Below are 274,283 nucleotides of genomic sequence, written 5' to 3'. Positions count from 1 at the left end.
TCATATTTTGAATTTAATTGATTTTTATTTATTTGGTTGTTAGGAATGTTTTATATTATTAATGAATTTATGAAATGAGATTGACAAAGTAATTGACCTTGTCATATAGTTAAGTCAGTATAGATATCATTTCACCCTGTGAGCCTCTCACAAAGTAATTGGCTCTTAGATTTGGGTTTTATTTTCAATCTTTTAAAATATTAAAATTTTGAATATGTGGCTCTTAGATTTGGGTTTTATTTTCAATCTTTTAAAATATTAAAATATTGAATATGTTAATATTTGTAATAAACTTTTATGTAGATGTGATTAGATTTAAATTGAATGTTGGAAAAGGAAAAGAAAATATGGATGGAGAAAAAAGGACAAAAGGCCAAATTTGAATTGAAACAACATGAGATTTGTAATTTAGGTGGTAAGGGGAACATGAAGATGACGCGTAGGGAAAGAGGAGTGGCAATGGCCAATGGCGACAGTATCGACCTTTCCTTATGTGGACTTACTTAGATGGAGCCAAATGTTAAGCAAGGAAGTCCTTTTTAGTACTTCCCCTAAATAGATTTTTTTTTTTTCGTGAATATAATATTTAATTAATTTGTTGCGTGAGAAAGTGAAATGATGAACAAAAAGCAAACATTCTTCTTATTTCTTCGACGAGAGAAAACAAAAACCTTTGAAGTCGTCGTGAGTCGTGATTTGGTTTCTTAGGGGTATTTTCGAATTTGCAGTTGGTTTTTTAATTCGGAGTATTGTCGAATCTGCAGCCCAATAAAGGAGCACTAGGAATCTTACTTTAAATGGTAAATCTTACGTTGTTACGTCATGGAAGACGAACAAGTTCGGCTATGCAACAGGGGGAAATTTTCAGGCTTTTAGAAAATTTGGAGGAAACTTCTTATGGAACTACTTTCCGCGCTAGTCGTATAATAAGCAGCATCTCCATGTCTCGTTCTCACTTCAGTACCTCCTCGGACGTCCAGCCAAAATTCCCCATTACATTTTCCTGAAGAAAAACAATCTTTTTTTAGTTGGATCCATTCTCTTTTTTAATTGCAAGCAAATCAATTCTCACATGTTCTCTGAGAAATGCCAGTCAGCCAATCAACTTACCAAAGGTTAGTGAACTATTGCAGATTTCTTTCTCACTTCTCATTAACTAGTTATTGATCCTAAGCAGTTTGTAAATGTAAGCACTGTAGCTTACCATTGCCTTCCTTTTAATCTGAGCACATTTTATCATTGAACCACTACCATTTGTTGTGCCCAAGCAAACTCACTGAACAAATTCATAGGGAACATACAACTTATATAGCTTCAGTCCAACGGCCAGGCCCTGCCTTTCTTGGGCTTTTCTCGTTTATGTACGGTACCTTATTTAGTTCTTCCTGTTAAAATCCGTCAGATGGGCAAACTTCCAATTCCACTATCCCTCAAATAGACTTGGGGAACGATAATTGCCCTTCGATTTGGTCGGGGAAAGCTTGAAGGTCAAATACCCTTCTTTCTCTAAATTTTTCATACGCTAGAAAGCCTTCTCATTCTGTCATACTTACACACCAAAACTGGTCCTGACGAAATGCTTCTCTCTGCTCTCAAGTCCTTAATCTCTCAAGCTTTACACTAAGAAAAAACAATTCTTTTGTGTTCGTTCCATTCTTTTTTAATTGCCAACAAATCAATCACGTTCTCTTTTATTTGTACAGCGACCAAGGAACTAGTACTCTCGCAAAAATCTACCGTACCGTATGTTCCATTCTCCTTGTGCTGCTCGCCCTCCTTCAACTGCAGTACGGAGGAAAGGACACATCTCCGTTCGAAACGCACGGTCTAATAATGATGCTTTTCATTGTGACGATGTTAAACAGCGCTTTAGTTGCGATGGGCGCCGTAATAGTACAAGCTTGGCTCCCAAACCGCTCTTCACTTGTGCCAGTTATAAACCAAATATGTATTGGTTTTGGAATTCTGGCATGTGACTTACTGCTAATGGTCCTTGCCCCCCACCCCCCCCCTATAGGCTATTTTCTCTTGGTTATATGGATACTTGCACTTGTGCTGTTGCTTTTTTACATTTTTACTTTAATCTACGCTCAGGAACTACAAAATAAGATAAAAAATTGTTGGAACGACTTCCTCCTTCATGCGGCACCGCGGGCATCGGCCCCATCACTTATGGCTCAGGCTCAGACGACTTCAATGGAGCAACAAGTTTGATTTGGTGAGAGTGAAATTGCTGAAATTTGGTGCATGTGTAACGTACGATTACCTTTTTACACTGACAAAAACAAGGGTTTTCGCTTTCCTGTACAGCAGGGATTTTTTCGGTTGCTTTTTTCTTTAATGTTCCCTCTAAGCTTTAGTATAGTTTAATATTTTTTATTTAGATAAATTATCAAAAATATTTTTAATTATTTAAATTATCTTATGAAAAATAATTTTCACTATTCATTTTCAAAAGAAATTTTATCTTAAAAAACATTATAATTTTTTTTTATAAAAAGGTAATACCTTACCAATTTAATTAAACTCTACAAATATGATAGATCACTCAAATTACATACATGGTAAAAAAAATTATTTTTGAGGGATTAATTATGGTTTACTAATTTTAAGTAAAATCAATTCTACTGCTAAGTTCAGCATGTGCTCCTCCTTTATTAACGTCAATCAAGGAAAGATAAAGTGGTCTACCAGAACTTTTTCTATCTTTTATTTTTTTTCTCAAGCAATAAATTTTAGAACTGAAACATTTGAGATGGAAGTACAAATTTGAGAACAGAAACACATTTTACCAAAAGGAAGAAAGCTTCACCCAAGAGATCCTAAATTTACATAAAATCCCCTGTATACAAACCTGCATTAATCACTTATATAACAAGCCTACAATCTGCATAATATACATTTTCGAAAGCAACAAACCATCGCAGAAAAGACAAAACATAAAAAATAGTTTTGAAAATCAGAAATAAAATTAGTCAATTTTTATTGAAAAGTCAAAGATAAAGAGGAATAAGAATTAAAAAAATTTAAAATTAATATATTAAGCTTAACTAATAAGTAAAAGATTCATAATATATAATAATTTTATTAACATATAAATTAAAAAATTAAAATTTTTTATAATAATTTTTTAAAAAAATTGTGTTCAATGTTTGAAAAATGAAATATATTTTAATGGTGAGTTATAAATAAAATAAAATAAAAATGAAAAACAATATTTGTTAGCTTCAATTTCATAACATGTGTAAATCATCAAGATTCGTATTTACATATTATGTTACTAATTTGAAAATTGATAGAGAAATAAATTGATTTTACTTGATATGTATAGTTAGAGTGAAGTTTATCCAATAAGGACTGACAATCAATGCTTGTTGAGATTTTTGGAAAACCAGATAGCTTTATATGGAGATTGTGCAAGAGCCATGTGTTTCAAAAGGAAATAACTCTAAACTTTAATTGTTCTTGTTGATAGACTGCTAGATTTAGATGTGTTCTGTTTCATTATACGTAGCTTATCTCACAGGAACACGTCCTATACGATGACTTGAATCTTGGAATCCAAAAATTAGAGATCTTCTCCGTTGCTAGAGAGTACTTCTCATCCAAGTATAGATGGTTGGCTTTGAATTTTTGTAGTAAGCTCGCAGATCTTGAAAGGGGAAGGTTATTGAAAATAAAAAGAGTTTTCTTTTGAGAAAGAGAAAGAAAAAAGCAGGAAAAGAAAAAAGGAAAAGAGAGTGCGAGGTTGTCGGCAGGCCACTGGTGGCGCTGCAATTGGAGAGAGGGAGAGAGAGACACACTTTTGATAGCAAAAAAAAAGAAAAGGAAGAAAGGAAAGATTGCTGGTCAAGAAGACCTGAGATGCCGCCCGCAATGGTGAGAGGAGGAGGAAGGAGAAGTAGCAGATCAAGTGAGAGAGAAAATGGGTTGGGAACACAAGGGAGGGGAGAGGGCGAAAGAGTCCGGCCGGAGAGGGACTTGGAAGTTAACGGGCTTATTTTCTGTTGACCCCGAAAAAGTTTACTTTTTTAATGCATTTTCCTTCAATCAATTACTCAAAAATTGTTGAAAATATTTTCATGCTTTCCAAACGGATTTTTTCAATAAAATTTCTTTGCTTTTTTTTTTAAATTAGTGTTTGATTAATTTTGAACAGTATTTATTTTTCATTTGCTTTTTTCACGTTAGAAGTATTAATGTGTATGTGAATCAATTTCGAACTTTATTCCAAATATTTCTCTATTTGACTTTGTCTTTTTTTAATTTAGCATGCAACTTCTTAAGGATATTATAAGTTTATATTTTTAGAACATATTGTATTTAATATTTTTGCTAGACTTAATTCTTGAACCGGATCTTGTAGGTCAGCCAGCTCGGTTTCTTCTCTTTCTTTCTCACGCTAAAACATTGACCCTTTTCCACTCTTAAGTCAATTATTTCCAAGAATTAATTGAGATTGAAAATGGACAAAAGCAACTTAAACAATGTAAGAGAAAATAGTCCTAAATCATTTAATTATTATGTTAAAAGTACAAATATTTCTATAATCTATCTCTAAAACCCGATCAAAATAAGTGAATATATATTATCTTTGAAACAACTTTAAAGGTGTCTTTCATCCAAATTAAAACACTGTGGACTTTCAAACCATTGAAATAAAATTAATTACCAAACCTTGAGTTAATCTTTCTCCCTGGCCTTGGCCATTAGTGGGCTCAAAAATAAATTTTTATTTATATGAAATTTGTAACATTCTACTCCATTCAATTGTAAGAATAGTAAGAGTCTACATCGATCTTTGTATCTCTCATAAAGTTCTTATCTTAATAAAGATTTGGGTTTACTTTTATATTAGTTATCATAAGCTCACGTTTCCAATAATAAAAACATACTTAATGTATGGAGGAAGGCTCATATTTATATATTCGAGATTTATCTTATCTCTTATTAATGTGGAATCCATGACATTTAAAAAAAATTCATCTTTTAACACTTCTTTATATGTATCTGTTTTTGAAATAATGTGGTGAATATATATATTTTAGTGTAAGAAGTTAATACTTTTTAGGTGAGATAATATTACTAATTTATTCTTAGCTTGAGATATTTCACCTTGAAAAGCATGTTTTGTGCATAAAATAGGATGAGCCTTAATATTGCTCAATTAAGTTTAAGTACTCTATATATTTTGTTTGTTCCTTATACTTACATAAAGTATGATTGAATAACCCATTGTGCATGATTAATATACGATCATGATGTCATAATTTTAACATATGATACATGATCAATATACTATAGTTATATAATAATTTTAAAGATACATGATTGTGAATTTCATCACATTTTAAAATTAAAATTAATAATTTTTAGATAATAAAAATTTTAAATTATTATTTTTTGTCGTTTTCAATTAAATATCTTTTCATATTTTATTTATGAATTACGTAAATATATTTTAAGAGATCACGTCAAAAAAAGACAGTAGATCATTAAAATCAAATTCCATTTCCAATTTCATTCCTTCCCTTTTCCAAGTTTGAGTTTACAGCATCCAAATTGATCATTTTTTCCATGAGAATTACTTCAATCTCCATGCTACTGAATTTCCCCAGATTTGAAAGAAGATTGTTGAACCCCTCCTACATAAAGAAATTATGATCATAACCCAAATCAAACTGGCAAATTCACTGGTGGTGCTGCTGGCAATGAAGGCTTGAGACGTTTTGGCACAAATTTCCGAGCCCACACATGCTTCCCATTGATAGTAAATTTTGCTTTGCTCATACCGCTAAGGATGATTTCAATGGCTGATTCTGAGCGAAAAACAATGCGAGCAAAGAGCGATTGCTCGTCAGGCGGAACTTCTTGCATGTGCAAGGACTCTATGCAATCCCCATAAGCCCTGGTGAAGAATTCTCTGACTTCCCATTCATGTACAGGGTAGCCCTTAGAGAATGTAACAAACATAGTCCTGTCGTCGGGTGGAACTTCAGATTCTTGGGTCCAAGGTAGTTCCACATCAGCACCTGGACCAAACCCCACCTGAGGTAATCCGGGCTGAACCGTCGGTTGCTGTAAAGAATGTGACATTACTTTCTGGCTATCAGCTAAGCTTCGGGTAGCATTTCTTTCGATGGCATGTTGCATAATGTCCCTTAACGCTCTGATACATACTTCATTAACAATTCTTGCAATACCTTGAGTTGCAATCAGCCGGTGTTTATTAAAGAATTGGAGAGAGAGATCTCTGTCGATCAGGCTTTGCATCAAAGGGATATCGTTGCCCTCGGACAAGGAAGCTAATTGGTCATTGTTAATAACGTCGAGGCATGTGACTGCCTCATCTGCGAGTTCATTTGTCAATATATAAGGCAAGGACAATATCTTCTGCACAACATTTTTGAAGCCCACCCTCTCCAGCCAGAGCCATAGGGCTATAACCTGCATAGACTCTACGGGATCCCGCCAAAGGTTGATAACGAGCAGACTGTATAGCTTCCGATCAATCGTATGAAACGCATTGAATTCCTCTTGTGAAACAAAAGATGGAGGAGCCATCAATTTCAGCAAATGGTAAATAATCAGCGGTGCCTTAGTTTATAGAGGCGACCAGGAGGTACCAGGACCCTGTATAATAACCATTGTAATCACTAAATTCAGACTGGGACGAGAACAAGAAAAGAGAAGGGTGAATGGTTAAAGAAAATGTAACTGCAGAACAATATATGCTATCATTTGGCCATGAATGCGATGCAGTGGATTGGGCAACCAGAAAAAAACCTGATTCTCAGGTGGGACTGGATTTCCCTCCGTAAGTATGCCTTCTCGACCACCAACCAGCATAGGTAAAATCAAAGGGCCCCCACAGAACAGCCTTTTGACTTCTCTTACTCCAGTCCAGGACAACTTATAAGCACAGCCAGTGCACAGGCAAACTAAGGTTGACCTAGAATCATAATGTTGTTCTTATCGAAGTGATGCTTATACCACCAGAATCTTTGTTGGCTTTTATGCCTTTTCAAGAAAGAAATTCTTTGTGGCAAGGTATAATTAATGAGTCTGCAGGCTTTATATGGCAATCAGAGTTGGGATCATTTATCATCTTTCCGTTTCAGAGTATCAAGTTATTTGGCATTGAAGAAAATTTACAACTGTCTAACCAGATAAAGAAAATAATAATTCATTCACCAATCTGCAAAATGGTTTCAGGAGGTATTCCAGGTTTATCTTTTGGTAAGAACACTATTACATTCCACATGAAGAAGCTGAAATGGAATAAAACCCAAGTCATAGCTGGTGTCTGAAACAGCAAGTTTAGGCAGTAATGTTTATCCATTTAGTCCTTTGAAAAAATGATGTCAGCATCTTCGTATGCTAGATTGCCTCATCGTACAGCATAATTCTGACATCTAATGAATTTAAACAACTTCTGGGTGAACAGCTCTCAGATTAATTGCTATAATGTAGTCTCCTGTTAATCAATTCTCAAATATGACATTCTCTGATTCTAAACGAAATTAAAGAACTATAGTTATATCTTATATCTAAATATCACACAAAATGTTAAAACCTCATTCATTGTTCAGATAAATTTACGCAAACATGCTACTTTACTCAAGTGATTATTGTCCACTAAACAAGCCTTCTGTCATAACTTGATATAAATCTGCAACAACACAAGGAAAGATACAATATTTAGTGCTTAAGATTTTCTGCACATGCTTGGCATTGCTGTCTGTAATTCGATGTCGTTGTGAACTTCTTTTTGATCCATATATGTCCATCATAACATCAGTGTTGTTGTTCCGATCAGCTATCTCTCTTGTTCAAGGAACCACAATATCTCTAAAAACAGAACATGACGTTTTGCAGTACCGTAAGATTATTCCTTATGACAACCCTTTCTCCTTGGTCCGTGTATGCAACCACATATGCATGTGCATACCTGCACAAGACATGTTCAGATGCGGGTGCAACCATCATCTGACTTCCAATAGCTATAGCTTTGGTGTAAACATCATCGTTCATCAAGTCAAATACAGTGGTCTTTAAACTTGCAAGAAGATTATCATTTGACAAAATGGATATTAAACTAACAGCATAGCCAGGAAACAAGATTGAACTTCTCCATAACTTTCCCTCTTAATAGAGAGCTAGAATGCAATTCCGAAAGGAACAAAACGAAAGTTGAAGACATTTCTAAGGTTATTTCTCTTTTCCAGTTGTCTGCAACTTGCTAAACTTTTCCCAAGGTCCACTACATAAACTATCAAGAGCAGAATTAGCTAAAAAAGGATCAATTCCACGCTGCTGATGACCTATTTAGCAAATTCCGCGGACACACAGCACAGACAAGGAATTAGCAAAAATCAAGTACCACAAGGACGAGCTATACTAAGGATGCTAGGAAATCAGTCACCAGGCCACTCTAAAGCACACATCAAAGTCCTATAACCATCTCATCCATACAGCAAAGAGAAATAACACAAGCAATGGTGGAGACCAGAGAGTGTAAGGAGAAGGAAAAGGAAAAACTGTACTGCAGTAACATGTAAACAGCAACTCCCATATCACCGTTACATGAGAAAAGGCCAGCATTTCCTGTTTAGGAAGAGAATATATTTTACATCTCATATTATACAATACAGTATTCTCATCGTTATCTAGGTCACAGCAAACATGATATGAGAATAGTAAAGTGGGAATTACTTCTCAAAATGCCTGGCCATGGTATACCTAGCACTACAAGTACAAGCATTAGATCAAGGCAGGAAGCTGCAAGTGATAGACTGACAGTCTTCAAGACCAAGACCATAAAAATTTTAGCAACTTCTAATTTCACAATTTTGCAAGTGAAACTTCAGTTAAATTCAGCGCAGTTTTTTGTCCTTGTCTCCACTATGAACAGCTAAACCAGTTATGTTAGGAGTTGCAGCAGCGACAAACTGTAGATCAGACAAGGAGAAAGACCGACAAGGAGGGTTTGGTCGAGTAGTTGGTGATGATGATCTGATGGTAGTTGATTTTTTACACTGTGGATGCAAAGGTGGAAGACAGGTAGATGGCAAAGACGAGATTGAGTTGGAGTCAGAGCTGCCCAGGGTGGTTCCAAGAGCCACAGTGCTTCGACTTGAATTAGTTAATCTCTTTGATATCTCACTTCCACTGCTTCTCAAAGGATGATTGTGATTCTTGAACAACAAAGAACTATGAGCTAATAAGTTCTTCCGTTTCTTATTATAAGGATTGTCCGGCTTTGCAAAATCTTTAATGGAGGAAGCAGCAGCTGCGTCAGCAAGACTTGTGAAGGACTTTGATTTGCCATTATAAAACTTGGATATGCCTCTTCTGAAATAAAGCAAAACCACAAAAATCAAGAAATTGAAGCTCCCAAATGTTAACAGTGGAATCAGACAAAAACTGTCTAAAATCCAAAACAGTCCATATAAGAAAATATTTTCCGCTTATTCAAGCAAAGCTTAACAAGAAAAATGGCACAGCTTAGCTATTGCTTTATAGCAGTTGGTTATCTTCCAAGATGGATTTGCATATTCCTGAACTGTTCCAATGGCATTAGATTACCAAAGAGTGCAACTTCAAGTGGTAATTGGTGGTAAGATATTTTAATCTACAAGTGCATCAGCAGATCATCACTAGAAGCAAGTAAATTAGTATTGCCCCCAGTAATTCAAAATTAAGTTCAAAATGCTCCTTGGCTTATGGTTCCTGAGCCTAATTATGTCAAAACACATATTTTCTCTACTTATTATGCTTTAAAATTTAACGCATCCTACCTTTCACTAACATTCTAAGAAGCTAGCATCAGCACTTCCACGATTCAGTGATTCACTAGTATAATGTCTCCTCTCCCTCCTTTCTCTACCTTCTTTTTTTTTTTTTTTTTGAAGGCTCCACTTATAAAAATTAATAAAGGAAGGGAAAAAAAAACGACTAATATATTTTAATGCCAATTCAACTTCCTTGAAGAAATGGAAACTCATTAAATTTCACTTTTGGGTCCAAGTAAGCAGTTATAAAATAGATATTTCTGATGATTCTGTAAAACACTATAACAAAATCAAAGGAAAAGAAACACTTAAAACTGCCCTAGCTATACCTCTAAACTTGCTTACAAACTTTTAACAAAAGCCCATCAACCAAAAAACAAGATGGATCAAAACCCAGAAAGAAAAAACCCCAAATTTTTAAGGTTTTTTTTTTCCTAAAAAAAAATTACCTCACAGGCAAAACCTCCTCTAGAGCATCCATGGTATCCAAAGGTCCTTTAAGCTCGCTTTGCGCTTCAGCCTCCGTTGAATCTTCACCATCCGATGATGATCCATCGGAAACATCACTATTCCTTCCGATTGACGACGAACTACAAGACCTCGAATCCTCCTCTTCTCTCTCATCCGCCGACGACAACCTCCTCCGGCCCTCGTTTTTCTCCTCTGGCGAACCATAGACCGAGATACACTCCATCCCGTGGATAAACCCTGAGCGTCTGATTGAATTAGTATTGTCATTCCTTTCGAAAACAAGAGACATCGTTTTGGGAAATGAAAAGAGCAGAGAAAGTAAGAGAGTGCAAAAGAGTGGGGTATTAATATCTGGTGAAGTGCACATGGGGTAGCGATATTTCCGCCATTGTTGATAACAGAGAGAGAAAAAATAAAAAAAATAAACACACAAAGAGTTTCTTTAATTTTCTAAATAGTTAAATACTGAACCGAATAAATGAAGATGGCGAAGCCTTATCCTGATGGAAAATTCCTCTTCTTTTATTCTTTTTGTTGGAAATTGTAGGGAGAAAAAAAAAAAAGAAAGAAAAAGAAAGGGTACAGGAAAGAAGAGATTATCTGGATAAAGATATTTTGGTTTTGTACGAATTAAGAAAGAAACGGGCGGGACTATGTTGTAGGCCAGGTTACGATGTTTCATTTTTGGTCATAGGTTTTGGTTGACACTTTTGTCTGACGTGGACGGTTATGATTGATGTTTGATCATAAAATTGTGCAGTTGATTAAGGAAGATTTTTATTTAATGAGAATTACACCAGTTTCATATTTGCCTTTAACTTATTGACAGTTTCCATGTTAAAATTTATTAGTATTATAATTTACATTTTAATGACTTAATGTACCGGATTAAGGGAAGACCAATTCAACCAGCAATTTTCTTCATTAATATATATATATATATATATATATGGAGAAGAAAAAATGTTAATTAAGTGTTATCAAAGAATAAGATTTTATTTAAATTTTCATGAATAATACATAAATTTATTTATGTCTAATTTAATTTATTTTTAATTGATTGTCCTTTAAAAATGTTTTTTAAAAAATGTATAAATGAAAGAACACAAAATGTTTGCTTACATTTTAGTTGCATACATGTCAATTAAAAACCAATGTAACAATTTTTTAGCAATCAAATAATATACTAAAAAAGAAGAATAGCAGGCTAATAATGAAAAGGGTGATGATGATAAAAACGGTCGTTTTACTTGTCCTTTCACTGTTCATAAAAGAAAATTTATTTTGAATTTGTCTTGTTGCTTTTGATTATTTTTTGGAAGTACTCGGTCGACAGTTTAATTGCAACACGTGGCAATCATGCGGTTGAGGAAGGCAACACGTTGCCTTCATGGTTTTGGTCTTGATTTGTGTCACTGTCAGTTGTCTACTTGTCTCCGAATTTCGAGTTAGTGAGAGAGTTAAAAGCGATTCTTCAACACAATATCAAGTTGTCTTTTAACAGCCAGAACTTGGTCTTTTTGTAAATTTCCATCAACTTTATACTTACGTATTTGGTTGTGTTATCAATATGTTAAATCAGGCACCCCAGTTACAGTGATAGGACTATCGTTTTTACTTTGTTTTCTAATGAACAGATAAATTTAGAACAAATTATGTAATTATTTTTTAATTATTATATAATATTTTGTAAAAATTAAATTTTTATATTTTTCAAAATTAACAATGTAAGTTAAATCATTAATTGTATTAACTTTTTTTTATTATTTATGTTGTTAGAGTGTTTGATTGTATTAACATGACATTTAATTTAATAATGTGATAATAATGACCTGACATTCAAGAATTATTTAATGAAAATTTTCCATTAACCTAATCGAGACAAATCAAAAATCCAAATTAGTTTTTGAGTCATTTGTTTCATTATTCTTGATTTTCTCTCTTTGATTATTTCCTTTTTATTGATTATCTCCTGAGTAATCTTCAAATTAATATTGTAATCAGATTGAAACATTGATATCCATTTCTAAAATCACCCTAAATTATAATTGGATTAGAAAATTGACAGGGAATTGAAAATTTGAAATGAAAAACATGGTGTAGTGATTGGAGATGATTCATCAAATCCATTTCAATAATTACAAATTAAGTTTAAAAGTTAACATCACTTCAATATAATTATTGCATCATTTTTTAATGTTATGTTATCATTGTCGTATTATCTAATTTAGTGTCAGATCCCTACAATTATATACAAAAAAAATTTAACACGTAAATAATTAAATTAATATTATCAATTTTTAATCATACATAATTTAATTTTTATAATTTGTTGTATAGTGATTAAATTTAGTATTTTTAAAAAATAAAAAAAATTAATTTGATAATTTGACCGATAAATCTATATAGCCCAAACTCAAGGTGCTTGGGCCAAATTTAAGTTGAATGATTTTCAAACGGAGGAACAACCCTGACCCAAAGCAGTAATCTACCAAAGGAAGAAAAATTGGTCATTTGCATTATCTACATGGAAATTCCTGGATGATTTTCTCATGGAAGAAACCTCTGATAAGATCAGTAGCCTACCAAAGAACTAACCGAGAAAACATAATTCTTTGGTGGACTACTGATTGATAAGAGTTCGACCTTAATTATAACTATTCTCTCGTTTCCAATTTTATTATATAAGAAAGGAAAATATTTTATCGCCTCCAACATTATATTCCAATTTGATTAAAAGAATAAAAGAGTAAATTTCACTTACACTTTTTGGCAATTTTATCTTCTTACATGGTATTTGTGGTTTTTTTTTTTTTTAATTTCAATTAACACTTGTAGGTAATTTTTTTTCCAATTAACATTTTTAACTTTGAATTAAAGATATTTTAGTAATTTTATTAGAAAAATTAACATTACATTTCTTGTGGGAACATAATTTATTTATAGGGTGCTAATTGGAAAAAAATATTTATAGTATGTTAATTGAGAAAAAATTATAAAATATCATGTGAAAAAAAAATTTACCGTACCGTTTTCTATTTGGACCTTGGGTTATATAATAAACCCAAGCTGATATATTTGGGCTTAAGATCCATGTAAGACAATCCTAGTAGTACCATTACATATCAAATTATAAAGACCCAAGCCCAACCTTAAAAGAATCGAGTTGGGCTTTGAGCCAGTTGCTCCGTTGGCATTGTTATTTATGACAATGCAAAATTTATCATAATAAAAACAAAAAAAGAATTATTATTTTTGGTATAAAATACTAAAAGATAAATAAGAAACAACTTTAATAGTTGCATTTTTTATTTTAAACATTATTTTAAAGAAAATTATATTTTATGGTAAAACACAATTTTCTATTTTGTAAATTTAAACATGGTTTATTTTGAATTTTATTAATGGGTACTTTTTAAAAATGTTTTTCTAAGATTATTATATTAAATAATATTTTTTATAATACATTAAAAATATCATTTTAATTATTACTTATTGCATTTAAGATGAAAAATATCACTATAAATAATATTTTGATTAACGTTAAAGGGTGCACTATTTAACAGAACTCCTTTTTAATTGTAAGTTGTATGTATAAGCACGAAATGGAAACGGTAAAAGCATACTAATGGAAGGTAGCTAGCACACTTTTTAAAATTAAGATGTATTTGATAAATTATTAAACAAATTAAAATTAAAATTAAGATTTATATTAATGAAGGAAAATATTAAAATTAAGTTGTATTTGATAAATTATTAAAATTAATGATTTGGTCTATCAACCCGTAAAACCTCGAACAACTTACTCTAACTGCTCAAAACCCTCCACCCATCCTAAAACCTCACTCTCCACCATACTTGCTGTCCCCCAACACCAATGTCGGCGACAACCGCTAGTACCTGCGGCAGAATCGAAACTTACGAGGACTTCGTGAAAGTCCACGGTCTGCTCTTAGCAGCCTCGGGACTGCCCCAATCACTTCATCGCAAACTGTTCGAGAAACTAACATCGGAAACATTTGATGGCGGAGCTTACTTCGAGATCGAACCATGCGAGGATGGCCGACAGAGGCGGTTGTTATTAACCTCCGACACCATGCCTAAAGACACCAACGTTTTCCTCGTCGACCATGCCTGGACTTTTCGCCTCCCCGACGCCTGCAAACAGGTTCATTTAAAAAAAAAAATCTGAATTTCTTTGAAGTTCTTTTTCTAATGACAGCATAGTGTTCTGTGATTGGTTGCAGTTGCAGGAGGTGCCGGGGCTGGCGCAGAGGATGGCTGCTCTGATGTGCTTGGACGTTGATAATGATGCAGGTTTAGAAGAGGCCGTTGAAAACGGCGGGAAAATGACGGCTGAGGAAGTTTTAGAGAGCGAAATTCAAAACGCGAAAGCTAATGGAGATGGAGTTGTAAGGTGGTTGGAGCTCGAGGAGCTTGAAATTGACGATAATACCTTCCTTTCTCTCGATTTATCCACTAAATTTTCGGTTCGGTAGCCATATCGTTATCTTATTTTTACATATTTCAGTTTGTGTTCAAAGCTCTTTAAGCTCTTTACATCTATGTGTTATTTTGTCTGGTCCCAGGATTTAATGGCTCTTAGTTTGTGTGGGAACAAGCTCGAGAACACGGAGAAACTTGTCCAGGAAGTTACTAAATTTAAGAACTTAAAGGCGCTTTGGTTGAACAATAACCCGGTTCTTGAAAAAAGGTTTTGTCTTGTTGATATATGAAAAAGAAAAAATGTTGAGTTACTGTGAGGTTTTCTATTAACTGGTGTCTGTTTTGTTTATAGTGATGGTGGTATGGAAGATGCAATTCTTCGAGGATGTCCCAAATTGGAAATCTATAACTCTCGTTTTACCCGTAATTTTGGTGAGTGGGCATTGGGGTTTTGTGCAGATGTATATGGGAAGGACAATCCTGGCAATAGTCATCACGGTGACCTCGCTTTGCAAAGTGTGACGTCGCTTGACGTTTCGAATAGATGTATTCATAATTTGATCAATAAGGTCTAACATCTTATTTTATGTTTTTCCTTTTTTTTAATTCATCATAAATGTGGAACCAAGCTGTGAGGTGAGCTTCTGATTATCTATTGTTCTGCTTATGTTCAGGCTTTCTCACCTTTTGAGATGCCAAATCTTTCACATTTGAACATTCGAGGGAATCCAATTGAAGAAAATTCAGTCAGTAATTTGTTTGGAATCTTGAAGGCTTTTTATTGCTTGCAATCTTTGGAGGTATTTTTGTTGGAAAACTGTTCTCCTGTTATCCAATGTAATCTCACTGATGCTAAAACAGGGGTGAGACAGCAGGAAGTTCTTATATCCTTTTAAAATGAGTGTTCCTGCAGGTGGATATACCTGGTCCACTTGGAGAGAGTGCTGTGGAAATTCTTGAATTCCTTCCCACTCTTTCCTCACTGAATGGTGTTGATGCATCCAAAATCTTAGAAACTGAAAAGCATGTTGTTGATTCAATGCTTCAGCCACGTCTGCCTGAATGGAGTGCTGAGGAACCTCTTGCTGATTGTGTTCTTAATGCAATGTGGTTATATTTAATGACATATAGGCTTGCAGATGAGGAAAAGCTTGATGAAACCCCAGTATGGTAATGCAATTTGACATTGATTTAGCAACTGACATACAGATTTCAGATCATGTTTGGCATTTTGTTGAATTCTTGAAAGCAAGGATAAATATTCATAGACAAAGGACTTTGTAGCCATATGGAGGTAGAATATGTTTGCAGAAAAGTGAATAATAGGATCAGTATTTAAACAAAGCTTTCACATTAAAAGCCATGTGCATCTGCTTACAATTGAAAAATCTGTGAGTCAAATGGCTTTCAGGCTAGCTTATCAAAAAAAAAAAGGCTTGTAGGCCAAATCATTTGTGCTAGACAAAATGAGAACATGCTAGGGGATCATCATTGTTTATATGTTTGCTAAATTTATTGTATTCAGTTAACCTTTCCAATGAACAATGTTTTTAAGTTTTAGCTTTGGGGTTCCTTGGCAGGTATGTTATGGATGAACTAGGTTCAGCTTTGCGGCATAGTGATGAGCCAAATTTCAGAGTGGCTCCTTTTCTCTTCATGCCGGAGGGGAATCTGGCATCAGCAGTGAGGTTTCCTTCTCACTCCTTTTCTTCTGCTGCTTGTTGGAGCAGTTTGACTCTTTTTTTGTTGTTTTTCTTTACTGTGTTCAGCAGTTTTATAGTCAGATAGTGTGTAATAATCCTTAAGGATTGGTGTCTGTGTATCTTGTACTGAAAAAACTTTGCAGACTCAGAGCTGCATGTCCCCACATGGCCACATCTTGATTAATCCATGCTATCAATCCTTGTAATATAATTTTTCTGCTCTTGCAATAAAGGCATGTGGAGGACCATTCATATGGAGTCATGACACATGTTAACCTTCTTTCTCAGCTATTCAATATTATGGCCAACCCAGAATGTTAAGAAAGGCGAAGAGTGTACTCGTGATAACCTATTTGGTATTGGAGAGGAGAAGCAGCGTTCTGCCAGACTCACAGCTTGGTTCTACACGCCACAGAATTATTTTATCCAAGTATTGTATCCTGTTATTGGAATTGCTTCTGTTTCCATTTAAACTGTGGTCTGCTTCATGTTTCTTATTAATCCACATTACTTCACTCAGGAGTATGAGAAGCATCACAATAAATTGCAATCGAGAAGTTTACCTTCTTTGCCCATAGAGTCTTCTTCGACTAGTGGTGTCTGTCGCAGTGATGGGAGTGCTTTATGTGTTTACACTGATATACCTCAAGTGGAAGAATTTTTGACACGGCCGGAATTTGTGATTAGTATGTGCTCTTGTCCATGCATGGGAAACTTGTTCTTTTGTATTTGAACCTTTTTTCTCTGAAATATGTGCATCTGATGTGAATTGTTATTGAAGTAATGAAAACATTTTATTTATAAAAAAGGGACTAAAATGTCAATTTATATACAATTCATTATAAATTTGTTAATTATTGAATCTACCTGAGTCTTTTTTTATATGTTGGGTTCATAATTGTTATTTAGATTTGATTAGCATCTGTGTCTGATGAATGTGGTATTTTTGAAAGAATTTGACAGCTTTATTTGTTTAGTTTTTTAAGGTTTCAGTGTACATTTTCTGCTGTGAGATTTTTAATTCTCCCAAATGCTTGCAGCAAACGAGCCGAAGGATGCAGATATTATATGGACAAGTATGCAGGTGGATGAAGAGATGAAAAAAGTTGTGGGAATAACAGATCAACAATATGTAAACCAATTTCCTTTTGAGGCTTGTCTTGTGATGAAACATCATTTGGCTGATACCATACGAAAGGTTGAGATAGCTAGCTTATTTTACAGATTAATACTCACATCAATACCTTGTTTCAGGAGTCAAAATTTTATCTATAATAATATTGAACTGCATGCTCGTTTTCTCAGTTACCATCATATCTGTAGTGATACTTAAAACTTTTTTTGGATGGATACTGATACTTAAAACTTAATACCAAGGTCAATGTTTCTTCTGAAACAGGTTAACTATTTTTTTTTTTTGAATAGCATCAGGTTAACTAACTTTAAATTGCCTCTTCTTTCCTTGAAACAGGCACAGGGATCTCCTGGATGGTTGCAACCTACTTATAATCTTGAAACACATCTATCTCAACTTATTGGTGACTATTGTCTACGCAAGAGAGATGGGCTCAACAATCTATGGATCTTAAAACCTTGGAACATGGCACGGACTATTGATACAACTGTAACTGATAATTTATCTGCCATTATCCGTCTCATGGAAACTGGTCCAAAAATATGCCAGAAGTATATTGAGCACCCTGCTCTGTTCCAAGGAAAAAAGTTTGATCTTCGTTATATTATACTGGTTCGCAGTATAACCCCTTTGGATATCTTCCTTTCAGATGTCTTCTGGGTATGCACATTCTGTTGTCTGACTGAGATGCCATAGGATGAGTTTTCTTTTAGAGGTCTTTTCTTGTTTAAATATTTTCTGCTATTAAAATACCTTAATTAGTTCTTCCTGTTAACATTTTCAGGTCAGATTGGCAAACAACCCATACACCCTTGAGAAGCATAGTCTTTTTGAGTATGAGACCCACTTCACCGTTATGGTATGTTTAGGCATTTTTTGTTGACAGCTTCAAAGAGTACATATATTTCCTGCTAGTACATGAAATTTAGGTAGTTTCCTGGAATTTAAAAAGAAATGCAAACAAACAAGGCTCTAATATCTATGATGGGAGTGGGAACTCTGTTTTCTCCTTTAACTTAAGAATCATGTTAGATTCATGTTTTTACCTTTAGTAATTTACTGACTTCTATGACTTTCAGAACTACGGTCGGAGGTTGAATCACATTAACACACCAGAGTTTGTTAGGGAGTTCGAGAAGGAGCATCAAGGTTTTTGTGCTTGCTGAACTTGTACCCAGCTTGCCTTTCCCTTAAAGAAAATGAATGTGTACAATTTCGAAGCAACTAAGAGGCATTCCTAAGTTGTTTCTTTATTGACAATTTATGTGTTTTTTACAGTTAAATGGTTGGACATCCATCAAAGAGTAAAAACCATGATCAGATCTGTCTTTGAGTCAGCTGCAGCAGTACATCCAGAGATGCATGATACAAAGTCTAGGGCTATGTATGGTGTGGATGTAATGCTTGATGGTTCCTTCCAGCCAAAGTTATTGGAGGTTTGTAACTGAAAGCAGCATCCTTCCATTAGATGTTTCTGTTTTGCGATCGAGTAATCATATATGACTATCAAAGTAGGCTTAAGTTACTTTTCATGAGTGCTCTTGTCACACCAATCTGTGATTACCATACTGTTTTCTAAGAGGGATATGCCAACTTTTATGCAGGTTACGTACTGCCCTGACTGTATGAGAGCATGCAAGTATAATACAGAAGCAATATTTGGAGGGGGAGAGGTAATTAGAGGTCGTGACTTCTTCAATTTTGTGTTTGGTTGTCTTTTTCTGAATGAAAATGTTCATGCAAGCCAATTGTAATTTAACAATGTGGAATGTTTCATTTGTATCACTGTTATAGTGCCATAATTAAAATGATCAACTGCCCTGGTTTCCCAATACCTACTATTTGGCTCAGATGGGTTAGTAGCCATTATCTTTACACCATTTAATGCCCCGGGCTGCTTGTCATTTTTAGCATTTTGGGTTAAGCCAAAATCTTTTAACATTATGTTATAAGGTTAGCAAGTGGAAGAGCTTAACATGCGAATACAAGGAATAAAATTTAATGTAAATGGCAGTCTGGGCTGATATCATTCAAATTTCAGCATCCAACAATGGAAAGAAAAAAAAAAGAAGAAGAAATATACAGTTATGTACAGGTCCCAGAACATTGCCAGAACCACTCCTTCCCCTAAGCGTAAGAAATCAAGGAGAAAAAGTGAAAAAAAAAGAAAAGGAAGAAACTACAATGAAGCATACATGTTATCAGGCCTAAAGTTTGTTTTAACCACAGAATAAAACGATTGATTTCACTCCCAAGTGTTGGGAGTAGTCAGCAATGAGTCTATACATGTGCATCGATAGGAAGTACTTAGGTTCCCCGCTGCTCGCTTGTTCCAGCTGATGTGTGTGCCGAACTTCTAAGTGTTGAAATCTTCTTTTGTAGTTCAAGGTTTGACATCCGCTCAACCTCCAAAGCTCGTTCAAGCTTCAGCATTGTCATAACATTAAATATAAGTCCATATGATATTACAGCATTCAAATAGAACAGAAGTGGAATTTCACAAATAGCGAAAGGATTGTAAGGTAGTACCTTTGCAGCTCGGGTGCTCCATTCTCCTAGAATAGCTCTCAGCCTTTCATTCTCTTCGACATACTGTTTTAGTTTTCAGCAGAATAAAATGAGGAAAAGGTCAACATAGCAGTCTTATTACAAACATTTTCATCAGAACAAAATTTTGCATAAACCATGTTAATGGCTTGAAACGATGTTGGTTTTATTTTTCTGCTTCCTGGTCTTAAGGAGAAATATTAATCCTGCAAACTTTTTCAGATTAAGAATTTATAGTAAAAAAACAAAAAATATATTTTTTAAGTTGACAGTAGAACAATAGGTCCATCATGAATATTTTGTTGTCACTAATCTAATATCGTAGAGCAGCTGTGATACGTTCAAGAAGAGAAGGATCTTCTCATGTCTCAAAACTATTCATGAAACCGAGGGAGATGTAAACTAGCTTCTGAACAAGAAGTTCAGATTAGGATTATCGATACTCAATTTTTTTTTAAACGGCTGTAGACCAACTCTTTAGGATTTACCTGATTGTTGGTTGTTCGAACACGCTGGACCTCTGCATCCCTCTCAGCCATCAAAGATCGGGCAAGTCTTAGCTCAGACTGCAGTTGGTTCATCTGCAATTCAAATAGTTTGCCTCAGTTTCTGACAGAACCTACTACTATCCCAATTTTTTAAATGAAGAATGTCAGGGACTATGGTCAAATGATTAGTATCATTGCCCAAAGTGGAACAACTTCAGGTGCATGGGGCATGCATGATCAATAATTGGAATTTCATCTTGTTCCAGTTATGGAGTGTGCAAATGTGCATGCAAATGAATACAACGACAGAAAACTCTCTGCTGTACTCGGTTGTCCCAAATGTATATCTACAGCACTGTTAATGTTAACACATAAATTGAAGGGTTTGCATGCCAAATAAATGCACCGATGTGTAAAATGTTAAAAAATTACTCTTAACATAATTCACCTATTGGAACCATGAACAAGGGCCTTAAGTGCAAACCAGATAGAACAGTAAGGAAAATGGGTATGAGTGCATGAGAGAAAAACAGGTAATATGCAAGAATGGAAACTTAATTGCTCAAAAGATCTCTGACACTGGTAAGGCAATAAAACAAACTGCAATTTTTCTCATTTCTGGAATTATCTAAGCAACAAGTACTAGCATATGAGATTATGTGAACCTAAGTACCTCAGCTGAAACTGTTCGTAATTCTTGATCACGAGCCGCTAATAGATGGGCAAGATCAACCTGAAAAAGAGTCCAGAGTAACCATTATTCTGACAATTTCTTACAAAGTTATCCCAACTCCACCCATCATCTTTTTATTTTTAATATGTAACAAAAGAACATTCATCTCTACAGTAGGATCATCACCTGAGGTGTGCTTCCATCATTAGATCCTTCATATTTGCTTAAGCACTCTTGCAATCGAAGAATCTGCAGTTAAAGATATTACTTGCATAACAGTAGTCCATTGCAATACTGCAAAAAGATACAGGAAAATAACTATAATGAATTACTTGTGTAACAGTAGTCCAATACAATACCTCCTCACTCAGAAAATGAAGGTTTTCCCGCTGATACTGCAGTAAAGCCATTTGCTGGTCAGAGAGTCGACCACCATCATGATACCTGTTGCAGCAAATTGAATTGAACATTGGATATGCACACCATTACATATAACAATAGTAATAATTCATAATTTCATATTAATTTTTTCTTGGTTTCATGACCAGCAAATCAGGGAAATGCAACAACTGAAATCAGGATATCTGCAAACCACCTCCAGCAACAGAAAAATTAAACTAGCCAACTAAATCAAAAATTGAAAGACATATTTTCAAGTGATGTATTCTTTCAATGCAGGTGGAATATCTTTCACAGTGAATCTTGAAAATATAGTCACTTCATCAACAAAATCTTTGTAATTACCTCAAATCTTCCAAAGGACTTGATGGTTGAAGGGGAGAATACAATGACTTCAAAACATCAGGCTGAGAATCCAATGAATTGTACTGGTGTACATAACCTGCAAGCACCACAATAATGCAGAATTATACAAGCACCTAATCGGAAATAACTGAAAAAACCTAAATAATAAGCATACATTATTTAGTCTAATTCCTCAAATGCTTCTACACATGTATGTGAGCTTACCGATATACACACTCATAAAGAACCCAGAACATACTGCTTCAACCAACATAATAATCCTGCAAATCAAGTGAATCAAGTGGAATATTGTCAATGATATGTAGCTCAATAGAGTAACAAGGGATGTTCAGTTTTGAATCAAAATAAAGAAAGAACTTAAAATATTACTACCATTCATATTAATCTCTGAATTAACCTAACAGTCCCAGCAATCAATAACATCAGAAGTTCCAATTCAAATTGTAATGTAAAACTAAACAATGCAGAATGAGCATCCCGGACTCATAAATCACAAACATTTCGAGAAGCAAACATTTCTGAAAGCTGATAAAATCACAATGATAGGATAAAAATCAATATTTCTTTCACAAACATGATTAAGGCTAAAAATTATTAAGAATAAATACTTAAAGAAGCATACGAAATATACCTTAAGCACGAAAAAGAAGAACGAGGTTGGAATTATTGATAAGTGGTAGAGTACCTGAGAATGACAGATGTGGAAAGAATACTAATGTAGGTTTTCCACACCATGACGAGCATCATTGCAGCAGTTCCTAATGCAACAATAATGAAGATGTGACAGAAAGAACTGGTCACTAATTATAAAATTAATACCACATCATAAGAGATACAAGTGTGGTTATAACTGTAACATTATTTCCAACTGAAAAGGTTCCATAGATGTAAGACACTATCATTCTTGGGGATAAAGGGGATTACTATATCCTACAAGGTAGGACAAGATGATGACTCTGGAATCAAAATAATTGGTTCAGTGGAAAGTATACACCTGAATAGGTCCATTTATGATTGAGATAAAAACCCCTTATGAGGATCAAGTGCTGCCAGTCAAAGATACACAAATATAAACTCACCGTATGCAGTAATGGCAAATGGTAGACGGACAATATGCTTCAACTTCTGGCTGAAACTATAATAACCCTACAAAACACAAGACCATTTAATGGTTTCTATAAAATGTCAGTTAGGACCAGGTTGGAGTAATCAATGAAGTTACCTGTAGACGTATCTTCTGGACTTGATAAACCAGATATTGTTGAAAAATGCCTGTAAGATCCAAAAAAGAACTTAACAGTTAGCAATGCACTTAAATCCTTGTTAAGCACTGCATGCATTCTATACTAAACTAAGGTATAAGGAATATTGTCTTCAATCATTTATGAGTCTATGAAGCACCCCAAGGATGGTACACATCCAGAAGCAAGTACCCAAAGCAAATCAAGATACCTGTGACTATTAGAAGAACAACATCGCAGCTACAAAGCAATGGTAAGACGAAATTCTCTATAGGCCTAAATATCCAAGGAGCCGCTGCAGCCAAAATTGCATAACCTGCCTAAAAATTTGAAAAACTATCAGAGTTTGCCTAATCACGAATTAAAAGGAAGTCTCATTATTTGATATAAAACTAGCAATGAACTTCAACTTGCCAGTATGAAACAGTAAAAAACACCGCCAACGATACTCCTTGGTTTCCGGTGACCAAATAACGGCGCCTCATGCAGTATATCAAGGAACCTATAAATGGCACAAAATGTGAATTTTTCCATTACTAATTAGAGTAAAAATTACCCTCAGATCACGTTAAAATCAACAAAATTTTGATCCCTACAGTGAAATATCGAAAAATGCTACTCCAAATTCTAAACTAAACGCGCGTAATTACTAATTATTGGCAATTGTATACGGTAAAACCAAGAATCCAACTAAATAAGACATCATTCAGTTTACGGAACAAATTTAAAATTGTTTCAAGTATCAGATTTGTCAAACAAAATGAAAATAAAAAACCGACAAAAATGCAACTAAATAAAATGAAAAATGAAGGATTGAAAGCTTACATAGCGGTTTCTTGTGGAGATGCGGAGTTGGAAGAAGCGTGCCTCTCACTAGACATCTTCCACCTCTTTCTCTCTATTAAAAAGTTCAACCTTTTCAAATTACTCTGTTTTCAGTGAAACAAAGCTGGATTGATACAGATTTCATCTGAGTTTTTTTTTTTTGGTCAAGACCCATTGCTATAACGAACGTCCTTACTTGCTCTTGGTTTTTTTCTTTTTTTTTTTGAAGAAAATATTACAGCCCCAACGTCCACTTTGTCAGCCCAGCGGCCTAAACTTGCTTGTGTCTTGGGTCAACCCGTTACATAATGGACAGAGTGGGCCTCAATAGGTCTAAATTTCAGAAGACAAAAGGCCAAGCCTTTGGACTCTTGCCTTTTTTCTCGAGACGATGACCAGTTTGGTCTATCTTGACAGGGCGGTAAGCCAGCGCCCAAAACAATGCCAACATCTCCAAAAGCCACACCGAAAACCCTAGTACTGCCATTTCTTTGCAGGCATCACAGCTTTTTGATTTCCATCAAACAACTCTAAAATATTTTTCTTCCTTTTATCTTAGTATCAGATTTCTTTCATAATCCATTTTTGGCTCTCAATGTCGATCTTCCCATTGCTCAGTGATCATCCAGTGATCTATTTTAGTTATTGAATAGTTGAGATTTATCTGGGGTTTTAGCTTGTTGCTGGGTTAGTTTTGTATTAGCTATTAGTTTGAGCTGCGGGTCGTTTTGCTATGGTATCGTTCTTGGATTCCTCACCATCCCCATGAAGAGTAGAGAGTTCAATCAAAAACTCAACTTTGAATCTGGGGTGCCCAATAAAAATTTTGGTCATTTTCAAGTAGAGATTTTTGGGTATTTAGTTAAGCCTAGAAATGGCTTGGGGTTACAGATGACCCTATTTTCATTTACAACTCGTGCCTCAAGGGTTCGAGCCGCCTCCAAGGTCTTCATTCCTCATTTTCACATTCAATTTCACGGAGGATCTCACCCGCAAGGCAATAAAGAGGTAAAGGCAATCCAAAAGCACGAGGCTTGGTTCGTTAAGGTTGTGTGCACTCTCTTTGTTTATTCACAGCCTTTAGATGATAGCTGTTTGAGTTATCTGAGCAAGAATTTGACTCCTTTAATTGAATTTGAAGTTGTTAAATGGTTAAACAATCCAGCATTAGGTTTGAAGTTTCTTGAGTTCAGTAGGGTGAATTTTAATATTGCTCATTCTTTTTGGACTTATAATTTGCTTATGAGGTCATTTTGTCATATGGGTCTACATGATTCGGCTAAATTAGTGTTTGATTATATGAGGATTGATGGGCATTTGCCTGATACTACTATTTTAGGATTTATGATTTCGTCTTTTGGGAGGGCAGGTGAGTTTGGTATGGCAAAGAAATTGCTTGCTGATGTTCAGTCTGATGAAGTAGTGATCAGTATTTTTGCGTTAAACAACTTGTTGAATATGATGGTTAAGCAAAATAAACTAGAGGAGGCTGTTAGCTTATATAAAGAGAATTTAGGATCAAATTTTTACCCAGACGCATGGACATTTAATATTCTAATTCGAGGTCTGTGCAGAGTAGGGAAAGTGGATCAGGCTTTTGAGCTTTTTAATGATATGGGGAGTTTTGGTTGTTTTCCTGATATTGTTACATATAACACCATTATAAATGGGTTATGTAAGGTTAATGAGGTAGATAGAGGACACAAGTTGTTGAACCAAGTTCAATCAAGAGATGATTGCTTACCAGATGTTGTGACTTATACATCGGTCATATCTGGTTATTGCAAGTTGGGTAAGATGGACGAGGCATCTGCACTTTTCCATGAGATGATTAGTTCAGGAACTGTGCCTACTGTTGTCACTTTTAATGTTCTGATTGATGGCTTTGGCAAGGTTGGTGATATGGTTTCTGCTAAATCCATGTATGAGCAGATGGCTTCTTTTGGTTGCATTGCTGATGTTGTGACGTTCACTTCCTTGATTGATGGCTACTGTCGAATTGGAGATGTAAACCAGAGTTTGCAGCTGTGGAATACAATGAAAGGGAGAGACTTATCTCCAAATGTTTATACGTTTGCTATTACTATTAATGCTCTATGCAAGGAAAATAGACTACATGAGGCTCGCGGATTTTTGAGGGAGTTGCAGTGTAGGAATATTGTTCCAAAACCATTTATCTTCAACCCTGTGATTGATGGGTTTTGCAAGGCTGGAAATTTGGATGAGGCCAATCTGATAGTAGCGGAGATGGAAGAGAAGCAATGTCATCCTGATAAAGTGACATTTACCATTCTCATTATAGGACACTGTATGAAAGGAAGAATGTTTGAAGCAATTAGCATTTTCAATAAAATGTTATCAGTTGGTTGTACCCCAGATGATGTTACTGTAAATTCTTTAATTTCTTGCCTTTTGAAGGCTGGGATGCCTAGCGAAGCCTCCTGCATTACAAAAATGGCATCACAGGACATGAAGTTGGGTTCATCACTCTTGGAGAACAATTCTCCTTTGAAGATAAACAGAGGTGTGCCTGTGGCTGCTTAAGAGAAAAGCTTGCCATCATTGAACTTGGTGTCATTCCGAAATGTTGAGAAGGCTCTTCATCATGCATCAAATATCCAATTAAGCATATCCAGGTTGAAGCACAAACTGGCTTGCCTTCAGTGAGTTCTTTGTCTTTGTTTTTTATTACTCAGATCATGAACTTCAATTAACATACTTCTAAATTGGCACTGGTTCCGTTCGATCTTCATGAAATTGTATGTTATTGTCTTGCTTCCTGCAAGGTTACTTGTATTAGCTTTTCTGTTCTCTTAAATTGAAATGTACTTCTGTCATCGAGTCACTTGGTTATTTGTTCTGTATGTCATAAGGTTGGAAGTAATATTTATAAATAATGCAAATGATGCTCTATATATGTAGAAGAACACAATCAGATCACTTCTTTTGGGGCTTTACCTCTATGGCAACCTTGGTGTTCCAGAATTTGCATTGTGGATGTATCTTATTGTCGTACATATGTATTAGTAAATGTATTAAATTGGTTGTGTTAGGGTTCTTTATGACAACGTAGGAAAATACTGCTGAATCTTTTAGTCCTGAGGGGTCATGCGATTTATTCTTATGGATAATGACTTTGGATGTACTTGGTGTAGAATTCTATATTAATATTTAATGTTTACAATAGACTCAGTCAGAGGATCTCTGTGAAATTTTATTTTGTAGCATCCCCATATAATTATGATGAAGAACGAATAGAAACATAGTTTGTGCAGAATTATTGCAACAGTACAATTTAATCACTCGGCAGTCTAACAGTTTTCTTAGCAGTATACTAATATACTAATTTTCTTTTTCTTTTTGATCAACAAAGCTCATTGATTTTAGTATTATATTTTTAAATCATACATGGGCTGACTGTTATCAAAGGGGAATATAATGTGATCCTTGTAGCAGGAGAAGGTTTTTTTCTTTTTTGGGTTAAGGTTCAAATTTACCACTCTAGTAATGGATCAAATCTAGCACTCGTCCTTGAATAGGTGTAATTTGACCACTTTACTTTCTAATTTGGTTCAAAAATAGTTTAAAAAGTTGAATATTCTTTTATTTTCTAATAGAATATTCTTTTACCATTAACTTTTGACCACTTTTGAACCAAGCTACAAACTACAGTGGTGAAATTGCACCTGTTCAAAGATGAATGATACATTTGATCTATCACTCAAAGAAGTGGTAAATTTGAAACTTGTCCCCCTTTTTTTTTTTTCAGATATCTGCATCTACATGTTGGGCGTAGTTGTAATGATGATGTCAATAAAGTGCGATGCTGATATAATCTGATTTCTAGTCCCTTTAAGATCAATTGTGCCGCAACTTAATAACCAGTAAATGCTATATAGAAGATAAAGGAGTAGATTGGCAAATTATTTCAACCTTTTTGCATCAATTGATAAAATCTGAATAGTTAGCTCAATGTCCTGGAGATTATTCATCAGGGGATGGAGGTCAGGTTCACAGCCCTTGGGGGATTTGAATTCTGTTGTGTTCAGGATCATACTGAAAGTGTTGTATGTTTAATATTAGAGCATCTGTTGTTAAACCTTATTTGGAGTGCTTGAAGGATTTATATCAAGTTGCATTGTTTTTACAGTTCATCTTTATTCTTAACACATTTTTCCTGTTTCTATGGGCTTGCAGGATAGCAGAAAATGCATTTTTCAAGTTATTGATGGAATCCTTAATGGTACTCTGTTCTTGCCTTTTACACCATTATATGAGGTTACTGTAAGAGATTAAAGGCTGCTGCAGCTTAAATCTGAATTTGGTTGGGGAATATCACCATTGGATGTTTGGCTTCAAAGGCTGGATGATGCTATAGAAAACTGGCATGATGCTGAATGAGTTGGAAAGTACCACGGAGGTTTGCTATTTGTCTTGCAGTTGAATATGGTGTTCCATATCCAATGAGATCTCCAAACATGATAATGGAAAATTAAGCAATACATTGGGAAAAAGAAAGGAAAATAGATAGATGAATTTCGTGTTTTAGATTTTATATTCCCTTCTTTCTTCGGAGCAATCCAATATTGTTTGATTTTTGGTCTCTTGCATTCCAAATCCTCCATACAATGTGTAGTCTGTAGTCTGTAGTCTGTATAGTTTGCTAAAATTCTTCAAAAAATGAATGAAATTTCATCCTTCTGATTTAATGTACAATCATCTACCCCAAATAGAACGGAAACTACAGAGGCCTGCTTTGGTCGGCATTAACGAAGGCGGTAGTTCATTTGGCATAACTTTATACACTACAGACACAAACATATGTTCTTTCTTAGAAGTTGCTGCGAGTAACTGTTAATAGGTTGTCCATGATTGTTAGAACAGAAGCAAAGGTGTATGTTGATTTGACTCCAAAAGGCACTAACTGTTAAAGCATCGGTTTTGCTTGCATTGAGTATCAAATTTATGACTTATATAAGACATGAATGGCTGAAATTTTGGTGAAGAAAAAAAACTCCTGGAGGCACGTCTAGTCTATAAGATATTTATTTGCAATTTTAGCCAAAACAAAAATATCTTTTGCACTGCGCCAAACAGAGGAGAGGGGACTTTTAACTTATAATCTAACCCAGTAATTCTTGATCTTGTACTTGGCATCTAAAGTGCCCTTGTGGAAGGTAAGGTCCCAAAGGCTGTAGAAAGTACTGGATATTTGGCAATCCCTGAGAAGGAGACAGGGAAACTGGGTAAAGCGGGATTTAGCCATCAAACATTAATTGGACAAACAAACATTACCAGCCTTTTCGATCTATCGTGCTACACAGCACGTGTAAATGCATTAAAGTTCTCAAGAATGTCTCCAGCTTCATATTGAAGGAGAAAGACAAGCACACTTTCCTGCCCAACTGTATGCAGGCAAAGTAGGTGGCTACTTTGAGCGAATATAAAAGGATATTAAATATATTGAATTGATTTCCAATGTTTGCAAGTGATTACACAACGATCATTCATAGATAAAATTTACATTACGTCTTTTGTTGTGTACAACCCGTTTGCATTTTATAAGTATGCGTCTAAGACCTTATTGTACATCAAGCCATAACCTCAACCTTTGAGATGGACCAACTACAACGTTTGTAGACCATAACTAGACGGCTTCTCTAACACAAAGCACCGACCTAATCCATAGAGTTCTTCAATCAGATCAAGCGACAATAGGGTATGATGCACATGTCGCGACACCTGCAACCAAATTGGAGGATGTATAAGGGAATTAAGTTCTTGATGTATACTGTTTACAATTCAAATTTTCAGTCGATGAATTCTTAGCTTTATTGTCCTAATTCAGAAAAGATATTCACTGTAAATTGAAGAATTTTCATAGGACCATATCCAATCAACTAATTTCTCTTCATGATCAACTTCAGAATCTGGGTGGTCTTTGAAGACTAGTAAATTCTCAACATTTGAATTATTTGACATAGTTCAATCCAGGCATCTTTTTTTGACTAAACAATCCAACGAGGTTGAGACTTGAGACTTACCACACATGTTTTTCCCCATCTCCATCTTGAAGTAGCCATCATCCCCCCAATCTTCTCCCCATGAGTTCTTGATGAGCCAATATGAAACACCGTTTTCAACTCCATACCCAACTGCAAGAACGGCGTGGTTCACATCCTGCCACGTAAGTCCATAGTTAGTAAGAACGCATCAATCCATCACATAGATGGGCGGTACCGATGTGCACAATATACAAGAATTGTCATCATATTCCAAATGGCGAATAACCATACACATGCACACCTATATGCATACGTAGACATTAGCCAATCCTATTAGCATATCTTGACTATGATTTGATCCACTTTTGACTAGAAGAACACGGTCATGAACGATGAATCCATTACGGTTTTATGCTGTTTTCACAGCTCAATCTTGAAACCATTTCTGCTACAACTACTAAAAAGGCAGGGAAGGCTGGCACTACTTGCATTTCTAAGAAATCATATCAAGCCATGAAATCATCACCACAAACTGAACCTATTTGGCCACATATAGAAATTTTATAACTTCATAACATAATTGATCAACAGATCTTTTTGTCTTGCCAGTTAAATAAGCTTCTCTAACTCCAAAGCACAATAATAATAATAACTTACCATGGAAGTGCTACCACATACGTCACTGGTGTAAACCCCATTCTTGTAAAATCGGAAACTAGTGACAACTTCAAATGCAACACTAACTGGCCGAACCAAGCCAACTGCATGCTTTAATTCATCTTCAGCACCCTGTGTTTGATTGTACAGATTAGGAAATCCCAAAAGATGATATATGTAATTTATATATCTAGATTCACAAGGCATTTCTTTATGACTTCAGATGCAATTGAATTCCAATATTTAGCTAGGGTCACAAATTAGAATAGTCAATTATGTGTAAATGGACCTGTTTCGAATTGGATCACTGAAAAGCAACCAACAATGGAGATAAACACACTCGTTGGGGTTGAACATTGGTCAGGTTTGGATTTAGCCAACACTCAAATTGAACTAGACATATACTGATAATGTAAAACAGGCATGATAAATAGCCAGTGGCAACCCATATAAACCAGTCATATTCAGCCACATGAACAAGTAAAGTCATCTATTTTCTGCTTTATCCCACAAAAACAAGGCATATTTGACATCAAGCACATGATCATATAAACTGCGATACCAGAAAAACAAAAGGGAAATGGTGTTTGAACTTACCAAGGTAATGTTGACAGAGTCAATGACTTGGACCCCAACATTTTCAGATGAGAATTTGCATTCACCATTTTTTGCTGTGTAAGGGTATGCCTCCTCTGTATCAAGGCCACCATTATATTTGATGTATTCAAAGGCTTGGGATGGCAACCCACCATTGCATCCAAAGTTATTAAAGGCTCCGGCGCAGTCAACAAGCTGCTGCTCAGAAAGGGAGATTCCCTTCCCAAATGCCTGATGGTAAGCTGCCTCAAGAGCTCCAGTGGTACTGAAACATGCAAATGTAAAATGTCACAACTTAATAATTAAAAGCTAAACTTAGTAGCTTGGTAAGCAGCATTTTCTAATCATAACAAAAAGCTAACCTGAATGTCCAGCAAGATCCACAGGAGCCCTGATTTTTGACAGGACTGACTATGCCCACTTCCCTCCAGTCTTTCTGTAGAATATCATTTAGCAGAAGTGTTACCGATTAAGTCAGATCTAATTGTTACTTCATATATTTTCTGCCATTGGCTCGTATATTTCTTGTTACATGCTTAATTACAAATACTGCAACACCAAGTATCACTTTAGCCAAATCAAAAACCTTAATATTTTACCAATGAAACTTTATAGAACATCCATGCACCCGAGCATTTGGCTCATTGGTTGGTGCATTATCCCCTACGTAAAGAGCAGGGTTCGAATCTCCCTTCTCCCGATTAAGAAAAAAAAAAAAGCTTTATAGAACATCCACGATGTCTTAGTACTTTAGCAAATTCCACCTTGCTATCTTTTACAACTTGTTGCATGGCGAATTCATTAGTGATTGCTGGCTTCATTATGTAGGAGATTATCCAATGAATTTTAATGCAAGGATAGTTAAAAATTCTTAATCTTGGTACTCATAGGGTTTTATTAGTGAAAGTACCGACTCAGGAAGGATGACATCAGTGAGCTGGTGATTGCCCTTTGTGGTAGCAGAGCAGTTTTGAGCAGCTCCCAACCTGTGTTTCTGAAACTCTTCCCAGGTCCAATCAGCAAACTCTGCATCGTTGAATCAATAAACAAAAATCAACAAAAGGAAAAAAAAAGATAGTTCATCATAAACTAAAAAAAAATTGAATAAAATTAGCTAATTTCGTTGAAAAGATCAAGCGTAAGCGCAATAATCAACATCATCTGTTGACAATTTTCATCTTTCATCAAGTCCAAGTAAGTTTAGTTCTCTAATGCTAAAGTGTCAGGCTAAAATTGGCTGTAACCAAACATACTGGAACTGAACTGAACTGAACCCAGATCATAGTTTAAGAAAGTCAACTCATATAGTTAGTGTCAGAAATCACCGAATCATTTAGGTGCCGGAATCCGACACCTTTGATTCACAGTCAGGCCGCTGATATAAACTGACATAAACTTCAAACTAATAAAAAAAAAGGGAGAGAGAGTACATACGATTAACAGCAAGAGTGTAAGGCAATCCCTTCTTGTTAGTGGATCTGATCAAATCCAAATTGTCTTTAAAAATCTGAAACCGAAGCTTCATCTCCTCCACGCTCTCGTACGTCTTCCCATGCCTAACCCAATAAGAAAAATCCAAAATTTCATCTCAATTTTCACGCTTTCTTTTTCCCTGGGAAACAAATGAAAAAATTAAGATAACTAAATGATCGGTTACCTGTAAGCAAAGCGGGCAAAGGAGAAAGCGTGGCGCGTGTGACCGAGGACACTGAGAACAAAGGACTCAAAGCCACGGAGGTCATCGGGAACCATCCGTATGGGGTTGGAGTCCTCGAAGATTGTTGCGGCGGCGGCGGAGCAAACCAGGAGGACGATCGAGGACAACAACGTCAAGCGAGCCATGACTATGTTTGTTGGTTCTCTCTCTGTTTCTCTGTTTCAGGTTTTGTGGAGAGAAATTTAAAGCAGTAGTGGTTGGTGATTCGGAATAATTAGGATGATAGGATTGGCCAGTGGGGCAAAATAATAAATAAATTTCCCTGTCCAATAGTAGGCCAATCATGTTGCGGGTCATGTCGTGTTGCACACAGTTGAAGATACCAAATTTATTACACAGCCGAGGCCTACTCTTATCACATATGCGTAGTATACTTCACCTGACGTATTTCCTTACGTCCTACTATCAAACTTCTAACCGCTTTGTCATGTTTGTTTGCTGTAAACTTCTGCAAAAAATTTTAGTATCTTATTTTTTAAAAACAAAAGCATAATACTTCAAAAATTTAAATAAATTTTTATTTTTTATTATACTTAATTAAATTTTTATTCTTTTATATCACACAAAATGAACTGTTTTATTAATAATTAATTAATTATTATTAATTAAAATATTAATTATTATTTTTATCTCAAATTGAGAGTAAAAAATATCACATGTTATGTCATCATGTGACATTGAAATATCAATTTCATATGATATAGAATGATAAATAAGATTTTGATAATGATTAATTAGAGAATCATCTTATTTAATTTAAAATAAAATATAAAAAAATTTAAAATAATAAAATTTTAAAATTTTTTAAATAATTTTGATTAGATAATTATTTAACACCTTTATAACAACTACATAGAAATATTTCTGGGTTCCAAAAGAAAACTTTGGGTTCTTTTTCTTTATTCCTTATTAACTCTGATTGGAATATACTTGTATGCAACATTTATAGCATTAGTTTTTGTTGACCAACACGTGCAGCATCCATTTCTTATCTTAACTAATTTATAAAGAAAATGCCAAAATATTATGCCACAAAATGCTAAAATAAAGAGCATTTTATCGTAGTAATGAAAGCACGTGGTGGTTAGGAGGATAATGCTAGCTTTGAGGAGCCTGTACCCAACAAATAGCAAAGCTTTGCGTCTTGATGCACTGGCTCTGAAGTATAAAGGAGAACAAAACAATAATAAGAAAGACGTAACCAGATGCTTTGAGATCGGATCCCCCAGGCCATCACTCCCCGGCAAAGCTTCAAAATGAATTTCTAGTAAATACAAAAACAATCCAATGTTGATGCCTACCTTTTCCTGTCTCCTTTCTCTTTATTGTTTTTGTTGTTTTCCCAAGCCCCCCAACAAGAAAGAAAAAAGGATTTTATTTTATATATGTACATAAATATCTCTCACCTGCGTCACAAGTCATTATAATTGATCATTGAAAATATTGAAATTGATAGACCTTTTCTTGCTTAGACGAAAGAAATATAAGGACAAGGAGATGGGGGCCAGTAGAGGAGATATTTTGCTGTTGGAGAATACCAAGGTGTCCAGGCTAATTATCTCGAATGATCTGGTTGGACAACAAAGTCAGCCACTTGCATGTTGCAGAGTGGACTGGGGGGGAGGGGTACTACTCAGCATTTCTGGATTCCTCATTCTCCAAGATGTGGGGTAATTTTGTCAAGTGGCCCAATAAGCTTCTTTTTTTTTTTTTTTCTCCATTGAAAATGGTCTGGATTGGCCAATTCGAGTTACGTAAGTTTGATTTTAAGGTCATAAAAACAGCGACTGAATCTGATGTTTAGCAGCTGCCAAAGAACATAATGGTTGTACAAGATTGGAAGGGACGGATATCGATTACCAAATGCGATTAGAAGATCAAAGATGATGTTTCTGTTTTATTTAACTTTCTCTGACAAATTTTTATTGTTAGGAGTACTAGTTCAAATAATTATATAAAATTTATCTAATTTGAGTTATTATATAATACTATTATCTAGTTAGATTATAATTTTAATATTATTAATTAGTTAAAATTAAATTGTAAATAAGATTACTCCTATGTATATACTTAAGATACGTAATTTAGATTTACAATATTAGAGTTTCTGCTGCCTGACATAGCTGAAAAATCGTCATGACCTTCACGAGTTTCCAGTCGTTTTGAATTCACATCGACACTGCACGGGCCCCACGCATTGGAAGCTTTTCTCTCTTACGCGTCGCCTCCTATCTTGACATCAACGGGCCATAGATTGTCACCTCATCCATCGTTTGTGTTATGTGTTGAGTTATTTCTCAATTCTACTCCAAATACTTCCAATGAGCTTCTTCATATTCTTGCCCGTATTGCACCTACTGTTTAGTTATTTCCCAATTCTACTAAAAATACTTCCGATGAACTTTCTTATATTCCTGTCACTGACTTATTTGTTGAGTTATTTCCCAATTCTTCTACAAATATTATCGATGAGCTTCCTCATATTCATATTCGTGGTGTTCTTGCCACTAACCCATCTGTCGAATTATTTCCCAATTCTACTACAAATACTTACAATGAGCTTCCTCACATTCATGCTTATATTCATGCCCTTGCTGTTGTTGCTCCTATAGAATCTACTAGTTAGACTGTTATAGTTAGAGTTAGATTATGAATAGGATTAGTCTTTTATTTATATATAACTCATTTACCTATATAACATATCTAATTTAAAATTCTCTTTTCCATAGTTTTTTATTTATTTATCATGGTAGTATATACGTAGATGTAATATCTACCATGTTAATATCTACTTAATACATATGTAACAAAAAGGAATTTTATAGACACTAATATTATATATCATGTATGCATCAACTTAGTATGGATTTTTATATTTTGTTACATGAAGATTAATTTGACAAAGATTATGAACCATGTAGACATTAATATGGTTATAATAATAGATTTTAATGATTTTCATACAAAATAAAAAAAATAATACTTTAATGGTTTAATTAGGTGTAATAAAGAATGTAACATATCTAAAAAAAATTGAGATAGCACAAGAGCTTTTTTTAATATTTTAGCCATAGAAATAAAAGTTGAAACCAGGCTTATTAAAAATTTAATTTAAGCTTATCACCAATACATATGCATTTGATGCAAATGGTTAGAATCAAGTTATCTTAATTTACTCAAAGCAGTTTAGAAGTTGTAATATATAACATTATATTTACTCTTGAAATCTATTTTTCTTCGGTCTTTTTTCTCAACTATAACTCTGACATATCTAAGATTTTACATGAAAAATATTAAAAGGTAATTATACAAAATTATAAATTTATATATCTTAAATTATATATATAATAATAAAAAATTTTAAATTTAAGAGATGACAACCATCCGCCTTTTATGGTGACAGGATGGTTCCTGGATGATGCTAGAATGGATCCAAATTCGAAGAGATGGGACCTAGTTGATTAGTCTAGGTTGATCTGGGCCGATATAAATTGTGTAAGAAAGACTTAAAGCTTAATGGAGCCACCAAGAGCCCAATCTAAACCACCCATAAGGCCCAATCAAAGACTCTTCGTACACGTCGAAACTAAACAAAAAATGAACTGAATTCGGGATAAAAAAGTTTCTTTTATATATAAGAAAAGGCGAAAACAATTCTATACATCAGGAATTTATTTACGTAAAGAAAAATCTGTTCAATTATTTTTCAGATAAATTTGTCCATGATGTTATTAAACAACCATATAATTCTTTTAACAGGAAGCTTGGCACACCTAATAAATTCGTACATATTGTCATATTACAATATAATAAATAAATAAATAAACAAATAAATATTACCTCTGGCATCATTAACCAAAATGGAGATCAAAGGAATTTAAAAAAAAAAAAGGTAGAGAGACCGAAATAGATAGATAAAGAATAAAAAATAAACTATTAATATGATTTGATAAAAGATTTAAAAAGAAAAAAGAAAACTCGAAGGAGGAAGCAACACGAAACTTGGGTCCGCAATCGGTGCAGGTACGCGGCATTTTTGTTACTAGTCGTACTAGGTATTACTTTTTCTCTCGTCTTTGGCAAACTGCTGCACACACGCGCTTTAGGAGAAAGCCAAGCTCACCCGGGTTGAAGGGTTTCAGAAGCAATTATCCAGAGTTTCCACTCACACAGCCAAATCCTTATTTGCATCAGTCAGAAAAACACCCAACGCCCATTCAAAATAAAAACTAAGCGCCATGAAACGGTTGACTTTGACTCCGCAGGAGGTCTCATCTCCCCCTGTTCTCTGCTGGATCTTCGTATTTTTCTCCTTCTCTTAATTGTTTTCTAACACGTCTTTAATTCATGCCCTGTTACGTACGTAGCTACAAAACCCCGGCCATATTTCACACTTGGTTCTATTTTAAGGTCACTCCTTCCCCTCATTTTCAAATATCCGAACCACCCAGATTTTGTTTCTTTGGTTGCTTTTAAAGCTACTTAAAAGAGCCCAGAAGTTAAACCTTAACATCAATGTCTTCGGTAGTTCACCTGAAAAAAAGTTTTATATTGTCACGTGCAGATTATTAGCTTCATTTTTCCTCAGTTAATCACCTTATCTTTTAGGGAATCTTTTCTCCAATATAGAAATAATCGGACAAGTTTTACCTGGCACAGTACGATAAGATGTAAAGATTCCTGGACAAAATGTCAAACCAGCTGACATATATTTCGTACTGAACCTGAGACTTTTCATTCCATTAACCTGATGTAATTATTTTTAAATCTCTAATGTTAGTCTATTAGTTTGTTGTTCGACTCTTGATAATTCAAGGAGTGATGATGACAAATTAATCCTATGTACATGAGAAACTTTGAAGAGTCAATGTTGGGCGTAAAAGTTTTTTTTTTTTTTATTCCAAGCTTGGGTGTTTAATTGTTCGGTGAAGTTCCATATGAAGTGGTTGTAGTTTGATTGATTTGTTCATCCTAATTATTTTTTGACCTTTAAAGAAACTGTTAAAACAGCAATTTTACTGCCAATTACTAACTTCAAAACGCTATGCTGCCGGTCTATCCCAAGCTGTCAATGAAAAACAAGACGACCTTTTGAAGGAAAACAACAGTCGTTTTCCCAAGTAATTAAAAAATTCACCTGCAACAACACCTTTCTAATTAATCCATTTACATTAAATTTGTACTATAATCTAAAATAGCCACAGCTTCTTCCCAGTTTTCTCCCTTTCAGCTAAATGTCAACCAACACGTATTTTAATACACAATCAAAAAGCACTACTTTGATCGAGTTGTTTTGAATTAGTGAATAAGCGGGGCGGAAGAAAAATCAGCAAAAGCAATAACCATGCAATATGCAAATTTAATACTAATATATTTAATTTCTTTAATACCATTTTTTTTGGGGGAAAATTCTTTAATACTATTTATTTGTTTGTATTTTCCTCACATGGATCTAGTCCAAAAAGACTTTGATTCATGCAAAACGCGGTCGTAATTGTCTACTTCAAATGACAGTATTGCCCATTGACTCTCCCTCAAGCTGACGGCACCACGAATTGTTCTCTCAAATCACACACCTACTACCTCTTTGACAAATTTGCCCCCTCATTTTCACGGATATAGGGATGGAGACGTGAATCATGGCCCCTTTTGCCTTTTTCTTAAGCATAGTCCCTCTCAGCTTAATCCTTATCATATTGGCGCAAATTATTTTCATGGATGGCAGTGTAGGTGAGAGGTGACCCTTAACAAGGCCACTGCCAAGGATTTTCTTTTTTTTGGAGTGGGATTGAGGGGTCCAATTTCATTGGCAGTTTTCGTTTTTAATATTTTGGGTAGAAGTAAGAACAGGATTAAACAAAGTTTATGGGAAGATAATAAGCTGACCCATCACCCACCAGCTTTGTGAACCCATCCAAGGTCAACTGCAAGGAAAAATCATGACCATCCAATCTAAAGGATGGGGGGAAAAGTCCACAGTTCACGCGGTTGTGATGATCCGCCTGTGGTTTAATCGTCATGCATACAAAATACATTCATCATGTCAGCCATCTAAACAAAGACAATACTATATTTATAATACAAGTAAATCTTCTAGAAGATAGAAGACAATATTGCAGGCAGACCAACCTGTTTTTTTATTTTCCTTGCAATTTACGAAGTGTAAACAAACCTAGATTTCAAATTTGATGGACATTGTCCTCTGACTGCTGATTTTAGTGTGTAATAGCTGTTGTTCTCTGCTTGATTACTACCAAACGGTTCTTCTTTTTTATATTAAAAAAAAAAAAAAACCCACACATTGAATTCATTTTAGAATATTGTTACCAAGGAGTCAATTTTGGAAATACGACAAGCACTTTCGATACATGGCTGGATGAAAATGAGTCTTGAATAATCGAATGTGCTTTCAGGCGGAACATTCCAAAGGCCAAAAAAACAAAGTTCTAAGAAATAGGGGACAGTCAAGGGGGGGCAGCCGCGTCATTTTGTATTGAACCAACTTTTGTGGACTTACAGACTCGGTTTACCCCCGTTAATCAAATGGCATAATAATGTCTGTAATCTTATATATATATATATATATATATATAGATAGATAGAAATAAAAAGGGTGGAAGCCGTGGAAGAATTCCAATTTTTATGTTGTAATAGAATTATGTGAAGAAAAAATCAAAGGGTGTTGGAAACGAGATAAAAAGGAGTTGCAAGCAAACCTCTTTCTCCCCGTGTCTAGTTTTTCAGAGCAGTTGGTGATTTGATCTTTGAATATTTTCCAATCTTTAGCCTTCCCTCTCCTCTCCCAGCAGGCCTTATTAAAGTCCTTCCAAACCATTGCTCTTTCTTCACCGTCCTCTGATATTTTTCTAACCTAGTCTTCTTTGTTCTTTCAAATCTTTACCTAAAAGCTGTTGGCTATCGCCAACCACGGATAATCCTCTACTTTTAGATCCTATATACGTCGATACAAGTTTGAAGAAGTGAATTTGTAGAAATATACTAGATTCAGAAAAAAAAAATGACTGTGATGAAAATTACTTGGAGATCCATCATCCCGAGCTGTTCCAAGGGTGTTGAGAAACCAGAGCCCAAGCCTAAGAAGGAAGTTGCAAAGCAAAGTTCATTTGCCAGGCTTGCAATGTTAGACTTAAGTTATCCCAGCTCAATGCTTTCGGAGGACCTGTCTACATCGCTTGCCGGTTCAAACCTTCATATTTTTACGCTTGGGGAGCTAAAGGTGATAACCCAGAGCTTTTCATCAGCTAACTTTCTGGGTGAAGGTGGGTTTGGACCGGTTCATAAAGGTTTCATTGATGACAAGGTTAGGCCTGGATTGAAAGCTCAGCCTGTGGCGGTTAAGCTCCTGGATTTAGAAGGCCTGCAAGGGCATAGAGAGTGGTTGGTGAGTCTTTTCAATCGATATATTGCTTACGTTAGGACATCAATTGTTCAGTTTCCTGAATTCCCATCTCTCCTAATGCTTTATTTCGACTGGAAAGTTTGATTTATTGATTAATAAATGTTTCTTTCTGGAACAGACTGAAGTGATCTTTCTTGCACAATTGAGGCACCCACATCTTGTGAAGCTGATCGGATATTGTTGCGAAGAAGAACATAGGCTTCTGGTATATGAATATATGCCGAGGGGCAGCTTGGAGAATCAGCTATTTAGAAGTATGTTCCCTCTGTAAATTACCATTCTGTTTTTGAAAAATTTTGTTCATACAAAACAGTAAAAGAAATTAATGTCAATCTCCTGCCTGCAGGATATTCAGTTTCTCTTCCATGGGCGACAAGGATGAAAATTGCTCTTGGAGCTGCCAAGGGTCTTGCCTATCTCCACCAAGCAGATAAACCAGTCATATACCGAGATTTTAAAGCGTCAAATATCTTGTTAGACTCTGTAAGTGTGTCGGTTTTTTAAGTTCTTATCTACCGCACAAAACTTGTCCCATCAGAATTGTAACATAGATTTTCTTCCTATACTGATGTTACTTTTCCAAACATGTTTTTTTTTCCCAGGATTATACTGCCAAACTTTCAGATTTTGGTCTGGCAAAAGACGGCCCGGAAGGGGATGACACGCATGTTTCCACCAGAGTGATGGGGACGCAAGGCTACGCTGCTCCTGAATATGTCATGACAGGTACAGCATTTTGATTCATACATTTTTGGGCTAATTTGACATATTTTCGTATTTTGAATTGTAGATTTACTAAAAACTGATATAATTGTAACTGTTGTTTTAGGTCACTTGACGGCAATGAGTGATGTATATAGCTTTGGAGTGGTACTTCTGGAGCTTTTAACGGGGAGAAGATCTTTAGACAAGAGCCGTTCCCAAAGGGAACAGAACTTAGCAGAGTGGGCAAGGCCAATGTTGAATGATCCTAGGAAACTTGGCCGGATAATGGATCCCAGACTGGAAGGCCAATACTCAGAAATGGGGGCGCGAAAGGCAGCTGCATTGGCTTACCAATGCCTTAGTCACCGGCCAAAGCAAAGACCAAAAATGAGTGATGTGGTCAGCACTTTGGAGCCCCTGCAGGACTCTGAAGACATTCCAATTGGTCCCTTTGTTTATACGGTTCCAACCGAAAGTGGTTCGCCAAAGGAGGACAAGGACACTAAGGAATGCGAATTTAAGAAAGAGAACGGCCATCATCATCACAAAAACCACAAACTCCACCACGGCCATAGGCATCAAAACAGATCACCAAGGATGTCTCCAGTTCACTGGGAAAGCGACACTCTAAAGCAAACTCCCAGAAATGGGTTGAATTCTCCCTTGCACCATAAAGCTAGGGGAGCATAGAGTATAGACTAGCACTACAACTGTAAATCACACTGTAAATAGGCCTTAACTAGAGCTTGCCTTGGATTGCACACTGCGGCAAATGTTAAGGGTGTAAGTTTTTCTTGAGAGCAAAGACTTGTTTACTTCAATTGATTCTTTCAAATACAAGAATTTTTGTTTTTGAAATTGTATCTGGGATGGGGTGGGTTTAATTGTTTATCAAGCAAAAGACTGGTTCAAAAATGGCTAATCACCAACCTATGTTGATCTAAAAGCAAATATTCAAAATTGTCAAATACAGCTAAGCATTGAAACAACGCGGATTATACTATTAAGGATCAAATCCCACTAAACTACTATTTCATAGCTCAATTATTTTGTCTAAGTAGCAGCCTTATGCATGGCAGTCGCTCTGCAATAATTAAGGGAAAAGATTCATTGTTTCCATATATACCATCGGATCCCCCGTTTTAAGTTGGTTTCCCTTTTTGTTTTCTTTTAATTAAAAATGGGACAAAAAATAATCCAAAACAAAGAAAAATGGGAGAAGTGAGAGAAGAATAGACGAACTCGGAGCTACAAATCTCCCTGACCAACTGGCAATTTGTTTTGTTGGTGATTTTTCTTTATATGCAAGGAGAAGAGTGATCAAATGAACTGGTTTTTCAAGTTTTAGTCAACCAACCAACAAAGCGCCTTAAATAATGAATACTCAAGAGGCGAAGAAAACAGGGCATGCTCCAAAACTAGCCGTGCAGAGTTCAAGCATTGTCAATCAATTAAAACTTTTTACTCAGATCCCGAAAAATATGCTTGTTTCAAGATATGGCATCAAATTCCTTACTAGCCAATGGCAAAATAATGACAGATAGACTCCTAGCTGCATGGGTTGACTTGTAGCAATCATCATTTCTATTTCAACTGTACAAGTATGACGGTGAAAGATACCAACATTTTAAGCATCAATTATCTGCAACTCTGAGGCTTACACAGTAACACCCTTTCCATATGTTTAATATGAAATAAGGACAGGAACAAACCGGTATTTCAACAGTGATTCCTCTATTCCTTTGACTTGTAGCAATCAGAGATGGTGGCCCTTTTTCTCTTTTGCTGAATCATGCTATTATTAGGATTATTTTTCAGGAGAGCTTGTTGGTCAATATGCTTGTGACACACAATAAATATATTGCAAGGTTAGAGGCTTGAATCCAAACATATTTGCAGTCACAAGCAGATTCTGCAGCCAGCAGGAAATCACTGTAGCTAAAAATGTTGATCTTTATAAATATATTATTATCTGTTTCAGGTTTCCAGTTTCTTATGATCGTTTTGATAATAACATCTGAACCATTGAAGTTAGAGTGTAAGAAGTTCTGAATTTTAAAATATTATACTCTATTTTTACAGACAACAAATTTCTCTGGCAGTGCCTCAATTCAAAGGATGCAATATTTCTTAGTCACAAAGTTGTAGGATTATAGCATACAATATAGGCATCAGCCCCTCGAGTGGATGCATCTTATTTCCTAATCAAACAGCTAAAGAGACACATAGACATGATAATAGAACACTCATACTACCACAGAAGACTGCATTAAGTGGGGAAATATGATGAAAACCGGGCGGAAAAGTACTGAGAAGAAGGATTTATGTGGGATTTAGATCTTATAAAGATGAAGCGGGAGACGGGGCTCCAAAACTGCAACAAGTGGAAATTTTCTCGGTGTTGCCAATCCATAAACTTCCTCCATGCTCAAATCTTCTGCTTTAGTATTGTCAGGCAATTTCCAGTTGAACCCATGTAACAAGTTTGCTAAGCTTGATCGAATCATCTTTAGTCCAAGGCTATAGCCAGGGCACATCCTCCTCCCAGAACCAAATGGCAACAGCTCAAAATGTTGCCCCTTCACATCGATTTTCTTCCCTAGGAACCTCTCAGGGCGAAAATCCTCAGGTTCCTCCCACAGCGACGGGTCCCTCCCCATGCTCCAAGTATTAATGAAGACTGTAGTTCCTTTGCGAATATCATATCCAGCAACAAGACAATCTTCCAGGGCCAAGTGTGGTGCTAGCATTACAGCAACCGGGTGTTTCCTCATTGTTTCTTTCATGATTGCATCTATGTAAGGAAGTTGCGGGATGTCTTTCTCTTCGACCCATCTCTCTCTGCCAATTACCCTGTCTAGTTCTTCAGTTGCCTTTTTGATGAGTTGGGGTTGTTTGATGAGTTCAGAGATTGCCCATTCCACAGTTGTTGCCGAGGTATCTGTCCCTCCAGCTACCAGGTCCTGATCGCGATTGACAAAACAAGAAAAATTGTCATCGAGTAGCAGAGGGGCAAAGCAGAAAGCTCTTTTCTTTTCTTTTTTCTGAAATACGAACACCATAACAATTTAATGATTAAATTGGATTTATCATCATCACAAGCTACGTACGTGTGTGCAGGCATAACATAATGAGAATTTGAAAATAATGGTTTCATGCTGCGGTGGACCAAACTTGAAGGACGAAAGCTACTGTCAAAGAAGTCCAAAGCACTTTCACTTTTTTACACAATTTGACAGTACTACTTGCCCTGTTTTTTTAATCAATTAGTGCTATCTTCTTACTTTTATTTTTCTTTTTCAAGGGTATGTTTAATAAATATTTAATATTTTTCAATTATTAAAATTTAAAAGTTGAAAATATATTTGTTATTTTTTATTGGTCTACCACCCTGCCTCATGAAATGACCCAAAGACATATAATACAGGTATAATCAGCTATCACAAATCCAAATCTTCTGCCCCCAATCCGTGACCCTTTATGTGCTCCTTCTCTCACATGTTTATTTTTTTAATTACCAATTAATATATGTTTGATTTTAATTTTTTATCTCTTATTCCCCTTTCATTTCTCCATCTACAGATATTTGATAAATGATCTTCTGCTTATTTTTTTGAGTAAGAAAAACATGAAATTACCTTTTCTTATCCTTATCGACGCAAGATAAGATTTTTTCTTGTGTGAGAAAAACAACGAAAACCTAAACTCTACTCTCAAAATAACAAAAAAATATGGAAAAAAAAATAAGAGATAAAATATCAAAACTAAACATATATTAATTAATAATTAAATAAATAGACACGTCACTTTGTGAGAGTAGGGGCACAGAATGGAGCACTGACGGATTGGGGGCAGAGGATTTGGATTCGGATCACATGCCTAGAAAAACAAAATCCTATGAAAAAGGCAAGAGTAATGCAAAACTCTCGCTTATTGAAGGCTTCGAACAAGTGAGGTGTGACCACCGGGACAGTAACCAGAAACCAAACTCAAAACTAAAGAGCCAAGAAAACAAATAACTGCAAAGAACGACTTTAGTTCCCAAAACCATCCCATGGATGTTGGATGGGGCCCTTACTTTGAGAGACTTAATTTACTTGATGTTATCTTTGATCATGATGATCTCCTGATTCATTAATGACAACTATGTAATTAATTAAGTGACTCCGGAACAAAAGAATGAGCATAATAGATACCTGAGTGAACCCCCTGACACCATCATAAGAGAGCTTAACATCAATATCAGGATCATCAGCCAGTTGCAACAGTAAATCCACCATGTCTTGTGGCACAAAATCCTTCAATTCTTTCTTTTTGCTCTTATGTTCATTAAACACATGCTCATGAAATCGATCCAGTTTTTTCTTCAAAGCCTTCATTCGCTTTAGGTACCCCTGCAAGTCTAAAAAGTCAAGCCAGGGTATCCAGTCCCCTATATTCAACACTCCATTAAGCAAGAACAACTCGTCTAGAATCTCTTGAAACTCTTTCAGAGTCACTATCGAAGTTTCAAGCTGATCATCAGACTCACTGAAGTATTTCTTTCCCAAAACGATTCTGCTTATAACGCTGAGAGTAGCACGCGAGAGGTGCTCTTTAAGCACAACCGGCTTCCCTGAGAATCCATAGAGGCGAGAGACAAAAGCACGCATTTCCTCGACGCGGATGTACTCGAAGGACTCGAGTCTTTTCGAGCTGAATAGCTCATTCAGGTAAATTTTGCGGCCTTGGCGCCAGTATGGTCCATAAGGAGCCCACGTGATATTCTTGTAGTTATAAGTAGTGTGCTTGCCGGCTGCGGTTTGGGGTCTAGAGGCAAAATTTTGGTCATGGTTCTTCAGGAACTGCTTCGCCATGTCTGCAGATGATGCAACCACGACAGGGTATGAACCAAACTTGAGCTGCATTAATGGTCCGTATTTTTGGGATAGTTTGTGAAGAGATTGGTGCGGGAGGGAATCGATGAGGTTCAGGTTGCCAATGATGGGCCAGGGTTTGGGACCTGGTGGAAGCTTTAGCTGGTTGCGCCGGCTAGTGAAAATTCTTGAGAGGAAGGCTAGAGAAGCTAGCCATGTTATGGCTACAACAAACCAAGACGGAGCCATCAATGGGAGATCTTTTAGTGGGATTGAGGAACTTTTGTTACTTCTGATGTGTATTTATAGTTGAGCACTTGAGTTCCCAACATTGAAGTTCCATTACTCTTCACGTTGCTGGAACTGGATCACTGTGTCTGAATTGGAAAAGGACAAAGGAAAATAAAGTGAGGACCGTTCTCATCTTTGAGTGTTCTCTTGGAGATGTGCTTTGTCTACCTAGTCACTTTTATGGATCCTGTCTTGGCTTGCTTTCCATGGTGTCTGCTGCTTCTTTTTCCCTAAATAAAATAAATGATTACAGCAGTACTCCAAGCAATTTTAAATAACATTACCTAGTGCTTAGTGCTAATAAAATTACTTTTTTTAAAAAAAAACCTCTACCCTTGAGCTTTTGCTTTATTTTCCCTATTATTTTAAGCATTTACTGCACTTTCTCAGTCGGTAACAACTCCCAAACACCAAAAAAATTTTCATGTGCATCAAAATGTCCATATTTAAGTGATAGAAAATCAGCTGTGCAAAGACTTTTCTCAGTGCCTGGGTATAGTGTCGGCCATGAATAATCTCAGTCATCGATCCAGTTCATTAGTTATGAAAATCCTTCCAATGCTATCCCTATAGGTGAATTTTTCTAAATTTCTGTCGATTTTCAAATTTTTTTTAGATAAATGACATGTTTATTAATATTTGATTTGATAAGACCAATAATTTCATTTGTTTGTGTGAAACTCATGGTCAATATTCTTAAAATATCTGGCCAGTTCGGTGTTGTCCAATCCCACGTGACATATATGCTCAACCTCAATAATTGGGGAAAACAAGCATGACACACATTGACAATTATAACTCTTTGTCCAATAATTCGGAAAATCTAAATTTCATTCCTTATTAGAGATAAATATCTAAATGTATCATTTTTACTTAGAATAATGGATCAAATTTATCATTCGTTCTTTAAAAGTTATAAACTTACAAAAGTTAAATATCTTATAAATATTTCTTTATTTATTAATGAAATATTCTGTTACCTTTGATTTTTTACTATTTTTGAATTAAATTAAAAAATTAATAGTAATAAATTATGTTACGCTCATTCAAAGATATATACGATAACTTTAAATCATCATCATACCTATAATGATAAATTTAGAATCCTCCGGTATGACAAGTAATTTGACGAGCTATACTTCTTTGAGGCTTCAACCAGTATTAACCTATTAGAATTCTCAAATTTGTTGATATTGGTTTAAAGTCAGGCTGACATAGGTAGACTTTGTAATTTTGGACACACATGATAATATGATACAAACTTAAACATGTTTGGGTTTAGCTTTATTTGCATTTCATGTTTTAATCGTGTCGACACGGTTGATATACGAAAATTTTGTATCTTAATCGTGTCGACATGGTTAATATACAAAAATTTCCTATCTTACCTGTGTCAAACACAGTTAACGTATTTAAAACACGTTTAATTAATTGTATTTAAACATGTATAAATGATATGTTTAATATTAATTATGGGTTTTGTTAGTATGATAATGAATATTACGTATATTATTTATGTTAAATTAATTATATTTAATGTTATTATTATTTTGTTATAACTATATTTATAATCATTGATTTTAAATTTGAATAATAAAATTATATTTAATTGTAAATATTTTAAGTTAATCATATTAAACGTGTTAATCTTGTTAAAAAAAATTATGTTAAATGTTTAATCTTATTATTAATTGTGTCGAGTCGTATAAAGAATCTTAATACATTTAATAGACGTGTTAGTCACGCAATATTACACAGTTATTAAATATATTCATATACATATTTCAGATGCTGACACGAATAATTATTCGTGTAATATTCGTATTAATTTTATTGTGTTTCGTGTCGATATGATTAAAACATGAAAATATGAATTATCATATTTAAAAATAAGACGTCATTTGAGGACAATCATGACCCATTATTTTATTCCCATGTACTAGTTGACAAGTGGGGAACAAAGGTTTGGTCCATATCATGCTCACAATCCTCCAAGGGATATGGGCTACTTTTACCAAATATTATTTTGTTCGATACTAATTTGATGGCAATCAAATAATTACTGTACCATTTGTTTTTTTTATTTTATTTTGAAAAACGTAATAATCTATTTCATTCAAAATCTTTACAAAAGCAACTCAATCGAGAAATAAGTAGCCATCGCACAAGTATGAGACGTGCAAAAACCCAATATAAAGGTGCCCACAAATCATCAAAAGAAGACTTGTAAAATAGGGTTGCCCTGAGATCAAAATGACATAATCCTAGCATCATCTCAATCCAACCACATCCAACTCAAACCCATTTATACATCCCTAAAAACATAAATCACAACCAAAATCCAAGTCCATATGCCAATTCTGAACATTAACAACATGCAAATAGAAGAGGCAGAATCCCATAGACTAAGCACAAATCACTCATATAGTCAAACCAGGAATCACACCTAGCAATCTTCATCGTAATGTCCCTCATAGAAATGCGTTTTTTTAATTCTTCATCCTCGACATCTCAGTTTTCATTATAGATTTCCAATAAATCTTTATATCTGCACATGCCTCCATTTGCCAAGCTATCAGCCTCTTGGTTCCCTTATCTGAAAATGTGGTCAACCTTCCATCATTTCACCCTTTTCTTAAGATCTTCAATTTGTAACACCCATTTCCTAAACCTCCACGGGCATTTTTGGGTCAATTCACCCACTTCATTGCATTCCGAGAGTCACTTTCCACAGTGATTTTAAATTTATTTGACCATACTGCATTCAAAAACAAATTGAAAGCATCTTAATGGCCATAATCTCAGCCATATTGGAGTCTTCTACATTGATATACTTAGAGAACCTTAAAAAACACTCCCCATCTTCCTTCCTCATAATTCCTCTAATCCCCGCCTCACTTGGACAGCCGTTTGTAGTCCCATTAGCATTAAATTTGACTTCTCCCACATTAGGTTTTTTCCACACCATGTTAGTCCTCTCAATTTTATTCTTATTAATTTTCAAACTAACACTTGGTTGTCTAAACACATTAAGCATCGATATAAATTCATTGGGTCATTTACCATTTTCCCACAATGCGACTCTAAGTTTAATAATTTCCTAAATAGCAACTTTGTTCCATTCTTTTTGCTAGAATATGAGTTCATTCCTATTGATTCAGATCATCCATGTGATAGTGAGTGTCGCCAATTTCCATATTTTGTCATCCACATCTCCTGTAACCATAGAGTTCCAAATTATCATCAGATCCATAAACTTTCTCAGCATGGCCCATTGTATCCCCCACTAATGACTCCATGTAATCCAAAAACCCCAAACTTCTACTCACCCCATGAAGAGGTGATCAACCATTTCAAGTTCTATCTTACAAAGAAGACACATAACATCCACAACTCTAATCATCCCCCTCTTAGCCAATTCAGCCTTCACAACAGCTTTGCCATGAACCAACTGCCACACAAGTGCTTCAGTTTTGTTCGGAGCAATCCCTCCTCAAACCCACTTCCATACTTTCTCTTTGCTTCCCCCTCCCGCTCTTATCACTTGGCAGAAGGATTTAGTCGTGTATATCCCACTAGCATTTCCCTTCCACACCAACTCGTCGCCTAACTCTTGGCAAGGAAAATACTCTCCAATAGAAATGAGAAATCTCCTATACTGTTCTTCTTCCCATCCCAAAACTTGTCTTCTAAGCTCCACCCTCCATTCCCAACTCCCATTAACCCATTCCTTAAACTCTCTTACCATTCGTTTTTTATTCTTAGCAAAGGCATACATTCTCAGATATAATTCCTTCAATGATGTCTCCTCGACCCATACATCATCCCAAAATATAATACACTTTCCATTGCCAATGAAAAAACCAAAATTTGGCCTAACTTGCAAAAAAAAAAAAATTGGTTAATGAGGGAAAGGGATTTGGTAATATTTTTTCAGACATTGAAAGCTTTCCTGCTATTTCTTTTTCGTGGCAGCAAGCACAAAGAATTCTCTCCATTTTTTTCACTCACCACCCTCCTCCACAGACTATTTCTTTCTCTCTCGAACCTCCACAACCATATCAACAAAGAGATGCTTCTACCCATGGATAGAAATTTAGTTTGTCAACTTGCCAATCTGCTCTTAAAACGTTGAATAACTGATCTTTATATCTCACCAGATTTCAAATTAGCCTTAAAAAGTAACCCAAGATAAGTGCTTAGGAGAACATCACATTTGCAACTGACCACCCCAACCCATTCCTCTATAAGAGCTTTATCAATATCAAACCCTATAAGACTATTCTTGGCAAAGTTGATTTTCAGACCTGACATGGCTTGGAAAATTCTTAACACCTTTCTCATATTCCTCCCCTCCTCTAATTTCAGGTAACAAAATATCTTCGTATCGTCTGCATATTGCAGATGCAATACAGTAAACCCATTCCTTATAATTTGAATACCTCTACAGACTCCAATTCCCTCAGTTTTTTTCATCACAAAGCTAAACTCTTCAGCCACCAAATTAAAAAGGAACAGTGATAATGGGCATCATTACCTAAGCCTTCTCTGCATACTAAAATTTTGCATAGGTGAACCATTGACCAGCATTGAAATCCCCATAGTGGAAATGCATTTCTTAATCTATCCCCTTCATTTTTCAGGAAATTCCATTTTAATCATAATAAAATCAAGAAATCGTCAATCCACACTGTCGTAGGCCTTTTGAAAATCCACCTTAAGGATAATTCCACCATTTTTTCCTTTCTGAGTAGATCAATAATCTTGTTTGCCACCAAAACAAAATCAGTTAATTGTTTGCCGCTAATGAAAGCAATTGATTATTCCTGATCACTTCACCAATGACAGCCTTCAACCTGTTGGCAAACAATTTAGCTACGATTTTGTATAGACTTCCAACAAGGCTTATATGCCTATAGTCTCTCAATTTTGTTGGATTTTCAATTTTTGAAATAAGTGTAACAAAAGAGTTATTCACCCCGGGCCCAAGTTTGCTTGAGTTGAAAAAATCTACCACAAACTTTATAACTTTCCCTTTAATCACATCCTAATTTTTTTTTTTTGTAAAAATTCATATTAAACCCATCTGATGTAGGGGCTTTACGTCCCTCATATCCACATATTGTCTCCCAAACCTCTCATTCTGTAACGGGCTTCTCAAGCGTTGTAGTTGTTTCTCGAGTAAGTTTCAGTAACCCACATTCTAGCTCATTCCAACACCCCTTTTTGTTTATATTGTTCTTCAAAGTATTTGGCGATAACTCCTTAATCTCTTTTAGTTCTTCCACCACTCCTCAATCCATCTTCACATTATCAATATGGTTAATTTTTTTTCGAGTTAATGCCATTTGGTGAAAATTTTGTATTTTTATCCCTTTTTGTTACCCATCTCACCCTTGATTTCTATCTCTATTCCTTCTTTTATACCTAATGTAAGTTCCAGAGTTCTACCTTTTTTGTCACCAATTTACCTCTGAACTCTCTTTCCCCCTCTTTCTCTAAAAATCCCTTACTAAAATTACCAAACTCATTCTCCAGCCTTGAAATCCTCTTAGAGATTTTCCCAAATGTCTTTTTCTGTCATTCTTTAATTCTTTGTTTCACATTTTTTAAACTACCCAATGTTCCCCTTTTCATCCTCTTCCTTCCCACAGTGTTCCTTAATCAACTTTTTAAACCCCTCATTCTCAAATCAATAGTCACACAATCTAAATGGCTTTAGTTCCCAACTAACTTCTTTTGAACCCACTTTAACCGAACAATAATTTGATTAGGAGCAGGAAAGACAGGTTTGAATCACATTATTAAAATCTAACTTGATAAATGACGCATTTTCTCAGTTATTACACCATGTGAACTTTGCTCCCACAAGTGGCAAATCCGCCACACGATCTCATTTATAAGTTATTGAACTGCGTTACCGGTCATCCAATGTTACCTTGTCCAATTTTCTCTTCCTCATTCTTGACTGTGTTGAAATCTCCTCCCACCACACACTATACTTCAATACACCTTGTTTGATTTATAATTTCATCTCATAGTTCTCTCTTACTCACTTCTTTATTTGACGCGTACACATTGACGAAATCCACATTTAACGTTGATCCTTCGAACCCTTTCTACAAAAGCATGACTTTCTTATTTTCTTTGTATTTTTTCAAGGTAAAGAAGATTTTCTTCCATAGACTTATCAACTTCTTAACCTCCATTTTGCCATGATCACTCTTCGCTCAACATCTTCTTTCCTTCATAATCTCTCATACAACTTTTTTTTTTTACTTTCTGAAGCTTTGTTTCTTGTAAGAATATCATATTAGGTTTTCCCGTACTGATCAATCTCCTAGTTACCTTTTTTTTCTCACTCTGCCCCATACCTATATTATTCCAAATGATTAAAATCATTCCTTTCAGAAGCCACACACCTGCCCTCGAATCCAACAAATTGATACTTCAACCACCATGAGCCATTCTTAGAAAATTATCTCCACCATACCCCTCTTCCATGTTATGGAAACAATTTATGATTGCTTCTTTACAGGTAGCATACTTTAGCCCCAGATCGCTATTTAAATCCCAAGTAATCTCAACTTCTCTCAACAAATATGATACCTACTGGACATTGTCACTTCTCGATCTTGAGAAAGAATTCGTGCCCATTGCCCTAGTTACTCCGTCATTATTGATGAAATCCCTAATTCCTTTTTTGATTTTTTTTTCTTCTGTACACTAGACCTGCTACTTGTACCACCTTTTTTCACTCAACTGTCATCTTTTCTTTGATTATTACCCATTTCCATTCCATTTTTTCTTTTACATATTCCCTCATCCTTATCCCCCTAACCCATCCCGCCTTTATTTGTCCTCGTTACCTTTCCTTGGACTTCTGCTTCCAGTATCCCACTTTTTCTTTTCGCATCACTCCCTATCTTTTGAGCTGAGCCCCTATTTTTGAGAAATCATGTAGAGCCCTTTTTTTTGAATTTTGTTCCATCCCTTTCCCTAGCCTCTTACTTCCATCTTTGTTTTCGTGAACTTTCACCTCTCGTGGTGCTTATCATATCCCTTATTCCAGTATCCTTCTCATTAAGTCCATCATTCTTTCTCTCATCATTATTCTCTTATCTAAAGCTCATGTTCCCCTTGCTTGAGTTTTCCCTTAGGTTCTTAAGACCCCTACCCACAACTTTTCGCACCCTTTCGCTTGGGCTTTTTTCATCTAGTAAGTTTTCTAGACTTCTTCTCTTTCGATAGTTGTGACTTCCATATTAGGCCTTAACATTTATCTCTTTTTTTTTTTAATTATCCATGATTGGCCCATCCACACATTCCTTTCTTTCATGGTTCACCTTATACTTCCCTTAGGCTCTAGCTTCATGGATCAAAACTTTTTCTCCTCCTCCAACAAGCCATCCATCCTGCACAACCCAACCCAGCAGAATCTGTTTATTTAAGCTGCCTTACGATTTTTCCCTCCATTTCCTAACTAACTTGCTTCATTTGAATTATTTTCATTATTAGATTTTGGTATTCTAACATAGTTGTCACCATCATTATCCGTGGGCCCCCTAGTTGTTTGACTTCAAAAATATGCAAGTTTACTCTACTCTACCATGTAGCTCGTCCCTAACTTCTCTTTTCACTCATTACTATCCGATTGGAACTCTTCACCTCTTCCCTTACAGCCTTAACTCCTTTTATCAAAAAGTTCATCGATTTTCTCCTCCGCCCATGCTATAGGAGATCCATACGAAGACTCCTCTTTCTTCCCTTAGCATGTACCAATATTCTTATTCTCTTATCTGAATCCAACAGTCTCAATAACTGTAGTTCTGATCCAAAAGCAGTCTCCCATCACCGTCACTTTATTGACTGATGTAATCTTGAGTTTGTTAAGCACTTCCTTAGTATAACTGCATAATCTAATCTGTTTATTTCCTTAGTATCCTCGTCTTCACTGATGAACCTCCCATAGCAATTCTCAATCGCTTCAAAAGTAGCTCTCTGCCATAATGAAAGTGGTATCTCTTCCAGGCGAACCCACACAAGGTGCTTCATTTCTTTCCTCCATTCCTTATACGATTAGATATCTTCAAACCAAATCTCAAATATCTTTCTATTCATCTCCATGAAGTACTACATTTTCTCAGCTTCTCCAAACATAACCAGCATCAAACCACACCTTATGGATCTCACCTAAACCCATGCCCCTTTTAATTGCAAGGCTTTTTGAATACCATTTTGACTCAGACCTTGTTTTGGTCTCCCCACCACTAAGCACTCTAACCATTCGAGATCATTTACATTTGGCTTCACCTCACATTCCGGCCATTTTGGGATATCATCCTTTATGATCTCTTCAGATTTTACAACACCCACTTTAACCTCAGGCTTAACTTCAACATCTTTGACTTGTCCAACTTTTCCTTCTTTTTTCCCCTCTGCTCCTATTTCTAATCTCACCCTAAGGGCATTCTTGTATGATGTTCGTATTCTCTTTACTTAACATCCCCGATCCTTTCCTTTTTCCTTTTTGCCACTTTTACAACCAACTGTCTCCCCTTAACCTGCATTAAGTGCCCTCCCTAACTCCCTCTCATGTCTATACCTAACAAAAGCATACCCTACATCTCTCTTTCATATTTGTCTTAAGGAAATAAATGTCTACAACCACTCTATATCTGTTGAAACAATCCTTGATGTCCTTCCATTGTGTTCGTGGATAGATATTTCCCACAAAGAGAGAGAAAAATCTACTTTTTCATTTCTCAGTATCCGATACGCCTTCATTACCATATGCTCTACCCTTGTCTTTCCAAGTCTCGCCCTCGTAACCTTTCCCTTGTCCATTGTATCTTCTCCAATTGCCTCCTCGAGGCTGATCTCTCTAGCATTCTCTCTTCTTTATTACCTTAGTTTCAGTTTAACACTGCTATGCCATTTGTTTTCACCACTCCAATTTCTTACATTAGCATAAGAAGCCCACTTAGTAATACTTTTTTTTATATATATAAGGGAAAAGATGAAAAAATATTACATCATCCTAGGCCATGATATGCCTAGATTGTCTGCAAGTAAATAAGAAACAAAACCATGTGGTGGAAAGTCGAAAATATGTAACCCCAATGCTAGGTTCTCTATATGTGTTGCCATCCAATCGGCACACTGATTGGCTTCACGATGTACGTGAGAAATTGTAATATCCCAACTCTGTTGAAGAAGCTTTTTAATCCCTCTCAATAACTGAGCATTCGGATCTAACATAGAAGATTGAGAATAAATTTTTTGTAGAGCTAACATAGAATCAGTTTCCACACAAATTTTCCTGAGACCTCTATTCCAACACAATGTCAAGCCTTAATAAATGTCGCAAAGCTCAGCTGATAAAGAAAAAGTAATACTAATTCTTTAACAAAATTCTGCTATCCAATTACCATACTCATCTCGAATCACACCCCCAAAAGCAGCCAGCCCAAGTTGTCCCTTGGCACTACCATCAACATTCAGTTTTATATAATAATACTTAATTAAGTATTAGAAACTTTAGGATATTTTAGGAAATAATTATTTTATTTTTAATAATTAATTATTATTTTTTATTAATTAAATTTTAAACTAATTAAATGAAATTGACATGATTAAGATATGATTTATTCGTGACATGATTAATATATAGAATAAGATTAATCTAAATCCAAAATCGTTTAAATTCATAGTTTACAGTATGCAAAATTACCTTATCTAATTGTAGAAAGGATTTGTCACGTTACGAAGGAGCAACCAAAATCGAATATCATTGGTTGAATAGTCTGCAGATCCAACTTGCCGACGCATTTGCTTTTCAGCGGGAAGCAATGGCGGCATTTTTTCCACGTTTTTAATTTGACTCAATTTCAACGAAGTCCCGACAGAAAGCTTAAGCATCACCCCTTGCGAAACAATTATCCAAGTTCGTGGAATTCCCCGTTGTCTTGCACTTCAATATTTGTATTTACCCAAAATTAAAAAAAATTAAAATATTGTTTTATAATTAGACTCAACTTTTGAAATTTGACCCCAAGGCCTAAGTAATTAAATTGGTGAACTTTTTAGGGAGTTTATAAAACGTGGAATAATAAGATGCAATGTTTAGATTTCTTGACTTTCAACTTAAATTAGGTGGTAGCAATTGACGATTTGATCAATAAGACCTCATCGGTTGAACTTTTCATCGTCGATTTGAGAAATAAAACCTAATTATTATCATCATTAATTAATTTTTTTTTTTTGCATTTTATTGAAGCTACCCAATCGTTTTATGTTTCTCTATGACAAACCAATAGCAGCCAATCTTAATTAATTCTTAACCAAAAATATCAATGTTTTCTCCAATAGGTGGGTTTAGACCAAAATCAATTATTAGAACCTTTAAAATAACCTTGTAAAGCGCCCTGCTACATTGTGACTTGTACCTAAACTGCTAAACAATTGACTCCTTCAAATTATGTCCTGTTTCCTATTGCTCCTACATTATGTATATATATATATGTATATATATATGGCATGGTTGAAACCTCTGTTTTCCGGCTAAAACTTAACCAAAACCTAAGCCAAAGACTTGATGGTAAGAATTCACACGAGGAAGAAGATGTATTAAATATATGCGTTCAGACTTGAAAACGCCTTGAAAGCGTTGGTCAACTCTCAAATCATAAGCTGAGTAAAGTGTAAACCACTTTAAAGGAACCGGTTCCCCTTTAATTAAATTCCTGGAACCAAGCATGGATTCCATTTTTCTCGTACGTACATTCATCATATATAATTAGACTTAATTGGACGACTTAAGGTTTAAAGGTTGTGAAATTGCTTGGTACTTGCTATGAAACTACCTCCAATCAAAATCCATAACTCGCTAGGAAGGGAAAAAAAAGAGAAAATAAATTAAAATTTGTAAAAAATATAAAAGGAAATATTGATACTGTATAAAAGCTGATACCCATCACAATCCCCAGCCTTCTGTTCAATTTGACCAAGTTTACAAGACTCGGTCCTCAAACTCTTAAATTTTGCAGCTACGGGTATCAGCTCTCTTAAACTTATATGCAGCGTTGCATAATTATTGCTGTGGAGGGAAAAACAAAGAAACCACATGCCAAGAGACAAAGAGATTGACAAACCCATGCGACCGCTTCGACGTCGCAGGAGAGGGGACAAAGGTGGCAACAACAACAACAGCAAGAACCCTAACCAGGAAGTTGCCCTCTGTTTCTTTCTTCTGGCTGTCATTTTGTTCGCCGTAACCTTGTTCTTCTTCATTCGTCTTTTGATGTACTTCCTTTAACTTTTGCAATTTTTTTGTAGGATGTTAATACTAGGTGGATCGAGTTCCATCCACCTCGATGCTTAAACAAAATCAGGGGAGGAGATCTTCAGATATATATATGGATCAGGGAAGGGCGTTTGTAGGAACAGGCGGATGGAACTCGATCCACCCAGTTGTTGTATTAGCATCAAGTTTACGTAGTTTACAATGTTTAAGTTTATCGTATAGAGGAACAAACAAACATCAGCTTCCATTAACAAGTTAAACTCCCTCGACAGCCGATGAGATTTACGTGTTACTGTTACTAAATATTATAACTATGCATTTGGCTTTGGTGGTTTCAAGTATATTTTGTTACTTACCTCTCCCTCATCTCAAGCAATAAAACTTCTGGTATTTTGTTTCAAGGGGATGAATGAATACAGTTCTTTTTCTTTTCTCTTCTTTTTTTGCACGGATTTGTGATAAAAAAAACAAAAGACAGGTGAAGAATTGAAAAAGGTAAAGAGACTGGCATTCATCTGCCAACTGGTGACTTATCGAAGCAGCATGGAAATGCTCGGTGGTCACCCTTCTCAGTCAACCTGGTTTGCGAAATCGATTTCTCGTTGATTGGCAAGGCATATATTTGATTTTATTCTCCAACCATGAATAATTACCAAAACAGCATCTTCTCCCATTATAGATTATTTTGGGTTCATAAATTTTGTCATGTTAATTTATGACTAAATGTTTAAATTGAGATTAAGCGATTTTGGGTTATTTTTTAATTAAAGATCAAACATTTCAATTATAATAATTAAAAATCAAACGTTTTTGATTTTTTATAATTAAATGTTTAAGTAGAAGCGTTTGGTATGTATAGGACAAGCGTATGACTTAGATACTGAATTTTCAACATGACATATAACAGCTAAATTTTTAACATGAAATATAATATATAAATTTTCAACATTGTGTATAACAATTACATTTTTCAATATGACGTGTAATAATTATATTTTCAACATAACGTGTAACAATAATTTCTAGCATGACATTTAACAACTAAATTTTAAAATATGATATGTAACATTACATTTTTTAAAACTGTCATGTCATTAACTCAAAAGATTTTTTGTTGTATATGATACATGCTACATCTACTTATCAATTTAACCCTTAACTGTGAAAAATTAAGAATATTTAACTTTTGATTATTATAAATTAAAAAAGTACTTGAATATTTAACTCAAATTTGACCATTTAGCTCTTGTTTTCCTGCCTCAACTTTTTTATATTAAAAAAAAGAGAGAAACAAAGGCTGTTGGGTTGGCTGAATATAGGGCTTCATTGGGCCTTCATATATATATATACATTCCCATACCAACGGATGCTGTTAATTATATGCGAAGTTGCAGACAATTGCTAATTGATAAAAGGCCCAAAGGCATTGCTGAAAAGCCTATTCCAACGAAAAATAATATATTTTTTCCCCCAGAAAAACATATTCAAACTCTTTTATTTTTGCTTTATTATTTTATATATAATTAATAAAGCAAATTGAAACCTAATTTAAATAAAACACATTTTTTATAAATACATAAGCATTTGATTCATTAATTAATGCATTGATTTAACTTTTTCTCTAAATCCAAAAAAAAAAGTCTTTTATAACATAATTTATATAATTTTTTCCTAAAAAATAACAACTCAGTCAATTTAATATGGAGATTGGAATAAAAGCAAAGAGGTTTTATTGTTTTCTCTTTGTTTGTTTTTTACTCCTTCATTCATAGGACTCTGACCCAAAGCCTATTTGTACAACCTTGTCGAAACCCAAATCCAATACCAACTTTATTTGTTCCCAAATTATATATATATATTTGTGCTTATTTTCTTTATTGCTCCTGCTGCGTCCGACTCTGCCCCAAAACAAAAGCAAAAAGATCTTGTGCCCTTTCGGTTCACGATCGCAGCCATGGCTACTCTAGACTCCGATGTTCCGATGGTTCCAGTTGGCGAGGCTTCCAGCAGCACCGCCCCTTCCTCCTCCACTAAGAAGCCCAAGCGCTTCGAGATCAAAAAGTGGAGTGCCGTTGCGCTCTGGGCCTGGGGTACCTAACCCTAACCGTTCCCTAGTTTACTTCCTCTATGTATGTAACTAATGCTTTGGAATTAATTTGTTTTTGGCTCTGATTTTTTTGATAAATGCAGATATTGTCGTGGATAATTGTGCAATTTGCAGGAATCACATCATGGATCTATGTGAGTCTTTCTGTCTTGATTTTAATCTTTTAACTACTTTTTTTTGTTCGAGTAATGATTTTGTCCTTTGGGTTTATTAATTCTGATTGTTTGCTTTAATTTGGTTGTTTAGGTATCGAATGTCAAGCCAACCAAGCCAGCGCCACCAGTGAGGAATGCACTGTTGCTTGGGGTATGTTTTTCTTCACTCACCGAACCTTAACGCTTAGTTCATATACTGTATGCTAATGTCGTAGGCATGTTTTAATGTTGGGATTATAATTGAGTTTTCTAGATATGCTTAACAGTTGTATCTCGGTGTTTTGAGTCGGGAATTCTTAAAAGGTCTGTTAGGATTAAAGGTTACTGGAAAGTGCTCTTAGAACATGTAGCAGTTGTTTATTTTGCATTGTATATGCATTTATTAACTTGTGGAGTAGTCTAGGTTGTTTGGTTTCAATAAACTTAAATCCAAATCCAAGTGTTGAGATTTTAGAACTCAATTTTGAACTTGTAGTTAATTTTACAAAGCCGTGGACTGAGTGTTTGTCTGGTGTAGAAGAGAGCAAATTAGAAAGTTTAAAGTAATTATGGCGACTCTTTTATGTTTTTATTAAGAAGAACATATCCAATAACTATAGCTTTTAATATGCTAATGGTGATGAAATCAATTAAGTTGACGGGGGCTATCCAATCTTGATTTCTAATGCTTTATTGCTTTGTTTTGTTATTTTACACCTGTGGCACCCAGCTGCATTATTTTGTAGGCTGTAATGTAGGCTGATTTACTTAAGCAAGTTAACCAGTGGTGGTTTGATTTATTGCATTCGATGTTTGTGCAGTTTTAGCACAATGTCAGATTATTTTGTATCCAAAATATCTGATTATTCTTTCACTTTTGGGCTGGCCAAGTGGTATGAACTATGTTGGTTGCTCTTCTTTTGTTGTCTATGTATACTTGGCCAAAATGGTTGATCCCTACATTCTATTAGCATCAAATTTGCATGGATTTGCATGATCAAGCTAAGTGAAGTGCACAAGAAGAAATTAGTGGTTAAATTGCTGTTGAGTTTACTTGTTTGTTCAAGTATTCTAAAGATTCATATATAGTTTGGATTGAAGAATGTGGATGATACATAAAGAACAGGATAGCCTTCTTAAACAGCACTAATATATCTGCTTGTCAATTGATATTGTTTTGGTTGATCTTGGAACTTTTATGGCCTTGCCTGTAACAGTGGTCTCATCTTACATATAAATGTCTGTATGTTGTTGAAAAGAGAATGCCTAAACTCATCTACGATTGCCTTTCTTTTTAAGAAAATGCTGAAAGTATAATGTTCTAGACCTGATCTCTAGCTTCAGATTGCTTGATCCAACGTATAATTGCTTTCTGTGTATGTAGGGGTCTGCAACCATGCATTTCACTTCCACTGCATCAGCCGATGGCTCAAGACTCGGCAAGTGTGTCCACTGGGTATGCTATTTGTGTCACAGTGCCTTATCTTGCTTGGATATTTTGCTCCATCTTATTTTTCTAACTGCTTTAGTGTCTGTTTGTTTCATGTTATTGCTTCTGCAGATAACAGTGAGTGGGAGTTCCAAAAGTATGGTCACTAGATCTTTTGGGTAGTTGAAACTCCTTGGCCTTGTCACGTAGTGGAAGAAGACTGCCCATTTCTTCAGCTTTCTGTTTATTCGACTGGAGTTACTTTTAATTTTTTATAAAAACATTTGGCTTATATAACTTAGGAATCTGAATTTGATATGCACCGAGTGCAATATGTTAAATGCTATGAGCTTTATTATCTTTTGTGTGTTAATCTCTCCTCTTCTCTTTCTGGTTGTGGGTGCTGATGAATGTCTTTTCATGTGAATAATATTCTTGGCAATCACTTTGTTCAGGAAAGGGGACCATGCTGTTTAGTCTGTTTTGTTGCAACATTGTATAAATGGTTTGCCATCATATGCATATACAACAACATAATTTGCTATGGGATGAAGGTGTGTTCTAAACTTTATGCTCGTGAAATTTCTTTTGGTTTCCATCTACTTAAGGCCTGGCCCAAAGGAAGAAAAATACTACTAATGATAGCAATTAATCCCAGATCAAATTCCTTCACGAAGTATTGTAAAGGATATAAATGGGTGGTTAGGCACTAAAAATCCTGGTTGATCTGTTTAAAAACCAGAATCTTCTTTTCTCGGCCAGTTAAACAAGTTTCGTTTTAGACATGAGTCAGTGGCCAGGAGCTTTTATCTAGGTTCGAGATGTTATTGAGCTGGTTCCTCCTTCTGGGCCAACTCGACCATGTACAACGCGCAGAAAGCTCAATTGAAATTGCTAAGAAAAACATGTTGGAAAATTTTGTCGCCAGAGAGATTCAGACTCTCACGGGGAGCCCCCATGTACTTAGCAGGCACACTCCGTAACCACTCGGCCTAAGCGATAAGCGATACTAATGATGCATTTTTATATTTATAATATATCTAACATTGTTTTTCCTTATAATGGTCCCTTTCGTTTCATTCATAGTAATAGCATCCTATATATTTCCTATGCGCCATGGCATGGAGCTCTAATCTGCAACAACAAATTCCCCATCAATGTTAAAAGTCTTCGCCAAACTTCTTGCGGTGCCTGCGCCACTCGACTGATTAGTACCTTTTCCCACTTCGCCGTAAATGATAGTTTGGTGCCGATACTCTATGGTCCATGACTCCATATATCGCCAACTATAGATGTGGCATTGCTTCTGCATTATTCAGCTCAGGCTCAGCTCCCCCCTCTCCATTACTTAATTGTCAGGATCCAGGCGGAGACAACTTCGTGTTTTTGGGTGAAGCACAAATTCTTAACTCTCATTATGATACCTAAGTTAATTCTCTATCATCAACAGTATTTCATGACAAAATAAAGAAGAAGATAAATAAATAATGAAAACAGCAAATGCTGTTTAGATTAGGTGCAAAGTGAATTTTGAGAAGACAGCTTTCAACTACCAATGCTTTTTGCTGGGCGAGAGAAAAGCATCTCTCCATGTGCAAGTCGCAAGAAAACAAGAGGAAACATGAAGGGAACTTTCTGATTCGTACACATCCTCCCAAGGGATATGGTTAATGTGTTTTTTTATAACCCACACACACTCTGAAATGCTCACTTTCCCCCATAAATATATCAACGAAATACTGCTAGTTGTGTTTCCTTTTGTACTCCAATTAAAGATGTGTCTTATTGTAGTCTTCATATATAAAAAATAAATGTAGTATCCATCACGTTCAAAGTATCGTCCTTGATCTCAAGATGGTGTGGAAAAGCTTGTGCGCACTAGACGCTAGTTGATTGATCTTGTAATCTTATCTCCTCCTTCCCTCTCAATTTTCATCCAACACCCAAATCTTGAAATAATCCTTACATCATCTCTCATATGGATGAATTTGCAAAAATTTTCATCATTTTTAAATGTTACGTTTATGTCATGCTTGAGATACAATCTACATCGCCTACACATAGTTCAAATAGAACTGTCACTATAACTGCAACTGCTTTGAACTTTTCTTCTTAATTAAAGCAAGTAAAGTGCCACGGCTATAGTAGTTGAGTAGGAATGGACAGAAGGAAATATAGGAACTATCCCATTAATTTTAGCAGAACAAACAAGCACATGTGAGCAGGCATTAATTTAATAAACTACCTGCATCAGCTTCAGCAGTAATCCCGGATATAGCCCGAGCTCATATTCGAAATGGCTTGATCCCCCATCTGGCATGGTGGTAGCCTTCATTTCTTCGTTAGTGTTTGTATGGTAGGCAGCCACTGAAAAACTAACACTATGTGCAGGCAATGATGCAAGAGTCTTTTGGGGAGCATATTTTGCCTACTGCAAAAAAGTGAATAGGTCCGGGGCCCCCTATCTCTTTTCCTTCCAGAAGCCAGCATCAATCAATTAGAAAGTGCCATGTTACGTTAAGAGTGCTGAATGGTTTCTGCACATGGGTATTAAGATAATAGAGTTGCTGCTGCACTAGGAGCTGTGCCACTGGCCATGGCCCTCTGCCCCTCTCCTCAAATGCTGCTCAACTTCTTTTCTAATCCGCTTAGCTTTTCTTTCCTTCTTTCTTTCTTTATTCGTCTCTCAATAATTATCCAAAGACCCCATAAGATTAATCCCCTCCCTGGCTGGGCCACCTGCATTGGATGCAGAGTAATTGGGACCACCTCTTCCCACCAAACCTAGACCTTCTTCCAAGTGATACTAGCTAGCCGTTGTTCTTGCGATTGCAGACACCATGCTTCTTCTTAATTAGAAACTCTTGTAAATTGTCACGCCATTGACTTCAAAGCAATCTAGTGCCTGTTCAAGGTTAAATTATTGACCATTATCCTTCTTTTACACCTAATTTGACACATGACCATTTTTTTTTAATCTTCTTTGTAAACAGTTTCTAAAGTAAGTGGGTCTCCGTTACTTTGTCACTATATTAGTTTTTTTCTTTTGCTAAACAGGTCAGCCTCTATGACCGTTAGTAATGCAAATAAAAGATAACTCATTCTCTAATTTCTTAATTCGAGTTAGTATCTCAAACATTCTTTAAAATGGGATATTAGTATTCTAAAAACTTTCGTCAAATGGTCCAAAAGGAAAGTATTCTGTAAGCACATTGAACATTTACTGGAACAGTGGTGGGCAGTGAGTACCCCATTCAAACTCCATAAAGTCATGAATGCAACTTTTCTTGACTTGTAATTCACCCACGCTTTTCAAAAAAATCTTACATGTCAATCAAAATCAACTCCCTGTGTTTGTTTTTTACTGTGATTATATATGTTGCCGACGTGTTAAATTTGTTATCGAAACACTCAATTTCATATTCCACCCTGCATAGAAATCACCATAAAGCATTAATTTCTCTTTGACAGCATGATGAGTTTGTATGATTATCTTGCACTCAAGCTTTTACATTTTCTTTTTCCTTCTTTAATCCAAAGTTGTTGGCCTTTTGAAAGGAGCCTTGTCCCATCTATCATCGGGATTTCCAAAGCATGCTTTAAGGTTAAAAAAACAGATCAAATTGCGATAATGGCAGACTTTAACTTAAGTTACTGGCTGAGGAAGGTTTTTGGCTTATTGCCAAACTTTAGTTATCCATGGTTTTATATTAGGTGATATTTCATTGCGTGTAATCTTTCTATGCCTCTTGCTTACCACTCCCATGTCTCTCTGTCTCTCAATTCACATGTGCTGTACCATCACTAACTTGCAAAGGCCCTATAAAAAGAGAGAACATATTTTCTACAAGCTGGTCAGATAAAAGCGTTAAAAGCAGTCACACTTTGACTGCTTGAACACAGATGATTGTTTCTTTTTCAAGGCGAGGAGAGCAAATTTATCTGATACAAGAGCAGGTGAGAGAAACTAAAAAGAAAGAGAAAGATGCTTTATAAAGAGCAGAAAACGCGTGGGACATTGGTGAGAAAAAATGGAAGAAAGCAGTGTGGGCGTGCGTTATTTCGGCAGATTGTTTCAGATTTCATGGGGAGAGTCTTTGTTGCCTCGATTGACGCCATCATCTGCGGCGATGTTAGACTGGGCACCCACAGTTCATGTGGCCCTTTTAATTAGCTTAAGACAATGAGGTACAAGTATCGCTATATTACAAAGAAAATTGATCAGCTCCTGGCATTCCTGCCCCTGCCTTGTTAGTTTACTATAGTCATAGACAGTTTTTAAAGAGAAAAATTGAAGATTATGTGCCATCGGATTAGTTAATTCCTGTTGTTCAGAAAATAGCACTTTGAAAAGAAAAGAAAAGAAAATGGATAACAAGTGAAGCTGACAATAGCTAGACAGGCAAGTACAAGAAATCTGGTAATTCTGCCTAACTTTGCCAGTTTCATTTCGTACTGTAACAAAGGTAAAGCCAGGGAGATACGCACCAAAAAAAAAAAAAAAAAAACAATTAGCCGTTAGCGTTGGATGGACGGCTGGGACATGGACTGCATACTGCAATAATGTCACCCAAGCCTAGCCTTTTGTCTTTTGGTACATGCCAGAATTTGTTGAGTCGTTCATTTGTAGTTGCAATTATCTTTTGTTATAGCAACATTATATGTTCTTAGGGAAAACAAAAAACAAACAAATTTGACAAATTCAAACTCTTAAACGTATGGAAATCTCATTCTTGCCTTGTCTGATACGTGCTTTTGAATCTGGTAAAAATCTTTTGTACCAGAAAAAGAGACACTTAGATAAAGATGGCATTGAATATTTTTGTATTACTTAATTCGATTAAATAAGATTAATGTATTTTACAATCAAGTTTGAATACAAATTAGATGGTAGAATATTATCATAATTTTGGAGATTGATCATAAAGAATTTATTATCCAAATGTAAATATAAATAATAATTTTTAATATTAAATTTTAATTTTATACATTATTTATAAATAAGGAAATATTATCAAAATTATTTATTTTTTAAATATAAATATAATTTTTAATTTTTTATGAGTTAATTTAAATTTATTAATTTATTTTTTATTAATAATATATGTAAAGTTTGATATTAAATATATTTTTTTATCTCAAAAGTCATTATTTTTTTGCGAGTATTAATAGTTGAATTCTAATATTTGGTGTTGGTTTTTTATATAAATTGTTAATAATTAATTTTTAATTAGATTCAGATTGGAGGATCTCATAATTAGTAAGTACTCTACCCACCGACGTCTCTCAATTCAAATTTCCTCCAACTTGTATCTAATAAATTTCATATTTCATATTCAATATTCCCATCTAGTTCTAGTTTGGAGGTACACACTGTTTAAATTAAAATATATACGTCAACTTGGAAGTAATTCCCCAAGAAACTACTAATTGGATAGCAATGAATAATGACATCAATTTCCCCAACCAAATCATGCAATTCATACTATTTTAATTAACTCTGCAACCTCCTTGTAATGCTGGTTTTCAACTCAACCACAGTATGGCTACCCAATGGCCAATACCAGGTCACTAACACCGCACTCATTTTGCGTAGTCCGTACCCCCAATGATTCCACAAACCTTTCACACCTACCGCTCTGCTGCCCCGTGCCGTCTATCATGTCAGTTGAAGCATAGAGCTGCTAGCCAGTGGGGGGTAGCCAGTTGATTTAGCGAATGCTTGAAAGAGTTATTGTGGTGGAAGACAAGCAGTAAAATACCTCGACATTTGATGAAACAACAGAGAAGATTCAACGACGACCAAAGATGGTTGACAGGGAAGCGTGCATTTCCTATGACGTGTCTACTGCGGTAGCTGGTCCCTTTTTGCATTCGGTAAAAGACAAATATCTGTAACAATTTCAGTTACATACCATTGCCATTTAGTATCCGAATACAATAACCATACAAAAAGCAACAATCCTTCATTCTAAATGCATCAAATTACATTTTTGAAAAGCAATAAAAAAAAAAACAAACCACTGTTTTCGTTTTTAAAATTCATTTGGGAGAAATAGAGAAGAGTGCAGAGATTGCCAATTATTGGAAGACTAAGCAATTTGAGAACACCGACGAAGTGGCATTGATGTAATAAACCAAAAGAATAAGCCCAATTAGAAATGCCAGAGGGTTATAAATCCGACACGAGTCTAATGTTTCCTTCTATCCTTTTCTGACAGTCGCATCTGGTTGTAGCGACTGTCCCTTCTTCATCCACTGTTGTTTCACTCCTCCGTTTTAGTACTACAAATAATCAAATTTTAACACCTCTGTTTTCTCTGTAATCCGCAGCCATGGCTTCTTCTACGTTCTTACTCGGCTTCCTCTTCCTCGTTCTTTCTCTCACAATCACCGCCAAGAAAACCTACATTGTTCACATGAAACATCATGACAAGCCCCTTTCTTTCGAAACTCACCATGATTGGTACAGTTCCAGCTTGCAAGCACTCTCCGCCGCCCCTGACTCCCTTCTCTATTCCTACACCACCGCATTCAATGGCTTCGCAGCCTCTCTCGATCCAGAACAAGTTGAATTGCTTAGGAAATCAGATTCCGTTCTGGGTGTTTACGAAGACACACTATACACTCTCCACACTACTCGTACCCCGCAATTCCTCGGCCTTGACACTGAATTCGGGCTCTGGGCTGGCCATAACACCCAGCAACTCGAACAAGCTTCTCGGGATGTGATCATTGGAGTTTTGGACACTGGAGTTTGGCCAGAATCTAAGAGCTTCGATGATTCCGACATGCCTGACCTTCCTTCTAAGTGGCGTGGCGAGTGCGAATCAGCTCCTGATTTTAGCCCCAAGTTTTGCAACAAAAAACTCATTGGAGCACGAAGCTTTTCGAAAGGTTACCATATGGCCACTGGTGGTGGTGGAATTTACCAGAAACCCAGAGAGGTCGAGTCCCCACGTGACAAAGATGGTCATGGAACCCACACTGCCAGCACCGCCGCGGGTGCTCACGTCGCTAACGCTAGCCTCCTCGGATACGCCAGCGGAACTGCTCGTGGGATGGCAACTCACGCGCGCGTCGCCTCGTACAAGGTTTGCTGGGAAACTGGTTGCTTCGGAGCCGACATTCTAGCGGGTATGGATCGGGCCATCCAAGACGGCGTCGACGTCCTCTCATTATCCCTCGGCGGCGGATCTGCACCGTATTACCGCGACACCATCGCTATTGGAGCCTTCGCGGCGATGGAGAAAGGCATTTTTGTTTCTTGCTCTGCTGGCAACAGCGGGCCCACGAAGGCCACTCTTGCCAACGTGGCACCATGGATTATGACGGTCGGCGCCGGGACTTTAGATCGAGATTTCCCCGCTTATGCCGTTTTAGGAAACAAAATCCGTTATAACGGCGTTTCTCTCTATAGCGGTCAAGGAATGGGAAATAAACCGGTTGGTTTGGTTTACAACAAAGGTAACATGTCGAGTAATCTATGTTTGCCTGGTTCACTCGACCCTGCTTTCGTACGTGGAAAAGTAGTAATTTGCGATAGAGGAACGAACGCCCGTGTGGAAAAAGGAGCAGTCGTGCGCGACGCTGGCGGGGTGGGGATGATCTTAGCGAACACGCCGGTTAGCGGTGAGGAATTGGTGGCCGACAGTCACTTGTTACCGGCCGTGGCGGTGGGGAGGAAAGTTGGTGATCTAATTAGGGAATACGCACGGTCCGATCCTAAGCCGACGGCTGTTTTAGTTTTTGGTGGGACGGTGTTAAATGTGCGTCCGTCACCGGTTGTTGCGGCGTTTAGTTCACGGGGCCCCAATATGGTGACGCCGCAGATCTTGAAGCCGGACGTGATTGGGCCTGGTGTTAACATTCTGGCTGCTTGGTCAGAGGCTATTGGGCCCACAGGGTTAGCGAAGGACACGAGGAAGACCAAGTTCAATATTATGTCAGGTACGTTATAACGGCTATATTTTTGCCCGTTTTTAGTCATTTTATGACAGAAGACATTTCAGTAAGCTTACATATCTGTCTGTCTTGCCCCTTTTTGAGTTTTAGTGTAACATAGTTGTTCAGAAAAACTAAAAAAAGGCATTGCTGGAAGTAGGGAAGGAAATTACCTAAGGATCTAGTTTGGACTAGAAAATGGTGTTTACATATAACAGTCAACAAAAAAAAAAAAAGCAATTAAGGTCTTTGGCTGCAAATCAATGTTAAAAATAGGATAAATTGACATTAAAAGTTTCTTCTTTGAATGTGTGATAAGTTCATTGACATCTACAAAGGGATGATTAGTTCACCTCATGGAGTGATGTTTGTAAAACGCTCATATCTCTAAGGTTTGAAAATTCGCTTCAAATGTTTGGCAGAAATGGTCATTAGTGTTAATTGTGTATAATAATTTATGTGTACCAAGTGGAGTTATCATGTTATCAAGAAATATGATATTTTGCCGGTAATGTGGTAAGATGTGAAGGATTGGATTAGGATAAGCTTTTTCTAATACTAAAATACTCGGTAACTCGTTAATGTGGTAAGATGAATCCAATTTTTGATTGGCGAGCTGTTAAGCATGTGAATGATTTATGTAACATTAGAAGAAGCATATGCTCTTTTCCTTTCACCATTTAAACCGTGATCCACATGCCTCCATGTTGTTGCATCTTTACCCATGTTCAGCTGTTCACTTTACCTAAAACTCGGTCCTGTCTTTATCTTTCTGCTTTTAAAAATGTAGGTACATCCATGTCCTGCCCGCACATCAGTGGGCTAGCAGCTCTGCTCAAGGCAGCTCACCCCGAATGGAGCACAAGTGCAATCAAATCGGCTCTCATGACCACTGCTTACACCGAGGATAACACCAATTCTTCTCTCAGGGATGCTGCCGATGGTTCCTTGTCTAACCCATGGGCTCATGGGGCTGGCCATGTCGACCCCCAGAAAGCTCTTTCTCCAGGCCTGGTGTACGATATCTCTACAGAAGAATACATATCATTCTTGTGCTCATTGGGCTACACCATCGACCACGTCAAGACCATAGTGAAGCGTCCGAATGTTACATGTTCCACGAAATTCAAAGACCCTGGCGAACTCAATTACCCATCATTTTCAGTCTTGTTTGGGGACAAAAGGGTTGTTCGATACACTCGGGAATTGACAAATGTAGGCCCCTCAAGGTCCATATACAAAGTCACAGTGAATGGCCCATCAACCGTTGGGATCTCAGTTAGGCCCACGACACTCATCTTTAGGAGCGCAGGAGAGAAGAAGAGATACACGGTTACTTTTGTAGCCAAAAGAGGGACAAGCCCGATGGCTAGATCTGAATTCGGTTCAATAGTCTGGAGTAATGCCCAAAACCAAGTTAAGAGCCCAGTTTCTTTCTCATGGACATTATTGTGATGGTCCTACAGTTTAATTCTGGGTTTTTTCTCATTACGAGCCGAGTACAACCCAAGTTTGCATTTTAAGAGAACCGGCGCAAAAGGCCCTCATCCAGCTAAAACAACCACAGTACATGGACCCTCCAGTCCTGAAGAAAAGGTGGAGTTGGATGGAGTTTGAAGTTTGCAAATTTCGTGTGTTGGTTTAATTTGATTGACATAATACAAATTTCAAGATAGAGCTTTGACTTCTTAATTTGTTCGTGAACTAAGCTTATCCTGATTATTGATGGATATCAGGGATTCGCTTACCCCAGCTTGCCTTTCTTTCTTTACCTAATCTTTGCTATCGTTTTCCATACCTTATTCATTAGCTAAGAATGAAGAGGGCCCAAATGATTTCTTCTTAGCTAACAGACTCCCTCCACTGGAGCCCCCTTTACTGTTGTTTGATGACTCACTGGCAACCATTGACACATATTCATGGTCTATTTACGGGTGAATTCGACAAACAAGCACACAACACAAGGAAAAACAAAAGAAGGGGACAAGGATGGACCCTAGGAGATCTTTTTAAGTGCAGCAAGTCCAACCAATTTCACCAAAGTGAATAGCTTCACTGTTTTATGCCACGGCAAATGTCACAGTCAGTCTCAGAAATCATTTTAAGTTTGATGCTCATATAGAAACTAGGGTCTTTGCCCGAGATTATGGGCCTCTTTTTTCCTGACTCAATTATTCGGAAACGATTTAGGAAAGAAAAGAACGACTGAAGGAGGGTGGCAATAACCTGCAACTTGAATGGCTACAGTTTAGAAAAAACATACTGATCGAAAAGACATCTCACCACATAATTTGGTTAAGATTTTGCAGAAAGGATTGCAGAAACCATAAAACCATTCGGAACTTGGCCTCCCAAATTCAATTATTTGCGTCCATGATTGTCAGGTAGTAGGTCCACTGGTTTGAAATTTGGACCTGGAAAAGGTCCATCATCTACTCTCACTGTCAGCAAAGACTGGTGATGCTAACGAGTGATGTCTTATAAAAACTTCTACTGCTGTGCTGCATACTTCGTACGCAATTCTAGCCTAACTCCTAAGCCTAGCTTTGATAAGCCTTGTATTCGCAAAAGTTGTTCACACGTAACCTAGACGATCATTAACCTCATCACTAGCTGATAACGTTCAGAATTCTAAGATCCAACAAATTATTGATTATTTGCAAATTACTCAAATGACTTGGCTGTTTTCTGTGTAATTTTGTGATCCTTGCATCATTTCTACACTTGTTCAAACCAACCATGTCTACTAATTCCATTGGAAATTTTCTGTAAAAGGGAAAAAAAATTACTTCCCCAGTATGACCGCGGCATTGATGGGATGATAGCAAGACAATTCCTTCAATCAGGAAGGTTCCAAAATTGAATCTTCCCTTCCCCATTGTAAACTTTTCTTTTTTATCCAACGAAAGAAAATTCACTAGTTCCACACTTCATAAAAACTATTGCGAAAATTGAATGACATTTTTAGGATTGAGGATTCCATAAGGAATTGCATTAATATGTTAGAATAATAGGCAGCATGGGTTACAACAGGTTTTTGTACAACTGCAGCAAAGGCGTACCTTCGGACATTTAGGACGGAAGCATCGCCATGTGCAACAACAGCAATCTGTGCATGAAGGAAATCGACAAATGCAACAGTTTCGGCTGCATGAGATCTTTCTGCAGCAATTGGATTTAGGACAAGAGCAACACAGCCACTTTGGCATGGCGCAGCAGCTTAAACATGAATTGCAGTTACATGAATAGCATTTACATGAACTACAGGCACAAGAGCTGCATTTACATGAACTGCATTTACATGAACCGCATTTACATGAACTGCAGCTAGATGGGCAGCAGTTGCATGAACTGCAGTCACATGAGGTGCAATTAGATGGGCAGCAGTTGCATGAGGTGCAGTTGCATGAACTGCAGTCACATGAGGTGCAGTTGCAGGACCTGCTGTTACGTGAGCTGTAAATGCATGAGCTGCAGTCAAAGGAGCTGCAGTTGCATAAATTGCAGTCACACAGATTACAGTCACTGCAACGTGGGCATTTCAGATGGCAAGAGCACCCAGAATAGCAACAACAGCAGATCCAAGACAAGTTAAAGCAGGGCATTCCACTGCAAAAGAATGAAATTTATGTTATTAAGCAGGACATGTAGAAAAGTGAAATACTTCACAAAAAAAAATTTGGTTCAAATGTAAACTGAAGTTTGCATTAGGCAAAAATGTATAAACAAGCAATTCGATTTCTGTATAATAACTATAATTATTGGGAGTATATCTTCTTGTATTTTAAATATATATACTAACTGATATTGAATAAATATAAAACAAAAGCACAAGAAATTGGTACCAAAGCCACTTCCAAAAGCGACATGACTTTCGATTCTTCCGGCTTCTGCTTGAAGGGACAAGAAAGTAAATAAATGAAGTGTAAGGATTACGTCCCCTTCTAAACCTTATATAAAAATTGGCGAGAAATGAAAACATTTTTAATTCTTACGTTGGTATTAGAGGATCTGAGTTTGCCATCACAAAATCTGTAACCCTGAAAGGAGGAAAAAATCCCATTTCTATATAAAATAGAATCTTTGGCTAAGGTATAATTTTAGCAATAGACAAAACCAAAATTTCAAAACGCATGGATAAACTACATTTCTGATAGAAATTTTGATTAAGTAGATGCTGTACAAGGTAATCAAAAAACCATGCATACTCTCTTGCCCAAAAATCAAGAAAAAAATTTGTGCATACTCTTTGCAGCATCTGGAAGCAGGTTGAAGGCCTTCAACAGATTTTAACTCCTCCTGCTCAAAAATGAAATTGTCAGCAACATATTAGACTGCAATAGAAAGACTTCATACAAAAATTTACTTGAATAAAAAAAAATATGATTTGTATAATATGCTTAATTTTAATTTGCAGTTGGACCACACAGCATACAGTGGCAAGGGAACATGATTTGATCGTAACATCATCTCTTGTTAAAATAAAACAGGAAGCTCTCTAGCATCGATAAATCCTGGTCTCTTCATTCAGACCATACCAGATCTGTAACCACATACTGGTTGTACCATTTTTTCAAACATAAAATTATTGTGCACATTTTTAAAAGTATAACGATAATGCATTTGACAAAAATCCATAGATTGGTGCATATTAGTCGACAGGAACAAACCACCTACAACAAAAGAAAAGGGATGTCACTGCTGCATTCTGTACTGTGCTTCCACCTTCCGGCTTCTGGCTTCGAACATTACTAGTTAAGCTGATTGGAAAGATTTACATAATTTAAAGATCAACCAATACAAATGAATGGCAGGTTATTAGAATCAAGGTGGCTGGCGGGGAGATTTGAGTGTTTGATGAGCCAAAACAGGGGAATCAATGTTGTGGTTGCATCAATAAATAATACTTAAAACTCTATACAGTGGTATGCAGATCAAGAGGCAAACTCCACCAACCAAGTGGCAAGGTGATCTGAACCAGGTCAGTGGTAATGCATGCTTCAGCTTTCTAAAGATGACATTCTGAAAACCATTTTAATTGTTTGTCGTGATAAGCTAATTGTCAGGGGACTACAGTCTCCACCAAAATTTACTAACCTGAGAAAATTTTATGCTTTTCTAGCTGAACGAACACAACTACATTAGGTCTGCTCTTTTTCATGTTTGGAATTTAATGTTAACCGACACCTTTCCTTTTGATCCCATAAAATTCTCACCAATCCAGATATATACAATGTCATTTACCCGCAAAAACTTTTTTTTGGGGGGGAATTTGAAATAAAATTGTTCCAATACAGAGAAATTCTTTATGTTGTGTTTGGACCTTTTTGAATTGCAAAGGGAGAGAATTCGATTTTAACACTTAGTTCAAAAGTCTTCGTATCCAAACGCGCCGTTAACCTTCCGTGGAAAACAGGAAACTTGTCATCTTACAATTTGCAGCAGCAAGTTACAACATTTCAAGTTCATCTTTTTCATCCTAATCCATTCAAAAACATAACACGAAGCAATTTACGCATACTAATATCTAGTAGTTAATTTAGAGCAAAACACAAAGCAATCCAAAATAAAACACACCTCAAGAAAACTGATCTCTCTCTCGAGCACCTGAACCTTAGCCGCTTCCCTTCGCTTCCCATACAAATCCGGATAGTCTGGCGGGGATTTCGGACATGGTGGAGGCAGAGACCGCACAGAGGAAGAACCTCCTGCCCTTGCAGCCATCTCCTAGTGCAACAACTATTGACTCTCCGGTCGGAGAGAAAAATGCTGGCTTTGATTTTTCACAATATCACCCTCCCCCTTTCCCCAAGAAAACAAAGCAAGAAGCAGCGGAGTCCTAGAAGCAGTAAGTAAACACAGGAAGGCAGTTACCTCTTTTGTATAGTTAAAGAGCTAGCAAGAGACAAACAAGAAGCGGCAAGTAATGTTAGGTGTGAAAGCTAATACGAAAGAAAAGAAAAAAAAGAAAGGTTTTTTTGGGTGTGGCAGTGGCAGTGGCAGAGGCAGTAATTAACGCTTCTGACAAGGATAATTACGACCCAGAACTAAAAAGACTCGGCAGGAGCTGAACACAGCAACAGCAACGGCTGCAGCTGTGCAAGAAATGAAAGTAAATGGGGGTTGGGGGGGTCCGGTTTTAAAACCAAAAAAATAAAACACAGTTAAAGTCTTTGCTGTTGTTGAAGTCGCAGCAGAAGAAGAGATTAAATGGGGATTTAAAGCAGAGACAAAGGAAGATAAATATAATGAGGCTAAAAAGGGCGTCATTATTATTAGATGAAGTCACAGAGAGTGCGTGGAGAGAGGAAGAAAGATCTGATCTTTCTCGAGACACAACCTTTGTGCATGGTAATAATGATAATAGTAATAATGGTAAAGACGGCTGTGAAAAAGCCTGCAAGTGTTTGTACCAACCCATCTAAGCCAAAGTTTCAGACTTTCCCCAGAGAGATATTTTTCTTTTTTTCTCCCCTGCTCTGTGTTTTTGGGTGGTGAAAATTTTCAGGTTTTGTTTCATAAAACAGTAATAGAATAACTGTTTTAACACCTAAAACACCCTCCCAGCTCTATAAATTTGTATATTTCGTTGTATTATTTGGTCTGAGTCCCTCTGCTGGGTGGGGATGCAGAATTGCAGAAGGCAGAGAAGCGAAAAGCACGATGTAGTACCTCAGATCGCACGTGACATCTGCGTAGGAGAGAGACACAGAGAAAAATAGTTTAAAAAATATAAAAGCTGTGCTTTTTTGGGGTTTTTGCATTGTTCAACGACGAATCAGCCCTCACTTTGAGAGAGTATGTAAAAAAATAAAAATAAAAGAGAGTGGGGAACAATAACTAGTCCAGTCCACTAAGGAGAGATGGTAAAAGTTTCAAGTAATGTAAAATTTTTTTTTTTTGGTTTTTCATGGCCTTTTCTTTTTTTTTTAAATAGTATGGCAAGTTTACCTTTTACAAAAGATGTTGAAATTTGGGAAAAACAAACCTTTGAATCACTTGAACCAGAGGGGAAAAACGAGGGGTAACTCTCTCTCTCTCTCTGACTATCAAAGGAAGAAAATGAAGTTGATAGTGATCTTAGGTAAATTCCAAAACTTTATTCTTTGGTACAATCACTCTGAAATTATTACCTTTACGTCATGTTAATTCTTTCCACTTCCATACTCTTTTCTTTTTTCTAATTCAAAATGAATGCTCTCTCCTTTCCTCTATCTGATTTCCCCTGTACCTGATTTACTTTTTCTTTTTTTTTTTTGGTATTTTCCAACGGGATATTTGGCTATCAAGTCTACATGACATTGATGAGAGCAAATTATGGGAGAGGCATTTCTTTATCAGACTTGTATTGATTGATTATTGTTGAAGAAGAAAAGGGTGTGCCGGTGGAAGTGGGATCTAGTTTGTGGAAAATTTTTCTGTCTTTTTTGATCATTGCCCTCCTTAATAGTATTCAGTTCATCTAACTAAAATACATAAATCTTGCTTATTTGTTTGTGATTAAAACTATGGAAATTGATCGTTGCCATTGAAAGTTCAAAATTATTGGTCCTAAACAAGCTTTTGAAGGGAAAGCGTGGATGGAGCTCTCTGGCTGCAACTCAAAATTATTTCAAAATTCTCATGATGGGATAGGCCCCAACGCTGGTTCTACACGGATATTGGCTGATGGTGCAGGCAGTACATGAACAGTGACCTTTTTCCATAGCGCTCTCATGCCTAAACTATTTTTCTGAGACTGTGTCTCTGCAGTCTCTGCTCTGCCTCCTCCCTGCTAGATCATATCCAATCCCCATGGCAATGCCGATCTCCTAACAGGGTTTTGATTCAATGTGAACAGTTGGAAAATTTTGCAAGATAAAAAAAGTCAACTCGGCAAAGGAAGATAAAAGGAAAAAAAAAACCAGCAGTGAATTTCAGAGGTACTACAGCTTAATTAACCAATTTTTACTTTTTAATCCTAAATTCGATCACTTCCCATTATTTCATCACCAAATAAGAAAGACCAACAACTTGATCAATATTCTGAATTCGAGCATGTGACTCTTTTCTAGTTCCATTACAACTGTACAAGGTCATTATCAATAGGATTGTCCCTGGAATGAGTTTTGAATCTGAGATACAAGCAAAATGATAAGCGTTGTCCCAAAAATCAAGAGTCGGTTTCAATGTTTGAGGGGGAGGGGGCAGTTCCCTTGTCTCCCAATACCTACACACCTACTTTCCTCTCCATTCCACAGTTAGTAGGTATAGCACATCAGGTCTTCCACCACACCCCTGTAAAAACTCGTGGTTGGGGTTCCCATCCCACTCTAACCTCGCTTTCGAATTTATAGCCTTTTTGTTTTAGGCCTAGACTGCCTGGGTTGGTCTCTCTAGGCTTGAATGCATAACCAACCTTTCACTGAATACGCAGGCATTGAAACCTTTCAACCAAAATAGTTTAACCCTTACACAATTCACGTGCATTGGTGTGTATCTAAATCATCCAACAGTCTTTATTTGCATTTATAGCAAATGACGTCGTAACAAAGTAAATTGCATAACTGTGTTTAACAGCATTACAATATGCAATGCAAGGTTGCTTTCCTTCACGTCCCTTGCTTCATGCAATTTATTCAACAAACAAACTCCATAATCTTTCTTCGTAACAAAGCAAAATCTATGGGACTGCAACCCCCCCCCCCCCCCCTTCGATTTTACGTTTTACTTCCGTACAGGTCTCAACTCAGCCCCCAGCCATTTTTGAGAGAAGTTCGGATAGGCCACGCGCACTCGGGTGGCGTGAGAGCACTCAGCTCGAGGCAGAGGGTCCCACCCGCCCCCACTCGTGGGGTCCTGAATCCTGCCTGGATGAGTGGGCCCGACATTTGGGAAGACAAGTCATTTCACTTCGATGCCTACCTGCCGCTCTTTTCCAAAGTACAACACCAACCGCGGTAATGGAAGAAAATTATAAAATTACTATTGGGGTGATCTAAATCTGTCAAGTTGGCGGTGCATGTTAGAAATTGACAGTGGGGTGAAATTAACTTGAGCTGGTGTGGGTGTCGTGGTGCTCCAGAAATGAAAAAAGACTCCAAAGAACAATCATTGTCCGATTACTCTTTTCAGACAGTGATGCTAAGCGTACGATTACGACACGTGCATCAGAGCGAACCTGTTTTTGGTTATTAGCTTAATAGTATTCGACAAGCCCAAGGATGTGGCCTGCTTCTTCCTTGGGCTGTGCCCATAGGCTGCCTCTGATGTGATCATCTACAGCTAGACTCTTTTGGTCTTTTCTTTTCGAACTTTTAGGACTCAATTATAATTCATTCTTTCTTCTTTTTTCCCTGTGAACCAGCTCAAGTCTTGTTAATTTTGATGCCTCTGATCTCATTTGGGGACGCTATTAACTCAAAAGTTTTAGTATTTGAACGTTCAAAGATATGCTTAAACACAAATTTTAACCAGGTTTAGTGCTCTGTCTTTGAGCCTGAACTTTCTTAGTAGTTTGCAAACTCTAAATTTCAAAGTATCAAATATAATTCCAATCTTTATGACAAGCTTTGAATAATCGGGTCGACTTCTTAGAAGCCAAGCTCTTACCACCACTAAAATTCTTCGACCAACACTCAAATTGAAGTCAGCAGCAGCAAAGTTTTCCGCTGAACTGGAGTCAAGGCAGTCAGGTAAAATCGTGTATGCGAAGCCATGGCCAAACCATTGGCTCTGGAGACAACCTTTTGCATGCAGTAAGTAACCCATTTATTGCCAGCCACGTTAGTTGATTAGCATCTAACTAGACAGCCTTTTCATTCAAGTCAAAAGCAGATCAGATCATACGCATGATGCATGCAATTTTGTAGTAATCCAAACGTTAGTCTAAATCAACTTCAAGAAGACACCTTCAAGTACAGGAAGAAATGGTCCATGAAGTCCTCTTTTATCAATAATAGCACTATGGAAGGCTACTTCATATAAGTATTCAAGATTCCTATTCTGGCTACCAACCTGCCAAAATTTTCAAAAGACTCAAAGCCCTTTTTGAAAATCTTCACTCGACTCAAAAAGCAAGGTAAGGTTCTTTTAATTAAAATTAAGTTCCTAAAGTAATCTATTACAAGCGATTGAATAAAAATTCAAATCCATATAATTGAAAAATCTTGTTACATAAATTAAATGTACAAAATTCGAAAAAAATTTTAATACTCTTTTGTACTTTTGCTAAAAATTGTAAATAATTTCTATTAGATTTTGAATATAAATAGTATGTTAATAAAATTTTTATATATTATTGATTTTTATTGAATTTTATTAATTTATAAATTTTTATATATCAATATTATTATATAAATTCTCTCCCATAAACATATGCGCAATATGCAACATGGAAATCCTCCATGGAGAACTACATAAGACACGTGCTTCACCCTTTCCACGCTCTCAGGTGATTGGCTTGTAGAGTGGCGCGTGAGATTGCAATCCTCATCTTCGACAAGCAAACCACACAAGCCACACCGTTTGCCACATATTCTTGCATGTTCCGTGAATGGCAATAGTCAAACAACTTGCCAAATCTTTCAACATAAAAAGTTTTATTGTTCTTCCTCTAACACTACTTTCTTGAAACTCAGCGTTGTATAAATATATATAATTGTCTCAGACTTGAGAAACCAAAATTCACAACTGAGAATTCTTCTTTGAGAGATTAGGAAGAAATGGCAGTAGCAAAAGCAAGCGCAATGCCGCTTATCAGTAAGCTCTACTGTTCTTCTTCTCAGGTAGTGCTTGTGGTTAGGAGGAGGCCACATGTAGTGAATGGAGGTGGTTTCGTGGTCACCGATTGTAGCCAGAAGGTTGTTTTCAGGATTGACGGTTGTGGGGTTCTTGGTACTAAAGGGGAGCTGGTTCTGAGAGATGGAAATGGGGATGCTTTGCTTCTCATACGTCGAAAGGTAATATTCCTTTTTACCCCGTTAGAAGAGAATTAAGCTCATAGTTAATCATTACCATATACCATACACACACACACACCAAGCAAGCATGTATATATAAGAGGCTGTTATAGTCCATGAATTGATTTTTGATGTACAAAAGGGTGAATGACGTGAAGGTGGTGGATCAGGGTTGTTCTGATCAATTTAGAAACAGCTATTGATAAACTGCATCATGATATTATGTCAATTTCTTAATTACATGTATAATACATCACGCATTCATGCCTATATGAATTAATTAATTTCAAAGAATAATTATGCTTGAACTTCCTGGAGTAGTCTATATGAAAACTTGCATATGTGCTAGGAGGAAAGACACAAGAGGAACACGATAGCAGGATAAAATGGGATTGTAAGTGATCGTGGGAATACCTGTTCCCTGAAATAGTTTCCAATTTATGGAGATGGCAATTGGTTCAAGTAACTTTTGTACAGCCGGGAAGCTGGTGGATGAGATGAATCCAACTATATAGCCATTATATTTGAGATCTCTCATTTCTCCACCAAAGGGTTCATGTCCCCGCGTCAATTATTTTTTTAAGAAGGCGAGGAAGGGAGATGATATTTTATGCATAGTGTTTTTAATTATTGAGTAGGTATATATAGGGGCATGCAAGAGCACCCACAAGCACAAATTTGGTTGCTATGGGCTAACCCTATGGTTGTCGATTCTTATATTCCAGGGAGGGATGGTTGAGGCCCTAAGCATACATAAAAGATGGAAAGGTTACACTTTTGACTACGAAGGATCACAAAAGTTGGTATTCACCTTAAAGGAGCCCCGGTCCAGTTGTTTAGCAAAAAACAATGCCATCAGAATCGCCACGGAGCCAAAAGGAAGCAGCTTTGAGATTAAAGGCTATTTCCCAGATAGAAACTGCAGCATCATTGATTCTATAGGCAACATTGTCGCTCAGGTAGTTTATATCTATCCTTATTTCCTTTGTTTCCTATTTTTCTCTTTTCAATTAAAATAGAAATGTGTATAAAGTTGGCCATAGGGATCCTAAGTTTGTTCTAAATCATATTAATTCATATGATGACAGATTGGAGTGAAGAAGGAAGTAGACGAGTTGATGGCGAGTAAAGATCTTTATCATGTCGTGGTAAATCCTGGAATCGATCAAGCTTTTGTTTTTGGAGTCATTTCTGTTCTTGATTACATATATGGTGAATCTACCAGGTGCTGAATGACAGAATGAGCAAAGCCTAACTAAGCAGATTTTCCTTTTTGTAACCAAAATGAAAAAAAGAAAAAAAGAGTCTAAATTTATATGGATAAGCTGATCCTATAATAATGCTTTTAGTTTTGTTCCTTTGGTCAGACTTGTATAACTAGATTGGGAATCAATTAAGCTGCACATTTCAATTGCATTTTCTTTTTCATTTTTCTATGACAATTAGTTGTAAATCTAAGCATCACGACTACTAACAAAGATACTTGGTTGAATTAACTACGCAACAAAATGACTTAAAACCCAAGTCCATTAGCAGACATTCCTGCATTAATTTGCTTGACATTCAAGTTAGTTGGAGAAAGCCCGTAATCAGAAATTGAACCAACATCTCGTATAATTGAAGCAACAATGTTTTAGCCGCCATTAACGCGACACATCTGGGTTGGGTTCCTCGGGCCTTTCTCGATATGGTCTAGAAGTGTATGCCTTGTTCGACCCATTAAAAAGAAACCGAGCAGCGTTTTGAAGAATTTGTACTCTTGTCGTTTTTCTTCTCCGTTTTCTGGCCCTTATTACAATATTGGCTACCGGCTAGAGCCTAGAAATGCAGTAACAATCAACAAAAGGCTACGTTAAAGTAAAAATTAATGATGGGTATTTCCATAAAACAAAGATTAATGAAAGAACCCTAATTTTGTTTGCTTCACAGGTTCGCTGTTCACCAAACAGTCACATAGTTTGAAATTGTTTGCGCAACTGAGCAAACTACCGAATTTTGGGCTTCGTCTCTCTTTCAATCTGTCTCTTCTTGGCCCAACCATTGCGAATATCTCATGTGGCAGTGCCGAAGCAGACTCTGTCTACATTGCATAGCACGCCATTATGGCTAGTTCCCATAGTTCCCAAGTTTCCTTGCTTCCTTCAATCAAACGCAACTTGATGTTTTCAAAAACAAAAGGCAAAGAAGAAGGCTTCCTCGACAATATCTAAAGAGTTAAAAATGATCAGATCTGAGAAATTTAACAGAAGAATAATTCATTCACGAACTACAAAGAAAATCATATAATTCAAGAAAGAAATATTGATAATTCGTACAGAAAATTCTGGTACAGTATACAACAGTAAAGGAAAATATAGAACTAGAATTGTCGAAAAAGATAGCGTCAAGCACAAGCGCAAGCGTTGTCCACAATCACGGTGTCCTCATCGGCGCACCTGAAGAACAGGTACCCAACAGCGAGTCCCGAAACGACGGCCAAGAAAACGCCTGCGTTGAACGACATGATGGCCAACATCAGGAGATATCCGATCGCCGAGTTGATTCCAAAAAGCACGGCCGTCGCGAATTTAGCAGAGCGGCGCGATTTGGAGAGGAGAGGTACGGCGGCGCCGGTGGAGGAGGGCTGGGATGGGTTAGAGGAAGCGAGGGTATTGAAACGGAGGCGTCGATCTTCCATGTACTGGTAAAAGGAAGAGAAGAGGAAGCAAGCGACTAGAGTGAGGAGGTAACTCAGCCATGAATCGGTTTTCCAGGAGTCGATGAGGAGAGTTACGTCTTTTCCCCAATATAAGGTCATGTGCATCATCTTCGATCTCGTTGAAGGATTTCCAAAGACAAAACAGAATAAAGATGAAGCAAGAAGAGGAAAGTTCGTTGTGTCTTGCTTGAGACAGAAATCTTAAAATTTGACAGAGCGCTTTGGTTTGGACAGGGAATTCTTAACCAATCTAGTTCTAGGAATGCCCTTTGGAGTTTCGATTTACAATTATGCCCTTAATAATAATAGGATATGCTACTATGCTTACCCAAGCCTGAAATAAAGGTTGAAAAGGACTAAAAGGGAGTGGGCAACTGCAAAGTTGGTTTTGGGGTTAAATTCTCACCCCAATTTTGATCCAACAAAGGGAAAGAGACAAGGAATAAGAGTGAAATGGTACCTTAATGCATGAAATAAAGTTTGAGAATGAGGGTTCTAGACATAGGTTAAGGGTGAGAAATTGAGAGCTGAAGCAAACTCCAGCTTTCCAAGTCTCGTTTCAGTTTTGGGGCAGAGTTACTGCATCAGAGTTACAGCAAAATGGTTCTGCTGTTGCATTTAATTCTGGTAAAAAGAACAGAATGGTTACTAAATTTGGCTAAGGAACTAACTAGTAACTACTAAGCAGCATTTTTTAGATAAAAACGGTTTGGATGAGTTCAGAATCAAACCCAAAACATGTATTCATATGCTCTATATTCACCAGATGAGCAGACAGAAGAATTCAGTTCTTTAGCAAGGAACTAAATCTAATTCCTTATTCACACAGTTTGAATAGCAGAAAAAGAGAGACTGATGAAAAGACAATGCCGGAGAAATATCATATCAGAGGCTTCTATCGTATTAAAGGTATGCACTCCATGATTGTCAAACCATGTGGGGGAAAGAGAATGCTGGTAAGATAATCACAATTTTTAATGCCAGCTAAAAAAGCCAACTAAAGAGCAGGGGCAGTCAGTAACACAAATAATTAAATCAAGTCAGAGGGCACACATATGCTGCTTTGTAACTATTGTTATAGACTTGCTGTTAATGTAGAAGATTGACAAGTACAATTTACATGACTATTCCAACCCAATGCTATACAAGAATCTAAGTAAAACTTATCCTCCTATCTCTTTGCTCATTCTTTAGAATGGAATGTGCTAACCACCAGGAGACTGAACTCCGTTGTCAGGCTCAACCTAAACCTACTGATAGAACACCCATGGATGTGCTCACCCGAACAACCAGAAATGTCAAGTAGATCGCTATAAGGCCAACCCCCAGTGTCTTGTTTGGGCGCATATCATTCTGGGGCAACACAATGAAGGACCAAAGAAGCCCTATAGCTAGAAATCCCATTGTACAAAACAAGCTACTATCTCTTGGAACTATGTATGGAGCAGGTTTCTTGTACCAAGCACCAAGCACCAATGAGATCCCTAAACCAGCAAGGGTATTGAACATAGGTCCTGCATAGCATCCTGACATGGCAATCTGTACACTATCCCCACCATTCATTGCCAGTGCAACATTCGACATCAAATCACCCATCGAGTTGCCCCATGCCAATACGGTCAGACCAAGGATTGACGGGTTAATCCCAAAGATCACACCAAATGCCATCAACAAAGCAACAAGCTCATTTGCGATAATATAAAACCAAACAATACTCATAAAAAATCCTCCAACAACCCATGGAAGCAAAAACTGGAGAGGTGGCTGATCAGATGTGGTGTACAGGTATGCAGGAACACCGAGTATACCACCAAAGGTAACACCAATAAAGTATATAATTTCCTTACTCAAACGACCTGCATCATCTTTAATATTCCACAAAAAAGCCAGAAGAATCGGTGCCAATGTAGCACTAGCCACAGCATACCCCTTTGACCATCTCTCCTCTTCAACAATCGGAATTGTCAACCGTCGGGGAAGTGCCAATGGCAACTCCAGAAATGAAAGGAATTTAGAACAAGAAAAGGAAGACTGATCTTTCAGTGTTTCCTCATCATTCCAACCCCATATAGATTTTGTACTGTCTATAGACTCACTCGAATAAATTGCCACCTGAGAAGCCCACATCCAGTGAGGTAAACTATTTTCAAGACATGGTACATCACTTTTCGAGTCAGATGCAAGCAGTGAGGCATAGATAGAATCCCCCTCTTCATTTCCATTAGAAAATGTACCCCCTTTAACAGGTAGCAATGGTGTTAGATAACCCAATTTTAACACCCGAACATTTGTCCTAGCAATCTCATTGAGAGCAACCGCAAGTACATAAATCACATAAAGTAAAACAAATAGCAGTGCAGTTCCAACAGTCACCTCTCCAACAGTTAAAAACAGAAAAAGCCATATTAAACTAAACAGAAAGAAGCCTATATCCCTAACAAAGGAATTCCTATCAATCTGAACCCTTTTCTCAGTTATACAAAGAGAAACAATCCCAACAACAACACAAGTAACAAAAACAGCTCCTCCCAACACACTATTAATACCCACCTCACCTGCATCCTTCCCCACAAAAGCAGCAATGCTAGCAAATACATCAGGAGCTCCATTCCCTAATGGCAACAAAGTAACCCCAGCGACAGTAGGTGACATTTTCAATAAACTCGAAAGCTTTTCCAAAGAACAACAGAAGTAATCGGCTGCAGTGTTTCCCAATAAATAAAACAATGCAACCAACCATAGAGCCAACACAGCAAATCCCAAAAAGCTAAATTTCTCACAACCACAATACAAGAACTTAATATAGTTGAAAAACCCACCAGCAGTACACTCCGGGTGGGCAACCAAGTACTCACATCGGGTTGGATAACCGTTGTGTTCAAACAATCCAGAGCAAAATTTGGGATCGCTAGCTGTCAAATTATTTGCAGCCAAGTCATCAACTTTGACATTGGTATCATTAGTTTCTATAATTCTTCTATGGAAAACTCTAACATGATCAACAAACCCAACTCTGGGTTTAATAGAAAATGACTTTCCTAGAACATTTTCATGATTGTAGAACAAGAAAAGTAACACCAAGGCACAAATAGAATGAAATGCTCCACGAAACTTGGAGCTTCTTTTACCCCCCAAAAGAAGGCGTTTGGGTTCCATCACTTTTTGGATGCCAAGGTTTAATTGGGAAATCAGATAAAAGAAGGGAAACTTGAAGGGGGTCTTTTGTTACAGGGTTTCAAAAGATGAGGTATTCAAAAGAAATGGGAATTGGAGAGGTGTTAAAAAAAACAGGGGTTGGAGAGATGGAAATCGAATTACCTGGAGAGGGAAACAAGAGAGGAAGCTTCAAGGAGGTTTCATTGGAGGAACTGCTTTGCCTGATGGTGGTATTACGGGAAAAGCAAAGAACACTAATAATTAGGAGCTGCAAATTTTGCAAATTTTATGGGAAAAGAAATTGAATTTGCGCAAAACGATAAGCCGTAGTGCGTGTGTGGGGGCGGGGAGAAGGCCGCAGGGGTGTGTCGCTTTTCAGTTATCACGCGTTGCGTAATAGGGCCCGGACTGGACCATTGCGATTGGACACCGTCAGAAATCTAGTCCGCAACTGCTTTGGGCTGTCGCCCTTCACGACATGTGATAGGGAAAATAAAAAATAAAAGATTTGACGTATGCATGTGATTATTCTTTCTTTCGTTCTTTGTTTTTATGTAAAAAAACTAGCAGTAATACTTCTTTCTCTGCTCTTTATATTCCTCCTCTAAAGTAACCATAGAGATGCAAGTTCCCAAATGGACTAACCATTTATGAACTATTTACTAGCAGCATTTATGTTATTGTGTATATATATGATGCTTTTAAACCAATTAAACACAATTTTAACCGATAGCACTTAAAAAATGACACTCAAGATGCGTAAACCATCACGTGCTAATACAACATGCTTGGCAAATATGTATAGAACACGTACGTAGACAATCAAAAGTTGTTCATCAAGTAAACTTTGTCTTTCAAGTACTTATTAATCAGAATTGGCTTTTATTTTCTTTTCCTTTTTTTTTTATTTTCTTCTTTTTTGAAGCCATGAAAAGGGACCCCAAAAAGCCACCTGAAAAGAAGTAGAGTTTGAAGCGAATGATCCAAGAATCTGAATCACCTCAGTGTGACACATGATGACATGAAAATCTTGAGATGATGAGTTGGTGACACTGACACTCCCTTCTAATCATTCTCCAACGCCACACTCGCCTTGCCGTCTCTTTTAACTACACCTAGAGTTTCCGACTCAACCCCTTTATCTGCTTTAATTTTTGCCTGAAAGCTTTCTTCTTATCTGTACTTCATTCCTGGTTTGACGATTTACTTTTTACGTAGAATACTTTTTTTATTTTCTGGGTTCATGCTTTCATCGGGTGATCAGCACTTTTTTTTACTCTGCAGGTGATCAACACTTAACAGCTATCGCTTGGCAGAGATAGGATTTGATAGGAAAGAATACGAGTTTCTTGGGGAAATAGGTTTGGGTCCTACTAACATTGGCTGTTTCATAAATGGCATGTGGAAGGCTAGTGGTTCAGAGGTTTCTTCTGTGAATCCTTCAAACAATCAGGTTCAAATTTTTCACCTCTTTAAATATTTTTGCAGATAGCTTATCATGGAATTTGGATTAGTCATAGCATGTGTTATTCTCTGGTTGATAATAAAAAAATTTATTGAAAGTTCTGAACCTATTTATTTTGTTGACTTAAAAAAACTGGGAATTATGATCATGTGTAATGTTGAATATTAACAAGAACCCTGTGGATGTTAAGAAATGTTTAATCAAGAATCCTTTATTAGCTAATAATTAATCAGAAACTCTCTCACAAGGGTACTCAGTGACTTGGATTTTCTTGTTAGTTTTCGATTAATTTTTCATTAATACTTTCCTTCATCTCGTAATTCTCAATGTAGGCCATGGCAAAAGTTGCAGAGGCATCTATTGGTGATTATGAGGAGGGAATGCGTGCTTGCAGTGAAGCTACAAAGACATGGATGAATGTGAGTTCTTTATTTTTCATATATTTACTGTTTATGTTGGATGCCAACAATAAAATTTTTCATGAAAGTGTATCTATTTAAGAGAATCCAACACCAAAAAGAGGTGAGATTGTAGACAGATAGGGAAAGCATCCAGAGCCAAATTGGAGTATTTGGGCAGGCTTGTATCTCTAGAGATGGGAAAGATACTTGCTCAAGGAATAGGAGAGGTTCAAGTATGTGATTCTATTTCTTCATACGCTGGCTTACAAATACATTTGGAATATATTGTCTTATTGTAGGCAATTCTCCTAACATTTTGAATCAGTCCGATAGGCCTTTCAATGTCTATGTTAGCCGCTCCATGTAATATAATGAAAGTCTCTTGCCTCTTTAGTGTATTTCTTGGTTCCTGTTGTATAGCCTGAACCTGGATGCACTCTGGTTTTATTTCTTTCTGAAAGGTGTACTGCAGTTATATTGCTTGCAGAGCATCAAATAAGCTTAGCAGCTTTCCTTTTTTCCATGTTTAATCTTAGATTAACCTTTTAAGGTTAGTTTTTCTCACTCTATCTCTATCCTTTCATAAAACTCTAAAGTCTTACATTTTGCTGGAAATTATTGATATGTGTGATTATGTTGTGGGATTAAGCCGGCAACTGAACGGATCCATTGTACATTCAGAACGTGAGCCCAAACATCTCTGAGGCATTCTAAAGATAGTTTAACAAACTACTAGAACATGTTAGGAATAATCAAGAAAACTGATCTTGCCATCAAGATAGTTAATTGGGACTTAACTTTGCCCTTGTTCTTCACAGCTCAACCAAAAATTGTTTTATGTACTGGTGTATTTCTCTCTCAAGGGAGTTAGAAGTGTCAGATCTGATGCTTTCCTGTTTTCTGTTCTGTTTTGCAGGTCCAGAGCATATGATGTTTGAGGTGTCCTAATAATCAGATAACTGCATGGGATAATTTGGACTGAGCTACTCTTACCTTTGACCATATTTTTAATTGTTATGTGCATGTTTTATGTGTCACAGGTGTGGAATCCCCTGGGGATCGTTGGTGTAATTACTGCTTTCAACTTCCCATGTGCTGTTCTTGGTAGGTTTGATTGTGTAAGACTTTAGTAGCTATCCACTTGATTCTTTTGTGTAAAAGCACCATTAGTAAATGGTAATCTAACACTGTTGCATCTGCAATATGCTATCTGAGCCTGTTGTAATTTTATATCTAGATGACTGGACAGTAATATGTTAATTTTATCTACTATTTCTTATTTCACTGTGTTGTAAACAATTGTATGGAATCTTTTTAAATGTAAATTTTCATACTCTCGAAATTGTTGTTTTGATTAAATTTATGAACATCTACTCTGAGATCTGAGGTTTCTGACTTCTATTAGTCTTATGTTTTGCTCTTTAGGGTGGAATACCTGCATCGCACTCGTATGCGGTAATTCTGTTGTATGGTAAGTCTGTCTCTTGTAAGCATCATCTATTAGATCATCAGATTATTCCACGTCTTCATTCTACTATTTTTCAAGTACATAGATTATGGTTTTTCATACAAGTTTTCCTCTGATGTTGGGTTGTCTTTGGGAGTATGATAATTCTTTTCCTAATTTTGGTCAGTTTTTTTACTGACATTAATTGCTCAGAGAGAAGGAAAGAAAAGAAAAAAAAAAAGTTAGGTTCTGTTTTAGAGAATCAAATAATTTCAAAATCAGTTTGCTGCAGAGTAACACATTCTTATACTTTGAAGATTATGTGTGATATTTCATCAGCTTTTGAGCACTTCGACAATTTCATATTTTTAAATACAATTATAGTTCTCTCTTAGGAGGCAGCTACTTACCATGTTAATCCACTGTAGGAAGGGTGCTCCAACAACTCCATTGGTTACTATTGCAGTGACAAAGCTTGTGTCTGACGTTCTAGAGAAAAACAACTTGCCTGGTGCAATGTTCACCGCCTTCTGTGGAGGTGCTGAAATTGGTCAAGCTATTGCAACAGATACACGCATCGCCCTGGTTTCATTTACTGGAAGCTCAAAGGTAAATTCCAATGTATCACTATATTATCTGCTCGAAGGCATGCAGTCATTATCAATGTAAAGAATGTTTATATGTCTATGATCTGCTTACTTGATAGAAAGATACTCCTCCATGAACGTTCAAAACCAAAATAATTTAGCTCTTTATAATTGGATGAAGCTGAGGGGTCATGATTCATGACTCATGAGACTGTGTTTAAATTTATTGGTGACCCTTTGTTATTTGATGCCCACTTCATAACGACTGTAGTATATTGGTCCCACCTTCAGAGTTCTGATGCCATAGAGTCAGTTATATGAGTTTGTTTCTGAGTTTGATTGGTATCAGTTATACTGGTACCAGAGCATATATGTATCTGGAGATATTTGCAAAATTTGTATGCATGCACATATTTTTGGTTATACTTCTTGTCTGTGTTTCCATTACCATGACTCCAGGCATATCTGCGCTGCATTCCAAATTGTAGGTGGGTTTGATGGTTCAGCAAACTGTTAGTCAAAGGTTTGGTAAATGCTTGCTCGAGTTGAGTGGAAACAAAGCTATGATTGTCATGGATGATGCTGATATTTCGCTAGCTGTGCGTTCTATATTGTTTGCAGCTGTTGGTACAGCTGGTCAGTGGTGCACGACATGGTCGTAGATTAGTATGTACCTCTCTTTACAATTTTAACTTCAGAACTGCAATGGTGAAGTCAAAATCTAAGAATTGTCCTTTTTCCATATTTCTTCATGTAGTATCTTCATGAAAGCATATATGAAAATGTGCTGGATCAACTAATTGAGGTATACAAGCAATTCAGAGTTAAAGACCCTCTGGAAAAAGGGACTTTAGTTGGGCCCTTACATGCCCTTGCTTCACGAGAGAGCTTTGAGAAGGGGATAGGAATCATAAAATCTCAGGCATGTATTCTGTCTGTTTATAGCTCTCTTTCTCTCTCTTCATCTGTGAATTTGTGCGTGATGGGCACGTCTTATACCATTGTGCAATTACTAGCATTATACATTTGTTGTAATGGTCTTTATCAATAGGATAAAATCTCAGGCATGTTTGCACCTTTTTCCTCTTTCTGAAAAAGGACCCTGCTCACATGTGATATTCTATTATTGAACGTTAAGATATATCTTAACTGCTTTTATCTTTTATCTTTTTTGTTTCTGTTATGTAGACTTGTTGAGCTGTATGATCTAAATGCTCAAGCTGATACTTCTAGGGAGCGAAGATTCTTGCTGGTGGAACTGTTATAGAGTCAGACGGTAATTTTGTGCAGCCAACAATTGTTGAGATTTATCCAGATGTCTCTGTTGTGAAAGAAGAATTATTTGGTCCAGTACTATATGTTATGAAATTTCAGATATATATTCAATTTACAATGTCCTTGTTGATTCATATTGCCAGTCTTTTTAAATAGATTACTCTTCCTGTGTTTGAACTTTGGAATGTACCATTTGTGCAGAGTCTAGAAGAAGCAATAGAAATGAACAACTCTGTACCTCTAGGACTAAGTAGTTCTATCTTTACACGCAGACCCGAAGTTATATTCAAGTGGATTGGGTGAGTTCTCGGATGTTTTTAGTTAATGCTAGGTGGTCATGGGCTTGAATTTCCACACAAGAAGATTTGTTAGATCTTGGATGATAGTTACCAACTGTATAGCTTACCATCTGTCTTTTTGGAGTCCACTAGTTGATCCTTTAAAGATTTGTTGTGATCAGCTGACCTTTTTCTTTACAAATTCGGAGAACGTATCTGCTATCCATCGAATAGCTACCCCATGAAATGATATGTTTGATGAGCATGTTGCTCTTCTTTCCGTGACAAATAATTTTCATGTTACGTGCTCATGCATTTGAGTATTTTATGCAGTCCATGCGGAAGTGATTGTGGCATTGTCAATGTAAATATACCAACCAATGGAGCTGAGATCGGTGGTGCTTTTGGTGGAGAAAAAGCAACTGGTGGTGGTCGCGAAGCAGGAAGCGACTCATGGTAATTTTCATTCTTCTTGCATAGTTGTATTCATGTGCTATTCTTCATAATGACTCAAACCGATTATTGTCCTTGGCAGTGAGATCAATTATGGAAAGGAACTGCCATTGGCTCAAGGGATAAATTTTGTCCAATAAATTGGCTTGTTGTGAGGTGTGCATGTTCTGTCATTTTGTGTATCCCTGATCCACGTAATTGGTCAAGATTACCCTGCAAAATCTGCTGTAAAGATTGTGCTTCCGCTGTGCTGAACCAAAAACCATAGGCTCCAATGTTGAAACCATGGGTGGTTTTATTTCCAGTTCCAAATAAATACAAACAGTTAAAGCAAAATTGATACGAATAGACATGTCAATTATGGCCGCTGTTTCTTTCTGTTTTGTTTTCGTTTCTTTCAATTTGTAAAAGCTCAACTGGGGCCATAGGAATGATCCATGATGACTCGAGATAAGGGAAGAAACAAACACTTGCAACCTGCTAGTTTCATTGATTCAAAGTTGTCAAATCCATATCCTGACATGCCCACACTCCTTGGGTGAGGGAGAGTTTGGACTTTATAGGGTGGTGCATCTAAAGCAAATGCTCCGACCTCAGGAAAAAATCTTGCCTACGAGTCACTTTGGTGCCGATAGGGACTCTAGCTCATTAGTCCAACTTTTGACCTTTGAAACTAAAAAAACTATATAAAAGATAATTTATCATATTCCTTTCATATATGTCTTGAATCTATGTTGTTCGTCTCCATTGCTTTCAATGTGGGTTCCCTTAAAATGCAGAATGACCAGGAAGAGAATTCTAGCTAAGCTCTACATCTCAATCAGAGTTCCTACAGGCTTTACTTTCGATAATAATTTCATTGATGGGTAGAAGCCGAATTTATTATAGGGTAGGTAAAACTACTACTAAAAAAGTGCGAGGGATTCCTTGATCCATCAATTTAGGGAACTGCAGAAAGCAATTCCAAGTCCAACAGAGCTGACTAGCCGAATCAGCAGCAGTTACCTGGCCGAATGCTCTTCTGCCACACATTAATACCCTTGGTCTTGGGGCAAAGATATTTCAAAAATGTCAGGCAAAACTCTGGATATCTTTTTGAGGGGAGGGTTCAAATTGTTGCCAAAGAAAAAGAGAAGAAAAGGGTAGGCCTGGATATTTTTTATTTGATTGTACATTTTGCTAATTGAGACTGCAAGCTACTGTACCAGCTGGCTAACTGCGCTGTTCCAGGTTATAATATGACAGGAAACCTTGGCCTAATCTAGTCAAATCGAATGGGCGTCAAGGGAGCCTGTCCCACCTTTGGTTTTTTCATCAGGTTTGATAATGTTTTAAGAGTTCAAACCAATGTTGGCTCGACATGTCTGGAAACTTCTTTGTTCTAGCACATTGCTAGAATCTGTTTAATCAGCAACCAAGTTTTGTACTAGGACTGTTATAGGGCCAGACTCAATACCCCCAAATTAAGAAAATAGAAAAAAAAAAAAAAAAAAAAAGGAAAGAGGAGAAAATCAGCAGATGAGTCTAAGCATGGTCCAATCCTTCCTTTGTTTCTAGGAATTTTCCTTGCACGTTCATGTCTTGTCTTCATATTCTTTTGTAATTACCTTTAATGCCACAATATCTTTATCTGCATACCCCTTCCATCTAGGGCATTTTTCACAGCTGGCCAGGCTGGTATTTGACTCAAAACCAGCACAAACGCCACCATTTTCATAAAAAGCTCACATGCTGTAAGATTCTTTTCTCCTAAACGTGCAAAATTAAGACAAATCAAACCACCGTTCATTACTCAAGAAAAGTGCCACTAGTCTCTTTTAACTGTTATCGGCTTCAGCTGCCAGAGTCATTGTAAACTGAAGGAGGCATTAAGTTATAAATATGCCTGGATTATACTCACAAAAAAAATGCATAAAAAAGTTTGAAAGAACACACGCTAAATATAAAAAAATTTAAAACTTGAAGCAGTTCATCAGATATATATATATATATGCTATATTCACTGGAAGGTCCATAAATTCAGATAGCTAAACATTGAGCAACAAAGACCCTATATATAGTCTATATAACAATCTGACATTGAAACAGAGTTCCCCTGTTTTCTTCTTTTATATTTACCTTTAAACTTGACAAGAAATAATTCAGCCAGAAAGAGCAGGGAAACAACTCTCAGATCGAGGAAGAGTAGAACCCTTAACTTCTCCAAATGCTGGCAAGACACTACTTGAATTAGACCTAAGAGCTCGCGGTGAATCCAGGCTTCGGCGAAGAATCCTGCCCATGACAGAGATGGGGTGCTCCGTTTCATCCGAAGGACTCGACGCCCTAAACTTCTTGCAGAAGCTGATGTGTCGGTCCAGTGCTTCCTCCGTGGAGATAAGCGTATCCGATCTCAGAGCCTCATCTTTGACCGCCTCGATGCAGAGTCCACAAATCCAACGGCCCTGGTAACGTTCCCTGACACGCAGGATATAAGTAGTGGTGCATTCCTCTGTGAAGCCGCACGACTCACATTTGACGCAGTGGATTTCAATCGGAGTAGTCACTTTGCTCGATGGGGTTTGAGTATCTGAGCCTGAAATTGCCATTGCATGGAAACAAACATTGAATATTCGGTCTTTTGCTCTGTTTTCTCTGCTTTTAAACTCTGTTTTTTATGTTTTCTGTTTGTGTTCTGTAGTATGGTGAGGAGCAGGGGAGTGACAGAGATTTATGTCATGTGGGTGTGATAAAAAGAGACAAATAAAAATTGAAGAAAAAGGAATTCAGTGGCTGTGTCATGGATTTTATGTTAAACCAGGGTTAAGATATGGGGTTCCTTAACTTTTGGCTTTGACGTGGATGATGACAGGGTTTAGATTTTTGGGGGTGTGTGAGACTGGGGGTAATTAAATTAAAGTCCTCTCCATTTTGGCATGGTTGCTATGACTCCCAATGATTGATGCCTGGGTTTTGTGTGTTTGTTAGGCATATCTAATATCTGGCATAGAAATAATGAAATCCTGCGGCTGCTAAAATTGCTGTCGCTAATACAGAGGAGAGGAGACCGGCCAGATGCGACTCTAGAAAGGATAAAGAAGAATATTCTTCAAAATAATAATAATAAAAAAATAAAGATAGAATAGAGTCTCATTATTCATAACCAAATCCATAGAACTTGCATTAACTCAGTGATGAGATACTTAAACTTTGTGAAACTGAGTTCAACATTGGATTAAACGCAATGATTAGAGAAGGGAAATATACTCATATAACAACAATAAAAGAAATAAATACATGAGTATTCGATATTCATGATTTTTTATTTAAAAAATAAATTTTAAATTTTTTCTTTGAATTATAAAAAAAAATATTAAAAAAGTAATAGTCCTTTATAAAATTCTCATATAAGCTGACATGTTTTGCTGATTTACAAGTTAAAAAGGGAAAAAAGAATAGAACAATGCAGATTTCGTATAAAGTTTTCTTATCAATGAAGCTCAAATTGCTCATTTAAAAAAAACAAATTGAATATTTTGCTTGAGTTATTTGTTGGAATTCAAAGGTTTTTTTTCTTTTTTGGGTGCATTTATTCCATGATTGTGATGCCGCTTATCTTCTCCCAATGCTGCAGACATTTTTCTATTCTTTGGCCGACATACTGCTGACATTTAATGCAATGTCGTTTGCTATGATTTTGAAGCTTGATCTTTGATTGATTGGAGCCAAGTGCAAGTCCCATACTCTCTTCCGACTTCTTTCCTTAGTAATCCGGTTGAAAATTCAAAGTATAGCATTTACAGTCATTCACAATCACATTATCTCTTATCAGATTGGTTTTTCTCCCAACCAAACAACCTTTCTGAAGCAGCATTTTCCAACTTAATGGCTCTCAGGATTCTCCTGCAAATTTGCTGGGCGTGTTGCTTGGGTTTGCTGATAGCCACGGCACTTCAAATCATCTTCTTCTCACCGATATCTCCAGACTTACTTGAACTGCCACCGGCATCTTCTTCTTCTGTTTCTCCACCGAACAACCAGTTGCAGGTAAAAAATACAGCTCTGTTTTTATACATATTTTTGAATGGGAAAGAGAAATACAAGAGCTCGGGAAACCCACCTCCTAAGGGAAGGCCAAGCCCCAGGTTCTTTACTTGGTTTGTTTCTTTTTGTAGAGGGTGACTAAACTTGGAGAAGGATTGTTGAAAGGCCCGGAGGACGTTGTTGTGGGTGAACATGGTGTGTTGTACACAGCAACAAGAGACGGCTGGATCAGAAGATTGCATAGCAATGGCTCCTGGGAGAACTGGAAGAGACTGCATAGCGAAACTTTGCTTGGAATCACAGCAGCAAAAGGAGGTGGCCTTATTGTCTGTGATTGCGACAAGGTAAAGGAACCCACTTGCCCTGCCATGCCATACAGCCATGCATGATTAATTTACAGCTTGAACTCTCCAAACTACCATTTTTCCTCAGGGCTTGCTTAAGATTACAGAAGACGGTATAACAGTTCTTGCATCACACTTCGCTGGATCCCAAATCAGGTAACAATATTTCAAATCAGCTAATTGTTACTTCTAGGCACAGTTCCTCAAGCTTCCTCATTTTTGTTTCTCTTCCAATCCAACATGATGGAGGGCTATAGACATACCTAGAACTAAAAAACGTGATGAGCACGTATTATAGGCAATACCCTTCAATTAATAAGCAATAATAACTTAATTAAGAAAAAAGAAATGATCAAGAAGAAGCTAATAACCAGTTTTTTAAGTAGTTTAATTGAGATTTCGTGTATTCAATCTTGTTCATGCTAAAAGACAGAATGCGACGTCAGTTAAGGTCAGAAAGAGACGTCTCTGTTAAGGCATCATCACTTAAAATGAGCCATGTGCAAGATTTGTTTACTCTTCTGATGCGACAAAAGAGTGCTCGGCGCGTACCGCCGAGAGGGAGGTGTGGCAGCTTCCTTGTGAAAGGAAGACCACTCCTCAGTCCTTTTAGGCGTTTAAGAAGGAGCTACCGCAAGGGAATCTTTATTTCTCTTGCTGTTGGGACCCGATAACTACAGTTGATGCCTCATGGTTTGGTGGCATGTGATACTAAAGAGATAGATACGTAACTGTTGCTATCTAATTCTTGTTTTCTATTTTTGCTCTTCTTTTTATAAACGTTTTAATCCGAATTTGTTTCTTTCTCTGTTGTTCTTTTCTGTTTGGGTATATCCATAGAACAAAGAGAAAAACTGCAACCTGTTTGTTGTCGTGAGAGGAAAAACAAGACCAACCGGCCACCACCAGGCCACTTGACCATCATTATTAATGGCCCAATAAACATATTATAGGACAAACAACGGTATTTTCAGGAAACGTTAACAACGACTGGAGGCGGTGCATTTAGACACTCTGCCACCAAGGTTCATCCAAAACGATGGATCGCTGTGATTCTCTCTGCCCATTAAACACATGCAAGTAAATCTGGAAGCTGCTACAGGACAAGAATACTAATCCTTTTCAACTAATGACAAAAAGAAGAAGACGTGTAATTACCACCACTGATCTTTTTCATATATGTTGTTGAATTTTTACTAGGTTTGCAGATGATGTGATTGAAGCATCAGATGGCAGTTTGTATTTCAGTGTAGGAAGCACCAAATTTAATCTCAACGACTGGTATCTTGACGTGCTGGAGGCAAAACCTCATGGGCAGCTGCTAAAGTATGACCCATCAACGGGGCAGACGTCGATGGTGCTAGATGGTTTGTGCTTTGCCAACGGTGTCGCACTCTCAAAAGATGAAGATTATCTCGTGGTGTGTGAAACGTGGAGGTAATTTAGTCTAGCCATTGTCATGCTATGAGATTCATATAACAATTCGCTGACAGTGAAATAGGGTCGGATTTGATGTGTTGATGTCTGTCTAACCTCATTTTGCGACCTAATTGCTGGCCCCCCATCCTCTATATGTTCTTCTGGTGGGGCAGATTCAGGTGCCTGAAATACTGGTTGAAGGGTGAGACAAAAGGACAAACAGAGATTTTCATTGACAACCTTCCCGCTGGACCTGATAACATTAACCTGGCCCCGGATGGTTCTTTCTGGATCGCCTTAATCCGGGTATTTTAACTCATGCAAAATAAAAAAAACCAGGAACATGTTTGATCAGGTAAAACCGCATGAGACTACCTGGACCTAAATGATTTCCATAATTTGCTGCAGATGAATTCTGAGGGAATGGAGTTCGTGCACACCTCCAAGGCTTTGAAACATGTTATAGCAAATTTTCCGAGACTGACCAAGCTAGTAAATGGGGCAAGCAAAAGGGCAACAGTCATCAATGTGGATGCTGATGGCAACATAAACAAGAGGTTTGATGATCCCAATGGATTAGTTATATCCTTTGTGACATCGGCTGTGGAGTTTGAAGACCATCTATACTTGGGTAGTCTCAGCGCCGACTTCATCGGAAAATTGCCACTGAAATGATGTACGGTAATAAAGGGGATGCAAAGGGAAAAAAAAGGTCAGCCAGGACATTCAGGTCTAAGTGGAATTTGCTTAAGATTGACGGAGAATCAAAGCGTAATCGAATTAACCAACAACTACGTATATTTTTAAGTCGTTCAATTGATTCAATAATAGAATCAGTTATATTGTTAATTTTATGTCATTTACTATTAAATTTAAGTAATTATATCAATTTTCGCAACTTAAGTTGATGAAAATACAAGTTTCCATGTTTGACTGAACCAAATAAAATTTCAATTACTTGAGTGCGCATTAAAATTTTTTTTGAAAAAAATTGATGACTACAGGCTGGCTACGACAGAAATAGGCAGTATGCTACAGCAGCAAATGCTCGTTCTACCAGCAAGATTATGGCAGAGCTAGAAACATTGGGAATTAACCTTTCAGCCTCCTCCAAAATCAAAGCAACCGTTCCAAATGTCAAATAAAATTTGGGTGCATGCCCTTGTAGAGTTACCTGATGATAATTTAAATAGTAATTCGCAGACATGCAACATTTTTGGACAATTTTAAGTAAATAGTCGCTGCTGACATAGTGTCTTCAAACAACTATCCCGTAACATTTTGATTCATCTTGGAGAAACTCAATCCCAGATATAACAAGAATTCAATTTAAAGTCTTATGCAGTAATAGGAGACAACATAATTTGAAGCTAAAACCCTCTCCCATCTCTCTCAAACTTGATGATCAACTAAAGCACGCTTGTTGTTTCAAATGATAACAGAAAGGTTCCGCAGCAGCTGTTGTTAGTCCATGCTCACTAGTCACGCTCACTAATAGCTGTCAAATGTTCATCTATTTCCGCAGTTGACAACGCTCTGAACACTGGATTATCAGCTTTCACCACTCCCACCTGCCAAACATCAAAAGATTAATGTCAATTACATTTGGAAGCGAGGGAAAACAACAATAATTTCAGCTCTTGCCATGATTGGGAATATATCTCTGTGATTATATTAAGAGAAACAGAACCAATAAGATTAGAGTGAGGATACACCATATGCAGCCTCTGGAAACTAACAAAGGATATCTCAGATTATCTACAGCTTGTCTTTAGGGAAAAGCTATTATATATGGGAGGAGCACCAAAAATATTTAATCCATTCAAACTTTTAGAAGAAGCAAACTCACAACGGCAAGATATCTAAATGCTATAATCACCAACAACTAAGGAGATCAGCTGATGTATTATACCTCTATCTCAGTGGCTTTGAAATCCTCTTGAAGAACAGATTGCAGAGCAGAAATAGCAGTCTGCATAAACATTAGACAAAGGTGATTATTTTAACTCACGTCAAACATGTAGTCTTTAGCAATATTCTTTACCATGCATAATGAAATGCAGATATATATATACCTGCACTGTTTCCTCATAAGTAAAAGCAGGGTCATTCTTCATCTTCTTTTCCAAGAAGTTAATTGCCTCTTGTTCTTTAGATCCAGCACTGGTTGCCTGCAGCATATTATGTCAAAATTCATTCCAGAAACAAAATGCTTAACCTAAAATTGGTCAAAAGAATTTTGAATCCATGTTCATTGCACCAATACTGATCAGAGAACAAACAAGCTACTTTCATTCCTAAAGGGAAGGATAAAGAAAACGAAATAGTTAATATAATTAAAATTTACATATGCTATTCATTTACTAATCCAAAATAAATAAAAAAATATGGCATTGATTTGTGGTAGCAAGGAGTCATAATATATGGTTGGTAGCAGGTACTGGAAATTATTGGATCATTTTTTTCCCATTCTCACAACTTTTTCTTTGGGTGAGCCACCTTCTGAAATTCCTGGTAATTATAGTGGTTTTTCATGATCATAAGCACATTGTAAACAAAAGGAAAAATCACCAGCAATTGTATTTTTAAACCCATAATGTAAATAAAGGTTTTGTAAATAATATGGTCAAAGAGAACTATTAGAAAAAAACCAGAGATGTATCATAACTATAATAATAATATATGGCTTGCAGAACCAGGTATTTAGAAACCAGAATCAAGAATCCTCAGCTCAATGAGCAATAACAATTAATTTGCAAACTACCTTGTGACCGTAAAAATGGCCAGCCGGATCACACTTGTAGAGTTGGGGTCCCTTCTCTTCATCAATACCCAAAACCATAGCAACTACACAAAAAGAAAAAATAAAAAAGATAGGAAAGACATTAATGGGAGAATAGGGTAATATTAGTGACAATTAGTCGAAACATACAGTAGCATATGTATGCATGAATGTCTTAACAAAATCAAAAATCTAAATCTACTATGAGAATACAAATACAAATAACTAAAAAGAAAATTATATTTGTAACATTTTGAAGAATTATAGACTTACCAACTCCAAGAGGTCTCATATATGCATGTTGAGTATAAACCTGTGATTTGTCTGCAATCCTAAATCAATAAAGCATGTCATGCTAAATTAGTTATATAATCATCAAAATGCACAAGAATCCCAAATATCGAAGAAAAATCAATGAAAATAATAGTAACATAAAATGTGGTCAATTGGATTTATTAATTTTGAACCAAGATTATATCCGTGAACTAGCAAATAAAGAATACATTGACTCTGATCTTGATTTTAGGAAGAGCAGTAAAAAATCTGGGTCATCTAACTTTTCCAATTCCTAGTGGCAAACTAACAAGTGCATAAACTTACACCTAGATTACATCCAAATGACTAGTCCCTTGAAGTCTCTAAACTTGTTCAAACATTATCCACATGAGCTCTATAGATACACAATTAACAGCCATCAAATGAATCCAACTAAACATGAAGTTCCACTGAATAAGATATAAAAAACCATACCATTTGGCCAAAACATCCACAGGCAACTCATATCCATATCTGAACCGAAACTCGGCTGCTTCATTCCTTGCTTGCTGGACCAAGGTCCTTGCATCAGCTGAAGAGTGACATACCAATCTTATCAAAGCATCCCTCATAAAGTATTTTCATAACAGTTAATTGGATCAAACTTCCAGCTTTAATCTAATGAAATCAAGTTAACCAAATTCCAGCTCTATGCTAAAGTTAGACAAGTAATTAAAGCGACCAAACATAAAGTTTCTTTTCATCTTTTCACTTCTCTTTTGGAGCTTTCTTGATATTTGTTAATAAGCATAATTTGTGATTTGGTAACGAAGAATGACAGTTACTATGCTGAATGTCAGCATCAATAAGAACAAAATTATAAAGAAAACCGTTCTGTTTTATCCGATATTTCCAGCACTTGCATACCCTAGCATGCAGATTAGGCATTTTTTCAACCCTGATTTTGACTGATTATAAGTGTGAAATGAGGTAAATTATCATAACTCAAAATTGGTAGTATCCTTAAAACCCTAGTTTTTGACTGATTACAAGTGTGAAATGAGGTACATTATCATAACCCAGAAAACTTAATATCCTTAAAACCCTAGTTCACTGGCGAACACGGCAAAATCTTCATAATTCGAATATATAACATCAAAGAAAAATATAAAAAAGGGTTTATTGAACAAAAAGTAACCTGTCATGCCAGTAGCCAACAATCCAAGGAACTTGGTAATAGGAAAAAGGTGAGTGACACTAGTCTGATCCAAAAGCTTGTCCTGCATCGCATTATTCAAATATTAAATACCCAAATCGAGCAAAACCCTTAAATCAATTGTCAATACCCAAAAAAAAAAAGAAATGAAAGAAAGAAAAGACACCCAGATGAATAAAGTAAGTTAAAGAAGAGCACGGACGGGAACTTTCTTCTGTGTAACAACGCAGACGGAGTCTTTTCCTCGAACACCAATCGATGTAATCCCAGCTGCTTTCACTGCCTTAAACGCATACTCTGCTCATATCATTCAAAAATCAAAATTGAGTGAAATAAATAATAATAATTCTTTAGGAACAAAAAATAAAAAAGGGAGAGGTGGGAGAGTGAATATACATACCGACTTGGAAGAGACGACCTTCGGGAGAGAAGATGGTGATGTGGCGATCGTAGCCGCCTCCACTTCCTCTGCTCATTTTTTCTTGTTTTTTGGAATTAGTTTTTTAGGTGTTTCGAATGCAGAGATTTGATGTAGAGAAGAGAGAGCTTTCTCTCCAAGACACCAGATGCAAAGCGCTTTATGACTCCCACGAGCTAACTCGCGGAAGAAGAAAACTGAGTGACTTGTCCAAAATACCCTTTCTTTTTTACTTCTTTTTTGTTGGTTTTTTCTCCCCTCCCACAACGCTTCGTTTCGGGCAGGTTATGCCAAAAAGGTGCGCTTGCTTTATAGGATAGGTTTTGGGCCAAATCGAGAAAAAAAAGATAGGGTTTGGGGTTTTTCTATTATTATTTTCTTGGGAAAAATACGTTTGGAACCTCGTGGTTTAATGCCTGTTTCAAATCAAACCCTGAATTTCAAGTTGTTGCAAAATTCTGTATACGGTGCTTTTGGTAGGAAGGGATCTATAATTTAATGATTAGTAAATTAACTATTGGATGAGACAATTTTTCTTTCTTTATGCTACAATTTTGATACAAAACCGTTCCCAAATCTTTAAGGTCTATTTAGTTAAGTATGGCTTTAAATTCTTGCTGTCTTGTCAAGAATGTTAGCTTGGCTCAGGTTTGGATTCGGGTGCTTAATCTGTGCATTGCCGCTTTTTTGGAGGTAATATGGCGTATGCACAGATGCATTGGTTATGTACTTGTGTATACGTAAGAACATTGTCCACCATGTATATCGAGATAACCTGAAAGCATTGCTGCTCCTGCATCTTAAACCCAAAAAGAGGTATTGCCAAAAGGGCTGAGTTTGCCATCAAAGCCCAACCAACTCCGTGATGTTGCTTTATTTAATTATATTATTGTACTTTTACAACCTCAGAAAGTCAGTAGTACAACAATTTGGCATAAAAAAAACAGAAATGATTCCCACAAGTCTTATGACATAAGGCTCAGTCGGCTCACATTTTCACTTACATATCAATAACCTCCATTTTTTGAGGCTGGAATCTTTTCCACCTGGAGATACCTTGTTCACACAGTAGACTTGCCCGTTGCCTTCTCCATGAAATTCTTAATGTCAAAAGCATCAGTATTCTTTGTAATGACACCCTGCTCAAATAAAAAGTAATCATCAGAATGTAGTACAACTGCGTATTTTATCATTTTTTATTTCTTTTTTCCGGGTACATCAAAATTTTCTCATTAATGACAGATGTAAATCCATTGGAAAATTGAAAATTACATACAGGATGAAATAATTTTTAGTATCTTCTCTAATAATGAATCATTTATTTGACAAAACTACTAATAAGATGGATAGATCCTTCTCTTCAGTTTTCACCTTAGGTTGATGGCTTTCACACCTGCTAAAGCTAGTAGGATACGGCACAAAAACAAATAGATTCATATGCACGGGTGTGATGTGTATTTCTATACACACACACCAAAAGAGAGACAGAGAGACCTTTTCTGTTATGATGCCAGCTATTAGATTGGCAGGGGTAACATCAAAAGCTGGGTTCCAGACAGAGATCCCAGATGCAGCAACTTGCTCTCCCAGTCCTCCCCGTGTGTGCAATAACTCCTTTGCAGATCTTTCCTCGATGATAATTTCTTGTCCAGAAGAGAGAGATAAATCAATGGAAGTAAGTGGTGCAGCAACATAAAACGGAATGTGATGATACATTGCACATATGGCAAGGCTATAGGTTCCAATCTTATTAGCAGTATCACCTGCGATTCAATGAATGACATGACATTAGTTAAATTTACTTCATATAAAGCATTAAAGGGAAATGCATCAGTAACAGCCGTGGAGTACCATTTGCTGCCACACGATCTGCTCCAACAATAACAGCACTCACACGGCCTTCTTTCATTAAAGCAGCTGCAGCAGAATCTGCTATTAGAGTAGCAGGTATCTTTTCATGCACCAGCTCGAAAGCTGTGAGTCTGGATCCCTGTAGTCAGAATCATATATACAACTAAAAACATAGTTTATAAATAAAAGCTAGAAGTAAATAAATCAATGGCTAACGTCAAGAAGCTCGATGACCTATTCAGGTTTAACAAAGCCATCATCCCAACCACAAATAGCATATAGCATAAAAGCTAAACAGGTACATAAGCATGTAGAAGGAATCAACACTCAGCCAATTTTTTTTTTTTTGGAAGATTTAACACTCAGCCATTTTTCATACAACTAGTTCACTGAATTCCAGTACCATAGATGTCCTTATGTTGGTTAGTTGGACCAAGTTTGAGACAACTATTTAAATACTCAAATAACTTCAACAGAAAGATTACCTGATTGAATGGACGTGTTTCTGTGCAATATGCTCTTTCCAACACTCCTTCAGCATGAAGTGCACGGATTACACCAAGCGCAGTACCATATCCAGCTGTTGCAAGACTGCAAGACAGAGTAAATGACTATTATAATAGTATTATATGCAATTAGACCAAGAATGAACTCAAACTCTTTCTTGCTGATGTTACTGTTACTACAACAAAAATAATAGCAGGTAGAAAGACTAACAGACCTGCCAGTGTTGCAGTGGGTCAAAACAGAAAATCTCTTTGAATTTTTCTGTTGGTGCTGGAGAAAACTTGCTCCATAAGACCCAATGGCTTTATTTGAAGCAACATCATCCTCAAGCATAACTTCAGCAGCTTCTATGTAAGCCTATAAAGATTGACACCAAAGCAACATATAGGGAGGACAAACAAGACATGCTTCAATATCCAGAGAGAATGAGCTAAGAATTAAAATAAAATATGAGAAATAAAAGAAGGTTACTGTGAGCTTGAGACATTATGCATGTCAGCAAACTTTAAGGAAGAGCCACATTCATACAAGTCAACTACAAATGGTTTGAAGAATAACCATATGAATACCCACCTGGAAAACATTCCCGGGCACTGTAGCAGTAGTAGCAGCCTTTGAAATAATTTTTCGAAGTTTTGTAGCAGCATCTGAAAGATTCACCGCTGTTGGTCGACTGAAAAGGAAATAAAAGACAATCATGTAATCAGCTACACTTCAAAAAAAGGCAAGAAAATACAGTTAATTTCGGTCTAAAATACCCCTGGCAAAATACAGAGTACTGCAATTTTTAGTACATACAAAAAGAATGCTAAAGTCCCAGATAATAGCAGCTGCCATGACCAGAAATATTAAGGAAAATAAATGAATAGATAAAAACCTTGAGACAAGATATTCCAATTTCATTTCAAGGAAAGAAGCAGCATCTTCACATGTCCCGTTAAAGTCCTTTAAGTTGGCAACTTCTACCGCCAGGGAAAGCGCTGCCGCAATGGCAATAGCAGGCGCTCCTCGAACCACCATATCCCGAATTGCGTTCCTGAAATCATCAAAGAAGTTATTCAAGTTGACTTGCACATTTCAATGCAAATCAAAAAGTGAAAACACACTTCACAAGAAGACAGAACTACTCATTACCATCCATCTGTTGCATCTTGAATATCTAAGTACACAGTTTCCAGAGGAAGTTTTCTCTGTTCAACAACCAATCACATTTAAATAAACAGAACAAAAACCAACAACTAGAAAATTCCTAATAATATGGTATCGAGATAATCAAACTTCAAAGATCTTCGGCTTTATTAAGAATAAAAACTAGACCTGGTCGAGCAGCTGGAGCGAGCCGCATTTGTAGCAGATAGACTGGAGAGTGTTGTCAACTACGAGCCCGTCACTCGACTTATAATCGGGCGCCATCGATTGGGTTTTTGAGAAAGCAAGATATTTCTGAGGTTTATGAAATGAATGGAATGGGGCTCCGCCTTTTGAGCTTTCTGCAGTTACTGTGTTTTCGTTCCTTGCGGCTGCGCCACGCGAGTGACACATAGGGCGTGAGGCATGGATAGTGGAGCGTGGAATGAGCCGCCACAAATTTGATAATTAACTTTTGGTCCCTTGGTTACGTATTATTTGCGCAAAAAGCTCCTGCTCTTGTGAACCTTTTCTATTGCAACATCTCTTTTAAAAAATATTAAAATTAGATAAAAACTGACGCATAAAAATAAATAGGGTTTTACTAATTAGTTGCGATACTCAATATCTCACATTTGATGTGAATATGATTGTTAAGATCTATATAACAATTCAAGTCCACCACTATTAGCAACTTAAATTTAAGCTTTTGAAAATCACGTGATTTAAATCAAAAAAACTACTGGATCAGTCATTACATTAGTGTTTTAGAAATGCATTTTACGATTACTTAAAATAGTATTTATAGTTATATTTTTTAATTACATACCATAGTTGATAATTAATATGATGATTTTTAATATATTATAAGAAAATATTACATAATATAACAATTTTACAAAATATCTTAAGCCACTTGTTGGTAAAATCTTAATAAATAATAATTAACATATTATTCATATATTTTCGACACAATTTTGGTCATTTTCATGGATATTTCTTTTCATTTTTAGGAATGCACGCGGTCAGCAATTAGGTAGGACTGTACGTTGTTGGCAGTGCTGATACGAAGTTGAAGAATGGTTCAATTCAAAGTAATTTATTGTATTGAAATGAAATTTAATATAATAATTATTAGAAGTTTTATTGTGTTTTGAATTAAACGATAAAAACTAGAGATTTTATTGTATTTTTTATTGAAACAATATTGTATTGACAATTACTAGCCTGTTATGATTATAATAGATTTTATTTTAGTTTAAATGAAATAGTTACTATTGGGTTTTTTGTGTTAACAGTTATGAGTTTGTAACCATTAAAAGTTTATTGTGTTTTGAATTAAATAATAACTATAATGTTGATGGTTATGAGGTTTTATTATGGTGATGGTTACAAATTTTTGTTGTGTACAAATACCTTTTTTATTGTATTTATAATTTTTACTTAAATAAGATGTCACGTGGTACACATCACTTTAAAATGTTGCTAGACTCATAATTAATTGACATTTTTTGAACTCGTGACTAGATATAATTTTGCCGATTTTATAAAACTGGTTGAGTAGAATAATTTCTATTATTTAACCTTTTTAAATACTTTTTTGATACCTTTTAATGTAATTTTTAGTAATAAGTAAATGAAACATTGCATACAATATATGAAATTCTTGATCCTTATTTCGTCTTTTTAAATAATTTTCAAATAACTTTTTATGTGATTTTAATAAATTAAAGTTACTCATAAGTATGATATTTAAAAAAATTATTAAATTAAAAAATTAAATAAGTTTTTATATTTTTATTATGTTTAATCAGATTTTTATATTTTTATTTTTGAATAAAATAAGCTCTTATATTTTTATTTTGAGTTAAATAAACCTTCATTACTAATAATTTACTTAATCAAAATACTATTTGTCATTGTATAAAATGTGACGCTAATTTACATGCTAACATATCATAATTGATATTGATATGACATGATATATTAATACGATATGATAATATGATCATGTGATATTTTTATTATTCATATTAATATTATATTAATGTTATGTCTGTGCTATATGAATGTAAAATGACAATTGACATTTTAAATAATGACAATAAAATAATAAAAATTTATTTAAATAGTTTAAGAGCTTATTTGAACATTATATTATTATTGAAATACACATACAAGTCTTAAGTACTTTAACCTTTTAAATATTATTTTAAGTACATTTTCAAAAAATTTCATGTGATTTTGTTAATTTAAAGTCATTAAAATTTTAGATAATATTTCAAAAGTATAATGTTTTGAAAAATATCTAAACTATTTAAAATTTGTAAATAAACTCTTATTAAATACTATTTCAAGTATATTTTCAAAAACTTTCATGTGATTTTAGTAATTTAAAGTCATTCAAATTTTATATATATTATTTCAAAGGTATAATGTTTTGAAAAGCCTCTAAATTATTTAAAAAATTCAAATAAACTCTTACATTATTGCATTCAATTAAACTCTTATACTTTTATTTTGACTAATAGTTAACTAATCGTCATTAATTAAAATGTCAATTGTTATTTTATATCAACGTGATACTATCATATCATTAATATAAAAAGTGAAAATACTAAGTAATAATGCCATCATACCACATCTACATATTAGTTTATCATTCATCTTGATATGTCAAGTGTCATGTACATCAAATGATAAATACCCCGTTTTGATTAACATTGTTACTCTCAACTATTATAGATAAGAGTTTATTAAGTTTAAAATAAAAGAATAAAGACTTTATTGAATGTAATAAAACATATTTTTTAAAAATCAAATAGTTTAATGATTTTTTAAATATTATATCTATTTTAAATATATTAATAATTTTATGTGATTTTCACAATTCAAATTAATGAAGTATTATATACAAATTATTGAAACTTTGAATACTTTTTTAAATTTTAAATATTATTTTAATAACTTAAATGATTAAAAGTCTTAGGTGCTTTTAAATATAATTTTTTTTAAATACTTCTTTAATCTTTTAAAGAATTATTGGTTATTGAGAATTTGAGAAGGCCAATGTCATTGATGTTTTCTACACTTTTATAGATACTTGATTACATCATTCTTTAAAAAGAAAATGATTACATTATAAATTGCGAAATCAACATTGTTTTATTGTAACTAATCCTACAATTAGCTTCATCATTGGAAAAGGATTTAGTACTAATTTTTATTGTCAACTTGCTCATACAATTTCGTTACTTTTCCCCCTGACCTCACAATTTTTTTTACACTAAATATGGAAAAAACAAATTATCCAAAAAAATACTTAATAATTTAAATTTCCACAATATTCGCAAAGCTCCCTTCTCCGTATGGTCTCCATGTCTTACATTGGTCAATGCCATATAGGCTGTGTTTGTTATGATTCCCTGTAATTTAATTAGATGTAATTACTTTACAATGAGACGAAGAGCTTATCACCATAAAGCAGCAAGGATGGAGACAAAAATGAAAATAAAAAGAAGAAGAGCCCACTGGAAGAAATAAGAGAAAAAAATGAAAGAAAAAAAAGAAAGAAAGAAAGCGGTGAATTGTGTGACAACTTAATTAATTAATTAATATGTTTATAAAATAATTTAAAATAATTTAATTATTTTTTAAAATTTAACTAATTTATTAAAAATAAATATTTAATAATGATATATCTTTCAATATTTAAATAATTAATATTCAAATATTATATTATTTTTATTATGCTATTATTTATAAATTTTTAAAAATAAATTAAAAAAATAAAATATTTACATTAAAAAAGAATGTAAATTATTTAATTTTATATTTTCATAAATAAAAATAATTTTATCAATTTATTTTATATTCTTAATAAAATATTTTTAAATCAAACATTACAATATAATTACTTTCTGTACAATTATTATTTTTTTACATTCTACTAAATACTATAAAATTATCTTCTTTGACAATTTCTGGTAATCGTATCCTCAACAATAATCACACTCCAGTTAAATATCAATCACAACCTTAATGCCGACACGTCCCATGTCCCACAAACCACCTTTTTTCCCTCTACTTTTTTATTTTTTTTATTTACTTATTTTACTCCCCCACTCACCTTTTTATTTTATTTTTCAATTTCTTTGTGGTTCTTCTTCTTTCATCACAATAAAAATAATAAAAAGAAAAACTAAAAACATTCGTTTCTTTCAGATATTCATGCGCTTCAGGTACTTCTCTCTCTAATCAAAGCTTTTCAATTCAATTTTCCATAAACATTTTCAAATTTAACTATAGATCAGAACCGTTGGATTTTTTTCTGCGTTTGGATCAGAATCGTTCATACTCAATCGTAGATTGCAATTTTGTTCATGTTTAATTTCGTTTTCTCGTGTTTTTGTTTAGCTGACTGTGACTTCAATGACGTTGCCTGTTTTCGTTTTCAATTATATTGTTGCCTTTAAATGTTCTTTCATTGTCATTCATTTGATCTGATGTGCGCGAAGATTGTTAATTTCGCTTTGAGTTCACGAGGAAAATTGATTTTAAAACTTAGCATTACGATTAGAAAATAAGGAAATCCGTGGTTAATTTTGGTTATGATAATTTAATTGTTGAAATTTGATTCTAGCGTAAAATTTAACATTATGTTTAGAACTGTGCTGCTCCTGTTTAGTAATGTCGGTTGTGAGTTAGAATAGGATCTGTTGGCTTCCAAGCATGCCATGGAATCAAGCTTGTTTGGCTTAGCTATTTGGAATTTCTATGCAGATGGCGTGGGAATCTCTGTTGTGTGTAAGTTTGATCGTATGGTTTTCGAATGTTTGTCATTGAATGGCTTAGATAAGGGAGTCTTCTATCCCCTAACAATGGGTTTAGCATGTTTCGGGTGCTCTGAAGTCAAACATTTATGTTCATAACTTGATTAAGCTTATCCTTTTGTGAATTTCATGCTCACTCCGCGGATTTAGCAGTTGTAATAGATGGCTGCATAAATTTGCAGAAATAGGATCTCTGGCATATAACTTTTGTTAAGTAAATCAGCATAAAGTAAGCAAAGAGTTTCTGAAATAGCTTTTCTAATAATTGCGTCATGGTTAGTTGTTTTGGATGCAGGAACTGCATTTTTTTCTTTCAACCTTCATTCTTGGTAGCTATATTTTTAATTTGCTCAAAGAGAGAGCTGCAAATCGACCTGAAATTTTGTTTCTTTTAATTTCCTTGAGTTTTGAGCCTCTCTGCTCTCTCTCCCTGTGCTAATTGTTTTCTGCCTTTAGTGAAATTTTGACAACCTTACTTTTCATGTTTATGTAGGATGAAAGGAGGCCCCTACAGATTAAGATGGAGGGGTAAAGAACTGTCTCTCATTCTCATTGTTCTTGTCTGTGCAACCATTCTTGTTTGGACATGGGACAGAAGTCCAGTACTTACTTCCTCACTACCATCTAAAAATCAGTTATTGCAGCTCTCTCCAGGTTTGCGTGAAGCTATCTTATTTCTTCACTGTGCTATATATCAGTTTTTCACTCTGTTTATTGTGGTAACTAAAGCATTTTTCTTCTATTCATATTTTGGCTGTGCCTTGGTTCATAGGCTTACACAACTAGGCCTAATATGAAGTTATATTCATATGTCATGTTTTCCTTTCCCATGCTACTTTTATCTTCTGCATTCTGTTAATATTCCTGGTTAATGCTATACATGTACATTTTAATGTCAAAGGAGTCAGTTAGTTGGGGTTATCAAAAGTGCATTGTCTGGCCTAGTAACTTTCTGCATAGGATTACAACATTGTTTGGCATACTGGAAGACAATATAATTATCAGCATCTGTTACTGCTGTTAATGCCAATTGCCAAGTAATAATGATATTTGTTTTTTATTCTGGACATGGCTTTTTAAACCTTCTAGAAAATAGAGATATTTGACAAGCATTTGAATTTAGAAATGTAGATAGCATGTCTGGATAAGAGTACTGCTACTTACATGCTCACGAGAGCTTTCCTTCCTCTCATAATATCTGGTGCAGAACACAAAAGCCATGTGAGAGAAGATATTTCCACATCGATACAGAGGGAAGTCATAAATAACGAAGAGGAACATCATGTGGATAAAATGCCTTCTACTGATACCGCCGAAAGTTCTTCAGAATTTGAAACATTTCCTATTCAGAAGAAAGGCAAGCTACTTTTCTGTCTGTCTCAAGAATAGAGATCAAATTTGTGAATATTGCAGTGGCTAATGTTTTAGAATACTTTAATGGTAAATCCTGTTTTTGTGAGCATTACCTATACTTTCATTGCCTCATGGTTTAATATTTTGGCCTCAAGCTGACGTATCCAGCTTCCAATCTCAATACTCTTTCTCTTTCATAGATCTCTCTGATTTTTATGAGCATTTGGCTGGTTAGATGAAGCATTTTCATTGGCATGGGAGATCCCTTGTTTCCCTGCTTCCTATCTGTCTGATTGTGAAGTCATCAGTGATTATTAGAGCAAGATTTTCTATTCTGTTTTCTTGAGTTCTAATGTTGTTACTATGCTGAATGGTTTTGTCTCTCAAGTACACTTGTTTTACCATGAATATTATTAGGATCTTGCTGCAGCCTATTTCTTCATTTTACTCTTAGAGGTCATGGTATTTTGGGAATTGACCTTTGTAATTTGTTATGGTGGCACAGAAGAAGAAACAGAAAAACACAAATACAGTCCAAAAAGAGAGAAAACTGGTGTTGTTAAAAGTGGATCAAGTTCAACACAGATAGAAGAAACAAACAATGTAATTTTAGGAGAAAAAGCTTCAGAACAAGAAGACAAGAAAGTGGAGAATCAAGGTAGAATCTATGCATGATAAGAATTATTCATCTTTTGCACATTCAAATTTCTGTAGGAGTTCACTTATGGAAATTTCAGAGCAGAAATTCTGCTGATAGTATTTTGTTGTTATATATATTATGCTTGGGGAGAAAATGCATTCGTCAATGTGACTGATATGACCTTGTCTGACCAATCTATGTTGATCAAGGTTTTTAAAGCAAATGTTGGAAATCTCAGCTATTTTGCTTTTGCTACCTCTTCCAAACCTCACACATTTGTTTTGCATGCTATTACATGGATGTAATATCATCTATTCCTTGTAACAATTTCTATTGTGCACTTCATTATTTAGTCATTTTCCTAGTGATGTAGTGGGTGTTGTGCAAGCTAAGTGTGGTTATGATGTTAATGCTCTCTCTTTCTCACACCTGTAGATTTTGGATCTGTAAGTTCCGTTTGTGATAATATTAATGAGTATTGATTTTCATTTCATCTGATGCTTCTCCAGCCTGTAATTATGCAAAAGGAAAATGGGTTATAGATGATAGACGGCCTTTATATTCTGGGTTTGGTTGTAAACAGTGGCTAGCACCAATGTGGGCTTGCCGGTTGATGCAGCGTCAAGATTTTGCCTTTGAGAAGCTAAGATGGCAGCCAAAAGATTGTGAAATGGAAGAATTTGAAGGGTCAAAGTTCTTTAAACGGTATTAATATCTTGTCCTTGAATATTTTTTAAATAATTGGTCAGCCCATATATTGTTTGAAAATGATTATAGCTCTTCACTTGGTCCTTCCAACTTCACCTTAATCAGAAGAACTGACATTTTGACTGTTCTTAAGTTCTAAGGCTTGGGTTTTCATAGATTTGGCATTTGACTTTCTCCTCAATAAATATGCACTCTCTTTTCCTTGCAGAAGTTGTGTTTTTCTTTTTGGTCAGAGTTTATATGAGTGGTCTTCTTATTTTTACTTGTTCAAATATGATCAATATTTGTGGGACCATTTACATATTCTTCTGATGCATTTCCAGGATGCAAGACAAAACTCTAGCTTTTGTTGGAGATTCACTGGGTAGGCAGCAGTTCCAGTCTCTAATGTGCATGATCACAGCTGGTAAGGATAGCCCAAATGTCCAAGATGTGGGCAAAGAGTATGGCCTTGTCATACCACCTGGTGGTAAGCGTCCTAATGGTTGGGCGTATCGATTTCCCAGCACCAATACTACTGTCCTTTACTATTGGTCTGCAAGCCTCTGTGATTTGGAGCCTCTTAATGTCAGAGACCCACACACTGAATATGCAATGCATCTTGATCGACCTCCAGCATTTTTGCGCCAATTTCTCCACAAAATTGATGTCTTGGTTCTAAACACCGGGCACCACTGGAATAGAGGGAAGCTTAAGGCCAACAGATGGGTCATGTATGTTGGGGGTGTTCCCAACAACAACAGGAAGATAGCAGATATGGGAGGTGCCAAGAACTTCACAATCCACAGCACTATTAAATGGATAAACTCACAGCTCCCAAAGCATCCTCATCTGAAAGCCTTCTATCGGAGCATCTCCCCTAGGCACTTTGTAAATGGGGACTGGAACACAGGAGGTAGCTGTGACAATACTTCTCCTATGTCCATAGGTAAAGAAGTATTACAAGAAGAGTCTAGTGATTATAGTGCTGCCAGCGCTGTGAGGGGGACAGGGGTTGAGCTTCTAGACGTAACAGCTTTGTCTCAGGTGAGAGATGAGGGTCACATATCCCGGTTCAGTATCACAGCCTCTCCAGGAGTCCAGGACTGCTTGCATTGGTGTTTGCCTGGTGTTCCTGACACATGGAACGAAATCCTCTTTGCACAAATTTAGTCACACGTTGTTGTTGCTGAATGAAGAATTCTTGCAGCATGCTCTGAGACGCAAAAGTGGCGCCTCTGCCTAGCATTGGTTGAGTATACTTTTGATGGCAGCCTTGATCATGATCTTGGAGAAGAATTCCATGTCGCAACTATGTCAATCATGGGCTCATTCTTGTGTTATGGAGCCACATATATTTTTGTGGTTACTGTATTTGTAGATTTAGTCTCTAGACTTTTTTGTAGCTTAGTTGGCCATAGTTTTTTCATACATTTTGATCTTACACTCTCTGAACATTGCTGGAGGAAGCACCCGGAATAAAAGTTGGCCTGAATCTGGCCATCTCTGCAGCCTCCTATGAAAAAAAAATGCTTACAATGGAGGGAAAACAGCAGGAAAAAGAAAAAAGAAAGAAAAGAAAAGTTTGTAATACAGGGAACAATGTAGCGTTAAGAATTGGAGAAGCGGTGAGTGAACAGGAAGAATATATGAAATTACAGATTTTATTCGCTTTGCAATGTACAACCAAATCCTCATAAAACGGTATACATTCTTTTCCTATATTTTCCGAAGTGCGTTTGTTTGATCGTGTCACCACCAAAATTTGTCGAGATTAATTGTTCTTTTCTTCGTGCACATATGCTTCTTGCTTACTCCTGTACTCTCAATGGCAGCTTCGTGTTTGGACCACTGCCCGTGACGCTAACAATGTCAGCGGCATCCAGACAGCTATGGGCTTTCCAACTCTTCATCATTAATTAATCTAGTTACTCCCACGCAGCTATGGGTTCCGCATGGACCCCATAGGAAAGTGAAAGTCGCTTTTCTGCTAGTATTATGAGATTTGGATGAGACTTCGTAAGAATAAAAGAGAAAGGACAAACCGACAACCTGCCCTCATTAAAGTTAGCTTAATCTTTTTTTTTGTTTGTTTGTTGATGTACATACTCTGGTCACCCCATTTCCAATGTGAACCCAAAAATGAGAATTCCCGTTAGGAAAATAACCCCATATCTTCTTGAGTTTTAACTCCATATTTGGAGTACTTTGACGGACCGAAAACAAACCTTTATCATTACTCAGGCAAAAGTCCAAATAATATCATGGCTTTTGGTTCCATTTCCATTGCAAAAAAGTTGTGGATGAAGTTGGATTCGCCTTCAAGCCAATCGTCACATCATCAGGGGTAATCTATTAACTGACGATTGGGACATATCCGAATTCCAATATGCCAAATCCATGGTAACTGCTTTCTTATTGCTTTTATTACATTTCTTTCTTCCTTGCTTGGATTTATCTTATACTGTAGTTGCCTTTTCCAGGTTTTTAACTGCATTCAAGTCAGCGAAATCTGCTGACTTTTCCAAAAATTAACTGTCAAATGCCACGTGGAAGAGCCGGCAGCGCCTGGGTCCCATCTTCACATAGCCAGTAAACCGATCCAGAGAGCCGTTGGTCAACTGACCGTTGGAGATTTACTATTCTGTGCTTCGCGGGAGCATCGTAAATCTCCTTTCCCACTTGCTGGTAGACGTCCATTAACTGAAGGAACGAACCCACCATTGCCTACGAACCAGGCGATCATTCCTCCACGTCGGCAATCTTTCATGTTATTCAATCACGTGCCACCACGTACCCATCGGGCAATCTCCCATCTTCTTCGACCCTAACGCAACGAAACATATACAGCATGCATTATACTATTAAAAAAAAAACATACGCGTCCCTCTCTCTATCACAAAAATAAAAAAGTAATTTTTAATTAAAAAACCCGAGATTAATTGACCGAAACGAAAAGCAGGTGCTGACGCCAATTGCAAGAATCCGATCACGGAAGTAATCCCATCCCTCCAAAATTGCTCCTTGTCTGATTCTCTAAATAATCTGTTTCTTGTCTTACAAAAAGAAGAAAAAAGAACTAAAAAAGTGACTCTTTTTTTTATCGGTTTTTTACTTTTCAAATGGCGGAGGATTTTGCTCAGGCGGTGGAGGACGGGCTAAAGCTAGCGAAACGGATATACTTAGGGAAAGACAGGGGAGCGGTGGGGCCGCCGAAGCCACCACCGCCTATGGAGAGGTCACCGTATAGGTACTTGCCATCGGCGCCGATGGTTTATGCGGTTATATCCGACCCGAGGATTGTCGACAACCCGGATATTCCGAGTTACCAGCCTCACGTGCATGGCAGGTGCGATCCACCCGCTTTGATTCCTCTCCAGATGAACGGGGTGGACCTCGACGTCGATTGTTACGCCGATACCGCTTTTATTCAAGTTTCCGGATCGTGGAGAGTCCATTGCGTTATGGGTAGCCGTTCCTGTGATTGTCGCATTGCTGTTCCTACGGGCCCGCAGGTTAGTTCTCAAAATTTTACTCATATATAAAAAAAAATTGGAAAAAAGCTTATTTTTGTAAAGAATTTTTTACTATTTTTGAAGTCTTTATCTTAGTTTAAAATTCTCCACTCTTCAGCTCAAGAAGTTTTATTTACTATTTGATTCTAAAATTTTTGTTTTTTTTTCTTTTAATCATTTGAGAACTGAAAAATCATGTGATATAATTTTTGTTTTTATTTGACTTGTACCGAAACAAAGAATATTAGATTAGTTCCGATCAAACTGCATCAATGAAGCTGAAAACTTTAACTAAGAATTATAAGGGGGACAAGAATAACTTAAGAAAACTCTAAAATGGGTTCTTTTTGTTGACATTTTGAAGAAAAAATGATTTTGTTGTCTTTTTAATCATCTCAAGTCTTGATGGCATTAAAAAGGGATGTGCTCTTTTGAAAAGAGAAAAGTAACGAGTGTTTGGTTAGCTTGATTATGTGTTTGATTTGTTGGAATTGTGATTATTAATGGTCTCAAGCAATAATATATTATTTGGCTAACAGGGTTCAATTCTAGGTGTTGAGGTTGACCTTCCTACAAAATCATATTCTACTGAACTGATTGGAGTGGAAGACAGTAAGGGTATTGAAAAAATAGCGCTTCCAGAAGATGGATGGTTTTTGAAGCCTCACATATTTACTTTAACAATACCACAGGTAAACCGATGTCTTAAAGTTATAATGATTTAACTGGATATACTTAAGTCAATTGTATCTAATGAATGTTTTTGTTTTATTTTTCCAGATCGATGGGGGTACTAATATTTCAATTAAGCTTCGTTGGTCTCAGAAATTGTCATATAATGATGGCCAGTTCTCCTTGACTGTGCCCTTTACTTTTCCTGAATATGTTACTCCTGCTATAAAGAAAATCTCAAAAAAAGAAAAGATACAGTTGAATGTGAACTCTGTTATTGCAACTGGAATTTTGAGCAAGGCAACTAGTCATCCTTTGAAGGTGCATATCTTGATTAAGGACCATTATGCTTGTTTTGTTTGACTTAATGAATGAAATTACTTAGTTCCTTGTCTTATCCTACTTACTGTTCTTTTCACCTCAAATTTTGCAGGAAATAAGACGCAGTGCAGGGAAGTTCGGTTTCTTATATGAAGTAGAAGTTCTGACATGGTCCAATACTGACTTCAGTTTCTCATATAGTGTAAGAATCAGACTTATCTTACTGTCACGCTATCTTTTCTTTAGAACTATAAAATTACAGTTTATACAACATGAATATTACTAAAGTTTTAATTGAACTAGAGATTAATTGATATTTTTATGTGGAATACCTCAATTTGTTATGATCAGGATACTTATAATTGCATCTTGTCTACACTTTTTTATAGGTTTCTGCCAGTAACATATTTGGAGGGGTCCTTTTGCAGTCACCATCTTTATATGATTATGATCAAAGGGATATGTTCTGTGTATATCTTTTTCCTGGGAGTCAGCAGAGTAGGAAGGTTAGTCTGGCATTTATTCAACCTGTAAAGTTCTTCTAATTTGGTTCTTTGTTTGGTATGTATACTCATCTTATTGAATTTGATAGGTGTTCAAAAAGGAGATCATATTTGTTGTTGATATAAGTGACAGCATGGAAGGGAGGCCACTTGAGAGTACCAAGAATGCAATATCTGCAGCACTTTCTAAGCTTAATCCTGAAGATTCGTTTAACATTATAGCTTTTAGTAGTGAGACTTTTCTATTTTCAACATCCATGGAGTTGGCTTCCGAGGAAGCAATTGAAAGGGCCAGTGAATGGATTAGCACGAAACATAGTGAGGGAGGCGGTACAAATATTTTTATTCCACTAGAAAAGGTGTGTACTCATTTCCTTTGTTTTGGTTAAACTTCTCATGTTTTCTGTATTGATTTAACAAATATAATAAGGCTAGCAGCAAGCTTTCACTTTGTCATGACAAGATGATTTGAGATAGTATTCTTTTCTCATGATCTATTGCACGTTATTAACTTTTGCTTATTTCTGTCAGGCAACTGAGATGCTGTCAAACACACATGGTTCAATTCCTATGATTTTTCTTGTTACTGATGGGGCTGTTGAAGATGAGAGGAACATTTGTGACTGGATAAAAAAGCGTCTAACAAATGGAGGATCATTATGTCCACGTATACATACTTTTGGCATAGGTACAATTCTAGGTGTTTAAGCCCCATTTATTTTCAGTTATTAGCATATTGTTCGATTGCTTTTAATACCATTGAATTTATTTCTTATCATTGGTGAGGGATGCTAAACCTGGCTAGTCATGAACTCAGGATTATGTAAATAGTGATGGCTAGTTAACTTGTTGTGTGGAAATGTTGCAGGTTCTTTCTGTAATCATTATTTCCTGCGCATGCTTGCTATGATTGGACGGGGGCAATATGATGCTGCTTTTGATTTAGGTCTGTATGTTATGTTTGAACCTCAAGCCAAAGAATTGTGTTATATGAGGAAATTTTTGGTGCATTAAATATGGATTGCTACCCTTTAATAGAATTCTTTTGATTTTGCTTTCTTTACTTTTAAAGAAGGGGGGGGGGGGGTTGTGGGCCTTTCTTTAGAGCCATCTTTTTAAGCATTTTTGCCTACAATAGCAGCATGTCATTGTTTTGGTTCTTTTTCCCACAGCATCAAGGGAAAGTTTATGAAAGGTGTAGGAACTAAGCTAGAATTTGGAATTTGTACTAGATCTATGGTTAATATGGGAACTTGAATGGTTGTGTGTTGGGCTAAGTCAAGTTTTAGTTTTGTGCAAATATGCTGTGAATGGTTTAATGATGTTGCTTTAAAGCATAATTTGGTGGTCAGTGACTTAGTTTATCTTTCTCGTGCTCTTAAGTTGAGTTAATATAGTTTCATGTAGTTCCTTTCCTCAAATCTTTAGGCTCTTTGTAAGGTTATGAGTGTTTTCTTATCCAGGTTTTCTTAGAAACAATAGGAGCCTTCTTCGGGTTCTCCTTGCTTAGACAGCCTCCTTACAAGTCCTTTAACCTATTTCTATTTCCCAAATTCTACCTTGAGTTCTGAAACCTAAGCTCATCAAGTAATCTATGAAAAAAAGTAAAAGCTATTCTTTTTCTGTTAGGATATGTGAAAGTTTGTGGTCCTAATATCCATTATTCTTACTCTTTTTTTTCTTTCTGTTTCTTGTCAGATTCAATTGAGGTTCAGATGCAAAAATTATTTAGCAGAGGTTTATCTACCATTCTTGCAAATATAACCTTTGATGCATTTGATGATCACGAACAAATAGAGGTATGTTTGTCTGAACTCCTGTACCAGGTTCATCTATGATATCTTATTTTCCTTATCTCTCCTACCTTTCTATGTTTTATTTCCGAATTGTTTAGTTATTTCTATTTGTCTATCTATTCTTGTGATTTTAAGGGACCTCGTTATATGATATCATCATATATAGTGACATATAGCATCAGTTGAAGTTGCCTGAATATCACAACAAACATCTTACAGTGCTTATCTTGTCTGTTGTTTTCTTTCATTCATGTTTTTTCCACCTGGATAGTGATCATCCTGTTCCAGTCTTTGAATACTGACTTGACTTGAGTTTCTTCTACAATGTCCCTGATAGGTGTACTCTTCATTTATTCCTGACCTTTCATCTGAAAGCCCGTTGACAATATGCGGGAGGTACCAAGGTAGTTTTCCTGACACTCTTAAAGCTAAAGGTGTCTTAGGAGATCTGAGTAGCAATGTTACAGACTTGAAGATAGAAAGGGCCAAGGATATACTTCTTGACAGAGTAAGGCATCTACTATTCAATAATTTTTTCCCAATTTTTAATTTTACAATCCAGTTAGGCTGTACTCTCTTTATTTTTTTCCTTCCTGGGGAAAGGGGAGGAGGGGGGGGGGGGGGGGGGGGGGGGGTGAGAGGGGCGTTTGGTGTATCTGGTGGTTTCACAATGCTTTTGGGATATTCTAATCAACAAAAAAGTTTACCTGTTGTATTTGAACTTAGATGTCTATGTAACTTTAGAATTCTTTTGTGGGTTAAGATTTTTGTATTTGGAATATTGTGCTAATGCTATATCTTGTTTCACCCAGTTGTTTATAATTACTGGTTGCACTTTTTATTCTAATAGCATTTTTCATAGATGGTGTATCTCCTCCTGGGATTCTTCTCTTTAGCTTTTATTTTGCTTCATTGCTCTTAACATCTAAATGTTTACCTGTATACCCCAATGATTTACACCTGGAGTATTTTATAGTTTCCCTTTTCTCTAATAGGTGTTAGCAAGGCAGCAGATTGATTTACTCACAGCTCAGGCATGGCTTTCAGAAAATAAACAGCTTGAGGAAAAGGTTTGTTTCATTGTATTCTGACGTTCTTTTTTCCAAAAATAAGTGGGACAGCAAGGTTCCATACTACTACATCTTATACTTGAATGTTTGCAATAATTAAGCCGGCACAGGTGTAGCAGAATGGGCTTTGCCCACGCATTCAAGTGGGTATAGATTTCCCTGGTCCACTACTCCTTACTTCCACTTTGTATTTATGAAATGGGAATAATGGTAATTACCATATCCTTGCTGTGGGGATATGGAATAGCTATGATGGACCTATCTTTTCCAAATTGCTCAGTGGCCACGTTAGCTGGACTGCTTGATATGGAATGTGTTGGATCTTTTTCGCTTGTCCTGACCTCACCACATTTCCTAGTGGTAAAAACCATTGTTGATGCTATTGATTTGTTATTGGCAGGTTGCAAAATTGAGCATACAGACTTGCAATATCTCTGAGTATACCCGTATGGTCCTGCTTGAGAAAAATAAAATATACCAAGCCTCAGAATCTTCTGGTTCTCTGAAGGTATGCTATATTGTTTACTTTAATAATGCCACTAGGTCCAACTAAGTCATACTGTTTTTTGTTTAAGAATGCACTTAGGATCTTTTCGCTTGAAACATTGCTGAGGCAGCCTAAAGTTGGCTTCTCTGAATACAGGTTCCGTATAAAGGTGATCCACACGAAATTGGGGACTCCGGAGCGCCCAAAAAGATGTTGCTTCAAAGCCTCACAGTTGGCTTTGGTGACCTGATTGCAACTGCCGAAAACATCCGTCCAGGATCTCAAGAACCAAAATTGCCTGAAGTTGCCGAAATTCTTGTGAAGGCAACTTCAAATTGCTGTGGTCAGATATGTAATCAATGCTGTTGCATGCTCTGCATCCAGTGTTGTTCAAAGATGAATAATCAATGTGCCACTGTATTAACACAGCTATGCACTGCTCTGGCATGCTTTGGCTGCCTTGATTGTTGCTTACAATTATGCTGTCCTGGACAAGATGGTCGATAAACGCATTCCAGAATTTGATCCGGTTGGTGTATATTATTGTTTTTAGTGTATAAAATTGATATATTATTTACATTCGTTCTCAGTTGAATTTGCTTGTTTGCTCAAGCTAGTTTGAACTTTGAACTGCCCAACATACACAGCTACAGCCTTTGCAATTGTTAACCTATCAAACTGCGTTATGGCATCCCAAGATTTTAATCTCATACATAAAGATCCGGAAATTTGTTCTTAACTACTTGGTACATGCCAACATCACGACATGTCAAATAGAAAAAGAAGAACGGCGGTGATATTCCTCTGTTATTGATCTTCCAGAAGAGGTACATTCTTCATTCCATACTATGAAGAGCTGCACTTCGCCCAGAAAACGTACAACTTCCAGCCACTTCCAACAATGCCCAGCACAATGCACCTAGATGATGCAAGTATCATGCACAATCACAAACCAAACAGCAATAAAGTCATTGACTGGAAACATGATAAAGATTTGGATTACTTCAAATGCTATTTTCATCACTACTATTAACTAGCAACCTTTAGACCTGGAGCTCTGGGTGACTATCATTTTCTGAGAGATGCTGCTCAACATGTTTCTCCACTTCCAACTCTGACTCTTCATGATCGTCATCTGAATCTGTTTTCTTGAGGTGGAAGGTCTCCTGGATTTTTGTCACTCCTTTCTCCATTGGTCCTACTGCTTGATTTATAGTTAATACAACATCCTCCACAACCTGTTTATCCAATACCATTTCCATGGATGTTTGAAGTACTAAAATGTTAATGTGAAATGCAGTGTACTAGTGGGACATGACTTACCCGTTGACCACCTTCAAGAACTATGTCTTGAACACTCTCCGTGATTCTTGTTCCAGGAGCCTTAACCTGTGTTTCTGTTTTTTCTAGCACAGCTGGTTTCTCCTCATTGCCTTCCTCTACCGTCAGTGTTTCTTTGGTTGTTTCAGTGGTGACCTTTCCGTATTCAGAAACAGGGAGAAAATGATATGATTCCGCAGAGAAGACAAATATATGAGCAACAGCTGCAATGGCCATCTGCCAAACCACATACAGAAAACCTTTATGCTCATGGCTATGGAACTTACAGCCTATCATCATAATGCTTTTCAGGCTATGATTGGTAAAAAAAATTCATAATATCTTCATCCTTAGAAAACAAACCACTAGTTGAAAAAAAAAAAAAAAGGCTTTGGAAAAGTAGTAGTAGGCTAAAAAGATTTGCATTTTGAGCATTCACTGCACGAAAAATGCCAAAAAGACTTCATCCATTGATCAACAAATTAGATTTCATGCCCAGTCTTGTCTGAAGGTGTCCAAAGTCCAAACAGAGATGTTGATCACAAACAAGCAACTTACTTCAATACAAATCAGAAAGTCCTGCAATGCAGTCTGCAGTTTCCCTTCTTTAGGCAGAACTCCAAATGCACAAAGCAGAGCAATGCCTACCCCTTGCCACCAAGTGGCAAAGACAATGGCCTTGAAGCTGATAAACTTTGCAAGTGGCTTTATATGTTCAAGCCTTTCATGAGTTACATTGTAGAACTGCACAAGGCAAAAAAGTGCCCACATTTGGCTGAAGTTTATAACTACTGTTATGTATGGATACCTGCAAGAGAGCAGGATTAGCAACTATCATTAGAAAAAAGGGGCAGAAGCAGTAAAAACTTTAAATTCTCATTTAACGGGTTAAACAAAATAGAAGTACTTTTTCATAAACACAGCATTCTAAATATGAGAAGATTCAAATATGGACATAACAGCATCTATTAAGAGCTTAGACTTCGTTAGGCTTTATACCAAGGCATATACAAGATTGCACAAAAAACCATCATACATACCCGTAGTACCATTTGAATTCTCCATCACCATAAACACCAAAGACCTCCAACAATAGTGCTAAGAATGCACAGAATGTCTTCAGAATCATCTGAGTTAACTATCAGACATCAGAATGCAAGGAAATGATCACAACCAAAATCAAATGATGGGATCGTATTAGTTTTTTCTTACATATTGCACAAGACCAAATTTTTCTATTGTGAGCAGGTCTTTTCCAATAACACGTGGACGGAAGAAGAAGTTGCTGAATGACTTTTGATGTACTTGTTGGTCTTCTTCTGCTCCGTCTAGGAATGGCTTAGCCAGCTGATTTCTAGATTCATTTTCAAGAAGCTCAACAACCCTTCTTTCTCCACCTGGCACAAATTTTCTTCTGCTGAATGAAGCATGTTTCGCCGTGTATGAAGTATATAAGCTAATGGAGTTCTAACTTGCTTGAAACATCTATCAAGTATCATAGTTGAGTCAACATGAACTGTGCTAATAATTATCTTGAAGCAGTAGTCTTACATTTTCCCAAATTTCTTTCAATTCCATGGAAGCATTTAAAGTTAGTACATTTGATTACTGCAGAACTGCGTGCAACCATGGCATAAAAAATTCAATGTATATCGAATAATAAATGTCCTCAGGAGTCAAGACAAGTCATAAAAATGTTGCTTTACCTAGACAAGCAATCAAATAGCTCCCAAAGGAATATAAGGCGAAGGCTTCATAGCAATTTCTCAAAATGTCACAGACAAGGGAAAGTCTTGGGTTCCCCAATGATATGATCTGTGGAAGTCAAACAAAAGCTACCTCAAATTCCCACCAAAGTAAGCAAGGATCAAAAGAAAGGAGTAGAGATGGGCTACATATGAGATATGAAAGTAGAATAGTATGTATACTTTCTGAGTTTGTAATAAGAAAACAAATTAAACATAGATTAGTTGTTCCAGAGAGATAGAACCGTACTGACTCAGCAGCATAGACAGGAACCATGAACAAAACCGCAACAATCCATTTTTGTTCCTGGGAAAGCAATTAGCATTCGACACTAAGTAACATTTCCCCATATATTTAATTAGCTTCACAAAAGGTCAGCAAAATTTTGCATTCCCTAATTTCTTTTTCCAAATTAGCACACACCCTTTAGCAAGAAAAGCGAGGATTTCCAAATGAGAAACGAAACTAACATGAGGATTCGTATATGATCTGAGATGTTGAAGAATGAGATAAAGAGAGAGAACCACTGCTACAAGTGCAAAGGAGCCTGCTATGATAACTGCTGGATGGTGAAGATCTCTATACGTGTCTCCGTAGGCTAAAACGACATCGCTGGCTGCCATTCCCCCAGCATCTTAAAAACCTTACTGCATATGTTTGCTTATCTTGAAACCAAATAAATAAATCCCCACTTAAGTATCAAACAGATATATCCATATCCTGGGAAACTAACAAAAGAAAGAGAGAAAAACCTTTGCCTGCAATGCTGAACAAGTTTATCTTGGTTCAAAGTTGAACAGAACAGCCTTGCTTCGTAGATTACTAGCAGGACGGGGATGGCCGCGTCAGTTGCGAGTGGGGACTTACATATCCTTGCCCCGAAAGTTGCCACGTAACAGTTTACACCGAGGTAGTCGTTAATCCGAAGACACGTTGCGCGGGAATATCTACCACTTCCAAGTTTTCCAAATTTGATTTTTAACCCCAACTATCTTTCTTTCTTTTCGTTTTGGGTGATTGATCATGGGCTGGCATTACTCGTAATTTTTCATGATTATTATACGATCATCATCTCATGCCGCAATGTAAAACCTGAGGTTTGGATCTGAGCGGGCAAGAAACCAAGGCTTATGTTTGCCCCAGTACGAGTATCATGGAGAAGTGTGTTCCTAGGCCTAGCAGGCAGGCTAGCATACCCACATTCTTGACCTAAATTAAATTTTGAAAAAACCAAACCAAAATAGTAATAAAAAAAAAGGGGGGGGGGGGGGGGGGTAACACAATTTGGCTACTTGTTACGTATCGAATATGGGTACTTGTACTTTCACATATAAGCTTGATGTGATTGGAAGACTTGTTTATATATGTCTCAGCTCTCAATCACATGTCCACATGTTTCGGGTTTAAGTTATCAATTCAGGTAATGTGGGTTACTTTCCATTTTAGGTAAGCCTCACGAAGCTTTCCAAGTATGGCATGGAAGATTAAACAAATAGCCAACATCGTTAACTGAGTTGAAATTTTTGGATTGGGATTTTTCTTTCTTTGCATGGTTCAATTGTGAACCTTTCGAGGTGAGTCCTCGTGCTTGCCTTCCACTTTGCATCACCAAGGTTTTGGTTGGGGATTTATCAGGCATGTGGATCTTCATCGAGGCTTACTATCCTACATATAAATAATTTAACACTATTTTTATGCTTTTAATTTTTGCTGTTCATGGCGTCTGAAATGCAGCTATAAATGGCTACAATCATAATTCACTACCGTATTAAACGGTGGCAATTTTATTCAATTGTTCTTAATAGTATTGTAGAAGAAAAAAAAAAGAGACCAAACCCTTAGAGACACGTGTTGGTCGGTACGGTCGAAACTGCAGTGACCAAGGTCTTGTGTTGACATCTGGCAGGGCCCGCTCACTTTGGTTTGGCATGGGCTGATGCCGGATGGGCGATGGACATTGGGCATGGACTCACGTGATCAACAGGGACAACTTCACGTGCCTGGGATGTTTTCCCACGTATGAATATCTAATCTTGACCAAAGCTAAAATCATCATTTCTTTTTCTTAAATAATTAAAAAAAATTCTTGAATTATGATAATTTACATAAACTAAACTTTTATTTTTAATTATAACTAACGAGTTCTTATTTTTGATTTGTATCTAAATAAATTTAGTGTAATATTTAAAATATATATTTTAAATTTTTTTAAAAAAAATTTATTTTTTAATTATGTTCAATCAAGTCTTTATATTTTTATTTTTAATTAAATAGATTTTTATGATAATGGTTAATTAACTATCATTAATTAAAATAAAAAATTATTTTATGTCATGTAACATTAATATGTTAATATATTATAGTAGATAACGATATAACAAATTGATATGACATAATGATATAATCATATTAATATTTATACTTTTCATATTAACATTACTCGAGTATAAAAATGACAAATGTTATTTTACTTATTGATAATTAATCAATTATTAATTATAAAAATATATTTAACACAAAATAAAATATAAGAGTTTGATTGAATGTAATAAAAAAAATTTATTTAAATTTTCTTAAATAACTCTATAATTTTTTAAAATATTATACTATTAAATAACTCTAATAAAAAATTAACCATTCAAACCTAATATTAATTAATATTTTTTATTCGTAAAACTTAACATGATAATATGTACAGCTTAAGACTTCCAATTTTCTTCTTCCTACTCCACTTTCTACCTTTCTTCTCATTGTCTCTCTTTAGGATCTACCAAAAAAAAAAATTTCTATTTTTTGGTTCCTTATGCCTCTCTCTATATATCTTTAATTGGTTTAGTTTTCCCAAATAACTCTCTTTCTTTCTTTTTATTTTTTCTGAAAAAATAAAACCTAAATTTAGTAGTCGTGGGATTTTACTGCAATCAATCTACTTTATTTTTTTCCTCTCTTTTTTCTCTACATTTTCATTGATTGATTTTCACCAAATTTAAAAAATGAAACCTAAATCTAGAATATTTTAAATCTTCAATTTTTTTTTTTTATATTTGAAGAAAAAAAGGGAGGAGATTTTTGAAAAATTACTATAATTAAAAGAAAAAAGAAAAGAGAAATTTAATTTAATTTTTGTTATGATTCTAAGTTGGTAGAGGTAACGATTAGTGATTGACAACAACAGAAACAATGAATGTGGTTCGTTAAATTTTAAGTTTTAAATTCTATTACGTTAATTGAACACATGGTAACATAATTAAGTCCAGTAGACAAAAAATATTAGATACTATTGAGTCTAATAATTATTAATTTTTTATTAAAATTAAGAATTTATTTAAATACAAATCAAAAATTAAAAGTGCGTTTATTGTGCAAAGTTAAGAGATTTTTCATTATTTAAGCCTTTCCTTTTCTTAATTCTCGCACATGCCTCCCTGCCTCTGCTTGATCTGCTGATTAATTCCAGCTGTAGCATTTTGCTTTTATATTAAAAGGGAGAGACTAAGATTTATAGAAAATACTAGAAAACAATTTGACTACTACATTTGCGTTAAGTACCATGTAACAACAGAATGCAAAACATAGAAATGCATGCAGAAAGATTAGCACCTTAAAGGGTTGGCAAGAGTTTAAGACGATTGGGAGCGAGTTGTCCTAAACTAGTCCTTGTCCCGGTGAACGGTTTCCCAGGATTGTTTGGGCATAGTGGTCCGAGCTGATTTCTTGTTTCTTAAATCACGTATGATCCAGAATTCAGGGATTTGCATGGCAAATTTGTCATAAGATCTTGTAAATTGTCCCAGAACAGCTCTAGAGTTTTTTTTCCCCCCATCTGTTCCTTCTTTAACATAAGCAACACATTTCAAGAGAGACAGACTTGATTTCCTTGACCCTCGTAAATTGTAGATCAGCATCCAGGTTTGACTTCAGTTTCAATCTTTTGATAGTTTAAGTTGCATGAGATAAAACTCTCGATTGACGATATATAATTAAATTGGTTTAATCACATAGTTTGGCTCTAATATAGCCAAATCTTCAGTTATGTCATGGTCATGGAGAATCAATATATCTGATTTTCTCTGAGTACGTGAGGTGGAAAATAAGTGAAGTATGAGTAATTATGACGAGTTTTAGAGGATTTTGTGGGGAACGTGGGTGGCCTAAATCAAGTATTCTAGCGGTGGAGGTGCTGCTGCCGGTGGTTGCGAGATGGAGCAGGTGCTTGGTGGTTCGGTTAGTGAGAGACATAACCACGCGAACATGGCTTGTATGCCCCCTGTTCTGCCCCTCTGGCCCATCTCCTCTCAGCTCCTCTTTTGATCTCTCCTCCCATTTTGTCCTCCACCAAAGTTGTTTTCTTTCCATCCTTTAATATTCAATTATAAATTTTGATAAAATCAAATATAAAATCCGATGGTTGTAATCTAATAATGCAACTCAATTACAATGCCAAACAGGCTTCGGTATATTAATTGTTTCTTATACATTGAAAAGCACTCTTCTTGGTGCAAACTAACCAAAAATATAGGTACAGACAGTGTTTTCTGTTACCGACACTCTCTTCATTTGATACGGGCGGTGAAAATGCAACTGCCATTGAGGGTAATTGACGGAGCGAAAACTCTCCTTTCGTGCATGCCATTGTCTCTGAATTAATGAAGAAACTGCTATATATGAAGGAGCTAAATCAGGGATGAAATATCGAGGAGGAATAATGTCATAGACTCATGTTATTAATCACTAGTTTCAAGGGGCAGTGCCGGCAGGTCTAGAGATGCTCGAGATTCAAAAGGCTTTGTGACTATAGGTAGTACTACATGGTGATTTGTATATGGGGAGACAAAGGTGCCATTTTTACTTTGTGTTGATTACAAAGGAAGAAATATGGAATTAAACTAGTGGGGACAAAGACATGGTAGTTGGAAAAAAAGGTGACAGAGAAGAGAGAGGGAAGAGAGGCGGTAAAGTCCGTGTTTGGGAACTTGAACCATGTAGCAAGTAGCATCCACACCAGCTTGATATGATATGGAATTTCTCAAACTCCACTCTATTTAACTCTTTATGCAGCAAAGCTTTCACTGGCTTATAGGATTTCTTTGTTTGCATCTCTTCAAGTCCAAATTCAATACCATCATCAATCGCCTGCCATCTGCATTTTGCTGTTTCTGAAAGCTGCAGTTTTGCAATATTATTTCACCAAATGAAGGTGAGAACTAAGAAACTGATAATTCAAAAGCTAGATATATAGTAAAGGAATTAAGAGAATGGATTTCTTGGTCAGTTTTTATACTTTGTTAAGGTGTTTTTTTTTTTTTTGGTCTTGTTTGATATTCCAGATATTCAGCTGGGTGCAAAACAAGCTCACTAGCAAGAAATCCAACTCGATTCCAGCTAATTGTAAGTGTGTTCGTATCTTTTCTTGACTTCTACTTTTCAAGGTTTCAATGAACTTTTAAGCTTTTCTCCCCTCCCGGCCTCTCCAGAATCCTCGTAGTAATAAAAAGCTATCCTGTTAACGGAGTGTAACGTGTTTGATCTTCAGACGGCATATGTTTTGTTTGCATACATTTGTTGGTTTTCTAATGAAGTTATCATCACTGATTCTAAATTTTCATTCCTCTGATCTAGATCATATCCAACAGCCTTGCAAAGAAGAGTTCAGCGACTGGCCTCATGGACTGCTAACAATTGGAACGTTTGGAAATAAGATAAAGCAAGAACCAGATCAGAAGGCAAATCTTCAAGAAAATTTCCCTTCGGCACAAGATCATCTACATGGTCTGACGCCTGAAGAAGTCGGAAAGCTTCAAAAAGAGTTAAACTTAATATTTCACGAACATGTTGGAGTTGGACCGACATCAGATAACCTGGAAGCTCCTAATCTTCCATTTGAAAAATTTCTCGACACCAACTCAAGCACGGAAGCTGAAGAAAGGAATTGCAGCGCATGCTCCCATGATTCAAACAAGAAAAACGACCACATTCAATGTAGCACCAGTTTAGTTCACAGTAGAGGGAAAGATATCTGTTTTGATAATTCTAAAGGCGCCATTGGCAAAAAATCATTGTCATTTCTTCTCAAGAAGATGTTTGTTTGCAGAAGTGGATTTTCACCTGCCCCAAGTTTAAGGGATCCAAACCTGGAATCACGAATGGAGAAGGTACGTATATACATCAATGAACACACACAGAATTTCACTAATTATATATTTATTAAGTAAACATGTTGTTAAAATATTTTGATATTGGGACTTGCAGTTGTTGAGGACTATACTTCACAAGAAAATATATCCACAAAGTTCTAGTCCAAAATTGTCTACCAATAAATCCCTGGAGAGCAGCTATACCCCCAAGACTGCCAATGGGGATGAAAAGGTTGAAAAAGCAGATGATGGAAGTAAATGGGTAAAAACAGACTCCGAATGTAAGTTCATATGGTATCAATCTCCATGTTTATATGCAGGCATATTGACAATGAATGTTTAACTTGATTTGTTTCTTCATTGCAGATATTGTTTTGGAAATATGAAGTACCTTATCTTGCTTGGATGACCAGCTATGAAGATACATGGTAACTTTTTTGTGTGGATATACACATGTTTAATACTAATAATTAATGTACACTTTGCCACTATAACTCATAGGAAGTGAACTTCAGTCTAGAAGTGAATCAAAGTTGAATTGGCTGATACGTAATCTAAACTTGATTAGTTGATAATAACTTATACTAAACTTTACATGATGTTTTTGCAGAAAAAATATATGCAATACGATTATATATATATATATATATGATTAAAGGGTATGCTTTGGATGAAGAAATATTTTCATAATCAGTTGCGAGAAAAGAAGATCCAATGATGTGTCGAGATACAAGGATCGATGAGAAACAACATGATCAAGTAGTTTATTGCATAATTATTTTTCAGATTGCAAGGTTTTTTTTTTTATTAAAAGCCTTGGAGGAAGACAATGATTCTTTGGAAATGCAAGTTTACATTGATTTTCTCTCCAGTGTTGCATTTTCTAGGTCCTTAAACTTTGTTTTTGCTTTTTTGAGGATGAGAGGCATATAAATTTGACTTAATAATATCAACTAGTTTATGATCTAATTACATCTTTTATCATCTCCCGTATGTACCAATGAAAAAATCCTACCATATTTCTTGGGACAAGTCTTTTGTACCCTGGATTTTATCTGGTTGGGCTGAACTACGGACCAGAAGTGAGAGTGAGATGAACCAAACTAAATGAGAACGGTCCTGGTCTGCAACCTAATGAACTTCAAGTTTGGGCCAAGGGCCAATTCTTGGTCAATGTACCATTCATCAATTTTCATTATATTATAATCTATCCAAACTATTTGCAAAATTTGACCATATGAAGTGAATTATATATTAGTGTTTAGTTTCTTTAACAACAGAAATTCCAGTTTGGTCAATTTTTTTATGCAACCTGCCACTCGTTGACATCAATATCGACAATCATCCCTAGTCCAAAAGACAGCTTCATTATCACAGAAAAAGGTCATGATTAAATCTAATCCAACGTTCCAAAACCAATTAATTAAGAGCAATAATTCATCATAATTAGAAAAAGAAACCCCAAATTCAATCCGAAATTACTGTATTAAATTGTTTCGTTTTCCCCAAGGTCAAAGGGTGTTGAGCTGAGTTAATTTGTTTTTACTCTGTCGCAGTTAAAATTATTCAATAAATAATAAATTGAAGATTAGAAAAGAAGGGAAAAAACAAAAGATTGAATGATTGATCCACCAAGGCTTTTAATTTTGCTTCTTGCCAGGAAAAGCTCTAAACCTAAACCTAACTCTCCCTTCTCTTTCTCTCTCTTCTTCGTCTCCCTCATAAAAGCTTCCTACAATTTGGTCAATAAAGCTAGGGTTTTACAGCTTTGGAGGTGATCTCTTCTGGGTTCACTCTTTTTGAGAGAGAGGTTTTGCGAAGATTTGAATTTTTTTCTTTGTTGGTGGGGAAGAGTGGTTTAAACATTGGAGGGTTGATTGGGAAGCCAATGCCATTTGTTTGGAAAATTGGAATTGAAGTATCAAGGAAGAATAATTTCCATGTCTTGGGCTGGCCCTGATGATATCTTTCTCTCCACTTCTCTTGCCACCTATCTTGACAGTAATCTCTCTCTCTTCCTCTCTCTGTGTTTGATATGTAGTAGAAAAGCCAATGCAATTGGAATTTTTTGATGTTTTATTTGCAGTCTTTAAATTACCTTCTTTGGGTTTCCTTTTTCTTTTTCTTTTTTGAAGTTTTTCTTAGATGTTAGGTTCGGTTTGTTTAATGATACTGTTTGATTCAGGGGATTCCTGTTTTTGTTCTTTCTCTTTATGAAGTTTTGTTCGTTACTGTTCTTGGATTGTCAGTATTTTTGTGATTTTGTTTTCTTTTAAGAATTGGGAGGAGGTGGTTTTGTATTGTATGTCCAACTTGTTTTCTTAGCTTGGAAGATATGCAAAGTTTGGTGAAAAGAGTTTGTTCAAGGAAAGAGGACCTCTTCCATTTGTTTTTCCAATCATGATGGAAATGTCAATTGGTTTTGTGCTAAAGACTTTGGGGATCTTCACAAGACTCACTTTGTATTTAAAGTTACAAGCTTTCAACTTTGCTTTCGTGGAATTTCATAATTGAATTGTTTGGAGAATATTGAATGAAAGATGCCATCTTGGAAACTTGGGTGGCATCTCAAATTGCTATGTTGCAATCTGACTTTAGTTCCGAGTAGAATTTCTGTTATTGACGCATGATAATTCTCTTTCACAAGTCTTAGAGAGAGAGAGAGAGAGTTGGTTAGCATAAGCTATGCACCTGAAACTATATCATATTTTGATTCCAGACTACCTTGAATGTTTTTGTTTGTAGTTGTCTATCTCCCTACATTCCCATTTTGTCTGCTAGAGGTTTCCCTTCATATTGCAACAGTTATTTAGTAAATTGTCTGTGCTTTAGATCTTTAATGATCGTAAAACGTTCCTTAAAACTTTAATCTATTTTGCAGAAAAGCTTCTTGTCTTGCTGAGAGATGGCAGGAAACTTTTGGGATTACTGCGTTCTTTTGACCAATTTGGTAGTTTGTCTTGATCTTATTCTTTGCTGAGTTCTTTCTGCTGTCTGTGTTTCTGTTAACTTTTCTTTCTTTCTTTGTTCTGACATCTAATGACTGATGTGCTTTTCTTTCACATTAACAGCTAATGTTGTTCTAGAAGGAGCTTGTGAGCGCGTTATTGTTGGTGATCTGTACTGTGACATCCCCTTAGGTCTATATGTAATCCGTGGGGAGAATGTTGTCTTAATAGGAGAGCTGGTATGCTGTTTTATGCTATATTTTTTTCACCCTTTTTCTTTTGTTGGCATGTGGAATTGTTTTGTTGTACAATGAAGGTTGTTTCTTATTTATAATTGCTACTTTCTATACAGGACTTGGAAAAGGAGGAGCTTCCCTCACATATGACTCCTGTATCGGCAGCCGAGATAAAAAGGGTAAGTGGCTTCTTACAATTCTTTATTTCTTTGCACGTTTTGCATGGTTTGCAATAAAAAACTATGAATGAATTTGCATTTGTAGAATATGTGTGCTATAGGTGGATGATAACTGTTATCCTGGAATGTTGTTATTATCTCATTAGGCATGGCTGGGAAGCTAGTTAAGTTAATGTCATAGGCTACTTCTTTCAGTTTGAGTAGAAATGCGTGCTGGACTTTATGAAAGAAACCTTCTATTATTAAATTTTGTTTTCCCAGACAAGCAGACATTTTTTTTAATTTAATTCATGAAGGAACTTCCATAATTTGTTTTTGAAACTTTGATCAATATATCATTTATTAACAGAGAACTCTAATGTTACTCTACACGCTATGTTGAGCAATTAATCAAATGACCAATTGACCAGGTCATTTTCCAAGCTTCCCATCATTGAATAGGTGGTGAAATCTATTTGACCGAACCCATCTTATGAAAGGCTAGGTGGATATTTCCACTTTTAAGGGGTTTTTTGTTTACCATGCTGTACATGTCTATTTTCTCTTCTGGTTTTGGCCACTTTTAAGGGGTTTTTTGTTTACCATGCTATACATGTCTATTTTCGCTTCTGGTTTTGGCAAAGGAAGCTAGTAATTATTTTCTCTTCTGATATGATTTTTTAAAATTGTACACATCATGAATTACTTGTCTCTTTATCCTTTTTCAGGCTCAGAAAGCAGAAAGAGAAGCTACAGATCTGAAGGGCTCCATGAGAAAAAGAATGGAGTTCCTTGATTTTGATTAATAGGTCCTGCTATTTTCTTAGAGTTCATGCCATATTCGCAAATATTAGTGCGATTGTGACCCAAAATTTGAACAAGGGTGGGATAGGCATGAAAGATTCTTACTTCATCCCTGTTATTGGAGGAGGAAGCTAGAAGAGGGGGAGAAAGTTTTAACCATTCTGAAGACCTTATCTGCTAAAAGGTTGGGAAGAGGAAGTTAATTTTTCTGTCTCTTAAGAGGCAACGATGATGATTTCCTTGCACCTCTGTAGCATGGGGAATAGCACTATGTGCAATACCTATAATTAGGTTCTTCAGTGATTTTATTGTTTTGAGAGTTTTCTGTTTATACCAAAAATTATCTTGTTTCTCCTTGTTTTAGTTTCTCGTTTCTTCCTTTCTAGGCTCTTGCATTTCATTCGAATAGAAATTGTTTCAGAATTGCTGTGGTTTGTTGCGTTGGTGCCGCAATCTGTAATGGCAGTCACGTACAATTTATTTGTAACGTGTTTAGTAATGTTTCATGATCTTTACCTGCAGAAGTTTCTCCTATGGCGTACTTGTGCCTTTTTCTACCTTGCCTACTCTAGAATCATGTTATTCTCAGCAGTTTCTTTTATCTTTTCTTGTAGGAGCTAATCTAGTATATGGAAAAAGACAAAATGCTCTTTTTCTTGAGCAATAGATTTAGGTTGAAAATTCACAAATTGATATGGACAAGCATGTATGTTGACAATTAGCAAATTGATCTACAAGCATCTCTCACATGACTTGTTTGAAATTGCTGTAAGCTAGTAGAAAAGTGTACGAATTTTATTAGTAATTTGTTACACATGGACAATAACATTCGACACACAGCTTAATGCTTTCGATAGTACAGTGAATATAAATTAAAAAACTAGTAGCAACCCAAGAATCAGAAACCTGAAAACTTGATGCCACTTGCCACTCAAGGTCCTCACTAAAGCATTGAAACCAGCATCAGAAGTCTGATTTCTATATTACCAGCACTTATCAAACTTCTTTCAATCAGGATAGGTGAGTAAAGAAATGAGGCGCTCGTGATTCGGAAAGTGTGCTACAAGCTCAGAGCGTTTGGCCAGTTCAAAGTCTTGAAACTGAAAGGCAGGTGCGCAGGTGCACCCGACAAGGGAGTAGTGGCTCTCAGCATCCCTTGATTCAGTTTTTGTCACTGCCCCATCAGTGGAAATCTGAAAATCCTTGGTTGGAAATGCACCAAACCAAACATTTGGAGGCACCGTATACTGCACCTGCTGATTATCTAGCAGATCAGGTCCAAGACATGTTAGTTTTATCTGCCCAATCTCATCCAGCTCTAGGACCTGTATGAAACAAGCTGCATCAAGAACCATAAATCGCAACATTGATATTGTCTGGGATAGTATTCGGAAGTATAAGAAATTTCTACACAATTAAGCTTATTTTTAGTATATCCATACCTGTGTTGACATAAATCAAGAACATTTCCAAGTTACCAATCAGTTTGAGTATTATGATTAACAGGAAGACGCACTATTCTATTTTGGCTTGAACAAGGTCAATGCATGTAAAGTTGTTAACTTTTATCTCTGTTAGTCCAGTTTATGTAGCCATTACCGTAAGAGGTTCTCCCAAATAAAAATGCCAGGTCTCAGCACATGGTATACGATGGAGGTGAGACACACACCCGGATGGTAGCAAGAAGTAAATACATGAGCTAACAGCACGATCAACCTTGTCTGCAGTGAAGCTACTGTGATGTTAGGACAATAGATACTACTAACAAATGACTAGTAAATGAGATGAAGACAAATCAAACTTGAAACTAGAAAGAAATCAGTTTCATTAGAATTTCATAACTTTGAATTGCAGACATGGACCCTGCGATTTAAGCTGAAACTTCTGACCGGAACAAGCCCGATCAAAGATAATGGCAGTGGGTGTAATTGAAAGTCAAAGTCAATTTTTTCTAATTTGGAAGGTAACCAAAGCCAGAATGTAAAGCATTTCCCTTGCAGACACCACAGGCTTATGCAGATAACCAAAATCTTCTGCTTCCTATTAATTAAACTTTCAAATTTGATTTCCCATATGTGACTTTAAAAAAAAAAAAAAACTGTGCATTCTTTTTATCCATAACTCCTTTCACTTATTTTTCTCACTTTTTTATTTTACCTATTTTTTTCTCTTCCATCCACACTTGGAGTGTGCCCAAAATCTAGTCAAAAGAATTCTACATGTAAGCAGCGATAAGAAAAGGAAAGAAAGGATTGGACAATTCCTTTGAATTCAACAAGATGTAGACCCAGATCCCAGAGATAGAAACTTGCACAAGTAAAGAATCTAACAACAAAATGGAATCATAAGCCAAAAGAACAAGCTATTCCCAAATCAATAGATTTGAACTTTACTGCAGCAGAAGCGAAAACTGCACAATCAATGAAGAAAGAAGCAAAAAAGACAAGGGGTTTAAACCAAACACTTACATTCAGGAGGAAGTTGAGACTTGGAGAGGAAAACGGAGGTGTCCCTGAAAGTTTCATTATAGAAGCCACCTTCAGGGTGGGCCACCAGATTCAATTTTGCTGCAATCTCAGATGCAGAAGCCATGCTGCTCCAGTTTTTCCTTATAGTGGACTTAACAAACAAATGACCATGTTTCAGACTCCCAACAACCCTCCCTTTGTGTTTTTTATGACACTGTTGGCGATGAGGTCATGTGTACATTTGTATAACCTAACCCAAAAGTGGGATCCACATATTTTACTAGTTTTCTTCTTTGGTGCATCACTTTATTACATGTTAGCGCTGGAAATCTTTGCTCTCTGCTGCATTTGGTCAGACCTTGGTTAGTCTTGGATTCTGTTTTTCCTCAAAGTACGGTGCAATGCTTCGACCCCTACAGTACACAACAAAAATGTTTCGACTCAGGCTGGTGCCCCTGTTTTGTGACATTTCATGGTAACTTGATAATTTTCAAGATTTTATAATTTTTTTTCCAAATTAATGGTAACCTGATATCCACGTTAATTAACACGTGCATGCGGCATAAATCCGGAGAAGCGGAATTCTGTTGAGGCTACGAAGTGATGCAATCAAATCCTTTGAATTCTCGTCAGGTAAGGCGGCTTTTGGGGAAAAAGTGTCAATAATGAAACATCGCAATTATGGCCACATATCAAAGAGGGCCTATCAAGGTTGGAGTTTGCCCTTTGTATACATTTGTGATTTTCTTTACATGCAAATGTACAAAGGGGAGAAAATTAGAACGCGATGTAATGCTGTTGTTCAGAAACATTTCATGTGAACAATAGAAGAGCCAGACTCCATGTAATCTTCCTGAGTGATCCACATCTGCAAGAAAAGTCACCTCTATCAGTTACTTAATCACCAAAAGATCCGAGCCTTGATTGACCCTAAATGAATTTTTTGAGGAGTAAATTAGTTACCCGTTCAAAGGTGCTTAGAGAAGCCAAAATGGACCCACCAATCCAAACGCTATACTTTCTCTCTGGCGGTGCAATCACCCTGACCCTCACCCCGGGAGGAGCCAATGAGCTCACCTCTTTGGCCAACCTATCAGCCAGGCCTGGCATCAAAGTGGTACCCCCGCTGAGCACAACATTTCCAAACATCTCTCTTCTAACATCCATGTCACTCCTCCTGATTGATCTCACCAAAATCTCATGGAGACCACCTGACTCCATTCCCACCCTGCTTGGATCAAACAGAACTTCGGGGCACTTAAACCTGCTAGCTCCAATAGTTATGACTTGCCCATCTGGCAATTCATATTGCCTGTCAAGCTCTGAGCTTTCCCTTGATGTGACAAGTTCTTTATTGAAATCCATTGCTACAAATGAAAGTCGTTCTTTTATGTCCCTAACGATTTCTTTTTCCGCTGATGTTGTGAAGACGTAGCCCTCTTGAGTCAGGATCTTGGTGAGGTAGTCTGTCAGGTCCTTGCCTGCTAGATCAAGCCGATTGATAGCGTGAGGGAGTGCATAGCCCTCATAGATGGGGACTACATGGGTGACTCCTTCACCAGAGTCCATCACAACTCCTGCATACAATGTAATAGCATGCATAAGTTTGTGTGTATCCTATAAGGGGCATGGTCTTAAGATCGATTTACCTGTGGTTCGGCCACTGGCATAGAGGGATAGGACTGCTTGAATAGCTATGTACGTTGCTGGGACATCAAAAGCTTCGAACATGATTTCTACCATTTTTTCTCTGTTAATTCTGGGATTTAATGGAGCCTCAGTTAAGAGAACAGGGTGTTCTTCAATGGTAACTCTGAGTTCCGTATCAAATGTGTGCTCCCAGAGTCTCTCCATAGCTGCCCAGTCTCTCACTATCCCATGATCAATAGGGTAACTCAATCTGAGGATTCCTCTCCTTGCTTGTGCTTCATCTCCGAAGTAGATGTCTTTCTGTCCAAAGCCAACCATGGCATGTCTGTTTCGTGGACGACCTGTTATGCTCGGAAAAAGCACACTTGGAGCATCATCACCACCAAAACCAGCCTGCATTAAGGAAAGCACTTGTCAAAAATTTATATATTAACTTCCGAGAGATGGTGAGATGATGGATCACTAACCTTGACAGAACCTGATCCATTATCACAAACGATTGGCCGGTTTTCAAAGAAATCCATACTGTAGCCTGAGATTTGGATGAGGAATTATCTGGGAAAGCTGAAAAATTTTGGATACTTGGAATATAGAATTATGAAGAGAAATGAAATGGAAGATTCATATAGGAGGTTGGCTTGTATAAGATATCTAATATAGAGAGGTAGCATAAGAGGACAAAATTAAATGTCGACGCCTTTAACTTTGGCATGAATTTTAGAGATCCTAACTTTGGTTGCTTTTGGAGAATGTCCTCGAATATTGGAAAGTCACTCTAAAAGGGCATCTATATTCCCTCTGTTATCAGTTGGGCGAGAATCGATTCCGCAGTTAACAAGAAAAGGTTTTGCTTAAACAGGGGGGCATTCTGTGATCCACAATACCACGCCGCTGGAAAAGAACTCCAAAAGGTTAAAAACGAAAAATGAAAATAACACCTGACGCAAATATTTCAACGAAAGTTCACTCCTTTTACTCTTAATGGCTGAAATTTTGGTCGTATTAGAAGCAAGCATCGTTTCACATGGACTCTCCTATGTAAACTTTCCAACGGATCAAGTCATGTTTGTCGAGTTTGAGATTGGACTTGCCCTTAAGCTATCAACAACTTATAATATATCATGTGAAGAACAAGATCCTGTTAACAAATGATTATTGTGCGTGCCTGCATTTATCAAAAGAAATTAATGTAATCACATTGCCAACAAGATGAACATGCTAACATAATTGTCAGGCATTCGGTTCAAGCACTCAAACCCCCGCCAGGAACATACTTTGAAACCTAATCTCTGGAGAACAATGGCTAGCACCAAGGTAAACATTGAGAGCCCTTGAGGGTCCATCAAAATACTACCAACTACCTTGTGACAGCTCCTAGTTTTAATAGCTCATCGAGAGAAATTTGAAACTCATGCTAGTTATAAAAATATCATGAACCATCCCAACTTTAGCTTTCATCTCTGCTCACAAATCCTTGCAAAGAACTCCCCATTCCAGCACCAACAGCTTCTGCCAAATACTTTGCCTGTAACAGTGTAACTTCATTCAGAATTCTAAAACAGACTCCCATTTTTTCAAAAAAGTTTTTAAAAAGAAAACGAAAAGGAATGGAGGGAAAAACCACCTCCTGGATTGTCTTCTTCAGATCAAAAGCATCTTTCACCAGATCATCCAAGAACAGCCATGTATCACGAAACTCTGCCAGAAAATGGTGAGTAAATGAAATGCTATCTAAAAGGTTGCATCTCCACAAGAAAGTCACTGATGAGACAAAGATGTATACGCATCAAATTAATCACATAAAGGTAAAGGGAAATGAACCTGGCAAACCGTCAGTCAGCGTGTAAGTCTCTGTTGTTGAGTATATCCCTCCAAGGACAGTGCATTTCACATAACAATCTACATCAGAGGCCTCATAACCAGCAGCATGCGGGATTTCATCAGCCAGCATTCCCAGCTGCTTGATACTTGTTGAAACATTCAATTGATGTGCCTACAAAAGAATGTTAGAAAATAATTGTCTTGAAGAGTGAAGGCTTTGATAAAGTAAACTAGTACTTTAACCAGAAAAAAGGTATAGGGACTGGTACTTGAATGCTGAGAGCTTGAGGCCATTTTGATATTTAGGGCGCTTGCATTTTTCTAGGTGAATCCTTACAAGCTTAGAGATGTGCTGGCTAGGAATCAAGTTTTGTAATACCTCTCCGGAGTCAGTTCTATTAATAAGCCTTTGTAAGCAGTCATCCATAAAGAACTGCAGAGAGAAAAGAGATGAAGTCATTGTCGAAAAATGAAGGAGAACAGATCATACTAGCTGAAATTAGCAAAGCTAAGTACGCATCAAACAGTGAGATTCTTACACATACAACTAATCAATAGCTTAGCATCAGGAAACCAGTATTCGGTAGATACAACAAGATATGCCAACTTGAGAATACAAGACCAAAAGAAATAGACTTTAAAATGTTAAAGACAAATTTTGAGCAGAGTGGTCTAAACAAAGTATAGAGAAGAACCAAATTAACGATCCAGGAAAGAGAAACCAAAATTTAGTCCCTTCCTAGAAGAACAGCCTTCAAAAATACTTTCAGATTGATTTTGATTAACGCATTGCCATGGACGAGAGAAACATGACAGCATGCAATAATAAGACCAACACTACTATGAGATTGTTTGACCAATTAATTCATGCTACGGTTTATCTGCAATTCCCTACCTAAAATTTCCATATCGGAACTGATAACAATCACAATTAAAGAATAATTTGACATATAAATAAAGTGAAAGATTAAAAGAAGAGCTTATGAAAAGATTGAAACTTTTCTTTTTACAGCCAAAAGAGTTGAAACTTTGTTCACCCAAAAAATTACCTGACAAGGGCTGCTTCTTGTCGGGGGAAAGATCCAACAATTGAAGGAGAAACCCCAACATCTTTTGCACCTGCTACCATTGCTTCTTCGCTCCATCCCAATCTCATCTGCATTTAAAAAAAAATCAATTTTTATCCCTAAAAAATCGTAAATAAAAATATAAAGTTTTTAAAAAATATTAATTGAATGTACGTACGACGTGTCGTAGTGAGGCTGGCAGCACCCGAGCTTGCTCCTCCTCGTACGCAGCTCTCGGATTTTTTCTCTTGTCACGTGGACCACCCCCAGATGTTGATGATGTCGACGAACTCGTTGACGATGACACCGTGGAAGAATCAGATGGACTAAGGGTCTGCTTAGGGAACGGTTGTGGGTCTACAGTAGTGGAAAACAGTGAAGAGCTAATGACGGTTCTGAGGTTAGGAAATCGAAGAAGGCGGCCTTCGCCGCCGTTGTTAATAAGAGTGGCGTCGTGACAGAAGCGATTCGCCGCCGTTCGATACATATCATCCTGCGTTCACCTTGAGTTCCGACTCCGAGAGTGCGTTTAGGTCCTCTTGGTAAATAAAATAATCTTTAGTCATGTCAACTGTCCACGAAGACTCGCTCTATATGATTTATCAACATGAAATTACAATAGTCTTTTGTCATGAATGTGTAAGAATGATGAACCCCATGGTGGGCAAGGCAAGGCTGGTATCAGCCTTCCTCTTACCCTGAGGCTTAATCTGCGAAGACTACTGCAAAGAAATGGAAATATGGAATTAATATAACAATCATTCTATGAAAATGGCTCATTTTTGCATTTACAAACAAACATATCAACAATATTACAATGCTATTCAAATTGAGCGTTCTTCCAAAATCAAAATGGAAAAAAAAAATACATGACTAAGATTATATCCTAATCATTTTTTGAAAACTTCTTCACTTTGAAGTTAACTTATCCTAAGTTTTTAACAAAATGAAAATGCGATTTCTTTCGGGAAAAAAAAAATTGCTATGCACAAACGCTCATTGTTGGGTCGTTATGAAGATGCCAACGACAAAGATCATTCTTGTTTATTCCTTGGGACTGATATTTCTTCGATGCCTCTCTGTAGTGTTTCATGATGAGCGTCTGAGCGTGGATCTTGATCTTTGCTGGCAACCTCAGCTACCCTTTTCTTTTTTCTGACTCACCTACAGCAAACAGGCCTGCCTCAAGATTAATTTACCTCTTCTATCCTCCTAATGGCTTCCTTCATGTGTAGCCGCTGATCAGGGTTACCTTCAGTGCAAGCAGCTCCAATTTGGAGAAGTTGCAGCATCTGATTGAGTGAACCTGTATCCTTTGCTATCTCAGGATCAATCAATTCTTCCACTTGGTTCTGATCAGTTATTGATGTTTGTACCCATTGCACGATATCAGTCCCACCCTTGCCATTGCTTAGATATTGAGAAGGGAATTTCCCTGTGATGATTTCCAGAATGATAATTCCTAGGCAATAAACGTCTGATTTTGGAGAGACTTGCTGGTACTGAACATATTCAGGGGATTTGTAAGCAAACAATCCTTGGGCAGCATTGCTGGAGTTTGTCAATGGTTGAAAGGCATAGTCACTTAGTAACGGATCATAATTTTCAGTTAAAAGAACATTACTGGATTTTAGATTTCCATGGGGGACCTCGTATGTTGCAAACTCTGTATAAATGAAACTGAGTCCACGAGCGATTCCGTGGATGATCTTCAGACGGGTCGGCCAATTCAGATTAGCATGAATGATTCCTCGATCACCTGAAAAACCATGTTTTCGAGTTAGAAATGGGAAGAAAGAGAAAAACAAACCTGTAATCTGTAACGTTTCAATTTGTTCTTCACTCTATTCTTTGTAATGTTACATAGAATGTTATCCTCCAATGTAACTGACTTGAATATGATGCCAACGCTTATTTCCATTGCCAGGTGAAGATATTTAACCATTAATTTTAGAATTTTAATCAGATTCAGAGACGCAAAAGCAATTACATAGTTATCTAAAATATAAATTAACCAAGATGATGATAGTCATACCATGCAAGACGTATAACAAGCTGCCCTTAGGCATGTATTCGGAAACAATAAGCTTCTCCTCTCTTCGAAAATGGTATGCCAATGGCGTCAAGATATTCGGGTGCCTTAATTTCCCAAACCGCCTCATTTCAGCATCAAACCCATCTTTTCCCAACCTATTCATCTCCCTCATTCGCTTCACTACCACGGCCAATCCATTTGCCATCACAGCCTTGTATGCAGAGCCTAACCCGCCATTTCCAAGCACCTCCGCGGCTGCCTTCATCAAATCTTGCAACCCAAAGGCTTCTTTCGCATCATTCACCATGACCAAGTCAGTCATCCCATTCTTACTGCCATGATGCGAGGAGCCTCTCTTCGAGTCAGAACTACCCCTGCGGCTTGACTCTGAAGGCTTTCGGCGGGTTGATTCAGGTACGTGCACTTCCACTACCTCCTCTCTTAGAGGTTCCTTACCTAGCACGCTGAAGTCATCGTCCCTCCTACGCCTTGCGGAAATGATAGAGACTATCACAAACAACAGTAAAATAATTAAGGTTGCGATGCCAATGACTACCTTGGCGCTGGAACCAGATCCTTGGTTTTGGCCTGATGGTTTTGAAGCTCCTGATTGTTGAACTTTGTCGCAATCTATCCCCAGTGGTTTCCCACAAAGTCCTTCGTTTTCTTTGAATGAAGAGGCATTGAACTTGGAGAAACTTGCTGGGATTTCTCCCTCCAGGTTGTTACGGGTTAGGTTAAGGGAAGTAAGTACATTCGGAAATTTCAATGGTGGGATTTGTCCTGAGAATTGATTGCCCTCTAGATGGAGTTCTACGAGATGGGGTAGTTGCATTAAGGACTCGGGAATTTTTCCTGTGAGTTTGTTATCATTTAGCCAAACTTTCTTCAAAGATCCCATCGATGCAAAGTAATCATTTGGTATCTCACCGCTAAACTGATTGTGAGATAAGTATATAGCCTTTAAAGCGCCAAGTTTATTAAATTCCGGGATTGGACCTGTGAAAGAGTTCCTAACTAAGCTGATGGTTCTCAAGCCACGAAGTTGAAGCAAAGCTTGAACGTCGACTGGTCCTGCAAGATGTAAGCCTGTCAAATGGAGGCCAACAATGGTCTGTCCAGAACACATGACACCAACCCACTTTTGCTGGCAAGGAGAGGACCCTGGTTTCCAACTATTCAGATCACCTTGTGACAAAGATCTCTTGAGCTTAATGAGATTATCTACATCTGATTGAGAGAAACAAAGGGTGGGAAGAGAAAGGGTTAAGAGAAGGGGTATCAAAGGGAGGAAGGGGAGGAGGAAGCGAACAGCGGCCATTACTGACCGGAAATGGTAAAGCTCCGGATAGAAACGAGCCGCTGCTCGGAAAGATCGTGTGGTTCGCTGAGTCTTTGTTTGGGTTGTTCTGTTTCCTTTTGCTTAATTCGGGGAAGACAAGAGGGTGGTGTGCCATGTTGGTAAGAGTATGTGGCTTTGAGAGAAGGAATTGAAGGATGCAGCTGGCAAGGTTACAGTAGATTCTAAGAATAGAAATGGAATAGAGGCTTGAGAGGGGAGAGAGTTTATGGGATTGAAAGGGAGAAAGAGAGGCGTGCAACTTCTTTTGACCTTGTCAGCGTCAACGCGGGGCCTTTACCATTAATGGGTTGACGCCATTACAGAACTGACTTCAATCTCGTACAGGAAGAAATTCTATGTTGAGTAATGCCATACAATCTAAATTGTTGGTATCGCAGACAAACATCTCTTTCGGAAAATCCATAAATGAGTATGAATAATAAACCAGTATCAAATGGTAAAAATGACTAGATTAAAGGTGTTGGTCTAGTCAAAAGTTGTTAAAAGAGTATATTATTTAAGCTCATATAGATTGTGTTTTAGCTGTCTGACCATGAAACTATGACTTCTCTGATTTAGTCAAAGCAACGACAAGGCAATTCCATGATAGCAAAGTATTTTTCTGTAAAATTAAAAAAGCATAGTAATGATTAGAGTCAAAAGAATCAAATTCTTGCGGTTTTCTTTGTTCCTGCTATGTACAATTATTTGGTATGCACATGAAAAAACCGAGTACAATTTACAGAGACGATATGATGGCGGTACCTAGGTTTTGAATCACGTCCCTGCAATCCCATTTCTCGAGTCTTAAGTGAAAATCAACGTGTTGTGAAAGCCTGCAGACACAAACATGCAATGTTATATATCACCCTACTCTTATTGGCAGCTTTGCTTTAGTCACTATAAGCTCAACGAAAATGAATGAGTGAAATTCATGGTGTAATATATTACCCCATTTGAATAAGTTAATGTAATTTCAAAGCTCAAACAAGAAGAACAGCAATACCGAGAAAACATTGCAGTGACCAGGGTCTGCAATATGAGCCATCAAGTTCTCAATTGGGCCTTCGCCGGTATAGATAGCTTGGAAGCAGAAGCCAACAAATGCTAGCATCGCAATACGCCCATTCTTGATCTCTTTAGTCCTCAACACCATCACTGGCTCTGGGGACCCTCTTCCCCACATCATGGGGTCAAACCACAAGCCACCTGGGTAACCAACATCCGGCGTTGGGTTCTTCTTGTTAGGAATTTTCAATTGAATATCTACACTCCCTGGGTTAATCATATCAACCCACCTTCTGCCTTCAACCCAACCCATCAATGCCATTTGCACCACAAACAAGGTTGTAGGGTCTGCAAAGTATTCTCGAGCACCAGCATCATACCATGAGAAGTTCTCAATGAAACCCAGCCTTTCAAGGCATTCTGGTATGAGTATTCCTGCCACAGCCAGCATTGCCCACCTGGCATGCATTAGCTCAGCTTGTGCAAACCATTTAAGTGTTTCTGGATCAGATCCTGGAAATAATTTATTTTACACATAAGCAAATGTTGAATATGAGAGTGGTGCCAAGCACCTCAGATAATAAAAGTTTTGCAAGCAACTTCAAGCAACATTTATTTTAGACCATTGCTGATATCTTGCTCCAGAAGAGAAAAGGGGAGGGTAATCTTACAAGTTGGTGTCAGAAGTAGGCAGTAAATTAAGCTGAATGGATCCTGTTTTCCCTCAGAAATCAGAATTAATTAGTTTAGGTTGAAGTTTTTGGCTCATCTATGATCAACAAAATCGGTACAAATGCAACTGCGAAAGCGGGTCCTAACCAACAAATTTCACAGGATTGCCAAACTTTTACCAGGGATAAAAAATTCCTCCTGGCTTCAAAACTAAAAGTGCAAGTTTCATAATGTCTAACTCAATGCAAAATAAAGGCATACCTAATCCAAGTGGGTCGAAGCCAAAATCTCCAGGAAGGCTACAACAAAAAAAAATGAAGAAATTTATAATAATATCATGCCGATCTTATTTCAACACAAACATTAGAAATTGCACCACTTAGTACTTTCAGAAAACTAAATTCAGGATGTTCTTTATGGCTGCAGAAAAGGAAAAGAAACTAAAAGACTAAAAGGGATTGTTGGACCATCTCAGACTTTTTCTGTTTAAGCATTAGAATGCATTTATAAATACTGCCAAAGAAGAGTCTTATGCACAAGGGAATGATAGAGACAAATATCAGATTTAAGGACATTTATCTGGTATATGACTGCCTACAGGAGGAGAGATAGATCGATGCTACCTGCCATCGAGCCACTCTGGAGGTGTGCTACCAGGGAACCATAATGGTCTATCAGGAGGAAGGGGTTCACAAACACTCGACACTCCTTTCGTTGCTCTCAGATGAGTGCTCCCTGGTAAGAAAGTTGTAATTTTTCCTGGAAATGGTTTTTGAGGTCTATCCCTGTGTATGGGCAAATTTACTTGGAATCAGCAAAAGCATTTCGAAGAATGACAACTTTATATGTGCGTAGTTAACAAAGCAATGTATTTTTTAAATCTCAATTACCTGATTGGAAGGCTTGACAGTGCGGTGGAAGCAATAGCTAAGGCCATAGATGACACAACACAAATGTCCTTTGGAGTTGGCAAAGCCTTGCTTTGCAAGGATGACTCCCTTATCTGCTAGTAAAGTACGGGAAACACTGAAGAAGTCATGATAGACTCTCTGAGGTGGAACAAAAGGGGAGCCAGGAGACCAATGCCAGCTGTACATGTGTAAAAGATAGAAAGTTTGCAACACAGTTCTGGTTAGTGGTCTGGGTAAGGACAATGTGGCCTATAACATCCGGGCCCAAGTTGAAGATGGGTCTGAACTCTGATGTCCTGGACCACCCTACATGGTCACATCCAGGTTCCCGAAACCAGCTCAGAAAAGTCAACAACAGAAAAATTCCAATTACCAAGCGTTTGGTAGTATGCAATCTTGACAAAGACTCATAGATTCTTATTTCAAATGCAAAATGTTAATTGTTGAAGCCTCGAATCCATTACTCAGTCAGCTTCATCGTTATATCATGACATGAAAACATTAGCTCTGATAAGTACATTTCATCTTCTGTGTTTTTTAACATTCCCTTTATTAAACTGGACAGATTGCAACCCATCAACTGTTCACCTACTAAAGTGACGTGCATTGCTTCTCGTTGCCGTGAAAGAGGCCTCAGATTTTGAGATTCTTTTATCTCCTAGATGGAGAATCGGAGACGGAAATTACATTTATGTACTTGTTCACCGTTTTTTCCCCTTTTTGTCATTCAATAAAGGGAAAAACGAACTTTGGATAGATGCACAGCACAGGGAAGGAACATGTAAAGCTAACAACCTATGACATAGGTGCCTTTCCTTCAAGGCCAGGGCCTTTTCTTGATCATCTTTCTATTCATTCTAGTCTGACTCTTTTTACTTTGTCCTCGTTAGAAATTCATTACAAATAGGTATATTCATTAATTGCCAAATCCCAATTTTTATTCTTACATTAAATTACAACTCGAAATTCCATCAAAATGATAAGTATTCACCTTTTCATCAGGTAAATAGATTCCCAAAACCAAACTACTCCCCTAATCACTTCAAGCTACACCTAATTTTAGTTTGAGCCAAGCTAGTGTCAGAAAATCAACTAAGCTGCATGATAATACCCTGCAGCCTAGTGGCACTCCAATTACTAGCCTTAAAAATACCGAACTGCCCAAACTAGAAACTACAGTCTCTCTCTTGCCTTCTACATTACAGTCTTCCCTTGAAATGTACTCTTTCGTTTCTAAACAACAAATCCACCAGCTCTCGATCGTTAACAGCCCACCCACAAAATATACGCTCTTTTTCCCTTTTTATTCTTCTTATACAAAAAGATCCTTCTTTTCCATGTTCCAACCCAAGTGAAGAAAACCATTTCTTGAACCAAATTTATCAAGCCAAAACAAAAACCCGAAATGGTGGAGACCTTGCCGGTTGGGCGGTTTCAGTTACAACAACATAGGCTGGAACTTAAGAGATGGGCTCCGGCATTCCTTTCTTCACATAAAACTCTATTTACTGTCCTCTGGATCGCGGCTTTCGCTTCGGTCTTTCTATGGCAACGGAATATTGTTGGGGGTGGGTTTTCGATATTCGGCAAAGCTGGACCCGGCCGGCCGATGCCCAAGACGCGGCCTTTCGCGCTTAATTTGACTGATTTTGGTGCGGTCGGGGATGGGGTCACGGTTAATACGGCAGCGTTTGAGAGGGCTGTCCTGGCGATCTCGAAGCTTGGGAAGAGAGGAGGTGCTCAGCTCAACGTGCCGCCTGGGAAGTGGCTTACGGCGCCGTTTAATCTCACTAGTCATATGACTTTGTTTCTAGCTGAGGATGCTGAGATTCTTGGAATCGAGGTTGGTTTTTTCCAACTAAACATCATATAAGATGGCGTAAATTTTAATTATTTTTTCTTAAATTGATCTAGTTGTTAAGTTCATGAGCTTAAGTATGTTTACCATTGGGTACTTAAAAAACAGTGAAAATGAATCTCAAACATGGTTTATTAACTAAACAAGCTAAGTCAAGCAAGCCTTTTTGTCAAGACAAGATTGGGGTTGTCACACTTATTATTTAACATATTAGGTTGATAGTTTGTTAATTGTGATGAAGGGGAACTTAGTGTGAGCATGTGTAATTAGGAGAATATATAATCGTTTTCAAGGTATTTATGTGAACCTTGAGGCTTGAGAGTATTATATTGCCAGTAATTTCTAGCTTGCGAGACATATTGGTATTAGTATAAGTTTTTGCCATCAGGTAATTTCTTGTGTTGAAGTTAGTTATTTGGCTGTTTTGATTAAACTTTTGGATTTTGGTGGGTTCATCTTGTGATTGTCGTATCACATTTACAATGTCTATTGCTAATTTTGGGCGTGTTCTCTTTAATGGTATTTTACAGGATGAGAGGCAATGGCCATTAATGCCTCCATTACCTTCATACGGATACGGAAGAGAGCATCATGGACCTCGGTACGGGAGTTTAATCCATGGCCAAAACCTCAAAGATGTTGTTATAACTGGTTAGTTTATTCACCTGCATCTGTAAGCAGAAATTTTAGTTTTTAAGTCATTTTGAAATATTTTCTTTTAAATTCATTGGACTTAGAAGGTGGCTTACACAATAGACCCTTTTTTATTGGTAAACTATGGCCTCTTTGAGCTCAAGCATTTTATGATTCTGAACTGTATCAAACTAGTCTCTATATGGTCTTTGGTCAAAGAATCACAGGGAACTTCATAGAATCTCTTTGACTGGAATCATGTTCTCATGTTTTAAAAATTCGAAGTCATTCATTTCAGCAATATAGTTGGTTGTTGTATAAAAGTAGTTTTTATGGGTCCATTAAGAACCTTAAATCAGTAAATCTATAATGGCCAATCATCTTCCCTTGGACTGCTCATTGAATTTTCAAATTTTAAGTCATTAAGAAATTGTCCTGCATAGCTGATAAACTATTCGTAATGTTGGTGAATATGACAGGAGATTTCAAGATGTTATTATTACCAATTAGCTATCATACAACAGAATCAGCCATTAACCACTTATAAGGTTTAAGCAATAATTATTGCAAACAACCTATATTTTGGATGTATCCATTGTGAATGAGGCAATTTGGCTATTCAAAGTAATAGCACATGAATTATTAGTGGCAGGTTGATGTCTAAACCTGTTTTCTGCATTCCTTATCAAAGTTTATAGTCTAGTACGTTATGCGACAACTTACACAAAACAGTTGCAAATTGATTCTTTTTTTTATTCTCTTTTTCTAATGGGAAATAAGTAGGAAAGAAGCAGTCTTGTTAAGGTTTTAGGTGAAGAAAAATTACCAGCTTGCTCTCTTTTGCTTCTTTTCTGATGCGTCTGTTATAAGCTGTGATGCCACACGCCAAATTGATGAAACAATCAATCAATCAATCATAGTCACTAAGGAAATCTAATTGGCTGCTAGCAACGCATATGATGTAGATTTGATTATTTGACTCTAAAATCTTAGAAGTTGGTTGAGTTTCTTGTGTATGTGTGCTTCTGGTAAATGAACACTGAGACCTTTGTTCTGTGTAAGACATTTATCACTGGCTGAGTCTGATTTACCCGTGTTTTTACAAATCAACAGGGCATAATGGTACCATAAATGGACAGGGTCAATCATGGTGGAAGAAGTATCGCCAAAAGCTACTCAATCACACCAGGGGTCCACTTGTGCAGATAATGTGGTCAAGTGATATTGTGATCTCTAATATAACCTTACGTGATTCTCCCTTTTGGACTTTTCATCCATATGACTGCAAGAATGTAACAGTCAGGAATGTTACCATCCTGGCTCCCATTTTTGAAGCCCCAAATACTGATGGAATTGATCCTGGTAAGTAGTCACTAAATATAAGATTTAAACTTTGTTAAAAAGAATATATAAGATTTAAACTTTGGTCTAAGAGAATTTATGGTAGCTAAGGCTCTGGACAGAATTGTCATTCATACTATGAATATTTTATTAGATATGTCCGTTCGACATGTAAATAGGAGAAAAAGGTGGATAGAGGGTTTCCTTTTTCCCTCTTTTTGGGGGAGAATTTGACCTCTCTCTCTCTCTCTCTCTCTCTGTACGCACACATAAAAGTCACTGATAAAGAAGCCTAGTAATGATCTATACATTTTTTGTGATTTGGCCAACTTACTTAGCAAGCTTGGTTGATAATCTGGAGAATAAATTCAAGGCTTTGAGGAGTAGTTGAAGCTGGATTGCGAAAGCTTAATCATGTCACAGAAGCAGGAAGCTGAAGATTTAGATATAGAATGTACAAATTTAGTATTCTGAACTGAAATCTATGAAATGTGTGGGCAAATTGCAACAAATTTGCTTTCACTGTTTTGTCTTTTGTCTCCTTCCCCCCAATACCTTTATGACACATACAAGAAAATTGACATTGTGTATACAGTTTTATAAATGGAGTGAACATCATATAATGCTGGCCTGCTCAAATCTTCACCTATGTACACCACATTTCTGCTTGTTTATTTGCTGTGGGGAAAAAAAAAAGATTAGTTCATTCTGAATGTGACTAATTTCAAATCATTTATGTCATAAACAGATTCATGTGATGATGTGGTAATCGAGGATTGCTACATAAGTGTTGGGGATGATGCAATTGCAATAAAGAGTGGCTGGGATCAATATGGCATATCTTATGGACGACCTTCAAGGAACATTCTTATCCGAAACCTCATTGTCCGCTCTATGGTCAGGTGAAGTTTCTTAAATTAGTCTTCCCCCAGCATCATGAACAATCTATTGCCTAATTGTTCTCATGTTTACAAAAAGTGGGGTTTCAAATAGCATGCATGCATAACATTTCTTGCAAACTTTTGATGCAAATAGATTCTCTGGTAAATAATTAAAGTTTCTAGATTTTTCTATTTATGTGTCCTTCCCCTTTTGTTGCATCACTGGACTTTTTGAATGTTTATCTGTGCATACGTGGTACCTCCTTTACTGATGTTTCCAGGGAACAGCTCTGCATTTTGAGTCGTCCCGAGTCTGAAATGGCTTGAACTCTTGCTTTCTAATCTAACTTATGAGAGAAACTATTTAGATTTTGTGATACTTCATCCAAACCTTCCTCTGCTTTTGCCTTCTATCTTTATTTCTCATGTAGTTAATAAAAAAGGCCAAATTTGTGCACTGTGGATGATTTAAAGTCAACAACCATAAATTACGAAACAACTAGGATAGAAACAAATCATCTTCTTGTGATTCATTGTTTTTCCTAAGCCGACTATTAGTCAATAACTATATGCTCTGGGCCAAATTTTGCAACATGTTTATACACAAGGGATGAATCATGATTTTGCTGTAGAGACAATCCCTAACATTATTGGAAAAAAAAAGAACCTGTAATTAGTTACTGGAATCTTGAAGATGTATTTAAATATTATTTTTATGACTTTGGCCCCATTTAGGTACAACATTTTTTCCCCTTTTACATTCAAGCAGGTCAAACTGTTAGAGTGGGGAAGTGATTCTCTTGTAACCCCTCTCTCTTCCAATTTCTTTTCCTGAATAGGACATGTAATCTGCTCTTGCGCCTTGTTCAAGGAAGGTACTGCTTAATTTGTAGTGTCAGCCTTTACTACCATCTCAGGGTGGTAAACAGTTGAACATACTTCATAACAAGTCATGAAATGGAAAATTATCTCTGAATCACCATCTAGAATGTGCTTTGTCTACTTTTTATCTGCCCCTAGCTGTGATTTGCATTTGGTAATTGCACATCTTCACTCTTCAGATACTAACTAAGATCTGCCTTGGCTGAATTGTGCCACAGTGCTGGCGTATCAATAGGCAGCGAGATGTCTGGTGGGGTATCTAATGTCACTGTGGAGAACCTCCTTGTCTGGAGTTCTCGGCGTGCAGTTCGAATCAAGACTGCTGTTGGAAGAGGTGGATATGTTAGACATATAACATACCGGAATCTGACATTTGATAATACCCGAGTTGGAATTGTTATTAAGACAGACTACAACGAGCACCCTGATGATGATTTTGACCGAAAGGCTCTGCCAATTCTTGAGGACATAAGCTTCATTGGGATACATGGTCAAGGAGTTCGTGTTCCTGTTCGAATACATGGTAGTGAAGATATTCCTGTGAGAAACGTGATGTTTAGGGATATGTCTGTGGGGATAACATATAAGAAGAAGCATATATTCCAGTGTTCCTTTGTTCAAGGCCGCGTAATAGGGACCATCTTCCCTGCTCCTTGTGAAAACCTTGATAGATACGATGAAGAGGAAAGACTTGTGAAGCGCTCAGGATCCCAGAATGTAACGGATATAGATTATGACATATGACAAGGTGGCAGGTCACAGTCTGCTGGGCCATTCTCCCTGGGATCAACGTTGAAAGGCTTAAAATTGTACGTCTGTAAGAGGTAATCTTGGAAAAACAAGGTTGGAGCAGTGGGGCTTGTTATTTCCTTCCATGTCCTTTTTGGCTCCACTTCTGTAATGTTTGATTGACGAAGTTTTGTACAGAAAATTTAAAGGAGCTTATACATTTCATCAGCCTACTGAGATTCAAATTCGTAGCGTGCTTTTAAGTTGTATCTTACATTCTCGATAAAAAGGCAGTCGAATCGGGGAATTAAGAGCAAGTTGAATGAGAATATGCTGGACCACTGGCTTTATTGTTATGCCAGGGCTGTGGTCAATAGTTTCGATTGAGCTATGTTATATTATTTACTCTACCCTTTTCTATGCTATGGCATATGAATATTCCACACACAGGCCATGGCAGAACACTTTATCTATTCGGACAAAGACAAGTCATGGAAATGTTTTAGCTCGGTAAGAGATCATTAAATTATAAATATAAGAGTTTATTATAATTAATTTAAGCACTACTCGAATTTACAATTTGTTCCTAAGCCCTTCAGTTTTGTTATTCGGGGATAATTGACACATTGGTTAAATAATTAAAAATAAAGCAGGATTATATTATATGTCGTTATGTAACTTGGGGAAGTAAATTATTTTACAGAAAAAAATTTCATGAATCTTGACGGTTTGAAAGGAAAAATATATCTTCTGTATAAAATCTTTTACGGATCAACAAATTCATAATATCTTTTTAAAGGTTAAACTTATTAATTCAATTTCTACTTTGCTATTAAAAAGTAGTAATTATAAGCTAATTTAATTACATCAAATTAAACCTATCCCGAGTTTGGTAGACCAAACATTAGACTCGTGTAAATCCACCAATTTAATTATCTTTCCATGTGGATGAATCGACCCACAGACAATCAAACTTATCTTGGTCTTCAACTCCATTATATACAAATTTTATAACATTATTACACTTTCAGGAACGATTTGGTAAGCTGTCATTTTCCAAACATTTTCCATGCCATTGAGCTGTTTCCCCATACCAATACCTAATTTAAATATATTCAATAAGTCAAAGCAGAAGAAAACAGAAAGCTCTTAGTTTCTCAGTCTATTTTGTCGACTTCATTATCAAAACCGTATACGTTGGGTAAATTATTTTTTAATTAACGTCTCAGACATTGTAGCTAGTATACTTAAATTAGTTATATGCTCCAACATAAATATTTTTTCCCCTTTTTTTTAATATTATTTCTCTGACATTTTATATTGTTTCTGCAATGACGAGGTGGTTTCAAAGACATGTTTATCCGGCTCTTAGTGCAGTTCAATGATTCGCTCCAGTGGTTGGTGTTTTGCAATAAGAAGCATTCAATCATTTTTGAATATTCAAAGCCCATAATAATATTGTTGATTGTAAATGTGCAGTACACGTTTTTAAATTGACAAACGAAGTTGCTTAGAAGGAGATATTTCGCTATAATTAAATGCTGGATTAGCTCATGGCTCAGCCAAAAACAAACCTGCAGCATGCTTAAACAATGACAGCAAATTACCTATTTGCTCATTTATATATTTAATTTTTTTTAAACAATTTTTATCTTAATCACTCAATCATTAAAAATTATCCATTGTTTGACGTGACTTTTCAAGTTAATTGATTTTAATCATGAGGATAGTATCATATAGTCGATTAATTAATAAGGATATGTCACATAATTAAAGTCAGTTGATGTGGAAAAAATCATATTAAATAAATATGTTTGTCAAAAATATAATTTAATTACTACTAATATATATATGTACACATATTTAATTTTTTTTATATTTTAATGAATTTACATATATAATTAATTATGACTGTATTATAATATAATTTTTATACGTTGAGACACTCGTAATGGTTGGATGTAAATTTCATATACTTTAATTGATAGCATTTCTTCTTCTATTTTTTTATTCCTAAAATAGATTTATAGCTATATTCTACCAAAATAATGGGAAAAAAAATGGAGAATTACAGGTTTAAAACTATCAGGTATCAACCGCTTCTCTAATTACATAAAAAGAGAAATGCGTTATATATAGACATCACTCACTAATTAGTTCATTTGCGGCTTGGGACTCAAACTTAGTGTATGGGTTTTCATTTTATTAAAATCAGAAATTAATAAGAACAGTTAGCGAATTGATTACCAAATTGGATAATGAATGTAGATACTAATATTATATATTAGTATAGATTATATAAATTAAAAACTTAATCAAAATGCGTATAGAAGGCTCTCTTAATAATTTCATACTATTTTTGTATGTAAAAATATATACAAATAGCCATTTTTCTAAAATTAATATATTTTTAAAAAATAAAATTTTTTAACAAAATATTATGTCGATAATGCTTACTTAATTAATCTGTCAATACACTATGAAAATTTCATCGCAAATTCAAACCACCGTATCCCTACTTATTAATGTCGGTAATAACCAATTCAAAATGTTCATAAATAGACTGACATTTAAGATATGGAACAGTGCCTCTCCAATGAATGTCCAAATCTCAACAAAACAAAAAATGGAACATGCGGCAATAAGTTTGATGTAATCGGAAACCTACTACGTACTATTACATCTACATGAAGGTGTAACAACCGCCGCACGTCTCCATTACAACCTTATGACCCCCACACTCTTTTATAGTCACGTGCGAAGAGCAGTAAGCTTCCATCCATAATTAAAGATAAACCCTATTAGAATTTGGGAAAAAAAAAAACAAAACAAAGGGTTTAAGGTGGCTCATCATGAAATCAAAAGCATGTTACATGTTTTACATTTCCTATACCAATAGTTGACCACTTTACGTTTAATGTTGATGGACCACTAGATTGGGACAGACAATAATCTTTTCAGTTTTTAGAGCAATGGCTGGAAGTTGGGTCAAATAACTATGTTGTTCTTGTTATAAAAAATTATACCTATTTCAGTTTCTCCTACAGCGACCACCTTCAATTTCTTGCATGCCACATCTAGCTAACGGCATATGTAGGGAAGGGAGCCTTTTTTTTTTTGGGGGGGGGGGGGGGGCGGGGAACCCCGGGGGAGGAGGGGGAGGGGGAACCCCGCAAGTTTTACATAGTGAAATTGTCTTTTATTTTTTTTACCAATTGAACAGTGCATGGGGTTGGTAATATTTTTTTTAGAGATGTTATTTGATAGAGATGAAATATGACTATGACATTGATCTCACCTGACCAGTGACCAGCCCCCTTGCTTGCATGCAGCATTGATTTGGTAATCAAATTGGGGGGGTTATGAGCCGATTAGGTGGGTAAAGGATCAACAATTGGTTGATGACTTTAATTAGGGAGAATTAAGCTGCAGATCTTTTAAGATTATGAGAAAAGATTTTGCCATGATTAGCATCATTTGATGGCAAAACTAGTGGGTAATGAGAGGATATTATACCAACCACTAAAACTCACATGTAAACAACAATCTTAAAGAGGAAACAAACACAAAACCAACAGCTTGCAATTAAGTTAAAAATATATACCCCATGCACTGCAGAGAAACATCATTGAAAATCTTTGGGTGTTTGCCTAATTGCACCTGTTTTTAATTTTCTTTTTAAATAAAAGGTTTGTCCCCAGGTGGCCCATCAACCTTAATCTGGATTTCTGTGGGGGAGGAACATCACATGGGATGGGAGTCTTTCAGTTCGAGCCTACCGTTTATATCTTTGCAATTAAAGTTTGAATGAATGTCACTCTCACTTAAAATTGACAGATCTGACCCTTGCAAAAGCAACCATTAAATTGAAGGATTGTTACTCTTTTTTACTGGGATTTACGAATCAGGCTCTGGACATGCACAAATCTCCTAGATTTGAGTGCTTTGAAGAGTACAGCATCCCTGGATTTTCAGACTGAGCGTCCATCTTGCTTTTATTTGTACTACTAGCTTTTCAACATAGGACTACTGCTATCCTTCTGCCCTGTAATTAACAGCGTACTTCTTACTTCTCTCTCTCTCTCTCTCTCTCTCTCTCTCTCTCTCTCTCTCGTTGTTGCTTTTCAACGTACGATAACTTCTTACTATATGTTCGTTGAATTTCAAGCAATTAAGATATTATCTCTCTCATTATTTTTGCTTTTATTTAATTGTTATATTAAAATTTTAAATTTTTTTCTTATAAAATTGATTTTTATGTCTATTAATGTAAAAAATAATAAAAATAAATTTGAAATATACAAAATAATACTATTATTAAAAAATGTATGTAATTTTAAAATGTCTAAAAACAAGAAAGACGAACAAAAATGATAGAACAAAAGAAGTTCTAATTAATATAGAACTTAAACTTATCTAATGTCATAACTATGGAAGAGACATTACTAGTATGTTTCTTTAATCAGACTCCCAACTTTACTTCAAAGACTTTGAGAAAATTATAATACAATTTTGTAATATTCACTTGTATTGGTAGATAAATATTTTTATTTGGACAGTTAGCAATTTATTTATTAAAGGAACAGAAAAGAAAACCCGTTATAAAGGCAAAAAATTAAAAAACAAAACAGAAAAATGGTGACAACTACTAATTATAGTTAACTGTAGTTAAACTTAAATTTCTGACTACATGATTAAGAGTTGAAAAATGTTTTGTGTTCAAATTACACACTTTTCTCGTATAATAAAACTTAAGTTCAAATAATTAGATGTATAAGAATTTGGATAAATTTAAGTGCTACTTGATAAACTGAAAAAATCAAATATTGAATATTTAAGTACAGAATTTTATACTTTGGAAAAAATTAAATATTGAATTGTTATTGGAAAAATCGTTTGACATTCTATTGAAAATTAAGAACTAAATAGATTTTTTCTTGATTTTTTTAATATTCTACGTTAACAAAAGTTAAAAAAAAAATATAGTTGAGAGGAAAATTTATAAGGTTTTTTTTTCTTTTTAAAGATTGTTACCTATCCATGGAGGATAGGATAGACCCACCCTAGCTTGTTCATCCATGGAAGAAGGAAAATTTATAAGGTTAATGTAATTAAATCACAAAATTTTCCCTACCAAACTCATTGAAAAAAAGTTTAACTATATAAAATTTTCATTTTCAATGGTTTAAAATATTTTGATAGTTTATCAAACACACCCTTAGTATATAATTGAGGTGCATTGTTTTTGAAAAAATAAAAAAGGATAAAATTCACAACTTGTAAATGAAAAAAAATAAGATTGAAAGTAAATGGAGAGCAATGTTTTAAAAATTGAATCAAATGGACTGGCCGGATCGATTCAATTGAAAATTGATGGTCAATTCAACTCGAGAGTAGTCGAAACATTGAAAATAGCTAAAAAAACAAACGAGTCATTTGAATTAAAAAATTGATTGAGTTAAAAAAAATTTGTAATAGATATTTAATCGACCACAATTTTAGACCTTTCTGGACCAATCCATGAATCCCGTAAGCGCACTCACAATAATTAACTAAAAACCCAATCCCAAGGTTTAATTTAGGGTATTGTACTATTATATTGAGTTTTTATGTTTGATTTGTCTTTTAAATATGTTTTTCTATTAATATCATATCGTTTTCAATTTGTTCTGATTATTCTGAAAATATATGGAAATTTAATATTTGTCAGCATATTGGGCCGAAGGGTTGAAGCGAAAACCGGTTACCTCAACCGGCTGAGCTGTGATGCGATGATTAAAACGTTAATGGAGACTGGAGAGAGAGAGCTCACGCTTTTAACATGAGGGCAGTCCCCTAATAGCCCAACTCAAAAAGGATTTTTGTTGGTATGATGCCGTAATTTTCCACAAATAGAAGGGTGTTTCGTCAGTAAGCACCAGAGCCGACACGCCAATCACGTGTTCGGTACTCCACCCCTTTTTTTACAGGACGTCGGGAGTCGAGTCGCCCGTGACTCTTTCCCCCGCCCCCTAAAATTTCTTCTTCGTGTCTTTCTCTTTATGTTTTTTTGTTTTCCGATTAAATATATTTTACATAATTCTCGATTACTGTACAAAAACGTGGGGACCATTAATGTCAAAGAAAATTAAAAAAAAAAAGAAAGAAGAAAAAGGCGGCAATTCTCATGTCACCTTCACGAGAAAAATGTTCTCTCGTCGGCCACGTGTATCTTTAAGCTTTGCCAAGCGGTGTGAGTGCATGTGCACCCACAACCAACCATGTCCTTCTCTCTCTATCTCTCCGCGTTTCTCACACGAGTTTGACTCTTCCCTTTTTTAAAAAAAAGAAATTCAAAATTGTTTGTCACAACATCCCAATTTTAATTTTGTTTTAAAAAAATACCAAAATTATCAATTTAAAGTACAATCCAATTAATTTGTAAGAAACATTACAATAAAGACAAACTTTTATAATTAGGAAACTTCACTTAAATTTTAATCTTATCTTATTCACTCGTAAAATAAAAAATAATAATATACTATAAAGCAACATGCCAAATGAGAAGAAAAAGAGAAGTTCAAAATTAAGCACAATAAAGTCATTACCAATTTGTTATTGATCAAAGCATTACTGTCACATGATATAACTTTACGTCATTTAATTGTCAAGAAAGAAAGAAAACGACTTTACACTATTTAATTATTGATAAATACCATTTATTAATGTTGTGGTAAACTTTAGTGGTACCCTTGGAATAATTAAATTCTGTGACAAAAATAATTGAATTCTGAATAATCTAAATGCTCCTAATAGATCAAATTAGATTAGCTAGCATGTCCCAATGCATTTTGTTAATTATTAACGGCACTAAACTTCATTTATTAAAACATTAAATATTCCCTTGTCCAAAATAAGAAAAAAAAATATACGACCAATAGTCTATCGTATATCTTATAGATTTGTAAAGATATTTACTTGTGGTGGGATGACAATTGACAATGATAAGAAAAGGGAAAAAAAATCACATGAAAAATGACTAGAGATACAAAAATGGGAATAGGAGCAGAATATCCTAGCTCCTTCCCACTCAAAGTTGCACCCTCCAATTGGGGAAAGGGAGAATCCCCACGCGGGATTGCCATCGACTGGGGATTTACGCGTGTCGGGATGTTATTGGGAGAAGGAACGTGCACTTGCCGCTTGCTTTTCTGAGGAACGAAGGAAGGGGAAGGGCGGTGTTTTTGTGGTTGCATCTGTTTTGTGGCGCCCACTTTGGTCGTATTTCTCACCTGCGCGACGGTACGTAAGAGAAAGCATTTGTTGAAATTTAATTAAAGAACAAAAAGGCCAAAGGAAAGCCACACCTAACGCCGTTTTCTTTAACGCCGTTTTGGTGAGTGGTATGGGTATTAGTTTATTGTTTATTCAACTTTAATTAAGGTGCTTAAAGAGGTGAGCTGTTTTACAGAAATACCCTCGTGTGACTTTACCACGTTTCTTATGACCGTGTTTGGCTGATGGGTTAGAAATGGTACAACAAAGGTGGTTTGGGTGTTGGTCCAAAAACAGAAATGTTGAAATTGAGTCAATAAATATGGGCTAAGGAAAACTTAACCACTTCTAGAATAAAAAAAAAAAAGCATGTTTCCAGCATGAGACAATGGTTAAATGGTAAATGTATTAAATGAAAACTTAACATGAAAAATGGGTTACATTGGTACCTTTTCATGTAAACATTTGTATATTTATAATAGTATTTTGTTTTTGTTTTGTTTTTAAAGTAGTTTTTGTATATAAATTTATACATTATTATCATTTTATTGAAAGATTAATCTAAAAAATTTAATAAGCACTTATGATTTTAGGTATTTAATTAATAATTAGGGACCACATGAAAATAATAAGTCACATTTTTTAATTTATGAAATTCAAGTTGATTGAAAATCTTAAAACTAATAAAAGTAATTTTTTTGTCTTTCATTTTTATAGAAGTTAATTAGGGCCGCAAACAAATACGCCCCTTTCCGTATACGGACACAAAGGTAAATTCACGACATGTATTAAAAGTTAGCTTGAAATATCGGACAACATGTCGAAAAGGAACACGGACACCGGCGATGACGAAAAAATACACACAAATGTAACAGAGGAGAAAAGAAAAGAAATAAAAGAACACGTGTTTGAAAAACCAAACAAGCGAGACAATAAAATATTGAAGCACCCTCTCGAAGCTGCAAAAATCAAGCTTAAAAAAGCCCCATTTATTCCTCGTGCTTTTAACTCACCTCCCTTCAGCTTTTCAGAGATAAAAACCATATCTCCCTTCTTCTTCTTCCCATCCTCCGCCTCCTCCTCATATAAAATAAAATTTCTCTTCTTTTAGCTAAACGTCACAATTTCAAACAGATCCTTATTGCAGCTCTAAGTTCAAAGATTGAGGTATTCGGTTCCGAATCATTCTCTGAAAACCCAAACGAGCAAAAGGGGTAAACAGTTGAATTTTGTTTTTCCGAAAGTATGTCTTGTTCACCGGAATTCATGGGTCAGAAATCGGCGAGGTCACCGGATAAGCCAAGCTTTACTCAAACTTGTAGCTTGTTGAGTCAGTACTTGAAGGAGAAAGGTAGCTTCGGAGATCTAACTCTGGGAATGACATGCAACGTGGAAGCTAATGGTAAGTTCCTTATTTCTTTGCTTGTCTTTAATTTTTTTTTCTTCTTTGTGGAGTTTTGGGCTGACGAGGAACACAGAAGAGCTGAGAAAGAATAAATGAATTAGAATTTCGGGTTTTGTTTTTTCATATATTTATGTTTGTCTAAGTTTTCAAAGACGAAACTTGATTTAAAGCTGGCTATATAAATAAAACTCAATTATGCCTTGTTCTTTCGCTTTTACTTTTACGTCTCTTTTTAGCTGGATAAGCGTTTTGAAATTCAAATACTTGAAGCGGTTTAATCAAATTAAGCCTCGACTAATGATTTTTTTGTCTGTAATTTTAGCAAAATTTGTTTTTTTTTTTGTCTAATTTCAGATCCGCAAAATCAGATTTGCAAATTGACATATTCAATCTTTAATTTTTCAAACAGTCAGAAAACGTGCCCTTTATTCTCTCGGTCTCCCTGGAAGTTCTCACTTTGAAAATTTGTTTTGAAAAAGAAAAAAGATATGTAAAGAAGAAATATACCATGTGCGTGATCCACAAAGTTCCAATTCTTGGGGGAGGATGGGGATTTGAAGTTTGTGTTTATATGTTTTTGGAGCAAAATTCCGTTGAGATAATCCCTTCGATTTATATTCTGTTGGCAAAATACCCGCTTTTAGATCTCAGTAAACTGGACAGGATCATTGAATTTTCATTATAAATAGCCACTACTTCTGTTCCTGAAACACAAGTGTTTAAAGTATTAAAGGTAGTTTAATACAGTGTTTCACTCTAATGTATCATCTTCTTTATGGATATGTTGTAGGGACACCGGAGACCCTGCGTCCTACCATGAATTTGTTTCCTGTCAATGAGAACTCGGGTGATGTTAGTGGCCGAAACCTTGCAGCTGCTCGGAACTTGAGATCCATGGATTTGTTCCCTCAGCAAGCTGGTTTTTCATCACCAGCTTCTAAGGATGATGGTCTGAAAAGGGTTGATTCTAGTGTTAACAGCATGAACAAATCTGCCGCAGGGGAGCCTCAAACTGCACAGATGACTATCTTTTATGGTGGACAAGTGATTGTGTTCAATGATTTTCCAGCTGACAAAGCTAAGGAAATCATGCTTTTAGCTAGCAAGGGAAGCTCCCAAAACAACAGCTTCAACCCCAATCCTGCCAAGACAAATGTCTCCTTTACTTCTAGCATTGCTAGAAGTCCAGTTGAACCTGTCGTTGGAGTTCCTCCTACCTCAAATGTGGTTCCTAATTTCATAAACAATGCAACTCAAGAATGCATTCAATCTGCTCAGCGACCCATTCCTGGCGGTAATTCTCATATTCCACTCTAGTTTTTTTCAACGGAGAACATAGGAAGATGAAATCATGCTTCATGTTTTCATGTTTTATATAGGGGTTCTTATTACTTTTTGTCTATTGCAGATCTACCAATTGCAAGGAGAGCTTCACTCCATCGGTTCCTAGAGAAGAGAAAGGATAGGTAGGCATCCAGAGATCAATATAGGAAATTACATTTTAAAATCTATTGTAACTTCTGTTGACGTAGGTGATTGGAGTCAAAATTTTTTTGGTGTCCTGACATATAGGCCATAGCTTGATTGCTTGTGATTCATGTACGGAGGGCTGAGACAGTCCTGCTATTCTTTTATTTTTTATCAAAATCTTTCAATTTTATCAGGAAATTTGAGAAAAGAAGGGGGGTTGTAATTGGTGGGTTTATAGGATTGAGTCTTCCCTTTTGGGATTGGCACCATAAATTGTTGTATTGACTAATAAGTTAATAAAATTAGAGCCTATGTTCCTTTGTCTAAAATTTTTGGGCCAGAGAGATAGTCCTCTAAACTTTTTGAGTTAATTTATTGACGTTGATATCCTTTATGATCATTTACAGGATCACCACAAGAGCACCGTATCAGATAAGTAGCTCCAGGGCATCTCCTTCCAAGCCAGGCGACAGCATGTCTTGGCTGGGTTTGGCCGCTCAATCACCGCAGTAGTCTGTCAAGTATTCATTTTTGAGGCTTTTCTGAAGCCTGCTATCCCTTTTTTTTTTTTTCAGCAGGTTCAAGCCTGCTGTTTCCTTAGCTGTCTATTTCTGCTTCTAGTTTCAGCTCTGACGAGCCCTCTTAGATCCTAACTGTCAATCAAATCTCACTATTAATTAGTTTCTTGTAATTATTTTTTATTAAGAAAATTTTAGTTGATGTTAATTTTGAATGAAAATTTTGGTGTTACATGATGGCTATGTTACTTCCTTGCATGAACAATTGCTGCTGACGAGTATTTGATAACTCGGACCAAAAGAATGTGTTAAAAATTTGAGCTATGAAATGTTGCAAGGTGTGAACTATGAACTTGCTATAGAAATATAAGCAGCAGAAGTTTTTTAATCTGAAATTTTAGTGTAATGTGAATGGGGAATTGGGGATACAGCCGACGTTAACCAAGTCTTGAACCCAATATCAAATCACCATGACAACCAAAGTCTTATCATCACTACTTTATTACCATAATCATGCTGCTTTATGGATCTTGCCCTGTGTATTATCATATGCATCCACTTTGGGTTTCTGTTGTTTGATTGAAAGCTATTCTGAAAAAAGACTCATCTGTTTTCAAACAAACCCGAATGACATTGCAAACTTTCCAATTCTACCAGCTAAGCAATCATTCAGCTAAAAGACTCTGAGATAATCCGATTATAAACCTGTCTCCACGGTCGGTCGGTCGGAGAAACTGTTCCTCGTTGATTTATGTTTACTTGAATTAGTGAATTCTTGACATTATACAACTTTGAAAGAAGCTTTTACCATGTCAAACCCATGGCCATGCAATACCTGTGATGTGCAAATTTTCCTTTTCTTTTCCTCAAACAAGAGTATCTTCCATTTAAAAATCTCAACAAACACGCGTATTGAAGAGACTTTGAACACGCAAATGACACTAAATAATTAAAAAATTAAAAAAAAAAAAGAACCCAAGGGGTCTAGTTGTATCTAGTCCACATACAGAAGGCAAGCAGAGAAAAAGATTATAGTAGCTTTCATGATTGTGTACCTCCCTTGTGAACCCCCAAATTTTAACTATAAATATTCAAAAGTAGACTCCAAAATTCTTCACGTTGTTCACGACTACTCACTCTACATTATACAAATATTTATAGTATATTTATTCAGTATTTAATATCATCACGACTGAAGAGAGAGACAGAGAGAGAGAAAAAGGGCAACCCAGGTGGTGGTGGTGGACAAGTACACTATTTATACCTTGTTTTGGCATCACATGCCATGTTGAAGAATGGTAGGGTAGGTTTATAATTTGACTCGTTCAATTCTCTTTCAATTTTTTCGGTTTGTGATTTCAATATTTCACACACATATATTTATATATTATCACGCGTTTGCTTTGCTTGTTTCCCTACTCTTCAATCACACAGAAGAGTCAAGTGTTCCTTTCTGGTGGGATCCCACGTTTACAGGTATTGCGTTGCAGCAGCCAGGTATTATACCGAAAAGAAAAAGAGGGAGGGGGGAGAGAAATCAGAAAAAATTAGGTGAGTGGTCCAAAAGATTATTCAATCATGATTTTCTTAGCATTTACTTGACCACTGCTTCCCCAAGAAGGGAGCCATTTTTTGATCAGGTCGTTTTGTATTATAATTATAATTCCCATACTAAAATGATGAATGAAAATGGGTTTTATGTGTGGTCAAAGATTCAGGGGTAAAAAGGATAAGAGTTTCTTCTTTCACTTGCATTTTTAATCTGAAACCCTCTTTGCAACTGCAAACTAGGATAGAAAAGAGTGAGAGAGTATCATTTCGCTCTCATGATCATTGGCATTTGGTAATGATAAGAAGAAACTTATAATCAAATATGCTTTTCTTGTCCTTGAAAGGGTGTAATCTGTGGGCTTAGGTAATGAGAAACAGGAGGGGTTGGACCTTTTATTCGTTTCCTCACCCGGACAAGACAAGGCATCTTTTGGTTATATATATATATTATAAGAAAAAATGTTGAGAAATGACATTTTTTTGATAAAGATATTTTAAAAGTAATTATCAAAATAAATTTAATTATTTTTAATCATATTTAGTTATGATTTAACGAAAATATCTTTTAAACTATTTCAAATAAATTAAATTATTCATTATAATTTTTCCTTATTTCTCTCCATTTGTGCTTCGAATTTCTCTCTCACTATCCCAGTCTCTCAAATTTTATCGATCTCTTTGTTCGGTATGCATCTGCTATGCTTTCGATTTTTCTCTCCCGCGTTTTTAGATTTCTCTTTCTTACACTTTTAAAACACCAAGCAATAGTTTTGACGTGTTTTGGTTGGTGGCTATTTGAAAAATTCATTTTTAGGTATTTTGGATAATACTAAAACGATAGAAATAATCACAAATGTATGAAATAACTTTTAATTGAATCAATTCAAGACCTAGATACCAATAAACTCAAAATTTTGAAATTTCTAAATCTAAGTTTTCAAAGAATTTTTTTTTATTTTTAGTCAAAGTAGGTATTTTAAATAAAAAAATATTTGTATTTTGATTTATGAAAACATGTTAGAAACACTTTAATATGTGCCAAATTGTAAAAAAAAAAAAATTGAGAGGATTTGAAGTTTTGGTTCGTAAGTAACAACAACATTTTAAGTATTAAAGTGTAACAAAATATTTTTGAATATGTCGTGTAACAACAATATTTTTTCAACATGGCGTGTAGCAACATTTTTTAATCATGACGTGTAACATATTTTTTTACATGGCATGTAACGACAATATTTTTTTTCAACATGGCATGTAACAACATAATCATGACTTATCACAAGTTTTTGTACATGACGTGTAACAAATTAATCATAACTTGTCACAGGTTTTTGTAGTTGGCTTATCACATATTTTTGTACATAGCATGTAACACGCTAATCATGGTTTGTCACAGGTTTTTGTATATGGCGTGTCACATATTTTTGTACATAGCGTGTAACATGCTAACCATGGTTTGTCACAGGTTTTTGTAAATAACGTGTAACAAACTAACCATAGCTTGTCACAAGTTTTTATACATGACTTGTCACATATTTTTGTACATGACATGTAATAAGCTAACCATAGTTTGTCACATATTTTTGTACATAGCGTGTAATATGCTAATCATGGTTTGTCACAAGTTTTTGTATATATACGTGTAACTCGCTAACCATGACTTGTCATAAGTTTTTGTATATGACGTGTAACATCATAACGTATAATTTCATTAAGAGTAATTTTGTTCAACTTGATTAAAAATAATTAAAATTATAAAAAAAGTTATTTTTAAAAATATATTATCTTGAAAGATTATTTTTTAAAATGTCCCTCTAATGTGTGAATTGAAGTCTAAACACCCTTTTCCTTCGTTAAATTTAGTTGCTTTCGTACTGCAGTTGGCCGGCGGCTTTTTTAAAAAAAGAATTTGTCACACTTGAAGCATGAGCCACAAATAGTCAAAATTTAGATGATAAACTTTCTGACATTTTGTGAAATTATTTTCCTCTATTGCTTTGATGGTCTCTTATGGCAATTTGCTACTGTTTCTGTCCCGAGTGAACTCATTTTCCCAAGTTGCAAACAATTAGAATCCCAGAATCATATGCATCCTCAAAAAGCATGGCGACTTACAAAAACAAACATGGTTTAACTGTTGAAACAATTAAAGTCTTTGACTGGTTTGCTTAATCAGAGGTAGAGGATCACTTATTCAATTGATAGTTTTGCTTGGAGTGGAATGGAACAGGGCCTTGGAACCACATAAAAAGCACATAAATAGCCCATGGTGTCAACTGCCAAGATGGTCAGACATTAACATGTTGCAATGCTTCTGGAAAATGGACAGTGAATAATTTCTGATAGACAGCAAGGAGGGAAAAAACAGAAGGAATGAAATGAAAACACGAACACGCTAACCAGGGATTGCAGCTGAAACCATCTCACCTGGTCCATGGATCATGAAGATGGAGTCAATGGGTTGCGATGGTGCCGACTGAAACAGGCTTAATGCTGAGTTGTGAGGACAAATAATGGGCTAAGAAAGCCAACCTGCATAGACCCATTCTGCTTTTCTAAAGTCGACTATACAAATTTACTTGTAGAAACCTAAATCACCTACATGGCTAACTAGGCCCAAAACAGATTGATCGATTACCCATACTTGAGTAGGATTGAGTTTCACAACATAACCCAACTCTTCAGTCTTTGCTACTTTTAAAATGGACGTTACCAATGTGCAATTTTTTATTCATTTGAAAAAAAAAAATTGTATTAAATATGGAATCAAATGTGGTTTTTGACATGGCATCACCTACATATTGAGAATTTGTTGAAGCAATTTGTTTATAGAGTGCTTCTTGTTAAAAGTATAAAAATTTTGAAAGTAATCAATTTTTATTTGATCTTTACTTTTTAAAATAAAAGATTATGTATTAATTATTAAATTCCATGTTGACTGCAATAATGTAAATAACTTCTTCACGTAACAACGTCAGCCACTTTGGGTTTTGGCATGGTATTACCTAAATAATTTGAATTTATCAAAACAATTTGTTTATTGAGGGATCCTCGTTAAAAGTATAAAATTTTTAGAAATAATCGACTTTGAATTGATATAATAAGGGGTGAAAACACATGCTATAATTGGAAATTACGTAAACGGTCATTTGTGTTGTTTTATTTTATGACCTTTCTTTTTTTCGAACGATTGCTTAAAAATTATTGATGAATAATGCTTGGGATATGCAATCTCTGATATATCGTTCAATAGAATAATTGAGACTCCTGGTGGAGGAAAACTATACAAAATAAAATCAGGACCTAAATCAAAGCCTAAACTAGTATATGGCCTTTTTTAATCTTTATATTTTACCATTTCATTAATAGAAAGGGTCACTTTTGAATCAAGTGGTTAATTTCTTTGGTCATCATCATACCTAATGTTATACTAGTATATTATAAATAATTAAAACTATTAGTTCATATACATGCTTGCTCAGTGAAACTAACGGAATCCTAGCCAAAAGTCAAAATAAAAATTATTCACATGACTCTCTAGAGATCAGATAAAATTATTACTCTACTTTAGCTGTAAAAGGAGAACAGATAGAATAAATTCTCCATTGTAGACACCAAGATTAGTTCTTTTGCTAAACCAATCATGCCTCTTCCATACCTGCAGGGTTTTTTAGATGCAGCCGAAGAAAATTTCAGGTCCCAGAATCTTGAAGGAGCCATAAAGCAAGCGAAAATGGCCAGAGACTACATCGACCAAGTCTTGATAGCGTACCGTGTTCACTTGGCCTCACAGGAGAAAACCAATGATGTCCCCGATTATTACGCTGTTCTCGGCGTTCGAGACTGCAACGCTGATAAAGATGCTATAAAAAAGGCCTTCAAGCAACGGGTCCTCAAAGTCCACACCGACGAGAACAGCTCTGCAGCGGCTGACGGTGCATTCAAGCTTGTTTCCGAGGCCTGGGAGGTCCTGTCAGAACCCTCTTCAAGACAAGCTTACGATAAAAGACGAGGCTCAACTCGTCCACGTAAACAACATGAATGTGGTGAACAAGATGACACTGCTCCAAAATCATCTAAAGGGCGGGCCTCAACGAGTACAAGAGATGAGAGTGGTGCAAGTGAACAAGCGGGGCCAAATTCTGGGTCAAGAGCTGCGGGTCAGAGCAATACAGGCGCAACCAATAATCAACCTTCAGCTCATGGCAGTTCAGGATTTCGAGCAGAAGCAGCAGGACGATATGGTGCAAGTGCTTCAAAAGATCAAGCTCCATTCTATAACAGGACAACGAGATCAGCCAATTGCAGTGGCACGTGGCCCATAAATAACCCGCCTCCTTTCTATTATACTGTTGAAGGAGCCTGGGTGAATAGTTTCAATGCTAACCAACCTTTTAATAGAGGAGCAACGGGTTTAAGTGGTAGAACTACTGCTACAGGTTATCAAGCTCCAGCGCCAGAGAATACCGCCAGAGCCTCATGGGCAGAACGGCAGATGTACGAAAGACCAAACCAGTATGGTCAAAGTCCACCTAATTTTGGAGCAGAATATCGGATGAGGTCGGAAAGACCGAACCAGTATGGTGAAGGTCCATCCAATTTCAGAAATTTTTTTGTTGGTGTTTTCATTTCTTTTGGTTTTCTTTTTTTACTTTTTTTCAATTATGTATAGTATAGGTATTCATATCTACATTGCGATTTCGAAGATGTTAGAATTTGGTTTTTCTATTGAAGATTTTGTTGCTGGCTTCAGTGGTGCGTTGAAGAAAATTGTAAATTTCTTTTTTATTTTTTTAGTGTGTTTTAATTGTTTTGAAATAATATCTAAAATAATTTTTAAATTATTCTAAAATATTTAGATTAATTCATATTTTTTAATTACGTTCAATTAAGTTTTTATATTTTTATTTTAAATTAAATAAAACTAATATTCGATTTACTGTTGTTGTTGTTGATCAAAATAATATGTCACTTGTGATTTTATATTATTTAAAGTTAAATAACAATTATGTAATATGTTGACATATTATATTAGATGATTTTTTGATTCGTTAATGTAACATGTTGTTATGATTATATAATATCTTTAAAAATTTTATTGTTGGTGTTTTAATTTATTTTGATTTATTTTGATTTTTTAAATCATGTATAATATAGATATTCATATCTACTTTGTGATTTTGAAGTTGTTGGAATTTGGTTTTACTATTGAAATTTAGTTGCGGGTTCAAGTGGTGACTTGAAGAATATTTCAGATTCTTTTTTTTGTCAACGTTGTTTTAATTTTTCGCATATAAAGAAACCTATGAGTAATAGCCGACTGCCGAGAACTTCTAGGAAAGCAACCACCTGCATGACTAACAAGCCCAAAAGGCATTTTTTAGTCTTTACACTTGACCATTTCATTAATAGAAAGGGTCATTTTGAATCAAGTGGTTGATTTCTTTGGTCATCATACCTAATGTTATATTACTATATTATTATAATTAATTAATGCTTCTAGATTTATATACATATATATATATATATGCCTGGTCAGTGAAACTAACGTAATCCTAACCAAAAGTCAAAATAAGAATTATTATCAAATTAAGCTTGGGTTTCTGAAAGCTTTTTCTACCCTTGAAATTATTTTTAATGAAAATATGTAAAATCACACTTTGACCTCTTCAAAAATTTTAAAATTTACGGCTTGGTCAAAATTCAATACATCTAACATAATATTCTTGTAACTTTACAACCAAATTTTATTTATGGATTTCTTGACTTAATTATCTTTTACTCTTTTATTTTAATAATATATCATGTCATTGCTATAAAATATATACAAAAAAAGCATTAAAAAAAATCTAAATTTTTTCTTTCAAATAGATTCTCTTCTCTACTTTAGCTATAAAAGGAGAACAGATAAAATAAATACTTCAGTTTAGACGCAAAATTAGTTCTTTTGCTAAACCAGTCATGCCTCCTCCAACCCTGCAGAGTTTTTTAGCTGCAGCAGATGAGAATTTCAGGTCCCAAAATCTTGAAGAAGCCATAAAGCAAGCAAAAATGGCTCGAGACTACATCGACCAGTTCTTGATAGCGTACCATGTTCACATGGCCTCACAGGAAAAAACCAATGGTGGCCCCGATTGGTACGCTGTTCTTGGCATTCGAGACCGCAACGCTGATGCAGAAGCTATCAAAAACGCCTTCAAGAAACGGGCCCTCAAGGTCCACCCCGACAAGAACAGCTCTGCAGCGGCTGACGATGCATTCAAGCTTGTTTCCGAGGCCTGGAGGGTCCTCTCAGAACCCTCTTCAAGACAGGCTTACGATCAAATTCGAGGTTCAACTCCTCCAAGTCAACAATATGAATGTGATGAAGTCGATGAGAGTGCTCCAAAATCATCTAAAGGGCCGGCCTCACCGAGTACAAAAGATGAGAGTGGTGCAAGTGAACAAACGTGGACCAATTCTGAGTCAGAAGATGGGAGTCAGAGCAATACAAGCGCACCCAATAATCAACCTTCAGCTTATGGCAGTTCAGGATTTGGAGCAGAAGCAGGAGGACGATGTGGTACAAGTGCTTATCAAGATCAAGCTCCATCTTACAACAGGGCAGCGGGATCAGCAAATTGGAGTGGCACGTGGCCCACAAATAACCCGCCTCCTTTCTATTATACTTTTGAAGGAGCATGGGTGAATAGTTTCAAACCTGACCAACCTTTTAATACAGGAGAAACAGGTTTCAGTGGTGGAACTACTGCTACAGGTTATCAAGGTCCATCGCCTAATAATACCCCTATAGCATCATGGGCAGAACGGCAGATGTACGAAAGACCAAACCAGTATAGTCAAAGTCCACCCAATTTTGGAGCAGCGGGTTGGAGCGGTGCGAGTGCCTCATCAACTCAAGTCCAACCACCTACAATTCTAGAAGCTTTAACCACACGCTTCTGCCCTTTCTGCAGAACTCAACTTACTTTGACCCCTGCTGGAACGAGGTTGGCAATCTTGTGTACACATTGCAATTGGTCGTTTCCTCTTTAACGCTAACATAAGATTTACTGTTAGTTACCCAGGGGTCTTTTTAGGTATATATACTCAGTAAAAAGGTATTAATAATATAAATAGTCATGATTGATTCCTAATCAAACGGACTATATATACCAGAATGAAACCTTTCTTTGGAGTAAAGCAATATATATGTGATTGTGTACAAAGCTGTATGGCTAAATTTTCGAATGCTTCAATTATAGTATTGTACCATACTCTTATCTTCCATGGTGATCTAGTTTCAGTATTTATTGCACTGGTGCCACGTTTAGACGGAAGACTATAACTTGCTTGTATTACTATCGTTGAAATGTCGCAATGCTACTAAACTACTAGACTATGACTAATTTCCGCTTAGACTGGGGTTTTTAGAGAAAAAAAAAAACAATAAAAGAATGAACCTGCAAGGCTTGCATCCGAAGCCATCTCACATTTCCAAAGCGAAAGAAGTAAGACCCATTTAAGGCCTGTTTGGAAGGGCAGTTCAGTGCGGTCCGATGGGAGCTCCTCTCACTGCCTGGTACCCTCCTAAACGACATTGCACTCACTGCATGGCATTGGCACCAATAATCTAAAGTAGCCGAACCATGTCCATGACCGATAGGCCCAATACAGATTTGGTTGAAACCGACATGTAGTTGGATTCAGCTTCACAATAGAGCCCAAATTCTTTTCTTCAGATATGCACGAGGTGAAGCCATGTACTTCGTCATTCGTCACCTGTACTTGATGGCATGACTCATGAAGATCAAGCGGCCCAAAACTCCAAAGGAATTTAGTGATCCATGCAAAGAGTTTGGAGAGAATCAAGTGAGGCGATCACTTGGAAACTACATACTTTTGAATAAATTAAATGTAAATAAAATATAATGAAGATCGCTACTTGAACATACAATAAATGTTCCCCGCTTTCCTTTCCTGAAACCTTGTCTAAAGCAGTAATCCTGATCCTAATCCTAATTAGCTTGCTTAGCCTATTGATTAGGCAGACCCCTGTGGTCCCCACACCCAACTGAAAACATTTGGGTCAAAGTCTCTGGCCATTCAAGCAATCTGCATCATATAATTGGCCATTGGGAAACTCCCATTCTGTCTTTCATACTCCAGATACCACCCGATCAAATCTCGGTCCCGATATTTCCATATCACACGAAAAATGAAAAATCAGAGACATCTTCTAACCTTTTTCTAAAAAAAAAAACAAATAAATTATAAAATCAAGGGAGGTCCAGCTCTTTGTTCAGTCTCCTCTCTTCCATCTTTTCATTTCGACTTTCAACTCAGAATTCCCCCTCTCGCTCGAGGGGTTTCTTTTTTCCTTTTTTTTCCTTTCTTTTTTTCCTTTTTTTCCCTTTCTTTTTTGTTTTCATTTCTTTCCTTCTTCCTTTTTTGGTTCCTTTTAATTTTTATTTTTTGCCCCCTTTCTCTTTCTCTTCATCTTCTTCTTCCATTTTTTCAATCTCTTCAGAAACCCTAAACCTAGAGCCTTTCACGAATCCCCGAGTTTTCTCTAATTGAAAGAAGATGCAGCAGCAAAGGCTCAAGCAACAGGCTATGATGCAGCAGTCACTGTATCACCATCCGGGTCTCTTGACTGGTCATCAGGTTCTTTTTCGTCTCTGAATTTCTCTTTCTATTTTTAGCTTAGATTTGGAGGTTTTAATTTCCATTATGAAGTTGGTTTCGCTCTTAACCGAATTGGGTATGTTAAATTAATTTCGTTTGATGTGTCAATTTGCTTGCTAATATTTATTATTATGTGATATTTTTGGGCTTTTCGTCGTAGGATTATTATATATCCTAAAACGAAAAATTTTTTTCCTACGGAAAATTTCTGTTTTCTGTTGAAATTAACGAGGCAAAATAAAATAATTTTGCTTCATATGCTTAGCCGTGGTAGAAGAAAGGGGGGTTTTTTTTGGATTATTTTCTTTGGGGGGGGGGGGGGGGGGGGGGGGGGGGGCGCGGGGGGCGCATGTGGAAGATATTGTTATCATTTCGCGTATCAAATAGCTCATTAGCTTTGTCTTCTTAAGTGGGTTAATCATGATGAAAACAATTAGGATCTTAATTATATAAATACTTGCGAAGTTTTTGTTTGGTTTTGTATTTGATGCTGTAAGCTTTAGGTGTCTCTTTTAGACTTTTGTTTCTAATGGTTGTCTTATTTGCCGATGTGAGGAGTGCCCGTGTCAAACTTAGGAAAATTTTCTCTTTCTTTTTTACTTTTTTTTTTTTTTGTTTTTGCAGATAGAGCCCATTTTGAGTGGAAATCTGCCTCCTGGCTTTGATTCAACTACTTGCCGCAGTGTGTGAGTGTTGCATAGACATTTATTTCCCTTTTTTCTATTTTTCACCTTTGGGTTTTTTTTTTTTAATCTATTGCTTTATGTTTATAATATTATTTAGCAAGCTCTCTCATTGTATATGCAGTAAAGAATTATGCGTCTTAGTCTTAACTTATTTTTGGTTAGGGATTGTAGATTTTTTTGTTTATGTAGTGCTGTTTTGTCATTTACCTTATCTTAAATTGCAGGTATGTGGGAAATATTCACCCCCAGGTCACAGAGCCCCTTCTGCAAGAAGTTTTCTTGAGTACTGGTCCTATTGAAGGGTGCAAACTTATTAAAAAAGATAAGGTCATTTTTCGATGCAATCATTTTGCCAGTTTACTCTTGATATTCCTGGTCTTCAGTTTGTTATTGGCTTTCTGGGGTTTTTGATTTGTGCATATATTGCTGCTAATTGAATGGGGCCACATTTGCTTTTAATGCAGTCATCCTATGGTTTTGTGGACTATTTCGATCGCAGATCAGCTGCCCTTGCTATTGTGACCCTTAATGGAAGGCATCTGTAAGTAACAATATAAACTCTTGTGGTTTTGGCCTTTTCCTCTGTCCTATATTTTAATTCATGGTCTTCTTCACAGATTTGGGCAACCTATTAAAGTTAATTGGGCATATGCTAGTAGTCAGAGGGAGGATACATCAGGTTTATACATGTGCACTGATGAATACTCAATTGTGTTATTTTTGTGTATTGCATCAACAACTTATGTTTTTTCTACTTTGGCATTCAGGTCATCATAACATTTTTGTTGGTGATCTCAGCCCTGAAGTTACAGATGCTACATTGTTTGCATGCTTTTCTGTGTACTCCAGTTGTTCGTGAGTACTGTTTCTCCTGATTTTGCCTACAAGAACCTTTTTTCAATCTTGAACTTTTGGATATGTGGTTATAGTGGGACTGTGGGGTAGTCAACCTTGAACTAGTTGATTGAATGGCAAATATGACCTTTTTCTTCTGTGGTTGCAGGGATGCAAGGGTTATGTGGGATCAGAAAACTGGGCGTTCAAGAGGTTTTGGTTTTGTTTCTTTTAGGAATCAGCAGGTACTTCGGTTGCTTTAGTTATCTTTCTGTTTCTGCTATCTCCCTCAGTATATGATTTGTTCGTGCCATGGTTATTCCTTTGTTTTTACCTTTCCAGGATGCCCAAAGTGCTATAAATGACTTGAATGGTATGTGAATACTTGCTTTATTAGATATAGTTGCTGTTATTATATTCTGATAAATATTGAAATTTCCATCATTTTGTTTGGGCTTATCACAGGGAAGTGGCTTGGAAGTAGACAGATCCGATGTAACTGGGCTGCAAAAGGTGCTACTTCCAATGAGGACAAACCAAGTTCAGATGCTAAAAGCATTGTAGAGCTGACTAATGGTCCATCTGGTGAGATCATCTTTGATATAGTGCCAGTTATTTTAAGTCTCCCTTAGCTTCTTTATTTTCTCTGGATTTGAATGCAGTACGTCTATAATGAACTGTCTTGTCATGTTATAATTTGAAACATCCAACTTGGTCTCAGCCTTTTGGGTTTATAGCCTTTCTTGGAGTCATGACTGCTAATATGGTATATTATCTGTAACTTTGCTGGAGACTAATATATAAACTATGGCATGCTTCCTCTGCCATTATTAAATTTTCTTGTTTTTGAGTCTTTTAAGTCTACGTGCATTACATTACTTTGGGTAACGCATTTTCCTTTCCATTCTGGTGGAGTTCTCAATCATATTATTATCCTTCTTGCAGAAGAAGGCCAAGAGAAGCCTAATGATGATGCTCCAGAGAACAATCCTCAGTATACCACTGTTTATGTGGGCAATCTTGCTCCAGAGGCAAGTATTAGTGTTTTCCCATCTCAAGCTTGTTTGTTCTTCCCTTAATCCAAACTTTTAGGCGAGTATGATACCTGAGGTTGATGCTACCAGCCATATTGCTCAATTAAAATATATGGGCCATGGCCAAGTTACCCCTGCCTAATTTATAGTTTGATGAAAACAAACTTTTACAGTGTACTGGTTCTCTGCAGCCATTTAACATGTCATACTGGCAGTTTCTCCACTCAATTTGTAAGCATGTGACGTTTTTAGGGTTTGCCATGGAAGTTAACATCTTTAGGATTAAATGGACAATAGTTAATAGCACCCGAGCATTTGTCTCATTAGTTGGTGCATAATCCCCCTGCTTAAAGAGCAGGGTTCGAATCCCCCTTCCCCCAATTAAAAAAAAAAATTGGACAATAGTTAATAAAATTTTTTAGTGACAAAACCAAATTTCCCTTGCACATCAGTTTTTTGCTGTCTCATAGATGGAAATTTTTTTTGGGTGGTGGTTCTCATAGGTTAAAAAAGTTTGCAGGTTACATCAGTAGATCTCCACAGGCATTTCCATGTCCTTGGAGCGGGCACTATTGAAGATGTTCGTCTGCAACGAGATAAAGGATTTGGTTTTGTGAGATACAGTTCACATGCTGAAGCAGCTCTAGCTATACAGGTGGGAAATGCTCGAATTCTATGTGGTAAACCAATTAAGGTATTTTCTCTTTGCCAAACACCATCTCAGATTGCAGTTATTAGTTATTATAGGAATGCTATGGATTCAGTTAGTTATCATACCTTAATTGATAATTTTGATGTCAACAATGAAACTCATCTAATTTTTTGACTAACCAAACCCACCATTCATCCTGGCATGTAACTATCAGCCTGGATGTACTTCTAGATTTGGTGCATGGCACTGTTGTTGTAATGGCCAGTGCTAATTTTATGTTAAGGTGGCATAATCGTTCAAATTGTTTGCCGCTGCAGTGCTCATGGGGTAGCAAACCTACTCCACCAGGAACAAGCTCTGTGCCTCTTCCTCCACCAGCTGCTGCACATATGCCTGGTTTTTCAGCTGCTGACCTTGCTGCCTATGAACGGCAGATGGCATTGAGTAAATATGGTGGTGCACAGGCTATGGGTATGATGCATCCACAGAGTCAGCATGTCCTTAAGCAAGCAGCCTTGGGAATGGGTACTGCAGGAGCTAGTCAGGCAATATATGATGGTGGATTCCAAAATGTGGCGACAACCCAGCAGCTTATGTACTACCAGTAATGTTGGGATCCAGCTCCTATTATAGCTTCACAGGGAGGAATAAGTATTTGGAGAACTGTAGGATGATGCTACTTTTTTCGTTTTCGAATTTGTGTTCTTTTCTGTTTTTTTTTTTTTTTTCTTTCCTTTGCTAGATTGCTGTATTTCTCTGTTCTATACCTTCAACGTGTGTGGATGGTTGTTCCCTATTTGAGATAATACTTAATTATCCGCTCAAACTTTACCAAATATACTGTTCATCCTTGAATTAAATTAAGATTACCTATCCCAAAATTTGTACAATCATCACCCTTTTTTATTCTTTTTCATGCGTATGAAACCATCACCAGTCTAGTTAGAAGAAAGACCATTGTTACATTCTTAATCAAATTGAATAGCAAATTAAGAGTCAAGGAATAAGAGACAGGTCAGTTACTCAAACAGCCGGTGACCATATCCATTTGTTTGCGAACTGAATTAAGGTTTTTGGGATCATTAAGGTGAGATAGCTTCATCTTTTTAATCATGAGCATCAAATATAAAGGCCCCAAACTTTGTTTATCATTTTCTCTCAAACACAAAGTAAAAAGAATGGAAAAAGCATGAAAATTGAAAACTACAAAAAGGGGAAGTTCATTTCTTATCCAACTTCATATTTTTCATTACAGCATAAGCTCTATCCTCCAATCCGACCAAAATTTCCTTGTTTTCTTTGTTCTGGTTTTCTTCTTGTTTCTGAATTGACATTAGGAAATTAAAAGTTATTATTAATCCTCATAATCCTATGTTATTTTTCCTATATATATATATATATGCAGGGGTGCCTGACCACGCAAGATCAGCAGTGTCTTTGCTGCCAAAATCATAAGCTGCCCAAGCTAAATTGCAAGAATCCCGGTTGAGAAGATTTGCCCCGTGTTATAGGGCGAGCTTGGAACTTTTGCAGATCTTGAAGCTTCTGATCTGCATTGTTCTTTCCTCTCATCCATCATTATTTGCGTTGACCTGCACTCTGTACTGCAAAAGGCCTTTTCACCTCTGAAAATAACATCAAAACCAGGAATAATCAGCCTCTCTCTTAACAAAAAACATAACGAACCAACAAAGGATTCTGCAAAAAAGAGTATGATTTGTTTTCTATTTATTTTTTCAGGATGACCAACAACCGTACAAATTGAACAAGGAATCTTAATTAGTTAAAAGCTATAGCTTGATAAAGAGAAAGTTATTAAGCAAAAAGATGAACTAGGCAAAGGTTGTTTACCTATACATGTATATGTCTTTGCCATGCAGCTTTTTCCTGCACAGGTGACAAGTGCTGAGAAAATCTGAAGTTGGGTAAGTCGGAACAACATCACCTTCCACAAATCTTGCTGCTGGGGTTGTTTCCTTCACAGCACCAAAGCCGTTTCTGTCATGTCCACTACTACTTCTCCTTCGTTCACCTCCATCATAATACACCTTGGTAGATGACTTGCCAGGTCCATGGCTTGTGACGTAAGTATAATTCTCCAAACTTTCCATCTCTAAATCCTCATATCTTCCTCTCAATCCATCCCAATTTCTGCCAGAACTGACAACAATTGCTTTTGATCTATTCAAATTTGAGCTACAAATAGCATGCCTGCAGGAATCACTAGACTTCTCCAGGGCAGCAACGATCCCTAGTCCAACCCCACCAACATCAAATCTCTTCAAACCTCTAGGTGATGGACTCTTCAAATCTAATGGACCTCTGGGGCTTGTAGCAAGGTCCAAAAACCCAGGCTTGCTGCCAGAAACCAACAATTCAGACAATTTTCCGATCATTGGACGAGGTCTCTTCCCTAACATGACTAGGGAAAGAGAAGAAAAGAAAAAAGGGGAAATCAATCTGTGTTACGAGGTGGAGAATTGGAGAGATATTGGGAGTTGCTCGGTGTTATAAACCTCCTCCACCAAAGCCAGGTTAAGAGCTACAAATTTATGATGGAGTGGGTAAGACTTAGCCCATGGTTTGGTTTTGGAATTATATGGGTGATGAATATGATTGCCAGTAGTATTTGCTACTATAAAAAGAAGAACATATCAAATTCAATTATTTTAGTGTTGCAATTATTAATTATAAAAAAAATAAAGTTTTGGGGGTTAATTTTTCCTAAATGATTTTCTAAAAGGTCACTTTTGAGTGGGACCATCCTTTCATCATGTCTTTGTCAAATGATTGTGACCTGATCTCGAGGTGAATGCCCCACATTCGGCCACTGCAATTACAACACCAAAGATTCCTTGGCCACTGTCACCGTTTCGTTTCGATACGTGGCGGAAATCTACGGGTAATGCTGCCTTGCAATTATTGCTAAAACCACCATTAGTTCCCTTAGGCTGAGCCCACTGAATTTGGGGGACCCAGTTCTTTTGGCAGGGAAAGGGTTGTGGTATTGGCCTCTGGCCCACTATAGTGGTTTTGTTTCCGTATGAAGTTACTGAATTACCCCTATTCTGAGAATTCAGAAAATAGGAAAACGTGATCCATATATTCTCTGATTCTCTTCTTTGAAGATCTTTTTCTTCCTTTTCGGTTTTGAGATGACACGAGGAGGTGTCAATTTTTTTATTATAATTATGAATAGGGTATTTGAATTTTTTTAATAAAAAATTATGTATTAATTAATAAATTAAATATTTAAATTTAGATATTATTTTTTTATATGAATTTTATTATATTTTTAAAACTTCAAATTGAGTACAAGAAAATAATTTTTTTATTATGAAAATTATACATTATATATATAAAATGTTTATTTATATTATACTCTAATTAGTTAAAAATATTGTAATTTTACTAACTAACTAATCAACAAATCTATTAAGAAAATGAATTTTAGTAAAGATGTCAACAGTTTCATTTAGATAATATATAAAATTGAGACGAGAAGACTTGCAAAATGATAATCAAATCTCAATGTGTTTTATTGTGCTCTTGAAACATATTACTGCGAACTATTTGAATAGCACAACAATTAATATAGTGAAAGAAAGTGCCAAAAAATTATAATAGTATAACTAACCGCTCAATCGATATTATTGTATTATAACTGTACTATAAATTTTGTACAATTATTTTAATAAAATTTTAAAATTTTTTAAATTACAAAACCTTTTGTTATCGAGTGTTTCTTTTTTAGAAAAATATTTGAAGATCTTTTACTTATGTAATTGGTAGCAGCAAAAGCAAAAAGATAGTTTGTTAGTTCAAATAAGATTAAGTTAGCGATTATATGTAAAGGAATCCGAATTTAGTTAAGCAAGGTGGTGTTTATGTAAACATTCAAAATTTTAATTTTTTTAGTCTCTAACTTGAATAAAAGTTAATACAATAAACAGGAAAAAAAGGTCATAGAAAATTAGAACAAATTTTTTGTAGACGTTGGACCATGCCAAAATAAAAATAAAAAAATAGAGTCAAAATGGCAAAAACATTGAGGGTAGCAACGTCATTAAATATATCAGATAGGGGCAGTACAGTCATTCAATTGTCCTGATAGAGGCCTCCAGAACCTGGAGCCCAAGGTTCCATGATTAACTAGGCAAAGCGAGGTCCCAACGCGGGTGACCAAGAACGTGGCAATTTCTTATTGGTACTTTTCAATACACCCACGTGAAGTGAGTTAACTCGTAGGAACGGAGTCCACCCAGAGTCCAGTGACAATGACTCTTGAGTCATTTTGATCTGGGCGTAGAAGTCTAGAGGTCCTACATTCAATTATTAACCTTTTTTTATTTTCTTAGAAAAAGACCCTCCAATTTTTCAGATGTGGGACCTACCTTTTCATGGGCAGAAAGTGAAACCGCATTTTTTAAATACTATTATTAATGATTTTACCAACCCAGATATTTAGAGAAAAAATCGCTTCGAAAGAATCAGTCCAACGGTCCTTTCTTAATTTTAAAAAATTGATATTATTTAAATTATATTTGTATATTCCATTGATTTTTTCATAAAGTTTTATCAATTTTATTTTTCACTTTTTAATTGGATTCCTGATTAATAATGTCAAGTTAATACAAAACCCACTAGCACATATGTATGTTTAATTTATGATTGAAATTCTTTATAATTCTCTTATATTTTATTTTATCCGATTATCGTTGGTTCATTACAAAAACAATTGTTGCTTTCGTTGGTGGCAATTGACATCTTCTTTACGACTATTTTTCTCTCATCTGAAAATGTATGTTAAATTAAATTAAGAAGGCTCTTCTTTAAATATTTATTAAATTAAAAGTATCAAATCTAAAAGATATCTTAGAAGATAAAGACCTAAGGAAAAAAAAAAAGATTTGGAACGATTATTTAATTTTTAAGCTATTTCAGTATATAAGCCAGATGTCCATTCTCTGATTCAAGGTTACACAAAAGATTGACCATTATTGAATTATTAATAATAATTTGTAATTCTCTTGATGCAAATGAAAGTCTTATGATTTTAGATTATAATGAATTATTTTTTGTTGTTAATCAATTTTTAATGCCACAATTTGAGGGATTCCATTGTGGGCGGATATCCGTAAGTGAAACCACCATTGTTTGTTAAGAAAATCCTTTATTAGTTTGTTAACTAATGATGTTGCTAATTAATTAATCATAACCATCTCAATCAAATATATATATATATATATATATATATATATATATATAATTTATCATACATCTATCCTTTCCTTTTTCACTTTTGACTATAATAATAATATCAAAAGCAAATTGATTTTAGTCATTTTAATATATCTGCAAAAGCTTAAAGTTTTATTAAGCATGGCTATTTTATCTCTTGCTTCGTTTAACTATGTTTCATATAATCTTTCCAACTTAAAAAAAAATGTATAATTTATATATATATATCAAAATTTCTTTTAATGCTCTCATTACATAGATAAATTACGTAGGATTCCCTTGGTTCTTTTTGACCGATCGAATCTGCTCCTTTCTGGTAAAATACATAAAATTTTTGAACTAATTAAAGGGTGGTTACACATAAATATATCGTCTAGATTGCATTAGATTACCGAGATTACTATAATGAAATTTAATGCTACTTAAAGATTCTTTAATATTTCACTTCAAACTTTTAAACTTTCAAGTAGAGATTATATCCGAAATTAACTACAATCCAAAAAATTTTGCTTTTAGATAATCTGTTGAAGTCAGATACGTATAATCTCTTTTTTCAATATAAATACAGTATTCACTCCACTCCTTTTACTTCATCTCCTAGAAAACAATGGGGTTCATCAACTCTTTCTTTGTTGCTATTATCTTTTCTTTTTTCATATTTCATGCTAATGCTACTAATGTCACTCATGATGGCAGAGCTATCATAATTGATGGAGTACATAGAGTTTTAATCTCTGGTTCAATTCATTATCCTCGAAGTACAGCACAGGCAAGTGTCTTGTTAATAAATTATTATATTATTTTAAATTTATTAAATTATTTATCAAAATAATTCTTTTTAATTTGATAGATGTGGCCGGATCTCATTAGAAAGGCTAAAGAGGGTGGATTGGATACAATTGAAACCTATGTATTTTGGAATGCTCACGAACCAGTTCATCGTCAATATGATTTTAGTGGAAATCTTGATCTTGTTCGGTTTATTAAAACTATTCAAGATGAAGGATTATATGCAGTACTTCGAATTGGACCTTATGTTTGTGCTGAGTGGAATTATGGGTAAATTAATTAATTTTGTTATTTAATTTTACTTTTTTAGTAATTTTTTATCATATAATATTTGAGTTATACTAATTTTCATGAATTAATTTCTGTTTACTAGGGGTTTTCCTGTATGGTTGCACAATATGCCTGGAGTTTCTTTCCGAACTAATAACGATGTGTACATGGTAACGATTTTTCTTCTTAACAAGTTCTTATTTAGACAAGTTTTTCGAATTATTTTTATAGATGTAACATGAATTTTTTTTTTTTTAATTTTTAGAACGAGATGCAAAATTTTACAACTTTGATAGTTGATATGATGAAAAAAGAGAATCTCTTTGCATCACAAGGAGGTCCAATTATTCTTGCTCAGGTATATATTTATTTATATATTTTATTCTTAATTTTATTATTTATGATGTTTACATAATATTGTAACAAATTAATTTGTTATATTTATATGTTATTATATATAGATTGAGAATGAATTTGGAAACGTGATGGGTCCTTATGGAGAAGGCGGAAAAGAATATGTTCAATGGTGTTCTGATATGGCTGATTCTCTTGGCGTTGGGGTCCCATGGATCATGTGTCAACAAAAAGATGCTCCAAAGCCAATGGTCTCCATCTATCTATCAATTATGTTTTCAATCGAAATTTTTATTTAATAATATTAATATAATATGGTAATTGATTTTTCCTTTTCTTTTCAGATTGACACATGCAATGGTTTCTACTGTGACGAATTTAAACCAAATAACCCCAGTAGCCCTAAAATGTGGACAGAAAATTGGACTGGCTGGTTCAAGAGTTGGGGTGGTGCTGACCCACATAGAACACCTGAAGATCTTGCTTATGCTGTTGCACGCTTCTACCAAAAGGGTGGTACTTTCCAAAATTATTACATGGTCAGTGCTTTTTAATTAATTTAATTTTACTCAAATTACAAAGCCTAATCTATTACGTATTCTGTTTTTTACTAACTTCTCTTCTGGTTAAAACTTTTAGTACCATGGTGGCACCAATTTTGGTAGAAGTTCAGGTGGCCCATATATCACTACTACATATGACTACAATGCACCTCTAGATGAATATGGTAATTTTAAAATTTTATTCTTTTATAAATTTTATCTTTTATTACTTTAAATTATATATTAATTAATTTTTTAACAGGAAATCCGAATCAACCCAAATGGGGACATTTGAAGCAACTTCATGATGTTTTACGTTCAATGGAGTATACTCTTACTCGTGGTGATGTCAAAAATATAGATTTGGGTAATTCTATTTGGGTAAGATTAATTTCTTTAAATATTTTTATATGGGTTTATTTTGAAGAATATAGTATATATGTATATGTTCTAATATTTTGTTAATTTATATTATATAGGCTACTGTCTATTCAACAAAAGAAAAATCAAGCTGTTTTTTGAGTAATTCAGACAACGTGACAGACGCCGAAGTCAGATTCGGAGGAACTGATTACAGTGTTCCAGCATGGTCTGTTAGTATTCTTCCTGATTGCGGGGATGAAGCATATAACACAGCAAAGGTTTATGCTCAAACTTCAGTGATGGTCAAGAAATCCAATAAAGCTGAGGATGAACCCAATTCTCTGGAGTGGGAGTGGAGACCAGAAAATATTGAAAAGACGGCGGTGCAAGGGAAGGGAGACCATCATGCTAACCAGATTATTGATCAAAAAGCTATGGCAAATGATGCTAGCGACTATTTGTGGTACATGACAAGGTAAGTCAATCCATTCTCATTCATGTATTTTTCTTTACATTTATTTTTTCAATATTTTTTTGATCTGCTTTTTTTTATTATTTTTGGTAGAGTCGAGCTTGCCAATGATGATCCTCTTGTGACTGAAAAGGCTACCCTTCGTGTAACTGATAGCGGTCATGTTCTGCATGCTTATGTTAATGGAAAATACATCGGTAATTAAAAGATTCTTTTTTACCCTGTTTCTTTTATATATATTATTGATTGCAATATTTGATATAATTTTTATTTGTTTCAAATTTAGGTTCTCAATGGGCCAACTATAGCAGTCAAAAATATGTTTTCGAGCATGAAGTCAAGCTAAACCCTGGAAAGAATTTGATATCATTGCTCAGTGCCACAGTTGGATTACATGTATGTTACCACCCATCCTAATTGTTTCATAATTTTGATGTAATAATAATAATAATAATAATTGTTATACTTTTTAATGATTTTATTGACATAATTGTTACAGAACTATGGCCCCATGTTTGATTTGAATGTTACTGGAGTTCTGTCTCCTGTGGAATTGGTTGCTCACAAAGAAGATGGTAAAGTAGTCAAAGATTTATCATCACAGAAATGGTCATATAAGGTCGGGTTGGATGGAGTTGCAAACAAGCTGTACGAAACAGATTGTCCTTCAAAGTTGAAATGGGCATCGGATTCTATTCCCGTTGACAGGAACTTGACTTGGTACAAGGTAATCCGAATGATTTGCACAGTCCAATATTGTCTATTGTGATTAGTTTATTGATTCTTTTTAAATGCAGACAACCTTCAAAGCTCCATTGGGAAAAGCCCCAGTTGTTGTGGATTTACTAGGTTTAGGAAAGGGCCATGCTTGGGTGAATAGTCATAGTCTTGGTAGGTATTGGCCCAGTTATATAGCTGATCAGCACGCTTGCAAGGCTGAAGCTTGTGATTATCGTGGCCCATATAGTGATAAAAAATGTGTCTCTAAATGTGGTGAACCTACTCAGAGATGGTAAGCGATGTTTTACATAAATATCCGATACTATAATTTTTGTTCATGAATTCCAACCCTCACCGTCTAAATTTTGTTGTTAATTTGATAGGTATCATGTTCCAAGATCATTCCTCAAAGATGGTGACAACACGTTAGTTTTGTTTGAAGAATTCGGTGGTAATCCTTCTAGAGTACAATTTCAAACTGTTGAAATTGGAACAGCATGCATAAATGCTCATGTGGGAAAGAAGGTGGAATTGTCTTGTCATGATCGACCAATTTCAAGAATTAATTTTGCCAGCTTTGGTGATCCACAAGGTGTGTGTGGCGCCTTCAAGAAGAGTGAATGTGAATCAACGGTGGATGCGGTGTCCATCCTTGAGAAAGAATGTGTAGGCAGGGAATCATGTTCTTTCCAAGTTTCTGAAGACAAATTTGGAAAAGCTTATTGCGCCGTGAATAGGCTAGCGGTGGAAGCTATTTGTTAGGCTTTTATTTTACTTTTTTGAGTTTTGATTGTTTAGTTTGCGTGTAGAACGTTTAAGGGAAGTAGTTTGTTTATTTTAGTAAAGTATTAAGCTTTTTCGTTCTAAACGGTTTTGATGAATTTTTATAAAGAAGTTGTGTTTCAATAAGTTATTCTCAAATTTTTATTGTGATTATCAAAATTACGAGTAACTATGAGCATGTAAAGTTCATTGCAGAGGAGTGATTGCATCCCAAATTAAAAGTAAGCAAGCAAGTAGTTTCACAAAATTAAAGTTAATACTATCCCAAAGGTAGTTTGACAAAATCAAAGTTAATAATTTGTCTAGTTTTCTGCTTTAAATCCTGTTCATGCTTGATTGATTTCTGTAAATCCTCAAGAATTCTGTGGTTATCACAGCGAATGTTGTTCATTCATGTTTGTTCAATTTTGTGGTCTTACACCAAATCCGCAAGAACTTTGTTCAAACTTGCATACATTGCTATCCGAATTGTAATGTCCTAAAAGGATCATATTATGCCCAAACATTAAAAATTGCAAAAAGGATGAGTTGTCCTGATCTGGACAACCAGTGCATAGTTTTTGTTGATGGGGTTGCGTATAAAATGCATTGATCCTTTTCCTTTTTCTTCTTCTTACTACCAATTGTTCTTCCTCTGGCTTCTATCATTCACCTCCATCATGATTGGGAACAAAAGAAGAGTAGTCTACTTTATTTAAAAATAAAGATGCCAAATAATTGGATTGAGTTTCTTCTCCTGGCTGCCTTAGCAATTCTGAGCTCGAGCTCGAGCTCAGCAGTCAAGGACTATCAATACTGGTGCCATTCAGTATCCTCGCAGTATAACTTGCAATATTCAAGTTTGCTGTTATTGAGATGTTTATTTATAGAAAATATTTAAAGATCTTTTATTTATGCTATTGATAGGATTGAAAGCAAAAAGATAGTTCATTAGTTCAAAGACGATTACGTCGTTTATGTTGACATTCAAAGCTTTTTTTGTCTCAAACTTGAAAAAAAGTTATACAGTTAGCAGGGAAAAAAAATGGTAATTGTTATACAAAAGATTAATAATTATTAATTTATATCAATCATATAAATACGAGTTTATACAGAATGATTATTGATGATGATAATATATAAAGTAAAAATTATTAATCTCAATAGAAATATTATATTACTTGCCATAATGCGAACATGTAAAGAGAAATATAAAATTATCAGCATTATGATATTCAAATTTTATCTTTCTCGAATTAACTATAAAAAAAACATAATTACCAATTTGCCATGCTAAAATTTAGTCATTTGCAAGTGAAAGGAAATCTTGTTGGAAGTAATAATAATAGAAAACTAGACATAAAGAGCATGCCAAAAGTTCAAAGGTGTAATCAAAATGGCAAAAAACACTATGAGGGTGGTAACGTCATTAAATATATTCATAGGGGCAGTAAAGTCATTCACTTTTCCCAATAGAGGCCTCCAGAACCAGGTTACATGTTAACAATGCAAAGCGAGGTCCCAACGCGCGTGTGATACAGCGCTTATTGGTTCTTTTTCGATAGGGCCACGTGAAGTGAGTTAACTCGTGGGGACGAATCCACCCAGAGTCCAGTGACAACCACTCCCGAGTCTTTTGATCTGGGCGTAGAAATCTAGAGGGTCAAGGACACCTACGTTCAATTATCAACTTTTTTTTTTTTACAGAAAAAGAGACTCAATTTTTCAATGTGGGACCTACCTTTTCATAGGCTAAAAGAGAAACCGCAATTTTTTTACATTATATCAACTCAATTTTAATATAATCTTTATAAATTAATAATTTTAATTAAATAATATTTTTAACTAATTTCAACATAAAATCAATGTGATAAATTAATAATTCATTCAATTTATAAAATAATATATTAAAAAAATACATAAATCTCACTTAATATATAAATTAATAATTTTTTTATACATCAAAATTATATATATATATATACATAATTTAATTAAAAGATCTTTATAAAATATAATTTTAATGTTATTTATTTTCTCTTAAAATTGATGTCTCTTTGAACTTCATCTTTTAACTTTTCTTATTGCATTAAAAAGTTTTGATATATTATTCTTGTATTGCAAGAGAAAATTATGTACAATATATATATATTAAGTTTAATGTTTTTAAAAAATAAAGAATAACTTTGATAAATTAATTTTTTATTAATTGATGTATAAATTAATAAGTTATTAATTTATTGATTAAATAATATATCAATTAATTAATTAATTTTCATGATTCAAGAGTATTAATTTATTGAGGTTTAACTCTATTTAAAGAAGAAAAAAAATCAGATTTAAAGAATTAGTCTAACAGTCCTTTCTTTATTAAAAAAATAGATATTATTTTTTATAAAATTGTATATTCCATTGATTTATTCATAAAATTTTATCAAATTAAAATTTCACTTTTTAATTGCTAATTAATAATTTCAAGTTAATATGAAGACATATAATATAAAACCCACTAGTATATATTATAATTGATTGCATTTCAAAAAAAAATATATTATAATTGATTACAGTGTCCAGCATGGTCTGTTAGTATTCTTCCTGATTGCAAGGATGAAGCATATAACACAGCAAAGGTGTCTGCTCAAACTTCGGTGATGGTAAAGAAATCCAATAAAGCTGAGGATGAACCCAATTCTCTGGAGTGGGAGTGGAGACCAGAAAATATTGAAAAGACGGCGGTGCAAGGAAAAGGAGACCATCATGCTAACAAGATTGTTGATCAAAAATGCTATGGCAAATGATGCTAGCGACTATTTGTGGTACATGACAAGGTAAATCAATAATTCTCATTCAAGTATTTTTCTTTACATTTATTTTTTCAATATTTTTTTTATCTGCTTCATTTTTATTATTTTTGATAGAGTCGAGCTTTCCAAGGATGATCCTCTTGTGACTGAAAGGCTGTTGGAAAATAATGTGAATGTTTTATATTGAGAAACCAACTATGGGTTTGTTGCAAGCAAGAAAAACAGAGTGGATTCGCGCACACACAAGATTGGGCCAATCAATTAAAAACTTCAGATTTTCCCCCTCCCCTGTGCGTGAGTATACACGTGGGCTGTGCCTAAGTGACTTTTTGTACCTTGACCTTATTTTTTTTGAACTTTTTTAGCCTTTGATTAAATCAAAGTCCAACTCTACCATGCTTACCTGATTCTCTTGGTTTTCCTCAACGTTTATCCTAGTTTTGCTCCAACATCTATCTGACTTGGTATAAATGCTGATCGGGTTTTCCTCAACTCCCTCAACTCCTTGATCTGGTGCAACGTTCACCTTATTTGGTGCAATGTTCACTTCACTCCATGCCTATAAATACAGCCTCACACCCTCACTCACAACACACACCAAAGCTTTTCTTCTCTAAAGCTTTCTCCCTTTGCCTCTTCTTTTCTCTTAAGCTTATCTGTTGGGTTTTCTGCTTCTTTTTTTTGCTGTTCCTGTCATCCCTTAATAGTTTGTGCAAACTATAAGGAAAGGTCAGTTGAATCTTGGAGAATAACCGTTACAGTCCTTTTGCACCGAGTTTTATACTCCGAAGGAGCGAAAATTATCCTTAAGGACAGTGATACCACGCCTTAGACCAATTACTGCTTTTACTAGTTTTATATTCCTTTGTTTCTAATATTCGTACAACATTCTTAAGGATAAAGGATTCCCACGTTGATAATGTTGCTGCCACTGTTCCTAATGCTGCCTTTGTCCCTACTGCCACTGTTCCTAATGTTGCCTCTGTCCCTGCTGCCACCGCTGTCAACGGTTCTCCCATAGCTCCCACTCCGATGACCATTCCTCCTATGCCCTCGGCTTCATATGCCAAACCATTTCCAGATATTTCCAAAATAGAAGTCTTTGATGGTAGAAACTTCAAAAGGTGGCAAGAAAGGATTTTTTCAATCCTTGATGTTCATGGGGTTGCTTTTGCACTAATTGATTCCAAACCAGATGATGTCAAGATGCTGGAACCATGGATGCATGCAAATAAGGTATGCAGGCATACAATCATTAGCACACTTTCTAATGAATTGTTTGATGTATACAGCCCTTACAAAGAAGCAAAACAAATATAGGAGTCAATGATAGTCAAATACACTGCTGAAGATGTTGGGAAACAGAAGTTCGTGATTGGTAACTTTTATCGCTGGAAGATGATAGATGACAAGGACATCAAGAGTCAGATAAATGAATACCACAAGCTAGTGGATGATTTGAAGGCTGAAAAAATCAACTTGCAAGAAGAGTTCGTTGTTGGGTTGCTGATTGAGAAGCTACCAGAATCCTGGAATGGATACAAGCAACAACTGAAGCACAAGGAAAAGCAGTTGTCACTTGCAGATTTGATTGTGCACATCATCATTGAAGACACAACTCGCAGGGAGATTAAGGCTTCCAAAGCTAAGGAAATTGCAACTAAAGCCAATCTGGTACAAGGCAGAACCCAGTGCCAACCAAGGTACCTTTATAAACCTGATCATAAACCCAAAGCTCCTCATCCCACCTTCAAAAAGAAGGGTAGTTGTTTTGTTTGTGGAAAGCCAGGGCATCATGCAGCACAATGCAGGAAAAGAGCAAAGAGAAATGACAAACCTGCTAATCCAAGAGTGAACTTGGTCAAAGCAAATGAATCTGACGATGTAATTGTTGCAGTCATTTCACAAGCAAATATGGTGGCCAGTGTAAAGGAATGGGTAGTAGATTTAGGTGCTACCAGGCATATTTGTGCAAACAGAACTGCCTTTACCTTCTATACTCATGTAAGGGAAGGAGAAGAGACAATTTACCTTGGTGATTCTCGAACTGCTCAAGTTCTTGGTAAAGGAAAAGTCCTTCTCAAGCTCACATTTGGCAAGACCCTAGCTCTAAATGATCTTCTTCATGTTCCCAATATAAGGGCAAACTTGGTATCTGTGGCCTTATTAGGCAAGGTTGGGGTGAAAGTGTCATCCGAATCTGACAAGATCGTGATGACAAAAAATAATGTGTTTGTGGGTAAGGGTTATTGCAATCAGGGACTCTTTGTACTTAACATTTCCAATGTTTTGAATAAAAATGGCAATCTTCTGCTTACATGATTGAATCTGTTGATTTATGGCATGGTAGACTAGGACATGTTAGCATTCCCTATATTAAGAAAATGCAATCACTAGGATTAATTTCTAATATTAAAAATGGAAGCTTTAATAAATGCGAAATATGTGCTGAAACAAAATCAACTAAAAAACTTGTATTTTAGTAAATAGGGAATCTGAATTATTAAGTTTAATTCATACAGACTTAGGAGATCTAAAACAAACTGTGACTAAATGAGGTAAGCAATACTATGTTACATTTATTGACGATTATTCTAGATTTACTAAAGTTTATTTACTTAGGCATAAAGATGAAACTTTTGACATGTTCATTAAATATAAAGCTGAGGTAGAAAATCAACTGAATAAAAAGATAAAAAGAATTAGATCAGATAGAGGGGGTGAATATATACCGATTAATGATATTTGTGAAAAAGAAGGAATAATTCATGAAATTACTTCTCCATATTCTCCTGAATCAAATGGTGTAGCTGAAAGAAAAAATAGAACATTAAAAAAAATGATGAACTCTATACTTGTTAGTTTCAATGTACATAAAAATTTGTGGGGTGAAGCTTTATTATCCTCATGTCATATTCAGAATAGAATACCTTATAAGAAAATTGGTAAGACATCTTATGAATTATGGAAAGGTTATTCTCTTAATTTAAAATATTTAAAAATATGGAGGTGTCTAGCTAAGGTAATGCTTTCTGAATTTAAGAAGAGAAAAATTGGTTCTAAGACATCTGATTGCATGTTTATCGGTTATCCTGAACATAGTGCTGCATTTAGGTTTCTTGTATTAAAAAATGATGCTCTTGATTGTAATACAATTGTTGAAACAAAGAATGTCGAATTTTTTGAACATATTTTTCCATTAAGAATTGATACAATTTCTCATGCACCTTTTAGTAAAAATGATTTTGAAATACAATATGATGATTTGAGAAGGAGTAAAAGACCAAAGAGGAAATTTCTTTTGGTAATGATTTTTATACTTATATTGTAGATAATGATCCTTTGACTTATGTTGATGCAATTTCTTCTAAAAAAAGTTTATTTTGGAAAGAAGCCATACAAAATGAGATTGATTCGATTTTACAAAATCAAACTTGAGAATTAGTTGATTTACCACTTGGAGCCAAATCAATTGGTTGCAAATGGATTTTTAAAAGGAAATTTATGGTACATTTGGTTGGCGAAATAGACATGAATGGAATAGAATAGTTATTATGTGAGAATAGAATGAGATGAGAATAGAATAGAATAGTTATTATGTGAGAATAGAATGAGATGAGAATAGAATAGAATAGTTATTATTTACTTTGGTATGACAAAGGGAATAAGACAAGAATAATTATTATAACTTATTGTGTGTTTGGTTGGTAACAATAATTTTGGAATAAGAAAAGAATAGAAAATAAAAAGACAAAAACACCATTTATTATTTATATGACATTTTATTTTTATTAGATTTTTTAAATATTAATAATCTAGAATTTAATTAAAATATTAATAATTAATAATTTAAATATTAATATTTATTTAATTTAAATATTATTATTATTATTATTAATATTTTATTTTAATTTATTTTTAAATATATTAATAATTGATAATTTCAATATTAATATTTATTCATAATTTAATAATTTATATTTTAAAATATTAATATTTTATTTTATTTAAATATTATGATGATCAATTATTTTATTTTATTTTATTTTTGAAAATTAATAATTGATTATTTATTTAAAATATTAATAATAGATAATTTAAATATTAATATTCTATTTAATTTAAATATTATTATGATTAATTTTTTATTTTATTTTTTAAATATTAATAATTGGTAATTTATTTAAAATATTAATAATTGATGATTTAATTATTAATATAGTTTTTCTAATTTAAATGATATTATGTTTATTTATTTTTAATTTATTTTGTTTTTAAATAGGAATAATTTATAATTTATTTTATTAATAATTGATAATTTAAATATTAATATTTTATTTATAATTTAGTATTAATATTTTAAAATATTAATATTAAATTAAAAGTTGGAATCAAGTGAGAGAAAGAGGAGAGAGAGAAAAATAATATTTTATACAAATGAAGTTGTAATTTTTCAAACTTGTAAGTGGTATTTTTGTCTTTATCAATTTTTGAATTTATTCCTCAACCATGGAATAGCTAATACTATGAGAGATTGTGGTATTAGCTATTCCTTGGTTTTGAAGGATTTTGAAGAATAGCCATTCCTATGGAATGGCTATTCCTTGGATCATTTTTCAACCAAACAAAGGAACCAAAATTCCTTGGGAATAAAGGGGGAATTTTCAACCAAAATTCCTTTTGGTAATGATTTTTATACTTATCTTGTAGATAATGATCCTTTGACTTATGTTGATGCAATTTCTTCTAAAGAAAGTTTATTTTGGAAAGAAGTCATACAAAATGAGATTGATTCGATCTTACAAAATGAGATTGATTCGATCTTACAAAATCAAACTTGGGAATTAGTTGATTTACCACTTAAAGCCAAATCAATTGGTTGCAAATGGATTTTTAAAAGGAAATTTAATCCTGATGGTTCTATTGATAAATATAAAGCTAGATTAGTTGCAAAGGGTTTTAGTCAAAAACCAAATATTGACTATTTTGATACTTTTGCTCCAGTAACAAGAATTGCATCAATTCGTGTTTTATTTGTTTTAGCTTCAATTTACAAACTTGTTGTTCATCAAATGGATGTAAAAACTGTTTTTTTAAATGGTGATTTAGAAGAAGAAATTTATATGACACAACCCGAGGGATGTATTGTTCCTAGTCAAGAAAACAAAGTTTGTAAATTGATTAAATCATTATATGGTTTGAAACAAGCACCTAAACAATGACATGAGAAATTTGATCAAATTCTTGTTAGTAATGGATTTTCTACTGTTGGAGTTGATAAATGTGTGTACACAAAAACTGTTGATAGTGGATGTGTGATTATTAGCTTATATGTTGATGATATGCTTATTTTTGATACATGCATTGATGTGGTTAATAAAATAAAATGCTTTTTAGCTTCTAAATTTGACTTGAAAGATCTGGGAGAAACCAAAGTTATTTTGGGTATTAAAATCATAAGATGTGATAGTGGCTTAATGCTAACACAAGAGCATTATGTTGAGAGGCTACTTAAAAGGTTTGGACATTTTGATGTCACACCTGTGAGTACTCCTTATGATAGTAATATTCAATTAAAGAAAAATAGAGGTGATAGTAGCTCAATTTGAGTATGCACAGATTATTGAAAATCTGATGCATTTGATGAATTATACTCGACTAGATATAGCTTATGCTGTATGTAGACTGAGCAGATATACACAAAATCCTAATAGAGATCATTGGACTGCCTTGAGTAGGGTGATGAAATATTTGAAAGGTACCATAAACTATGGTATTTTATATAATGGATTTCTCGCTGTATTAAAAGGATACAGTGATGCTAACTGGATCTCAGATTCAGATGAGACGAAATCTACGAGTGGTTATGTATTCACCCTTGGTGGCGATACTATAACTTAGAAATTAGCCAAACAAACAATAATTGCTAAATCTACAATGGTGTCAGAAGTGGGATATGAACCCACGCCCTCTTTCGAAGAACTGAAGCACAAGGAAAAACAGTTGTCACTTCTGACAAGTTATTTGTTGATAAATTAATGCACTATTGAAAGTATTGTCCCTCCTATGGTGTGTAAGTAGTACAAAACTGCAATGTAAGAGAGGTTGAGTTAAACTCTTAATGCATTCCATATTCCTTATGGGTAGTGTATTATACTGTAATATACACTTAATGGAATCAACCTATATAAGTGTGGAGTGGGGCCGCTCCTATGAGAACCATGACAAATTCTCTAGAGCACTTATGAATAATTAGGCAGGAGCATGGCCTATTCGCGCAAAACCGCGTTGAACAGCAGAAATTGTAGGGGTGTAATGTGATTGATGAAAACTATATTTCACATAAAGAATTTTGGTTCATATAAGTTACAAACTTCACCAAAATTCTGTGACTTATATTTTATTCTTTCTAAGGGTGGTTCATAGCTTTAAAAGCACCAGTCACGATGCATTACACTCAAATGAAATTTGACCCAGCAAAACTTCTTATAAAACCTTATGAAATATGTGGGGGATTGTTGGAAAATAATGTATTTCATAAGGTTCAAACATCCCACATTGTCAAAATACATAAAAGGTGAATGCTTTATATTGGGAAACCAACAATGGGCTTGTTGCAAGCAAGGAAAATAGAGTGGGCTCGCGCGCACACAAGATTAGGCCAAACAGTTAAAAACTTCATATTTCCCCCCCTTCCCGTGCTCGAGTATACATGTGGGCTGTGCCCAAGTGACTTTTTGTACCTTGACCTTATTTTTTTTGAACTTTTTCAGCCTTTGATTAAATCAAAGTCCAACTCTACCATGCTTACCTGATTCTCCTGGTTTTCCTCAACGTTTAACCTGGTTTTGCTCCAACGTCTATTTGACTTGGTATAAATGCTAACTAGGTTTTCCTAAACTCCCTCAACTCCCTGATCTGGTGCAACATTCACCTTATTTGGTGCAACGTTCACTTCACTCCATGCCTATAAATACAGCCTCACACCCTCACTCACAACACACACCAAAGCTTTTCTTCTCTAAAGCTTTCTCCCTCTGCCTTTTCTCCTCTCTTAGGCTTCTCTGCTGGGTTTTCTACTTCTTCTTTTTGCTGTTCTTGTCATCCGTTAATAGTTTGTGTAAACTATAAGGAAAAGTCTGTTGAATCTTGGAAGATAATCGCTACAGTCCTTTTGTACCGAGTTTTATACTCCGAAGGGGCGAAAATTATCCTTAAGGACAGTGATACTATGCCTCAGACCAATTACTGCTTTTACTAGTTTTATATTCCTTTGTTTCTAATATTCGTACAACAAAGGCTACCCTTCGTGTAACTAATAGCGGCCATGTTCTTCATGCTTATGTTAATGGAAAATACATCGGTAATGAAAAGATTCTTTTTTACTCTATTTCGTTTATATATATATTATTGATTGTAATATTTGATATAATTTTTATTTGTTTCAAATTTAGGTTCTCAATGGGCCAACTATAGCAGTCAAAAATATGTTTTCGAGCATGAAGTCAAGCTAAACCCTGGAAAGAATTTGATATCATTGCTAAGCGCCGCAGTTGGATTACATGTATGTTACCACCCATCCTAATTGTTTCGTAATTTTGATATTATAATAATGATTGTTATACTTTTCAATGATGTTATTGACGTAATTTATGTTGCAGAACTATGGCCCCATGTTTGATTTGAATGTTACCGGAGTTCTGTCTCCTGTGGAATTGGTGGCTCACAAAGAAGGTGGCAAAGTAGTCAAAGATTTATCATCACAGAAATGGTCATATAAGGTCGGGTTGGATGGAGTTGCAAACAAGTTGTACGAAACAGATTGTCCTTCAAAGTTGAAATGGGGATCGGATTCTATTCCCGTTGACAGGAACTTGACTTGGTACAAGGTAATTCGAATGATTTGCACAGTGCACCAATATTGTCTATTGTGATTAGTTTATTGATTCTTTTTAAATGCAGACAACCTTCAAAGCTCCATTGGGAAAAGCCCCAGTTGTTGTGGATTTACTAGGTTTAGGAAAGGGCCATGCTTGGGTGAATACTCATAGTCTTGGTAGGTATTGGCCCAGTTATATAGCTGATCAGCACGCTTGCAAGGCTGAAGCTTGTGATTATCGTGGCCCATATAGTGATAAAAAATGTGTCTCTAAATGTGGTGAACCTACTCAGAGATGGTAAGCACTGTTTGACATAAATACCCGGTACTATAATTTTTATTCTTTTGATTTGTAAAAGAAGAATTCGATCCCTCACCGTCTAAATTTTGTTGTTATTTGATAGCTATCATGTTCCAAGATCATTTATTAAAGACGGTGAGAACACATTAGTTTTGTTTGAAGAATTCGGTGGTAATCCTTCTGGAGTACAGTTTCAAACTGTTGAAATCGGGACGGCATGCATAAATGCTCATGAGGGAAAGAAGGTGGAACTGTCTTGCCATGATCGACCAATTTCAAGAATTAATTTCGCTAGCTTCGGCGACCCACAAGGTGTGTGCGGAGCCTTCAAGAAAAGCGAATGTGAATCAGAAGTGGATGCAGTGTCCATCCTTGAACAATTAAGTTGCATAATAATTTTTTCTAATTGTTTAAATAAATTATTTCTTTTCGAATCACAATGATATTAATTTTTTCTCATCTAATGAATGTTAATAGGAATGTGTTGGCAAGGAATCATGCTCTTTCGAGATTTCTGAAGATAAATTTGGGAAAGCTTATTGTGCTGTCAAAAGACTAGCGGTGGAAGCTGTTTGCTTGGATTTTGCTTTTTGGTGTCTTGATTGCTTAGTTTGCTCTTTGAAACATGTACGACATTTAAGGGAATTAGTATGTTCATTTTTAGTTTATGAGGTAGTAGGCCTAATATTAGTTTAGTGTTCTACAAAGTTTTGATGAATATTTAATTTTTTAATGAGATTGCCTTTTTGCTTATGCCGTATGAGGTTGTTTCTTTGCATGTTGTTCTATGAGCCTACAAAGTTGCAAAGCAAGCAAAAATAGAAATTATCTGGTTTCACGAAGTTAAAAGTTAGTAAGGTCTCCAGCTTGACCATATTGGTATCCGAGGAAATTTATCTTCTCTTACTTTTCAGTATTAATCCAAACTAATAGATGGTTCAAATTTGTGGGCTTGCACAAAATCCGCAACCCGATTTAATGTCAAAGGATCATATTATGCCCAGATATAGAAAATTGCAGAAAGAATGAGTTGTCCTGATCTGAACAATTGGATAGGTTTTGTTGATGGGGTTTACAAATAAATGCCTTGATATTCAGCTTAGGTGAATTTAAGCCGCTGGCTACCGTAGAGAAAGCTTGTTCCTTTTTCTTTTTCCTTTTCTTTTCTTTTTTCTCTTTTTCTTCTTCTTACTAGTAATAGTGTTAGTGCTTCCTCTGTCTTCTATCATTCACCTTCATCATCATTGGGAAATAATAAAGAGTAGTGTACTTCATTAAAAAAGATGCCAAATAATTGGATTGAGTTTCTTCCCCTGGCTGCCTTAGCATTTCTGAGCTCATGCTCAGCAGCCAAGGTTGAATATGATGCAACTGCCATTGTCATTGATGGGCAGCGAAAGATTATCAATGCTGGTGCCATTCATTATCCTCGCAGCACTGAGGAGGTAATTAATAATTATGTTTCTGTTTACTATATGAAAATGAAGAACAAACTTGCAACCACGTTAAACAAAAACAAAATCCTCAAATGGCAATGTTCATTTGAAAAAAAAATAAAATAAAATTCTTCTAACTATTCACATGGAACAGATGTGGCCTGATCTGATTCAGAAGGCAAAAGATGGTGGGCTCTATGCGATTGAAACATGTCTTTTGGGATCGCCATGAGCCAAAGCGCCGCGAGGTCTGAATTGTTGTTGTAGAATTATATTACTTATATCAGATATTCCTGACTTCCCTTGTGTTTTTGGCTGCTTTCAGTATGATTTCTCAGGAAACTTGAACTTCATAAAGTTTTTCCAGCTCATCCAGGAAGCTGGTCTCTATGCCATTCTGCGCATAACATTGGACCTTATGTCTGTGCTAAATGGAATTATGGTTAAGTTTAGAATACCAAAAGACATATGTTCTTACTTGGAATCTAAGTGCTAACATAACATTTCCTTTACATTCAGAGGTTTCCCTATGTGGCTTCACAATACACCAGGGATTCAACTGAGAAACGATAATGAGATCTACAAGGTCACAACTTTGATTATTATAGTTTCTTTTCAACTTACTAGACGATTCTTTTCTTTCAGTGTTCATTAATTTTGATTGTAAGCATTCTAACAATTTCATAATGAAATAAAGAGGGAAATGGAAATTTTTACGACCAACATAGTCGACATGGTGATAAGGGCCAAGCTGTTTGCACCACAGGGAGGCCCTATAATTCTTGCCCAGGTTTTCAAAAATTCTAGCAATATTGTTTTCAGTTAATTTATGTATATAGGTAGCAAGGGTATCATTATTAGCTTAAGTGTTGAGGGTTTTTTGCTATATATAAACTATGACAGATAGAGAATGAATACGGAAACATCATGGAAGGGTATGGAGAAGCAGGGAAAAATTGCATCCAACGGTGTGCACAAATGGCTGTTGCCCAAAATGTGGGTGTTCCCTGGTTTATGTGCCAACAGGCCGACGCTCCTCAATCCATGGTATACTGATTTGTACTTGAAGACAAATTGCGGATTGAATAAATCAAGAACCATAGTGTAAGAGTGATTGAATTTGTTTTAGTAACATTTTTTTACTTCCTCTGCGCAGATCAATACCTGCAATGGATTTTACTGTGACCAATTCACGGCAAACAATCCTAAAAGTCCAAAAATGTGGACCGAAAACTGGACTGGATGGTGTGTTTCTCTTCCTTTGCCTCTTTCATTGTCACAGACCAGTTAGACCTTAGAAGTCTTAAACACTGTATCCTTGCTTTCTTAGGTTCAAACTTTGGGGAGGCAAAGACCCACATAGAGCAGCTGAAGAACCCGCATTTGCAGTTGCACGCTTTTTCCACCAGGGAGGAATCTTGAATAACTATTACATGGTTGGTCTCATCATGTTAATTTCATTTGAGGATTTTCAACTGGCATATTTTCTTAATGCTGTTTTCTTGCCCTGTAAAATTTAGTATCATGGTGGAACAAACTTCGGACGCACTGCTGGAGGTCCATGCATTTACTACATCATATGATTATGATGCACAACTCGATGAATATGGTAATCAAAGATAAAATAATTAATATGTTATTTGTGCTGATTCTGCATCAAGGCCAGGTTACACTTTGAATTCTAAAGTAGAATCTTTAAACCAAGATTGGGCATTGTTAGTAAGCTCAATGCTTTGAAAATCAAACATCTCAGGGAATCTTAACCAGCACAAGTATGGGCATCTAAAGCAACTTCATGCAGCTCTGAGAGTCGGGGAGAAAGCTCTCACTACCGGCACAGTGACAACCAAGAATTATGGTAAAGATGTCGATGTAAGTGACAACTGACATATGTATATAAGAAAATGCTCAATCGGAGGTGAAAGGAATGATGTAAGTTTCTCTTGGCAATCAGTTGACCATGTACGCCAACAATACTACCGGAGAGAGATCGTGTTTCTTGAGCAATGTAAACGGCCAAAATGATGTCGATGTCGACTTGGACCAAGATGGGAAGTACTTTGTGCCCGCTTGGTCTGTTGGTATTATTCAGAATTGCAACAAGGAAATTTACAACAGTGCAAAGGTAAAAGAGATTGATTTCATATTTTCATTTCTTCCTTCACAATTACCATATGAAGTTGTCTAAATACTCACAGGCCACAGCCAAATTAACAATGCTAACAATGGATATATTGTATATACATCACTGTCCACAGCTTAGCTCTCAGACCTCTGTAATGATAAGGAACCTAAACTACAAGGACGAGACTGAGGATGCGAATGGTGATGCAAACGAGGGAGATGCTGATGTACCTGAGACAGAAGAGCAAGCCCCCAAACTCAACTGGACGTGGGCTCCAGAGGCCATGAGAGACACCCTCCATGGAAAGGGTAGATTTAGAGCAACAGTTCTTGACCAGAAAGAAGCAACTCTTGATATCAGTGACTACTTGTGGTACATGACTAGGTAATTTCCTAACCTCAACTCTGACAAAATTTGAAAATCTAAAATAGTGTTGATATCAATAGCACAGTTTGAAAATCCTGGAGAGCTGCAACCCTGCCCGTCAGCACCAATGGCCATGCACTCCATGCTTATGTGAATAAAAAAGAACCTGTTTCTCTCAACCCTGGGGCCAAAAACCAGAACTTTACTCAGTGCCACATATGGATTGGCGGTACGCACTTCCCCACTACTTTAGTAGAAACAACAGCTAAACGATCCTAGCATTTAAGAAGTCAAGTTCACAAGCATTTTCATTTTTCAAACATAATTCCAATCTTAAAAAACAGTTGAAACAGGGTTGTTAACATTGCTTCAATATCGGCATGCAGAACTATGGTGAGAAGAACGACTTGAAACCTACTGGCTTAGCGGGGGGCTCAGTGCAGTTGATCAATGGGAAACAGACGATTGATCTAACATCAAGCAACTGGTTTTATAAAGTAATTTTCTTTTTTCTTTCTCCTTCCTGTCTCTTTTTTAATTAAAATTTTCAGAAAAAGCACTAATACTAGGGGTAAACTCATCTCATTATTTCTGTGGTGAAGGTGGGGTTAAATGTTGAAATAGCCAAACGTCTATACGATCCAAAATCACTCCATGGGAAAAACTTTGCTGCTGATAACTTTCCCATTGGCGGACCCATGACTTCGTAAAAGGTACTACTTGATCAAAAATGGTTCTGAATTGTTCTGTTTTCCCTTTTTTTTTTCTTTAGTTCTAATGAATCTAAGTTTAGGGGCATGGGCAAGGGGCATGTCTGGGTGAATGGATACAGCATTGGGCGCTACTGGCCATCGCAAATAGCTGATGCTAATGGATGCAGTGACACATGCGATTACCGTGGCTCATACAAGGATAACAGATGTAGGACAAACTGTGGCAATCCTTCCCAAAGATGGTAAAACACTCATTTGCTTAACAATATAGTATAACGGACTGTAAATTAAAGAACTCCAACCTCTAACTGTAAAAGTGTTACATTTGTATCAGGTACCACATTCCGAGATCATTCCTAAACAGCAATGGTGCGAACACATTGATCTTGTTCGAGGAAATAGGTGGAAACACTACGGACATTTCTTTCCAGATTGTGACAGTAGGAGCAATTTGTGGTTTTGCGTATGAGTGCAGCACATTGGAACTGTCATGCCAAGGTGGGCGAACCATTGCGGATATCCAGTTTGCCAGCTTTGGGGACCCCCAGGGATCATGTGGCTCATACAAGGCAGGTTCCTTTCAAGCCACTACCAGCTTGGCTGCAGTGGAAAAGGTAATCATAAGCAATCCTCACTATCGAAATATGAAAATTTTCACGATGCAAAGGAAATTATATTATAATTTTAAAATTTCTTTCCTAGGCATTTGTGGGGAAGCCAAGCTGTTCCATCGATGTATCAGAGGCAACATTCGGATTGAGAAATTTGGGCGTTACAAAGAAGTTGGCAGTAGAAGCTGTTTGCGGTTAAAATATATACGAAGCATCAAAACGTAAAGGAGAAGATACGAGAAAGAAACTCACTAGGATATATATGTCTCGTAAAGAAATGTGTTTGATGAACGAGTGAAGCCGTAACATGTCTCCTTCATAATTTAATTTTACTTGATGGCTTACCCTTTCTCTGCTGATTGCATTTTGTTGACAATGGTTTAGCAAACCAACCTTTTTCTTCTTCTTTATTTCAACAAAATCACAGCTTAAAAATTAAGTTGTATAACAAATAATCCTGAGGCCCTAATAGAACATAATTTTGGAATTTTCCTGTTGCCTGTATAACATCAGAGACTATCATTGTGTTGAGAAAATAATACTACTACTTAACAGAGAAAAAAAGATGGCATCCATATGAAGGATTTTATCATGATTGGCTTAATGTTCATTTGCATATAATTTACCAAAGATGTGTCATTTCCTTTATTAATCAATAGGAATGTTAATTTTTGATGAATCCGACAGGGAACTCCATTCCTCACCTCGACGTGTTGTAAAATCTCAGAAAATTGTGATAAACAGAGAGAAAATGAAGGAAGAGAAGATGAACAGAGGAAAACTTTTCTTTTTCTCACACATTTTTCATTTCGTGTAGAGGTTATGTACCTCGAGTACAACAGATTAACCGAACCCATAAAAGTCGGCCTTGGTGAGGAAACTAAAACAAATTCAATTGTTAGACTATTGAGATCATATTGAAGAGACTTGACAGAAAAGGTTGAAGACATTTTTGACACCAAAAATGGAAGGTGGACTTTTCAATATGAAAGACGTGAGCAGGCTTTGGGATGTCACAGCCGCAATTTCGTCGAAATATGTTTGCGGCTTTCTGTCATTTTGTAAAAAAAGTCACAATGGTCACCATGGTTTTTAGTTTGGTAGTGACTAGTTAAGTTGTAACTAAATTTAATTTAACTTAAGTCGATTACTATGTAATATAAATATGTATCAGCTATTAATAAAATGGCAATGAAGTTTGTCTCTGTTTCATGTTCTTTCTCTTTCTTTATAACTCCAGCATGGTATTAGAGTATTTTAAAAATTCTTAAGGGACCTGCAAACCTTTTTCTAGTGATTAAAGCCTAATAAAAAACCAACACAAGCCTACCTACCTCATAAAAAAAGACTTTCAGAGATCAAAACCGAATGGCCTCAACTAGTTACAATGCACCAGCACCTCTTGTCTTCTTAGGAGAAAATTATACACTATGGTCAGTGAAAATGGAAGCTTACCTGTGAACATTAGACTTGTGGAAAGTGGTGGAAGTTGGTGGAGATCCACCTGAACAAAGACATAATCCGACCATAGCGCAAATGAAGCAGCACAGTGAGAAAGTTGCAAGGAGGTTTAAAGCCCTTTCTTGCATCCATTCGACAATATCCAATATCATTTTTACACGTATTATGACATGTTAGTCTGCTAAAGAAGCCTAGGATAAATTAAAAGAAGAGTTTCAAGGTAGTGTTTGAACTAGGCAAATCCAAGCTTTAAATCTCTAGAGAGAATTTGAGATACTGAGGATGAAGGAGGAAGAAAGCTTAGAGGATTATATTGATAAAGTCATTAAAGTGGTAAACCAGCTTAAGCTCTTAAGAGAAGATGTACCAGAGAAAAATGTGGTCAACAAAATTCTGGTTAGCTTACCAGAAAAATTCGAAGCCAAGATTTCATTCGTAAAAGACTTTAAGGACCTCTCAAGCTTCACGGTTGTGGAGTTGGTAAATGCCTTGCACGCATCAGAACAAAGGAGAGCAATCCTAGTGGTAGATCACAGTGAGAGTGTTTTGTTAGCTAGGCAGAAAAAAGAAGCTTCACTCAATCAAAAGAAAGTTGAACCAAACAGGAAAGAGAAAGACAAGAAGTGGGGTGATGGTTAGAGACAAAAAGGAAAAATCATTTGGAAAAATATGCTGATTTAGACCAAATATTAAGTGCTAAGCTTGCAATCAACTTGGGCACATTGAAAAAGTCTGCAAAAACAAAAGCTAGACAAGTGAACAGATAGCTATAGTAGCTGAACAAGCAGATCAAAAGAAGGAAGTGCTCTTTGTAGCCAACTGTAATCCAAAAGTGAGAAAGAAAGAGACATGGTTGTTAGATAGTGCATGCTCAAGGCATATGACATGCGACAAAAGTCTCTTTGTGATGTTCGATGACAGATATAAATCTAATGTAGAAATAGTTAATGGGGAATATTTAAAAGCTGACGGTATAGGCACTGTGGAGGCGGAAATTACATCAGGTATGAAACAAATCAAAGATGTTTTATGTTTTTTTACTATAAACCAGAATCTTTTAAGTGTGGGACAACTGGTTGCTTGTGGTTATGCATTATTGTTTAAGGATTAGGCATGCAAAGTGTCTGGGCCATCTGGTGAAGAGATTATGACGGACAAACTGAAGAGTAATTGCTTTCCTGTCAATTGGAAAGAATTTGAACATCATACTTATACTTGCACTTTATCTGATACAGTTTCATGGCACAAAAGGTTAAGTTATTTAAACTTTAATTCTTTGAAGCTTATGCATGATGAACATTTGGTTGAAAATATACCATTTATTGGCTCTTTAAATTACATCTATGATACTTTCCAATATGGTAAACAGTCAAAGAAATTGTTCCCTAAGCAAGCCAAATGGAGAGCTATACAAAAGCTGCAACTGGTACATACAAATATAGGAGAGCCAATGAGGATTGTAACATTGAGTGGGAACAAATTTTATCTCTTATTCATTGATGATTTTGCAAGATACAATTAGGTTTATTTTTTGAAGCATAAAGCAGAGGCTCTTAGCAGTTTTTTAAAATTCAAGGCTCTTGTTGAAAACCAGACAAGCTTGACTATCAAGACGTTTAGAGGTGATAATGGGAAAAAATATACTTCTCTTGAGTTTCAGATGTATCTGACTCAATTCGGGATTCAACAGCAACTCACGGTGCCTTACAATCCACAGCAAAATAGGGTGTCAGAGAGAAAAAAATAGGACTTTGATGGAAATGGCATGATGCTTGTTATTTGAAAAGAAGTTATCAAAGAGTTTTTGGCCGAGGCTGTTAACACAGCCAACTATTGACTAAATATTGCACCAACTAAAGCTCTTACAAAAGGGACTCCTCATGAAGTTTGGTATGGCACAAAACCATCAATTGCACACTTGAAAATTTTTGGATGCATAGCTTATGCTCAAATTCCAAAGAATAGAAAAAGGAAGCTTTATGAAAAATAAAAATTAGCAATTCATCTCGATTTCAACGATACCAATAAAGGCTATAAGCTTTATGATGTCTCAACAAGCAAAGTTTTTCTCAATCGTGATGTCTAATTTGATGAAGGAAAAAGATGGAATTGGTCCAAGCTTGAAGTTGAGTCCTCAGAAAATTTGTCAATCACCAATGACCAACTAGAGGTGGAGCATGATGAAAATAATGAAGATGTGGATGATGTTGCAGTGAGAGGAACTAGAAATCTAGCTGATATTTATGACAAGTGTCATGTTGCCTTGATGGAGCCTGCATCATTCAGTGAAGTTAAAATGAAATAAATATTTTTAAAAAGAACAATACATGGGATTTAGTTCCTCAACCAACAAACCAAAAAGTCATTGTTGTTCGATGGGTTTATAGAACCAAATTGAATAGTGATGGCTCTGTGAATAAGTTGAAAGCTCGGCTTGTTGTCAAAGGATATGCTCACCCTTAGTCTCAACCACTAATGCATTCTCAATAGCATTCTCATTCCTGATGGCTCTTCTCTGTTCTTGTGCTATCAATGTATTCACTAACTCGGTAATAGTGATCTTAGGCAAATCTTTAACATCTTCTAGAGAGGAAATCTTAGCCTTATATTTCTTTGGAAGACTAACTAAAATCTTATAAACTACTCTTCTCTCATTCAGATCTTCTCCTAATAACCTCAGTTGATTTACAATTCTCATTATCTTGTTCCTATAATCCTTAACACTCTCATCCTCCTTCATTTTTAGTACCTCAAATTCTCTCAACGGATTCAATATCTGGATTTGCCTAGCATGATTACTATCTTAAAACTCTTTCCTAAGTTTATCCCAAACCTCCTTAAGATTGTCATTGGTCATAATTCTTGTAAAAATCGAATCAAATATTGCAAAATGTAAATATGAGAGAGCTTTGTACCTCTTACATACCTTTTCACCATGTTGTTTTATTTGAGCCCATGTTGGACATGTGTATCCCTTCCTACCTCAACCACTTCCCAAAGATTGAAAGGTTCTCAAAAACGCCCTCATTTTGACCGTCCAGGTAAGGTAATTCTCTCCAATGAAGACCAGTGGAGCTGATGCACTATAGTTGGATGAGGCCATGACTCAATCTCTCATAGGAAAAAAGTAATCTAAGGAGTAGTAAGCTGAGAATTAAGTGTCACAAGTCTCTTAAGAGAATAGATATTCTGATACCATGTTGTAAAATCTTAAAATCAAAATGAAAGAAGAGAAGATGAAGAGAGGAAAACTTTTCTTTTTCTCACACATTTTTCATTTCATGTAGAGGTTATATACCTCGATTACAACAGATTAATCGATCCCATAAAAGTCGATCTTGGTAAAAAAACTAAAACAAATTCAATAACAAGAATGCACAAATACCAAAGCCTGCAAAGGCTATTACAACAGACACTTGAAGAAGAAATATCAAAACGATGTAGACTTATGCGTTTCAGCTTGTGCGCAGAATCGACACATGAACAATCCGTTTTAGCCAACACAAGTCTGACCAAAATACAAAACGACTCAGTGACCACCGTTTAATCAAAAATAGAAACAACTAAAATTAAACAAGCCTTCATCAACACTGAAACTTCTGTTAAACCCGCCCAATGTCTTTAGTATCAAAAAAATTCAACCAAGTTTCAATCACTTTTCAACAGCGGGTTTAAACATCAAATTTCGGAGATAAAGGCAAAAATGGAGAAAAATTCAATTCCTTGCCTGTCCCATCCTGCCCGAGAGAGAGAGAGAGAGAGAGAGAGAGATTATCAAATGATGGAAAAGCGTCTAATAAATATACATCTAAAAAGCAAAGTTAGAAGAGAAGGTGTATGGTATGGGTCCTACAGAAGTCAGTGATTCTTTCCCACCTGTTGCTAGCAGTCAATTTAACGATGGGAATTGGTTGTTCATCGAGTCCTATAGAGCGATCTAAGGATTCACCTATTCAAGTTGAAAATAATGATCAAGGAGACCCAAAAGTTAGTGAAAAGAGACTGAAATCTGTGGCCTGGAATCATTGTAAGAGGATCAAAATCGATGGAGAGGATAAAGCAGAGCGCAATTATTGGATCAAAAAGCAAGAATGGGAAAAATATTTGCATTATCATTATAAAATTTTGTAAACAAAGGCCTTGCAAGAGTGCAAGGCAACAGCAGTGCGGCGGCAGGTGGAAAAATGTGTATAAGTAATTACACATTTGATCAAGAATCTTCCACAAAGGACCTTGCTAGTGTGATAATAAAGCGTGAATATCCAATTTCAATGGTTGAACATCACGGATCCAAAATCTATACAGCTAGCCTTCAGCCGTTGTTCAAGATTCCTTCTCGAACTACAGTTAGAAGTGACATCATGAAGATTTATGGATGTGAAAAGTCTAAGAATGTGGAGTTGTAGGAGAAGAGTTCAAGTAGGATTGCAATGACAACGGATATGTGGACAGCTTGAAACCGAAAGAAAAGATTCATGGCTATCACGGCACAATTCATTGATAATAATCGGGAACTGCAGAGTCTGGTCACGAGGTATATTAATTACTACACTTTGCCAAATTGGATGATTTATTTATTAAGTTTGTTTAGCCTTATAACTCGCTGCCTTATGCTTGTTACAATTTAATTTTAGATTTGTTTATGTGCCTACCCTTATACATCAGTTGTTCTCTCCAAGGAGCTGCTGAATTGCATGTCTGATTGGAACATTGACAAAGAAATTGTCCACGTTGATTGTGTTGAAAATTGCTGTTTATGGCCAAGCTCAATCCTAATTATCTCTTACTATGCATAGTTGTTTCACTTACTTTGCTGTTGCATATATTTTAAATTTGATTGTCCAAGATGGATTGAAGGTTATTGGTGATGGAATTCAAAGGGTTAGAGATAGTACTGAGAAACAATTTTTGGGAAACTTGGCTGAATATGAAGTTCAAAGGGTTAGAGATAGTACTGAGAAACAATTTTTGGGAAACTTGGCTGAATATGAAGTTCAAAGGATTAAGAGACTTGTTGAATGAATATATATCAAGGGTCAGATAATTCATTGGTGAAATCTGAGTTAGACCATTATTTGGAGGAGAAAGAAAGTTTGGCCAAGAAATCCAAAGTTTGACATAATTGCTTGGTGGAAAACCGGTGAACTCCATTACCCACCTTTAAAAGAGATGGTAGATTGGTATGTCCTCATCGTGGTAGGCTTCATGCGGGTACTCTAGAAGCCTAATGTGCCCGCAAAATTGGTTGTTGAAAGATATAGGTAAGAATTATTCACTTCATTACCTTACTACTTTATCAAACTTGAAATGATGTATTCCATTTTTTAAGGTGTATGTTGGAAATAGAATGATATGTGTTAATCCCATTCATATTGATACTTAAATTTATGTATTAATTACACTTTATTCTCTTTGTTATACTGATAATAAGGTGTTTCTTGTTCTAATTTAAAGAGAGCAGGCTGTTTGATCATGTGTCTAAAAGCTAGAGATCTTCGCATGCAGGTTTCCATGGCGATTGCAACTCTGTGGGAAAGCCAAGCAAAAGGCTTCCAACGGAATTTGCAAACGTGACAATCCCCCATCCCCATGGACTTTGCGGTTATTTCAAGTTGGGAATTTGTACAAGCTACTCAATCAAAGTCAAGCCGATGTGGAAAAGGTCGTTAAAACATTCAAAGCCAATCTTCTTACTCGCCAAACTCGAAAGAAACATGTTAGCTAGTTCAACGAATCTTTGCTTCTTAAATACTTTGAATTCCATTTTCTTGCATCGGAAGAGAGATTTTTCATCGAACTAAAAGACACTAGCAATTTCATCAAGTGGCTATACCAGTCCAAGTTTTCTTTCTGAGCCGAAAATAAAGAAGTATCTTTGATGAAAAGTTATAAAGAAATAAGGAAGAAAGTATGCATTTCAGCGTTTTATATGGCAATTCCAAAGGAACACAGATTGTTGATAGAACCTTTACAGATACTGTAGATCTGTAACTCCATTCAAATTTGCATAATTGAGCCGAAATACATATCATATTGAAAGGCAAAACACTATAGAAATCACTTCAAAAACTCCCCATTAACTTTCCAACTACAAACCTATCAAATTTGCATACACTAACGTGGTATTCAAAACAAAACAAAAAAAGAAAAAAAGAAAAGAAAGAAAACTCCTAGAGCTAGAAAGTCCAAAAACCAGACGAGTGATAATAAGTTCCACCGGACCCATCTCCGACACTCCCACCACCAAAATAACACTCCCCGTTAGAATTCCCACCCGCCGCCATCTCTTCTTTCACTTCCGCTTCTTCAGTAATATCCTTACGCGCGTGCCTGAAAGCTGCTTCCTGGATTTGCGCCGGCGTCAACTCACTAGCGTCTGCTATATCCGGAGGATTATCCGGAAAATTAAGCTTCCCTGAACTCCCACGCAGACAAAAAACGGCAGCGTCGTAAGCTCTCGCTGCTTCTTCTGCTGTCTTGTAAGAACCCAACCATATTCTTCTTCTGCTGTTCGGTTGCCGTACTTCCGCTACCCATTTCCCCCACTTCCTCATACGTACTCCCTTGTAACGGGCGCTGCTGTTATTATTAACGCCGTTATCCCTCCCCCTTCCCGGCCTCACCATTTTTTTCCTCCGCTTCCTTGAATTTCGAACGCTTTTTATTTTTATTTTAAATGTAGCAATATTAAAAGAAAAAAACAAAGAGGAGATTTGTAAGAGGAAAAATGGCAGACTCAAAGGACAGAGCGCGTGGATGTTCGAAGAACTGCCACGTACGCAACTAAGGAGGAAATACCGCCGGGATTTTGCGGTGATGGGCGAACATGGGGACTCAACGTGGAAGCTTATAAACCGTCGGATTTAAATTGGGTCAACACGTGGGAGGATTTTAATTGCATGTGCGGTAAGTGGACACGTGGAGCAAGTAGGAATTCGCTTCTATTTCCTTTCCACTGTCTCGTGGCTAGTTTTGTTTCTAGAAGGTCAACCTTAATTCATGTATACCAAAATTTGAAGGGGATGAATAGTTGCCTGGCTGTAGGTTTCGCCCAAACGTGGCCTCGGTGGCGGAAAGAATTTCCGTGTGCAAGCAGCAAGCAGCCATAGGCACAGTGATGGATAAGAATTCTCATTGCTTTTGGTTATCTTTGGGGAAGCCTGGTTTTGCCAATTAGCTCAAAGCTGGCATTAGATGGAGACTTGAGTTGTCTTTCATTCAATAAATTGTTGTCAAATCTATGGTATCTCTTGAACTGATTCGTACGACTCAGTGTTACTTCCACCGATTCGGCATCTTCCTCCTAACCAGAAGAAGTTCCAAAGATTTAGCTTCTAGATTTTGTAGCATGCATGTTTTTTGGGTGTTTGTTGCTTTTTGTTCGTCCAAACCACAAAATAATTTAAGACCACAAGATTTTACAGCGCCGCATTTTTTTTATTTTCTTCATTTGTTTTTGTTTCGTTATTTGTCAGTTTTTACCTTTGATAACGATTTGAAAATGAGTGAGTATGAAAAAGAGAAAAGGAAATGCTCATGTATCGTCTAGTTACAATTAATAAAATCTTTTGACGATCGTATCAAAAACCTATGATCAAATCATATTTTTGTGGAATATTGAATATATTTTTGCAAAATATTGAATATAAAGCAAAAGGACATTGAATATAGAGCTAAAAGATATATATATATATATATATATATATATCTAACAAAAAAAAAGAAAAAGAAGTTTGATTTTTAAAAAATAGAATAAAAATTATTAAATTAAATTTTAATTGTTGAATTATCATAATGTGTGTGTATATATATTTATATATATTCAGTCTAGTATATTCTTTTTGGAATATCTCAATTTATGTATCAATCATTGTAAGTAAAGAAGCATTTACTATTTTTTATTCATTGTGTAGAAATCAAACAATTTAAGAGAAAATGGGACAGAATTTTATATATATATATATAGTTCCAGAATCAACTCTACTCTCCTTATTCACTCTCTAAAAACATGGAAGCTCAACCATGCTTGCGACTAAAAGTGAAGAGAGTGAGTAAAGCTGAAACTACAATTCAAAAGGATTGACAATTAATATGATATTTTTTAATATACTATATCAAAATATTACTATTTTATATCTTAATCTGAACAAATATACTCTTTAACAATTATCGTAAAAAAAATAATAACATTAAACAACAAATAAACATAAAGTTTGAAATCGTAAATTTCATGTACATTTCTCTTCATTTCAATATTTTTTTCCCATATGGTGCCTTCTGATTTTTTTTTCACAATTAATATTCTATGAATGATTTTTAATTTCTCAAGGGATTATAAAAATATCCTCAAATATAAATAAATAAACTAATTTTAAATTGAGGATATTTTGATGATTTTTTTTCTTTGGTTGTTATGCCATTATTAGTCAATTATATCTTGATAGTGATTGAAAATGAGTGAATATGAAAAGAGAAAAGGAAATTTGCATGTGCCATATTGTTAAAACTGATAAAATCTTTTAATGAACATATCAAAGAATTACGACCAAATCTTACTTTCGTTAAATATTGAATATAGAGTGAAAAGATCACCGAACTGTGTTTCTTTTAGATACACAAGAGATCTAACGAAAAAAGAAGGAAGACATTGTCCAATCTTATGCAAGAATTAAAAAAAAATAAAAATAAAAAAGACATATAATTAAGCATCATGCACTCTTGAATTTTCACTCTAAGAAAGACATTGCCAAAGTTATATGCCAACCATGAAACTCAAAGGTTCTTTTGTTATCAAATCTGAGTAAGTCGAAAGGTGTATTATTAATTTGTCCCATAAGTTTCTTCAACTTTACTATTATTTTCTTTATGAAATATCCCAATTTTATTGTAAAAAAAGAAGCATGATGAAAATAACTATATATAGTTCTAGAAGCAACTCTACTCTCCTTATTCACTCTCTAAGAACATTGAAACTCAAAAATTTTTCTAAATAAAAGTTAAGAGTATTTGGTTCATTAATTAGTGTATGATATTATTATTTCAAGAGTAAAATTTAAATCTCTCTTTTTTCAAATCTACAAAAAATTAAAAGTAATATCATTAAAGATTGTCTTAGAGCATTTGTTAAGATAATATTATATTTTTATATTATACACAATGATTAACAATCAATATGATAATTTTTTATATGCTATATAAAAATATTAAGCATAAAATTTGAAAAAATTGTAGGTCTAGTAACTAAGTATATTGATGATCGCTTTTCCTCAATTTTATGGATGTCAAATGGATAAATAGAAAATGGGATGTGACATTTTTGTAGGTGCAAAGCAGAAAGTCTTTAGTTTTTTTAATGCAATGTCATGACAGCTTGGGCCCTGCAAGTACGAGGAAAGTCCAATGGCATCGCTTAACCTAATATAACCCATAACAAACATGTGGTATCCATTTCAGTAGCCGAAGTGACATAATGAGCAATTTGTATTAAAAGAAAATCTAGAACAGTAATCGTTCATTTAATTGAACCAATTACTACAAAAATTACAAAAAAAAAAATCTACAATGCTTTACTTTACATTCTTCTTCACGATTAAACTATACTTAGAAACAATAATTTGACTCTTTTTTTAGAATGAGAAAGAAGGATGGACCGTACAAAAATTGGCCCATCAAAGGACCAGGATGCAACTCTGGATACTAAAATGCCCAGAATTCGCCCTGACGCGCTTTAGAAATTCCAAAGAAAAGATTCTGGGACTAAAATCCCTTCAATATTATCCTCTTCACAACCGATGTTGGGCACCGATGATCCGAGAAAATAACTTGACAAATCATCAAATCCAGGGAATATGCCATAATCTGAAGCATAATTATCCGAACCCATTGTCAAAAGATCCATAAACGACCCGTCCATTGGCAAGTCACTATCCAACTGAACTGTCCCTTCTGAAATCGACGGTGATGAGGACTCCGTTTGAAACCCAGAGGTGGACTGCTCCGCCTGGGTCCTCGGAGGCTCCATTTGGGCAAACCGAGCAGCGGCGGCTTGGATTTCGGGCGGGGTTAAAGACCTGCCACCATCTATATCCGGTGGGTTGTCAGGGAAGTTGAACTTAGCAGAGCCGCCGCGTAAGCAAAAAAGAGCGGCGTCGAAAGCACGCGCTGCTTTCTCGGCGGTGTCGTAAGATCCCAACCAAATCCTTTCCCTGCTGTTGGGTAGTCTGATTTCGGACACCCACTTCCCCCATTTTCGCTTTCGCACACCCTTGAATCGTAAATCGCTTCTCTCAGCTGCAGGTCTGTCGCTTATGTTTTTCACCATTCGCTTACGATTTAAATCAAAAGAAAGAGAGAAAAACTGGGTTGTCTTTTGAGTATTTCTTTGCTTCGCTTCTGTCTTCGAAATTCTCAGTAAGTAGCAGTAGTAGCGTTTTCTGTTTGCAAAGGATTGTTTTGGTTTGTTGAGTTTACGAATAGGGGACTTTGCGGCTCTCTTATATATATGTGAGCGGGGGGGGGGGGGGGGGGGGGGGGGGGAATAGTCTCTGACTGTCATCAGTCAAAGAAAGAGAGGCGCGTTGATTTGGAGTTTTGAAGCCGCAAAGCTTTTCAGGACGGGCACGTGGCGACTGATGGAATAGCTTTGGCGTTGTTACGCGGGGAGAGTTCGGGCAATATTTACACCACGTGGGCCTTGTATTACTCGTGCCCGAATTTCCAAACCTTTTTTTTTTTATTATTTAAAACTTTAAATCAAGGCAGATGAAGTGAATAGTTTATTGGCTTTTAAATAGCAAAAAGATGTTGCTGCATCACATGCTTGCATTAGTGTCTATTTGGTCTTATTTTTTAAAAGTAATAATTAAATTAAAATAAAATTTTAAAAAACTCTAAAAAAATATTTGTTTAAAGAATAAAATTAAAAAAAAAACTTAAATAAAAGTTTTCAAAATAAACTTTTTTTTCTTTTTTTTCTAAAACACGTCAACTTTTCATAAAATAATCATATCTCTCTCGATAGATTTCTCTCTTCTCTCTTTTCTTCTGCATATCATCCTTTTTCGTCACAAATTGCAATCTTTTTCTCTTTTACCTCTCTTTACAAAGATTATTAGAAAAAATAAATAAAAGACCGAGCAACATAATAGCAAATCTGTAATTCTTTTGTGGTCAAAATAATTCAGCAATCCCTGTACTCATGTATTTTTTTCATTTTAGTCTCTTAACTCAAAATCGTAACAATTTATCCCTTAACTCAAAATCGTAACAATTTAGTCTTTTAATACCTCTCTCTACAAAGATTATTAGAAAAAAAAATAAAAGACTCAGCAACATAATAGCAAAATTGAATTTTTTTTGCAACAATTTATCCCCTCAAATCAAAATCGTAATAATTTAGTCTTATAATACTTCTCTCTACAAAGATTATTAGAAAAAAAAACAAAAAAACCCAACAACATAATAACAAAATTTGATAATTTTTTTTGTGGTCAAAATAACTCAACAGTCCCTGTACTCATGCGTTTTCTTCACTTTAGTCATTCAACTCAAAATCGCAACAATTTATCCCTAAACTCAAAATCACAACAATTTAATCCTTTAATATTAAGACATGGCATGTCCTCTCTAAAAATATATTATGTGCTTATTGAGTTTTGAATCAAGACCTAATTCAAAACGCAACAAACTCCTACTCTAAACCCTTACCTTTGTTTATATATTGGTTTTTTTTTCTTTTCTTTTTTTCTTTCCTCTTTTTCTTTTTTCTTTTTTCTTTTTTTTCTCTTTCTTCTCACCTTTTCCTTTAAAGACCGCTTGCTAGTCACCGGATGTTGTCATCGATCATGAGTCGTCAATCACCGAATGTCGATTGACAATCACCAAACATGCTTTGCCATGACTGTCACTAGTGACTGTTGACCGGCAATCGACAACAACGTCCGATGACTGGTGATTGATCTTTAAGGGAGAAGGTAAAAGGAGAGAGAAAGAAAAAAGTTAGAAACAAAAACAATATATAATCAAATGTAAGGATTTAGATTATATGGTAAAGAGCTTGTTGTGTTTGCATAAGATTTTGGGTTCAAAACTCAACACATGTCAGTGTCATGTGGCACTACCACATTAGCATTTTCAATCCATCTCACATGTCATGTCAACAATGACATTTTAATGTCAAATACATTGTTTCTTTTTTATTTTTTCTTTCTTCTTTCTTGAGGAATGAAGCATCATGGTTCAATTACTTGTTAGATCAAGTTTGAGAGCTATTCCGTTTCTGTATAGATTTATTTGATTTTAACATCTGAAATTGTATATAAGTTCAAAACAGACTTTTTGTATGAATTCTTTGATTTTAACATCTAAAATCGTATATAAGCTAGAAGAAGATTTGTTTCGTTTTAGTTTATTAAGTGATTGAAGATAGTATGAATACCCTTTATGGTAATTTTAACCAAATTATAACTTATATAATTTATTTTGTCAATTAACTTATAAACAGTTTTAATTTAATTTTAAAAGTTATTATTTTTCATAAGAGCTTCATAATAGCTTTTATATTAAAAAAATTTAGGCCAGACAGGCTTTTAGTCTCATCCTCAGTGGGCCACAAAGTTAATTTTTTAGGGCATCGCATTGACAAATTATTTACACCTATCTACAAAAGAAAAGGTTACACAATATTTACATTAAGAATTATGATCTTACTAATGAAGTTTTTACTTTATGCTGGCATTTGGTACTTTACAATGTAATGTAATTATAAGTAATTTAATTATAGAGAAAATAACATTGCATTATTTGGTCTATAAGTAAAGTAATAATTAAAATGCAGTGTCTAATTTACAAGTACTTTGTTAGGAATATAATGTCAATTTTCAAAATTATCCCTATTTATTAAAATGCAAGTTTAATATACTTGTATTTTTTTATTATTAATTTTTATATAATATCAACTCTTAAATATATTTTTAATGTCATATATTTTATTTTTATTTCTTATTATAATCTTATATATTTTATTTTCATTTCTTAATATAATTTTCTATATTATATATTTTATTTTAAGTTCTTTTTCCTTTAAAAGATAATATAAATTTTATTGACAGTCACCAATGATCACTAAGAATAATAAAAAGACATCAATCGAAATCTATATAAAAAAATAATAAAAAGACATCAATCGAAATCTATATAAAAAAATAAACTATAGCATTGCAAAATGCTTTTAATAAAGTAATAAAGTTGAAAGGTAAAAATATCTTTAATAACATTGTAGAGTGCAATGCAATCTGATTACATTGGTTTTGGATTGTAATCACATTATATCTATTGGCTGTAATATAATTGCATTACAATCTTACATTGTAGTGGTTTGTTGCAAAATACACTACAATGTAATTTAATTGGACACTTTGCCGAGAATGTGCTCTCACTGCTTTGATACCAAACGCTACCTACAAGTGAGATTACATATTTGTCACATGTTTTATTAAGTTATATTTTATAAAATTAATAACTAATAGTTGTTATAAGTATTATAGTTAAATTATAAAGTGTTATAATTATAAAATTTTAATTACATTAAAACATAAGAAGAAAACTAATAGTGCTTATCAATATTCATATACGCTTTAGAGGCATGTAAAATAAGAAGGAAGAACTTGACAAGCATTGGCGGAGCTAAGGGAGTGGCGGTTGTCACTCCTCAATTTTTAATTTTTTTATTATTATATATATTAAACTTAATATATATAATATGATTATCTTTATAATTACCCTTTAGTCAACTTTCATATAAAATTTTGAATTCACAAGGTATCTAAAACCTTGAATATCAACCCCTGTAAACTAAAGTTGAATTATGAACTTGAGCTTAAAAATCCTTTTAATTTTTTTGCTATAAATCCATAATTCAATGATTGTGATAAATTGTAAAGTGAAAGCTTATATGAGAGTTACATATACAACAATCATACAACATTTGTGGGTGTAGACATTATTCTTCTAATGTAATATTGTAATAACACCTTTGATTTGCCAAAAGAAGTTGTTGTTATTTTCCCTTTAGAGTGGAGGTTCAAGATATAAATCCCAATTTTCTTTCTTAATAGGCATTTTGAAATGTATTGAAAAAACAAAGGTAGAATTTGTGATTATACTAGAAAGGAAATAGACAAATTGGGATGATTATTGGGACAATTCTAGATTAAATATGAAGTCAACAATTTATCCATTTGACTTAGATCATAGAAACCTAAATATTCTAAAAAAAGAAAAGTGGTGTGCAAATATATGTGAAATAGTTATGACACATTTTGTTATCATATAATTTATATACTAGTACTATTAGCCAAGAAAACTTTCAAGTGAGAAAGCATAATTTTCTACCAGATAAGTCCTACTACCAACTTTTCTTTAATTAAATAATCTGGATCCTGGTCAAATGGTTTACATATATACTTAGAGCTCACACTACTTTATTTTGAACACATTTAAACAACTGAAGTTCCGTCAAAGAATCATATTCCCATGCCACAACCGTCACCGGCTTACAGACAAGAAGAGAGAGAGATAAGCGAATTGTTTAGAGAGATTAATTGCTTTCGCCATCAAAGCGAAAGCCCCATGTTAGCTTCCTTGCAAGAAATTAAGGAGAGCCAAATCCGAAGAAGCTCCAAAGCGTAATCTTAAACATGACGGAGGGACGGACGGACGGACGTCAGGAGTAAGGTCCCCCCAGCGTCATCCTTGTACGTCAGCTTTGATGAGTATGCAATTAACCAATTCAAATCATCCGCCAATGGATCTTTCTGTCATGGGCACGCGCTTGTATTTACGTCATGTTAAAACCGAGTGAACTGGTCCAGAGAAAACAAAACAATGGTGAAGAAGAAGAAATTCTTTTATTCTTCATTCAGGAAGGAAAGTATCACAAGTAATCTATTTATAATAGTCTCTTTTTTAGTACAGTCGACACCAACTAACCAATTAATGACTAGATTAACTACATAATTACTGTACAATAAAATAGTAAAATAATAAAAATAATTATTTATAATAAATAATCACATGACATGCACATGACTCTTGTTACCAAGCCTTTAATATGCTCTGACATTTGGCATTCGATTTTCAGACTTCTTAAGGCTTTAGTCTTTTAACTTTTCACTCCAGTGATTCTCCAAGCAAGTCTAATACGTCATCCATGATCTATACGTTAAAACTTTAAAGAGAGGTTGTTCAACTTAGCAATCATCAAATTTCAAACCCGTTGGTCAAAGAAAAAGCATGGCCTATCCAAAACTGTATCAGATTTGACTGGTTTTAGTTAGCTGTGAAGGGGCAATCAACGGGACCTTTAGCGGTCGATGGTATGCGGGGAAACTAAAAGCTGCCCACTGCTTGAAATGAAAAGAAACGATGAGGAAAGGATGTTTCCTGGCTTTTCCAATACCGGCTGTTTAATGAAAATTCAAAGTTGACAATCAGTAATATAATCCCCCAGCTTCTTGGAAACTTTTAATATATGGCTAATCTGGATAAGACAAATGTCTCCAATTTCCCACTATTCCGTCTGGTCAAATAATTAACGCAAACAAATGCTGAAACAATTCATCCCCTTTTTCCTTTTGTTCCCATGGCTCTCAGCTTTAGTTGTTTGTCGCTGAAATATTCAGTCAGGTTGTAGCTTTTATATGGCAAGGTCATAAAGGCGAGAACTCGTGATTGCTTACGATCACTAGAAAACTGCACGGGGGGCCTGAGGGAGGGGGCAAAATCCAGCCCCAGCTACTGGATAGTGGGCACCCGTAGCTCCACTTTGCTAAGAATTCAACACGATGCCCCCTGTTTTCACTGGCCGTACAGCTTCTAGATTTCAATGTTATCGGTTTTCATTGGCTTCCCTCACTCATTCCAGAAAGATGGGGCCAAGACCTCGGAGTGAGACCTAGATTTCCAAATAAATAATTCAATCAGAGAATGCCCTTATTGAGAGGGTTAGTTTTCCAAAGGAAAGGATTACACGACTTTGACCTTTCACAGAAAAAATTCCTTACTTTAACTTCAATATGCCCACTAGTTAATTAGTTGAGTTAAAACACAGTATCTCTATTCAAACAGGGTGTGTAGTTGTAGTTGGTGGGACACGTTTAGTTGCAATTTTGAAGGCATGCAAGAGCTGCACATATTCAACATATGAGTTAATCGAAGCCCACGTTTTGGTTTTTATGTCAATAATGAAACCAATGAATATATTCCTAGTACTTATCCAAAGTAAAAAATGAAGATTGATAGCATACCACAGCAACGCACGCCCATGTGGAAAATATTTTCAATTCGTCATTTAACACGCGCCAACATCCACAGTAGATAGAGTTCCCTTCTTGTACTCCATTATTCAATTTGGTAAGTGAATTCCCACGGTTGTGGTATAGAAAAAGTTCGTACTTCAGTCCAATACAACTAATTCTCCTGTACACAACATACTATTTTTGTAATAGTTATAGTAGAAGATTCAAATCTGGAATCTCGATTATGCAGTTGTAAGGTGGCGTTATTACATAAAGAATTTCATGACTAGAGTACATTATAGCTATTGGGTACGTGGGTAAAGTTTCTTCCAAAGGGAAAGAAAAAGTTGTGAAGGACTCGGCAAATCGACATCTTTAGCAACAATTAATTTTCACATGACAATCACCTGGAAAATGCTTTTATAAGGAAACTACAATTGAAGTTTCAAATAGGATGAAAAATCAACTAATCTTCTTTACGAAATGTTGCCAACCATTTCAAAGAACATAGGAAACAGTTCTTTCATCACCCACCTTCCCAATTATTTACTGAAAGTTTAAAAAAAAATCATCTTAAAGTGTTAATTATAAATTATCAATATGTTAAATAAACTATAAAAAATAAATAATCATATTAAAATTTTAAATTATAATCTATTAATATTTTAAATAAATTATAACAAACTAATATTTTAAAATAAAAAATTATAAATTGTGGTACAAAAATTTTTATCACTTTTTCCTTTATTGTTTCAAGACTATTCTTAAAATCTTGAAATAATATTAGAATATAATGATTTCATTTTATAAATCAAACTATTTTATTCGCATAATGATTATTTCTATTTATTTATTCTATGATCATAAAATATGCATTTCATTTCATTACGTGAATTGTGCGAAGGAACCTGTGTGTCCAGGTGTGCATACAGCAAAGCAAATGGGCCAAGAGTCAAGAATCAAGTCATTGATAAGGTCCGGTTTCTTACAGGCCTGGGCCCATAAGGTATACAGGAGCTTTTGGAAATTTGAAAATGGCAATGGATAGCATTTTTTCCCTTCCAGAAACCTCTTTGCTTTGGTGGTTTCTTTCGAGTGTGTTCCACCTGCTCCTTTGAAGCGCGTGGCAGAAATGATTTGCTCAATATTTACAACCCAATACCGGGGCGGGTTTAGTGTAACCCGCTTCAGGCAAAACTTGCTCCATCGTTTGCTATTTGATATTATACGGGTAGGAGCCCAACCAACCCGCTTTGTGAATTTTCGGCGCGTGGTTGTGAATCAGTGTCCTAAGAACGCCAATGTTCTAGAAGTCTCTTATGATAAATAAAACCCATTTTAGCACTCTAGGGTTTTATCTTCTTGGACTTCTCCAGTTTGAAGCAACCAAACCACACCAACCCTTATCATTTTCAGTAGCTTCCTGAGAGCTCCATCTTTCTCGAAGGTATAATCTTTTTATCTTAAAGGTAAAGGATTTCTTTTTTTAAAGAAAACTTGGTTGTAAGAAATTGAAAATCGTTTGTGTTTTGGGAAATTTGAGTACAGAAATGGCTACATTTCACCTAACAGCATCATCAGTGACTGTATCAGCAAGGAACTTGGCTTCATTTGAAGGGCTAAGGCCATCCACTGTGAAGTTCTCGTCTTTTGGAACATTAAAGCCTGGGGCTTTGACTCAGAGGTCCTTTAAGAGCTTGGTTGTAAAAGCTGCCACCGTTGTTGCTCCTAAGGTAATTCCTGTTGTAATTTTATTGGTGCTATTGTTTTGTTGTTAATGGGTAAAGATTTACATTTTGTGAACTAGTTTTGGGGCAATTGTTTATCATTCTTGTTAAGCTGTTTACTGGTCTTAACTTAATATAGTTGTGATGGTTTTGGTTCATTATTTTACTTTTGGACATGTGACTTCCTTGGGATCTTTGTTTGGACGTTGCTTCATAACTTTTGCCATTGTTCTGTGGGTATTTTTCAAATGCTAAAGCATTGTTGGTGTGATTTAAAATTTAGATTTAAACTTGAGTAGGGCAATTAGCTAAATTAGGGTCTTTTGAAGCATCTTGCTGTTTTCTTGCCTTGTATATTCAAATATATGAATTCTCAATACATTATGAATACGCTGCAGATTGAAATGCATTATTTATATTTTTTATTCTGAGCACGTTCAAGATGAAGGAGACTTGACATGAATTTGTTGCTGTTGGCTTGTAGAAGCTCCCAAAATAGATAAATTTACGTGCAATTAGTGTGGCATAACTGATAATTTCAATGATGCTATTCCGTAGGTTAGCTCCTTGTTGTACACTGCTTGTGCTTACTTGAGATGATCTTATTGCTATCTGCAGTACACTTCGATTAAGCCCTTGGGTGATAGAGTGTTGGTGAAGATCAAAGAAACGGAGCAGAAGACTGAAGGTGGCATTTTGCTTCCAACAACAGCTCAGTCAAAGCCTCAAGGAGGTGAGGTGATTGCCGTTGGCGAGGGGAAGACAATTGGGAAGACCAAGTTGGAAATCTCGGTCAAGGTGGATTTCAAGGATTAGATATCTTTCCCAGTTTTTCTGTGTTGCATCAATATTAAACTAACGCAATACTATGTTTGTACAGACTGGTGCCCAGGTCATCTATTCCAAGTATGCTGGTACTGAGGTTGAGTTCAATGGTTCCAATCATCTTATTCTTAAGGAGGATGACATTGTTGGGATTCTTGAAACGGATGACGTCAAGGATCTCAAGCCTTTGAATGACAGAGTATTAATTAAGGTTTGTTATTCATTCAAAATCTGTTAGTTTGGTTGGTACTGCTGTGTTCTGGTGTAATGCCCAGATTAATAATTTAATTAATCATTGGATTTCTATAATGCTTTTGTTTATTTGGTTGAGTCCTCAAAAGTTTGGAACCTCCCTAAGAGTTTTGTACTAGGGCCTTCTTTCAATTTAATCTCATGTTACAGACACAACTGTGGGTATATGGACTTTGAGGAACTCAGTGTTGTGTGTGAATGTTGATTGCAGGTTGCTGAAGCTGAGGAGAAAACTGCTGGAGGTTTGTTGCTGACAGAGGCAAGCAAGGAAAAACCCTCCATTGGCTCGGTGAGAAACTGTTATAATTTTGTGGGAAAGGGCATATAGCTTTCTGCTACGGTGCAAAATGTGTTACTAATACCCTGCGTTGAATGAAACAGGTGATTGCAGTTGGACCTGGTACTTTGGATGAGGAAGGTAACAGAAAGCCATTGTCAGTTGCCCCAGGAAACACGGTCCTTTACTCCAAGTATGCAGGGAATGACTTCAAGGGCAGTGATGGTACTAACTATATTGCTCTAAGAGCTTCTGATGTAATGGCTGTGCTCTCTTAGTTGTTTAATGAGATATGTGCTAGGTGTACAACTGAATTTTATGGATGAGTTGCCACAAGGCTCGAGGATTTTGAATTGTAATTTTTTTTTATCTTCAATATAAATCACTGCAGCTATGTTGTCCTTAGTCCAGATGCTAGGCAATAATGGGAACTTTTTCGGATGAAAAATAATGAAAAGTGGTTAGGTACAAGGGGTGTCCATTTCGCTTGGTTTATTTTTAGTTTATTTACTGTTTAAAAGTATAAGTTGGGTCAAATAAGTTTTTGTAAAAAATTTTGAAAAAAATGTAATTTATTTTTTAAAAAATAAAATTTAAAAAAAAAGCTTAAAAAAAATTTTAATTAGAATTTTTTTTTAAAAATACGTTAGTTTATTAGGAGAGTTATTTTTTATCAAAAAGGTTTTTTTTTTCAAAAAATTTTTTTCTCTCCTTGTAGGTCTTTTTTTTTTTTTTGTAAATTATTATTTTAGAGTTTTTTTTATTCTTATAAAAATTAATATTATATTTAAATATTTTTTATTTTGAAAATTTTTTAATAGTTGGTATTTTTTAATTTATTGTTTGATATAATAATTATGTGAAGTTTTTTATTTTTAATTTTTTTATAGTGTATATAATATTTGATGAGTATAATCGAAATAATTAATTAAATAGGTCAATGGTTGTTGAGATAAATTAGATAAAAATCGAAATAATATTTGTTAATTATGGTTGTTGAGATAATATTGTTCATGGAGGTGAATTTTGTTAGTAAGGATGTTAATAGCTAAACGTGATTTTCTTGAATTATTATTATTACTTTTTTTCTTTGCTTTTGGGTTCTCTTTTATTGTTAGGGTTAAGAGTTACAGTAATCTTTCATCTCATTTTTTTTATTTGATTCAATTTTTTTCTTCAATATTTATATATTTATTATTATTCAATAACAAATTATTTATGAATTATGTTTTACTTATAAATTTTTTGTAAAACTTTTTTTTATGATTTATTATTAATTATAAATTTTGTTATATAATTTTTTTTTAAATTTTTCAAAAATTTATTTTAAATAAAAAAATAAAATTAATTTTTTAATTTTTTTTAAAAAATATTTATTAAATATCATTTATGATAATTTTAACTAAAATTAAAACTTATATATGTTATTTCGCCAAACAACTTATGTATAAAAAAAATTTATAAAAAGTAAATTTACCAAATAATTTTAACTTAATTTTAAAAATTATTATTTTTCATAAAAATTTTATAATAACTTTTAAGTTAAAAAAAAAACGAAACTAAACAGTCTAAATATATCCCAGAAAGTTTTCGGATGTCTTCAAGAGTTTTACTTTTTATGACAGATTGTATCACTACCCACTAATCCTCGAATTGCATCACTTATGCGGTGTTCATATACCTATTTCCCTCTGGGAGAAATTTCAGAAAGTGCAGGCGTCATTCATCTTTGGAACCGGGAAATGTGGAGGAATAAGCAAATACCTCTACTAGATCAGCGCAAGGTCTAAGCTGTTGATGCATATAAGAATTATTTCTCACAATAAGATTGTAGGTATCATGCCTTCCATCATCAATCATGGTGTTTACTAAATTAGCAGAGAAGGGGTGGAAGGAAGCGTCGGCTGCAACATGAACAAAAATTGATGCTAATTGTATCTGCCGAGTAATAGCTACAACCACTACACATCTTGCGGATAATGTGCTCTACATCATAGCATTTACAGGAGAGAATGTCAAATCAGCTTTAAATATGGTTATATCATACATCACCTGTCCCTTGCCTCTGCTCCTTCACCTTACCCTCACCATAGAACTACCAATAAAGGGCCAATGTCAAAATGTGGATGCTTAAGTTAAAATATAAATCCTTCTGCCAACTTCATGGCAGTGGCTTTTAGAATTTAACACCTGCAACCAGCATACTTTCTAAAGGCTCAATCCCACGGGGTGATCACCTCTCCTTGAAGAACTAGATTCATTGTATCTTTTTGAGTGAATTCAACAGTGTCATCGACGAGCCCGGGCAAAGTCCAATAGCTGAAGATATATCAATTTGTCTTTTATCAGAGTTGAGACTTTTATCTATTAAATGAGGCAGCTGAGGTATCATCATAATGTCCTCTCCATGCATTTCCGCTGTCAGTCCCACTGCAAGCTTGATTGGGAACTGCCACATTTCCCAGATCACCATCCAAGCTCATCTGCTGTACTTCAGCAGATGACAGTATCTTTATGCTCTGGACACAACTTACAAATTCTCTGCAAACAATTAGAAAGTAAAAAGTTGAGGATAAATAGAAAGACCAAAAACTAAAAGTTACAGTTGAAGTTAAAGGGTTGTTCGCTTACTCCCAAGGATCATCACCAACAAGTAATATGTCATTTTCATGATCCACATAAACTAATTTCCAGTCAGAACTTTGTGGATCTTCCAGCTGCCCCTCAATACCAAACATGCGGGCTAGATCATGCCTGAGTTCGTCATACCCTTTATAGCGGGTCACATCAATTGATCTTCCTACAGAGCCACGCTTTTGCACCTTCATGAGTTCAAACCAGCACCAAACATTTAGAATTTTTCAGCAAAAGATACAGAGAATTGATCATGTTATAATGAGAAAAGGCTTTAACAACTGTAAATCTCCGTAATATTTATAGGATATGAAGCAACTCAAGGATTTGTAGTTAGGATTTCAAGATGCAAGAATTGTAAGACTGAAAGAGAATATTTGAGTGAGAAATTTTCAACTGCAACAGGAAATCTAAGGAGTCATAGAAAGTAATCCAATAACTTTTGTGCAATAACAAAAGACATCATCATAAAAATGGTAAGACCTCACGTGATCAACGGTATATTACAGCCTTCCCCAGATGCAAGGTGAAACAAGTTAAAAAAATGAAAAGCCAAACAAATGTTCTACAACATGATGATTTAGCTGAAACTAACTTCCCTTCTGACGTAAATGTATCGCAGACAGATGAAATAAAAAAAAGATACTTGTTTATTTGACTTCAATTCATGTTTAGAGCTCAAAAACTCCAAAAAGTAGGTAGCTCTAGTTATGAGGTTCAAAAATCTGATTATATTGAACTATGTTGTTCCTACTTTCGCGGCTCAAAAATAGGTAGGCCCCAGTGACAAGGTTTAAAACTGGCACTGCTAGCAATTAGTTCAACTGCGCTGGTTTAAGTAATGCTGAAAGGACTCCTCTCTAACCAACCCCCAACAGGAAGTATGAAGACAAATCAACCTTTTCTTTCAAGAAATCAGAACCTATCTAAAACAAAGAGAATAAATAACATAACAAGCATAACCATAATTAGTGGGTTACTTACCTTTGTATATGTTCGCATGCGTTGAGTCTGGCTGGCCCACAACCCACCATTTAAAACTCCTGTATCATTGATGGCAACATCATTTGAGCACCCAGGCTTGAAAGGTATGTTTGGCACACCGAAAGACTGAGAGCTTATTGCAGCAGTAGACAACTCTGTGTCAATATCTCTTGGAGTGCCACCATAATTAGAAAGCAGGTTTTGAAGATCCTTTTGAGAGTCATATCCCCTTGATAACAAAGTGTCAGGTGCCAAACCATCAATATTAGCTGTAAAAGGAAGATTGTTCCGAGGATGTGATTGGACATCACCTTCCAAAAAGGGGGGAAGGGAGAAATTATGCTGGATGGTGCCTGCATCCAGGCAATATGATGTTCCAGAAGACGATGCTTCTAATTGATCTGTTACAGTACTTTTGTACTTTGATTGGTCTGGTCCTTTAGAGGTGGGCAGCTCATGTTTGATTCGGATATCAGACTTGTTCTGAAGCTCTTGAACAAGTGTACTTGCAGGCTCAACAACTGGATCTGTCACCAATATGGATGGTACTTGCTGACTTCTGTTTAGAAAGTTTGATGGGGAAACCTGACAATTGTTGGTAGAAGGTGAGGTCGAACATGATGGAGCATCTCCATCAGTAAGACCAGAATGGGTTCTCATTGCCACAAGTGGCTTGTTCTGACTTTGAGGTTGGTTCATTGAAAGCTGTTGAGGTTGCATGAGAGTTGATGTTGAGAAGCCATTGCTGCCAAGTGGTTGTGGCTGGCTCTGAGAGAGAGGCAGCTGCTGCAATGGTTGGTTTTGTTGGTGGGTTTGCTGTTGCTGCACCATTGGAGGCTGCAACAGTGATCCAGCTGGGGATAGTAATTGTTGAGACGACTGCTGCTGCTGCTGCTGCTGTTGCTGTTGCTGCAATTTTTGTAACAGTTGTAATTGAAGCTGTTGATCTGAGAGGCCCTGCGGTGACAATTGCTGAATCTGTGGCTGCTGCTGTGTCCTCTGGGATAGGCTTTGCTGCAACAATTGCAGTGGTGACTGCTGCAACTGTGTTTGTTGCTGCTGCAACTGTGTCTGTTGTTGCTGCAACTGTGTCTGTTGCTGCTGCCTCTGTATGAGGTTAGTCTGCTGTTCCATTTGTTGCTGAATCTGTGTATCTTGTGGTAATGATGTCAAAGGATATGAAGTCTTATTAGCAGAAAGGATAGCTTGGGTAGACTGGCTATTGCCTGTCAGTAATTGTTGCTGCTGAAGCTGAGAGTAAACAGCTGGCTGATGCAAATTTTGATTTGAGATCTGGGTAGGGGCAATGATGCCATTATTTACTTGAGCCGGTAGGAATGCTTGTTGTTGCAGCTGCTGCTGCAGTTGTGGCTGTTGTCTTTGTTGTTGTTGTTGTTGTTGTTGCTGTTGTTGTTGCTGCTGCTGTGGCTGTGACTGTGGCTGCTGTTGATGAAGAAGATGCTGCTGTGGCTGCTGCTGTGGTTGTTGTGGTTGTTGCGGCTGTTGTCGCTGCAATTGCTGTTGGGTTTGCTGCTGCTGCTGTTGATGTTGACTTAGAGGAGTCTGCAATAACTGCTGAAGCTGCTGCTGTTGGGGCCATGTCATAGGTGCCTGAGGCAACTGGTTGACTTGGTTTGCATTTGCTTTGTTAAATGGCATGTTCGATGCAGGTGATACAGGAGCTTGAAAATTCAATAACTTGGAAGGATCATCAGTGCTAAGGTTATTATGCAGGGGATTTGAAGAAACCATTGATGGGAAGCATCCTGATTGAGCAGCTGGAAACTGATTATTTTGCTGCATGCTCATCCACTGAACTAAACTCAAACCGGGGAAGATTGAACTAGGGGCATCCTTCATACCAAAGTCATCTCCAAGCCAGGGCATAGCTCTCTTGAAAGCATTCTCAATATCAGACTCATCATCTGCCCACGAATTTTCAAAGATTAGAACTAAGGTCATGAATTTTTCCTATTCCTTGTCCATTTTACAGCATGATATATCTGGTAAATATTATTACCTGGCATCCCTGGTTGCTTGGGAAACCTGGGCCTGAAAAACGGAGGTGGACATATGTAGAAAGGAGTTACAACTGGCTCAATTTCCCAAATTGAAACCCGGCTGGGCCGTTCACCAGCTGTTGATTCATCCCATCCAACCTGTTGAGAATATAAAAGTAAATTGCCAAAATCAAAAATCAAGTGGCCTTTTTTTCCATTTGCACTGAAATATTGGCTAATGCTAATCAAGCAGGAATTGTTTTAAACTTGTGTGAATGGTACAGCAGGAATGAATCTTGGACCAATGAGCAAGTCAGTTTAAGCGTTCACAACTAAATAACAAGACTAAAAAGACATATGCTAAAATATCCATCACCAAGCTTACGTATGTAAGCCCCAGCAGGGGAGGATTATATAGCCAAACACATATAATAGAGCAATGTATTGTGAAGGACAAAACTAGATGTACCTTATTATTTGCATGTTAATAATGTGTTTTCCACTCAAATCATGCCAGACATTTTCCAAAATAACAATAAAGGCTAAATATTTGAACTCATGAATGTCATTATGTCCAATGAATACCTGAAGATTGCGCCACTGTGAATTTTTCCATCGCACAGGATCCAAGTCACTTATACCTGTGATTGTACCCATATATCTGCGTACCCCAGATTCCTCGGTTTCAAACATCATTCTAAACCGCATGCCAAGAGAAACTTGGGTATACATGGCTTTGTTATACTTTGCTAACGGAATCACAAACTCAGAAGGGCTTGCCCTATCAAAATTAAAAAAATATTTTCAGACCTATTAATAGCTTATTTTTTGATAATTACATAATACTAATAAATCAAAGGACAACCAAAATATGCTTCAGCAAAACCTTGGATTGTAGAATATAGTAAATGGGCTGTTATTGGCTGCAGCATGAGCTGCGGCAGCAAGGATCCCAATATGCATGCTATCACTAGAAATCACTGATGAAGAGAGAGCTGGCTGCTGTCTATTAGCGCGCTTTATACCCAAGAGCAGCTGTGACTTCTCATCTCTACATACAAGCAAGGTATTTCAGTTAAAGCAGAAAAATGGAGACTGATCTAGTTAAATTTTATCAAATACAGATATATTTAAGTGTATGTATCATACCTTATAAAAAGAACAGAATCACCAGCAAAGAGTCTTTTTGTGCTAACAAAGACACTCCAACCAGTAGTCAGAAGGTGCCTCTTTGGTTGACCTGAAAAGATGGCATTACACATTTTGATATATTATTCCATTAGCTTCTGACAAAATTTAATGCAGAAACAACCTTGATATGTTGAACAAATTTATATGACTTAATAGTATCACCATAAAGCATTAGTGTCAATGAAGATAAAAGTAACATTTAAGAAACACTGAAATTATCAAATGCTTATAAGAAACGTTAAAGGAGAGAAAGAAACAACATTCAAATCTACCCGTCTTACTTTATACTCAAAAAGTTGGCAAGGAAGTTAAAATTTTTTTGTGAACATTAACAAAAAGTAAGTAACGACTAAGTTGCATCATAAAACACTTTGATCAAGCTGCAGTCTTTTGATATTAATACCAGTAGACCTCTGCTAATGAAAGAGGAGAGCAACATCTTGAAGAGAACAATACCTCGATAAATATGTCTAAATGTCCATGTATTGTCATGTAAATCTCTAGCTACTAGCTCCTGAGCAGGTGGTTGCATTGAAAAATCCTACCATATATCATCATTTAGAGCTCAGGAATAATAGACACAAAATGCTCTCCTCACACCTCTCAAATCTTAAAATAGAAACCTAAATATTGAAAGTTTCTACACACCAGAGGCGGGAAGATCTTCTCAGCTGCTCGACGAGGCACAGAAAATCCACCATGAGTGCTAGTGTCACTAGCTGTAAGAGTTTTGCAAAAGAACTCAGCAGGTTGTCTGCTTTGCTTGAGGCCCATATCAGATGCCAGTAATGCTTCCTTGTCATACTGTAGAGAAGTACTTTAAGCAATCTTCCTATAATTCACTACATGTGAAAATTTAAAAGAAAAAAAGGGATGGATGGAGTTCTGCAATTTTTATTAATATATTCTCAAAATTAATAGCTGACCTACTTTATTTACAGGTTGAAGAGTCATCTGGGCATAGACCTCATCAGTTTCTGGATCAGCCTGATTCAAGATTTAAATAATTGAATTCGTTAGCAATAATAAAGAATTATATAACTTTCCTTGCATTTTTTCATCATTTCTGACCATTAAAAAATTATATCCATGCATATACCCCCCAGGATCCTCATCCATATTACAGCATGACCCAGCACCAAACAAGAACCTCCTTGAAGAAGTCCATTCAAGCACATGTACCATTATCTACCACTATATAGATGAGCACCATAAAGCACCAAGTACCTAAGCCAGCCAAATCATCCAGTATTTAATGTAAAAAGATTATCTGACATATGAAACGGATATCATCAATCCAATAGTGCACCATGCACTATATATCTTGAGCTAAATGCAAATATTTCATTTAGGAACAACCTTTTAACCTTCGATGACTATAAAAAAATAAAAAAAAAGCTTGGTATAATGATGGCTTGCTTTTGCTTACATGCAAAGTGACATTATGGAGCATGCAAATCAATTTGGAAGGAAGATTAGGGTAGCTTGGTATGAAATCAGTCTCCTTTTGCATTGATGCTGCAACCTGAAAAGTTTTTATGAATATGAGAAAATTTCATAGAAGACAAGATTCAGAAACAATTATTCCTCAGGAATGAATGAGGAAAGCGACTCACTTGCTCGCTGTGGCCTTGAGGAAAGTAAACCACCAGACTTCCAACTGGCGGCAAAGAAACAAGTGGTCCAGCACAAGCATGCCATAATTCTGAATTGATACTCTTCCTTTCTCCTGCTTTCCAAAACCAACCAGAATATTATCAAACATCCCACAAGACCACAAAAAGTCATAAAAATAATTAAAGCATCAACTACCAAAAAATTCTCGATATCCATATTCTTGTGAAATTTGAAAGATAGACAAGGCAACAATTACTCTATAGTCTCATGCAAAAACTCCCCAATTTCCTAGTATCAATAACTAATCCTACTTTTCCCAGATAGCCAGCTTCTAAAAATGAAGTTATCATGAATATTCTTATATAATTAAGAGTTTTATATTTGGAATTAACAAAACAATGGTTGTTTCATGTTCTCTTTCTATTTTCCATCCTTGTTTCACTTCCAATTTGCAAAATGGTAAATCTTCCAAAATCCAAACCTTACCCACTAAAATGAGGAAAGTTGCCACTCAGTTACAAGAACGTTTACTTTTAGACATGTTACTTGCTTATTTCCATTTTTATCAAAATGGGATTTTATAGTATTTCTCCAAAAAGATTACATTTTACATGAACAACTTCAGAGCATTAAAAAAAACCAAAAATAATACTAATAAATTCTAACGAATAACAATTTAGAGGGATCTGGATAATATAGAAAAAAAATCCATAAAGCAACTAAATGTATACTAATAATGAAGCAAACTTCTCACTGCTTAAGACCCAAAGATTTTTGTGACCCGAGGGGAAAAAGAAAAGCAGAAACAGAGTACAACGAAGAGAAAAAGAAATCAGTAAGAAAAAAATCAAACCTTCTGCAGAATTTGCCAAAAATCCATTTGGTGGAGCCTTCATGCTAACAAATTTGAATAAATAAAAAGTAAACAAAACTCTTAAGGAATCCAATCACTTGTTTTGCTCCAACAAAACGCGTGAAAAAGATCAACTTTCTTCACCATAAAGTTACTTCCACTCTTTTAGCAATGAAACCATCAACGCTTCAAAAAAAAAAAAATCTTTTCTGCAGTATCCCTTGTCGGAAAATTACCGCATACGCGCTTGAAGAAACGCCGCTGCTTCACACTCAAATCCCAAAGAAACTAAACCCTAACTTGAAGTGAAACCAAACGCCAAAACTTCGTTCTTTTCTGAGCTACTTTTCTCTTCATTACCTTCGTTACAAGCTTTGATTCGTTTCGATATTTCAATCACGTGAAGCATTTCATTTCCAAAAAAGAAAAAAATTCCGTCGATGAATCGTTTAAAGAAGCCGAACCGTAGAGAACTAACTGCATGGAATGTTAACAACCGGTTCCATTTTCCCAATCAAACTGAAAACTGCTCTTCTCTTGAAGCTCACCGTTTTTTGGTTCTAGAATCAGACGAAAAGAGATTTAAAAAAAAAAAAAGAAAAAAAAACTTTATGGGATCAAGGAGAAGGAAACAGACTTGTCGCCGGGAAATCAGAGAGACAAAGCCAAAGCCAAAGCAAAGCAAAACAAAAGCAGAGCAAAAGCCAGCTTTCTTCTCTCTTTCTCTGTTTCCCTTCTTTTTTTTTTTTAATAATTTGTGAAACAAGCCGACATATAATAGACTGAAGCAAACAGGCACGGTAAATAAACAAAAGAAAATAAATAGGATTATTTTAACTTTTTCCATTAAATTTAGTCGTTGCGCGTGTGCTTCGCGCGTGGTGTAATGTTATAAGCGGACAGTTAAAATCGGTACCAATTTTCACCTCACATTTCCACAGGAAAAAATTCACCGTTTGGAGTGTGCGCGTGCGGGCTTGTGGGCTTGCGTAAGGCATTGTCGCTTTAGAGGAGTACAATAAAAATGGTTCGACGGTGAATTTTTCACCTTTTTTTCTTTTTCTTTTTTTACTTTTTCGATGTAATTTTTGTTCGGAGTTGGCGGGATCACGATCTGGTGTGTGCCAGATATGGAAATATTCTTATGCTCGATGACGTGGCACCGCACTTCGATGCCTCTCTGCATGAAGTTTAATCTATTTGCTTCTCTTGTTTTTTTCATCGTTGTCTGCCGTGGATTGGGCCTCTTCGTTGGTGTTGGACCCACCAACTAAAAACCATCATTTTTTATGATTTTTTTTGGATCATAATCATCATTTCTTCATGACTGAAAATTTCAAATTAATTAAATAAATAATTATCTTCATTCAATTATGTGGGTCAATTTTCAATTTAACCACACCATGTTTAATATCCCATTAACACATAGTAAATGTTGTGGAAATTTAACATAGGCATCTATGGCTAACACATTAACTACTTTGTTTTCATTAATTATGCTAAAGTCTTCATCAATATCAAAAGTCTAAAATAAAGAAATGAAGTGATAATAACAGTAATCTTTACTTACAAGACAATTGTTGTTCTGACCAATGGGATTTTAAGTTTTCATTAAAATAATTACATCCGAAACTATTAATATTTAAAACACATATCATTTTTATTTTTATTTTTTAAAGATAATTTGTTAATTTTTTATTTTTAATATTATTTGAAAGATTAATTTGGTATAACATAGAAAATGTAAGCATCATCAATTACTTTTAAAACTATAAAGACCATAATGATATACATTTCAAATTTTAGAAATCACAGATATAATTTAGTCTTTTATTAAGTATTTAAATATCTAACTTATTATAAATTTGATACGAATTAAAATAAAAAATTAAGAAAACTAGAAGCTACAATCAGTTAATCATACCATTTCTCCTTATTAAGATACCCCATTTCTACTCAAAAATGCCATCTTTTTTTTTTGTTAAAGCAGTATCGTTATTACCACGAAAATACCCTGTAAATCAAATTTAATAAAAAAATAATGTGGATTAATTTAGCTAGGTAATTAATTAAGCTAAGAAATTGAGGTGTAAAGGTTGAGAGTCAACTAACTTTGAAATAACTCATCAACTTACAAAATTTGGCTTGCAATAGAGAGAAACCAGGAATTAGGGGAAAAGAAAAGGAAAATCCACTTTTTTTATATATATTATTAAACTAAAAACATTTGAATAAATTAATATTTTGAATATTGACTAGAAAACAAAGGCTGGAATATATAAATTTCTTTTATATACGCTAGAACGGGCACTAGCCGCAAAAGCAGGAGATCTTCACATGTCACAGGCTTGTTGATTCCTTCTTCGGACATCATTATACATCAATTAAAGTTAAGCTTTTGTATAATTAATTGCTTTTAGCCGAAACAAATAATAATAATAATTGATTAAAGACTTGTTTAATTTTCAATGCAACAGTTGAGTTGCCTTTTACAATTAATCTAGACAATGGAAGATCCTGATTTTGAGCATCCATAATGCTGTAGGACCTGCCCATCTATAGTTTTTATATTATAGATATTCTTTCTTTCTCTCACTCCCATCATTTTCTTCTTTTATTATATGCAAAAATCATAATAAAATAGAAAAATATTAATTAAACGTGTTATAACTATTTCAACTACTATTCAATCCGAATTATCTATTAAAATTTTTTATCAACAATTCTGTATATGATTTAAAATGTATAAGTTTCGCATATCAAACTATCATTGTTATTGTATTTTCACAATTTTTAAAACTAGATTTTAGATTTTTCGTCTTCACGATCTTGTTAAAAAAATTTTCTCTAACTAAATTTAAGTGACATTTTCGAGTTTAATTCATTTTATGACTAATATTTGTTTTGCAAAGGTGCTTAAGCCTAAGGGAAGATGGAATAAGTCGTCATATACCTTACCATGCAATTCATGTGGCCCGGTGATTGAATGCAATGAATAATGGCAAATTCATTGAAATGAACCCCATGATTTGTTCATATTTGCCCAACAATCTATAATTGCCTTCCCCCATTTTAAACACCATCAACGCCTTAATTGGATGCATAACAAAAAACTATTTGTAAAACGTAACTAATCATGATTTTATTAATCATTACAATTGTATTTTTTTTTTTTACTCTAAGCGAATTATGATAATACACTGTTGTTTGCTGTCAAGAACGTTGACTGACATTGTTTCATCATTTTCTGTAGCTCCATTAAAGAAGCCGTTAAAGCAATAGTTTGGAGGAGTGATGACTCCATGTAGCTTGTAAGATCATGGCCGGACCCCAAAAAGATGATGAAAATGAGATGGCCCCTTCCAAGACATTTTGAGTTACGACTTAGGAGTATGGCCCTTTCCTTTTGAAAGTAATGTTAATTAATCTATATTCTGTTCTCTTTGATCCTTCCAAGTATTGAATTCTAAGGGACATATGTCTTTATGCCTTAATCAGAATTCCTTGCAGTCTCTTAATAGAGGGTTGACACCTGCTTTCCGAATTGAATTCCAAGAGGAAAGTAAAAACCAAAAAGAGGTTTTTCACCTGGGAGAGAAAGCTTAAGCCTTAAAGAAAAGAAATATTACTAAACAAACTACTGTTTCCTAAAAGAGTGAAAAAGAAAATGAACAAAGACTTGTGCTTATCCTAGTAAAGTAAAGCATTGGAATCAAATCCATGATTAATACATATCTGCGGAAGTATAGTGTTAAGATAGTGGCATTTCGGCTTTTGAGTGAAAGGAGAGAATTAGTGTTTTTGATCACTTTCCCTTGTTCCCTTTATCTTTAATCATAGTTTGCTGAAGCTGTGAAATTCAATAATTCCTGAACATTTTTTTTTGGGTTCCAACTAACTTCGACCGAATTGATTACTTATGAGTGGAAAGATTTTATGGTCAATTTGATTCTTCTAGACCAATGTAGATATAAAAATCCTGTAGAGATCCATATAAATTATACGGTATGAACATGGAAACCAAAGGCAGAGCCAAGCAACCAATGCAAGGGGCTCCCAGGAAACCCCCCAAGCCATGTGAAGTGGTGCAGCTTTTGTCGGGCCAACAACCTTCAACTCCGACCAAATTGTGGGGTTTTCGGTTCCATTTTTTTTTTTAATTTCCGTGTTTAATCAGAATCCCCATATGAGTGGCTATGGTTTCTCCGGTTGGCCACTGCACTTTCTCCTCTGGCCTCTCGCTGTACGGACTAAGGACCCCCTTTTTTTTTATTTTTAATTTTGTAATCTTTTATCATCATAACCACTGGCTTCTTTCTCTGCTTTGTTGGAACTCTTATTTTGCAAAATCGTCAAACTCGTGGACTACGCTGTCCCAGAAACAGCAATGCCACGATATATTTTCTGCTCAGCGAACTGGGGAAGTGGGATTCCTTTGGCCACCATCTGTTCTTAAAACAGATATGGCCCCTATCAGGGTTATGATTGCACTTACTACAGCTAGCTGTTGGTTATGAGGTCAATATATCATCTGTCATTTCGCTTTCTTGCTATGCTAGCTCCTCCAGCGTCCAGGACCTGTCAAGTTAAGTTTGCATGGAGGACCTAGCAAGTTAAGGTGCAGAAGCTTAATTGCTTGGCGTGAAACAATCAATTTGGACAGACTTAAACAAGAGGCCATCACTTTGCTTATGGAAAAGTACATATACATGCATTATTAGTCAAACCAAAGTGGCAGATAGTGTAGCACTCGTAAATGAGTGAGGTCCCGAATGGCCACCTTTGTTGGCTACCGAAATTGGAGACAATTGCATGCATCTCATGAAATTATCTATGATGAACATTTTCCTCCTTTGCTACCTGGAAAAAAAAAATTCAAGGGTCGACGACTATGAACTCTTAGTCACCTTTAATTTTCAGGTCTAAACAGTGCGCTTGCGTCACGTCAAGAACAAATTCTGATCAATGGAAACTTACTGTGTAGTTCTAATATCTCATGGAACTGATCCGTTAATGAATTAATTACCTCTTTGATTTTGACCTCTCACAATGCGACAAGTGTGTTGTAGGTTAAATCATATGCCAGCCAAAGAATCAAATCTGCAACAGAATTTGACTCCGGAACCATTTTAACATAAAAAGAGAAGCAGAACAAGGTGACATATGGGAATGGGGAATTCAAGCTCAAATGAAATTGCAACACTAGCAGACCAAGTAAAGGAGACAAGACATAACTAACGCTTAGTCATACATTTTTTTTTCCTGGCAATGTATATCACATTAAACATGCGATACGCAAAATTGTTATTTCGGACAAAAGATCTTTTGCTTTCTCAGCACCTATATAAGTGAAAAGGTCGAGGCACACAAGTGAAAGAGTTGTCTGCCATTTCCAAGCCATCACTACATGGGAATCATCGATGACGAAGTACAAGATTTCTCATGACATTCATAGGTGATCATTAGGCATATGAAATTAGGTAGTAAAATTATGAAATCAGGATTCCCGGCCCATATGGGGCGGGGTTTCACATATAAGGCAACGGATGCAACCCAACAGAATGATTTGGTTTAATAATAGAATGATGCCCATGGTATCTAGGCGTGCACATGGACAAGAAAGATGCCGATTGCTGATGATCAATATTTAGTAATTAATGGTGAGAAATTAACTAAAAGGGGGAGACAAGCGATGAATAATCTCGTTTAGGGTTGTCTTTTTTAAATGACGTGCCTTTAGTTTAAGCTAATCATGGGATTAATATTCCCCCCGGCACTAATTAAACAAGCTTTGAATGGAATTTGTATGCATGGAGATGTTAGTACATCTATAGACAATGACATGACATGGACATATATCTATTCGATGGATCCTCACCACCGTTAAACACGAGTCGTGCCATGGTCCCTACTCTGCTAATATCAGCATCCAAAGAGTAAAAAGTGTCCTATAGAAATGGTGGGGACTGGGGGATACACACACAGCTTTATGGGTTTTTGTATTCTTGCCTGCTTAATTAATATTTGACAGTACAGTAATGTTTGGGTTTACTAAAATTTTTACCATATCCAGCCTGGCTGGATTATTGGTGCTAGCTAGTTCACGCAACCCTCGAAAGAAAGAGATGATGTTGATAATGGAGCCACTAAGGTCTCCATCCAGGTGATTCAACTATATCTCTAAAGAGGGATCTCAAAGTTCCTTGTATTATCCACTTAGAAAAGAGTAGCCACAATATTTTTTTTCCCCTTCGTGGGACCCTTTTTGAAGCAAAGCATTTTAATGCACTATGTAAAAAGTGGGGTTCTATCAATCAACTTCTTCCCCATCCCTTCCCTACAACAACTTGATGATGATAAAGATACGATAGGGAATGGGTGTAAACAATTTTCACTTTCCTCCATTTAATTAGCTTCTTTGAAATCAACAACTGTATAATGTTAAAGTCTGAAACATCATTTAGGATAAGCAGTAGAATCACTTGGACAATGGTGCTTCCCACCTATATACAACTAAACTTAGCTTTTTCCATGACGGACATGTTTAACGAAATTCTTGATTTTCTGTTTTAAGTCATTCCGTGTTTGCCCGATGAACTTTCATTTATGTAAATGAGTTAAGCACTCCTGCAGCACTGCAACCCAGAGTTATACTACAGTTAGGAAACGGTTCATTGTGCATCAAAATAAAAAAAAAAATGTGCACGTACAAGTTAAATTAAATGCATACAATTGAAGCTGTGTGAGAGACTTAATTTAATTGCTTTATGTTTTAATTTTTCTTGATTATATATATGCATATCTAAAATTACAGTCCAAATCTTGTTTTGATGTGAGATTAAAGGAATTAAGAAAGTAAAAAAGCTATCTTGTTATATTTACTCTACTTCTTCATTTTAAAGAATAGTTATAAGCCTTATCCACCAGTTTTGGCGCTCAAATTGTTTAACAGCAAACAAACCTAGACACTCACCAACCTGAAACTAGCTGAGATAACCCTTCCCTCCAATGAGCAGGCAAATTCACACGGACCAACAAAATCCATGCAGTAGATATAGCTGGCAACCCTGTTCTGTAAACCAAACCCACCCTACATAAAAATGAAGGAAAAAAACTCCAATTGAGGCAAAGCTCAAGCTCTCGGGGTAGTGTTGCAGCCAATGCCATGGCAATCTTACAGTAGTATATAATAATATAGTATAAAGTTTTAAACCAATTTAGCCAACAATATCTGATGCATTAATGCGATATGTAATTAAACTTCTCTGGCTGCATGTATATACGGTAAACATGTGAGTATAAACTCATACATTGGAAACCCTAAAGTGGGAGCAAGAACCCGAGATTCACGGCCTAAACGGAACCTTGTAGCAGGAAACTTTGTCTTCCAAGTGTTATAATAAATATATATATATATTTTGAGGCCGTAAATATGATTGCTTTTGTCTCCTCTACACGCCACAGCGCCCCTTCCCTCCATATGCTTTTTCCCTCTTTTAATTTTTTCTTTCCAATTCCGCATTCAAAGTTTAAATGCAACGCTACTTTAATTATATTGCAATGCAAAGACAGAGAAATAAAAGATAAAAAAGGGGTAAAGAGTGGAGTCGTCGTCGGCTGTGTTTTTAATTAATTTGTCACACCGACATATGATGTATATAATGTTAGGTACTAAATGGAATTGCCGGGCAGGTGCAGCTCATCACTGCCCTTCTCTCCTTAGTATCTTTTCTGCAGGTAATCTATTCTTACGTATATGCTATAATTGCAGTTCACGTGGGGGGGGTATAAGTTTATGTATATATAGAGTTATTACATTTGTTTTATTAATGTAAGGTCGTAGCAGGCTTTTCTTCTCTGACTGCCGAACGCTATTGAATTATTGTATGGTTTGGAATCCGACACGAGCAGGACATTAACTAAGTATTTTGCCATTATTATATGTCCCATAAATTAATTAGATCGATATGCATGGGGACGGTGGTGGAAAAATCTATCTGTTTCCGGTTTTTCTTCTCTTTTTTTTTTTTTTTTTCAGACGAATGCTAATTAACAGCCATATAAATGAAATGTCTTATTAAAGTCTTTATATATATTATATTTCTTGCATTAAAAGTGTTCATGAATACAGATGAATATACATTTGATGTAATACGTAGAGTCCTACACACTCTAAATTAACAATAGTATCTTGTCATCTCATTAAAATTAACTAATACGTCTTTATAAAAAAAAGTATTTAAAAAGAATATAAGTGATTCATTGTTAATAAATATTTTAAATTAACTTACATTAGAATTCATGTCATATATTAAATATGTGTTTCTCTTTGTTTTTTCTCAATAATTATGTTTTATTTATATAATTAAAAATAAAATATACATATTTTCTTACCAAAGGTACAGATCAACTTTAAAAAAATCTCTGTCCAAATCGTATCCTTTTTGACCATTCACTTTCAACCTTGCAAACTTAGCTTGTAATACGATAAAGATTAAAGAGACAAAATATTTACCGGTTGTTTCAAGTTTTAATTAACTTTAAGGAAAAAATTAAAAAAAAAAAGTAATCAAATTGGATAGAATTCCAACTCATTTTTACGTACTTACTTTAATTAAAAGCAGCAAAATCAGTGTACACTAATTAGCCAGTCGAATTCCTTGGCTATTAAGTAGAATAGACATTGATTTTTCTTGTCTCTTTTTTTTCTATTAAATTTCCAAGGAAAAAAAAAGAATGAGTAAATAATTACAAATAATTTATTGAAGAATAAAAGTGTATTTAATTACAGCTATGAAGTTGGTAAATGCCAATGGGTATGATGCAGCCAGTTTGAACTTTTGCGAAGGTTTTAATTATTGAATCTTATCCTATTGAAAATGGGGGAGCATCGATATCAGCCTAACTTTCAGGTGAAATAACAAGTTGACAAACGTCGAAAATGATACATATTTTTCCATCATGCCTCCTCCTAATGGCTGTTTTCTGTCGTTTCATTGTTTTCATCATTCAAAGGTCAATCTTCTGCCTTCTTGATTTCTTCCCTTATTATTATTATTATTGTTATTATTTTAGAGAACATTTTCGTATTGAAAAATTATACTTTAGCAATAAAGGGGAGACCAAAAGAATAGGTTACTGAAATCAAAATATTCATGGAGACATCCCCATTATAGTTATATACTTTACTTGTGCTAATTAATGCACTGGCATGATCGTATTAAAAAGTTAAATCATGAAGTGTTAGTCAAACTCTTATAAATGATGCGAAGTTTAATCATGTTCCCCTTAATTTAACATAATCATATTCTTAATTTAGTTAGTAACCCTAATTACTATAAAACTTAAAGAGGAAGGCAACTGAATTTGGACATGATTCAACTCCTAGCACTAGTATCGACACAAATGGTTGACATTAAGAAATTTGTAGGTAAATTATTGTTAGTAATGATTGAAGCGGAATGACCATGTGTTTTATTCAAAAAAAAAATTCTAAAAGCTTTGAACAAACAGTTTCATAAACCTAATTGCTCAACAAGAAATTTTTTTTTCTCAATCAAGGTTAAATTTTATTTAAGCATTCTGAAAAAAATTGATCAAGAAAAGATCAAGAAAACGTAACATCCGACACAAAAATTTTATCACTAATAAGAGATAGATAGAGGCTCATAAGCCAAATACATAGATATAAACACTCACCCAAATGTTTGACTAGAAAATTATTGTGAAATTAACAACCAATTTTGCTCAAAGATGAATTTAAATGTCATTGTTCATTTGGAAATAATTAAGTATAGCAAAATCTACCTTTTAAGGAAAAATACGAGAATATAAAAATAAATATAAAAAGTGAAATAGCTTTGATATTTTTGACAAATATAAGACTTCCATGTCTTGTCGTTTTTCATCATCCCCCTGGAAAATAGAGAAGAAGAGGAAAAGTCGGCATCAATAGGCAAGGAAACTTAGACATTGGTGAGAGCTGGCTGACCCCGACAGGAAGGAAGTGAAGTGGGCCAGGTCACGGGGAGATGGGCCTGAATCGAATTAAGGACATCGGCCTACTTTGTCAATCAAATTGGTCTGGGAGTGGGCCAGAAGGATAACCCAACCAATAGATGGTGTAGCCACCTGACGTGGGGGCAGCTACACCTCATCATCGTGTTTATGGTCCTGCGCCCGTGAAAACGTATGATGCTTCGAGGACCGACCCTTGATTGCTATAGCTCCCCACCCCCAAGCCCAGGGCCCACAGCCAAGGCCACCCCCTCTAGTCCCCTTTTCCTTCCATGTGCGCTTGCTCTTTCAATCCTGATTTTGACTCGACACTAAACAATCCTCATCTTCACTCCTAACATTGTTTCCCTCAATCCTCCTTCTCCTCTGTTCTTTTCATGTTTGGCTTTTAGTTTTTTTATTAGTCTCTGTTCCATTAATTACATCATTCATTCATTTGTATACGTGAAAGATATTTCTTTTATATATTATATTATTAGAGTATTTGAGTATTTATCTTAATAATTGATGCATAATTTTTTCATTTAAAAATAAAATTCAATTTTTTTAAAAGAAATCACATTGTTAAGTTATTTGATAAAAAAATAGAAAATCTATAAACAACTGAATTTCAGGGATAATTTAATTTGATCTATTTAGATTTTAAAATGACAAATTTGAAGATTTTAGGATTTTTTATTTTTATTAAAAAAATAAAATGAATAGTTATTCTCATATCTAAGTTTTATGCAGTCATTCCTCCATATCTGGCCATTGTTTTTTTCTTCCAAATGACGGAAAAACCTTTTTTTTTTTTTTTCACAGATCAAAGTCGTGTACGGAATATGTGCTTTAAATGGTTTTTGGATGTTTTATGAGCAGATGCTACAAACCACCAAGGATATGTCCGAAAAACAAGGGGGTCCAAACGAACTAGCTAGGTCTTGGTAACTTTTGCAAGGGATCATCAATGAAAACTTTGATCATTTGTCCCTGTGTTTTTTCTTGGACGCAAGTAACCCAACTTGCCCTCTGGCAGGAGAGGTTCCACCAAAATGCTGCAACAATGAACAGCACAATATCAGGAGACTAGTTAAAAGAAAAATATGGAGCCCTATTTCAAGGCAACGGACAATTATGTATGTGTGTACATAAAATGAAATTTTAACCTAAACAATGTTTCCTTTTCTTGTCTATGGTTTTTTGGTTTTGGGGTTTCCAACCATCCTAGTACAAAAAGAAGCAAAAGCCAAGTTATTCGTGGAGAGGAAAAATGTTTCCCAAAGGGTATGGGACATGGTTCGAAGAAGGCCATAGGTTTTGTCCTAGACAGGAAAACCGACTCTTTAATCCCAGCCATAACTTAAATAAGGGTAACAACAGTGCAGCATGTGATATGGAGAGGTATGGAAGAAATTATTGCAACGCGGTCGCGTCTGGAGATAACATAAAAGATTGTGTTGATTATGATGAGTCGAGAAATTTGTTTGGGCATAGGTTTTTCTGGTCGGAAAGCGGCAGTTCAAAGCAGCTAAGGACAGGAGCAGCTGTCCACATTGGTTTTCTGACACTGGGCAAGTCCTTGATTGGGAGGGAAGATTGCTTTTTGTTATTTCAACCGTGAAATGATGAATTGATAATATGATCATCACTACACGAGGTTCCAAGGTGGGAACATGGGCTTTTTTCCTTTCCTGAAGCGCATTCAATATGTCAATCTCAGCCTATTAGGACCAACCAGCACTATAGGAAGTGCAAACCACCAAGGCCTACTTTTAATGGGCCTTGCAGCCTTAACAATTTAGAGAGCGAAAAGCCCGTCTTATTGTTCAACAACCCCCTCACAAAAAAAAAACAAAATCATGTTGTAAGTGTCACCAAGAAAATTTTTATCTGTGTTTTTTTTAATAAAAATGTGAGAAAATAGAATATAATTCTAATATAAATATTTAACAAATTTTCTCAAAATATAATATCTAAACAAGCATCCAATTATTAAGAAAATTTTAAATAAAATTTTATTTTTTATTATATTTAATTAAATTTTTATATTTTTATTTTGAATCAAATAAATTTTTATATTAATCGTAATTAGTCAAAACATAAAATTTGAATATACAATTAAATTTTTATATTTTTATTTTATGAATAATTACATGATATGTTAATATGATATAACGATATAATTATATGATTTTTTTACTTTTTATATCAATACCATATAAATATAAAATAATAATTAAAATTTTAAGTAATGATATTTAATTAATAGTTAATTATAAAAATTTATTTAATTTAAAATAATAAATATAAAAAATTAATTTAATATGATAAAAAAGTTATTTAAATATTTTTAAATACTTTAAGATAATTTTTAAGTATCTCATAATTAAAATAATAAATGTTTATTTCATAACATACTAATTTTTTTCTCATTGGTTCATTATCATTCACCTGACAATAACGGTCAAAGATTCCAAACAAACAAGGGTAAAGCAATCCCAAAACACCTACCGGTCCTCTCCTTTCTTTCCCAACCAATTTTCCACCGTTAAACACCAAATCAGAAATGCTGGATCAAGCTCTCATGATTCTTCGTCAACATCAACGATCATGATGGCAAAGAGCAGTTAATCCACCATACTCCCGCCCTCACGTTATCATTTCGTTTTGTCACGAACATAATTGAAGCGGCGCACCTTGGACGCAGACGACCACTCTTTTCGCGTTGTGCTCTACTCTTCGTCTTCCCTTTCCACAACACGAAGTGAAAGACCTCGGAAAACTGCCCCATAAAGAGCATTAGGTAAGCTATTTCACCTTTTCTTTCCTTTTTCAGAAAGATAATTCCGGATGCGGATTCGGTCGCAAGTTATAATTTTGGGTTTTTTTTTTTTTTGGTTTTAAGATGGGAACTGGAGATGAAGTAGTGGAAATCGAGAGCTTAGAGAGAAGTTTGTTGTCTGAGTCTATTACCGGAGAAGAAGGTACGGAGGCAGAGGATGAGTCGGTTCTTTACACGGCGTCGTTTCAGGAGATGGAAGAGAATTTCGTCAAATATCAGACGGCTCAATGGGTTTTGTTTTCATTGCTTTTGATACTAGCTTGGGGTATTGGCTTGTTCATGCTCCTATACATTCCCGTTCGAAGATATATTCTCCGTAAAGATATTCGATCCCGAAAGCTCTATCTCACTCCAAACTCCATCGTTTACAAAGTAAAATTCACCATTTCTCTTTCTTATTTTTATTTGTTTAAAGCATGCTTCTGATTAGAACACTGGTTAGGGTGCTATTTTGAGATATATTCACAAAAATGGAATAAATGCATTAACTACAAAGGTAAATACATTCAATAGAATAGGCAGTCGCTGACATTTAGCTTTCTAATTCAGGTAACAAGGCCAGTTCCATTTCCATGTTTTGGGGTTTTAAAGAAGGAGAAGCATGTTCTACTGCCTTCAGTTGCGGATGTTGTAATTGAACAAGGTGAAAAGAATTTATGTTCTTTAATTGTCTAGATAAAGGTTTTTATTTTGAATGTTTTAATATATATAATCTTTCGGTGTTGTCCTTTAGGATATCTGCAGTCCCTTTTTGGTGTATACTCTCTTAGAATTGAGAATGTTGGTGTAAGAAGGCCGCCGAGTGATGATGTGCAAATTCAAGGCATTGCAAATCCAAGTGCTTTTAGGAAGGTATTTCTTATTATCTAATCATTATTGTATTGCTGATTTCTAAGAAGAGAATGTTAACTATGCCTTTCCATGCTCATTTTAAGGCTGTTTTGACACGCCTTTCAAATATGAGGACCCAAGTTTTCTCTCGACAGGTGTCTGCAATTGAAGATACTCCAAATTTTAGGATTCATTCACCAGCTTCTTGGGTATGCCAGTCAATCTAATAGTTTCTGTAATTAGTTGGGTTATGTATGATAGGGCTTTAAAGGCTTTTAACTATAAACCTAGAGAATCCATCAAGACATTGTTTATTTTCAATCTGTCAGCCTCGTCTTAATTAATGTTCAATAAGGAATAGGGTTAATGTTCTTTTTCTTTCTTTTTGATTGCAGCTTTCTCCACCAAGGTCTAAGCTTGATGCTATCCCTCATTCAGGGGATCTTGCATTATTACAAAAACTAGAGGAGGTTGGGAGCTCTGTGAAGGTAAAGCAAGCATTATATGTTTTTTTTGTCTTTAACAGTATTTATGCATCTGCTCTTGGACTTTGATTTGATTTTCACTGCAGAGAGTTCAATCTTTGATTGAGGAACAACATGGTCAAACATCAGAAACAGCTGATTGAGGTCAGTATACCAAAATGCAGAATGAAATGCCAACTTCTTGCATCTGCTTTCTTGTACCTCATATTGTTGAATTGTGATTTAACATGTACAGTGTGGCAAAATTAGCTACTCTCTTATATTAGTCTTGAATCCTAGCTTTCTCCTGCCTTCCTCTACTTTGCTTATTAACCTTGAATATTTTGATGAAAGGAGTTCTTGTCACTGATCTTGTACATTTAAAAGAAGGGGAATTTAGCTTGAAGAAATATCATTTTCAATTACTGATTCATATGAAACTGTGTGCAATATTCTTTCTTTCTTCTGGCTGTGTCTGTGATGTTCTTGTTTTTGGGCATGTTTATGCACACGTTCACTCACATATACACATGCACACGCACAGTTGCCATGTTGTTATGTTTATTGGTTGGCAGCCTTGTCTCTGATGCTTAATGAATGATGATTCAGGCAGGAATGAGAAAGGGCATGAGCAAACCAATTTTGAAAATAATCAACTGGTTTTGCCTTTGTTGGCCTGTAGTAGCAGTTGCTTTATGTTGACTCCCCTATGCCCAACCCCAATTTCTTTTCAGCTGGGCTTGAACATTAGACCCATCACCCATATTCAAGCTCTATAAGTTACTTTGACCTGTGAATGGGATGCAATCACTGCTGGCACACCCCCAAATTGGTATATGTATTACTTGGGAGCAAAACAAACATCTTCAAGAAACGTTAATTGATTAAAGCCTATAACAGATTAAACAAAATTGACTTGCTTTTGGTGCACTGTGGGGATTGCAGCCTTTAAGTTTTCTTTTAGCAGTTGAGGAGGTTGTGAAATCTGAATGGTTGAGGATGTGATGATCATTCTTGCATATGACATGTGATAATCTTCTACCCCCATTTCTTTTTCTTCTTCTTCTTCTCTCTCTTATCTGCTATTGAAGCAAAGCATTTGCAAGCCAAAGCTCAGTTGGTTTACTAATTCATAGAAAATATATATGTATCAACAATTATTAGAACAATCAAGCTTTCTTGAAATTCCAGATAAGCTTATCTGCTTGCTTTAGCTCTAAGGAAGCCAGTGCCACATTCCACAATTCTTTGAAAACTTGAGCCTGGCCACTTTTTCTAAGTTTAATCTATGGCGTTCACAGTGAGTTGAACATTGAGATCGTATTCATTATCCACTGATTATTTATCATATCTGTTCTGCTTGGCGCAATATGTCCTGAATTTGATGTTGATCAAAACTGCAGTGCGGGCAAACTAAGCATCATTCAAGGCTTCTTAGTGCAGCAGTCAGGAGTCAAGAAGGCATTTGAATCTTTTTTCTCACAAGATGCCATTCGAAAGTACTACTTATCCTACAAATATTTCTGGATCAAGTTTTGAGTGAGATATATTAACACTTCTTTGTGATCTTTCCTGAGGCTACAACCCTCATGCTGCTATATTGTTGTCCATCATTCAATTTGTAATTTCTCATGCACAATTAGGAAAAGAAAAATAAATCTTCTCCATTTATGCGTGCTGGTTTCACAACTGTCTACTTCATTCCTTTGTAAATTCATTTGCTCTCACTCTAATTCATGGAGTTTGTATTATACTGTTATATTAATCATCATGTTTATTGTTTAGTAATCTTTTTTTACATTACATACTGAATGGTCTTTCACAATTTCATTAGGTTATCGATCACATATATCATACAAGTAATCCTGCCCTAAGCCCCTTGCTTCAACCCAGTTTTGCATTATATTACTTTAATAAATAACAACAATATGCCAATTCCAGATGTTAAGTCCTGTGCATCAAATGATAGAAATTTCTAACAAATTGATTTTGGTTGGCAAAATTACATAAATGATTGTAAATACTATACCTAAAAAGTAATATTTTTCACTTTGTTGGATAGAAAATGGTGGACATATTGAATTGATATACAGAGTACTGGCAAGTACTCTGAGAAATGGGGTCAGCTCCACATGAAAAGCAATGAGTACTGGCAAGAAATGCAGAGCAATAGAGGCTGAGTTCTGTAAATCTATCATTGGCAGTATTAATGTTATTTCTCTTATACTATCAATCACAATTATCAAGCAAGTATCTGATAAAGACTAAAGCATGAAATATTAGGTGAAGACAAGATGTTACTGTTATAAGAAAAAATCTCTCAACCCTTGGGATGGGTTTATGGAAAGGTCTGAACTTGAATCCAACGTCAGGAGAGGTGGTAGTTGCATGTCATTGTTTCGTACGAGGAGTTTGAAACAAATGTTGGTTCGAGAATTCGGTTGAGAATATGTAGTTTGGGTCACCAATTTCTGACTTGTTTGCTAAATCTGCACTTAAATAACTAGTGTAGTTCTTCGACAGGTTTGGTTAGCGGCCTTGCTATTTGTCACAGGCCAGGCAAGCACCAACCAGTTACTCTCTTCTATTCTGCTAGGCACAATGGAACAGTACAAAACGTCTGTCTCGCATTGGTCCAAAATATTCCATTTCTCCTCCATATTCTCAGCTGCCAAACAAATTAATCGTATAGGAAAATAGTTTCATCGTGTATGCACGAATCTGTTAAGTGATCTGTCAGAACGGAAATTAATATTAGTAATTGTGGTGAAGATTCTTTTTTCATTTAGTTTTCATGGAACAATGTTTAGGCCAGGTGTATGGGTATCCCATGATCTTTTCAGCGAGTCTTTCTTCGCCATGACAAATATTTTACTAACACTTAATACACTCTTTAACATTAATTAAAATATTTTAATACCCTAATTAATGGTTAATTTAATAACATTAAATTTCAACACAAAATAATATAACCATAATTTTAAAAAGTGCAAAGGATTCGTCACTAAAAACCCATTAAAGATATTATTGAACAAGTCAGGAACCAACAATTCAAAAATACTTATAGATGATATTTATAAAAAAAAAAAAGGTCATTAAAAATATGTCAAAAAGCTGAATGATTGGTAGATAAATGTGGATTTTGAGCATTTTAATCTCCATTAACTAAGGTTTTTGTTCCACGCAGTTTCAGCCAAGGCCAACACTCTAACGTGGCAGCCCTAATTTATTTATTAAGATAAGCAAAATGATTAAAATAGAAAAGACAAAAAACTTACATTAAAATAGAAACAGTGATGTTTAATTAAATAGAGCCTAAAAAGTAAAACGCAACCTAATATTTTGGCATTTGGCAAACAATTTTGCAACTTCCACCATGTCTTCACCCCTGCAAGGCTGCAACCAAAATTCCAACTCTCTACCCAAACAAAGAAAACTAAGGAGTAGAGAAGGAATACCAACATATGTACCAAAAGATTTTGTTTAAATAAAAAAATAGCACGTAACTTTCATAAAAATGGGTGTTTGATTCGACGGAAAGAGAAAAGAAAAATGGTCATGAGTTAGATTTTCACTGGAAGCAGCGTGACGACAAATGAGGTAACATTAATTAGAATCAACCACCAAACTAAAAATCTATAAGAATTTGGTATTAATACTATCTAATTATTTTGCTTAAACCTTTGTATATATCTAAAAATAGCATCAACCTGTCTTAATGGTTTATAATGAAAAAATTAACTAAAAAATAAAAATGATGTCATAATTTCGAAAGTTTCTTTTGAGACCCATTCGGCAGCCTATTTTTTCGGCCATGGCGGCGCGACTGACCCTCACCATAACCGTGCCTCGGTTCGGGGAGCCGAGGGGGTTGGGCGCTGTTGAAGGCCTTCCAGCCGTGCTTCATCCCCCTCGTCGCACTGGAGGGAGAAGGGTGCACTGGCTGGAAAGCACTGCACCCTTTCTCCCTTCTTCCCATTTTACTCTCGTTGACATTTTTCTTTTTATTTTTTTTTATCCTTGATTGCATTTGTACAAATACGAAGATGCCTTTGCTTTTTAACCTTGGTGGTGTTTAGTATTTAACAAAGAATGTAATTAGTGCATGTTTGACTTAATTTTTTAATTAATTTATTTTTTAAAAATAAAAATTAGGTCAAATATGATTTTTTTATAAACTCTTAAAAATAATTTTTTTAAAAAACAAAATTTTTAAAAAAAGAACTTAAAAAAAAGCTCCAAAGAAAAGTTTTTTCTTCTCTTCTTTTAAAAATATAAAAAAATTTATTTTTATTTCAAAAATATCTTTATTTATTAAAAATAATTATAATATTACCCTCTCAAAAAAAATACTTTCTATGATAATTTTAACAAAAATTATAACTTATAAAAAAAAACTTACCAAACAATTTTAACTTAATTTTAAAAGTTATTATTTTTCATAAAAGCTTCATAATAGTTTTTAAATTAGAAAAAAGTCAGGCCAAACAGGCTCTTAATAGGGATGTGATGGTTAAGATCGTGATTGATGAAAGATAATTTTGTTACGTTTGGTATAACATAGAAAATTGATGATTATAAAAAATGTAATTATTGAAAAAATTACATTGCAAAATTTAATTTTAAAGTATTTTATTAAAAATGTAATATAAATTTACAAAACTATCTTTGTGTGTAAAAATATAAAGTTGAATAAATTTACATTCTTTTTAAATTTTCAAAATTTATCCTTTAAAATAATAAATAATAACATAAAAAATAACATAATATTTGAATACTAATTATTTTTCTAAAAACGAATACTAATTATTTAAATATTAAAATATGTAAAGTTACTAAATTTTTAATTTTATAATCAATACAAATAAACATTAAAAAGATTTATGTTTTATAATAATTCCTAGAATTATTACAAGAATAATAAAAAACTTTATTTAAACAGATTTCTAATTTTTTTTTTGTCTTTGACATTATTCGGCTAATGATTTTTTTAAAAAAATAGTAAATGCTTTTAATAATATATATTACGAAGAAATTTATATTTAAATCGTTTAAATAAAACAATCCAAAAAATAAAGATAGATCAAACCAATAAAATTCAAACTAATAAGTTCATATTAAGTTTATATTTAAATTGTTTAAATAAATATAATTCATATTTACATAATATTAAAAAATGGATTTGGTTGAATCAACAAAATTTTTGGTTGTTTTCAATCCATTTTAAAAGCATAAAATATAGCTTATACATATTGATTTATAAGCAGGTGTTGACCTAATATAATTGATGAATTTTAGTGAAATTTATACAAAATAAGAGTTTTAATAAATAAAAATAATATTTTTTGAGTTTAATTAGATATAATAATAAAAAAATAATATGTTATTTTAAAAATGTGATAAGTGTTTTTCTTTTTTATCCTCGAGGTAAAAATATTTTTTCTTTTCTTTTTCTCTTTCCCTTCCATTTCTTCTTTCTCTTTTATCCTCTTTCCCTTTCTGGCGACAACCCTCTTTCCATTTCTTCTGGGTTTTTGGCCTAACTTGTGAATGAATAGTTTTTATGTCCTGTTGACTAGATCTTCCGAGAGGTTGAGTGAGGTTATGCTAACCTTTGCTATTGTTGGGAATTGTAAATGATTTTTGTTGGGATTCGCCAGATAATCTAGTCCCTACAGATGTTCTTTTTTTGTATTTTGCACAACTGTTTTCTTGGCTGAAGGAGATTGAATTTTTCCTAAGCTTGTTTTTTTGTTTGGATTTAGGGAAGGGATTCATACTTACTTTTTAAGCAGGAATTATACACTAATCAATTAATCAAATATAAAAATATTCAAATTATTTTTATAAATAAATAGCTTTGTAACCATATTATCTAAAAGAGTAGTACTTAAATCAAAATAAATATATTCATAGTTAATTAACCAAATAAAACAAATTAATACATTCATAATTAAGTATATCAACACTATCATAATATATTAAAAAATATAATTTGTTATTTATAAGTATTTGAAATATATTATTAAATAATACATTCATTTAAATTGAATAATTAGTAATTATTTCATTGAAATTTTATTTTATTGCAATTTTCATTTAGTTCATTTATTTTTAGTTAATACTAATTTTTATTTTATCTAACACTAGAATATAATTGTAATATATCAAAAAAATATTTTTTGCTAATTACACATATGTGTAAATATATTATTATTATTATTATTATTATTTCATTGATTTTGTTTAGGATTTAAATTTCAAATATTGTGAAATTATAAATATACTCAATTTTTACTTAATGTTTTTAATAGTCAATTTTTCTTCTTATCATATCGTAATTTCGAGTTTTGTTGAACACATTAATTTCATCCTTGATTAAATTTCACTAATACAACCATCATTGTAAAGAATTTTATTGATGTGTGGAATGAGGTCTTAACCTTAAAGAATATATTCAAATTTTGATTTTTTTTTAATTTTATATTTTACTTTAATGATTAAGTTTTGATCGAGTTGAATGTAGCAAATATCATAATTGATCTTATCTTTTTTCATTTTGTTAATCAATTAAAGAAAAATTTGATGAGACTATCAAAGGAAATTTAAGAAGTTGTGAGTAAAAGATACAATAAGAGTTGTTTTTTTAACATTATAAAAAATGAGAAAAATAACATATATTAATGTTTATATAAAAAAAATTATAATCAAGATTAATTTAACAATTATTTTCCCTTATCTTATTAAAAAGAAAATTTCATAAATATCCACAAATAAGGGCCAAAAGATTATGAAACAACATAATTGAAAATTGCATCTAAAGAGAGTTAGATGATAAGTGTCACGGTCCACACCAACATTTATGAGGTATTGTCTACTTTGGTCTGTTGGCTTCACGGTTTTGTCTAAAGAGAGTTAGATGATAGGTGCCACGGTCCACACCAACTTTCATGAGGTATTGTCTATTTTGGCCAGTTGGCCTCACGGCTTTATCTCACAAAATGTGCCTTACAAGTTAAAGGTGGTGTCAACCGTTATATGCCTAGTATCACTCTATTACATAGTCAATGTGAGATTCATGTCTCCCGTCTCTAGAATCATGACATCTACCCTTACTCTTCAAAGTTTCTCTTCAATGTGAGACTTTGTGGCTCTACTCACTAAGAGCATTATCTTACTCCTGCGAGGAGTTTCTCTTCAATGTAGGACTTTGTGGCTATACTTGCCGAGAGCATTATCTCAATTACGTGAGATTTACATTTACGCAAGAATCGTGACATCCTTCTCCACTTCAATAAAAGTCCATTGTCCTTAGTGACACATTATTAGTACTTAAAGTCTATTCTAATACAATTGTCACGGTCCACACCAACCCCTGTGAGGTATTATCTGCTTTGGCTCACTGACCTCACGGTTTTGTCTCATAAAAGGTCCTTCACAGGTTAAAAGCAGGGTAAATCCTTATATGTCCATTATCACTCGAGTACATAGCTAATGTGAATTAATGGCACCCATTTTTAGGACCATGACATCCACATTTACTCCCCATTGAGAGTTTCTCTTTAATGTGAAACTTTGCGACTTTACTCGTTAGGAGCATTATCTCGATGATGTGAGATTCATGTCCATGTAAGAACCGTAACAATAGAGATTAGTTAATGTCACGGATTAGAACTTAAGTCAAATTTTGCATAAATTACATCTAAAGAGAGTTAAATGATAGGGATGAGTTAATGTCACGGATTGGTATTTAAGTCGAACCTTGTACTCACTCACGTTCCCAAACCAAAAGACATGCCTATTAAATAGTGAAAGGTCGATGTTTATATATTTAAAACTCACATCGTTTTTTATTAATGTGAGAGCAGGCTTAAGTAAATCTATAAATCACGAGTCTACATTTTTACTCAAAAAATATGTCTATAGATGATAGAAGATCCATATTTATATATTCAACATTTATCACGTCTCTTATTGATGTGAGATCCATGATATTAACCTCTTGCTAAAAATTAGACAACAAAAAAGTTTCAATGTCAATTTTGACTTCCACATAGTTGGAAGCATGGAACACATCACTATACATGACCACCGTATTGAAACATATTGTCCAAAAATTAATTATTATCAACCGCCAAAAAATCTTAGAGCAAATCGGCATCAACATCATTTTATTACTCCCCATATATCATACATTTAATTAGCTCTTGTTAATCATTTTGTACAAGTTTAATTTTAAAATGGATCATCATCATCATCATATATTGGCGATTGGCCTAAGTTTTTCATTTCTTTTTCTTCATCAACCAAAGAAAAAATAGAACTGTAAGATGTAAAATTATAAGAGCTGTTTTTGGTGAAATAACAATCTGATTAAATGGATTTATACCATATTTTGTCAAATGCGAGAATTGAGTGTGTAGACTTGGTTGTAGAGTGGTCGTTGGGATCTCTGCTCTTTAAGAAAACAAAACATATTTTGAGGGCTGGAATCGTAGACCGCAATGCAATTCAGGTATTATGATTATTAATATTGACATTAAATAACAACGGATTAATTCAATTAAGGTTCGATTTTTCCAAAAAGAGTCAAATATAGGACATCAAATGATGAAAAGAGTCAAATATTTGCTTTTGTTGGGGATGGAAAAGGACTTAAAATTAACGGAGATAATAAAAGAACAAGGTAGTGGGGGGAAATTTAGATATATCTACAAGTTATTGTTTTTTCTGACTATTTAATATTTTACCTTTTTATTAATATTGATTTTAAATACCCAATTTTTTTTAAAAAATAAATTTTAGAAAAAAAAAAATCCAGCCTAAGGAAAAAGGTGAAAGTCAACCTGAAGTGATGGGGGAGAACAAAGAAAGAGTCTGAAATTGAAAGTGGAAGAGGAAATGACGTATCAGATCAGTTTGGTGACATGTCACCAACAAAACAAAACTCTTGGCTTCTTTCCATCTCTCGTTCCTGGGCTGATGCCAGATTTTCACTGCTCCAAACATTACTACTTAAATCATTACAACAATTAATTAAAGCTCGAACAAATTGAAATTATAAATTTAAATAAATTTCTGGGTATTTAGGGTTCGATACGTTCGACGTTTATTTTTTACTCATATGCTGAAGGAATAACTGAATATTCTTTTGTGCTAATGAAATCTGCTCCCAATTTTTGGTTCCATCAACAGAAGAAGCTAACCGAAAGGTCAAAAGTTTTACAGGAGCAGTAAATCAAATGATTAGAATTAAATATTAATTATTAATAAATGAAAACGAAAGGTTTTAAATGGAAAATAAATAACGTTTTAAAGAAGTTGATGCGACCATTAACATAAAACAAAACACGAGCATATCCGTCGTTTAACATGTGAATCAGATGGGCAAAAGAGTCATTTCATAAATAAAAAAAATTTATAAATATATTTTTAATTTTACTTCGTGGTGATAAATTGAAAATATTTATTCTGGTCATAGATCCTTGTTTTTTCGCTGCTCTATTTTTCGCATCTTTTTTTGCTTTGTTTTGTTTCTCTTCAATCGAAGCTCTCTCTTAAGAGAAAATAAATAAACTAATTAAAATAAAAATTAAAGAGGGAGAGACAGAGAGAAAGAAGAAGTGCTTGGCAGTCTTTTATGCTAAAGGAGACGACTGAGATTGCCCAGATACAAAGCTCTCTTCCAAGTGTCGAATGCAACTGACCGTTTCTTCTGCTTCTTCTTCTTCTTCTTCATCTTCGGTTTTTCTTAACTATTTTTTTTCTGGTTTTTGGGATTGATGGATTGCTAGATTTTTAATAGCCTCACATAAAGAATCCATCTTTATCCAAACCCAGATTTTTCTACTCTTTATATTATCAGTTTTTCTGTCTTTTTGGTTTTGTTTTTGGGATGGCATCTTCATCGCTGGCTAGTCCGCTATGCACGTGGCTGGTGGCTGCTTGCATGTCGGTCACATGTGGGAAAGACCAGTCGCAGTCTCCAATGCTCCACTCGCCAGCCTCTTCTTCTTCTTCTAAGAGACTGGGCCGGTGGGCTCGTAATAGAAGGAAAGCTCTTATTTCTCAATGTTGTGGCAGCTCAACCAGCAACAGAAACGGGGGATTGATTTCGTCGTTTTGTGGATCCAGCATTCAAGGCTTGATGGCTTCCTGCTTGGCTTTTGAGCCCTGTAATGACTACTATTCCTCCAAAAATGGTAGCCTTTTTGGTCAAAATGGAAGCTTTTCTTCTTTCTTTGGATCCAAAAATATTCCCTTCAATAACAATCGCAAGCACCGAAGACTTAATCGAGGAGCTGTCCATTCTGGTAATTTTAGCATCTTGTTTTATTCAATTGGGAAAAGGAATGTTGGTTTTTGTTGCCTTGTCAAATCTGTTTTTTTTTTTTCTTTTCTGCTCTGTTCTGTTCTATTTTTCACCTGTTTTGATTTGTTTAATATCTGACAAAGGTTTAGTCTTCTTTACGCATGATCTTTCTTTCTTTTGTTATTTGGAATTTGACCCATTTTAGAGAAGTATGCGTTTGTGTTTGTTCTTTTTTAAATTCGCCCTTTCTTTAATTGCTTTGCTTCAAAGCAAATTTGGATATGAAAATGAAAAAAAAAAAAATTGAATGTAAAGATATGAGATTTTTTATAATTTGGTACCTTGATCATAATTAAGAGAGCTATACCAAGGATTTTTTGTTTTTATAAAACATACAAATTAGTTAAGAGTTAGAAGTGTAGTTGAATTTAAGTTGCTATTAGCTCTACGATGATGGCAAATCATTTTGCCTCGGATAATCTAGTTTCAATAGATTGAGCAAAAAATCCAGTTTTAATAGAAACAGGTGATACATGTGCATAAATTGATTCTGCCTCTGCAGACTATATAATAATCATTAAATTATAAATGTCAGAGATTTTCTCTCTCTCTCTCTCTCTCTCTCTCCCTCCTTCCCTCCCCCTCTGTCTTTCTTTTATCTCTGGCAAGTTGGGGTAGGCTAGTAGTATTTAATGTCTTATCTTGATGAGCATCTTATAATAGTCTTTTCATGGGTTTGCTGCCACCTTCGATATAAAATAGGAATATGTTTGTTTGTGCGTACTAAATTTTTTGCTTTTCTTTGCCTATGTGATTTGTTGTTTAAGTTTGTATTTTATCTGCTAAATGATGGTGATAGAGAAAAAAGTTTTATGCATGCACTGAATTTCATTAAGTTACCAGTTAAATTTACTTGCAATTTGTCGGTTAATTTATCTAAAAACTTAGGAGAAGCCATGGCTGTAGCTGTGCAACCCACAAGAGAAATCACAACAAAGAAGAAACCTCCTACTAAGCAAAGACGAGTTGTTGTGACAGGGATGGGTGTGGAAACTCCACTTGGACATGACCCTGATGTCTTCTACAACAATTTGCTTGAGGGTGCAAGTGGTATAAGTGAAATTGAGACTTTTGACTGTGCCCAGTTTCCATCTGTAAGTTGTTTTAGAGATCTCTTGTCTGATGTTGTTTGCACTAGTGCTTGTTCTTAGTACTCCTGTTTTCTCTCCAGAGAATTGCTGGAGAGATAAAATCCTTCTCAACTGACGGTTGGGTTGCACCGAAACTTTCCAAGAGGATGGACAAATTCATGCTTTATATGCTTACTGCGGGTAAGAAAGCATTGGAAGATGGTGGAGTAACTGAAGATGTCATGGAGGAGCTAGATAAAACGAAATGTGGAGTTTTGATTGGTTCAGCAATGGGTGGCATGAAGGTAAATTCTGCAGTCTATTGTTCATATCCCTTTATTTAATAAAGGTGAGGAATGCTTGGAAAGAAGAAAAGAGCTGACAAACACTTCTATCAGTCAATATTAAACTTGATGCAAAATAGAAGATAACACTCCGGGGTACATGGTTTTATACAACAGAACATGCTGACCATTGTTACTTGCATACACTAAAATGAGGCCAGTACAGTTTTGTAATACTATCTTAGAATTTATAGCCAGCCTCAATAATGTAAACTCTTTTGCTACAAATGGAAACCAGACCATTTTTACTTGCATACACTAAAATGAGAGCGGTACAGGTTTTGTAATACTATCTTAGAATTTATAGCCAGCCTCAATAATGTAAACTCTTTTGCTGGAAATTGAAACCAGTTTAGTATATAGCACCAGGCATGAGGGCCTTATGACCTTCAAACTGGATTAAAACAAACTGTTTTTGCAATGTAGTTTTCCTTTGTCTATCCGTTGATTTATCTAGGTGGTTTGTGGATTAACAGGTTTTCAATGATGCAATTGAAGCTTTGAGGATCTCATACAAGAAGATGAATCCTTTCTGCGTACCATTTGCTACTACAAATATGGGTTCTGCGATGCTTGCAATGGATTTGGTTAGCTTACTTTTAGATTATGCAATGCTAAGATGCACCTTGATGGATGTTGAAATTTGCACTTCAAGCTTTAAACTGATAATTTCTTCAGGGATGGATGGGTCCTAACTATTCAATCTCCACTGCATGTGCTACAAGCAACTTTTGTATATTAAATGCAGCAAACCACATCATTAGAGGCGAAGCTGTAAGTTGAGCGAAGAAAAACATCCATCATAATATGGTATAATTTGATTACACTATATCTGAGATATTTGAAAAATATTGCAGGATGTGATGCTTTGTGGTGGCTCTGATGCGGCAATTATACCCATTGGTATCTCTTTCTTGCTTTCTTATTTGACAACATTTTATAATCTTTCCACGTATTACATCATGACGTACTGTATTTTGTGTTTCTTGATACAGGGTTGGGAGGATTTGTGGCATGCAAAGCACTCTCGCAGAGGAACAAGGATCCTACCAAAGCTTCACGCCCTTGGGATGTTGTAATGTTTCAATAACCCTTGAGCTCCCAGAACTTTTTTTTTTTGCAGTGGTTTCTATCTGCATGTTCCATAACAAAAGCGGTAAAAATGAGAATGAGTTAAAGAAGTAAACTTGGTGGAAACTAATGATAACTATTTTTATCATTTGAATAAGCAACCTGGTTATTTTGTTATGAGAAACGAGGTCTACCTCTTTAGTTGTCATGTCTTGTAACTCTTTAGGTCACAATGAGTAAGTTATGCATCTTCACATGGTACTTTTGACAAGTTACTCCATGTATTTATAAAGTATTTTCTAATCAAAGTCCGTTACTGAATGCACATAAATTTACTTGGTCTGCTTCATGTATGTTATTTACCTGGATAGTGGCTCTAATTTTTATACAGAATCGTGATGGATTTGTCATGGGGGAAGGTGCTGGGGTTCTGCTTTTAGAAGAATTGGAGCATGCTAAGGTACACTTGCTTTAACCCTACAAAGCCATGTTCTAAGCCATAGATTTGCACTTAGTAGTTTGTGATGAAGTTACTGAATGTGTAAATTACTTTCCTTCTTAAAAGGGCAAATTACAAAGGCTTTTTTTTTCTTTTGGCAGAGGAGAGGTGCAACCATCTATGCAGAATTTCTGGGTGGAAGCTTCACTTGTGATGCTTATCATATGACTGAGCCACATCCTGATGGTAATGAGACGAGTCTTTATTACTATATAATCCCAATTTTGTCTATCTGGTATTTCATTGCAGAGGTTTTTGTTGGTGAGAATAGTATTGTAGATAATTTTATGAGAATAATTCTGTATAAAAGAGTTAAGAGGAACCTTAATCAAAATCTTGATCTATTGTTTCAAATTTGTTACACTCATATTTACATAGGTGATTTAGCTATTTGTGGTGGCAGTACCACAAAGACATGGCCACAACTTGTATCTATTTAAGCAGTCAGCAGCTTACTTTGGTTTTTAGGCACATAGGTATGCCTTTACTTATTTCTAAAGAGGGACCTGGAAGCTTAATTTTTCCTCTTAATTGGCTGCTCATAATTTGTTGCTTGTTCTGTCAGACAATGATTTCAGTGGTAAATATATCTTGATGTTAGAGAGAGATACTTAATAGAGTACATGTCTTGATGTTAGGTAGAGATGCTATTAGGGTTTTAAATTGTTTTCATTCTCACTACTGGTTAAGCAGAATAAATATCTTGAGATTAAAACCTATGCCTCTTCCTTCGAATATTCCCAGCGATCATGATGCCTCGCAAAAATGGCATTAGTGGTATTTACATGTTTCTTCTGCATCAGCATATGCTACCGTGTGAAAGATTAAACTAACATCCATCTTGTGAAATCTAAAAATAGGAGTTGGTGTCATTCTCTGCATGGAGAAGGCCTTGGCTCAGTCTGGAGTATCCAAGGAAGACATAAATTACATTAATGCCCATGCTACATCTACACCAGCTGGAGACATTAAAGAGTATCAGGCTCTCATGCATTGTTTTGGAAAGAATCCTGAGGTAATTTTGCATATTTTTCTCAAATACCTAGGTCTTTATGCATAATTTGTTTCTCATATTTCTGCATTGTGATTATTGATAAGATCTCGGATTATTGCAGTTAAGAGTGAACTCTACAAAGTCAATGATTGGTCACCTACTTGGAGCTGCCGGTGCTGTGGAAGCAGTCGCAGCAATACAGGTAAGCAATTTAGAGATTTGGTTATGCTTTTATTTTGGATTTAGAAAACAGATTTCATGGATGTATTTTGTAATGCTGGATTTTTTGTTGTTTGTATCTGTTCTACTAGAAGACTATAATTGCTCTCCCCACTTCCTCTCTTTTCTGTTTTGTGTCTACATTGTATGATTACATATAAAAGACTTGCAATTACCATGTTCAGTTTCCTTTTTTGACACCTGAGAATTGACATAGTAATGTCTATTCATTGTAGGCAATACGGACTGGTTGGGTTCATCCTAATGTCAACCTGGAAAGCCCAGATGAAGGAGTGGTATATTGATCCCCCCTCCAACCCTCTTTTTTCTTTTGAAAGTTATGCTTTGCAACTGTTTTTTCTTCTTTTTAAATAGAATTTAATGTTCTTTTGTTTCCCTCAATTTGGCAATGAGACTATCTTATGTTACGACACATCTATTCAGGACACAAATGTGCTTGTGGGGCCAAAGAAAGAAAGATTGAATGTGAAGGCAGCATTGTCTAATTCTTTTGGGTTTGGCGGCCACAACTCCTCTATCATTTTTGCTCCACTCAAGTGAAAATAGTTCAAGCCTTGCTCTTCCAGTGTACTCTTTGATTCCGCCCAAGGTACGCAAACTCATTTAAGGAAGAAACTTTAAATACTGATGTATATTACAACAATAACACCTGCTGGTTCATAATATTTTGGGTAGGTAACTGTTAACAGGTCAGCCACATCGTGCAGAGTACCCAGCAAATCTCCTCTGTAGACGAAGATCACTTGAAAAGGGTTATTATACGAAGAATGGTGGCCAGACAAGGGAGCTTTAGAAAAGACCTGGCTGTATGGCTCTATTTAGGGAGGAAGTTCAGAGTTAACCATGCCGCTGTTGTTTTTGAAGATTTCATTCTTCTCTTAAATTAGCTACAATGGAGCTTTTAGTCTTTTTAGTTGCATTGGGCCATTGAACCACCAGTAGATGTAGTTCTGGTCTCGTAATTTTTGTTTTCGTGTACAAGAAAATGGCTGATCAGTTGTTTCTGATAGTCAATTTGTAATGAATTTTGAGGTGGCAGATGCCCAGGTTACACTTGTAGAGTGGTGGTTTATGATTTTTTATGTTCATGGAAGCCTGTTTTCTTCCCGCCTTTTCTTCTGCCATGTTTTTTTTTTTTTTTTTTTTTTCACCTGCCATTGGAAGAAAAAACCCAAGTTACCTGTCTATTTATGCATATGATACATTACTCAACACCCAGACGGGAAGGAAAACATTGGGTCTGGAGTTTAGGAAGGAAACAACTATGCTTTCACCTTCGTTTGGTAGTGGAGAAACAAAGTAAAAGCAAAAGGAAAATGGAATTTCTATGCTGTAAGTCATTATTATATATTCTTGAACAAAACTTTGAAATGGGTCTTGAAACTCTTCTCTAAGCAATGCCTTTGCTCTCGAGGCACAATGAGATTTGTTGGACAAACCGGACAAATAGTTGACATGATCATGCTCGGGTTCATTGGATCCTTTCTAGTTCATAACAAACACCAATGACCAAACTAGTTTTACCTTATCCCCTACCTCTTTAAACATGTGGAGAATACCGTGACCCAAAACATGATCCTGTCTTGTTTGTGTTGTGTTAAAAATGTAATAATAAGAATGAATACTAACAACTTTTATCTGTTACCATAGATCATCAAAAGTAGTAAAGATCAAATATACATGAGACCTCCCTTTTTATTTATCATAACATAATTCAAAATTCTCAAAATTGAAGGAAAAATATATAATTTATGGAATTAAACATAGTATTTTAAAGAATACGTCCTTCAATATCTATTTTCGAGGAGTATCACTATTATATTACAGAATTTTCTTTTTTCTTCTGTCATTTTTGAATCCTACCAAATATCATGTAGAAACAATCTTCCTCTTTTCCACTCATTTTTCAATCTTGCTCATCATAGTAAGAAAAATGGATCAATCAGCAACATCAGCATTTTAACGAGCTGACACTGTAATTATATACACACGATGACACAATCCAAATTCAACAAATCACTACCAAAATTTTGGCCTGTAGTTCTAATACAAGCGATTGAAAAACTTTTCTAGACTTAGGCCAAAAGGACCAATGCATATGGTCACCTTTTCCTTTTGCCACCTTTCTTTTGAGCCTTCTTAAACTTCATGAACTTGACAGAGAGTGCATTTGAGGCACTCTTACCTTCAAGCTTTTTTGTCATTTTCACCACACTTGCCATGCCCTTCCTAGCAGCTGCCCGATGTTCTGGCCTACGGCTCATCATCTTGCGATCAAGAGGCCAGTATGCATATGGTTCGAGCTTATCCTTCTTTTTCACATCCCCACCGGCCTTCTTGCTAGCATACTCGTTTCCGGTGTATGCCCATCCAGAGTCTGATGTTTTCCTTCGCTTCTGGGTGTTCCTTGAAGAGCCAACAGAAAAATGACTTCGTGCTTCACTCCTTGCATCTGAATCAGGGTCAGAGGGTGGAACCTTCTTCTTTGGCTTCCCTCTTTCATGAATTATCAAACGCCCATCAGGGTCAAACTCCGGCTCATCATCAGAATCTTGCTTCCGCTTGAGATGTGAAGATGATCGCAGTGCTGATCTTGTTTTATGCTGATCAAGCAAGTCTAGTGGCTCATCTTCGAACTGGTCAAACAAGTCTTCAGGCAAGCTCTTATCTGCTTTCCGTGTTTTCTTGGACCTAAAGCAAAAGGTGTAACCGTATCAGCTTAAAAAATTAACGAGGAAAACACTAAGGATACTAGACTGTGAACCTATGCTCTACACCAGATGACTAATAAATCAACCCTCCACTGTCCACTTCCTCAAGTAAACACCAATACCCAGCCCACCTCTTGCAATTTTTACCTCGTATTCTTAACACACCCAGAAGTAAAGCTGCTGATGATTTAATCATGAGAAAATGTACATCTCTTTGAAGTTTCAACACCATTTGAATAAGTCAACAACCAAACATAATTGATAGATATGGAAATACGGGATCACATCAATCAGACTACTTCAAATGCACTAGAACTAATAATCCATAATTAATATACAAAACAAAGATCAGGTGTCCACTGACCGCGGTGAAGATGCTTTTGATTTTAATCTTGAGGAACCTTTACTCTGTCGGCCAGAAGCCATCTCTCCATCACTATCATCTGTATCATCATCACCAAAATCAGAAAATATTTTGGTATGATTCCATCTGCTAAGCCTGCACATCCAAATTACAAGGAAAAATCAGAGGCAAACAAATAAATAAGATACAGAAAACTTGATTTGGAGCACATCCACCACTCTCTGCTCAACAAGGAAAGAAGGGAAAACAGTAAAATAGAGGGTTCACCATGGCCATTGGCCTCATTCAAGATAAGAAACCATCTATCATAAATTTCCAAGCATGAATGCTATCCATAAATACACCATGTTAATGTAGTGGTCACATGATAATTTAAATCATCACAAGTGTAACGGGGCAGCAAGGTGCAAGTTCATAAATACGTGGACATGTGTAGCGTGTAAATTGTTATTTGTACACATCCCATCACTATATGATTGCATCAATGCAATAAAACTAGGTGTGAAACCTGGATGTAGTTGCCTTTGATAGATGAGATCTACTTTCCACAGAGCTAGCAGCCTGTTTCCTCTCTTTCCGCTCCTTGATCTGTGTTTAAGAATGATGAGCAACATCCTTAAAAAAAATGAAGTCTCGACATATCTGCATATAACAAAATGGCATTCCTCAACAAACCTTTCGTATGTTAGTAAGGAGCTTCATGTGTTCTTCAGGCATAACAGCCTTCACAGCATCAATACCACATTTTCTGACTAGCATTTCCAGAAGAAGCTTAACCTGAAATTAGAAGAGAAACACCCATAAGCCAACAAATATATACACATACAAAAAGCAAATGATATTATCTGCTATACACACAGTTCAATTGTATATCAACATCTTGGTCCAAATTTTAGTCCCATCAATTGATATTCTAAGTAAATTAAATTTTACAGAAGCAAAATAAAATAAAAATGAACCCTCCTAAATGCAGGATGAGTTGACAAAACTAGAGGTCCTATAAGGAAAATAAAGTCAGTTATCTCACTAACACGTTATAAAACAGAATACATGTCAAACTTGTAACGTTTTGAAAGAATTAAAATCAAATAGTTTAGAAAGGTAATAATGACCAAAAATCAATGGTATAAGATGAGGAAGAGCACAAACCTTAGCTTTAAAATGATTTTTGGTATAATCTTGCCACCTCAACAAGCCTTCTACCAAGCTGGCCAGGTGTGCTTGCAAGCCTTCAGCTTTTGATTTGGCCACCAACACTTTCAACAAACCCAGATTAGCCTGCATCATAAGCATTTGCATATAAGTGATACAGTAAAAAAGATACAACATAAGGAATGGATCCATAAGCAAAACATGTGTGTGCGTGTGAGAGAGAGAGAGAGAGAGAGAGAGAGAGAGAGAGAGAGAGAGAGAAAGAGAGAACAAACTTTAATAATTTCTCTGTTCTTTCTCTGCTGAAGAAGAAATGTGGAAGGAAGCAACTTGTAAGCAGAAGAAACAAGATCAGAAAACTCGTAAGCCAACCGAGCCAAGCCTTTCACAGCAGCACTAATCATGTGAGGAGTTTCTCCAGCCAAGCCTCTAGCAACCTGTGATCATGCATACAAAAAATTTAAATATCATTTCGAACATACGAAATCTGTATAGAATAATACTTACAAAAGACCACAACAATCAATTTCTTTAGAAGTATTTAGAAGAAAACAGAAGTACATTTGAGAATATTATAGTCTCTGTATAGAATAATACTTACAACGGACCACAACAATCAACTTCTTTAAAAGTACTTAAAGAAAAACATAAAATTACATTTGAGACATTTATAATTTGCTAAAGTTACAAAAAGAAAACAAGGCAACAGCTTTATGTATTGCCATCGAGGAGATATCAAAGAAATTATAGCATATTAAACAGGTTCAATTTCTTTGAAAGAAAAAACAAACCAGAAGTACATGTAAGGCATGTATAACTTTTTGCCAAAACAACAATGTAACAACTCTATCTATTGGGGTTGGGGAGATGTCAAACAGGTCCGATACCATATTAAACAGGTCTTCTCTCTGTCCACTGTCATCTTCATCTCCATATTCACGGCCAATTTGGACAAGGACCTCATAAGCTCTATTTCTTGTTTTCTTATTAGCCTGCATAAAAGTCACCATACAAAAGGAATCAGAAAACATATGCAGGAAGCACTTCCAGAACTATTAAGATAGTGCCCATGCAAAAATAATAACATGCAACACAGTTATAATTTGCACTTCCAGCAGGTTGCTTATTCACAATAGAAATCATCTCTTCCTGAAAACTAGACAGATGTTGCTGATCAGATATCTACATCATACCTCTTTCAAAGCAAGGATTATTTCTGTCAGGAAAGAACTAAGAATCTCATGTCTCCTCTGCTCCGAATCATCCTGTGCAAAGAAGCATTTGTTAATCTTCAAAAAACATTGTTAGAATGATTGATATAATCATCTAAACAATTTTATGTCTATTCACAAGGGAGATGGAAGATTCAAGTTAGTTTCTTATAACCTTTGAGACATGGACAATCAGATGGTACAAACAGTCAAGTCTCTGGCGTTTGGCAGAAAAGTGGAATGATGGCAGCACTTCAATCATAAGTTTCAGCAATTCCTCCAGTTTTGCTGATAGAAACCCTTCTTGGTTCTGACAAGGAAAACAAAAAATACGGAACCATCATTAAAAACGAAAAATTAAAAGAGAAGTGATGGAGGGAGATATTGGAAATTGGAATATAAAATATGCATCCAAATGCATGGAAACAAAAAAAGATAAAATTTAGAAGCATTTACAATGTAAAAAGGAGATACCCTGAGGATTATTGAAAGAACTTTGTAAGCCTTCTTCTGAATCAAGCCGTCGACATCCTGCATATTAATAATAACATTTTCTTTTAAGTTGTAACTTAACCTCTCCAACATAAAGATAGACTTTAGCAACAACTAACTCAATTACTATCACCAGAGAAAACGAGAATTGTTAAACCAACCTGCAATGCAGGTTTTATTGCGCTGAATAAGACATCTAATGCTGGCTCATCTAAACCAGGCAATAGTGAAACTGCCAGGTCAAATAACCGCACCCTGCAGTGAATATCAAAAGAAAAGGATACTGCATTAGCACTGTAGAACTGCCATGTCTAAAAATTTTACAAATATAAGCACTGTAGAATCACCTTTCAAGAGATAATGAGCTTTCAGTTGATGAATCATCAACCTGCATAGAATTATTATTCCTTGATGCCTCGGCTAAACCAGCCTCTTGTGTGACTTTCAAAAGCCTGTGCATTGTCTTCTTAAATAAGGTTCTGACAACATTTTCATGTGCTATGGAAGCCAACTCCCCAATTGTGGACTGTAAAAGGAGCAATAATCATTATGAAATTGGGCACAGCTGAAATTACCACATAAATGAAACTAACCCTATAACATTACTACATAAGTTTCTAAGGCTTGACTTGGTTAGAAGGATGGAAATTTTTAATGGTTAGATTTTATAACCACTTTCCTACTTCATAGCTTAACCATTGGATTAAAGCTTTTTCTTTCCTTCCTCCTTTCCATCCAACTAAGCAACGCCTAGGACAAAGAGACACTATAACAGAATGAAATGCTGCACTCTCATTAATTAGGACAGCATAAGTACCCGCAAAAATCCACCCTCATCTACTGTAGATTCCATGAAGATTCCTGACAAAAGTGACAATAACTGTGGAGCAGATGCAGTTAGTACATTCAAATTGTCCCCCGCAATTTCTGGGGTATAATGAGACATAGCTCGCTGTCTGGCTGGACTTATATCAGAACCATCCAAATCATCTTTTCCTTCCTTAATTTTCTTATTTTGTTGGATCAGAATCTGCAAACTAGAGCATATTATTCCACGAACATCACGTTCTTCATGAAGGGCAGTGCATAAAGGCCTTAGAAGATCCTTGAAGCTTTTGGCAGTATCCAAAGGATAATTACAAAATGAAGGTAACAAGGACCACAGTGAGTATACAAGAGCATCCGCACTCCTTGATGAGAAAATTTTTCCTTGTAGTTCAAGCTGCCAAAATTAAGAAGTAATTAGAGAAGGTTAGAGACAATAAAAAGATGAAAACATCAAGAGCAGGAATTACCTTACGAGATCTCTGCCCCATTTCTCCAATCAGACCCAAAAGTGTCTCACTAAAGAAGCTCAAGTTAGCACCAACAATATGCTGCTTCAGAATTGGAAAGAGCCAAACGTTTACATCTGAGAGGTCATTAGCCTCCAAATTCAGCGGCAGAATTCCTAAAAATGTCTCAGGCCCCAATGCACCAAGAGCAGATCCAACACATTCATGTAACTGCAAACCAACAGTCAGTATATCCACAGGTTATGGATTACGTGACAAAGAAATATGAAAAACCAAAACGTAACAGGTCAGAAATGCTACACTTTGAAGTAGGAAAACTTTATCATATCAATCATGAAACACTAAGCAATAGATACCAGCAAGGCAAAAGATGAAGGATGAATAGCCTCACAAACCTAATTTATTTCCATTTCCAACTCTTATTGCTTCTTGAAAGTTTATATTAAGCACAGCTCTGACCCATTAACTACCATTTCATACATTGTATTACAAAAACCTTGTTTAACCAAAGGGCAACCTACAGAATCTTGAGGTCAAGGAATACCTGTTTTCTGTAAGGAAAATCCTCATCTGGCAACCTTTGCATTTCAGCCAAGTTCTTAAGGGTTCCCTTCATAAAATATGAAGAATAATACCCTGTAGAATAGCAATCTGGTTAAAGAATTTTACTTCAAATTGACACACACATTGTAATAAGACCAAGAGACAGGCAACCCACAGCACAGATAGTACCTAATTTATCAAACATTGCTGAAACAACCTGAAACGCCATGTCCCACACAGCACCATAGTGATAATCAAGTAAGCTCTCAATGGTTGCACAAACTTTTTCAATGATAGTTGGACCTGCCTTTCTATCATCTGAAATTGAATTAATAATCTGATCCACTCCCTGTTTGATCAAGCCTTCATCAACACAGCCATTTATCGTGTTCTTGAAAGCCTCCGTGGCAGCAAAAATAGCTTCCTCATGTTCCGACCCCAGAATATCTATCATATTCAAATTCCAATAATCATAACATAACATCTTTTCAAATTCCTCACTAACAATAATTGCAAACCAAACTAAAATATCAAACCTTTGAGTGCACTGAACACAATGGGGAGCTTGATGACACAAAGTTGTCTATTAAGAGAATATACTTTTATCATTCCGGAACTCAACAAACGAGCATTAAAGGTCATGCTAACAGCAGACGTTTCATTCGCAGAGACAGAAAGAGCCAACGAGGATAACAACTCTAGCAATGTCTCAGCTGAGACTTCATTTGGATAAGTACAAACTAGATTTAAACTATCAGTTACACGCCTAGTAACAAGTGGCTGCCGAAGTTCCAATAAAGTTTTATAGTACTTAAGAATAGTAGTCCCACATTTCATCGACATAAGCGGAAGAGAGTCCTTCAGAGCATCCAAAACATAGAGAACTTCCTGAGCTCCTTTGGACCCTTCGTTAGAATTCGTGTTTGAACCTCCCGCGAGCAGAAGAAACCTCTCAAATAAGTTCGTTATGGCTTCGCTTGCAGGTGCGAGCACCGGTGTACCTCGGAAGCTTTGTAAAACGCCCCGGAGACACACATGTGATTGTCTTCTCACCTATTTTGAAAATTAATTTGCAGAGAATTAAAACAATGAAGTTGGAATTTGATTGAATTTAAATTTTTACACTAAAAAAAGAAATTACCTTAGGGCGGGAATCAGTTAAATATCCGAGCATTACACCGTAATTTTGTGACAAATCGGACCAATTAACTTTCTCTCCAGTAATTAATAAATGAGCTAAGCACTTCAAACCTGACGTCTGTGTAACCTCCGTAACGGAATTTAATCTTAGAACAGTAAGGGCAGTTGTTGAAACGAAATCTCCTTTCTTTTTTAAAACGGCGACGTGGATACGGGGGAGGAGGAGAGAGAGGATGGTGGTGAGAGACTGGATGACGTGAGGAGGAGAGTCCGGTTGGGAGGAGAGGCGGTCGAGAGAGGAACAGGTAGCGCCGAAGTAGGCGATTGGAGTGAGAGGGAGGTTTTGTTCTCTGAGTTCCTGAGACATGGAGCCAATGGTGGCGCAAAGGCGTTGGCTGTCTTCTTGATCCGATTTGGAGAAGTGAGCAAGGATCGAGTCGCAGAAATCGCCGTCCATTGAGTCGGGGAAGAGGTCCGGGCCCTCCATATCGATGCCTTCCATGGCGAGAAGGCGATGCTGGTTTCGTGCCCTTTTTTTGCTCTCTTCCTCTGTTGTCACTGAAAACCCCAGACGGTTAGTAAGGGGGGAGGTGCCGCTAGGGTTTTGCAGCGGGAAAAACGTTTTTGGGTTTTGCATTTTGGATGAATGGGATATGGTTCGTTACTTAAGAGGGCTAAAGCGGTTGGCTGTTGGATTTTTAACTGGGCCCAATACTTCAGCTTCAAGGGCCATAAAAGATATTATTAATTCTTTTTGTTAAATAATTTTGAAAAAGGAAAATGATAAATCCAACAATATTTATTATTCAAAAAGTATAATGTTTTTAAAAAATTATAATTATTTAAAAATTTTAAATAAATTTTATTCTTCAATTATCTTCAATAAAATCTCATGTACTTTTATTTTAAGTTAAATAGACTTTTATAGATTCCAATCCCTATTTGGAAGTTAAAGGCCACTATGGCTTATGTCCTATGCACCGTACAATTACTAAAGGAGCGTTTGGCGTGTTATTCATGCGACTTGTCCAAAACCTTTCTTTAATCAACATTTTTACCTATATCATTTCACAAAATTTTTAGTTAAATTAAGTTTCAATTTGGTGATGTTTTATTATTTATTTTTTTTAAAAAAATATTTTAAAAATAGAAATAAAAATATGATTAAGATTTTAAATCGATTATATCATAATTAATCTAACACTTTGTTTTTATACTTTTAAAAACAAAAAGTAATTAACACAAGCATTAACCCAATGAAAACTTGATTATCATAAACCTTATAGGCATTGCCTTTTAGCTTAACATGATTGAATCTCATTTTCCAGTCACTTATACTACAAACTTTTCAACATCAATAGACAACTATAGCTATCGTCATTTGCAATATTATTGGAGCTCACCATCCAAAAGTACCTAACCTACTGTCTCAAGACCAATAATTTAACCCTTTTTTATCATTTCTTAATTTTACTAACAAATGTTCTGAAGGAGACATTTCTATTCAATTGTTGTGTAAACAATTCTGTGTTCGGCACGTGAAACAGTTACGAACATGATCAAGATTTCGTTCGCAAATCTCAAGGCGATGGAAATAAGCAAAGACAAGATTCAAGAGTGACGAAAGATTTGTTGGTTCGCCATAAATTTGGAGGAGGCCGGACACGGGGAGCCGAGCCAGGCAGATGACAAACACGACGACGATTAATGTTTTTTAGCCCAGCAATCTCGTGACTGGTGTCCTCATCCCGAGCATTACACTTGGTTTTCAATATACAACATTGGTCCGACAATGAATTTATTTCCCATCCATCTCTCCTTAAAAGGACTGCTCTTTGCCCCCAATAACTCTCTGTTCACTGAACTTGTAAAACAAGATACCGGCCAAGAAAAGTAATGTTAAATCAAATGCTTATGTTGCAAATACGTTATTACTTAAGTAAAAGGAGCTTCATTATCGATTCATTATATTATTAAGCTTAAAAATAGAAAATAGATACAAAAAGAAAAGCATATCGCTCTCTGCTAATATTATATATATATATATATATATAAGTAGAAAAATATTACATACAGATTCAGCAAAAACAAGAGAAACTAAAAAATAACACAAACTCTAAAAAAAAAAGAAGAACACAACAAGCATGATAAGCCAGCTAAATCACAGCCGTCCATCATCATCACCATCAAGGATTCGACCGGTGCCTACCACGACTCTCATCAAGCCTATTAATCATATACAAAGCATTACTGGTAACCTTTGCCACATTTGTGATCTTCCTCTTCACATCCGATT

The 274,283-nt window shown here is 35.5% G+C and overlaps 41 protein-coding genes, 1 long non-coding RNA gene and 4 pseudogenes across 53 annotated transcripts in view; 22 read left to right on the top strand and 24 right to left on the bottom strand.

The window, feature by feature from the left end:
- Positions 1–5,492: 5,492 nt before the first annotated feature.
- On the bottom strand, positions 5,493–6,582 carry LOC18588282 (uncharacterized). The gene has a single exon (XM_007012578.3). The coding sequence runs from the start codon at positions 6,562–6,564 to the stop codon at positions 5,677–5,679; it is 888 nt and encodes a 295-aa protein (XP_007012640.3). The 5' UTR covers positions 6,565–6,582; the 3' UTR covers positions 5,493–5,676.
- A 1,934-nt stretch (positions 6,583–8,516) lies between these two features.
- On the bottom strand, positions 8,517–10,764 carry LOC18588281 (uncharacterized). Its single transcript, XM_007012576.3, has 2 exons — positions 10,244–10,764; positions 8,517–9,354 (listed from the first exon to the last, which is right to left on the bottom strand). The coding sequence occupies exons 1-2, from the start codon at positions 10,630–10,632 to the stop codon at positions 8,877–8,879; spliced, it is 867 nt and encodes a 288-aa protein (XP_007012638.3). The 5' UTR covers positions 10,633–10,764; the 3' UTR covers positions 8,517–8,876.
- Positions 10,765–14,058: 3,294 nt separating this feature from the next.
- Positions 14,059–19,383, top strand: LOC18588280 (tubulin-tyrosine ligase). Of its 2 annotated transcripts, XM_007012573.3 has the most exons (15): positions 14,063–14,433; positions 14,513–14,755; positions 14,855–14,979; positions 15,064–15,280; positions 15,386–15,511; positions 15,625–15,881; positions 16,292–16,399; positions 16,703–16,844; positions 16,935–17,100; positions 17,455–17,612; positions 17,886–18,209; positions 18,334–18,408; positions 18,629–18,698; positions 18,828–18,985; positions 19,154–19,383. In XM_007012573.3, exons 1-15 carry the CDS (start codon positions 14,143–14,145, stop codon positions 19,301–19,303), a joined length of 2,610 nt encoding a protein of 869 aa, XP_007012635.3. In that variant the 5' UTR covers positions 14,063–14,142; the 3' UTR covers positions 19,304–19,383. The 2 variants fall into 2 exon arrangements, with proteins under 2 accessions (XP_017982733.2, XP_007012635.3); XM_018127244.2 differs by lacking the exon at positions 19,154–19,383 and having other exon boundaries at positions 14,059–14,433; positions 18,629–18,719; positions 18,828–18,953.
- A 163-nt stretch (positions 19,384–19,546) lies between these two features.
- Positions 19,547–24,315, bottom strand: LOC18588279 (FRIGIDA interacting protein 1). Its single transcript, XM_088810018.1, has 14 exons — positions 24,089–24,315; positions 23,674–23,765; positions 23,475–23,579; positions 23,245–23,294; positions 23,102–23,168; positions 22,708–22,780; positions 22,227–22,282; positions 22,002–22,098; positions 21,617–21,701; positions 21,444–21,506; positions 21,258–21,317; positions 20,585–20,677; positions 20,079–20,141; positions 19,547–19,973 (listed from the first exon to the last, which is right to left on the bottom strand). Exons 1-14 carry the CDS (start codon positions 24,142–24,144, stop codon positions 19,857–19,859), a joined length of 1,077 nt encoding a protein of 358 aa, XP_088666144.1. The 5' UTR covers positions 24,145–24,315; the 3' UTR covers positions 19,547–19,856.
- A 156-nt stretch (positions 24,316–24,471) lies between these two features.
- LOC18588278 (Pentatricopeptide repeat (PPR) superfamily protein) lies at positions 24,472–28,804 on the top strand. The gene is made up of 2 exons (XM_018127245.2): positions 24,472–26,751; positions 28,286–28,804. The coding sequence occupies exon 1, from the start codon at positions 24,854–24,856 to the stop codon at positions 26,630–26,632; it is 1,779 nt and encodes a 592-aa protein (XP_017982734.2). The 5' UTR covers positions 24,472–24,853; the 3' UTR covers positions 26,633–26,751; positions 28,286–28,804.
- Positions 28,805–29,520: 716 nt separating this feature from the next.
- Positions 29,521–33,290, bottom strand: LOC18588277 (thiol protease aleurain-like). The gene is made up of 8 exons (XM_007012570.3): positions 33,005–33,290; positions 32,782–32,903; positions 32,258–32,373; positions 31,710–31,783; positions 31,348–31,612; positions 30,751–30,882; positions 30,133–30,268; positions 29,521–29,830 (listed from the first exon to the last, which is right to left on the bottom strand). Exons 1-8 carry the CDS (start codon positions 33,187–33,189, stop codon positions 29,793–29,795), a joined length of 1,068 nt encoding a protein of 355 aa, XP_007012632.3. The 5' UTR covers positions 33,190–33,290; the 3' UTR covers positions 29,521–29,792.
- A 6,378-nt stretch (positions 33,291–39,668) lies between these two features.
- Positions 39,669–42,047, top strand: RIPK (Protein kinase superfamily protein). Its single transcript, XM_007012568.3, has 5 exons — positions 39,669–40,466; positions 40,603–40,738; positions 40,831–40,967; positions 41,087–41,210; positions 41,314–42,047. Exons 1-5 carry the CDS (start codon positions 40,083–40,085, stop codon positions 41,877–41,879), a joined length of 1,347 nt encoding a protein of 448 aa, XP_007012630.1. The 5' UTR covers positions 39,669–40,082; the 3' UTR covers positions 41,880–42,047.
- A 1,232-nt stretch (positions 42,048–43,279) lies between these two features.
- Positions 43,280–46,485, bottom strand: LOC18588274 (trimethyltridecatetraene synthase-like). Of its 2 annotated transcripts, none has more exons than XM_088809948.1 (2): positions 45,386–46,485; positions 43,280–44,233 (listed from the first exon to the last, which is right to left on the bottom strand). In XM_088809948.1, exons 1-2 carry the CDS (start codon positions 46,292–46,294, stop codon positions 43,523–43,525), a joined length of 1,620 nt encoding a protein of 539 aa, XP_088666074.1. In that variant the 5' UTR covers positions 46,295–46,485; the 3' UTR covers positions 43,280–43,522. The 2 variants fall into 2 exon arrangements, with proteins under 2 accessions (XP_088666074.1, XP_007012628.3); XM_007012566.3 differs by having other exon boundaries at positions 43,280–44,152; positions 45,386–46,482.
- Positions 46,486–59,467: 12,982 nt separating this feature from the next.
- Positions 59,468–61,770, top strand: LOC18588272 (RING-box protein 1a). The gene is made up of 5 exons (XM_018126488.2): positions 59,468–59,731; positions 59,832–59,882; positions 59,995–60,054; positions 61,267–61,338; positions 61,444–61,770. Exons 1-5 carry the CDS (start codon positions 59,596–59,598, stop codon positions 61,479–61,481), a joined length of 357 nt encoding a protein of 118 aa, XP_017981977.1. The 5' UTR covers positions 59,468–59,595; the 3' UTR covers positions 61,482–61,770.
- A 5,741-nt stretch (positions 61,771–67,511) lies between these two features.
- LOC18588271 (Subtilase family protein) lies at positions 67,512–71,100 on the top strand. The gene is made up of 2 exons (XM_007012563.3): positions 67,512–69,261; positions 70,046–71,100. The coding sequence occupies exons 1-2, from the start codon at positions 67,647–67,649 to the stop codon at positions 70,708–70,710; spliced, it is 2,280 nt and encodes a 759-aa protein (XP_007012625.3). The 5' UTR covers positions 67,512–67,646; the 3' UTR covers positions 70,711–71,100.
- A 1,113-nt stretch (positions 71,101–72,213) lies between these two features.
- AGG3 (guanine nucleotide-binding protein subunit gamma) lies at positions 72,214–76,046 on the bottom strand. Of its 2 annotated transcripts, XM_018127669.2 has the most exons (6): positions 75,928–76,046; positions 74,833–75,094; positions 73,502–73,554; positions 73,251–73,295; positions 73,101–73,145; positions 72,214–72,864 (listed from the first exon to the last, which is right to left on the bottom strand). In XM_018127669.2, exons 2-6 carry the CDS (start codon positions 74,977–74,979, stop codon positions 72,258–72,260), a joined length of 897 nt encoding a protein of 298 aa, XP_017983158.2. In that variant the 5' UTR covers positions 74,980–75,094; positions 75,928–76,046; the 3' UTR covers positions 72,214–72,257. The 2 variants fall into 2 exon arrangements, with proteins under 2 accessions (XP_017983158.2, XP_088666009.1); XM_088809883.1 differs by lacking the exon at positions 75,928–76,046 and having other exon boundaries at positions 74,833–75,873.
- A 3,680-nt stretch (positions 76,047–79,726) lies between these two features.
- Positions 79,727–81,606, top strand: LOC18588268 (LURP-one-like protein (DUF567)). Its single transcript, XM_007012560.3, has 3 exons — positions 79,727–80,195; positions 80,921–81,154; positions 81,284–81,606. The coding sequence occupies exons 1-3, from the start codon at positions 79,959–79,961 to the stop codon at positions 81,425–81,427; spliced, it is 615 nt and encodes a 204-aa protein (XP_007012622.3). The 5' UTR covers positions 79,727–79,958; the 3' UTR covers positions 81,428–81,606.
- A 447-nt stretch (positions 81,607–82,053) lies between these two features.
- Positions 82,054–86,397, bottom strand: LOC148760629 (uncharacterized). The gene is made up of 2 exons (XR_016028373.1): positions 86,212–86,397; positions 82,054–82,401 (listed from the first exon to the last, which is right to left on the bottom strand). It is a non-coding gene; the product is annotated as an uncharacterized LOC148760629 (long non-coding RNA).
- Positions 82,434–83,159, bottom strand: COPT5 (copper transporter 5). Its single transcript, XM_007012559.3, has one exon. The coding sequence runs from the start codon at positions 82,999–83,001 to the stop codon at positions 82,579–82,581; it is 423 nt and encodes a 140-aa protein (XP_007012621.1). The 5' UTR covers positions 83,002–83,159; the 3' UTR covers positions 82,434–82,578.
- On the bottom strand, positions 83,953–86,225 carry LOC18588266 (cation/calcium exchanger 4 pseudogene; annotated as a pseudogene).
- A 599-nt stretch (positions 86,398–86,996) lies between the features above and the next one.
- On the top strand, positions 86,997–91,335 carry LOC18588265 (aldehyde dehydrogenase family 7 member A1-like; annotated as a pseudogene). Its single transcript, XR_016028273.1, has 10 exons — positions 86,997–87,242; positions 87,334–87,502; positions 87,847–87,933; positions 88,832–88,854; positions 88,956–89,019; positions 89,341–89,386; positions 89,791–89,971; positions 90,438–90,615; positions 90,707–90,871; positions 91,138–91,335. The product of XR_016028273.1 is annotated as an aldehyde dehydrogenase family 7 member A1-like (transcript).
- On the top strand, positions 91,154–92,670 carry LOC108663443 (aldehyde dehydrogenase family 7 member A1-like). Its single transcript, XM_018127383.2, has 4 exons — positions 91,154–91,294; positions 91,426–91,523; positions 91,836–91,958; positions 92,038–92,670. The coding sequence occupies exons 2-4, from the start codon at positions 91,447–91,449 to the stop codon at positions 92,093–92,095; spliced, it is 258 nt and encodes an 85-aa protein (XP_017982872.1). The 5' UTR covers positions 91,154–91,294; positions 91,426–91,446; the 3' UTR covers positions 92,096–92,670.
- A 1,244-nt stretch (positions 92,671–93,914) lies between these two features.
- Positions 93,915–94,786, bottom strand: LOC18588264 (DUF1677 family protein (DUF1677)). The gene has a single exon (XM_007012556.3). It carries the CDS (start codon positions 94,541–94,543, stop codon positions 94,097–94,099), a length of 447 nt encoding a protein of 148 aa, XP_007012618.1. The 5' UTR covers positions 94,544–94,786; the 3' UTR covers positions 93,915–94,096.
- A 771-nt stretch (positions 94,787–95,557) lies between these two features.
- LOC18588263 (protein STRICTOSIDINE SYNTHASE-LIKE 6-like) lies at positions 95,558–98,590 on the top strand. The gene is made up of 6 exons (XM_018127382.2): positions 95,558–95,981; positions 96,110–96,322; positions 96,411–96,478; positions 97,523–97,759; positions 97,915–98,047; positions 98,150–98,590. Exons 1-6 carry the CDS (start codon positions 95,820–95,822, stop codon positions 98,414–98,416), a joined length of 1,080 nt encoding a protein of 359 aa, XP_017982871.2. The 5' UTR covers positions 95,558–95,819; the 3' UTR covers positions 98,417–98,590.
- Positions 98,591–98,965: 375 nt separating this feature from the next.
- On the bottom strand, positions 98,966–102,620 carry PAA2 (20S proteasome subunit PAA2). Its single transcript, XM_007012553.3, has 9 exons — positions 102,395–102,620; positions 102,197–102,291; positions 101,977–102,058; positions 101,274–101,370; positions 100,797–100,855; positions 100,506–100,588; positions 99,817–99,912; positions 99,654–99,713; positions 98,966–99,312 (listed from the first exon to the last, which is right to left on the bottom strand). The coding sequence occupies exons 1-9, from the start codon at positions 102,468–102,470 to the stop codon at positions 99,220–99,222; spliced, it is 741 nt and encodes a 246-aa protein (XP_007012615.1). The 5' UTR covers positions 102,471–102,620; the 3' UTR covers positions 98,966–99,219.
- A 611-nt stretch (positions 102,621–103,231) lies between these two features.
- LOC18588261 (NagB/RpiA/CoA transferase-like superfamily protein) lies at positions 103,232–106,315 on the bottom strand. The gene is made up of 9 exons (XM_007012551.3): positions 106,088–106,315; positions 105,905–105,960; positions 105,648–105,806; positions 105,344–105,443; positions 104,985–105,127; positions 104,749–104,854; positions 104,264–104,402; positions 103,907–104,175; positions 103,232–103,551 (listed from the first exon to the last, which is right to left on the bottom strand). Exons 1-9 carry the CDS (start codon positions 106,310–106,312, stop codon positions 103,474–103,476), a joined length of 1,275 nt encoding a protein of 424 aa, XP_007012613.3. The 5' UTR covers positions 106,313–106,315; the 3' UTR covers positions 103,232–103,473.
- Positions 106,316–109,998: 3,683 nt separating this feature from the next.
- Positions 109,999–114,921, top strand: TBL16 (TRICHOME BIREFRINGENCE-LIKE 16). Of its 2 annotated transcripts, none has more exons than XM_018127596.2 (6): positions 109,999–110,139; positions 111,224–111,384; positions 111,938–112,087; positions 112,589–112,741; positions 113,233–113,428; positions 113,755–114,921. In XM_018127596.2, the coding sequence occupies exons 1-6, from the start codon at positions 110,129–110,131 to the stop codon at positions 114,581–114,583; spliced, it is 1,500 nt and encodes a 499-aa protein (XP_017983085.2). In that variant the 5' UTR covers positions 109,999–110,128; the 3' UTR covers positions 114,584–114,921. The 2 variants fall into 2 exon arrangements, with proteins under 2 accessions (XP_017983085.2, XP_017983086.2); XM_018127597.2 differs by lacking the exon at positions 109,999–110,139 and adding an exon at positions 110,256–110,704.
- Positions 114,922–116,294: 1,373 nt separating this feature from the next.
- LOC18588259 (inter-alpha-trypsin inhibitor heavy chain-like protein) lies at positions 116,295–122,351 on the top strand. Its single transcript, XM_007012548.3, has 13 exons — positions 116,295–116,925; positions 117,465–117,617; positions 117,706–117,918; positions 118,031–118,120; positions 118,308–118,424; positions 118,511–118,780; positions 118,953–119,109; positions 119,290–119,367; positions 120,120–120,220; positions 120,555–120,725; positions 121,213–121,287; positions 121,688–121,795; positions 121,931–122,351. Exons 1-13 carry the CDS (start codon positions 116,533–116,535, stop codon positions 122,279–122,281), a joined length of 2,277 nt encoding a protein of 758 aa, XP_007012610.3. The 5' UTR covers positions 116,295–116,532; the 3' UTR covers positions 122,282–122,351.
- Positions 122,352–122,552: 201 nt separating this feature from the next.
- On the bottom strand, positions 122,553–125,847 carry LOC18588258 (organic solute transporter ostalpha protein (DUF300)). The gene is made up of 10 exons (XM_007012547.3): positions 125,593–125,847; positions 125,311–125,505; positions 125,090–125,146; positions 124,801–124,909; positions 124,307–124,491; positions 124,135–124,223; positions 123,653–123,902; positions 123,098–123,331; positions 122,816–123,012; positions 122,553–122,693 (listed from the first exon to the last, which is right to left on the bottom strand). The coding sequence occupies exons 2-9, from the start codon at positions 125,461–125,463 to the stop codon at positions 122,818–122,820; spliced, it is 1,272 nt and encodes a 423-aa protein (XP_007012609.3). The 5' UTR covers positions 125,464–125,505; positions 125,593–125,847; the 3' UTR covers positions 122,553–122,693; positions 122,816–122,817.
- A 3,532-nt stretch (positions 125,848–129,379) lies between these two features.
- LOC18588257 (protein NEGATIVE GRAVITROPIC RESPONSE OF ROOTS) lies at positions 129,380–131,818 on the top strand. Its single transcript, XM_018127065.2, has 6 exons — positions 129,380–130,037; positions 130,168–130,228; positions 130,460–130,992; positions 131,090–131,255; positions 131,341–131,402; positions 131,585–131,818. The coding sequence occupies exons 1-5, from the start codon at positions 130,032–130,034 to the stop codon at positions 131,358–131,360; spliced, it is 786 nt and encodes a 261-aa protein (XP_017982554.2). The 5' UTR covers positions 129,380–130,031; the 3' UTR covers positions 131,361–131,402; positions 131,585–131,818.
- A 755-nt stretch (positions 131,819–132,573) lies between these two features.
- Positions 132,574–135,644, top strand: LSM1A (Small nuclear ribonucleoprotein family protein). Its single transcript, XM_007012542.3, has 5 exons — positions 132,574–132,975; positions 133,856–133,924; positions 134,046–134,161; positions 134,275–134,337; positions 135,045–135,644. Exons 1-5 carry the CDS (start codon positions 132,915–132,917, stop codon positions 135,120–135,122), a joined length of 387 nt encoding a protein of 128 aa, XP_007012604.1. The 5' UTR covers positions 132,574–132,914; the 3' UTR covers positions 135,123–135,644.
- A 250-nt stretch (positions 135,645–135,894) lies between these two features.
- Positions 135,895–137,815, bottom strand: LOC18588255 (RmlC-like jelly roll fold protein). The gene is made up of 3 exons (XM_007012541.3): positions 137,589–137,815; positions 136,720–136,841; positions 135,895–136,445 (listed from the first exon to the last, which is right to left on the bottom strand). Exons 1-3 carry the CDS (start codon positions 137,710–137,712, stop codon positions 136,128–136,130), a joined length of 564 nt encoding a protein of 187 aa, XP_007012603.1. The 5' UTR covers positions 137,713–137,815; the 3' UTR covers positions 135,895–136,127.
- A 57-nt stretch (positions 137,816–137,872) lies between these two features.
- Positions 137,873–139,854, bottom strand: LOC18588254 (actin-like). Its single transcript, XM_018127877.2, has 5 exons — positions 139,706–139,854; positions 139,238–139,631; positions 138,552–139,165; positions 138,117–138,456; positions 137,873–138,001 (listed from the first exon to the last, which is right to left on the bottom strand). The coding sequence occupies exons 1-4, from the start codon at positions 139,760–139,762 to the stop codon at positions 138,391–138,393; spliced, it is 1,131 nt and encodes a 376-aa protein (XP_017983366.2). The 5' UTR covers positions 139,763–139,854; the 3' UTR covers positions 137,873–138,001; positions 138,117–138,390.
- Positions 139,855–140,448: 594 nt separating this feature from the next.
- Positions 140,449–142,613, bottom strand: LOC18588253 (ubiquinone biosynthesis COQ9-like protein). The gene is given in 8 exon segments (XM_088810154.1): positions 140,449–140,763; positions 140,863–140,936; positions 141,060–141,231; positions 141,329–141,376; positions 141,379–141,492; positions 142,088–142,110; positions 142,113–142,215; positions 142,305–142,613. Coding segments are annotated over 8 exon segments (921 nt in total). The 3' UTR covers positions 140,449–140,685.
- Positions 142,614–142,887: 274 nt separating this feature from the next.
- On the bottom strand, positions 142,888–146,329 carry LOC18588252 (pollen receptor-like kinase 3). The gene is made up of 3 exons (XM_007012537.3): positions 146,269–146,329; positions 144,162–146,125; positions 142,888–143,885 (listed from the first exon to the last, which is right to left on the bottom strand). Exons 2-3 carry the CDS (start codon positions 145,480–145,482, stop codon positions 143,317–143,319), a joined length of 1,890 nt encoding a protein of 629 aa, XP_007012599.3. The 5' UTR covers positions 145,483–146,125; positions 146,269–146,329; the 3' UTR covers positions 142,888–143,316.
- LHCA6 (PSI type II chlorophyll a/b-binding protein (Lhca2*1)) lies at positions 146,154–148,234 on the bottom strand. 2 transcript variants are annotated; one of them, XM_018126520.2, is made up of 5 exons: positions 148,074–148,234; positions 147,807–147,968; positions 147,445–147,482; positions 146,455–147,024; positions 146,154–146,339 (listed from the first exon to the last, which is right to left on the bottom strand). In XM_018126520.2, the coding sequence occupies exons 1-4, from the start codon at positions 148,118–148,120 to the stop codon at positions 146,480–146,482; spliced, it is 792 nt and encodes a 263-aa protein (XP_017982009.2). In that variant the 5' UTR covers positions 148,121–148,234; the 3' UTR covers positions 146,154–146,339; positions 146,455–146,479. The 2 variants fall into 2 exon arrangements, with proteins under 2 accessions (XP_017982009.2, XP_017982010.2); XM_018126521.2 differs by having other exon boundaries at positions 146,510–147,024.
- Positions 148,235–149,234: 1,000 nt separating this feature from the next.
- LOC18588250 (Pectin lyase-like superfamily protein) lies at positions 149,235–154,805 on the top strand. Its single transcript, XM_007012533.3, has 5 exons — positions 149,235–149,937; positions 150,483–150,603; positions 151,699–151,947; positions 152,675–152,828; positions 153,908–154,805. Exons 1-5 carry the CDS (start codon positions 149,500–149,502, stop codon positions 154,431–154,433), a joined length of 1,488 nt encoding a protein of 495 aa, XP_007012595.3. The 5' UTR covers positions 149,235–149,499; the 3' UTR covers positions 154,434–154,805.
- A 7,837-nt stretch (positions 154,806–162,642) lies between these two features.
- On the top strand, positions 162,643–165,297 carry JAZ1 (jasmonate-zim-domain protein 1). Its single transcript, XM_007012532.3, has 4 exons — positions 162,643–163,074; positions 163,868–164,371; positions 164,486–164,543; positions 164,955–165,297. Exons 1-4 carry the CDS (start codon positions 162,918–162,920, stop codon positions 165,058–165,060), a joined length of 825 nt encoding a protein of 274 aa, XP_007012594.3. The 5' UTR covers positions 162,643–162,917; the 3' UTR covers positions 165,061–165,297.
- Positions 165,298–172,513: 7,216 nt separating this feature from the next.
- Positions 172,514–173,757, top strand: LOC148760628 (uncharacterized). Its single transcript, XM_088810086.1, has one exon. It carries the CDS (start codon positions 172,578–172,580, stop codon positions 173,649–173,651), a length of 1,074 nt encoding a protein of 357 aa, XP_088666212.1. The 5' UTR covers positions 172,514–172,577; the 3' UTR covers positions 173,652–173,757.
- A 1,115-nt stretch (positions 173,758–174,872) lies between these two features.
- Positions 174,873–179,325, top strand: LOC18588246 (oligouridylate-binding protein 1-like). The gene is made up of 12 exons (XM_007012528.3): positions 174,873–175,262; positions 175,908–175,969; positions 176,194–176,296; positions 176,434–176,510; positions 176,587–176,648; positions 176,737–176,824; positions 176,973–177,048; positions 177,146–177,176; positions 177,269–177,388; positions 177,749–177,834; positions 178,358–178,531; positions 178,807–179,325. Exons 1-12 carry the CDS (start codon positions 175,182–175,184, stop codon positions 179,095–179,097), a joined length of 1,251 nt encoding a protein of 416 aa, XP_007012590.3. The 5' UTR covers positions 174,873–175,181; the 3' UTR covers positions 179,098–179,325.
- Positions 179,326–179,685: 360 nt separating this feature from the next.
- LOC18588245 (FCS-Like Zinc finger 13-like) lies at positions 179,686–181,101 on the bottom strand. The gene is made up of 2 exons (XM_018127355.2): positions 180,341–181,101; positions 179,686–180,114 (listed from the first exon to the last, which is right to left on the bottom strand). The coding sequence occupies exons 1-2, from the start codon at positions 180,907–180,909 to the stop codon at positions 179,955–179,957; spliced, it is 729 nt and encodes a 242-aa protein (XP_017982844.1). The 5' UTR covers positions 180,910–181,101; the 3' UTR covers positions 179,686–179,954.
- Positions 181,102–184,580: 3,479 nt separating this feature from the next.
- Positions 184,581–188,054, top strand: LOC18588244 (beta-galactosidase 15-like). 2 transcript variants are annotated; one of them, XM_088809639.1, is made up of 13 exons: positions 184,581–184,789; positions 184,893–184,959; positions 185,055–185,147; positions 185,251–185,394; positions 185,488–185,682; positions 185,783–185,870; positions 185,948–186,066; positions 186,165–186,523; positions 186,614–186,717; positions 186,807–186,916; positions 187,020–187,188; positions 187,319–187,460; positions 187,624–188,054. In XM_088809639.1, the coding sequence occupies exons 1-13, from the start codon at positions 184,581–184,583 to the stop codon at positions 188,000–188,002; spliced, it is 2,178 nt and encodes a 725-aa protein (XP_088665765.1). In that variant the 3' UTR covers positions 188,003–188,054. The 2 variants fall into 2 exon arrangements, with proteins under 2 accessions (XP_088665765.1, XP_088665764.1); XM_088809638.1 differs by having other exon boundaries at positions 187,020–187,247; positions 187,318–187,532.
- Positions 188,055–200,269: 12,215 nt separating this feature from the next.
- On the top strand, positions 200,270–204,484 carry LOC18588242 (beta-galactosidase 15-like; annotated as a pseudogene).
- Positions 204,485–211,651: 7,167 nt separating this feature from the next.
- LOC18588241 (ethylene-responsive transcription factor ERF017 pseudogene) lies at positions 211,652–212,467 on the bottom strand (annotated as a pseudogene).
- A 2,693-nt stretch (positions 212,468–215,160) lies between these two features.
- Positions 215,161–216,181, bottom strand: LOC18588240 (Integrase-type DNA-binding superfamily protein). Its single transcript, XM_007012522.3, has one exon. The coding sequence runs from the start codon at positions 216,017–216,019 to the stop codon at positions 215,426–215,428; it is 594 nt and encodes a 197-aa protein (XP_007012584.3). The 5' UTR covers positions 216,020–216,181; the 3' UTR covers positions 215,161–215,425.
- Positions 216,182–223,298: 7,117 nt separating this feature from the next.
- On the top strand, positions 223,299–225,545 carry CPN20 (chaperonin 20). The gene is made up of 6 exons (XM_007012518.3): positions 223,299–223,440; positions 223,542–223,726; positions 224,339–224,518; positions 224,601–224,756; positions 225,009–225,086; positions 225,179–225,545. Exons 2-6 carry the CDS (start codon positions 223,544–223,546, stop codon positions 225,350–225,352), a joined length of 771 nt encoding a protein of 256 aa, XP_007012580.1. The 5' UTR covers positions 223,299–223,440; positions 223,542–223,543; the 3' UTR covers positions 225,353–225,545.
- A 1,434-nt stretch (positions 225,546–226,979) lies between these two features.
- On the bottom strand, positions 226,980–235,109 carry ARF19 (auxin response factor 19). The gene is made up of 13 exons (XM_007012516.3): positions 234,354–235,109; positions 233,500–233,612; positions 233,313–233,408; positions 232,814–232,870; positions 232,532–232,687; positions 232,340–232,424; positions 231,842–231,932; positions 231,579–231,743; positions 231,278–231,473; positions 230,713–230,851; positions 228,693–230,617; positions 227,706–227,896; positions 226,980–227,615 (listed from the first exon to the last, which is right to left on the bottom strand). Exons 1-13 carry the CDS (start codon positions 234,394–234,396, stop codon positions 227,435–227,437), a joined length of 3,438 nt encoding a protein of 1,145 aa, XP_007012578.3. The 5' UTR covers positions 234,397–235,109; the 3' UTR covers positions 226,980–227,434.
- An 11,903-nt stretch (positions 235,110–247,012) lies between these two features.
- LOC18588237 (uncharacterized) lies at positions 247,013–250,277 on the top strand. Of its 2 annotated transcripts, none has more exons than XM_007012511.3 (8): positions 247,013–247,155; positions 247,258–247,566; positions 247,744–247,837; positions 247,928–248,046; positions 248,130–248,234; positions 248,421–248,513; positions 248,597–248,654; positions 249,893–250,277. In XM_007012511.3, exons 2-7 carry the CDS (start codon positions 247,258–247,260, stop codon positions 248,651–248,653), a joined length of 777 nt encoding a protein of 258 aa, XP_007012573.3. In that variant the 5' UTR covers positions 247,013–247,155; the 3' UTR covers position 248,654; positions 249,893–250,277. The 2 variants fall into 2 exon arrangements, with proteins under 2 accessions (XP_007012573.3, XP_088665522.1); XM_088809396.1 differs by having other exon boundaries at positions 248,181–248,234; positions 249,893–250,128.
- A 7,725-nt stretch (positions 250,278–258,002) lies between these two features.
- Positions 258,003–264,186, top strand: LOC18588235 (3-oxoacyl-[acyl-carrier-protein] synthase II, chloroplastic-like). 3 transcript variants are annotated; one of them, XM_007012504.3, is made up of 14 exons: positions 258,003–258,802; positions 259,750–259,955; positions 260,033–260,236; positions 260,752–260,862; positions 260,954–261,049; positions 261,133–261,178; positions 261,271–261,350; positions 261,738–261,806; positions 261,947–262,031; positions 262,706–262,860; positions 262,961–263,041; positions 263,295–263,354; positions 263,503–263,668; positions 263,787–263,960. In XM_007012504.3, the coding sequence occupies exons 1-13, from the start codon at positions 258,385–258,387 to the stop codon at positions 263,617–263,619; spliced, it is 1,728 nt and encodes a 575-aa protein (XP_007012566.3). In that variant the 5' UTR covers positions 258,003–258,384; the 3' UTR covers positions 263,620–263,668; positions 263,787–263,960. The 3 variants fall into 3 exon arrangements, with proteins under 3 accessions (XP_007012566.3, XP_007012568.3, XP_007012567.3); XM_007012506.3 differs by having other exon boundaries at positions 263,769–263,960; XM_007012505.3 differs by having other exon boundaries at positions 258,004–258,802; positions 263,755–264,186.
- Positions 264,187–264,951: 765 nt separating this feature from the next.
- On the bottom strand, positions 264,952–272,621 carry LOC18588234 (ARM repeat superfamily protein). Of its 2 annotated transcripts, none has more exons than XM_007012500.3 (18): positions 271,989–272,621; positions 271,384–271,900; positions 271,037–271,294; positions 270,849–270,940; positions 270,305–270,514; positions 269,827–270,231; positions 269,357–269,535; positions 269,171–269,264; positions 268,974–269,048; positions 268,693–268,827; positions 268,500–268,571; positions 268,194–268,298; positions 267,582–267,743; positions 267,304–267,432; positions 266,830–266,931; positions 266,663–266,742; positions 266,155–266,289; positions 264,952–265,770 (listed from the first exon to the last, which is right to left on the bottom strand). In XM_007012500.3, exons 1-18 carry the CDS (start codon positions 272,487–272,489, stop codon positions 265,182–265,184), a joined length of 3,840 nt encoding a protein of 1,279 aa, XP_007012562.3. In that variant the 5' UTR covers positions 272,490–272,621; the 3' UTR covers positions 264,952–265,181. The 2 variants fall into 2 exon arrangements, with proteins under 2 accessions (XP_007012562.3, XP_007012561.3); XM_007012499.3 differs by having other exon boundaries at positions 268,992–269,048.
- Positions 272,622–273,899: 1,278 nt separating this feature from the next.
- LOC18588233 (Plant invertase/pectin methylesterase inhibitor superfamily protein) overlaps positions 273,900–274,283 on the bottom strand; it is a 910-nt gene continuing 526 nt past the window's right edge. Inside the window, exon 1 of the mRNA XM_007012498.3 lies at positions 273,900–274,283. This exon is cut by the window's right edge and continues 526 nt beyond it. Coding sequence (XP_007012560.1) covers positions 274,174–274,283 — 110 coding nt within the window. The 3' untranslated portion in view covers positions 273,900–274,173.

Source organism: Theobroma cacao, chromosome 9, assembly GCF_053813885.1.
Source record: "Theobroma cacao isolate CCN51 chromosome 9, ASM5381388v1, whole genome shotgun sequence".
NCBI lineage: Eukaryota > Viridiplantae > Streptophyta > Magnoliopsida > Malvales > Malvaceae > Theobroma > Theobroma cacao.
Note: the sequence above shows the minus strand (reverse complement) of the source record. Positions and strands in the feature narration are given on the sequence as shown.

What these genes read in the sequence shown, in the direction of transcription:
- LOC18588282 (XM_007012578.3), bottom strand. Translation starts at nt 6,564, where the DNA reads ATGGCTCCTCCATCTTTTGTTTCACAAGAGGAATTCAATGCGTTTCAT.
- LOC18588281 (XM_007012576.3), bottom strand. Translation starts at nt 10,632, where the DNA reads ATGTGCACTTCACCAGATATTAATACCCCACTCTTTTGCACTCTCTTA. An exon ending in GAGGAGGTTTTGCCTGTGAG is followed by an intron (nt 9,355 to 10,243) that starts GTAATTTTTTTT and finishes GCTTTATTTCAG; the next exon opens with AAGAGGCATATCCAAGTTTT.
- LOC18588280 (XM_007012573.3), top strand. Translation starts at nt 14,143, where the DNA reads ATGTCGGCGACAACCGCTAGTACCTGCGGCAGAATCGAAACTTACGAG. An exon ending in ATTTATCCACTAAATTTTCG is followed by an intron (nt 14,756 to 14,854) that starts GTTCGGTAGCCA and finishes GTCTGGTCCCAG; the next exon opens with GATTTAATGGCTCTTAGTTT. An exon ending in GTTCGAGAAGGAGCATCAAG is followed by an intron (nt 18,699 to 18,827) that starts GTTTTTGTGCTT and finishes TGTTTTTTACAG; the next exon opens with TTAAATGGTTGGACATCCAT.
- LOC18588279 (XM_088810018.1), bottom strand. Translation starts at nt 24,144, where the DNA reads ATGTCTAGTGAGAGGCACGCTTCTTCCAACTCCGCATCTCCACAAGAA. An exon ending in TCCACATCTGTCATTCTCAG is followed by an intron (nt 22,283 to 22,707) that starts GTACTCTACCAC and finishes CTTGATTTGCAG; the next exon opens with GATTATTATGTTGGTTGAAG. An exon ending in TTCATTTTCTGAGTGAGGAG is followed by an intron (nt 21,507 to 21,616) that starts GTATTGTATTGG and finishes CTTTAACTGCAG; the next exon opens with ATTCTTCGATTGCAAGAGTG.
- LOC18588278 (XM_018127245.2), top strand. Translation starts at nt 24,854, where the DNA reads ATGAAGAGTAGAGAGTTCAATCAAAAACTCAACTTTGAATCTGGGGTG.
- LOC18588277 (XM_007012570.3), bottom strand. Translation starts at nt 33,189, where the DNA reads ATGGCTCGCTTGACGTTGTTGTCCTCGATCGTCCTCCTGGTTTGCTCC. An exon ending in TATGTGGTAGCACTTCCATG is followed by an intron (nt 30,269 to 30,750) that starts GTAAGTTATTAT and finishes CTTACGTGGCAG; the next exon opens with GATGTGAACCACGCCGTTCT. An exon ending in GATGGGGAAAAACATGTGTG is followed by an intron (nt 29,831 to 30,132) that starts GTAAGTCTCAAG and finishes ATTTGGTTGCAG; the next exon opens with GTGTCGCGACATGTGCATCA.
- RIPK (XM_007012568.3), top strand. Translation starts at nt 40,083, where the DNA reads ATGACTGTGATGAAAATTACTTGGAGATCCATCATCCCGAGCTGTTCC. An exon ending in AAGGGCATAGAGAGTGGTTG is followed by an intron (nt 40,467 to 40,602) that starts GTGAGTCTTTTC and finishes TTTCTGGAACAG; the next exon opens with ACTGAAGTGATCTTTCTTGC. An exon ending in TCCTGAATATGTCATGACAG is followed by an intron (nt 41,211 to 41,313) that starts GTACAGCATTTT and finishes CTGTTGTTTTAG; the next exon opens with GTCACTTGACGGCAATGAGT.
- LOC18588274 (XM_088809948.1), bottom strand. Translation starts at nt 46,294, where the DNA reads ATGGCTCCGTCTTGGTTTGTTGTAGCCATAACATGGCTAGCTTCTCTA. An exon ending in GTGTCAGGGGGTTCACTCAG is followed by an intron (nt 44,234 to 45,385) that starts GTATCTATTATG and finishes TTCGTATTTCAG; the next exon opens with AAAAAAGAAAAGAAAAGAGC.
- LOC18588272 (XM_018126488.2), top strand. Translation starts at nt 59,596, where the DNA reads ATGGCTACTCTAGACTCCGATGTTCCGATGGTTCCAGTTGGCGAGGCT. An exon ending in CGTTGCGCTCTGGGCCTGGG is followed by an intron (nt 59,732 to 59,831) that starts GTACCTAACCCT and finishes TGATAAATGCAG; the next exon opens with ATATTGTCGTGGATAATTGT. An exon ending in GGAATGCACTGTTGCTTGGG is followed by an intron (nt 60,055 to 61,266) that starts GTATGTTTTTCT and finishes CTGTGTATGTAG; the next exon opens with GGGTCTGCAACCATGCATTT.
- LOC18588271 (XM_007012563.3), top strand. Translation starts at nt 67,647, where the DNA reads ATGGCTTCTTCTACGTTCTTACTCGGCTTCCTCTTCCTCGTTCTTTCT. An exon ending in CAAGTTCAATATTATGTCAG is followed by an intron (nt 69,262 to 70,045) that starts GTACGTTATAAC and finishes TTAAAAATGTAG; the next exon opens with GTACATCCATGTCCTGCCCG.
- AGG3 (XM_018127669.2), bottom strand. Translation starts at nt 74,979, where the DNA reads ATGGCTGCAAGGGCAGGAGGTTCTTCCTCTGTGCGGTCTCTGCCTCCA. An exon ending in GCTTCCAGATGCTGCAAAGA is followed by an intron (nt 73,296 to 73,501) that starts GTATGCACAAAT and finishes TCCTCCTTTCAG; the next exon opens with GGTTACAGATTTTGTGATGG. An exon ending in TCAGATCCTCTAATACCAAC is followed by an intron (nt 73,146 to 73,250) that starts GTAAGAATTAAA and finishes CCCTTCAAGCAG; the next exon opens with AAGCCGGAAGAATCGAAAGT.
- LOC18588268 (XM_007012560.3), top strand. Translation starts at nt 79,959, where the DNA reads ATGGCAGTAGCAAAAGCAAGCGCAATGCCGCTTATCAGTAAGCTCTAC. An exon ending in TGCTTCTCATACGTCGAAAG is followed by an intron (nt 80,196 to 80,920) that starts GTAATATTCCTT and finishes CTTATATTCCAG; the next exon opens with GGAGGGATGGTTGAGGCCCT. An exon ending in TAGGCAACATTGTCGCTCAG is followed by an intron (nt 81,155 to 81,283) that starts GTAGTTTATATC and finishes ATATGATGACAG; the next exon opens with ATTGGAGTGAAGAAGGAAGT.
- COPT5 (XM_007012559.3), bottom strand. Translation starts at nt 83,001, where the DNA reads ATGATGCACATGACCTTATATTGGGGAAAAGACGTAACTCTCCTCATC.
- LOC108663443 (XM_018127383.2), top strand. Translation starts at nt 91,447, where the DNA reads ATGAACAACTCTGTACCTCTAGGACTAAGTAGTTCTATCTTTACACGC. An exon ending in GTTATATTCAAGTGGATTGG is followed by an intron (nt 91,524 to 91,835) that starts GTGAGTTCTCGG and finishes TATTTTATGCAG; the next exon opens with TCCATGCGGAAGTGATTGTG. An exon ending in GAAGCAGGAAGCGACTCATG is followed by an intron (nt 91,959 to 92,037) that starts GTAATTTTCATT and finishes TGTCCTTGGCAG; the next exon opens with TGAGATCAATTATGGAAAGG.
- LOC18588264 (XM_007012556.3), bottom strand. Translation starts at nt 94,543, where the DNA reads ATGGCAATTTCAGGCTCAGATACTCAAACCCCATCGAGCAAAGTGACT.
- LOC18588263 (XM_018127382.2), top strand. Translation starts at nt 95,820, where the DNA reads ATGGCTCTCAGGATTCTCCTGCAAATTTGCTGGGCGTGTTGCTTGGGT. An exon ending in TTCGCTGGATCCCAAATCAG is followed by an intron (nt 96,479 to 97,522) that starts GTAACAATATTT and finishes AATTTTTACTAG; the next exon opens with GTTTGCAGATGATGTGATTG. An exon ending in TCTGGATCGCCTTAATCCGG is followed by an intron (nt 98,048 to 98,149) that starts GTATTTTAACTC and finishes AATTTGCTGCAG; the next exon opens with ATGAATTCTGAGGGAATGGA.
- PAA2 (XM_007012553.3), bottom strand. Translation starts at nt 102,470, where the DNA reads ATGAGCAGAGGAAGTGGAGGCGGCTACGATCGCCACATCACCATCTTC. An exon ending in GTTGGCTACTGGCATGACAG is followed by an intron (nt 101,371 to 101,976) that starts GTTACTTTTTGT and finishes GTCACTCTTCAG; the next exon opens with CTGATGCAAGGACCTTGGTC. An exon ending in GTGGATGTTTTGGCCAAATG is followed by an intron (nt 100,856 to 101,273) that starts GTATGGTTTTTT and finishes TTATTGATTTAG; the next exon opens with GATTGCAGACAAATCACAGG.
- LOC18588261 (XM_007012551.3), bottom strand. Translation starts at nt 106,312, where the DNA reads ATGTGTCACTCGCGTGGCGCAGCCGCAAGGAACGAAAACACAGTAACT. An exon ending in TTGGAATATCTTGTCTCAAG is followed by an intron (nt 105,444 to 105,647) that starts GTTTTTATCTAT and finishes TTTCCTTTTCAG; the next exon opens with TCGACCAACAGCGGTGAATC. An exon ending in AAACACGTCCATTCAATCAG is followed by an intron (nt 104,403 to 104,748) that starts GTAATCTTTCTG and finishes TTCTGACTACAG; the next exon opens with GGATCCAGACTCACAGCTTT.
- TBL16 (XM_018127596.2), top strand. An exon ending in GTTATTGCAGCTCTCTCCAG is followed by an intron (nt 111,385 to 111,937) that starts GTTTGCGTGAAG and finishes TATCTGGTGCAG; the next exon opens with AACACAAAAGCCATGTGAGA. An exon ending in ATTTCCTATTCAGAAGAAAG is followed by an intron (nt 112,088 to 112,588) that starts GCAAGCTACTTT and finishes ATGGTGGCACAG; the next exon opens with AAGAAGAAACAGAAAAACAC.
- LOC18588259 (XM_007012548.3), top strand. Translation starts at nt 116,533, where the DNA reads ATGGCGGAGGATTTTGCTCAGGCGGTGGAGGACGGGCTAAAGCTAGCG. An exon ending in CTGTTCCTACGGGCCCGCAG is followed by an intron (nt 116,926 to 117,464) that starts GTTAGTTCTCAA and finishes TTTGGCTAACAG; the next exon opens with GGTTCAATTCTAGGTGTTGA. An exon ending in TATACATACTTTTGGCATAG is followed by an intron (nt 119,110 to 119,289) that starts GTACAATTCTAG and finishes GAAATGTTGCAG; the next exon opens with GTTCTTTCTGTAATCATTAT.
- LOC18588258 (XM_007012547.3), bottom strand. Translation starts at nt 125,463, where the DNA reads ATGGCAGCCAGCGATGTCGTTTTAGCCTACGGAGACACGTATAGAGAT. An exon ending in CTATTTGATTGCTTGTCTAG is followed by an intron (nt 124,492 to 124,800) that starts GTAAAGCAACAT and finishes AATTTGTGCCAG; the next exon opens with GTGGAGAAAGAAGGGTTGTT. An exon ending in TTCTTGAAGGTGGTCAACGG is followed by an intron (nt 123,013 to 123,097) that starts GTAAGTCATGTC and finishes TTGGATAAACAG; the next exon opens with GTTGTGGAGGATGTTGTATT.
- LOC18588257 (XM_018127065.2), top strand. An exon ending in TGGAATCACGAATGGAGAAG is followed by an intron (nt 130,993 to 131,089) that starts GTACGTATATAC and finishes TGGGACTTGCAG; the next exon opens with TTGTTGAGGACTATACTTCA. An exon ending in GGTAAAAACAGACTCCGAAT is followed by an intron (nt 131,256 to 131,340) that starts GTAAGTTCATAT and finishes TCTTCATTGCAG; the next exon opens with ATATTGTTTTGGAAATATGA.
- LSM1A (XM_007012542.3), top strand. Translation starts at nt 132,915, where the DNA reads ATGTCTTGGGCTGGCCCTGATGATATCTTTCTCTCCACTTCTCTTGCC. An exon ending in TCTTGCCACCTATCTTGACA is followed by an intron (nt 132,976 to 133,855) that starts GTAATCTCTCTC and finishes TCTATTTTGCAG; the next exon opens with AAAAGCTTCTTGTCTTGCTG. An exon ending in GCGTTCTTTTGACCAATTTG is followed by an intron (nt 133,925 to 134,045) that starts GTAGTTTGTCTT and finishes TCACATTAACAG; the next exon opens with CTAATGTTGTTCTAGAAGGA.
- LOC18588255 (XM_007012541.3), bottom strand. Translation starts at nt 137,712, where the DNA reads ATGGCTTCTGCATCTGAGATTGCAGCAAAATTGAATCTGGTGGCCCAC. An exon ending in GTCTCAACTTCCTCCTGAAT is followed by an intron (nt 136,842 to 137,588) that starts GTAAGTGTTTGG and finishes GCTTCACTGCAG; the next exon opens with ACAAGGTTGATCGTGCTGTT. An exon ending in ATTTGGGAGAACCTCTTACG is followed by an intron (nt 136,446 to 136,719) that starts GTAATGGCTACA and finishes TGTTTCATACAG; the next exon opens with GTCCTAGAGCTGGATGAGAT.
- LOC18588254 (XM_018127877.2), bottom strand. Translation starts at nt 139,762, where the DNA reads ATGGATTTCTTTGAAAACCGGCCAATCGTTTGTGATAATGGATCAGGT. An exon ending in ATGGATCAGGTTCTGTCAAG is followed by an intron (nt 139,632 to 139,705) that starts GTTAGTGATCCA and finishes TCCTTAATGCAG; the next exon opens with GCTGGTTTTGGTGGTGATGA. An exon ending in TGCCAGTGGCCGAACCACAG is followed by an intron (nt 139,166 to 139,237) that starts GTAAATCGATCT and finishes CATTGTATGCAG; the next exon opens with GAGTTGTGATGGACTCTGGT.
- LOC18588252 (XM_007012537.3), bottom strand. Translation starts at nt 145,482, where the DNA reads ATGGCCGCTGTTCGCTTCCTCCTCCCCTTCCTCCCTTTGATACCCCTT. An exon ending in CTTGTTATACGTCTTGCATG is followed by an intron (nt 143,886 to 144,161) that starts GTATGACTATCA and finishes ATGGTTTTTCAG; the next exon opens with GTGATCGAGGAATCATTCAT.
- LHCA6 (XM_018126520.2), bottom strand. Translation starts at nt 148,120, where the DNA reads ATGGCCTTAGCTATTGCTTCCACCGCACTGTCAAGCCTTCCAATCAG. An exon ending in CTGTCAAGCCTTCCAATCAG is followed by an intron (nt 147,969 to 148,073) that starts GTAATTGAGATT and finishes GCCCATACACAG; the next exon opens with GGATAGACCTCAAAAACCAT. An exon ending in CTTCGACCCACTTGGATTAG is followed by an intron (nt 147,025 to 147,444) that starts GTATGCCTTTAT and finishes AATTATTTCCAG; the next exon opens with GATCTGATCCAGAAACACTT.
- LOC18588250 (XM_007012533.3), top strand. Translation starts at nt 149,500, where the DNA reads ATGGTGGAGACCTTGCCGGTTGGGCGGTTTCAGTTACAACAACATAGG. An exon ending in CTGAGATTCTTGGAATCGAG is followed by an intron (nt 149,938 to 150,482) that starts GTTGGTTTTTTC and finishes GGTATTTTACAG; the next exon opens with GATGAGAGGCAATGGCCATT. An exon ending in CAAAGATGTTGTTATAACTG is followed by an intron (nt 150,604 to 151,698) that starts GTTAGTTTATTC and finishes ACAAATCAACAG; the next exon opens with GGCATAATGGTACCATAAAT.
- JAZ1 (XM_007012532.3), top strand. Translation starts at nt 162,918, where the DNA reads ATGTCTTGTTCACCGGAATTCATGGGTCAGAAATCGGCGAGGTCACCG. An exon ending in ATGCAACGTGGAAGCTAATG is followed by an intron (nt 163,075 to 163,867) that starts GTAAGTTCCTTA and finishes GATATGTTGTAG; the next exon opens with GGACACCGGAGACCCTGCGT. An exon ending in CTAGAGAAGAGAAAGGATAG is followed by an intron (nt 164,544 to 164,954) that starts GTAGGCATCCAG and finishes GATCATTTACAG; the next exon opens with GATCACCACAAGAGCACCGT.
- LOC148760628 (XM_088810086.1), top strand. Translation starts at nt 172,578, where the DNA reads ATGCCTCCTCCAACCCTGCAGAGTTTTTTAGCTGCAGCAGATGAGAAT.
- LOC18588246 (XM_007012528.3), top strand. Translation starts at nt 175,182, where the DNA reads ATGCAGCAGCAAAGGCTCAAGCAACAGGCTATGATGCAGCAGTCACTG. An exon ending in GTCTCTTGACTGGTCATCAG is followed by an intron (nt 175,263 to 175,907) that starts GTTCTTTTTCGT and finishes TTGTTTTTGCAG; the next exon opens with ATAGAGCCCATTTTGAGTGG. An exon ending in TGGGCAATCTTGCTCCAGAG is followed by an intron (nt 177,835 to 178,357) that starts GCAAGTATTAGT and finishes AAAAGTTTGCAG; the next exon opens with GTTACATCAGTAGATCTCCA.
- LOC18588245 (XM_018127355.2), bottom strand. Translation starts at nt 180,909, where the DNA reads ATGTTAGGGAAGAGACCTCGTCCAATGATCGGAAAATTGTCTGAATTG. An exon ending in AAAGACATATACATGTATAG is followed by an intron (nt 180,115 to 180,340) that starts GTAAACAACCTT and finishes TGTTATTTTCAG; the next exon opens with AGGTGAAAAGGCCTTTTGCA.
- LOC18588244 (XM_088809638.1), top strand. Translation starts at nt 184,581, where the DNA reads ATGTGGCCGGATCTCATTAGAAAGGCTAAAGAGGGTGGATTGGATACA. An exon ending in CTTTCCAAAATTATTACATG is followed by an intron (nt 185,683 to 185,782) that starts GTCAGTGCTTTT and finishes TAAAACTTTTAG; the next exon opens with TACCATGGTGGCACCAATTT. An exon ending in ATTTGGGTAATTCTATTTGG is followed by an intron (nt 186,067 to 186,164) that starts GTAAGATTAATT and finishes TATATTATATAG; the next exon opens with GCTACTGTCTATTCAACAAA.
- LOC18588240 (XM_007012522.3), bottom strand. Translation starts at nt 216,019, where the DNA reads ATGGTGAAAAACATAAGCGACAGACCTGCAGCTGAGAGAAGCGATTTA.
- CPN20 (XM_007012518.3), top strand. Translation starts at nt 223,544, where the DNA reads ATGGCTACATTTCACCTAACAGCATCATCAGTGACTGTATCAGCAAGG. An exon ending in ATGACAGAGTATTAATTAAG is followed by an intron (nt 224,757 to 225,008) that starts GTTTGTTATTCA and finishes TGTTGATTGCAG; the next exon opens with GTTGCTGAAGCTGAGGAGAA. An exon ending in AAAAACCCTCCATTGGCTCG is followed by an intron (nt 225,087 to 225,178) that starts GTGAGAAACTGT and finishes TGAATGAAACAG; the next exon opens with GTGATTGCAGTTGGACCTGG.
- ARF19 (XM_007012516.3), bottom strand. Translation starts at nt 234,396, where the DNA reads ATGAAGGCTCCACCAAATGGATTTTTGGCAAATTCTGCAGAAG. An exon ending in CTCTTCAACCTGTAAATAAA is followed by an intron (nt 232,688 to 232,813) that starts GTAGGTCAGCTA and finishes ACTTCTCTACAG; the next exon opens with TATGACAAGGAAGCATTACT. An exon ending in CAAGCAACCAGGGATGCCAG is followed by an intron (nt 230,618 to 230,712) that starts GTAATAATATTT and finishes ATTCGTGGGCAG; the next exon opens with ATGATGAGTCTGATATTGAG.
- LOC18588237 (XM_007012511.3), top strand. Translation starts at nt 247,258, where the DNA reads ATGGGAACTGGAGATGAAGTAGTGGAAATCGAGAGCTTAGAGAGAAGT. An exon ending in CAAACTCCATCGTTTACAAA is followed by an intron (nt 247,567 to 247,743) that starts GTAAAATTCACC and finishes TTTCTAATTCAG; the next exon opens with GTAACAAGGCCAGTTCCATT. An exon ending in TTCATTCACCAGCTTCTTGG is followed by an intron (nt 248,235 to 248,420) that starts GTATGCCAGTCA and finishes TTTTGATTGCAG; the next exon opens with CTTTCTCCACCAAGGTCTAA.
- LOC18588235 (XM_007012505.3), top strand. Translation starts at nt 258,385, where the DNA reads ATGGCATCTTCATCGCTGGCTAGTCCGCTATGCACGTGGCTGGTGGCT. An exon ending in AAGAATTGGAGCATGCTAAG is followed by an intron (nt 261,807 to 261,946) that starts GTACACTTGCTT and finishes TTCTTTTGGCAG; the next exon opens with AGGAGAGGTGCAACCATCTA. An exon ending in AAAGCCCAGATGAAGGAGTG is followed by an intron (nt 263,355 to 263,502) that starts GTATATTGATCC and finishes ACATCTATTCAG; the next exon opens with GACACAAATGTGCTTGTGGG.
- LOC18588234 (XM_007012500.3), bottom strand. Translation starts at nt 272,489, where the DNA reads ATGGAAGGCATCGATATGGAGGGCCCGGACCTCTTCCCCGACTCAATG. An exon ending in ATGAGGGTGGATTTTTGCGG is followed by an intron (nt 269,536 to 269,826) that starts GTACTTATGCTG and finishes CTCCTTTTACAG; the next exon opens with TCCACAATTGGGGAGTTGGC. An exon ending in TCCTTACTAACATACGAAAG is followed by an intron (nt 266,743 to 266,829) that starts GTTTGTTGAGGA and finishes TCTTAAACACAG; the next exon opens with ATCAAGGAGCGGAAAGAGAG.